The following is a 219,321-nucleotide window of genomic DNA, read 5'->3' as shown; positions in this document are numbered from 1 at the left end:
CCTTAGACATGCCGTACTCCAGTGTTGAGCTCCTAGGTGAGCTTAGTGGGCACCGTTGTGTTTGGAGTAACAGCTCTCCCAAAGGACATGCCCAGCCCCACTGTATTAATCAGGGTCCCAACAGGCAGCTCGCTCATTAGAATAACGCAAGGAAGATTTATTGACAAAGGGACTCTTTACCAAGTTGTAGGTGAGATATAGAACCACAGGGATAGTGCAGTGACCTGCCTCAAATAGCAGTGGAGATCTTACTCTGTAGGCCTGCAGGACTAAAGGAGGAACCCTGGGCAGATGGAGTCCAGTACAAGAGGCTGTCTACCAGGACTACCTGGGGCTTTCCAAATACACTCTCCACCCCAGACTCCCAATGCTTGGGTGGGACCCAGGGGCCCAGGGACAGGAGTGGGGTCTTCAGGTTTCTTGGAGCAACTACCAGTGAGTGCAAGCTGGATTACCAGGACCTGCAGAACAGAGAATCTGGATTTAATCATCGAATATGCCAGCTGAGTCTGGGGCTGAGAAAGAGCAAAGTTTGAGGGCTCAGGATTCAGGCAGCTGCTGGCCTGAGCAGGAAACCTGGGCAAAGTGCACAGAGAGCCAGTGAGAGGCCCCGCATATGGGGTGAGTGCATAGGGTCTATTGTTTTTGTTTGTTTTGACTGTGCTGTGCAGCACGCAGGCTCTTAGTTCCCCGACCAGGGATCAAACCCGTGGCCCCTGTATTGGGAGCGAGGAGTCAACCACTGACCACCAGGGAAGTCCCCACGGGCTCTATTGTAATTGGCCTCTGGCCGTGGTCCAGCCTGTATTGCTCCCCGAGATTTCTTTGCTGCTCCAGACCCAGGATCCATTTCCTTGAGTAACAGATCACTCCTTCCTCTCCCCACCAGGGAGCTCCTTGTCAATCCCTGTCAATTCAGATGGGTGACCCTGTCCTGTCCTGTTGGCTGGTCCAGCTCAGCTACGGTCTCTCCTTTGGGCCTGGAGCCTTGTTCTGGGGGCCCATGTACTGCCCAGTCAGTCTGTGATCCAAACCAGTGCTTCTCAAAGTGTAAGATGCGTAAAAATCCTCTGGAGATCTTATTAAAATGGCAATACCGATCTCCACTAGGTCCCGGAGGACTCAGAGGTCATGCATTTCCGACAGGCTCTCAGATGATGCTAATGCTGCCTGCCCACAGACCACACGTGACTAGCAAGGCATTAACCCAGTGGTTTTCACACTTTGGATCAGAACCACCTAGAGAACGTGATAAAAACACAAAGGCCCAGGGCCTTTTCTCCTTCTAGGAGCCTGGGTCTCAGTGGGCCGTGTTAGCTCTCCAGGGGATTCTGACACACACTAGAGTTTGAGAACCACTGCTCTAATCCACCACTGAGCCTGCATGTGGCAGCTGGCCGGCCTGATTGCGTGGCACTGGTTACCACCTACATTTGAGACCCTTGCACGACCCCCCTGGCAAGGGCTCCTGTAAGACTCGGTTTCATAAGGATGGCCTTAGTTTGTAAATCCTACAGGGAGGGTCTGCGACCCCTCCCTTTAACCCACAGCGTGACCAGGAAAATCGTCTCTGTCAGGATATAAATTACCACGGAGCTCCTAGTAACTGGAGCTTTGAGGGAGTAAAACGTGCCCAGTGTGGGAGGCCTGCGGCCAGGCCACAGCTAATGGACACTTCCACGGCAGCCTCTGTGTTTACTTTCATCAACCAGTTATCATACTGTATAGTTTTATTAGGTTTTTCTTTTTTTTTAACCTTTTGGTTTTTTAAAAAATTATTTTCAGATTATAAAATACAAGGTCATTGGTGAAAATATGAAATATACACGAAAAAAAAAAGTCAATAGGAGGACTTCCCTGTTGGCGCAGCAGTTAAGAATCCACCTGCCAATGCAGGGGACAAGGGTTCGAGCCCTGGTCCGGGAAGATCCCACATGCCGCGGAGCAACTCAGCCCGTGTGCCACAACTACTGAGCCTGTGCTCTAGAGCTCATGTGCCGCAACTACTGAGCCCGTGTGCCACAACTACTGAAGCCCACACGCCTAGAGCCCATGCTCCACAACAAGAGAAGCCACTGCAATGAGAAGTCCACGCACCGCAACGAAGAGTAGCCCCGCTCGCCGCAACCAGAGAAAGCCCGCGCACAGCAATGAAGACCCAACGCAGCCTAAATAAATAAATAAATAAATAAATCTATAGATATAGAAAAAGATCCCGCACGTGGCAACTAAGACCCGGTGGAGCCAAATAAATAAATAAATATTAAGGGGGAAAAAAAAGCCAAAAGTAAAAGTCATTCACAATCCCATTACTCATTACTCAGAGAAAACTATTAACATTTCCCATCTATCTTCCTAGGCATGCATATGTGTATGTATATATAGATAGATACATACATATATAAATTACACATTGTTTTAGTTTTTAATATAAAATATATATTCATTATAAGAAATTTAAATACTTCAGAAGTAAGTTTCCTCTTACCACTCAAATCCATCCCTCAGAAATAATAGACACTATTTTCAATTTGATATCTGTCTTTTCAGGTACTTATTTTATTTGTATGTATACATGTGTCTATATTTTAACATAAATATGACCTTAACATAGTACTGCTCTGTGACTTGCCTTTTTCAATTACTATTGAAATATTTTCATACTCAACTTTCTCTCTTGCTTTATTCACTTAACTTCCACAGGTAGTTTACAGACTCTCTGTAAACTGAAATATTCAACTGAATAGATATAGTTATTGAACTCACTTAGCATTTCTTTGTTGTTGTTGTTATTCTTTCTTTTTAATTAATTAATTAATGTATTTTTGGCTGCGTTGGGTCTTCGTTGCTGCGTGGGCTTTCTCTAGTTGTGGCGAGCGGGGGCTACTCTTCGTTGCGGTGCGCGGGCTTCTTATTGTGGTGGCTTCTCTTGTTGTGGAGCATGGGCTCTAGGCGCATGGGCTTCAGTAGTTGTGGCACGCGGGCTCAGTAGTTGTAGCTCGCAGGCTCAGTAGTTGTGGCTTGCAGGCTCTAGGGCGCAGGCTCAGTAATTGCGGCATGTGGGATCTTCCCGGACCAGGGCTCGAACCCGTGTCCCCTGCATTGGCAGGCGGATTCTTAACCACTGCTCCACCAGGAAAGTCCCGTTGTTATTCTTGATTTTAACTTAGTTTTTAAATTACACAAGCAATATGTGAGTATATTCAAACTATAAAAAATTCAAAGTACAAAGCAAAAAAAAGAGCAAAATCTCAGTCTTCTTCCTTCCTTCCCCACCCATATTTCTGTCCAGCAGTAGCCCCTAGTGACAGTCTTTTCTGTGCACTGACATATATGTACATATTTACTTAATTGGAATCACACTGTACCTATCGCTCTGCAACTTGTTTTTGCCATACACCGCAGAAGTCAACAGGGCCTTCACTAGCTTTGAACTGCCTTTACCCTTTACCAGATTTAGAAAAAGCACTCCTTCCTCAAATAAAATATTGTTGTTAGGGTATTACTGCACAATCTGCTCCGCTCTGCCCGGGGTGTGCAGCAGCCTGGCTGTGTACCCACAGCACCCACACTGTCACCCACATATACCCTGAACTCCCTGGACACCAGGGTCCTTGGGCCTCCAAAGGGTGCACACTCCACCTCCAGATGAGGAATGTGTGTGAATCTCTAGATTCAGAGTTGGGAAGGAGGCAGGAATTGGTGTAGTAGGTGAACAAGAAGAGACTTCAGTGGGCTCTCTCGTGCAGTGGACAACCTGGAGATGAACTTGACTGTATTCAACAGCTACACAGCCATCCATAGGACGGCTGTACAAAATTTAGTCAGATGTTCCCTTATGGATGGATATTTAGGTGGTTTTATATCTACCTACCTATCTACCTACCTACCTACCTACCTACCTACCTATCTACCTACCTGCCTACCTACCTACCTACCTATCTGCCTAACAGCTGTCTCTGTTGTTATTATCAGTACAAACAATGGTGTTAGAAACTTCTTTATTCACACTTTTTTGTGTCAGTTTCTGTGGTCTAGACTACAAAAAGTACAATTACTGGGACAGAGACAGGTGCATTTTAAATTTTGAAAACTATTGTGTCTGGTATTTCGGAGCCCCAAACTGCATGACTGAGAGTCCTTGTTTCACTGTGTCCTTTTCAGCTTTACATATTATTAAAGCAATTCCGTAATTCTGGAGGCAAGACATGGTCTCTTACTATTGTTTTACTTTGCATTTCTTTGCTTCCTAAGTTAGGTTGAACACGTTTACAACTTTGCTGGGCAATTCCTTTTAGTTGTTTGCTAACTGTCTGTGTGCGTCCTTACTCATTTATCTATTCCAAGAGGCCATCTAATTTTAGCCACGGCTGTGTTAGATAACTAATTAGATAACATTTATAACTACTGTTTACTGAGTATTTTTGTGCCAGACACTGTGCTAAGCCCTTTGCATAAAATGTTTTTCATTTAATCAACCTAATGAAGAAAATATAATTAACTCCACTTTAAAGATAAGGAATTGAAGCTCACGGAACTTAAACAACTTGCTCCACATCACTGACCTGGTAAGGGAAGGAGCCACAATTTGAGCCCAGCACTGTGTGCCCAGCGTTCTAACCACTGAGCTGTTTTGTCACCAGGGTCTCTTGCAACTTTAATATTTTGTGATTCATTGACCGACTCATTCATTTGACAGACAGACAAGGGGGCAAACACACATCTACCTGGTATCCAGGCACCGGTGAGGTTGCCAGGTGCTACCTCTAAGGGCAACACCCATAGTGCTGAGTGAAGGCTGTGCTGTAGGCTGATAAGAGACACGGGAAAGGGCTGTTATGGGAACCTGGATGAGTAGCTGAATGGAACAGGCCACATGACAGGAGCTATGGCCTTTGGTAGAAGAATATCATTAACCTTCTGTGACCCAGCAGGAGTAGAACCAAGAATCAATAACCCGACCTCATGATCCTTCCTCCCTCCCATCTCCTGCCAGTGTTTCCAGCTGGAAGCCAAAGGAAAAGGATGCTCTCTGAGGCAGTCTATGTGGGTCAGCCTCTCAGGGCACAAAGTTGGGGGGAAATATGAGAAAAGTGTATCCAAAGAGGCAAACAGAAAATATAAAAAAAAAAAAAAAAAAGGAAAATATCCAGCATCCTGTCTTCTGCATATCAGTGGTGGGTTCCCAGCAATGGCTGGGCATCCATTTGTCTTGCTCACTGAATAGGATACACCTTAGAAGTGGCCAGGAGTGGGGTCTGTTGGCCCAGGGCCCAGCCAAGGCAGGTCACTGATGCATGAGAGGAAACAGGTCCTGATGAGTGTCTGAGGGGTTACTGAGAGTTGTTGGGTTGTTTTTTTTTTAAATTATTTTAGAATAGTTTTTAGATTTACAGAAAAGTTATGAAGATAGTACAGAGCACCCAGTTTCCCCTACTATCAACTATTACTTATGGTACATTTGTCACAATTAATGAACCAATACTGATACATTATTATTAACTGAAGTCATACTTTATTGAGATTTCCTTAGTTTTCACTTCATGTCCTTTATTTGTTTCAAGATCCCACCCAGGATAGCACACTGCATTTAGTTGTCATGTTCCCTTCTGCTCTTCTAGACAGTTAACGCAGACTAAGATAGGCTAAGAGAAGTAAAATTCTGAAAATACAAATGAGAGGAGCCTAGTGTAGAAGAAACAAAGCCAACATGGAAATCAAACAGTGTGGGACCTCCATACGGAAGAGACATAGCTCAGAGGTAAATCCACCATCATAAAGGCTTCTGTATACGAGAGATAATAAGAAAACAGACACTTTATGATTTTAGGGGAAGGGGAAGTGTCCTATAAAACTATTAGGAAGAAAGTAATTAAGTATTTAAATTAATTAGAAGCTATAAAAAAGAGAATTGATAAATATAAGATGGTACATTTTTAAAGTGATGATGAAAAAAAGATAATCCTCTGAACTTTAGTCAAGAAGTGGGAGTCATTACAATTAGAGTGAAGAAAAGGGATATACAGATAGGTTTAAGAGAGTTCTATGTCTAGAGAATGAATGCCTAGCTTGGCCATCCTAATGTTGTTAGGATGCCCTGCCTGGGTGAGGCCTGTAGCAGATCCCCTGAGAGGCTTCATGGGGTGGCATTCCCTACCCTCGTGTGGTTACCTCAGGCCCTCAGTCTTGCATCTCAGAACACTGATTTTGTCATCAGATTCATTTCTCATAGAGGGACTCGAATTAGCCAAGTTCGTAAGACTGATACATAAATCCAAGCAACAATTTGCAAATTGAAAAATGAGAAATATAACTGAGGCTAGAAAACAGCCCAATCATATTAACTCCTGCCAAAGAAGTCAGAAATGGAGCTATTAATAATCAAAATAGCCTTGTAGAGAATGGAAACTGGATAAACACATCACCTTACAAGGATGGTCTTGCCAGCTAGACCAACATATATGAAATCCAGCTGCTGAAACTATGCCCTGGACAGTGCTGAGATGGGCACTGCCAACGATTGCATCTCTGCCTCTCCTCTGTCTCTGCTTCTATGGTGACCGACTCTCCCCCGCTTATAATTGACACACGCTTGTTTCAGATAGGTTAGTGCATTGGAAAAGGCTACATTAACAATGGAAGGCCTGGGGCCACTCTCTCTTTAGCTATGAAGTCCATGGACATAGGTCCATGGTCCACTGATAGGTATAGGAACTCCCTAAAATAATTTTCCTTATACCTAGTTTGCACAGTTTTCTAAGGAGAGAATCCATAGCCTTTATCAGACCCTCAAAGAGGTCCACAAACTAAAAACAATGACTACAACCTTTTAACATTTCTACTATAGTCCTAATGAGTTGGGTTTGCAGTTCAACTCTCAGCAGACAATTTTACATCCTAGTGCTTGGAGGCAACCCACATGAGCCCTGGAGTACTCAGTATAAGCATACACTGGCAAACTTGAAAATCTCAATGAAATAGACAGTTTTCTATAAAAACATGTATTGTCAAAATTGATAAAACATGGAGTGAAAAACCTGACTCCATCAGTAAGTCAAGCAGAGACTGAGAAGGTTATCAAGAATAATATTGGAGGGCTTCCCTGCCGGCACAGTGGTTGGGAGTCCACCTGCCAATGCAGGGGACACGGGTTCGAGCACTGCTCCGAGAAGATCCCACATGCCGCAGAGCACCTAGGCCCATGCACCACAACTACTGAGCCTGTGCTCTAGAGCCCGCGAGCCACAACTACTGAGCCTGTGTGCCACAACTACTGAAGCCCACGCACCTAGAGCCCATGCTCCGCAACAAGAGAAGCCACCACAATGAGAAGCCCACGCACCACAACGAAGAGTAGCCCCTGCTCGCTGCAACTAGAGGAAGTCCGCACGCGGCAACGAAGACCCAACGCAGCCAATAAATAAATAAATAAATTTATATATTAAAAAAAAACTAACCTTTGGAATTGTCTCTGGGCCCATGGGGCAAGGCTATGGGTATTCCTGCATCTGATTATCTTCACGCAGGTGGAACTTGGGACCTGGAGAGGAGAGGGGAAGGATTCGGTTCAGGGGTAGACTTTAGTCCTCCCAGCTTCCTTGCTGCTGGTAGTAGGGGAGTGTCTGAATACCAGCCCCACCACTGGGCAGAGGAACTACTGCTGGAGAAGAAAGCAAACATGGATAGGACTGCCAAGACGCTGACAGCTGGAGTAACGCAACCAACAGCAAAATGAATAGCAGAGACTCTTCTGTCGATTTGGCTGATGTTCTGGTTTTCTCTCTTTGAGGGTAAGTATCCTTTGGCCTGAGTAAGTCCCCCGGAATTATCATGGAAGGGAGGGTAAGGGAGAAGAACCTTTGCCATAGGTAAATTGGGAGTTTAGAATCATTTAATGTAAGCTCATTTGATACTACTGATGAATTGGGCTATATCAAGTAGATATAGATAAAGAAACCTAAAATAGAATAGTAGCAGATGTAATTAAACCATGTAATGAAATAAAAACTCACCATAGCTACATGAAGTAATGCAAGAAAAATCCAATATAAGTAAATCTACTAATATACTACTTTACAACTGTGGATCAAATCTGAAAATGATCTCAGAAATGATCTCCAAAGATGGGGAAAAGTCAGTCATACAACTCATAGCCATTTCTAATAAAAACTAAATATAAAAATAGAAGTTACTTCCTTAACATCATTTTTTAAAAGGTGTTTATTCCAAATAAATCAGCATTTGTCAGAAACTAGCCCAGAGTGCCATATATTGTTAATATTATTTAATTTCTTTGGAAAATTCTGGCTACAGCAATAAGACATGGAATGTAATAAGCATAAAAACTGGAAAAGAGAGAGAAAATACTATTTCATTAATGACAAAAACAACGAAAAAATTTTAAACTATTTTAAAAGATCAATTAAATGGTCAGGTATAAAAGAAATATACAGAATTAAATAGCATTATAATATTATCAATGACCAGTTTGAAAATATAAAAAAAAATAAAATTTCATCCACAGTATCGACAAAGCATAATACAAGTGAGTTATTAATAACAAATACTATGATCATGTGCATTTCTCCAGACAATGCCAAATGTCCCCCGGGGGACAAAATCATCCCCAGTTTAGAACCATTGTTCTACATCAAACTATTCTGAGAATAAGAATCACCTGGAGGCTTACTAAAAATACACTCCCAGGCTCCTTCCCTAGAGATTCTGATTTATTGTGACCAGATTATGGACTTGCAATCTGAATTTTTTAAATGTTCCAGGATTTGTTATTGGAGGATTTTGAGAACTGCTCCATTAGGAATGTTGGCCCAACAGAGGTTTCGTTAAGGGAAACACTGACTGAAACCGCCCACCGTGGCCAGGCACCACAGTAACCATTTGCATGAGTTCTCTTAAACAGAAGCTCCTGGTAAGCAACACGGAACTAGCAAGCCACCACCAACTGGAAGAATTCAGGAAAGGTCAAAAGGAGACACCAGTCTGTATGTCCTCCCAACCTCAGAGAATCTTCCTCGCTGGAATCCATCTTGGCTGAGCAATGTGGGCACCACCAGGAAGGACCCTGAGTCAGAATGATTGGCCAGAGACGACCCGGAAACTAACCCCATCACCATAAAACCGGAGACTGCGAGCCACGTGGCAGAGCAGTACTCCTGGGCTCCCTTACCCCATGGCTCTCTGCCCGGGCGCCCCTTCCCCATAAAGTCTCCTGCTTTGTCAGCACGTGTGTCTCCTCGGACGATTCATTTCCTAGTGTTCGACAAGAGCCCGCTCTCGGGCCCTGAAAGGGGTCCCCCTTCCCGCAACAGTTTGACCTGCTCACTTTGTGCTTCAGGAAGATCCTTCTGGAGGCAGCTGGAGGATCCACTGGGTGGGCTGTGGAGGATGTAGAGAAGAGAATAGGAGTTGGAGGCTATTGCTTCCATTCAGGTGAGAAATAATACGGGGGGTGTATGCGGCAGTGGGGGTGGGGTACATTTCAGAGATATCTCTAAGGCAGAATCAGTGAAATTTGTGACTAATTAGATGTTGGGGAGGGGAGGACTTAACAAAAGGGTGAGTCAACATTTAAAACTTGTAAATTTTGATACCGTTAAGCAAGCGAAAGGACAACCCACAAACGGGAGACTATATTTCCAAATTATGTATCTGATAAGGAGCTTGTATTCAGAATATGTAAAGAACACTTACAACCAACAATAAAAAGATAAATAACTCAATAACTCAACTCAAAGGATCTGAGTAGACATTTTTTCAAAGACAATATACAAATGGCCAGCAAGCACATAAAAAGATGCTCAACATCATTAGCCACTAAGAAATGCAAATCAAAACCACAAGATACCACTTCATACTCATAGGGTGGTTATACTCAAGAAGACAGATCAATAATGTGTTGTCAAGGATGTGGAGAAAGTGAAACTCACTCACTTATGATGGGAGTGTACAATGGTATAGCCCCTCTGAAAAACAGTCTAGTACTTCTTCAAATGGTTAAACACAGAGTTACCATAATTCCACTCTTAGGTATATACTCAAGAGAAATGAAAACATATATCTCCACAAAAACTTGTATACAAACGCTCAGAGTAGCACTATTCATAGGAGGCAAAAAATGGAAACAACTCAAATATCCATGAAGTGACGGATAAACAAATGTGCTATATCCATGTAATGAAATATTACTCAGCAACAAAAAGAAAGTATTGCTACAACATGGATGAACCACAAAAACCTTATGCTAAGTGAAAGATGCCAGTCACAAAAGACCATGTATTGTATGACTCCGTATTTATGAAGTGTCTAAAACAGGCAAATCTATAGAGACACAAAATAAGATTAGTGGTTGCCTAGGGTTGGGTGGGGGGTTTGGGGGAAAAAGGGAGTGACTACTAATGGGTAGAGGGTTTCTTTTGGGGTAATAAAATGTTCTAAAAGTGATTATGGGGATATTGGCACAATTCTGTGAATATGATAAAAACTACTGAATTGTACCCTTTTTAAAAATTGAACTATAGTTGTTTACAATATTGTGTTAGGTTCAGGTGTACAGCAAAGTGATTCAGTTATATATATATTTAAAACTTTTCCATTATAGGTTATTACGAGATATTGAATAAAGTTCCCTGTGCTATACAGTAAATCTTTGTTGTTTATCTATTTTATATATAGTCATGTTATCTGTTGATCCCATACTCCTAATTTATCCCTCCCGCCGCTTCCCCTTTGGTAACAATAAATTTGTTTTCTATATCTGAGAGTCTGTTTCTGTTTTGTAAATAAGTTCATTTGTATTATTTTTTAGATTCTGCATATAAGTGGTATCATGTAATATTTGTCTTTCTCTGAACTGTATCCTTTGAATGGGTGAACTCTATGGTATATGTATCAAATCTCAACAAAGTAGTTTTAAAAAAATTTTTTTAAAGAAAGGAAAAGGATGAGGTTCTAGCTCTAATAACTGGAAATGAGGTGTCACCATTGGCCAAAATTGGGACCACGGGAGGCAAGAATGTGTTTGGGGGAAGAAAATGAACCTTGGATATATTGAATGCCTCTGAGAACAGACACTGGATACCGTGGTCTGGAGCACAGAAAAGAGGAAGGACTGGAGATAATAATGCAAATTATCATTTATTGAGCATCTACTAGGTAGGTACCTGTGCTGTAAATGTATTGTTTATGTATACACTGCCAATGAGAAGTGTTATATTAATATAGACACGTCAATGAGAGGGGGCCCTTTAGCTCTCTTACTTCCTGCTGTATCCTGGTAGTTACCAACACAGCCTGGCAGAAAGTCAGCATGCAATGTTCGCTGGATGAGTACAAATGTAGTATCTTTTAACCCACATAACAACCGTTTGAGGTAGGTTTTTGTCCCATTTTACATGATTTGCTTAAGACCACAAAGCTAATTAGTGGCAGCGGTCTGTCTGAATTCCAAATCACTATGCAATGCTGTCATCTCTCAGTACAGACTTGGAACTAAAGGGAGCAAAAGAGGCCATGTAAACCTAGTTTCTGCAAATTCATAACAAATATACGTGAATACCCAACTGTGTTAGGTGCCAAGGTTAATACAGTGATAAACTGGGCAAGAATCTGAATGAAAAGAAATTTAAGATAAAATCCCTAGGAACTTGCTCATATCCTTGCCAGTTCACAAAGCTCTTTCACACATATTATTGCATTAACCACCCCCCACCAAATCCCTAATAAGTAAAATACTATTGCCACTCCCATCAGGCTTTTACCCTCCACCTAAACTATATTCTCCAAGGTGATTTCCATGTTGCTAAATGCAACAGTCAATTCTCAGTCCTCTTCACACTTGAACTATCAGCGGCTTTTGATACTTCCTCCTTAACCCACCTTTTCACTTGGCTTCTAGGACACCAAACTCTTTCTCTTTTCCTCCAACCTCCATTTCCTCCTTCTTGGTCTCCCCTGTGAATTCCTACACTTCTCCGTGAACTCTCAATGTCAGAACCCCCAGGGCTCAGTCCTTGGTCTTCTTTGTACTCACTTCCTGCTCAGTCTCAAGGCTTTAAGTACCATTTATATGATGATGACTCCCAAACCAATATCTTCCCCTCACCTGAGCCCCAGCTCCAGCGATATACATCCAACTGCCCACCTGACATCTCCGTGTAAACATAATCTCGAATGCAACGTGTGCCAAAAGAATCTCCTGATCTCCATCCTGCTCCCTCTTTCAGTTGCACAAGCCAAAAACCTGGATGTTGCCTTTGACTCTTCACTGTCCCCCGCTACGTCCCATCTATCAAGAAATTCTGTTGGCTCTACTGGTCCAAGTCACCGCTCTCTCTCTCACGTGGATGCAGACAGTATCCTCCTAAAAGTTCCTGCTTCTACCCTGTTTGCCCTGTTAGTCCACTCTCAACATGACAGGAAGAATGATCCTTTAAAATCTAAGTCAGATCATGTTACTTTTCTGCTCAAAACCATGCACTGGCTCTACAGTAAAAGCCAATGGCCCCCCCAGGCCCTACGTGAGCAGGTCCTCCCTACCTCCCTAACTTCCTCTCCTATTCTCCCCAGCTCACCTGGCTCTAGGAACACCAATTTCCTGGCCGTTCCTGCCTTGGGGCCCATGTTGTAACAGTTCTCTCAGTCTGGAATGCTCTTCTCCCAGGTATTCAGGACTACACCCTCATCTCTTACAATTCTATTCAAACCTCACTTTCTCAATGAAGCCTACCTTGACTCTGTTTAACACTGCAACCCACCCTCCCACATCCTCTACCCTGCTCTACTTTTTCTTCAGTCTATATACCACTTGCCATCTTCTAACTCACAACATAAATACTTATTATGTTTTTTGTGTCTCCCCCATTAGAATGAAAAATCTATAAAGGTAGTGATCTTTGTTTTGTTTGCTGATGTTTCCCAGACTCATAAAAAATTGAGACCCAGAGAGGTTGAGTACTGCTCAATGTCTCTGAGTAACACGTTTGATTAGGGATCTGAACCTTGGCCAAAATCCTAAGTTCTTTTCATATAGTTCTTCTACCCAGTGACAAGAGGGCAGTGAACAGCTGAAAGTACCCCAGGTGGCCCAGGCTGCAAAATTATTCCTAGTACCAGAAGAATCCACCAAACTGTTATAATTCACCATTTCCTCTCCTTATAGTTCTTGTTCTATAATGGCTTCCGATTTCCCACTAAGTAAAGTCAACTACTCAATTTGGCTTCGAAGATCTGTAAAATAATTGACCCTAACACTATCTCTAGTCTCCATTATAACCTGATCTCCAGTCCCCATTATCAGGGATGATGTCCTTGGGCAAAATCCTCTTTTGTTGCATTAGTCCATTGTTTGTATGTACGTTTTTAAAATTAAATTTGAATGCATTTTAAAACCACATTTTGAATACCTTTAGGCCCTGGGCAAGACCCTCCAGTTTACTACTGGCTCCCTTCTTTGGCTTACACTAGATGTAACTTCACAGGACACTCCTTACCTTGCTCTTGAAGCATCTGTTTGACACCGCATAACATTTCACATTCTGTTCTTCAAACCCTGCACTGCATCTTCCAGCCTCTTTAGGAGAGCAGGAAAATGCTTCTTTTGGTTCCCAGCAGGCTGGGCCGTATGCACTCTTCAGTGCCAAAAACCAATGCCACCTTCTCCTTGAAAACTTCTTTCTGGCCCCTATCTCTCCTCTATAATTAACTGCTTCTTATCCCAAAGCCCTATTTCAAAACACCTTACCTTTACAGTCAGTCACCTCAAAATCTCTCTCCCCCCAGCGCCACCCGACTAGGGTGAGAATAGTGAGATACTTAAGCTTAAAATTTAAAGGGGCACCAAAAATCTCAGTAATCAAGATAAATAATATTTTAATTACTATATATTTTTAAAATTAAATTAAATTCATTCACTTTTTTTGGCGGGGCATGTGGGATCTTAGTTCCCCAACCAGGGATCGAACCCTCGCCCCCTGCATTGGAAGAGTGGAATCTTCACCACTGGACCGCCAGGGAAGTCCCTAATACTATATTTTTTAAACATCAAAATTAGGTCCAAAAAAAAGATTCATGAACAAAACATCACATATAAAATTAAAGAGGATCCTCAGGACTCGGTCCGCCTCCTACCTGCCGGCCCCATCCGAACCCCTCTTTCACGGTAGGACTGAATATCCTCTAACTCCGATCTTGTACTTCTTGAACTGCATGTGAGCCCGAAGGCCGAAAAACTGCGGGAGAGCCATTCTCATCACCCCACGCCCCAGCTCAGTAGCGCGGCCTGCTCCACTCAGCCGGGAAGCGGACACGCTCTTCTGGAAACTCTGGGAGCCGGGTGCCTGTGGGGGCGTGTGTGTCGGTGCATATATATGTGTGTGTGTGGCACACGTGTGCACGCGCGCTTCTCTTCTTCCTTCTCTTTCCAAGCCACGGCTCAGGGTGGGGCAGAGTACTGCCTTCGAGTACGCACCCAGACCCTGGACTTTGCGCTTGCAAAGATGGAGTGGGGGCACGAGGTTGCACGTGGGGAGAGATCGGAATTCCTCTTGCACAACTGGCAGGTGGAGCGCAACTCTTTCTGGCGCCTCAATCCGGGACAGGAACATGGGACTCCCTTCGAGGTAGCAGAGGGACCTGAACCTATCTGCCCCCGACCCATCACATCCCCTCGAAACCCCTCGAAACGTCCTCCCGCCGCCGGGAAGAAGCCCCCAGGGAGAGCGGAGGAAGGAACAGTGGAGGCGGAGAGGGCGGAGGAGCGTCTCCCCTCGCTCCGCCCCGCCTCTTCTCTGGGCCGTAACCAATCGCTGCGCGCTCCGAGCCCTGGCCCCGCCCCTCACCACCGGCTCCCGCCTGCGGCTCCGCCCCGGCCGGTGATAATTAGGTTGCGGGCGGGGGGTGCCGCGTCAGCGGTAGGAGTCGGCCAATCCTGGAGCTTTCCCCCGCGGCCGCGTCACAGGCTGAACAACCAAACAGAAAAGTTTAATAAACAGCAGGCGGAGGGGCTGGTGGCGGCGGCCGGGCCGGGGCGAGCAGCGGTTCGGTGGCTTCACCTGTCCCCATTCACCGGCGGCGACCGGCGGAGGCGGGCAGCGTGTCAGGCGGAGAGAGCCGCCGCCAGGTGAGGACCGCGGCCCACAGGGCCCTGGCGGCCCGGCGCCACCCCTCCCCCTCTCACTCCCTTCCCCCACTCGGCTGAGGCTGAGGCGAGGCCCGCCCCCGGCTCTTCCCGGCCCGGGGGAGCCGGAAGCGGAGGGCGGCCGGCGGGCGCAGCAGGTGGTGGGCCGGCCGCTCGCTCGCGGGCCCGGGCCGGGCGTTTGCTGAGGGGCGAGGGGATTCCCGGCCCCGGGGGCAGGGGCCGGGGGGCAGCGGGCCCCCTCGGTCGCGCGCCCGGCGCTCGCGGTCCGGGGCTTCCCGCCGGGGGCGGGGGCGGGGGCTGGCGCGCAGAGGTCGAATTCCCCCTCGCTGCGGGCCTCGGGGGCCGCTGTGCTCGCCGCTCGCACCCGGTGCCAAGCAGTTGGTGGGTGAGGGGTCGGAGGGACCCCGGGCACCCTCGGGCGCGTCCCTGTCACCAGCCCTGGTCAAGTTCCCCGCCCCGCGGCTCTGAGCCTGAGTCCTTTTTGGAATGTTTTTCACCTGCGGTGTTTTCAGAAGCCGGCAAGGGGGAAAGTCTAGCAAGTCGGACTAGAAAAGGGGATTGGGGTCGGTCTCTTTTTCCTCTGCTGCTGTTTGGTGGACTCAGGATTTCTGAGTTTTCTTCTCAAATAGTATTTTCAAGTTGCCGTCTAGCTACGTAAACAAGTACAGCAGAATACTGTGTTTGAAATAATTTTAACTTTACGTTGAAAGCTTGTGCTAAACCACACGATTAAGGTGCTCTGATGATTTATCTTAACAGCTAGAAGGTCGTTCAACATTATGAAGAAGTTAAGGGGGGTTACGCACAGACCATTTATGTTTAAAGTTGTTTGGCGGTAAAAACTGGTTAGTTTTTAATGGTTTAATGCTCCGATAAAGAGATTTAAAGTCCTCTTGCAGATTAAATTCGGAACGTGACTTTTTAATGTAAAATCCCATACACTTTTAAGGTTAGTTATGTAATATTTATATTGCCAATTTTAGGACACTTGCCAAGTTTCCCATAGTCTAGGGCTTCAGGGGAAAATGTTCTCTTTCTGCAAAATTCCCAAACAGGTTGTCTTTTAACTTTTTTTCTTTAACGTTTTAAAACACATTTAATGAGACAGGGATCGCAAAGGTGTACATGAGGAGTATTTAGGGGTTGTTGGATTATTATCTTGATTGTAGTGATAATTTCCTGTGCCACAACAGATCACATTTTACACTTTAAAGTATGTGCAGTTTATTGTATGTCACTTATACCTCCATAAAGCCCTTTTTTAAAAAGCCAAGTATTCAAAGTATATTTGATACCACAAAAGTATGAATACACACAATACGGTATAAAGAGATAAAATATAATACAAATCCACGATTTGCACCCCCAAACCAGTAACTGGAACATTACCAAAACTTGCATATGTTTATGAGTTTCTTATCTGTCTTATACCTCTGCCTCTCCTTACTGAGGTAATCATTTCAGTTTAGTGGATTTTGTTTACCATTCTGTTTCGTTTTTTAGAAAGTTTCATCACATAACGTTTGTGTGCTCAGTGTGTTTAGTTTGCTTTTCTTTTGAGCTTTATAAAAGTAGTATGCGACTGTAGTTCAGTCCTTTCATTGCTGTACAATATTGTGTTAATCTTCCATAACTCATGGGGCTTCAGATTATGTTTTTGATTTTGCTTTGCTGTCAACAGCTGTGGTTTATGAACATTTCTTGTTTCCTGGCTCCTGGTGCACAAGTGCGAGTTTCTTTAGAGTAAATGTAGATTTCACTGGGAAGTTTTAGGTAGTCAGGAGTAAAATAGATTGAAATACTAGAAATAAAATAAATGAAAAACTTTAGGATTCTCTTTTATGTTTTAATGGAAGATTCATATCCGTAGTGGTTGGTTCACAGTTTTTGAACATTTGCATGAGAAACCAGGATTCCTGTTAATCTGTATACAGTGAATCTTTTCCTTGGAAATCCTGTGGTAAGAAGTCTGGCACTATTTGATACCTCCATTTTCAGTGCAAAATGTAAGCATAGTAGAAAAAAACACTTGATTGGGTATAAAATAAATCACTCTGTGTTCCTCCTTCCCCCTTTGTAGTCTCTGGCAAGTTACTTAAAACTTCTCTTGTGCCTTAGTATACTCATGTAAAAGAAACCTGTCCTAAGTTTATCCTTTCAGTTATGCAGACTTTAGTTAAGGGAAGCACATATCAAATGGCAGAGCCTTTAAGGAAAAGGATTAGGGCCAAAGTGTTATTCTCTGGAATTACATTGAGTGTGTCCTTGGGAACATTTTTGGAGAAAGCTGTGTGGTGAGTATTTACCGGGATATGTTAACCACACATTTAAGTACTTTTTATTTCCTTTGCCTCAGATTTGGGAGTGCTTTTATTTATCATGCAAACAGCAATGCAAAGACAAATTAGGGAGCAGGATTAACTTCCTGAAAACGGTGTGTGTGTAAGTAATATGAGGTTATGTATATCTTTGAATAAGCTGTTTTTTATTTAAAGGCATGAGAGATGGTGTGTGTGTGTGTTTTAAACAGTGTATGCAGCCTGCAGACAAATGTCAGGATGCTTTGTTTTGATAGGGCTATTTTATCGTGTTAAAAAAAAAACAACTCACTTTTGTATTTGATTATAAGGGCATTTTTTTTTTCAAACTTTCAGAAAAGTTACAAAAAATAAATAATCATTAACATTTTGGCAGGTATACTCCCAGTCTTTCTGTTTTTGTGTATTCTTCATATCCTAAACAACTAAATGTTGAATTGTAAACAGTACTAGACTGCTTCTATCTTCAAAACTTATCCCAAATATGATCCGTCTCAACATCTTTGTTGTACAAAAGATGGTGGTAGTAGTCACCTAACTGGTATCTTTGCTTCAACATTCTCTCCCCTACCGTCTACTTGCTTTTCCTGTGCAGAACAATCATTTAAATGTATAAATTAGATTATGTTATTCCCAGACTCAAAACCCTCCACAACTTTTCAGTACAAAATAAATTCAAACTTTTTTATACCCTAGACCAGCAATGTCCAATGGAAATATAATAGGAGTTACAAATGCGAGCCACATAAGAAATTTAAAATTTTCTGATAGCCACATTTACAAAAAAAAGGGAGAGAAACAGGTGAAATATTTTTTAACCCAAAAATATTATGATTCAACAAGTAATCAGTATAAGAAATTATTAATGGGGTATTTTACTTATCTTTTTTCAGACTGTCTTCGCAATTCGTTGTGTATTTTCCACTTCAGGTACTTTTTAGGCTGGCCTTGCTTGTGGCTACAGATTGGACGGTGCTGCTCGAGACTATCAGGCCTGCCAGCATCATACACTTATCTCCTGCCACTCTCCCCTGACTCATGTACCCCCAGTAATACTGGTCTTTTTGGGGGTTCATGAGCATGCCAAGCTTAGTTCTCTTAAAATTGTTGTTCCTTCTGCCTGGAACACTCAATCGTGTTGTGCTCAAAAGTCACTCCTTTTGAGATGCCTTCTCAGACCACTTTCCCTGACGACTCTGTTTACCCTTCTTCGTTTCCTTTTAGAACCTAACATCTGAAATGATTTATTTGGTTATTGTCTGTATCCCCTGCTTGAATGTAAACTGCTGGGGGGCACAGGATTTCCTCATGTTTATCATTAGGTCCCCATACATTAAAAATATAATTTTTAAAAGGTGCATACCATTTCATCTCATGAAAGTACTGTAATTTAACTAGTCACCTGTCGTGTATAACGTGTTACTTTATCCCATTTTCACTATTATAACGTGGTGAAGAACATCTTAAGAGCTAAATCTTACTATGTATTTCTCATTCCTTTAGGATTCAGCCTGTCTTAAAATTGCTTAAAGGATGTGAACATTTTTTGTCTTTTCATAAATACTGACAAATCTTGTCTTAAAAGTTTGACTAACATTATAGTATAAAGTTGACCAAACCTGTGTAAAGTTTGACTGAAAATATGAGAGAATACACATTTCCTCCATATCTTTACCAAGAAATGGTATTTTCTTTCCTTCTTTCCCTTTCCATAAGATTTATTATTTATTTCTTAGACTAATTAATTATGATAATGAGTAGAGATATAGGTTTTGGACATCTGGTTTGTCTTTGGCTCATTTGGGGTGGTGTTTTATATTTGCGATACCCTTTTTAGCCTTTTATATATTTAGGATAGCCACCCTTTGACACATACTACAAACATTTTCCCTGACTCTTCATTAGCCTTTCATTTGTTTACGATATATTTTTTTTAATAATGTAGAAGAGTTTTTACCTTTTAAGAAGTTTAGGTTAATACTTTCTTTTTATATTTAGCTTCTACTTTCATATTTAATGGATTCTCTTACCCAGATAACTGTTTTCTTCTAGTTTTTTTGTGGTTTCATTTTTCACATCTATCTCTTCTGTTCATCCCGGATTTATTTTGACATAACATGTGAAGTGAAATAATTGTCCTTATTTTTTGCTAGTTGGACATTGTGCTAAGTGCTGAGGATACAATGATGAAAATGATACAAGGTCTTTGCTCTCATGGAGTTTACAGTCTGTTGGAAAAGCTAGGCTATTAACAAACCAATGAGTAAACAGTTTTCAGATTTTGATAAGTGCTGGGAAGGAAAGAAATAGGGTGTGTTGATAGAGATTAGAAGGTGCTAGTTGGATGTCCTGAGAATCTAATGTTTAAAGTTAGTGGTGATACTAAAGTGTGTTTGGGGAGTTTTCTTAGCTTCCCCAGTCTGTCAGAACATTAAAAAAATAATGACACACTGAACTTTTTCTGTAAAATTTTTTTGTAAAAATTGCCTTGCAGACAGCTTCAAACCCCACCCTACCCACTCCACCCCGTATCTTCCAGTTGGATTACTGCCTTAACGCTTGTCCTGTATAGAAAATTTGGAACTGTGATTCTGAGTTCTAAGATCAGGAAAGTGCTGGGGGAAATTTCCCAAGTAAAGGGAACTGCTAGCACAAAGGGGACGAAAAGTACCTGGCTTGATTTAGGATTCGACGGAGATTGGAATGACTGGAGTTTACTGAGTGAAGAGAGTGGGACAGACTTTATTGCAAGACTTATTATTTCCAAGTGGTAAGGCTGCTTCCACTTCGCCGCCACCTTCCTATCCTATTTATATTCCATGATCCAAATCAGTCGCCTGCAAATAACTTTGTTTTGCTCCTTGATACTTTCCTTCATTATTTCTACTGTATTTTCACTTTTTTCCCATTCAGGATCTTTGCATATGCTGTCCCCGTTTGCTTCATTGTGATTTCCTTGATGAATTAATCCTTAATGGTGGCAAAAGAGGTTAAGTTCTTCTGTTGGCTGTATTTACTCTTTTCACATTGGACACATGTGCTTTGTTTTAGCATCTTTTTCTTCTAAAGCTGTGCTTTCCAATCTGGTAGTTACTAGCCATTTGTGGCTATTTATTATTAACTAAAATTAAATAATACAAAAAAATTCATATCCTCAGGCTTACTAGTCACATTTCAGGTGCTCAGTAGCCACATGTGACTAGTGGCTATTATAATGGACAGCAGAGATAAAGAGTCTTTTACAACAATGAAAATTTATCTTAATTTATAAGTAATCATGTGGCTAATAGCTATGGTATTTTATTTAAGTAGCCACATCTGGCTATTGAAATATGGCAAGTCTGAATTGAGATGTGCTGTAAGTATGAAATAAGAACTTGATTTCTAGCACAAAAAATGGAATTTAATTGATTACGTATTGAAGTAATGCTTCATTACTTTAAAAAATGCTTTTACATGTTTTGTGTTAAATAAAATATTACATTTAATTTAACTTTATTGAAATGTTTTAGCGTGGCCACTAGAAAATGCAAAATAGTATGTGGCTCGCATTGTTTTTTTGCTGGACAGCACTGGTCTAACTCTAGACTGTAAGTTTCTACAATGGAGAGACAGTTCACCATGGCATCCATAGCAGCTAGTGGTGCCCAGCATATAGTAGGTGTTCAAAAAGTTTGATGAATGAATAAACTTTTCAATAGGTAGAGAATGCTCCCTATTCAACTTGTGCTTTTTAAAATTGTTGGTTTTCTTCATGACTAAAATTAAAAGTGTTTTCCTGTGACTTGAGAAAAGAAGCTTTTCTTTTGATAGCTATATAAAAATTATCCTTATGAAATAATTGCTATGCATCATTCGTCTTTTGGGTTTTTTGGGTTTTTCTGGTTTTTTTTTTCCTGGCTTAGGCTGCTAAAGAAAGGGGAATTTAAAGTCTGCCAATCTGTTTTCTTTCATTTTTCTATATCTAGCAGTTTACTTAGATGATCTATTGCGTGTTATTTGGCACATGAAAATTTATGACTATTAAATCTAAATAATTGAGGGTTATGAGTGCTTTTTCCTTTACATATACTTCGGTCTCAATATTAAGATCTTTGTTCCTTTTTAATTTACATTTATTGGTGACCTTGTTTATTCCTTTAGACTTAAAGCAATTTACTGTCTTATAGAAAGACATCTTTTCTATCAGCTTGGTTTATGCTTTCTTATCTGTTTATTTTCTTAATGTTTCCTTTGTGCTTAGTATTTTGCTGAATGGGCCATCACCACCCTCCCTCTCTCCCCGATTCTCACCTTGTATTTTTTTCCCTTAATGAGTTAGAAGATAGTCATCAGGAGTTGCAAACTCAAATACATACCTCACTTTTGTAGACACCATGTATTTGTCAGGGAAATATTTAATTTTTTTTTCCTCTGTTAGTTGGTGTTTTTCAGACTTTATCCTTAGTGACCCTAGTCATGTTTTTGCTAATGTCAGGGTGGTCCTTTCACCTACTACTGCCTTAACTACCTGTATTTATATTTTATATTTTATATTATATATAAAATACATTTTATATTATACCTGTAATTATATTTATATAGCACCCAGGGATACTACTGCCAAGGATTAATTTCTGTTGTAGGAAGAATAGTTTGAGCTATTCTCAGTGCTTAAAAATTCTATGGAAGTTTTCACCCTGCTCTGTATGTACCAAAAGTTGTTCCTAATAGTCTAGGTATTGATTCTTTATATAGGGTCTTTTTAATCAAAAGTGAAATGAGACCAAGTTGTTCAGTGGCTTGTGCTCTTCTAAATTGTTTTCAGTTGCTACGTTTGGGAAAACCTCTGAACTCCCACAAAGAATATACAATACGTCCTTTGAATACGTGATGTTCAAAAAGTGGTATTGTCACATGCAATCTGGGAGCCTTGAAGCTTTTGCAGCCTCCCTGTTCCTATGAAGCAATATTGTTTTCAAATAATCTCAGTTGTGGTAATGCTTTTTTTTTTTTTTTTTTTTTTGGTAATGCTTTCTTTTCATTTATTTTTGCTGTTGTTTTCTTCTACTATGGATTTAGAAGAGGAATAAAATACCCTTAATTTTAACCTGTAAGCCACCTAAAATGATTCAACTTGAAGTTCTTTCCAGTAGGTCCTGGAGATCTTTGAACAATCTGGAATAGCTAAGTCTATATTTCTCTTTTCTGTTGGTTATAGATTGAGAGTGGTTTTGGTGTTAAATTAGTGTATGTTCTATGCGTTTGTTTTACACAGATAATTAACTTCTATGTGAAAAATTAGTATTAGAACAAAGGTTCATTTGGTTCCCATAACTGTCTACTAATTTTATGCTTGGCAAATTTTAAGATTAAAATGTTTGCCATCATTTTTCTATAACCCTGTAAAATTTTGGCCATCTAAAACTTGTTTTATGATTAACTCAAGTTCTATGCGGTAACTCAAATTATGTATTTTTTCTGTTGTTTGTTCCTGTACCTCTTCAGCTTCCAGTGTCCTTTTGCAAGTGTTCACACAGTGGGAAGAAAACCTGAACTTGACTCGTGAAGTACTGGGCATTCACAGCCATGAATCCTTGCAAAGGATTTTGGGACTAGACCTCTGTGAATTGGCTCTTTCAATTTGTCGACTTAAAAGGCATAATAGATTATGCAGCTGTTTGGGCTTCTGCAGGGTATTACTCCATATTCATGTCTAGTTGCAATTATGTGAATTTTCAGTTTCTTACAAAGACTTCTCTTTGTATTCAAAACAAGTTTGTTGGCTTTATGTTGTTCTAATATATGAATTTTCTTTGAGGAAAAATGCTTGAAAGGTTTTTAACTTAGAAAACTAAATTCAAATTAAAAATTATATAAACTTACTGAATATATTTTAAGAAGGAGCTACGCTAATTTGCTTTAATTTTGAATCTTTTTATAAATCAGTCAATTTTTGGTAGAGGTGAATATTATTTAAATGTCATTCAATCAGATAATGATTAATGTCAGAGTAATAGTTAATGGATCAAGCTCCTAAAAACATACACAGTTTTAATTAAAATAAACAATAAAATACAGCAAATTTAGTAATGTACAAAGTGACTGTAGGTCTTTTTTGTTGAAAAATCAGAATCTCTGTAGTAAAAATAACATTTAACGTAACTTACTATTTTAAGAGGCGTATGTATACCCTTCAGCTGTACCTTAGGGTTTCCATGCCACGTTAAAGTAATACTTAAGTAGGGTGCAAAATAGTGTCCACCCATCTCTTAAAAAAATAATAATAATTTTTTAAAAAAACAACTTAAACCATCCCAAACTTTATACCTGAACATGTTCATTAGACAAGTTGCCTTCTCCTTTTATAGATATCCGTTTGCAGTGGATAAGCATTATCCTTGCAAAAACTCGCAACGTCAGACCTGTAAATGTGGTAATATAGAAATAATGTTTCTGCCTCATTTTTCTTCACTTTCAAATAGAATTATCAGTCTGATGTCACTGAAAATTTCACTCTATTCTTGTGATACTGAGAACGTAAGTATCAGTGAATTTGATAGCTTAGAAATGAAATTTTTGCATTCAGTGTTTTAATGCTATGTATTTTCACTCAAGATGTGGTTTTATGTTTAAGTCTTAGAGAAAAGACTGTTTTGTTCTTATTAGCAAAATTTTGCAGTGGATTTTCTGTTGCCGTTTTAAAATTTTCATACAAAATGTGAACTGTATTGAAAAAGGAGTCTTGTCTTTATAAAGCATAACTTCACCTTCAGGCTCTGTAAAAAATATCAAATGATTTAGCTTAAAAGCATTGTATTTTAAACAGTTGGTCGCTGAACTGCAAATTAATGCTGCTTCTGTGAGATTTTCATTTCTGTTACTTGGTTTATTTATTTTTTACCTAGACAAAAGAGTAAGCAAATAGTATGTGATGGGAAAACTGAAACATTACCTACTGTTCCTTTAAGAAACCAGCTTATCCAGGGGGTTTTAGAGTGTTTACCTAACCTGCTAGCAAGGAAAAGTTCTTTAAAATAATGGATATTAGCCGTATCCAATCACAATTATCAGTTTCACTAACAGGGAGGAGATTTTACTCTTCAGCCACTAAAATTGGAGAAGGTGGAGCTTGGTATTCAGGTTTGGTTGCTTTGGAGTACAGCTTCAAGTGAAGTTAATCTGAGGTGAAGCAAACAGAAAATTGTGGAGGTTTTGTTGGTAGGATTTTTGTTCTAATCTTTTAATGATCCTTTATTTTACACTTTTGCTCCTTTATGCTTCTGTGTATGTCAGGTTTTGTCATTGTTGCTATTTTCTGATGCAAACTGAACATTAAAATTAAGCAGGGAAGCAGAACAAAAGGGCTGTTTGGACAGGAAATAGGTGTTCAGAGAAGCAAACTTGACTTTCTTTATCATTACTTTTAGTTCAGAATTTAAGTGTCATTAAAAAATCCTTGAATAAAAATCATCTCCAGTAACAGGCTTTTCTCTTGGATTGGATGTTTGAGGAGTCATTTGTCAGTTTTTGTAAATGACATCTTGAGGAGGTCTATTTGATATGTCATTTTCCTTAAACTTAAGATGTGATTAAGTTGCTAAAAGACATACATATGTGGTAGGGTTAAGTTGGCCCTTTTTAAAGAATTGAAATGCCAGCTGTTTTTTTTTTTATCCCCCAGTATACCTCCCCTTTTTTAAAACTTCAGTATACTTTAAATCTAGCAATATTGTTGGCATTTTTAATATGCTTATAATTTTAGTTTTGTTTTTTAAAAGATCATGGATTCATTTAATATAGAACAAGGTAAAACTTTCTCTTCGTTCAAACTTCATTTCTTTCAAAGGTGGACGTAAAGTAATTGACACCCTTTTGAAACAGGAAATGGATGGATTTCTATTTTTCAGAGGTATAGGTAGACTACCAAAACTTAAAAAAAAGTATTTATGAATCTATTGACATTTCTTACTTATGAAATAATTGTAGTATGTTTCAGTACCAGAAGTTTCCTTTAGAGGCTCTTGTCTTTATATTGTTGCTCTTTGATTGCATAGAAATTAAGGTATAGAATAATTTGAATAATCAGTATACTTGTATTTGCTATGCTGCTTCTTCCAGATCATGCAAAAGTTTTTAAATTAATGCTTTTCTGCTCTATCTATTGCATAAGCAATACTATAGTAATAATAAAATCAAGAAAAGTCACCCAGATATCCACAAGAAGATCATTGTGAGGTGGTCTTATTTTTTTCCCCCTCTTCTATTCTGCACCTTACCATATTCTTGTATTTTCCCCCTCATTGTAAATAAAGGCAGTTTTATGTTTTTTCATTAAATTATATCATCTATCATTAAAATTGTTTTCATTTCATTTGCTATATAATTCTCTTAGGTTAATGGGACCTTAATTTACCTAGTCTTTTACCTGTTTTACGTTTAGATTGTTCCTAATTTTTCACCATTTTAAACGGTATTGTGTTGAACAAACCTCTTTGTGTAAATTTTAGAATACTTTCCTCTTTATTTCTTTTGGAAAAATCCCTTGGAGTGGGCTTACCTAGATCAAAGGATGTAAACACTTCAGTAGCCAAATTGCCTTTCGAAAAGGTTATTCCAATTTATATTGCCACCAGAAGAATGTGCTTCAAAATTTCTCTAATGGGTAGCCCTTTAAGTGCTCTCATTAAAGTGTGCCTCTGGAGCTCTCTGACTTGTTGATTAGTTTTTGCCTAAACTAATAACCTATTTTAAATTCCATTTTCTAAGATGTAGATGGATCTACATCCATTTTCTGGACATTAAGATCAGCTGAAGGAAATTGGGAGAATTTTTACCCACTTAAGTGAGCAATTATATTTTTGTTGGTTATATTGTATGTATTGCTTCATTTAAGTAGAGGGCTTAATGTTTTACATTGGCATTGTTGTTCACGCCAGCTTTTCTCAGTACATGTTTCTTTGGTAAGCACATACCAGAAGAAGTATTTTCTTTTAAGAGAGTACATCAGAAACATTTTTTGAGAGCGGGCAGTAGTATTTGACTTAACTCTGAACAGGTATGAATAGCACATTTCTGATTTTTAAGTACAATATAGAAACAATTAGTATGTATAGATCTAGGTTTTAAAATGATATATTACACCTTTCCAGTATTTCACAGGCTTTCAATTGAAGGCAAGATGACTACACACACGTAGTGTGTTACTTGTCCTATGTTGTTTCCGTTTGTCTTTAAGAGCATTCTCCGTTTGGCAATTACTTCTGCATTATGTATATACTCCTGCCAGCTAGTCTGTTAAATAGAATAGGCTATAACTGTTCAGGATAGGAACTTGTTAACTAATGCACCAGAATAAACTTAAAATGTTGTTTTAAAGCAAAATTCTGTAAGACGTTTAAAAATTCTAATTTTAATTTATAAATGGGAGCTAATGTTAAGTCATGGGTTAAGCTCTAACTCACTGATGGAACCAGTAGTTGAGCATGTATGTATAATCTTGAATTAAATAGTCTAGCTCATTTTGAAGTTTAAGTAATTTATTTTCTGTAAATTTTTGCTGATAAATTTAGTATCTCTAACTTTCAGAGCTAACGTTGGTATGTTGGTCACTGTGTTTGTTTCAGGGGGAAGTTTTTTGTTTTTTTTTTTTCTTTTAATGCCTATTTTGTTTTTCATGGCTTAAGAGTTTGATTTTTCCAGATACTTTGGTTTTCTTAACATTTGGAATGGAAGAGAAAAAACTTAAAACTAATCACTTTTAATTAATGAAATAATTGTTGCAAAATACATTTTCTCTGCATTTAAATTTGCTAGATGTGTCAGAATTTTATACAGATAATCTAAATACTTTATTCATGAGTAGAACAATTGTTTGAGTTTCACCTGAATATTTAAAATTTATGTTGGTGCTTAAATATTTATATCATATTTCTTTTTTTCTGAATTTGAGAAGATGTATTTAATTTTCTTCTTAACAGATTCATCTTATTGCTGCCAGGTAGAGATGAAGGTACTTGTAAATATAACAATTTTCGTGAAAGTCATTCAAATTTGACTGTAGATTACATTTTGATGGGTACCCAACATAAAGGTTTACCTACTCCTCTAGTACTCTGGTAACATTAGAACCTTGAGAACAGATAATCTTTAATTGTTTCTCTACTGTACTGGTCTCTGGTTGCAGAACTAGGGAGTATCCTTTTTAGTACACTGGTTTCATTCGTAGTGTAGAAGCCAGTTTTCTAGAGGGAGAAGAATCTCTAAATGACCTAATATTGAGGCAAGATAACAATAGTGATAGCTCTATTTTATTCTTTTAGAATGGAGAAAAAAAGTGATCTAGAGGGGGGATATTAAATGCATTCAAAGTCTCTATTGTTTGTCTCCATTCAAGGGGGATACAGTGATTTTTCATTTTCTTAATGACATAAGGAAAAAGGTTAAGGGGCAGCAAGTTGGTAAAACTTGAAAGAGCCTAGAAACCGTGGCTTAGTAATTACAAGGTCTCTTTGTTCTGTGTAATAGGGGGACTTTACAGTTCTGCAGTGTTTTTCCTGTATGGCTTCTTTATAAAAGTAGGTAAATGTCTGAGGAGGGTTTTTTGTTTTTGTTTTTAAATAACTTAGGAATGCTTATTTATTAACTGATGTGTATATTAACCTGTTTGGCTGAATCTGATTTTCTGCATTTGTATGTCATTAGGAAAAAAAAAGAACTCAAAACATTATTGTGGCTAGTAATGTTATGGTAGAAGGGAACAGATCCATCTATCTCTCTATACCTTTTTTTTCCCTCCCCAAATAAGCATCTTGGGTACTTCCCCTACTCCCATGTTTTTTGTTTGTTTGTTTGTTTGTTTTGTTTTTTGGTCAGTACTTGGTTTCTTAGCAAAATTTAGCACTACTGACTACTCTTTACTTCTTGAAACTCCTCCCATAAGTTTAATGATATGCCTGGGCTTCCTTCTGTTTGTGATCTCTGTCCTTGCAAATGTTTCCTCTTTACAACCATTAAGTATTGGAATTTTGTAGGATTCTGACCTTAACATTCTTCTCTCTATATACTTTTTGGGTAATCTCCAGTCCCATATCTTCAGTTAATATCCTGTATATATTAACAATTCTGAGATTGGTATCATAAATAGTTTTTTTGTTTGCACTTGAGACCCCTGTTCACCCAGCTCATGAATGTTTCTTCCATACCTGTGTTAAACTCAACAAAGCTGAACTTATCTGCTTATTTTGTCCTCCCCAGCAGTGTCCCTCAAGCCCTTTTTTCCCTCTCACAATAGGTGGGTATTACTATCCATGCTAGAACCCAGGTGTCATTCTGATTCTTCCTTTTCTTCATCCCCAGTTTGCCACAAATTCCTATTGATTTTAAACCCATAGTAACTCTAGGATCCATCCTTCTTTTTCTTCACCATCTTAGCAAATGTCATGCTATGGTTTCTCAGATTACTAAAACAGCGTCCTGACTGATCTTCACTTCCAGTTTTGGCTCTCTATAATACATTCTTCACTATGCATTTACATCTGTCTATCTGCTTAAAATTCTTCAGTGATTTCTTATTGCCCTTTGAACTTTCTTAACTACCAGCTAATTCTGTGCTAAGCATTCTCTCAGGTAGTCACCAAACAATCTTAAGAGGGGAAGTATTGTTACCTTCATTTAACAAGTGAGATGATTTAATGAGAACCTACTGTATAGCACAGGGAACTCTACTCAGTGCTCTGTGGTGATCTAAATGTGAAGGAAATCCAAAAAAGAGGGGGTATATGTATACGTATAGTTGATTCACTCTGCTGTTATATAGAAACTAACACAACATTGTAAAGCAACTATACTCCAAAAAAAATTAATTAAAAACACAAGTGAGATGATTTAGAAATGCTTGCTGATTTGTCCAGGGTTGCGTTAGCTGGTGAGTGGCTAGCATACTTCGAACTGAAGTTTGCCACAATAAAGTCCTTCCTCTTAACCACCCAGCCATGTGCCTTACTAAGCTAACCCCTACTTACTTCTCCATCTTCTTTTTTCCCCACACCATTCCGAACTATTTGCAGTCCCTCCTTCTAAGACATACTCAAAACTTGTTGCCTGAAGGACTTCCCTGGCCATCCAGTGGTTAGGGCTCTGCACTTCCACTGCAGGGGACACAGGTTCGATCCCTGATTGAGGAACTAAGATCCCGCACGCTGCTCGGTGCGACCTAAAAAACAACAACTTGTTGCCTGAGCCTAAAGGTGCTTTAAGGAAAACAAACATTTTCAAAGAAGAATTTCTGACAATTTTTTGGAACACTCCAAAAAGATACGACATTTTAGCATCCCTAGAATGTAAGAAAGTAAAAGAATGAGACATAGGAAAAATAAAAGTAGTTTTCCATATGGGGTTAGTTTTGAATTTCAAAGCTGTTGAGTTCCTCACATTTAATAAAAGCTTGAGACCTAGTTGTGCAAGAGGAAGATTAGGGAAAGTGTGAAAGCACTTTATCTGAGCTATTTGAAATGCTAATGACCTCCTTAAATAGCTGTTAGCCAGGACGTTGTGTTCATTTTTTCATCCAGGTGTGTAAAGAATCTACCTGTGAACACAAATCATGAGGTACTGAGTAACTTTATAGGTAGGGAAGTAGTCTCCATATATTTGTTTATATATCAAGTATATCATCAAAAAAGTTAAATACTGCAGCTAATCTTGCCTAGAAAGAAAATTGAGATAAACTGAGAAATAGTTGACTTGGAATCATTTTCATTTCAGGTATTTTCTTTCTCTCCTCTCTCTCTCTCCACCATCTCCCTCCAACATATTTTAAGGCAAAAGGACCTCCCCTGGACCAAAAAACCCCAAGAACCTTTTAAATCTATAGCTTTTAAAGAAACTTGGTGTTAAAAGAAAAAGAGCAAGTAGATAGAGCTTTTGTAAATATAGGTAAATATTAGTCTCTTTGAAGGGTTTGATTTCTTAACTATAGTTGGGAATTAATGTAATTATAAATTTTTAATAAAAATCCATGGTTGCCCATTATAAAAGCAGAAGTTTTTGGTTTTACCATTAAAGTATTTTAGAAGTGGAAAATGCCATACTACTCTCAAGTTTTAATTTGGTATATTTTACTATCCAGAGTAATCTTTTGCTTTTTTTAAAATAATAAAATTGTCAACTAACAGCTCATTTAATAGATGTTAAATGTTCTAATACATTCATATAATAATAATAAAAAAACAGAAGAAATTTGAAAATAATATATTATTTAGCTTTGATAAATAAGAATACACAGTCATTTCTCTTAAATGTTTAGATAATTACTTAAAATATATAATGTACCCCTTCTGAATGAGAACCAAATCCTGATAGCTATAGAACTTATAAAATACATTCACTTTTAGTAGGAAAAATAAGTCTTGGCAGATTAAAGTGGAAACCTACACTGAAAAGGTCTCGTTAATTGCCTAAAATAATTGTTTCAGTAAGCCAATTTTTAGTGAGCTGTATGCATAGAGGCTAGTCAGGTTGTCAAACCCAGTTGACTAGTCAGGTGAGTTTACAAAGTGGTAAAAGACTGGTTCTTTTCTGAAGGATTCGTATCTTATAAGTCAGTATTGTATATTACTGAGTGTCAAATTGTGGTTTGTTAAAAATGATTGCTGTAGGAGACAGAGTCAAGATAGCATACTAGGAGGATGCAGAATTTGTGTCTCCTCACAACTAGTGCACCTACCAGGCACCGGTGGGGGGACCATGGGCACCTAAGGGGACGGGAGGAACCCCCAGTGACTGGCTTGCGGGATCTTGTTTCCCAGGCCGGAGGTTGGGCCCGAGCTCCTGTGGTGGGAGCTCCAAGTCCAAACGGCTGTACTAACAGAGAACCTCAGACCCCAGGGAATATCAATCGCAGTGAGGCCTCCCAGAGGTCCTCATCTCAGCACCAAGACCCAGCTCTATCCAACTGTCTGCAAACTCCAGTGCTGGACATCTCAGGCCAAACAACCAGTGAGACAGGAATACAGCACTACCCATTTAAAAAAAAAAAAAACAAAAGAAATGACCAAAAAAATTGTTACACACAGTGGAACAAGGTAAAAATCTACAAGACCAAATAAATGAATAAATAGGCAACCTACCTGAAAAAGAATTCAGAGTAATGATAGTAAAGATGATCCAAAATCTCAGAAACAGAATGGAGAAAATACAAGATACATTTAACAAGGATCTAGGAGAACTAAAGAGCAAACAATCAGGGATGAACAACACAAATACTGAAATTAAAAATACTCTAGAAGGAATCAATAACAGAATAACTGAGGCAAAAGACCGGATAAGTGAGCTGGAAGATAAAATGGTGGAAATAACTGCCAGGGAGCGGAATAAAGAAAAATGAATGAAAAGAATTGAGGGCAGTCTCAGAGACCCCTGGGACTACATTAAATGCACCAACATTCAAATTATAGGGGTCCCAGAAGAAGAAGATAAAAAGAGAGGGTCTGAGAAAATATTTGAAAAGATTATAGTCAAAAACTTCCCTAATACAGGAAAGGAAATAGTCAAGTCCAGGAAGCACAGAGAGTACCATACAGGATAAACCCAAAGAGAAACACGCCGAGACACATATTAAATTATCAAAAATTAAATACAAAGAAAAAATACTGAAAGCAGCAAGGGAAAAGGAACAAATAACATACAAGGGAATCACCATAAGGTTAACAGCTGATTTTTCAGCAGAAACTCTGCAAGCCAGAAGGGAATGGCAGGACATATTTAAAGTGATGAAAGGGGAAAACCTACAACCAAGATTACTTTACCCAGCAAGGATCTCATTCCGATTCGACGGAGAAATCAAAAGCTTTACAGACAAGCAAAAGCTAAGAGAATTCAGCACCACCAAACCAGCTTTACAACAAATCCTAAAGGAACTTCTCTAAGTAGGAAACACAAGAGAAGAAAAAGACCAACAAAAACAAACCCAAATCAGTTAAGAAAATGGTAATAGGAGCATACATATCGATAATCACCTTGAGTGTAAATGTAAACGTATTAAATGCTCCAACCAAAATACACAGACTGGCTGAATGGATACAAAAACAAGACCCTTATATATGCTGTCTACAAGAAACCCACTTAAGACCTGGGGACACATACAGACTGAAAGTGAGGGGATAGAAAAAGATATTCCATGCAAATGGAAATCACAAGAAAGCTGGAGTAGCAATACTCGTATCAGCTAAAATAGACTTTAAAATAAAGACTATTACAACATATAAGGTAGGACAATGCATAATGATTAAGGGATCAACCCAAGAAGAAAACACAACAATTATAAATATTTATGCACCCAACACAGGAGCACCTCGATACATAAGGCAAATGCTAACAGCCATAAAAGGAGAAATTGACAGTAACACAATAATAGTAGGGGACTTTAACACCCCACTTAACACCAATAAACAGATCATCCAGACAGAATATAAATAAGGAAACAAGCTTTAAATGACACAATAGACCAGATGGACTAAATTGATGTTTTTAGGACATTCCACCCAAAAGCAGAAGAATACACTTTCTTCTCAAGTGTTCATGGAACATTCTGCAGGACAGAGACCCATATCTTGGGTCACAAATCAAGCCTTGGTAAATTTAAGAAAACTGAAATCGTATCAAGTATCTTTTCCGACCACAATGCTGGAGACTAGATAATCAGTTACAAGAAAAAAACTATAAAAAATACAAACACATGGAGGTTAAACAATATGCTACTAAATAACCAAGAGCTCACTGAAGGAATCAAAGAGGAAATCAAAAAATACCTAGAAACAAATACAGTGAAAACACGACGACCCAAAACCTATGGGATGCAGCAAAAGCAGTTCTAAGAGGGAAGTTCATAGCAATACAATCCTACCTCAAGAAACAAGAAACATCTGAAACAACCTAACCTTACACCTAAAGCAATTAGAGAAAGAAGAACAAAAAAATAACCCCGAACTTAGCAGAAGGAAAGAAATGATAAAGATCAGATCAGAAATAAATGAAAAGGAAATGACGGAAACAGTAGCAAAGAACGATAAAACTAAAAGCTGATTCTTTGAGAAGATAAAATTGGTAAATCATTAGCCAGACTCATCAAGAAAAAAAGAAGACTCAAATCAACAGAATTAGAAATGAAAAAGAAGTAACAACTGACACTGCAGAAATATAAAGGATCATGAGAGATTACTACCAGCAACTCTATGCCAATAAAATGGACAACCTGGAAGAAATGGACAAATTCTTAGAAAAGCACAACCTTCCGAGACGGAACCAGGAAGAAATAGAAACTATAAACAAACCAATCACAAGCACTGAAATTGAAACTGTGATTAAAAATCTTCCAACAAACAAAAGCCCAGGACCAGACGGCTTCACAGGCGAATTCTGTCAAACATTTAGAGAAGAGCTAACACCTATCCTTCTCAAACTCTTCCAAAATATAGCAGAGGGAGGAACACTCCTAAACTCATTCTACGAGGCCACCATCACCCTGATACCAAAACCAGACAAACATGTCACAAAGAAAGAAAACTACAGGCCAATATCACTGATGAACATAGATGCAAAATTCCTCAACAAAATACTAGCAAACAGAATCCAAGAGCACATTAAAAGGATCATACACTATGATCAAGTGGGGTTTATTCCAGGAATGCCAGGATTCTTCAATATATGCAAATCAATCAACATGATACACCATATTAATTGAAGGAGAAAAACCATATGATCATCTCAATAGATGCAGAGAAAGCTTTCGACAAAATTCAACACCCATTTGTGATAAAAACCTTCTAGAAAGTAGGCATAGAGGGAACTTTCCTCAACATATTAAAGGCCATATAGGACAAACCCACAGCCAACATTGTTCTCAATGGTGAACAACTGACTAAGATCAGGAACAAGACAAGGTTGTCCACTGTCACCACTATTATTCAAAATAGTTTTGGAAGTTTTAGCCACAGCAATCAGAGAAGAAAAAGAAATAAAAGGAATCGGAATCGGAAAAGAAGAAGTAAAACTGTCACTGTTTGCAGATGACATGATACTATATAGAGAGAATCTTAAAGATGCTACCAGAAAACTACTAGAGCTAATCAATGAATTTGGTAGAGTAGCAGGATACAAAATTAATTAATGCACAGAAATCTCTTGCATTCCTATACACTAATGATCAAAAATTTGAAAGAGAAATTAAGGAAACACTCCCATTTACCATTGCAACAAAAAGAATAAAATATCTAGGAATAAACCTACTTAAAGAGGAAAAAGACCTTTATGCAGAAAACCGTAAGACGCTGATGAAAAAAATTAAAGATGATACAAACAGATGGAGAGATATACTATGTTCTTGGATTGGAAGAATCAACATTGTGAAGATGACTATACTACCCAGATTCAGTGCAATCCCTATCAAACTACCAATGGCATTTTTCACATAACTAGAACAAAAAATTGCACAACTTGTATGGAAACACAAAAAGACCCCGAATAGCTGACACAATCTTGAGAAAGAAAAACTGAGCTGGAGAAATCAGGCTCCCTGACTTCAGACTATACTACAAAGCTACAGTAATCAAGACAGTATGGTACTGGCACAAAAACAGAAATATAGATCAATGGAACAGGATAGAAAGCCCAGAGATAAACCCACGCACGTAGGGTCACCTTATCTTTGATAAAGGGGGCAAGAATATATAGTGGAGAAAAGACAGCCTTTTCAATAAGTGGTGCTGGGAAAACTGGACAGCTACATGTAGAAGAATGAAGTTAGAACACTTCCTAACACCATGCATAAAAATAAATTCAAAATGGATTAAAGACCTAAATGTAAGGCCAGGCACTATAAAACTCTTAGAGGAAAACATAGGCAGAGCACGCTGACATAAATCACAGCAAGATCCGTTTTGACCCACCTCCTAGAGAAAGGGAAATGAAAACAAAAATAAACAAATGGGATCTAATGAAACCTAAAAGGTTTTGCACAGTCAAGGAAACCATAAACAAGACGAAAAGACAACCCTCAGAATGGGAGAAAATATTTGCATACGAAGCAACTGACAAAAGATTGTCTCCAAAATAGACAAGCAGCTCATGCAGCTCAATATCAAAAAGACAAACAACTCAATCCAAAAATGGGCAGAAGACCTAAACAGACATTTCTCCAAAGAAGATACACAGATTGCCAACAAACACATGAAAGGATTCTCAACATCACTAATCATTAGAGCAATGCCAATTAAAACTGCAATGAGGTATCACCTCACACCAGTCAGAATGCCCATCATCAAAAACTCTACAAACAGTAAATGCTGGAGAGGGTGTGGAGAAAAGGGAACCCTCTTGCACTGTTGTAAATTGATACAGCCACTATGGAGAACAGTATGGAGGTTCCTTAGAAAACTAAAAATAGAACTACCATATGACCCAGCAATTCCACTACTGGACATATACCCTGAGAAAACCATAATTCAAAAGGAGTCATGTACCACAATGTTCACTACAACACTATTTACAATAGCCAGGACAAGGAAGCAACCTAAGTGTCCATCGACAGATGAATGGATAAAGAAGATGTGGCACATATATACAATGGAATATTACTCAGCCATAAAAAGAAACGAAATTGAGTTATTTGTAGTGAGGTGGATGGACCTAGAGTCTGTCATACAGAGTGAAGTAAGTCAGAAAGAGAAAAACGAATACCGTATGCGAACACAAATATATGGAATCTAAAAAAAGAAAAATGGCTCTGATGAACCTATGGGCAGGACAGGAATAAAGGCACACGTAGAGAATGGACTTGAGGACACGGGGAGTGGGAAGGGTAAGCTGGGACAAAGTGAGAGAGTAGCACTGACCTCTATACACTACCAAAGGTAAAATAGATAGCTAGTGGGAAGCAGCTGCATGGCACAGCAAGATCAGCTCGGTGCTTTGCGACCACCTAGAGGGGTGGGATAGGGAGGGCGGGAGGGAGACGCAAGAGGGAGGGATATGGAGATATACATATGCGTATAGCTGATTTACTTTATTATACAGCAGAAAGTAACACAACACCATAAAGCAATTATACTCCAATAACTATGTTTAAGAAAAAAATGTTGAAGGTTATATATGTTTGAGTCTGCCCAGGTGATGCAGTGCTGCTACCAACTTTTTAAAATTTTTATTTAATTTTTTTTTGGATATAGAGCAAAAGCTTTAATTCTGTTCACCTGAAAAGGGACAACCCCAAAATGGTAAAGCAGAAAGAGTAATAGAGGGACATGCTCCCATCCACATTTTCCTGGTTCAGTAGCTTCTGTGTAATTTTCCAGTTGCCCAGGAAGCTCCAACTTCATGGGTTTCTTCAGGTGATGAAGAGGCATGGAAAATACACTCTGGATGTGAGAATGACGCGACTGTGAGCAGTGGTGAACTATTGAAAACTTCTATGCAGAGAAGTGGTGACAACAATGTTAAAGAGGATTAATTTAATAATTACAACACATATACTGAACACTGTATCAGAGTTTAACTTTTTTTTTAATTTTTAAGAGCAGTTTTAGGTTCACAGCAAAATTAAGAGGAAGGTACAGAGATTTCCTGTGTATGACCTGTGTCCCCACGCATGCATAGCCTACCCCATTATCAGCATTCCTCACTGGAATGGTACATTTGTTAAAATTGATGAATCTGCATTGACACATCATTATCACCCAAAGCCCATAGTTTATTTTAGAGTTCACTCGTGGTGTTATATATTCTGTAGATTTGGGCAAACATACAAGGAGATTTATGCATCATTATAGTATCATAAGAGTATTTTCACTGCCCTAAAAATCCTTTATATTTCTCTCGTTTAACCCTTCCCTCTCCTCCTCTGCCCCTTACAACACTGGTCTTTTTACTGTCTCCAAAGTTTTACCTTTTTTAGGATGTCATATAGTTGGAAGCACACCATATGTAGCATTTTCAGTTTGGCTTTTTCTCTTAGTAATACGCATTTAAGCTTCCTTCATGTCTTTTCATGGCTTGCTATCTTATTTCTTTTTGGGACTGAATAATATTCCATTGTGTGGTTGTACCACAATGTATTAATCCATTTCCCTACTGAAAGACATCTCAGTTGCTTCAGATACTTAACTCTTCACAGAATATTCCTTTGTCACCTGCCCTAACTGAAGCTTTCCCAAAGACCGCCACTTTCCTTTGGTCTTCTCAAGCGGTGGCTGTTGATTCTTGTTAAAAGGGGAGTGAGGTCTGTGTTTTCTAACTCCCTTTGTCAAACCATTGCTCTTCCAAGCAGAAATCCTGTGATCCTTCTAATATGACTGCTTCTCCTGTCCATTATCTTATCTATATCATCTTCATGTTTATTGAGGATTTTGGCACCTGGTTGAAGTTCTTTTTTCTCCTGTTTAGCCATCCAAGTGACTTTCCACTTCTATGAATTCAGGGATTTTGGTTTTTTTAATGTATTCTTTTATCCTCAGTGCCTAGAACAGTGGGTGGCGCATAAATGTGCTCACTTAATATTTATTGAATAAATAAACTTTTAATAAATAAATTTTTAAAAACTTCCTGACTTCTGTCTCCACAGAGCTTTACCAATCTATTCCAAAGACCAAGCCTGAGACCTTATCGCTGCTTGAAACAATTCCACCCCAGAAATTTTTTTCTGAGTATAGAAGTATAATACATGATAATTACTAAAAATTTAGTAAATAAATAGACAAAAAAAAAATCACTCATAATCTAGCTGTCTAGAGATGAAAATGGATATTTTGCCTATATCTTTCTAGCCTTTTTTTCCTCTACACGTTTTAAATTTTTTGAAATGAGGAGTCATAACGCAAATACTGTTTAAAAAACCCAGATGTTGGGCTTCCCTGGTGGCGCAGTGGTTGAGAGCCTGCCTGCCAATGCAGGGGACACGGGTTCGAGCCCTGGTCTGGGAAGATCCCACATGCCGCGGAGCAACTGGGCCCGTCAGCCACAATTACTGAGCCTGCGCGTCTGGAGCCTGTGCTCCGGAACAAGAGAGGCCACGATAGTGAGAGGCCCGCTCACCGCGATGAAGAGTGGCCCCCGCTTGCCACAACTAGAGAAAGCCCTCGCACAGAAACGAAGACCCAACACAGCCAAAAATAAATAAATACAATTTAAAAAAAAAAAAAAAAACCCCAGATGTTTTATGTGTGTGTAATTTTAGGGTTTATTGTGAAATCTTTCCATGTAATTATTCTTTATTCACTCAAAGCATATTAATAATGCCTGCTCTGTGCTAGGCAGTGTGCCAGTTGCTAAAGATACAACATTAAAGGAAACAGCCCCTGCGCTAAAGATGCTTACATAAATCTTCTAAGTGATGACATCATTGTCAATGGCTCCGTAGTGTTCTGTTGTATGAAGTACCATAGTTTGTTTAACCAACCCTCTATCCTTTTTGCTTAGGGAGTAATTTTTTTTTACTCTGAGAAACAGTGCTGCTGTGAGTATGTCCTTAGGATAAATTCATGGAAGTGGAATCTTGGGTCAAAGTGTACATGCATTTTTAAGTTGTTCTGGGGAAAAGTTGTACTACTTTATATTCTCACCAAGAAAATATGTATTGGGTTGGCCAAAGAGTGCTTTCGGTTTTTAAGTAAAAATAAAAGACACATTTTTCATTTTCACCAAGAGCCTCATTGAACAACATATTCACCCTTTTGTTCCACTGCCTTCTGCCATTTTTCAGGCAACTTCATAATTCCATCTTCCCAAAACTTTTTATCTTTTTGAGCAAACAACTGTTCCAGGTGCCCTTTATAGTCTTCCAGGAAATAGAAATTTTTCCATTAAGAGAATTTTGTAAAGACCTAAATAAATGGAAATCTGAAGGTGTAATGTCTGATCAATATGGCAGATGACTCAGAACTTACCAGCCAAGCTGTAACAGTTTTTGCCTGGTCATCAAAGAAACATGCAATCTTGGGTTATCTTGATGGAAGATAATGCGTTTTTTGTTGACTAATTCTGGACACTTCTCGTCGAGTGCCGCTTTGAGTTGGTCTAATTGGGAGCAGTACTTGTTGGAATTAATCGTTTGATTTTCCAGAAGGAGCTCATAATAGAGGACTCCTTTCCAATCCCACCATATACACAACATCACCTTCTTCGGATGAAGACCAGCCTTTGGTGTGGTTGGTGGTGGTTCATTTCACTTGTCCCACGATCTCTTCCGTTCCACATTATTGTACAGTATCCACTTTTCTTCACCCGTCACAATTTAAAAACAGATCGTTTTCATTACATTTAAGTAGAGAATTGCATGCAGAAGTATGGTCAAGAAGGTTTTTTTTGCTTAACTTATGTGGAACTCAAACATCAAAGCAATCACCATAACCAAGCTGGTGCAAATGATTTTCAACGCTTGATTTGGATATTTTGAGTATGTTGGCTATGGTCCTGTGTGGTATAACGTTGATTGTCCTGAATTAATGTCTCGATTTAATCGCTATCAACTTCAACTGGTCTACCCGACCGTGGAGCATTGTCCAGCGAGAAATCTCCAGCACAAAACTTCACAAACCACTTTTGACACATTAGATCAGTTAAAGCACCTTCTCCATACACTGCACAAATCTATTTTTGCAATTCAGTTGCGTTTTTACCTTTCTTGAAATAATAAAGCATATGCTGAAAATGTTGCTTTTTTTCTTCCATCTTTAATGTTAAAATGGCTACACAAAAATTCACCAATTTTGGTAAGTTTTTTTAATGCATGCTGATATGACAGCTGTCACATGCATGCAATCTAACAAAATTGTTTCGAATGAAGTTAAAGACAACTAAGTGCTACTAGACCCATCTTACAGAAAAAACCGAATGAACGTTTTGACCAACCCAATAAAAGCTAGTTTAACTGAGTAATAAACCAGTAGGTATGTTCATTTTTGAGTGATTGCCAATTTGGTGAGTAAAATTTTTTTCTTTATTGAGGTGTAATTTCCATACCATAAAATTCACCCATTTAATAAGTGTTCAGTAATTTTTAATAAATTTACAGAGTTGTGTAATTACTACCACACTGCAGTTTTAGAACATTTCCATCACTCCAAAAAGATCCCTTGAGTCTGTTTTTAAACAGGACTCATTTCCATCACCAGTCCTGGGTATCCAGCCAATAGTCTGCTTCTCTATCTCTGTAGATTTGCTCTTTCTCAGCATTTCATATAAATGGGAATCATAAAATACATGGTCTTTTGAGTTTGGCTTCTTTAACCTAGGATGTTTTTGAGGTATATCCATCTATCATTAGCTTCGTCCTTTTCTTTTTTTTTTCCTTCCATATTTATAATTAGCTTGGTCCTTTTTTTTCTTTTTTCTTTTCTTCCCCCTTTTCTTTCTTTTTTTCTTTAAGTGGAATTAAACAGCATTTATCCTTTTGTGTCTGGCTCATTTCACTTAGCATAATGTCTTCAGGGTTCATTTTGTAGCATATATGAGAATTTCACTCCTTTTCAAGGCTAAATAATATTCCATTGTATGTATATATGTCACATTTTGTTTATCCATTCATCCATCCATGGACATGGTGGTGTTTCTACCTTTTGGCTATTGTGAGTAATGGTGGTATAAACATTAGATATAAATATCTGTTCTAGTTCTTGCTTTCAAATCTTTTGGGTATATGCCCAGAAGTGGAATTGCTGGATCATAGCAGTCCTATATTTAGCTTTTTGAGGAACTGCCAAGCTGTTTTCCATAGAGGCTGCACCATTTTACATTCCCACCACCAACGCACGAAGGTTCCAGTTACTTCACATCCTTGCCAAAACGTACTGACTTTTTGAGAATAGCCATCTTAATGATATGAAGTGGTATCTCATTCTGGTTTTGATTTGCATTTCTTAATGATTAGTGATATTGAGCCACTTTTCATGTGCTTATGGGCCATGCTTGGGTGTACCTTCTTTGGGGATATGTCTATTCAAGTCCTTTGCCCATTTTTGGATTAGTTTGTTTGGATTAGGTTGTTCGTTGAGTTGTAGGAGTTCTTTATATATTCTAGGTATTAATTGCCTATCAGATAAATCATTTGCAAATATTTTCTCCCATTCTGTGGGTTGTCTTTTTACTCTGTTGATAGTGCCCTTTGATGGACAAAATTTTACAGTTTTGATAATGTCCAAATTATGTTTTTCCTTTTTTTGCTTGTGCTTTAGGTATCATATCCAGGAAATCATTGCCAAATTCAGTGTTTATATCTTTTGCCATATGTTTTCTCCTAGGAGTTTTGTAGTTTTAGCTCTTATGTTTAGGTCTTTGATCCATTTTCAGTTAATTTTTGCATGTGGTATAAGGTAAAGGGTTCAGCTTCATTCTTTTGCGTGGATATCGTATTTTCCTGGCACCGTTTGTTGAAAAGACTGTCCTTTCTCCATTGAATTGTCTTGGCTTAATCACTTTTTATTGCCAAGTAGTATTCATTGTGTAGATATATACCATATTGTATTTATCCATTTACCAGTTGATGGACATTTGGATTGTTTCCAGTTTTTGGCTAGTCTGAATAATGCTGCTATGAACATTTACATACAAGTTTTTGTGTGGCATACATTTTTGTTTCTCTTAGGTAGAAACCTAAAACGAATTATTGGGTCATGTGATAACTGCATGTTTATAGGAAATGGCTAAACTGTTTCCCTAAGTTTCTGTGTCTTTCACATTCCTACCAGTAATGCATGAGTTTTTCACTTTACCCTCACCAACACTTAGTATATATAGTAAGTCTTTTTAAATTTAACCATTCTAGTAGATGTGGAGTGGCATTTCATTGTGGGGTTAACTTGCATTTCTTAAATGACGAATAACTAATGTTGAATGCTAATCTATTTTTCTGGCTGTAGCCTCCTGTCATTCCAATTCTCGCTCTCTTTTTCCCACCACACTTAGTCTTAAGCTTGATTAAGACCTCCACTTTCAACACCTGTTGTTTCTTCTTTTCCTTAGCTTCAGTTCCCTCTTCAATCACTTTTCTTCCCAGTATTCTTAGCTTCTAGTCTTGGAGCAGTTCTACCGTTTATATACTCTGCTTTTAAAACTAAGCTGCTGAATGCTACCAGAGAAAGTCACAGAATTTTATGTTTTGATGCCAGTGTGAATTTTTCTGTAACTTTTAAAATTTTTTTATTTATTTATTTTATTTTTGGCTGCGTTGGGTCTTCGTTGCTGCGCACAGGCTTTTCTCCACTTGCGGCGAGCGGGGGCTACCCCTCGCTGCGGTTTGCGGGCTTCTCTCGCTGCGGTTTGCGGGCTTCTCGTGGTGGTCTCTCGTTGCGGAGCACGGGCTCTAGGCGTGCAGGCCTCAGCAGCCGCAGCACATGGGTTCAGTTGTTGTGGACTCCAGAGTACAGGCTCAGTAGTTATGGCACACAGGCCCAGTTGCTCCGTGGCATGTGGGATCCTCCCAGAGGAGGGCTCGAACCCGTGTCGCCTGCATTGGCAGGCGGATTCCTAACCACTGCGCCACCAGGGAAGCCCTTTCTATAACTTTATTTTGATTTAGTTTCATATAGAAGTTGCATAAACATTACAAAGAGCTCCCATTCCCTTTTCCTAGGTTATCAATTGTTACGCTTTGTCCCATCTGCTTTATCATATTCTCTCTGTCTTCTGTGTGTGTGTGTGTGTGTGTGTGTGTGTGTACAAATATAGGCACATTATTTTTTTCTGAATCATTTGAGAGTTAAGCTGGAGGCTCAGGTTATATAGCTATTAAGTGGTAAAGCAGGGATTTACATTCAGATCTTTTTTTGGTCTCCCTTGTATCTGGCACATACTTGGTGCTCTGGGAATGCCTCTTGAATTGACCAGTGACTACAGCTCACCTGTTAGAATCTATATCGTGTTTCTTCTTGGGGTTTTAGCATGTATAGGTGCGTGGGCGTTGAAGTCAGACTCGCTGGATTCAAATCCTTGCTTTACCACTTACTAGCTGTTTGACCTGAGCAAGTTCCATAATCTCACTAAGCCGCAGTTCCCTCATTTCTAAAATGGAGGTGATAATAGTCCTACTATTATTGTGAATATTAGAGGAGACAATGCAGGTAAAGAATTTATCATGGACTCTCTCATTTCTATTCTTATCTTGTCCTACTACTCTGATTTAGCTACTAGCTTCTCTTAGTTTGTCCTGCCCCATGATTTTTTAACTGACAGAGTTGATGAGACATCTAGGTGAATTTCTAGGCAGTTAGCAAAAAGAGAACTCTGGAGAAAGTTCTAGGCTAGAGTCATACTTGGAAGACATTTACTCAGACCTGCTAGTTAGAGCTTTGAAACTTGAACTTTGTAGATAAAAAGACAAATAGCAGGTAATGAGATATTGAGATATAGGTCCAGGAGCCATACATCTTTGGACATAACAGTTTTTAAGTATTTTTTAATTGGCTTCTAAACTTTTGAAATATTTCAGAAATATCAACTTTTTGGCATCCATAAAATACAGTCACATACTTGGAAGCAGTACAGAAATTTGAGGTACCGTGATGTTTCTGCCCCTTTTCTACACCCTCTCCAAAGGTACATGTTTTTTTCAATAAAATATTCTATCTTGTTAGATCACATGTCCTAGGTTTTGATTCAGAAGATAATGGTCATCATAGGTCATCATAGGTGTGACCCCATTTGACAAGTAGGAGGAAAAGAAATCATCAAAGGAATTAATTCCAAAGTAAGATTTCATTAATGTTATATTGGTTTTTTTGTTTTGTTTTGTTTTGTTTTTTTACTGCGCAGTCATCCTTTATTTTTTTTTCACATCTTTATTGGAGTATAATTGCTTTACAATGTTGTGTTAGTTTCTGCTGTATAACAAAGTGAATCAGCTATACGTATACATATATCCCCATATCACCTCCCTCTTGGGTCTCCCTCCCATCCTCCCAATCCCACCCCTATAGGTGGTCACAGAGCACCAAGCTGATCTTACTGTGCTATGCAGCTGCTTCCCACTAGCTGTTTCACATTTGGTAGTGTATATATGTCCATGCCACTCTCACTTCGTCCCAGCTTACCCTCCCCCGCCCCATGACCTTAAGTCCATTTTCTACATCTACGTCTTTATTTCTGTCATGTCCCTAGGTTCTTCAGAACCTTTTGTGTGTGGTTTTTTAGATTCCATATATATGTGTTAGCATACGGTATTTGTTTTTCTCTTTCTGACTTACTTCACTCTGTATGACAGACTTTAGGTCCATCCACCTCACTACAAATAACTCAGTTTCATTTCTTTTTATGGCTGAGTAATATTCCATTGTATATATGTGCCACATCTTCTTTATCCATTCATCTGTCAATGGACACTTAGGTTGCTTCCATGTCCTGGCTATTGTAAACAGAGCTGCAATGAACATTGTGGTACATGACTCTTTTTTTTTTTTTTTTTTTAAAGTGAGGTGGAATAGCTGCTTTTTTTTTAAAGTATTTGTTAATTTATTTATTTATGGCTATGTTGGGTCTTCGTTTCTGTGCGAGGGCTTTCTCTAGTTGCGGCAAGCGGGGGCCACTCTTCATCGCAGTGCGCGGGCCTCTCACTATCGTGGCCTCTCTTGTTGCGGAGCACAGGCTCCAGACGTGCAGCCTCAGTAATTGTGGCTCACGGGCTTAGTTGCTCCGCGGTATGTGGGATCTTCCCAGACCAGGGCTCAAACCCGTGTCCCCTGCGTTGGCAGGCAGATTCTCAACCACTGCGCCACCAGGGAAGCCCTACATGACTCTTTTTGAATTTGTATTGTGTTTTTAGTCAGTAAGATGTCAGTAACTATTCGTTAGTTGCTTTATTTATCAGAGGAAATGGGGCAAGGGGGACATGCACATGAAATCAGAGAAAGTGTAAATGATAATCAGAGAAAATGTAAATGATCACAAGAATCCCTGATGAATTTAGATGTTTAATTGCTGGCTTGTATATTATTAAACTCCAAACCATATTTTTTTCTTCTAATAATTTTGATAGTTTTCTCAGAATAATTATCCCTTTGAAGGAAATGGGTTACCAGGACCTCTTCTCCGATTCCTTTTACAGAATGAGTTCCATGTAGATAAAATTTTTATAGTTATTTTTTATAGTGCTGTCTTCCCATGAAAATCAGGAGTAAAATATTTTAGAAAAATTGCACAGAGCCTTGCCAATTTGTCATCAATATCCTTGGTTTGGTTGTCTCTAATAAACAGATTCCAGACTTCCTTGGCGGTCTAGTGGTTAAGACACTGCGCTTCCACTGCAGGGGGTATGGGTGTGATCCCTGGTCGGGGAGCTAAGATCCCGTGTGCCGCACATCGTGGCCAAAAAAATAGAAGAAGAAAAAAAAAACAGATCCCAGTTTTCAATACATACATATCTTTAATACCTCACTCTGACCGTGAGTGTTAACAGGTGATAAAATTCTAGAATTTAAAATTTTACTGTCTGATAATGAGAAAGCTTATTTCTCAAGTTAAGACCAAATCAGTTGCAGTGATTATTCATTTGACATTTTGGGGTAGAAACTGTTTTATATTTTCAGTACCTTAACTCTTAAAATGAGAATGCTACATAAATTGAGGATGTTTATTAGCAAAGAGAGAACAATATCCTGGTTTGCTGGTTGTGGCCACTTGATTTCACATTTATGGTATATCTTAAGACAAAACAAAAATATGTATGAATAACTATAGAAACACAAATATATTTCATACTAACTAGAAATCTTGTGTGTCAAATGAGTCTAAGTGACTGTCAGTTTTTTAAGCAGAGGAAAATGAAACTGAGTGTTTATTTATAGGAAAAGGTAGAATTATTTTGTACTGCAGGTGAAATATTTTTTTTTACCTGTCATTTGTTAGACCTAGCTTTTTAAATAGTTAGAAGAGATAAAAAGGTATTAAGTAATGTTCAAAGTACATAGGTAGCAAGATAATTATACCCCAGAGTGTCTATAAGGTGTTAGCCACAGCTGAGCATTTTTAAATGATCATAATCCCAGGAGGTCTAATTATTTCATAATTTACATTTGCTTAATCAGAATGTATATTGAATGGGCACTCTGTCTTTTTGATGGAAACTTTTATTGCATAGCTGGTTTTAGAAGTTTAGAAAAAGCAAGAAAAGAAACCACATTAACCACAGAAGTTATTCTCTGCAAAATTCAACTTGGAATAATACGGGCATAATGGATATATTGTAACTTTGTTCTATAAAATCAAACTTTTGTGTGCCTGTCTCATATGTTACCTTTTTTATTTAAAAAAAAAAAAAACAGGGAAAAGCTCATAAAATTCTCAGTTCTTAGTGAGAAATAGCCATCTTGGGGAAGAAGGGCTTGTTTTGTCTTTTCTGTTAGTATAGGAGGGTATCACTGACAGTGTTCCCATGTGGTTAGGTCCTCACCCTCTGGAAATGATTGAGGCAGAGAGCGTGATGCCAGGTTTTTTTTCCTATTAAATACTTATTCATTTTCTCATTGGGGTGCGTGTATCTTTTTGAATTAGTGTTTTGGGATGTTTTACATATATGTCTATATATATACACACACACCCAGGAGTGGAATTGCTGGGTCATATGTTAGTTCTGTTTTTAGTTTTTGGAGAAACCGCATGTTTTCCACAATGGCTACACCAGTTTACACCCCCACCAACACTGTACGAGGGTTCACATTTCTCCACATCCTCGCCAACATTTGTTATTTGTGTTCTTTTTGAAGATAGCCATTCTGACAGGTGTAAGGTGATATCTCATTGTGGTTTTGATTTACGTTTCCCTGGTGATTAGCGATGTTGAGCATCTTTCCATGTGCCTGTTGGCCGTCTGCATTTCCTCTTTGGCAAAATGTCTATTCAGTTCTTCTGCCCATTTTTTAATCAGGTTGTTTGTTTTTTTGATGTTGAGTTGTATGAGCTGTTTATATCATTTACAAATATTTTCTCCCATTCAGTAGGTTGTCTTTTCATTTTGTCGTTAGTTTCCTTTGCTGTGCAAAAGCTTTTAAGTTTAATTAGGTCCCATTTGTATATTTTTGCTTTTATTTCCTTTGTTATAGGAGATGCTTCCAAAAAAATATTGCTCAGATTTATGTCAGAATGTTCTGCCTTTGAGGAAAACTCAGACTTCTTAAACTTGCTTATCTCTTGAAATTTTGAATCATTCTCTCCTTGGTCTTTGGTTCTGTATGACTGAAAGTCAGGTCCTTGGGACTTTAACTTCCTGGCAGTATATTGAGGCTAATGTTGGAGCTAGTTGGACTTCATCCAGCAGATTTAAGACAAATAAATAAGGAGCTATTATAGGGCCCATTGCTGATGAAGTAGAAACAATTTTCAGCTGAATGCTAAATGGCTTCAAAGAGTATGGTGCCTAGCAATTTATTTTGTGTTTTTAAACTACACATAGAAACAGAAGAGAAAAGCCTGATCTTGGAATGACTGATTTAGGCCTGCCAAACAATTACAGGTATCACTAACATAGGAACTTAAAATTATCGAGGTGATCTCTATGTAACATTGAAACAAGATCAGTGGAGATTCATGCGTTGACTTCTAAGTAGTTTTAAAGCTAATATGCTGCTTTTTTTCTTAATTAAGGGAGACTTGAAAATTACTCAAATTACTGGTGATTTTTTCAGCATTAGAAGTAGTGAAAATATACAGATAGGATTTTTTTTTTTTTTTTTTTTTTTTTTTTTGGCTGCATTGGGTCTTCGTGGCTGCGTGCGGGCTTTCTCTAGTTGCAGCAAGTGGGCTTCTCACTGCGGTGACTTCCCTTGTTGTGGAGCACGGGCTCCAGGCTCACGGGCTCAGTAGTTGTGGCACACAGGCTTAGTTGCTCTGTGGCATGTGGGATCTTCCCGGACCAGGGCTTGAACCCATGTCCCCTGCATTGGCAGGCAGATTCTTAACCACTGCACCATCAGGGAAGCCCACACGTAGGATGTTGTAATGCTGTGAAAAAGAGACTACTTTGATTGTACTTGTATATAGTTTTTGTGTCTTAAATGACCTATGGGTTACATTAAATTCCTGAAGAGAATATAGTACAAATTAGAAAGTTTTAAACACAGACTTGTCATCTGGCACACTAATTTTAGATTGTCATAGATTAATCCACTTCACTATTTAATGGCCTGAAGGAGGAAAGGAGCTAATTTAAACTGGATTAGTGTGTTCTACACTGTTAAAGCATTCCCAGATTGATCCTAAAAATTAAAGATGGAAAAGACTGGTAATTTGATTTTTACACAGGTGATCGGATTTCCTATAATTGGTATATAGGGGTTCAGGGTTTGTTTTTGTGATGTGGGTAAATGCAAGTCAAGTGTTAATCCATTATATAAACATTTGAGTGCCTAGAACACCTGTTCTATGCAGGTGTGCCAGATACTAGAAATACAGTGGTGGGCAAGACAGATGGCTCCTAAAATATCATGTTATTAAAATGTAGTGGGCTGAATTACATGGTCTAAATTTCACCAGGAAAGTGGCTTGTGTATTAACATGTACTTTGTTTCTAAGTAGTGGTGTTTTTATATTTAGTTTTCTCCATATATACATATCTCACTTGCAACAGATAATATTTATCTACAAGATAATTATTAACTGGGATAAATGCAACAGGATTTATAGACAAAAAATGGTTTGATGTTTATTGGAAACTTTTTTTAAAATCAACTGTGTATTCTCAGTGAACAGAACATGGTATTTAAAACATCAGTTGTTCAAATTAACATTTTTATTAGATGGGTAGTAACAGTTTAATTTATTCAGACTTCTAAATGGTAAGAGTTATGAGACAAAGGACCACACCTAACTCATTGAGGCTGGATTTGTGTCTTACATTTTTTATATCCCTCACAACTCTGCATATAGTCAGTGATGAGTGAATGGGTTCATTGAAGGTGTTTACCCGGGAGTGTTTTATCTTGGCAGTTTTGATATAACCATTATACTAATAGAATTGAGAAAAATTGTTTAAATAAAAGGCTGCTCTTTTTTAAAAAAAAATAGCTGTTGTTTTGAGCATTTCAACTTTGTAGTAAGTGAGTAAAAATGTTCCAAATAAATTACAGGGTTTTTTTTTTAATACTCTAAGATTCTTTTAAGTTCTCTGAAGAAATCTCTTGGCCTCAAATTACCCAGCTTATTATAAGGTAATCTTTAGGTTTTATATTTGATTACTGGTTACTAAACTTTTCAGGAGAAGGATTTTTGTTTTTAATGAAAGTTCTTATCTGATAAACTCTTCAGGAACACGAATTAGTTTGTAGCATAACTAGTAATTGGACAAAGAAGTGAGGGGAAACTGCTTTTCTGTATTTTATGAAGAATTAGGAAACATTCAGAAGTGATTCTTGATGAAAGGAATAAGCTATGCTGCCTTTTATTTTATTTTTAAAAATAAATTTATTTATTTATTTATTTTTGGCTGCATTGGATCTTTGTTGCTGCGTGCAGGGTTTCTCTAGTTGCGGCGAGCGGGGGCTACTCTTTGTTGCGGTGTGCAGGCTTCTCATTGCGGTGGCTTCTCTTGTTGCGGAGCGCGGGCTTCAGTAGTTGTGGCGCACGGGCTTGGTTGCTCTGCGGCATGTGGGATCTTCCCGGACCAGGGCTTGAACCTGTGTCCTCTGCACTGGCAGGCGGATTCTTAACCACTGCTCCACCAGGGAAGCCCCAGTAACGTGTTATTTTAAAAAGCAGTCCGAGTTGATCTTGTTTAAGGTACCAAATCATTTCCAGGTTTTTGAAATGATATAAGAAGTTGATATGGAGAGAAGGTAAGAAAGGGAAAAGTTTGTTTTTCTGCTTATATCTAAATGAGGATAATTTTTTAGAAAATTATTTTAAAATGTAAAAAATAAAATAATTACTTAGTGGAAAACTGATACTTGCAGAAACTTGAACTCATTAGTTATGTGGCTCATCTTGGTGTAACTCATATTTGTAATATTTATCCTTTACCTAGCATAGGTATAAATCTGAGTAATATTTTGAACCAAAATGGTTTTCTCTACTCCACTGTCCTTTTTTATTATTTTTAAAAAGTAGTTTTATTGAGATAAATCTGCATACAATAAAATTTACACATTTAAAATGTGCAGTTTTAGTATGACAGTTGAAAATAGTTGTATAACCATCACTTTGATCGTGATGTGGAGCATTTCTGTCACACTTTGGAGTTAATCTTGTCTCCTACCCCTGGTCCCTGGATCTACTTTCTGTCATAGTTGCTTTTTGTAGCAATTCATATAAATTGAGTCATACGTTATATAGTCGTATTTGTCTTTTTTCACTTAGCATAATAATTTGGAGATTCACTCATGTTGTTATGTTCATAAGTAGTTCATTTCTTTTTATTACTGAATAGTATTCCATTGTGTGGATATACTGCAATTTGTTTATCCATTCACATTTGATGGATATTTGGATTGTTTCCAGTTCTTGGCTACTATAAATAAGCCCACTATGAACAATTGAGTAAAAGTCTTTTCAGGGACATGTGTGTAAATACCTGTAAATGGGAGCTTTGCTGTAGTTTAAATGTAAGGCCTTGTTTCTTAGTTTTGATGGGGGAGATAGAAAAATTTATATTAAACCAGAAGGTCAAAATTTATCTCAGGGAAAGAGTTGAATTGCCAGCTGTTACTCCTATTCTTATACTTTTGTTTTATTCTTTATCTCCCTCCCCCCCAAAAAAGGCTATTACCTTTTCCTTTAACTAAAACGTCTTATAAAATGGCATTCCTTATTTAAAACTCAAATTTATAAGAATATGCTAATTCCTTTTCAGCACAGTTGTTCTCAAAGAGCTTTTTTTTTTTTTTTAAGTATAGTTGATTTACAATGTTGTGTTAAGAATATGCTAAATTTTGAATGGGCTAGTTGAACCATGGCTATTTTATACACTTCCTGTCCCCTACCCGCTAGTATTTCCACCTCATATTAAACTTTATTGTTTTGGAGTCTTTTTTCATTTCTTTCTATAGCGCCCCCTTTCTCTTCAGAATAGGGACCTGTATAGTACAGATGGGTTAAGGGAAATACAGAAGAAGCTACAGATAAAGAAAGGTTCATAATTTGTCATGTCATATATTAGGGGTTTGCTGGAAATGCAGATGCAGACCATGTTGATCTGACTTAATGAAACCTGTGAAGTAAGCTGTATTTGCTGACTCATGTATATATGTTATAATCTTTTTGGCAGTGTAGTTAAGAATTGATTTAGAAGCAGGTGATACCTGAAAACTTGCTCCCTGCCCTCCCAAATATATTCATATGTATACATACAAATGCCCATATACACATCCCATATTTCTTAAGTTAGGGATTTTAGGTTTAAAATTGGATTAAATTTTGAGTTGGTCAGATTTCACTCACAGTGTGGGTTATTCTAATCCTTTTATTATAACAGCATTTACTGCAGCATTTAGGGAAATGGAGTTTGAATTGAGGTCAGAGGAAAAATTTGGAGAGTTAGCAGGTAGATTGGGTAGAGTATTTGACACATGCTACCTGAGAAAAAGGGAGAGAAGGCAGGGAGTGGGATAAAATAATTTTGCCTGTTTTGCAGTTGGGCATTCTACAAGTACTTATTAAAATTAAAATGCCTTTTTTTAACAAGGTAATGTTTGGTGCTGCTGAGTTACAAAGATTAATGTGATACAGAGCCTGCCTGAAAGAAGGCCACATGGCTCAGTAACACTGTTCCAGACCTGGAATTAGCTAAAGTGTACCAGTAAATATTGTACCAGTTAACGTTGCTCATACCTGATAAGAGGGTATATCCAGATTAGTATAGGAGACTAAATTCAGCCCTTTGTCCCAGGTCAACTTTGTCCTGACTCTTCAGTTTTGCTGGCTATCTACCCCTCCAATTGCTGCCTCTGTCTCTGTTAGACTGTGAGCTAAGTGACGAGTTGTTCTGCTCCTTTCCGAGGTGGATTGTTTGTGAGATTTCTTGCTAGAGAGACTGCTGTTCTGGGCCTACTGACAAGTAAAGCAAAAATGAAGTATGGGCATAGGATGCAAATAATTACAATATAGTCAAAGCTATGCTCTTAACAACTGTCGCAGTCTTACAAAGACTGACTCATAGTAGGTAAAAGACAATCCAAAATAAGTTAAAATGAGGGAAAATAGGTTAAGCCATTGGAGAGGAAGGAGAACATGAAATTAGTGAGGTAATAGTGAAGATTTTCTCCTTTCTTGCGCATTTTATTTTATTCATTTTCTCTCTCTTTTTTCCACCTCTTTCCTCCCTCTCCTTTAATTTATTTTGTGGTTTTATGCCACAGAAATATTTGTGTTTTGGCCTCTCAGTGATTAACATTCTGTTATCTTGTCTTTTCCAGGTGCTCTGTAGGTCAGTGTGTGCTTTGTTGGCTTCTTATTGGCATAACAGAGTTTGTTTGGGTGGGACGTTTGTTTTAGTATTTCCCTTGTATATTATTGATCACTCATTAACTCTTGCTTTGGTATTGCTTTGCTACCTGGCATAACTAGAAATTAATTTAATTTGGAGTTTTTAACAAGGACACACCTGCTACTGCATATCCAGTTGAGGAATAACCCTGCTTTATTGGAGAAGTTTGTCTCTTTAACTGCAATAGAATAAGAAGGTTGAGAGGAGGCAGACATTCACTTGACTCATAAGCATTCACATCTGATGTTTTCAATGAGAGCACTGTTTCTCACAGTTGATTAAAATGGATAACCACAAATCAGTTTAGATTGCTGTTGAATTAGAGTTTGAGTGTATGGAGATGAGATAGGAAATAATGGTTCGCTTGTTGTTGTTAGGTATTTGGTTGAAATCCTTTGAATATCAGGTCCAAATATTTATTTTTCTTAGGTTTTATTTTGAAATAATCTCAAATTTATAGGAAGTTGCATTAATAATACAAATAATTCCCATATACCCCCTGGCAAGATTCACTCATTGTTAACATTTTGCTACATTTGTGCTATCATTCTGTTATATTTTTTTTTTTTCCGAACTGAGAATAAGTTGCATGCATCCTGTCCCTTTACCATATAGTACTTAGACATATATTTTCTAAAAACAGCATTCTTATATTTTCAAGGACATTCCAGTTATCATATCAAGGAAATTTAACACTGATATAATACAATTCTCTAATACACAGCCCACATTCAGATTTCTCTAGTTTCCTCAATAATGTTCTTTAATAATTTTTTTCCCAGTCTAGGATCCAACCCACAATCATTCATTGTGTTTAGTTGTCATGTCTCTATTTTCCTTTAATCAGAACCATTTCCTTAACCTTTCTTTGTCTTTTATGACATTGACACTTTTGAAGAGTGACAGACCATTTATTTATAGAATATCCCTCAATTTGGGTTTGTCTCATGTGTCCTTGTGATGAAATTTAGGAAATATAGTAGTTTGGGCAGGAATTCTACATTACTGCTGTGTGCTTCTCAGGGCATCACATCAGGAGGCATATGTCCATTTGTCCTGTTTTCAGTCATACCAACTTTGATCTTTTGATTAATGTAGTATCTGCCAAGTTCTTCCACTTAAACGTTATTATTTTCCCTTCTCCAACAAGTAATTTGTGGGGAGATACTTTGGGAGTTAATATATGCTCTTCCTCATCAAACTTTCATCCACAAAGAATTTTAACAAATGGTAATTTTGCCTGAATCCATTATTAGTATGATAGTTGAAGTTCAAATATTTAATTGCACAAACCCAGTAATATAGGAGGGAGACTGTTCTAACTGTTGGATTCTTTAGCTTTAGGAAGTATTTTGTGTTGAACTGGAATTTGTCTCCTGAGACTTTGACACATTGTTTCAAATTTTGTACTCTTGTGCCACTTGTGAGATAAGACTGCTCTTTGCTTCTCTTTAACAGCCCTTCATAATGCATTCCCTTTTTGTGTTTTCTCTAGGTTATGTACTCCCGTTTCTAACAGTTTCTTGTGAGAGGTAGCTTTCCTGAATTTATAACCATCCTGTTGGTTTCCTGATAACACTCATTTATCAATATCATACTTAACATAGAGCACCAAATCCAGATACCAATTCCAGATATGGTTTATACCAATTTCAGATATAGTTTGATCGGTGCAGTAGATTGCTATTGCTTATAATCTAGCTTGATACGTAAGAACACCAGGCTTTGGAGACAAATAAACCTGGATTCAAGTCCTTTCTCTGCCACTTATTAGCTGTGTAATCATCAGCAAGTTCGTAATATCTTTAAACTTCAGTTCCACAACCTGAAAAGAGTTGGTAATAATTTCACCTGCCTTTTAGGGTAGAATGAGGATTAAGTGTGCATGTAAAATTCTGGGGATGGTGTCTGTTGCACCGTAATCACTCATTAAATGTTAATTATTATTTTATAGAAAGGATGTTTCTGTTTTTACAGCCCATGATTGGTGCAATTTATTTTTTAGCGTTGTAGTTTACTGTAGACTCATTTAAACCTGTGGTGAAAATCAGAAAGTTTTAATAAGTTATACTGAAGCACAGTTAGCCTGTTGAACAAATATTTTAACTTAAGTGAAAATTATTCTATCAGTTACAACTTTTATAAAGCTCTGAGTTATTTTTTAAATTATTTATATGTACAGTATAAGTAGATTATAAAGAAACATTTGAGTTATTTTGAGTGAATCCTAAAACCTTTAGTCATCTTTTATGACATAGCAAATATACAGTCAATTTTCAGCATTAAGTAAAACTTTAAAAATTAGCCAGTGAATTTTGAGTGTTTGGATGCTGTCTATTTCTCATGGTGTTTTAAAACCATGTTGTTAATATAAATAGTAAATTTACTCTGTAAAATCCTAAAACTTTTCCTAAAATTTACTATAGAAATTGGGGTTAATAATGTACCTTTATGTGGGAAAAATTGTTATCTAGCTATTTTAGGACATATTGATTGAACGCTGTTTTATTTTCCAGACAAGCTTTCTATAACACTTGAGTAACCTGTCGCAATAATGATACTACAGAAGTTTTAATCTGTGGGGAAATGTGGTGTAACCCTTCATTGTAAATGTTAGAAATACGGCTCCTCTTTCTGTTACAACGGGACCAAGAGTCTCTTTCTCCCCAGTCAGGAGGGTCCCAAAGGATATTCTTGGGACACTGAGGGCACCCCGCTATCTCCTTGTAAAAGTTGTTCTTTAATTGGTGGCTCTTTATGCTAAAGAAATTAGCTAAACTTTAGGAAAAAAGAAAAAATGCCTAGTTTTGCTTACTTTGGGTACAAATGATTATAAAAAGTAATTCTTCCTTACCTAGCCTGTGGCCAGGTGAAGAAAAATCTATATGTTAAAGTTACATATTGTTAAATTATACATTAGTGTCCGATACCAAATGAAATGTTTTTCTTAATTTTACATAGCAACCCTTTTTATATAGTTATAATAGTGAAAGCACTCCTTAAAAGTTTAGACAATTAAAATGTACATAGTCAATTTGAACTGTCTCAACTCTGTTTCATGTTAAATGTGTTACAGGAATGAATCTGAAGTCTGCTGCAGTAAAACACTGAAGGCTTTAAAATGTTTTTTTGCATAAAACTCAAAGTTTAGCTGCTTATGAGGATAGGGGAGGCAGGAAGCTAATGTCTGTCTCAAGATACAGGACAGCTGTTTGCTCATCAACCTCAACTGTGTGAGTAGACTTAAGCCTGTAACCCTATGTAATTCGGCATAATTTAAAATTTTTAAAATCTAAAGTGCTTAAAGATAACACATCAGTGTGATGAGATATTTTTTAGGGTCTATTTTTTTTCTGGTGGGTGCGATGTTGAGGGTGGAGGGGGTGGTAGATTTTTATTTATAAAATATTTTTGAGAATATCACTTAATAACCATACATACATCTTTTTTCATCATTATTCCATTACTGTGAAGCAAAAGAATATAATTCTTTAGATCTCTCTTTATTTTGCAGTTGATTTCAGCCTTTTAAAATTAATACTTTAACCAAACAGTCATGAAAATGTATTTGGGGAATATGATGTTAGATATTAGTATAGAAAATTGCTCTTGGAAATAATTTAATAACTTAAATTATACTTAATAATTTTTTTTAAATTTATTTATTTGGCTGTGTTGGGTCTTTGTTGTAGTGCATGGGCTTCTCACTGCGGTGGCTTCTCTTGTTGTGGAGCACGGGCTGTAGGCACACAGGCTCAGTAGTGGTGGCATGCGGGCTCAGTAGTTGTGGTGCACGGACTTAGTTGCTCTACGGCATGTGGGATCTTCCCGGACCAGGGATCGAACCCATGTCCCATGCCCCATGCATTGGCAGGCGGATTCTTAACCGATGCGCCACCAGGGAAGTCCCTAAACATGACATTTCTTGATGACACACAGCTGTATTTGTCTGGAACATGAAAGATTGGTCTTGCATCAGATGTAACTCCACAAAAGAGGAGGAAAGGAAGCAAAAATATGTCTTAAAGAATGTTGGTGAAAGTTAGGTATATTTTCTCTGGGTTTTAGGTAAAGTGATTTTTAGCAAATTCAGCAAAGTCATTATAATGTTATTTTAAAATAAAGGCATGGATGGGTGAATTAAGTGGTGTTGCAGGTTTTGAGTTCTGTCAGTAGTGACTGCTTCTTGGATTAAAGTGAGCCATTTTTTTACATTTAGTTGCTGATAGAGTGCTTTTTATTCTAGAAGCACTGGTAGTGTTATAGATGGTGCATTATTAAGTCTTTCAGGAAGGATTAGGTATCAGTGGTTTTATTGTAAGAGAATCTCCTGTGTTGGGGATGATCCTACTAAAGCCTAAAAAAAGTAGTCTGGGTTTCAGCACTGACCATCACTCTTACTGTGTGTTTAGAAACGTGGTAGGTGTTGTGGGGGGAGATTGTAGCAAGAAGTAGAAACATGGCTTTATGTTCTGTGAGAACTTGCTGTTTACTGGAATCTAATCAGGGGCCAGAACACATCTGAACAGATACCCATTCTAACTGAAAAAGGGAAAGGGGGAGATTATTTTAAAAGATATGTGAAAAATCTTGTGGAATTGGCAAGAAGTTTACAGCTTTGGTACCTTTCTATGTGTTTGGTGTTCTTCCTCTTCTCCACCCCAACCTTTTCAGATTGGTTCATTGGGTCAGGTTTTCACCCATGTCTGCTTAACTTTTCTGGAGATATTATCCCATGGTACCAATGGAGCAACAAGAGTTAAGACGTGTGGGTAGTACAGGTTGTATTAAAAGGGAATGTTAACAAGGAGTCAATAGTTGGCAAGTCTAACTGCAATTTGTTTAACTGATTAGGAAGCAGGGAGGGGGCTGATAATATTACCTTCCTCATATAGATATGGTGAAACTAAATGAGACAGTTCATCTAAAGTGCTTAGCACAGGGCCTAGTACATGACACCTAATGTTTTCAGTGAGTACTTACTAATGTATATCGAAGTATGTACTTTTCTGATCTGATTTTTTAATTTAGGGAGAAGGTTTGGAGAACTTAAGATTAAATGATGACCTATGGATACCCCACTCAGAGCATTTAATTAAGAGGTGGAGTGGCTGCCGAACTGGGCTGGTAGTTATGCCCTAAACTGTTCATGGTATTCTATTAACCTTAGATTGGCTTACTGTTGAGCATTGTATGTTTTTAATCAGGAGCTTAGAATAGTTTTTCCGTATTTGTTTTAGCCATTTGAACCCTTTGTTCAAATGAGATCTTTTACAGAAACCTGATATTTAAAAATACTAAAAAGGAACTGTTCTGCTTGAAGCAGAAATGTTCAACCCAATCTACCATCTCAGTTTTCTCTTCACCTGTGCCCTCTGCCTCAGCAATCATTGACAGAATGCCTAGTTATAAGAAGTAGAAGCACACTTATGAGAAATTAATTTAATGAATGATTGCCTGAATGGATAAGCATGCGTAAGCCCATGCACACCCTTAGATGTTTTGAGATTTTATTTTTGACTCTGGCTGCTTGTAGACTGGCTGTTAACTGAAGTTGGCCATGATATTGGTTTATCTTGAAAGGTGGTACTAATAAACAACCCCAGAAACTTGTATTTTACTTTACAGATATTGTTGACCATACCACATATCACATTGTGTTCTCCTTATAAACTATATATGAAACACTCACTCTTATGTTATCTGAGTCAAGGTTAATTGTATTTCTGAGTAATTGATTTCATTTTTCTTTTGAATATTGTACCTCTTAACTAGTCATATCCTTTGCATTGGCTACTAGGAAGAGTAGAGTCAGCTGAATGGCTTCTAATTAGCAAAAAAGCCCTATGGGCATGCGTTTTGTTTTGACAATATACCTGACTCCTCATTTTTTCTACCACTTTGTCTTGGATTGACCATTTTTGCTTCTGTCTAATGTTGTCATATAGCATGCATTTTTAAAGTCACCTTAAATCCTTTTCAGCGCACCATGAAGTATATAAAAAATCATAGTGATGTGTTTAGTGAACAGCACTTGTTAAACCCTCCTTCCCATTATAGGGTGATGGGATTCTCCATTGCTTATAGGTTTAAATTCAGACACCTTAGTGTGGATACAAAGCCTTCACTATATGGCCTTACTGTTTCTAGGATTAGTCCATCCTGTATTCCAGACACACAAGATTCTCTCACCTGGTAAGATACCGTACTTGCTTTATCCTTCCCCATAATTATAAATAGTAGGTATAAGCACTTACTAATCAATGCATCCTTTTATAAACTTTGGTAGGAGGATGTTAGAAACCTTTCCCTCACACTTGTAATCAAGAAATCATCTCAGTAGGAAGTAAGATTAAGAGATCTCCTAACAGGTGATCACTGTCTGTGAGACAAAGGACACCTTTTATGTACCTGCCCTTTGTGAGCTGTGGGTAAAGAAGGAGTCTTGGATTTATGACTGTAAGATGTTATGGAAAAACCCGAACGAACTTTTTGGCCAATGCAGTATTTGTGGCTTCTTTCTCACTACCAAAGTGGAGATGAGTAGTTACCACAGACTATATGGCACACAAAGCCTAAATTATTTACTTATCAGGCCCTTTAGAGAAAAAGTTTACCAACTCGTAATCTACAGTGTTGGGGATACAACCCTGAAAAAACTAAATAATCATTTTGTGTATTTAATTTGGTTTTTCTCTTTTATATTAGTCTTTACAGACTATATTATTTGTTCATTGTTCATATTTCAATTCATATTGAAATTCGATGTTGATTACTATAAATAGCTCCCATAACTCTGCGTTTGTGGGGTATGTGTCCTTAGTAGGCCTTTCCCTGAAATGAGAAACTAAGAGCTGTATGCCCAGATTCTGTCCAAGGGTAGACTTCAATTTGGGGTATGTGGGTAGGAAACTAGAATGAGGAAGACTTTACTGTGCAGTACCTGTATCCCAGAATAGGTCAAAGAGGAAGAATACAGTGAAGTATAATTAGTTTCAAGATTTAATAAAATTAGTACTTTTATTGTTTAATCAGGAATATTCGTAAGTGGTGCTTTTTGGGGGGGAAGAAGGTAAGAGTATGGTGATGAAGAATACAGTGGCTGCTGACTGCTAGTACAGTTTGGTGCATGAAGCCAAGGCTCCAGCTTGTTTTACCTTCCATTGCTTTTATGCTGCCAGTCGACACAGTGAAAAGGCAAATAACAAGTTCTTGCTTTTATGAAAATAGTTTTGACCTCCTGGGCCTCTGAGAGGATCTCAGGGGTTGGATCCCCAGGGGGTCCACAGATAAGCTTTGAGAATTACTGACCTAGGGCATGGACTCAAGCCAGACTGCTAAGGTTGACTATTAGTTCCATCACTTACTACTAGCTGTATGACTTTAAGCAATTTACTTTAACCTCCCCATGCTTGTCTGTGATATGGTGATAATACCTATTGCCTAGGTTTGTTATGAGGATAAAAGAGTTGAAGTTTATAAACGTGCTTAGGACAGTGCTTGGCACATAAAGCACTATATAAATATCATTAAATAAAACCAAATGGTAAAGCCAGTTATTTGTATAAAAAGTGTTATACAAAGTTTCAGAAGAACAGGAGAGATTTAATTTAGAGATTGACCATACAATGGAAGAAATCAGGGAGAAACATTCATTTACAAGTATTGGAAACTAAGTTGGAGATTTGCCTTAGGAGAAGAGATTTCTTAAAGGGGCTGGGGACCGGGAGGTGAAGCACAAATTCATGCATGTTGAATTATGAGGTTTAAGGTCAAAGAAGAAGAAATAAAAAGAAGGTTCATAAATGTGGATCTTGCATACATAGAGCTTATTTTGTTAGTCTTTTGGAGAAGAAAAGTGAATGGAAAGCCCATGAATGTGGAAACCAATGGGAAAATTTGAGTGGGTTCCCCATTTTGCAAAAAAAGGTATTGGGTTGCCTTGTGCAGGTAGTAACTGCCTAATTCTTTAAGATACGCAGTATGGAACCTAGGTCGGTTTGAGAACGTAAAATTGACTACAACTTTAATTATAAAATTACTATGTTTGGTATGCCAACTTAGGCAAATTGCTAAATGAACCTCTCTCTGAGTGAAATGAATTAGAAAAGATACCCCACAGCTTAGAGTGTGAGGCTAAGCATCTTTGTTCAGTGCACAAACTGTATAACATATGTAGTGGGCCCTGCTGGCAAACCTAGATCGCTTCTCAAACAGCAAATTCAGTTTCTTTTAAAAGAGCCTATTGCAGCCTGTTTGCCTTGTGGTAAATACTTGGTTACTACAGGTTGTAGTACAAGGCTGCTGCTACCTTGCCAGCACAGTTTCCTTCATGCATTCAACAAATATTGAATGTCTGCCATGTGCCAGGCATTATTTTAAGCATCAGTGAACAAAATGGACAAAATCTCTGCTGTTACAGAGGTAACATTTTAGTAGAGGGAAGAGAGATAAGTGTAATTTAATAGTAAATTAAGATGAAAGGCATTGAAGAAAAATAAAACTAGAAAGGGTAATAAAGGATGCTGGTTGCAATTTTAAATGGGGTAAAGGAAGCCCTCTCTCAGAAGATGACATTTGAGCAAAGGACCTGAAGGAGATGAGGGAACCTAGTTGTAGTGACTTCTGGAGGGTAGAAGTTACAGCAGTTACAAAGGCCTTATGACAGGAGCATACCTGGCATATCTGTATATGATCAGGGAGGAGTGGGAGAGGAGGTCAGGTAATGGGGGAACAGATTATAAAGAGCCTTTAAGTCATGGTAAGGCGTTTGGCTTTTACTTGGTGAATTGAAGGATTTTGAGTAAGCAAGCAGTGTGATCTGCTTTAGATTTTAACATGATCACTGGCTGCTGTATTGAAAATACACCATAGGAAGATAAGAACAGAAGCAAGGAGACCTAATATACCAGTAACTATATTAGTTATCAATTGCTATATAGCAAATTATTCCAAAAACTTCATGGTTTAAAACAACAAACACTTATTGTCTCACACAGTTTCTGTCAGGAATATAGACGTAGTTTAGCTGTATAATTTTGGCTCAGAGTCTCTCATGAGGTTGCAGCCCCAGATGTTAGCCAAGGTTGCAATCATCCAAAGACTTAACCAGGGCTGAAGGATTTGCTTCCAAGTTCACTCATACACCTTTTGGCCAGAGACCTCAGTTACTCAGCAAGTGGGGCTGTCCTTATGACAGTGGTAGCCGCCTTCCCCGCAGTGAGTGATCCACAAGAGAGAGAGAGAGCAAGGCAGTAGCCATAATGTACAGTTGTCTTTTATGACTAGACTCAGAAATGACAAACCAACACTTCCACAGTACTCTGTTGGTTATCCAGACCAACACTGATAAAATGTGGGAGGGGACTACAAAGGGCCAGAATATCAGGAGGCATGGGGATCATTGGGGGCCACCTTGGAGGCTGGCAACAAATAGAAAATGAAATTTTAATAAGATACCATGTATTGCCTTTTAACAAATTAAATACCTAGGAATATCTAACAAGAAATATGCAAGACCTGCACGAACACTGTCAAAATATTACTGAGAACTTAAAGAAGACCTAAATAAATTTCGGAGTCTGCTGTGTTTGTACATCTGTAGATTCAACACAACCCTAAACAGGTCCCCCCCACCAACCCCACCCACATAGAAATTGACAAACTGAATCTAAAATTTGTATGGAAATGGGAAGTGCCAAGAATAAGCAACACAATCTTGAGGAAGAATAAAACTGATACCAGCTATCCAAAATCTATAATAACTTGAAACAGGATAGACGAATAGACCAGTGGGATAGAATTGAGAGTCTAGGAAAAGACCCGCATTATGTGTATGATAACCCATGTATGGACAAGAGTGAGACTGCAGTGCAGGAGGGAGAGGACAGTCTTTTCAATAAATGGATTTGGGTTAATTAGATAACCATATGGAGAAAAACACGAATCTTAATCCCTACCTTATTCCATACAAAAAATCAACTCCACCTGGATTACAGATCTAAATGTGAAAGGTAAAATAATAAAATTAGAAGGAAAATAGAGAGCATCTTCGTGACCTTGGAGTAGGCAAAGATTTTTAAAATAACTATAAAAGATAATTGTTAACAAAATCATATTAAGGTGAATTTTGGTTTCAAGACACCATTAAAAATGGAAAGACAAACCATCGTGGAAGATAAAGTAAGCAAAAGACAATCCAACAGAAAAAAATGCACAAAAAACTTAAATAGGCACTTAACAAAAGAGGATTTTAAGAATATTTAAAATAGAAAGGCAGATGTATTAATTTCTTAGGGCTGCAATTACAAACTCTAATACAAACTAGGAAACTTAAAAACAACAAAAATTTATTCTCTCACAGTTCTGGAGGCCAGAAGTTCAAAATCAAGGGGTTGGCAGTGCCATGCTCTGTAGAAGCTCTAGGAGAGAATACATTTCTTGCTGCCAGATTCTAGTGGCTGCATGCATTCTTTGGCTTGTGGCCACATCACTCCAGTCTCTCCCTTTGTCTTCACATCACCTTCTCCTCTGTGTCTCTCAAAACTCTCTCTGCCTTTCTCTTATAAGTATACATGTGATTGCATCTTAAGCCCAACTAAACAATCCAGGCTAGCTCCTCTTCTTAAGATCCTTAATTTAATCATCTTTTGCCATATAAGGTAGTATTCAGAGGTTGCAGAGATTAGCACATAGACATGTCTTTGGGGCTACCATTTAGCCCAGTATAGCAGGCAGTACTAAGTATTGGTGAGGTATGGAGTAACCGGAATGCTCATACATTGCCAGAGGCTCTAACGTTGCCAGGAGTGTGTAAATTTGTATAACTGCTTTGGGAACTGGTAGTATCTGCTTAAAGGTGAACATACATATACCCTATGACCCAACATGTCCCCTCCTAGGTATATACTGAGCAGAAATGCGTATGTATGTTAGTCAAAAAACACATACAATAATGTTCATAACAGCAATATTTGTCATAGTAATAAGCTGGAAAGTTCCCAAATCCCTATCATCGCTAGAATAGATAGTGGTTTAGTCATGCAGTGTAATATACTAGATAGCAAAGAGAAGGAATGGACTGTGGTTAGACACATTAGCATGGTTGAATCTCAAAAACAATTTGAGAGAAGCCAGACACAATGTGTGTACACTGTATAATTCCATTTATTAAAAGTTCAAGAATAGGAAAAGCTAATCTAGGGTATTAGAAGTCAGCATAGTGGTTATCCTTGGGGAAAGGATAATATTTGGAAAAGAGCATGAGGAAGCTTTTGAGGCGTACTGATGATAATCTGTTTCTTGATTGGGGTGCTTAGTTACCGAGTTGTGTTCGATTTGTGAAAATTTAAGCTTTACACTTGGGACTTGTATATGTTTAAAGAAGAAAAGAATGGGAGTTGTTGGTTACTTTTGTAGGTTTCTTTACTATAGGACATCTCAATTGAACTAATGGAGTATCTTTCATTTTGATATGCATGCATTGATTATTCTGTTCTGTTTGAAAGTTTTAGTAGAGCAACTTGATTATAACATTTGTAAGGACTTTGAATTGCAAGTGACAGAAGCCCAAAGCAAACTAAAGCAAAATGAGAATTTGTTCACATAACTGGGAAGTCTGAGGGGTGGAGCTGTCCTCAGTAAGCCTTTGTCTTGGCTGTCTCCTTCCTACCCATTTTGGCTTTGCTTACCTTATTTTAATTAATTATGTGGACTCTTTCTCCATTGTGGCAGAGACGGCCACCAGCAGCACCAGGTTTACATTGTATTGTCTTCAGTGTAATCTCAGAGCAAAGTCTGCCTCTTTCCCAGTAGCACCAGTAAAATCCAGGGAGGAATGAGTGATTGGCTCAGACTGAGACATAATGCCCAGGCTTGGATCACGTGCCCACCACTGAGACAGGTCTGGCCCTGAGGAGGAGGGGTTAAGCCTACCCAAAGCAAATGAAATGGTCTTCCCACAGGAAAGAGAGGTTGTGTTAATCTGAAAGAGGAAGGAAACATACCAGGCAGACAGAAACTATCAGTTTCAGGAATATGGATGTCTTCCCAGTCCAGTTATTGAATGATTTTATAATTATTAAGACACCACGGATTTTATTTAGCCTTGGTGAATAGAAAACTGTGTGCTAAAATAGAGGACAGTTTGTACTAAGAACATTACTGTCATTTTTCACATCATAGCTACAACTCTGTATAAACTATACCTGGTGATACAGATTTGGATGAAATATTGCCTTTCATAGTTCTTTCCCCTTATTGGGTGATGAACATATACTTAAATAAGAGATGAGGCTTAGCAAGAGCAAACAATACTTTAAATTTACATTGCTTGGATTAGAGAATCCCACAGTTAATATTACCTGTGCTTGAGTCCCATGTCTACCTAGACTCCCCACATCTTCTTCAGTGATGATTGCATTAAAGTCATTTGCTTATTTAATCCAGAGGTTGGCAGACTTTTGGTTCATCACCTGTTTTTGTTCAGCACATGAGCCAAGAATGGTTTTTGCATTTTTAAGTGGTGGGAGGAAAAATCAAAAGAGGGACATTTTATAATGTGAAAATTCTGTGAAATTCAAATTTTGGTGGCCATAAGTATAGCTCATTTGTTTACATATTGTCTGTGGCTGCTTTTACATGACAACAGCCGAATTGAGTAGTTGTAACAGAGACTGTATGGCCCTGAAGCCTAAAATATTTACTGTCTGGTCATTTACCGAAAGGTTTGCCAACCACTGATTTACACATTTTTGGGCAGAATGTGACAAATTAGAGTCAGATGATGGGAATGCCAATCAGAGTTTTTCTGAAACCTGTCTTCTTCAACTGGAAACACTTATAGTGGCTTCTTTTTGTGAGATTTATCATACCAGTCAATGAAAACTTTCCTTATATCAATAACTGGGAGGTTTGTATATATTAGAATTAGCTTTGGAGTCTCTTATCCTTACATAACGTAGTATGTTGAAATTGATGAATTATTTGCTGGGAAGGAATATGTAGTATCCTCAAAGATGTATTCTCATGTTAGCTGGACTCGTGCCTTTTTGTCTTTCAGCCCAAGAAACAGCAGGAAAGACAACCTGACATAGGGAACGGGGACTGCTATACAGAGAGAGAACTACAAAGCATCCTCAGTGCAGTAAGAACCCTAATCCAAAGTCCCTATAATTTTATCAGAGTGAGTAGCATTTGTCCCAACTGTTCTATATTGAGTCATACTTTCTGATCTATTTGTTTTATGAACTTTCCTAGATATTTTGTAATCTCTGCAAAGGTTCTTGACCTCCAGAACATAGGTATGTTGCCCATATGATAGGTATCATCATAGGTTAAGATTAGGTAACTGAAAGTGAAGGTAGCCTTGAATTGGAGAGTATAAGCTCTATCTAAGAGGGTCCTAACTGATTGGTTTTAATTTGAGGAACATCAGTCCACTGTTGTCAGGTCTTGCTGTTTTTCAAGAGAAGCTGGAAACCTGGGATTTTTATTTGACATTCCCCAATTTCTGAATGCTAACAATTAATTTTTAAAAATTAGTATGTGCTGGCTTACCAAACATGCCTGTGGGTCAGATTTAACTTGTTTGCCAGTTAACAACTTCTGTATTTAAGTCATCATTATAAATTATATATCCTCCCTATTTATTTCAGGAGGAGGGAGAAGAACAATGAAATGAAAAATTGTATGTGCCTTTTGTAACTGGCTTGGGTTACTGATCATTCTTGCTGAATGACTGTTTCAGTATATAAATTATGAGTACTGTGATTGAAACATTTTTCATCAATCTGTTTTCACCCCTTTTCAATGGAAAATAACCATTTTTTGCCTGACGTGAATACTTTTAACAATAATGAAATGTGTTTATTCAACAAAATATTTTGTAATATTCATATTAGGCATAAAGGGGATTTGAAGAAGAAACTGTTTAACTGGGAAATGATTTGTATACCTGTAAAGCACTTGGGTAATGGTAAGCTTAAGTGCCCCAAAAGGGTGGTGTACAGACAGCTTCTGTAGAAATACAGAGCAGAGGAGGATCGAGGTGGACAGAAATGAACCCAGAAGAAGTAGAATTTAAGCTGATTGCTGAATAAGAGTGTTATAGGCAGAGTGAGGAAGTGGACAACGTTTACGAAGGAAGGAGCAGTGTGAGCTAGAAGCTTGTTTCCAGCAACGAGGATGATTTGTTTCAAACAGGCGCAAAAGGGGACCCTCTGCTTTTAGGCAGAGCAGAGTTACTGAGTTTCTGTTAGGTGCCAGGCACTATATGGAAGCTTTCTATATACATTGTCTTAAATAAATATGAGCACACTTTTTAAAATAATTAATTAATTAATTAATTAAGTTTTGGCTGCATTGGGTCTTTGTTGCTGCGTACAGCTTTCTCTAGTTGCAGCGAGCGGGGGCTACTCTTCGTTGCGGTGCACCGGCTTCTTGTTGCGGAGCACGGGCTCTAGGCGCGCGGGCTTCAGTAGTTGTGGCTCGTGGGCTCTAGAGCGCAGGCTCAGTAGTTGTGGCACATGTGTTTAGTTGTTCCGCGGCATGTGGGATCCTCCAGGACCAGGGCTCGGACCCGTGTCCCCTGCACTGGCAGGCGGATTCTTAACCACTGTGCCGCCAGGGAAGTTCTGAGCACACCTTTTTTTTTTTTTTAAACATCTTTATTGGAGTATAATTGCTTTACAATGGTGTGTTAGTTTCTGCTGTATAACAAAGTGAATTAGCTATCCGTATACATATATCCCCATATCCTCTCCCTCTTGCGTCTCCCTCCCACCCTCCCTACCCCACCCTTCTAGGTGGTCACAAAGCACCGAGCTGATCTCCCTGTGCTATGCGGCTGCTTCCCACTAGCTATCTGTTTTATGTTTGGTAGTGTATATATGTCAATGCCACTCTCTCACTTCGTCCCAGCTTACCCTTACCCCTCCCCGTGTCCTCAAGTCCATACTCTACGTCTGCGTCTTTATTCCTGCCCTACCCCTGGGTTCTTCAGAACCTTTTTTTTTTTAAGATTCCATATATATGTGTTAGCATACGGTATTTGTTTTTCTTTCTGACTTAGTTCACTCTATATGGCAGACTCTAGGTCCATCCACCTCACTACAAATAACTCAATTTCATTTCTTTTTATGGCTGAAAAAATATGGAACGCTTCACGAATTTGCGTATCATCCTTGCGTAGGGGCCATGCTAATCTTCTCTGTATCGTTCCAGTTTTAGTATATGTGCTGCTGAAGCAAGCACCTGAGCACACTTTTAAGGAGTTGAACTTAAGGAAGTTTAGTAACACGTCCAAGCTCTTAATAGGTAATTAAAACGGCAAAACTGGGATCTGACCCCAAGCCTGTTCACTTTTCACTCAGCATACTTTCCAGGGAAATTGGGCTGGTTAAGGTAAAGTATGTAGAGCATGAATGCCAGGTCTAGTACTCCTTTCTGGGGAAATTATTTAGTAACTAAAACAGAAGTAATATGATGAGAACTGGGTGTTTTAGGAGAATTTAAATAAGTGGATTGTGAGGAGAGGCAGTAAAACAGAAGAAAAAAACTGTTAAAATAACCCAGGTGTGAAGTGATGAGTCAGAATTGGGATGCAAAAGAAAAGAGCATGAGATATTTCAAAATGAAAATTATTGGAACTTGGTGACTTAAAATTCTAGGGGATGAAGCAGAGGGAAATAAGTTTAATTGACATGTATTTGCAGTTATAATTGAGTCTATGTTGCATTCATTCGTTGCAGTCTATGTTGCATTCATTCATTGCTGTCCTTTTGTCAGAATTTTAATAATTGATAATGAATTTTCTTTGCAATCTTAAAATATTTGATCTTGAATTTTTATGCTAATGAGAATTTTTAGGTTAAAAGACTTAAAGGAAAAACAAATTTTCTCAAGAACTTGGTTAAGCTAATTAAAGCTGCATAATATCTTAAGGTTGAATAAATGAATGAAAGTTTAAATTATCTTTAAATGAAAAGAATAAGAATTCATGAATGCTCATGAATTTATGTTTGGCAGGGACAGGATGGACTTTGAAAGTCATTCTCTTTGTTTTTTTAGATCAAAAAAAGGACATTGACCTAATTGCTTACTAGATATGTGACCTTGGGCAAGTTATTCAGTCTCTTTGAATATCAGTTTCCTCATTTAAGAATGGTGATATCAGTAATACCAACATCATAGGGTTCTGGAGAGAATTAAATGAGATAATATAAATAAAACAAATAAGGGCAGTTTTTGGCCCATAGTAAACTCTGAATAACTAAATACTATCCGAGTGGGGTAGAGAGGACAGTCAGTTGTAGGTTTGATTATGAATGTTAAGAGTCAGAAATCACATTTTCTGAATTCTCTTTAATTTGTAATTTTTCCTTTTTTTTAATTATACCATGCTAATCCATTTTTCTCTGTATGTCTGGTAATCTCATTCTTTACCTCCTTGGGTTTGTAGTTTTATAATCCCACAATACATAGAGCAATTAAGGAATTGCTCTGCCTTCTCATGCTCTTTCCTCTTTTCCTTCCTGAATGCCAGGCTAATGGGCCCTCCAAATTGTTTACCTACCAAAAAGGAACAGTAGCAAGGGGATGCAAGATTTCCAGTTTCTCCATAGCTACCCCATCTTTGCCACTACCCATAAAGATAAACTAAGATACCCTTTTATGGCTTTTGGTCTTTTCCTGAATCTTCATGGAAAGGTACATTTTGTGGCCTAAAAATGAAAAACTAATGCTGATTCTTTTCCTTTTTCTCTTTCTCTCTCTCTCTGTCTCTTTTTTTCTTTTCTTTTTAAGTAACCTGTGAAATCTTTTGTGCTTTTTATCTGCCAGGATAATAGCTTTTTATAAGAAAGCTCTTGACTTATGAAAATAATTGCTAGTTTGCTACTGTGCAGGGCAGTTTGGCTTGGGGAAATTGCTAGTGTTACATGTTTTAAATTTTAGTCTTACTATTCAGAAGCAGGGATTGTGATATAAAAAACTTGGTGGTCATATTGTACTTTTAATCTGTGAATATTTACTTGAGTTTTTATAGAAATAAGATATTTATCTTCTCTGGATGCTTGTACATTGCCAGCATATACTGAAAGATTTATCAGTACCAGTGGGGAAGGTTCTTTAATTCTTATAACATATCATTTTAATGTCATTAATAGGTAACATAGAATAGTTGGTGATTTAGAACAGTGTTTCTCAAGAATTCCCTGGCAGTCCAATGGTTAGGACTCGGCGCTTTCACTTCCCAGGTTCCATCCCTGGTAAGGGAACTAAGATCCCACAAGCTACATGGCTCAGCCAAAAAAAAAAGTGTTTCTCGATCTTTTTTCCTTTATTGCCCTCCCCCCCATCCCCAGGAGCCTTTTAAAACAGTTTTTTCCTAATTGGCTTCCTACCTCCATAAAATTTTAATTCCACATATATATAATAGTTATCTATTTATGTATTATATGTATAGCTGTGTTTTATACATAAATAGTAAGGGGTTTTTTTTTTGTACTCCCATTCCCCAAAGAATCAGTGTTTGCCTTCTTGAGGTGATTCTGCCTGCATCGATGGTTTACAGCAGTGGATTCTCAAAATTTTTGGTTTCAGGACCTTTATATTCTCTAAAATTATTGAGCACGTTGAAGAGCTTTTGTTTATGTCTGTCATATCTAGCGAAAATTTTATCATGTTACAAATTAAAGTGAGAAAAATCACAAAATATTTATTAATTTATTTAAAAGTATTTTATGAAAAACAACCATTTCTCCCTCCCCCCTGCCCAAATGGTTTGGTGAGAAATGTGGCATTGTTACACATTTTTGCAAATCTCTTTAAGGTCTGGCTTAATAGCAAACAGCAGGATTCTCATAGTTGCCTCTGCATGCATTCTGTTACAATGTTAAAAAGAAAAGCTGGTGTCATACAGATACATAGTTGGAAAAGGAAGGAGTATTTTAATAACATTTTCAGATAATAGAGGTTTCTCTTCTTTGATATTACACCAAAATGTAAGCATTTGTAGTTTCTTAAAGGGATAGTTGCAGTGTAGAATCTCATACTATATAAAAACCTTTTGTCTGTTACTCTAAAATCCAGTGTTCTTTCCCTTTGAATAAATCTTTTGTTCATGAATAATTTTGTACTATCATACATTGGTCACTTAGGAAATATTGGTTTACTGACTTATGCAGACCTTCCAAATGTCGATAATAGTACCAACTACTCACATGTCATTAATATAACCACTGACCTTATCAAAGACTCTCTAAAAATTGGAGATACTTGTCAAGCTTTTTTTCATTGGAATGTTGTCCTCAGCAATAAATAGTATTAGTTATTTTTCTTGAAGTGACAGGCTTATTACTTCATTCATTTTTGAGAAAATATCTGCCACATACTCAAGTCTGAATAACCAGAGTTTATCAGTTGTTCTTTGAAATAAAAAGCTTGTTCTGTGAAAAAGGTGACTCGGTTAGGTTGTAACTCAGACAGTTGCACAAGTGCTTTTTCTTCAGTCATCATACTTTTTATATGCAGCAGGAATGCTTTATGTGTACTTCCCAGTTTGTCACAGAAAATATTAGCAAGACGTGTGTGTTCAGGCTCAAGATTTAATAAAATTAATAATTTTATTGTGACAGTGTGGTGATGAAGAATACAAGGTAGTATACTTCAGTGCCACTGTCATGGTTTGGCTCCTTGATGAAGCTCCAGGTTTTTACCCACCGTTGCTTTTGCACCACAAATGCACATGTCAACATGGTGGAAAAGGCAAATAACTAGTTAGCATTAGTATGAAAACAGTTTTGACCTCCCCAGGGGTCCAAGGAGCAAACTTTGAGAACCACTGATTTAGAGCTTGGACTTCTACTGCATCTCAGCTGCATCACTTATTAGCTACATCCATGACCTTGAGCAATTACCCTGATTCCAAACCAGACAGACACACTATCCCTCATGAATATAGGCCCCCAAAATCAACAGAATGTTTGCCATTTGCTTTTCTATCCTAACATTGTTAATGGTTTTTTTTAGTTTGATACACTGTATATGTATTTACAGAACTACAGGAAAGGGAGGGTTTAAAAAAGTAGCATATATATAAAGCAGAGCAGCCAAGATTAGATTCTGAAATGACTTGCCATCATGAAGTAAAAAAGATGTTGGTCAAAATCCCAAATTACGTTCCTATGTCTAAAGATCTTTTTCTTTTTTTTGCAAATTTTCCTAAGGGTTTTAATTAATTAATTTATTTATTTTTGGCTGTGTTGGGTCTTCGTTTCTGTGCGAGGGCTTTCTCTAGTTGCGGCAAGTGGGGGCCACTCTTCACCGCGGTGCGCGGGCCTCTCACTATCGCGGCCTCTCTAGTTGCGGAGCACAGGCTCCAGACACGCGGGCTCAGTAGTTGTGGCTCACGGGCCCAGTCGCTCTGCGGCATGTGGGATCTACCCAGACCAGGGCTCGAACCAGTGTCCCCTGCATTGGCAGGCAGATTCTCAACCGCTGCGCCACCAGGGAAGCCCTAGATCTTTTATTTATATTCCTAGGCCTAAAGGTCTAAAGATTCTCAACAGTTTTAGGTTTTTCTTTTTAAAGGCAAATGCTAAACCTGCTTTGTTTTGTAATCGAGTCAAATGCATTATTGCTCTTGGTTCTGAAATTTGCATTAAATACCCTCCCCCCATTCCACAACTGTCTTTTCAAATAATTTAGGTGAAGAAAAAAAATCTGTTAATGGTAAACAGTGAATGTTTATCAATTCAGGGAAACTTCAGTGGCAGAACAGTGTCCTTCTTTGCTTAGTCTTATCCTGTATGATCTTTGAACATACACTCATCTGTAAATACACATACACGCATTTTGGAGGAACCTTCATTTCATTTGGGAGACTTTTGTTTTGTTTTGTTTTTTAATAAAGTGAGATAGAACCTCTTTTTACCTTCTCATGTTATTTATGCCAAAGAACCACTTGCTGTATGGGAGAAATGGCACATGGAGTTCTTCCATCTGCTGTAATTGATTATTGCCTGTGTGGCTCCCAAACAGTTCCTCTGCCTGTTAGTTTTTAAATTTCAAATACTCTAAAAATAAATAAATATTGTTCCCAATTACATAAGTAGTATCTTCATTTAAGAGGATTTTAAAAGTACAGAGAAGGTACAAATCAGAAAAAAAAAATCAGTTAGCTTTGCCATCCTTGGATATATTCTTTCTTATCCTTATTGATGGTTAATAGATGCCTTTTTTTGTCCTAATTGGCAACATATTGTATATACATTTCATATTGTGCTTTTTCATTCATTATCAGCAATTTCCTCCAAAAAGAATTCTAAAATATTTTAAATGACTGCTTAACTTGTGAAAAAAATCCATTCTCCTAATGTTAGATATTTAAGTTATTTTAAGTTTGTCAGCATTATAAATATGCTGTAAAACACATCCCGTGTGTGTGTGTATGTATATATATATATACATATGTATATATAATTTTCTCCTGATTATACCCTAGTTATTCTGTTGAACGAGAATGATTGGTTCAAAAGGGCAATCTTTTACAAGGCTCTTAAGGTGAGTTGCCACATAGCTTTCCAAAAAGATTGACCCAACTTCTCATTTTACCATTGTTCTGCCAGTTTCTCCACATCTTCACCAGCATTGATATTATGTTCAATGCTTTTTAAACAGAAAACATTATGCAAGTTAAAACATGAACTTTTAGCAAAAGTTTAAATGCTTAAAAGTTAATAATACAACACATAGCAGACTGTGTATTTCTTATTACTAGGAGTCCAAGCTGAACCTAGACTTAAAGGATTTTCCTTAACATTCTGATGGTGCAGAGTCTTTAGTACAGATACCCTTCTCTGGTTCATAACATTTTTTGAACCAGTACAGACCTACTTGTATAGAGTGGGTCGGAGATAAAAGTTTAGTTTGTATCCTTTTGATCTTTATTTTTTTCTGTCTCTACCTCAGCCTATGTGTTGAGACAGCTGCACAGAGTGGTTTAGGGCAGAGTATAAGTGCATTTTCCTTTATTATATAAAGCAAATTTGGATAATGTATGATTGTAGTGTGTGTCTGAGTTCTTTGCTAATTCTGTGTAAATTTCAGGTGTGCAACAGAGGAACATGGCTCAAGAAACTAATCACAGCCAAGTGCCTATGCTTTGTTCCACTGGCTGCGGATTTTATGGAAACCCTCGTACAAATGGCATGTGTTCAGTATGTTATAAAGAACATCTTCAAAGACAGAATAGTAGTAATGGTAGAATAAGCCCACCTGGTAAGTAATTCTTACCTGGTAAGTAAAACACAGCACTATTCATAATTGAGATACACCTGAATAGCACAGGGTACCCAGTACCTTTTTCTGCTTTCACATTTTACTTCTATTACTACACTTACATCAGGAAAATGTCTCATTACATATTGTGATTATCAGTGGTAGGGAAACAGGAATAGGAGTGTCTTTACCCATTGAAAAGAACTACTTCTTACTTGCTGTGTTAGAGAATTCTATTATCTTATTAAAATAGAGGCACACTTCATTCAAGTATATATAGCTGTCTTGGAAAATAAGGTGTAAGGGCGTGAGCGCTGTACGAGGACCTTGCTTCTTTTATCTAGGATGACTTTTGAAGCCAAGACAGTTGTAGAAGGAAAGAGTGAGTTATATATAGCCACAGCTGACTGTAGAAAAAGCCTTTCTCTATTAGGAAGGAGAGGTGTAACAGTTTGACTCAGAGAAAGGGATGTTCATCCCCAGTTCATTTGAGTTCTTTATGCATTTTTATGTCAAAGGATTCTCCTGGAATTGAAGTGGCTTTTGTTTCAGTAGTTGTGTAAGAAGGATCATGAGGATTTTGAGTATAAGCTTTGCAAAAGTAAAGTGTTAATGGTACTCATCTAGGATAGTTCTCATGTAGGTTAATGCCTAAATGTATAGGTTTTTGTGGTGAATGAAAGTGCAGGCTGTTATTAGTTCATTTAAAATTGTGTGTAGAGTCTTTCTCATCATTACTTCGTGTTGAAGCCAAAAGCTAGAATCATTTAATCAAAACTTCTTTACTTAAGGCTAAGATCAAATGAATATAAATTGTTTTTTTTTTAATATATAAATTGTTTTTTAAGTCATCATCTACATTTCTGCCTTTCAAAGAACAAGTAAAATAATATAATCTGAGCACAGATTTTAATTTTGAACTTATGTTTGCCTTACTGCTAAATTCCTTTTTATTTGAAATATTTGTGCGCTAGTACTTGGAAGACATTTGTGAATTAAAGGGTTTGGGTAATAATCAGTCCTAAGAAATAGTAGTTTAATTTTGGATATATACATTTTGTATATGGTTTCCTTGGTTAAAATCAGCATTCTTTTCATAGGAAAACTATTGAAAAAATTTTAACTAAAGTAATGAACCGGCACATTATATAGTAAAACAAAATCCATATACTATATTTCTTGGAAAACTGATCTTGATTTTTGTAGATGAGGTGTTGGCCTGCCCAGGGTACAGAGTCACTAACCTGAGATGTGGTCCTGTTACAGCACCTTCTGTCAGTAGTCTGTCTGAGTCTTTACCAGTTCAGTGCACAGATGGCAGTGTCCCAGAAACTCAGTCGGCGTTAGACTCTACATCTTCATCTATGCAGCCAAGGTAAGATGTAGCCTCTGAAGTGTGATTGGAAAGCTATTGAAAAATAAAGCATATATTCCATATGATCAGTTCTGTTAAGAAGGAAAACTATGTAAAGTCACTTTAGGATTAACTGGCATAAAATTGTATCTGTCTCATTATTATTAGTGACTAGTCAGAAAAATCTTTTTATTGGGTTTAAATTGGGGTGGGAGTAGGGAGTTGTCTTTTAAGTCTCAGATTTCCTTTCAGACAGGTTTTTCTTTATTTCTCTTCATAATATATCCTGACCAACCCTTGAAGTCCTTCTGAAGCATGTTCAGTTCTTCTAGTCATAGGCTTATTATGCAAGTACTAGTGCTTTGTATTAAAAAGTACAGTCTTGTCACAGGTTCTCTTCGTTTAATATCATGATGTGGTACTGATATCTATTTGTATTGTAGTGTATTTTTTCTTTTTAACGTTGAAGTCACATCATTTAGAAGCCTGAAAACACAGAAATGTTTGTTTTATTCTTACTCTACTGTTAGGAAACAGATATTAAGTTTCTACTCTGAAGTTCCTTTTTCCAGTTTATGATGGGAGATGTTCAGTTCTGCTATGCCAGTGTATCATATACAACTTTGTATTAGGGTTCCTGAATCATGTCTTTATCATACTAGTTTTCATTTAGTGAATTCATACACAGTGTACATATACTGTTGCTTTATTTTCAAAGCAATAAACTTCTGGTCCAAATTGGTCTCAAGTTTCAAAGCTCTGTAGTTATGTTTAAGTTATAAAAAAAAAGTATCTCTGATTAATTCTTGTCTTAATGATCTACTTACATATGTGAACTCTTACTTATTAATCACTTTAGTTACTATTCACGCATAGAGATCATCTTTTAAAATCTAAATATTTTTGCTTTTCTAGCCCTGTATCAAATCAATCACTTTTATCAGAATCTGTAGCATCTTCCCAAGTGGACAGTACATCTGTGGATAAAGCAATACCTGAAACAGAAGACCTGCAAGGTTTGCACATGAACTAGCATATATTTTATCATTTATTTAACATTTGAATATTACAAGCCAGGCACTATCTTAGATGCGTATGTTTTTTAAATTACCTGCCTAAGATAACATATTTTTACATTTGTTTTCTTTATGAGCAGAATATTTTATATCCTCAAGTATTTAATTGACTGAAATGTTGGGAGCCATTTCCCACCTATATATAATTAGGTCATCAGCATAAACATAGAAAATTAAAAATCTGTTTTGTTTAAGAAATATAATTAAATGAATGAGTGGTGGTATTATACTTTTCTCTTTTACTGTTTTGCCCAATTTAACCTAAATACTATTTCCTCTCCCAGCAAACTGGGGCTACTGGTTTGAGAGGAATCTCTTGCTTTTGACTCAGGTTATGTAAGTGACTGATTATTTTGACTGGCAGTGACCCCCTCTTTCCCCGTGTGTGACTTCCAGCACAACAGTCACATTCAATTACTCTTATTTATAGCATGGTGTCTCTTGTTCTTGCCCATGCTCTTTATATCCACATTATGTGGATTAAAGTGAAGTGGATCTAGGAAGACTTGAAAATGTGTTTGAAGGCTTTCTTAGTGGGCAGAGATGGTGGAGGAGGCATTTAGGATGCTGTTAAAAATCTGTGCTTAGTTATATTCTATTACTGTGTGGAAACAATGTGTAAATTGAGAAGGATACTCTGGAAAGACAAGTCCAAAGATGAGCTGTATGTCATTTTACCTATGGCGCAATTTAAAGGGAGAAGATACCATGCCCAGTGAAACCTTCCATTGTACATGGTGTTCACAGGGTGGTGACAGATACATCTGGCAATCTTAGCTGAAGTTTGCTGAAGTTTAAATTTAGTTAAGCTGGCTAATTCCCCTTCCTCTGATTTCATGCCCAACAAATGATTGGCATAATTTGCCTCTTTGTAGATTTTGCTATAGAAAAATGTACTGTCTGGCCAACATAAGTATTCCAGTATAATATTGTAAATATTCATAAATAGTATGTGAATAATTTTTATTTTTTAGTTAAATAGGAAAGTTTAAGGACGGGCAGAGATAAGGAATATTTTAAAAGCAGAAATAGAAAAATTCCCCAAATCTAGTTATCCATTAGACATGGGAAATAAGACAGGGGTGGTATTAAAGCTTTCAGTTGTATGACAGTTGAAATGGCAATGGTGTGGTTGTTTGCGACTGGGAGGTTGAAAGAAGTAATGGTTAGACAAGATTTTAGATAGAGTAAATTGGAAGTGGTCAAATTTCAAAACTTAAAATCTCAATTGGAGGTTGTAGATAGTTAATAGGTATTTAAATGTATGATCAGTATTATGTCTGAGATTTGGAAGTCCTTGGCACAGGTTGAAAACGAGAGGCAAAATCAAGAAGAGCAAGTAGGATAATGAGTCAGCAAAGGGGACAGGAAGAAGTCATCTAGATCCTGGTTAGTTTTAGGCCACAGATGTCAACAGAGAATTTTCAAGAAGCAAGGGTTGCTTAGCAATTTTGAGAGAGAGCTAAGTTAGGAAGAATGAAAATAGGCTGCCAACCATGAAGGTGTTATTTATGTCTTACAATCAAACAAATTTTAGAATGTTGGTAGTGGGAAAATATATGCTGCTTAAGAATAAAATAGCAGGGATTTCCCTGGTGGTGCAGTGGTTAAGAATCCGCCTGCCAAGGCAGGGGACACGGGTTCAATCCCAGGTCCAAGAAGATCCCACATGCGGCGGAGCAACTAAGCCCGTGCACCACAACTACTGAGCCTGCACTCTAGAGCCCGCGAGCCACAACTACTGAGCCCATGTACTGCAACTACAGAAGCCTGCACACCCTAGAGCCCGTGCTCCTCAAGAGAAGCCACCGCAATGAGAAGCCCACGCACCGCAAAGAAGAGGTAGCCCCCACTCACCACAACTAGAAAAAGCCAACACACAGCAACGAAAACCCAGCGCAGCCAAAAATTAAATAAATAAATAAATAAATTTATTTCTTTTAAGAAAAAGAATAAAATAGCAGTTGTTTTGCAAGTTTGACAAAAAATGAAGATTGTAAGTTGGTGAACTAATGTAATAGGAAGTGACATTTATGGTGTATGGAGAACAATATAGTTTTCTCCACATAGCCCTAGATACATTAATGCAAACGGTGGTCTTGATGCCATATTAGGAGAAATTGTAGGGGGGTTTTAAATTGTATAGACTCCTTTTTTCACTGTAATTTCAATGACTTGTAAGTTAAACCAGTATTAACTTTTAAGTACCTTTTAAAAACTTAGCATTCATAATTTCAGCATAGCAGAATCTTTGAACAATCAGAGGTAAGTTTCATCTGAGTTTGAGAGGATTAGTTTTCAATGGGTAAAATCTCTTAACAGCCTAGTTTTTAAAAAATATCTTATACTGTTGAATTTAAAATGTCTTTTATTATAAACATGCACACGAATATGTGTGTGTATATATACACATACACTCATAACACATAATGTACTTGTGATTTCCCTATTTGATAGGAACAAATGCAGAGAATATTTTTTCCATCTACTTAATAGATGGACGAAAAGAGAAGAAGTCTTTGACTCAAGTCCTGTGGTCATTTGAGCTGTAACTGGAACCTAGGCACCTGACTCTAGACCATTATTCTTTCCACTAGACAGTTGTGGTGCTTCCTGGACTAGGATGTCCTTGTGTGTGTTTCTGTTGCCATATCCAGCCCTCCCTCAGTTCCCAGGGTAGGATCAACTGGTTTGGTGACCTACCCAGGTATCTGTTTTCTTCCTTATTATTCCACTTGTATTCCTCAAGGGAAATTTTTTTAGATAGGAAGATCATCCCAGGTGGAAGAGGGTACAAGAGTAGCATCTGTGTGCCTAAGCCAGAATTTCCTAACATTGTTGTTGGAGTTTTCAGAATAGTGTCCTTGAAACAGCTTTTTTTCTCTGTAGGTATTCTGCTTATAATTAGGTAAGTTGCCACCAGGTGGGTGGTACTGCTTCCATTTTGTCCTCATGGCTCTGAATAATTTTTCTCCTGTTTAACGGAGAAGCTCTGAAGAATTTTTTTCATGTTTACCTGAGAATTTACCATATTACTGCATCTTTCTCGTTTAATTATGCCTTTTAGCTTAATAAACAACGGTACCTCACTTACACAGTATCAGTTAGGAATGACAGATTTCCAGTTTATGAAAGCTTAGCTTTGTATTTAAAAAAATTTTTTTTAAGTTTTTTTTTCCGGCTGCGTTAGGTTTTTGTTGCTGCACACGGGCTCTCTCTAGTTGCCGTAAGTGGGGGCTACTCTTCGTTGTGCGCGGGCTTCTCATTGCGGTGGCTTCTCTTGTTGCGGAGCACGGGCTCTAGGTGCGCAGGCTTTAGTAGTTGCGGCATGCAGGCCCGAGAGCGCGCAGGCTTCGGTAGTTGTGGTGTGTGGGCTCAGTAGTTGTGGCTTGCGGGCTGTAAAGCGTGGGCTCAGTAGTTGTGGAGCACGGGCTTAGTTGCTCCTCGGCATGTGGGATCTTCCCAGACCAGGGCTTGAACCCCATGTCCCCTACATTGGCAGGCGGTTTCTTAACCACTGGACCACCAGGGAAGTCCCAGCTTAGCTTTTTAAAAATGAAAACTTTTAAGTGTCTTTGTGCGCTCTAAACTATCATGCTTCATTTCTATTAGAACAATATGCTTAACTTCAGTTAACCTCTCAGTCCCTCAGATATTGGAGCAGAGTAAAAAGAATACGGAATTTGGATTCAGAAGTTCTGTTCTCATATCTTGATACCTCCTCTTCTCTGAACCTTATTTTAATTACTTTTGAAGGAGAATAATAACCATGTCCACCTTAGAAGTTATTAGAAGTCAGTGAGATAATGAAGATGAAATGTGTTTTGTTAATAACTACAAAGGATATTCTTATTCTGTATAATCCCAGTGTTTTGGGAGGCTTAGCATAAGAGAATATGGAAGCTTTCCAGCAGTAGAATGTAATCATGACTAAGGTGGTGAGCTCTCCATCACAGAAGTGTTTTCAGAGAGCTGACTTATTGTCAGGAACAAAGTAGAGGGGATCCCTGCACTGAGTGGCAGAGTAAATTAGAATTCTCATAATCTTTTCAGCTCTGAGGGTTCCTTTCTTCATACCAAGCTGAATTGTCAGATCAGTTGTTCAGAACAATCAGAGAGGAATAGTCCCTTTCAACTAAAAATCAGAAATTTGTATGGATTAAAAATCAGAGATTGATTTTTAAAGAGTGGGTGATAATAGCCAATACAATCTGGACAAAGTTGGAGGACTAACAATTCCCAATTTAAAAACTTAATACAGGCTACAATGATCAGGACTACATGGTACTAGTATGAGATGAGGATAGTCATATAGATCAATGGAATAGAATTGAGGGTCCAGAAATAACATTATCACATTTACAGGTAATTGATTTTCCAACAAGGTGCCAAGATCATTCCATAGGGAAAAAACATATGATGCTGGGCCATTTAAACAAATAAAGTTGGATCCCTACCTCACACCGTACACAAAAATTTACACAAAATACATCAAAGACCAATATGTAAGAGCTAAAACTATAAAACTTGTAAGAGAAAACAGGCATAAATCTTCATGACCTTGGATTAGTTTTCTTTAGACATGACACCTACAGCACAAGCAAAGAAAAAATAGACACATTGAACTACATCAAAATTAAAAACCTTTTTGCTTCAAAGGACTATCAAGAGTGAAAAGGCAACACAGAAAGGGAAAAAATTTGCAAATCATATATCTGATTAGAACATATAAAGAAATATAATTCTACAATAAAGACAACCCAATTTTTAAAAGGGCACAGGGTTTGAATAGGCATTTCTCCAAAGAAGATATAAAAATGGCCAAAGTGTTGTTAAGGATGTGGAGAGATTGGAACCCTCATTCATTATTGTTGGGAATGTAAAATGGTGCAGCCACTTTGGGAAACAGTTTGGCAGTTTAAAAAGTTAACTCAAAGTTAAATAGAATTAACTATATGACCGAGAAATTCCATTCCTAATTCCCAAGAGATTGAAAAAATGTGTTCACACAAAAACTTATATAAGAATATTCATAGCAGCATTATTCATAATTAACAAAATATGGAAAGAACCCATATGGCTGTCAACAGATGATTGGATAAACAAGAAGTGGTATATTCATACACTGGAATAGTGTTCGGCCATAAAAAAGAATGACGTTCTGATACGTGCTGCAACGTGGATGAACTTTGAAAATATACTAAATAAAAGAAGCCAGGTACAAAAAGCCAGCGTATTGTATGACTCCATTTATGTGAAAGATAGGCACCATGAAGAGGGCTTTTTTGCTGGAGAAGAGTTTGTAAAAGCAAAAGCATACTGGTAGGAAAACACGAAATTTGGGAGATAGAACAACAGTTGCTAGAGTGGCCAGTTCAGACAAGTATGTGTTGGAACTAAAGTTGGAAAGATTGTCTAGAATCAGGTCATGGAAAATCTCTAAGGTATTGGGTTCTAATCCATGATAAGGGAAGAGAGCCATTTTGAAGGTTGGTTGCTTCTTTTTGTTTGTTGTAAGATGGCACAAAGTTGTATTTTAAGGATTAATGTAACAGTATTTTGCCTCCAAATAGCTGCTGTTAGAAACTGATCTCATTTACAGAGCTGCTCTCTTCAGGATGATGGCCACTAGCCTCATGTGATCACTTGAAATGTGGCTAGTCCGAAGTTAGATATTTAGTGCATATTTATTTGCTAGTTACACTCTAGGTGTAACATATACAGTGCTTTTGAAGACTTAGTAGCAAAAAAGACAAAGTGAAATATTCTATTAATACTTTTCATATTGATTTTGTATTTAAATGATAACATAAATTAGTTTTATCTGTTTCTACTTTTTAACATACCTGCTAGAAAACATAAAATTAAATATATGATTCTCATTATTTTTTTTTGGACCCTATTAGCCCACTATGCAGGCTAATTTTTCTCTTGAATATTAAAAAATTTTTTCATTTTATAATGGATTTTTTTTTTTTTTTTTGGCTGTGTCGGTCTTCGTTGCTGCGCAAGATCTTCCTCTAGTTGCGGTGAGCGGGAGCTACTCTTTGTTGCAGGGCGCGGGCTTCTCATTGCGGTGGCTTCTCTTGTCACGGAGCACGGGCTCTAGGCGTGCGGGCTTCAGTAGTTGTGGCACGTGGGCTCAGTAGTTGTGGCTCAGGGGCTCTAGAGCGCAGGCTCAGTAGTTGTGGCACAGGGGCTTAGTTGCTTCACGGCATGCGTGATCTTCCCGGACCAGGGCTCAAACCCGTGTCCCCTGCATTGGCAGGCAGATTCTTAACCACTGTGCCGCCAGGGATGTCTTGTAATGGATTTTTGAGCTAAGAATAACATAAAGATCATTCTGTCCTCCCCCTTATTTTGCAGGTAAGAAAGTGAAGTCCAGAGAAGGGAAATGAATTTTATCCCAATGGGTCATTGTAAAAGTGTACATTTATTCACTAAATATCTGTTGAGCAACTGCTCTGTGTAAGCACTGGGTATACAGTGGTGAACAGAAATAGTCCCCACCCTCAGAATGCTTAGTCTAATACTTGAATGAGACTTGTCATGACAAGTTACATATATGGATATATGTTATATTATATATATAACATATATCCATATATGTAAGGAATATATGTTATATTACATAGATATTGTATCTACTGTAAGATAATGTTCGGGGATTGCGTATTAATGTCATCTTATGTTCAGTTTTATTTTTCACCATGTGTCTTGACTATCCCCCAAACAGGTAGTGCTAAATAGTTTTATGTATTTATTGTTATATTTGTGTACTTTTTTCTTTCTTTTCTTCCCTCCCTCCCTCCCCCCCTTCCTTCCTTCCTTCCCTCCCCCCCTTCCTTCCTTCCTTCCTTCCACAGGACCCAGAGCAGAGGGCCTTGTTCCTCTTGAATGTGGTCCTCCATGTGGGTAGTTAAACTAATTTTACCTGCCTGGTGCTTTTTGAAGGATCTTTAAAGTAGTGGCCAGAAGGCTTTGTCTAGTTGAGATTACCATTAAAAATTATTAGCAAGTGCTGTACAGTTTATCTCTCAGCCTTCATGCCATTGCATAGGCCTCCCAAATAGCCCTTTAGGACCAGTGGATGCAACACAGGCAGCCACCTGTTCTTAATCATTAACAAGTGGGTATTCTCTGTTTACAATTCTCAATTCAGAATATGAAAAACTGCCTAGTTCTGAGGAAACCGTCCTTATTTTGGCTTCAGGTTCAATAAGAGTATGGCCCTTTGGCCCTTAAGTCTACTGTATGGTTTGCTTGCTTGCTTATTTATTTATTTATTTAGTATGGCCCTTTTAAAAGATTGTTTCCTTTTACATAACTTAGAGTTTGATAATTATGGTTTGCTTTGATCTTAAATCTCACATGAAAATTGGGGAAACAGGAATAATTTCTAAGAATCTTAGACTTTTACAGAATACTGTTATCATCTTGCCCATGAATTCATTTGGTAAATGTTTAAATTCAGGTACCAGCCACTAACTGCAGGTAAGCTAAGGTTACCTTAGTCTGATGAGGATAGTGGACATTGGTCAGCCTCAAATTTGAACCCTAGTTTATAAGCTTTTAGCGTGCCACCTGATCCTTCACTTCAAAGGTTATGCAGTTACCTCAGTTAAAGAGAAACCATTTGCTTTGACAGATCTTTAGGGTTAATACTGTGAAATGTCTCTGTTGAGGTATACAGTAGCGTTTGTATCCATAGCAGATAAATGTATTTTCACTATTCTCCATTTCCAGATACCAAAGTTTGTGTCTCAGTAGTTAAATTGGTTTTGTTAAATATGTAATCTTGTGGGATAGTGGTGTTGTTACTGCCAGTAAAGCATTATTTATATTAGTATATTTGAGTATCAGACTTGCTTGGGAGAATAGGTATGCCTTATAGATGTCAAAGGTAATAAATAGAATAGATTCTTTTCTGATTGCAAGTTAACTATTTTTGAGCTCTTTACACACAGCCAAACCTTATCTGATAGTGTTCTAGGAGCTGGGGATAAAACAGTAAGTGAGATATTCAGCCCCTGCCCTCATAGAGCTTACATTCTAGGGGTATTTACTTATTAAAAATAAAAGGCTTTATGTATCCACATTTTGTTTCAAAAATAAAATGTAGATATTGGTAGCACTGTCTCCCCATCTAGCTTTAGAATGTCCAGGTGGAATAATCATGTTATAGAGTTCTTCATTCATGCATATTTATTTGTTAGTTTGTGGTGTTTTGCCTTTTGTCATATTTTGTTAAAATATGAGATAATGTGTTAACATAAGCAGGTTAAAATCTATTACATCAAATGTTTGAGCATCTACTGTGTGTAGTTCACTGTGATAGGTGCTGGAAATTCGAACAGGGAATAGGATGCTATCCCTCTCCTCAGCAGGCTTACAGTGTAGTTGGGGAAATGGAGCACATAAATACAATAGGTAAATAACTTAATACTAATTCAGTTCAACAGATATTTATTGAATGCCTGCTGTGTAGTAGGAGGCACTGGTAATAAGGATGAAAATGACAGGTTCCTGCCCTGAAAGGTTAAGGGCAGGTTAAGTCAAATAGGCATTTATAATATAATAGTACAGAAAGTGCTACCGGGCATAGTAGGGTTTCCTAGTCTAAGTTGTGGGGGAGGGAATGGAGTAAGAGTTGATAATATAAGCTTAAACAAAAAAGACACCTTGGAGTTAGCCAGGTAAGGAGGAGGGACAAGAGGGGCATAGGAAAATTGTTCCACATAGAAAGGACAACTTTTACAAAAAGCCCAGAGGTAAGAGAGAATTTAGTATGTTCAGGGAAACTGCAAATACTTCAGTATGGCTGAAGCATGGAGTATTGTTGATGAATGGTGAGAGACAAGGCTAGAAAAGAAGGATGAGAAAAATCCTGAAGGACCTCTGGGCTTTATTTATCCTGGGGGTTAGTGGGGAGTCGTCAAAGAATTTTAAACATTGGAGGGCACATCATTAGATTCTCATGTAAGGCAAATGATTTGGATGCAATGTGTAAAGCATGGATGGAAGAGGGGGCTCATGTGAAGTGCCCAGAATTTGGTAGAGAGTATTTAAGGGAATTAAGGGTAATCAGAGTGAAACATTGCAAGAGAACTGAGACAGGGTTTCCTGGAGGCTTTAAAGGGCAATTGACCTAGGTGAAATGAGAGAAAGGAAGCCCTTTTGAATTGGTTGTACACAGCAAAGGTACCTGGCATGGTCCCATAGATTGGTTAAGCAGTAGATTACTGAAGAAGAAGGACTGGTTGGTGATAAAGTTGGAGAGGTTAAATCCTTGATCCCTGGCAAGTCACTGACTGTTTTAGAACAAGACACCATGTCTGCTAGGTCACCTGATAGATTCTAACTCTAGTAACAGCATTTGGGAGGGCCAGGGTAGTTAGTGAGAGGGAGTGGCGGGGGTCACATTAGTTAGGATTTAGGGGCAATAATTAGACCTGAATTTTGGTGCAGCTGGCCTTGGCTTCAACACTTAAATCAATTTATTATCTTAATTATAACATTTTAATCAATTTGTCTTATTCTCAATATTTTAAAGGTTTTATATGAAACATTCTGAGAATTTTGAACATACTTAGTATTCCACTAAATCTTGGTTTCAAGCTTTTTCCCCTTATTGTCTTTGAAATGTATATAGTTCTGAGCTCAACAATATTTAGAAGTTTGCATGTGACCATTTTCTTACACACTCCCTTAGAATACCCAAGTAGTGTTTGTGTGTTGTATGTCTTTTATTGGTCAAATACATAATTATTAGAAATTTTAGAAAATATAGTGCTTTTAGAGTCACTTGTTAACATGTCAGTGTATAGTCTAGATTTTCTCCATGTGTGTATACATACATGCATACTTTACATACATATATGCATTTCACCAAAAGGGGGTCATATTATTTAAACTACTTTGTAACTTAATGTGAGCATCTTTCCATGCTAGTAAATAAGTAAATTACTCAGTTATCCTCTGAATAAACAGATCAGTGGGGGTGGGGTGAGGGATAACAACCACCCAAATTTCAAAATCTCATTGAATAATTAAATTTTACCACCTTCCTATTTTTATCAGCTTCAGTATCAGAAACGGCACAGCAGCCATCTGAAGAGCAAAGCAAGTCTCTTGAAAAACCAAAACAAAAAAAGAATCGCTGTTTCATGTGCAGGAAGAAAGTGGGACTTACTGGTAAGGGCCTAAATCACATGTTTTAAAATTAAGATTTTATTTATGATGATGCATGACTTACTATTAATGGCTTCAATTAAGATTGTTTCTGTTCCCATATGAGTTAATAATGGATATGCTTCACCTTCTGAATTTTCTTAAATAAAAGTAGCTTTAATTACATACCTAATAGTGAAATGAATAGCTTTTCTTTTAAAAAATTCATTTCAGCTGAGTTTGAGAATATTAGACAGGTAAGGTCAGTGCGCCAGGTGCTGTGAAAGGGCAAAGATGTGGCTCCTGCCTTCAGAGAGCCGAAATTGTTGTGTGTGAGAGAATATTTAAGTCCTTGGTGAGCTGTGAAGTACTTTCTCTATGTAAAGTGGCTAGTCCCAGGTTGTCATGAGGGTTCAGAGAGCTCATATATGGAAGGTGATAGCCGCGTGCTGCCATGCAATAAGTAATCAATACATGTTGACTACTGTAACAGAGCTGTTAGCTGGGATTGTTATTAAGAGAGGGAGAAGAAAGTGTTTGAAATATTACTTGGATATTTGGCAGAGTACATTTAAGTGCAGTCAAATAGATTTCTTTGGGAATTCAGGGATGGGTGTGATTAATTTATGTAAACGAAGAGGAGTAGAGGCCCATCAAAGTCATGAAGGTAGAATATTTCAGCTGGGTCTTGAAAGATGAGTAGGACTTAATAACTGATGGAAATGGGAGCATTTCAGGCAAAAAAAAAAAAAAAAATACCTTGAACGAAAGCTCACAGAAAGGATAGGGCATGTTTAGGGGACCATAAAAGGGGATTGTAGCACAAAATATGTGAAGAAGGGGGTTAGATACCACCATAGAGATAAGGCTCATGATGTGTACTGTGGTTAATTGATGGGGAACAGTTGCAGCTATAGTTACCATTTATTGTTTACTATGTGCCAGGCATTGTGCTGAATACTCTGCCTAAGAAATTGGCTTAAGAGGAAGTAATTTTTTTTTTTTTAATTTATTTTTGGCTACGTTGGGTCTTTGTTGCTGTGTGTGGGCTTTCTCTAGTAACAGTGAGCGGGGGCTACTCTTCATTGCTGTGCATGAGCTTCTCATTGTGGTGGCTTCTCTTGTTGCAGAGCACGGGCTCTAGGTGCGCGGGCTTCAGTAGTTGTGGCACATGGGCTCAGTAGTTGTGGTGCATGGGCTTAGTTGCTCCGTGGCATGTGGGATCTTCCCAGACCAGGGCTCAAACCCGTGTCCCCTGCATTGACAGGCAGATTCTTAACCACTGTGCCACCAGGGAAGCCCGAGATAAGATTTTGAGTAAATTATGTTTTAGGAAGGTTTGTCTGGCTAAGATGTAGATAAAGAGGAAAGGAGATTTACAGTCTGATATCAGACATGTTTAAGACTGGCCCATGCCTTGGCAAATGTATTTATTTAAAGAATACAGACGTGAACAAGTAAGGCATTTTAAAGTGTACATATTTAGCATCAAATACTGTCTTTCTAAACCTCAGAAACTTCGACTTCATGATTAGAAAGAAGGCTGCGACTTAGTAATTTCTGTCTTGTCAGTCTAGTATTATTCTTGGCTCCATTTTTCATTCATTATTATGAAGTTATAGGGGAATTCCTTGGCAGTCCAGTGGTTAAGACTCCACGCTTTCACTGTCGAGGGCCCAGGTTCAGTCACTTGTCAGGGAACTAAGATCCCACAAGCCGTGTGGTGCAGCCAAAAAATAAATAATAAAATTTTAAAAATAAAAGAAAATTATGAAGTTACAGAGTATCTTTTTGAAGTTTAAAAAAATTTGGTAAAGGAAGTTTACATCAAATGTCAATGTTTAAAATATTGATTCCTATGTTCCATTTCCAGCAATTCCATCATTACCATAAAATCCTAATTTGGGGGTGCAGGACTGGTTTTATTTAAAGACTATCCACACTGCTTATTTCTCTGTTTTGGCTTCAATTCTTGGGGCATTTCCCTAAAATAAGTAGCATTTATTGCATGTTTACTATATGTTAGGCACTTAATACTTCCTCATTTAATTCTTACTGTAACCAATTCCAAAGTTAGAGATGCAGAAGCTAAGGGTCAGAGAGGCTAAGTAATTTGCCTATGTTAGTAAATAGATTCAGACTTAAGCAACCGTAACTCCATCTCATGCTCTAAATCACTCAGCCAGATTACAGTTCACCTCTCCATTGGAGGTTAGCCAAGGAAAGCTAATATACTACACTATTTGTTAACAGTTCTGTCAAAAGTTTCATTTCATCTTCCTTAATTAAATCTTAAGATTGCCTTCTGACAGTATGCTTATTTTTTCACATTGTAGTATTTGAGTAGTGTTTCACATTTTCAATTTAGCAACCCTGTTTTTGATAGGAAGCAGTTGTGTCACAGGTGAAAACTTGCACTCAGAGAAGTGGTTATGACTTGGTCTGCTGATACAAACCTGTATTTGTAGGTAGGAAAAAGAAATGAAGCCATCAGCTGTGGATTTTGAGAATGTTACTAGGTTGTGAAACTGCTTGTTTGGAATGATTCTTTAGATTGCTGCCCTAAATATATGATCTTTTTAACATTAATTATGCTAGAGAGTTTAATATTTTTAGACCTTCCATTCAACTCACGTATGTGCATTAATCCATTTTCAGGGTTTGAATGTCGGTGTGGAAATGTTTACTGTGGTGTACACCGTTACTCAGATGTACACAATTGCTCTTACAATTACAAAGCTGATGCTGCTGAGAAAATCAGAAAAGAAAATCCAGTAGTTGTTGGTGAAAAGATCCAGAAGATTTGAACTCCTGGAATACAAAATCCTTTGACCATCTGCAAACTAAAAATTGACTTGAGGTTTTTTTTCCTAGTCATTGGGAATGTAGAGCAATGTATCTTGCATAGACCTTTTAATCATGCATGTCATCAGAAGAATAGATTTTTGTTTTTGTTTTGAAAATGACTCTGAACATTTATTTACATTGCAGTTTCTGTGGCTGAAAAGACTTAAGTAAACTTTACAAGTATTATCCTTTTAAGATCATTTTAATTTTAGTTGAGTGCAGAGGGCTTTTATAACAAACGTGGAGAAATGTCGGAGGGCTGTGATTTTTTCCAGTATTAAACATGCATGCGTTAATCTTGCAGTTTATTTTCTCATTGTGTATGTATATATAGCTTTTCTCTGCAGCACGATTTCTCTTTTGATAAATGCCCTTTAGGGCACAACTAATTATCAGTAACTGAATGTATCTTAATCATTATGGCTGCTTCTGTTTTTCATTAACAAAGGTTATACATATGTTAGCATATAGTTTCTTTGCACCCACTATTTATGTCTGAATCATTTGTCACAGGAGAGTGTGTGCTGATGAGATTCGAAGTTTGTGTGTTTTTAAATTTTTTTGAGCGAGGGAAGGAAAAGCTGTATGCATTTCATTGCTGACTGCAGGTTTCTTTCAGATTACGTTCATTGGTCTGTGTGTATACAATATGAAGAATGATCTGAAGTAATTGTGCTGTATTTATGTTTATCTACCAGTCTTTGATTAAATAAAAAGGAAAACCGTAATGTTCCCTTGTATTACTTTTTCTCTTATTCTTTCTGGTAGTTCATTTTGACTTTTGGTCCTTCAGTTTTCTACTTTACTTAATTTTGTGAGATGAACTCACATCTGTTTGTGAGTAATCTTAGGATGACAAACTGTGATCTTACATTCCTGTGAGTTGAACATGTCATATTTTCTAGCTCTTGTCTGATTCTCTGTTCTGAACTCTGTCACACTGAATTAGCATCTAGTAGAAGCTTCGTTTTGGTAGGATTAGAGAAACAGAAACAGCATAACTCAAACACGGCAATTGGAGAATTGTGAAGTAGAAAGACCTCCAAAAGACCATTTGTCCTGTGGTTTCAAACTTACCTGGCCACCAACCTTTTTAAAACTTGAAATATTATGTAAAACAGATTAATATAGTATTTTACAGTACAAATGTCTATGTTTACATTTGTTTGCTTACTACTTGTATACTGTAGCTTAGTATGTATATTCTACCTTCATATGTAATGATGGCTTAGCATTGAAATCTGTAAATGAGAGAAAACCATTATGACTATCTCAATAGATCCAGTTAAAGTATTCAATAGAATTTAACACCCATTCATGATAAAAACCCTTGATAAATTAGGACTAAAAAGGAATTCCCTTAAGGTGATAGTTTCTATGTAAAACCAAATAAACAAAAGACAAGCATCTTCCAAAAAGAGGAAAATTCATTTCCCTTTAAAGCCAGAAACAAAGGGCTGGTTTTCCACTATCAGTGCTTATATTCAAAATCATGTAGAGATCCTAGCCAATTTTATAAGAAATAGAAAGTAGGAAACTCATTATTTGTACATTACATGTTTGTTTTTTTAGAAAGCCCAAATAACTCTAAAGAGAAAGTACCAGAAATACAGGGTTTTGTTAGGTGGTAGGTGTAACATTAATTTTCAGAAGGCAGTTGCATTTCTTTATAGCAGAAACAACTGGAAAACTGGAGGACATCTTTTACAATACCAAGTACCTAGGAAATTAACAATGTATGTTGAAGACCTCTTTAAGAAAAAATGCTTAAACATTATTAAGAGATAACTAAGACCTCAAAAAATAGACATGTTCGTGGCTAGGCAGACAATATCATGAAGATGTCATTTGTACCCAAATAGACATACAGATTCAAAGCAATTCCTATCAAAAATCCCACTAAGTTTTCTCCTGGAACTTATTAAAGTGATTCTAAAGTAAAAGATAAAGGAGAGCAAAAGGCTAGGACATTTCAGAAAGGAAAGAGCAGGGAGGTGGGCATTTTTCCTGCTGATGTTAAGACTCACTATGAAGCCATGTTAATTAAAATAGTGTGGTATTAGCTAAGGGCTATACAGAATCCCAGTAGATTAGACCAAAATGCCCAGAAAAAGCCATGCATGAGCTGAACTTGGTATAAGAGAGATGGGACACCACACTGGGGAAAGGAGACTGTTAGGTACTGAGAGCACAACTGGTTATCAGTGTGGAAAAAGGTGAAAATTGATCCCTATGTCATACCATAGGGGGAAAAAAATAATGTCTTAAATGTAAAACAATTTTTAAACTCTCAAAAAAAAAAAAATGATTACTGCTTAGACCTTGGGATACAGAAGGACTGTTTAAGACACAAAGCATTAACTGAAAGTATTATTGATGAATTTGTCTATTAAAAAGAGGCATTTTAAACCAAAAATACCTTAAGCTATCTTCAAAGAAAGGGAAAAGCCAAGTTACAAACCAGTGCAAATCAAGACCATAGTAAGATACTATTTTACACTCATTCAATTGGCAAAAATTTAAAAGTCTGGCAGTATCTAGTGTTGGAGGGATTCCACATAATCTCTTAAAGTTTCCTGATATTAACCAAAAGTGGTTCAATCCTTCAAATGCTTTGGTAATTAATACCTTTTAAAGTTGGACTTTCAAACATCCTATAATCCAGAAATTTTACTTCTAAGTGTATACCCAAGACAGACTTGCACATAGGTGTAACAGGAGACATATAGGAATTTTCATAGCATTGTTTACAGAAAGCAAAAATCCAGAAACCACTCAAGTCCCCATTGAAGAATGATGGGTAAATAAAATGTGATATATTCTTACAATGGAATAGAAATATAGTGATCAGAACTAGAGATCCCTAGAGACAACAAAATAAAAGTACCAGATAGTAAGCCAAAATACACCTTTTTGCAAGTCACATAGATGGAATTTATATGAAGAGAAAACAGGGTAGTGATGACAGAATTCAGTATGATATCCTTAGATGGGAAGAGGCCAGGCATGTGGTACCATATGATCAAGGCCTTGGCTTTTCTAGACATAACTAAAAGCAGGCTATGTGTGAGCCAATGCTGAGAGTCTTAATGAACCAAGAATTACGATTAATCCAATTTCCTGTACCTGAAGTCCAAAGTCATAATTATGAATCTTTTTTATGACCACATGTTAAAATCGGGAGTTTTGGCGATTATTTGTTGTTGTTATTTCTTTTTTTTTTCCTCCATGCACATGGTTTATTCTTAAAAAATTTTTTATTGAATATTTAGGAAAAAGTCCAAAATACAGGTAAATAAGTCAAAAGAGGTAATCCTTTTTAAAGATAATTATACAAACTGCTTAATTGCGACTTTAGTTCTAAGTAACTCAGCTTACTAGTATGGCTGACCATTTCTAATGTAGATGGTTAGTTGTTTGATGGGGTTTCTAGATAAAAACACCAAAACCATGATTCATGAAAAAAATTTTTAAGTTGGACTTTCTTACAATTAAAAATTGTTCTGCAAAAGACATTGTTAAGAGAACAAAAAGACAAGCCACAGACTGGGAGAAAATAGCAAAACACATCTTATAAAAGACTTATAAAAATAACTCTTAACTGTATGAAAACCCAATTAAAAAGTGGTCAAAATATCAAGACACCTCATCAAAGCAGATATAGATGGCAAATAAGCAAATGAAAAGATGGTCAACATAATATGTCATTGGAGAATTGCAAATTAAAATGAGATAGCACTACATACCTATTAGAATAGCTAAAATCCAAAACAACACCAAATGCTATTGAGGATGTGGAGCAACAAGAACTCTCATTCATTGGTGATGGGAATGCAACATGGGACAGAAGAAAGTTTGGCAGTTTCTTAAAGCTAATCATCGTCTTACAACCTAGCAATTGCACTCCTAGGTATTTGTCCAATGAATTAAAAACTATGTCCACTCAGAAATCTGTACCCAAATGTTTTTAGAAGTTTTATCCATAATTGCCAAAAATTGGAAGCAACGAAGATGTCCTTCAGATGTACCAATAAACTGTGGTATATCTATATAATGGAACAGTATTCAGCAATAAAAAGAAATGGGCTGTCAAGGCACAAACATGGAGGAACTTTAAATATATTGCTCAGTGAAATACGCTGTCTGAAAAGGCTTGCTACTATATGACATTCTGAAAAATGCAAACCTAGAAACAGTGAAGAGTGGTGGCTATGGGTTCAGGTAGAGGAAGGAAGGAATAAATGGGTGAAGCACGGGATTTTAAGGCAGTGAAACAGTCTACATGACACTGTAATGGTGTATACGTAACAGTATGCATTTGTCCAAACTCATAGAACTGTACAACACAAAAAGCAGAACCCTGGGAATTCCCTGGTGGTCCAGTGGTTAGGACTGGGCGCTTTCACAGCCAGGGGCCCAGGTTCGATCCCTGATTGGGGAACTCAGATCCCACAAGCCATGAGGCACAGCCAAAAAAAAAAAAAACCCTAAGGTAGACCATGGACTTCAGTTAATAATATTGTATCAATACTTGTTTATCAGTGATGACAAATGTACCATACAAATCCAAGATGTTAATAATAGAGGAAACTGTGTCAGGGCAGGGGCATATATGAGAACTCTTTGTACTTTCTGCTTAATTTTTCTGTGAACCCAACACTGCTGTAAAAAATAAAGTCTATTAGTTAAAAAGACAAGGAAGATGGCTGTCCTCTGTTGGAAGGTTCAGACAACTCTGTAGAGACCCCTGCAGAAGATGCCTGGGACTGCTGCTTCTGGCTCTCTGGTTTGGTCTACCTTTAGGTAGCATAGCAAACCTTTCACCTTAAAAAAAAGTCACATTAAATTTCAGGGCCATGGGACACCACTACATACATACAGCAGAGTCTATAGGTGTACTGTCTAGTAGAGTAACCACTAGTTTATACGTGGCTTTTTAAATTTAAGGGACTTCCCTGGTGGCGCAGTGGTTAAGAATCTGCCTGCCAACACAGGGGACACGGGTTCGAGCCCTGGTCCGGGAAGATCCCACATGCCGTGGAGCAACTAAACCTGTGCGCCACAGCTACTGAGCCTGCGCTCTAGAGCCCATGAGCCACGACTACTGAAGCCCGCGCGCCGAGAGCCCATGCTCCCATGCTCCACAACAAGAGAGGCCACTGCAATGAGAAGACCGCGCACTGCAATAAGACCGCGCACCGCAACAAAGAGTAGGCCCGGCTCACGGCAACTAGAGAAAGCCTGCGTGCAGTAAGACCCAAGGCAGCCAAAAATTAATTAATTAAATACATTTATTAAAAATTTTTTTAACTTAAATTTTTTTAATTTTTAAATTTATTAAAATTTTTTAAATTTATTTTTTATTTTTATTTTTGGCTGCATTGGGTCTCTATTGCTGTGCACGGGCTTTCTCTAGTTGTGGTGAGCAGGGGCTACTCTTTGTTGTGGTATGTGGGCTTCTCATTGTGGTGGCTTCTCTTGTTGAAGAGCATGGGCTCTAGGCATGTGGGCTTCAGTAGTTGTGGCACATGGGCACTAGAGCGCAGGCTCAGTAGTTGTGGCCCACGGGCTCTAGAGTGCAGGCTCAGTAGTTGTGGCGCACGGGCTTAGTTGCTCTGCAGCATGTGGGAGCTTCCCGGGCCAGGGCTCGAACCCGTGTCCCCTGCGTTGGCAGGCGGATTCTTAACCACTGCGCCACCAGGGAAGCCCCTTAAATTTAAATTTAAATCTGTTAAAAATAAAATGAAGACTTTGATTCCTCATTCACTGGTCACATTTCAAATGCTCCAGTAGCTCCATCTTGGTTAGCACAGATACAGAACAACTTCATCACCTCAGAACAATCTATTAGCAGTGGTCTAGCCCAGTGTGTTGTGTCCAGGGGAGCTGTGCTGATTTCCGTCAATGCGCAAGCAGGAGCCCCAAGATCTGACAGAGGAAAGAGCAGATTTGGACCACCCCCTCCAAAGAGAATGTGGGCAAGGTAGACGCTGAAGATTCAGGACTCCCCTGGTCTGTCCGGCAAGGGGGATGCAGTAGGGGGGTTTGGAATAATAAGCAGAGAAGGCAGATGGCAGACTAGGAGTAGAGCTTTTGATCTGGAAGCCTTAGGTAAGAGTGAAGCAGGTCTAAACTTAGTGCTATATTCCTGGGGTTTCTTAGAAAGGAAGGAGCAGAGATGTTTATGAGAGACATATTTCAGTGGGCAGTTATTGTTGACAGGAAAGCAATGTTTCGGGAGAGAGGCACTGAATTGTCTGTTCAACTATGCCAAACAGGTTGGATACAGAGTACATGTTAAATGTTGAAATTTCTCTGCATTTCTGGGTACAGGATGCGACCCACAGCTAAAGCTCAAAAAGACCCTGAAAATTCAGATGGGAAAAGGAAAAATTTGGATGGGAAAACCCTTCAATAAGTATTCATACAAAAAAGCAAAACAAAGTTATAAGTATCTTGTTGAAATCACAGAGAAGGAGGATCTGAAAAGTTGCATGTGCTTTGATAACAATAAACGAAAGTTCATTGTATGGTACACATTATTATCAAGTAATACAATTGTCAATGATATTCTCTCTACTTAACATGCTGTTTATTTATGGGTCTTTCAGATCCTGCTTAAATCCAAAATGGCTTTGAGGTAGTATTCCATCAAAACATGGATACAATAGTACCTGAAACAATTAAAGCAGACTAAAGACAGAATAAAAGAGGGCAGGAAGAAGAAAATTTGTCTTGCAAAAAACCCAGCCCTGGTTGAGCTGGTTCATTTGGCTCTGCTTCAGAATTATCAAGAAAAAGAGGGAGCTCTGACAGAGACTGAACTCTTCAATGAAGCAAATGTCTTCTCTCCTTAAGGCTCATGCTCAGAAATGCTTATTGTACACGTTTTAGAGGGGACACCGTGTGTTTGGCATGTATACCATACACTTTAGCATCAGAGGGATGTGTATCATGTGCAAACATGAGTGACATTCTGTTCTCTCCAAGGAGTTCAACCTTTAGAGGACCTTGGAACTGGACTCAGGGAATTCAAGTGCAAGTGAAATTTGTGGGGTGGGGAGAAGGGAATGGATGGATTCCTTAGGGTTGCCCAAAAAGGCCACCCTCCTTCTCCCAGTACAGGCAGAGTCCACTTCCTGCTTATCTGAATGGCAGTTGCCAGCCTCTCAGAGGCCTTGCAAGACATTTGCGCCATGGATTCAGAAAGCCCTTTCCAGTCAGGGGCATGCTTGTGTGAACGAGGCCAGCAGTGCAGCTGTTGGAGCCTCTTGTGTGCTACATTTTAGCATCCGAGGGAGGTACTGAATTTGGTGCTACAGAGGCTCAAACCAGCCCTTCATGATGGAGGTGCCAAAACTCACTTCCAGTCCTGAAAGCACCCATACCCTTCGACCCAGGAATTTACCCTCCAGCAAAAGTGTAGGAAAAGGAAAACATTTTGTGCATGCAGATCTCATGGCTCCATTGTTATTACAATCCCAAACATTGCAATTTCTTCAGCTGATGAAAATGATAATAATGAAGCCTATTTGGCCACAAGGAAAAATGTTCAGGAGAAAAATGTAAGGAAAGACTAAAAAATTGCCTCTCTGTAAAGTTCACAAAGATGGAAAAATCATGTGCATAACAAATGGAACGAGCAAATAACATGAAAATGTGAAAACTGTAGGATGGTGGGATTACAGGCAATATTTTTTCCTTAAAACTCTTTTTTATAATTGTTGTAATGTACATGCTCAACACACCCCCTCCCAAAAGAGGAGAAAGAAAAAATATAGTGTATTGGCAAGTCACTTCAAATGTTTTTTTCCAAATAGAGGACAGCTTTGGTGTCTTCAGACACTATATATAATTAGTGGGTTGGCAAGTCTATTTTAAAACTACGAAATCTTCCTCCCCCTTCAACTATCTCATGCCCACACCCCTTCCCATACACACATCAGCCCCACACCCTTCCCCCCAAAAGTTTTCTCTTTACATGGTTTTTATCATCTAGGCTTTCATTAGCTTGTGAGTATTCAGGGGAAGCTCCTGGCCCATTGCTCACACAGCCCATGCTCAGAAAATAAGGAAGCTGTGCAGTATGCCCAGGGCCTGGATGGGGGGGTGGGGGGCAGGGGAGGAGGCTCACTGGTTATTGATTAATTGCCTTTAGTCAGCAGTTTCTTATTATTTACTTAAGTATTTATGGAGCACCTATTCTGTGCCAGGTGTTTTTGTTTTTTGTTTTTTTTAAAGGTAAAGCTATTTTAATTTTTTATTTATTTATTTATGGCTGTGTTGGGTCTTCGTTTCTGTGCAAGGGCTTTCTCTAGTTGCGGGAAGTGGGGGCCACTCTTCATCGCGGTGCGCGGGCCTCTCACTATGGCGGCCTCTATTGCTGCGGAGCACAGGCTCCAGATGAGCAGGCTCAGCAATTGTGGCTCACGGGCCTAGTTGCTCCGCGGCATGTGGGATCTTCCCAGACCAGGGCTCGAACCCGTGTCCCCTGCATTGGCAGGCAGATTCTCAACCACTGCGCCACCAGGGAAGCCCTGTGTCAGGTGTTTTGCTGGGCCTTGACAAAGATACACAAAGAATAAGAAAGACCGTTCCTGTCTCTAAGGGGAGGGGCAGGGCCAGTACAGAACAAGTAAATAGTTCATTGCCCTGCAGCTAAAGAGTCACTAGAATTCTGTAGGTATTAGGTGCTGCCTGGAATAGTAACCGAAAGTGGGGTCCAGCTGCTCGCTGCTCAAAAGCCAATAAAGAGGCAAGGTTGGTGGAAAGGAATGTTTGCTTTATTTTGGATGCGGCAACTGGGGTGGGGGGGAGGAGGGTGGACTCCTGTCCGAAGGCTGACTGCGCCCACTGACAATCCGGGGCAAGAGCTTTTATAGACGGAGGGAGGGGGCTACATGCAGAAACAGCACAGTCAGCTCCGACAGTCATCTTGAACTTGGTCATTGGTGGTCTGATCAGCGTCATCTTGATTGTTTTAGGTACAGTTAATCTTCAGTTCCAGGGTTGGTTTGTTTCCATTTCTTTGAGGCCAGTTCTCTGCATTGTGGCAGCTTATGTCATGGCTACAGCCTGGTCATCATGTGGTTAACTTCTTCCACCTGGTGCGGGTTTCGGTACCTACAAGACAGCTCACAGGATATGGCTCAGAATATTCTCTGTAGCCCTTGAGGAGAAACTAAAGGTTCTTGACTTTGCTTACTGACTAAACTATTATTGTTTAGTCCTGTTTGACTGCTTTTCTTTGCTTCTGCATTTTCTCACTTCTCTGATTAAACTTATCCTTTGGCTAATGTTTTTCCACAGACAAAAGGCAGGCGGAGGACATGGGGGGCATAGACCATAGGGCCCTGCTCCGTTTCAGAAGGCTTCTTATTATAATAAGGCCACAGAACAAGAGTTGGGACCCTGTCCTGTTTCTTTTCCCCTTTCTGGAACCTGCCAGAATGAGTCAGAACATGTACCACTGCCAGAGACTGCCCTTCATCCCCTCCTCCCCCCGCAGGGCAGACTTAACCAAAACTCAGGTCTACCCTTGGCACAGACACTCAGGGCAGGAGATGAGAGCCGAGAACAGGTTGAGCAAGAGGGAGCCCCTTGCAGGGTGACCACTGGTCAGCTCCAACCATCTCCGGGCCTAGGGAGGGGGTTCAGCAGCCAGCCCTACTTGTAATACCCCCTCATCTCAGGCCTTCTGGTTTCAGGCCCTCTTAATCTCACATGATGCCACCAACCCAGCCTCTCCTCCCTCCAAGCCAAACTGCAGGGCAGCCTCCGTAACTCTGCAGAGTTGTGTGTGTGTGGTTTTTTTTTAATTTTTAAAAAACTTTTATTAATTTTTTGGCTGCATTGGGTCTTCGTTGTGGTGCACTGGCTTACCGTTGCGGTGGCTTCTCGTTGCGGAGCATTGGCTCTAGGCGCTTGGGCTTTAGTAGTTGCAGCACACGGGCTCAGTAGTTGTGGCACACGGGCCCTAGAGCGTGCAGGCTCAGTAGTTGTGGCACACGGGCTAGTTGCTCTGTGGCATGTGGGATCTTCCCGGACCAGGGCTCGAACCCGTGTCCCCTGCATGGGCAGGTGGATTCTTAACCACTGCACCACAAGGTAAGTCCCAGTCACCTACAGTTTTCATACTTGGTTCTAACTACAAGCTCTTTGGTACACACTTCACTGCTGATCTTGTTGAAAAGGCAGCGTTGTTTTAGAGGTGAGGACAGAGAAAGGAAGACAGGAAGGAACAGCTGGGAGACTTGGGACTGGCTGTTGACAAATGTGTTTGAAGAATGAAGATGACTGAACCTCATTTAGGGAGCAGGATAGTGGATGAGAGGAGATATGGGCAAGACATTGCAGGCAAAGGAGGTGCAACTTCTTATTTACTTTTAGGTCTTTCCATCTATCATTATTATTCATTACGAAATGTTTTTGAAGGGAAACAGTTTGTTATATTTACAAACCTTAGGATGATTCTGCCACCTTTAAAATGTTCTTTAAAAATAATTTCTAGAATTTTGGCTTAAATTGGTTTTCAGATTTATTTTCAGACAGCTCTGCTTGTGTATCCATTAATTCTTTAACTTTGGACTCTAATGTCGTAAGAATTCCCAAGCAAATTAATCAAAAGTCAGTGTTGCAAATACTGGTTTGTGTATTGATGAGTATTGTGCAGCCTATACTTTAATAATTTTAACCCACTTAAAGAAATAATTTTGTTAGGTTTCTAAGAAATTGCATTTCTATTATAAATGTATTTTCAGTCAGTGCTGACCACTTTACCTTTATAGCTGTGTTCTCTCTTTTTCTGATTGTCTTCTTCAAAAAGAAAAGCAAAACCCAGACACAAAGAAATGGCTAACTTTCTGGTTGGATGTCCCTGGGGGTAAAAAAGTAGTTAATTGATAACTAACTCTGTGCCAGGCATTATTTGACCATCACAGAAACCCTGGAGTAGGTATTGTTATTATGTCTGTTTTACAGATGAGGAAACAGATGACTGGAGAGTTTAACTTGCCTAAGCTAAACACTTTTGTGCTGTCAGAGGTGGATCTCAAATCTTCATCCTTTTTGCTGTGTCACCAGCATTGCAGAGAGGATTAAGGTGTAAATTTGTTCTTCTTCTCTCTCTCCCTTCCTTCAGTTTTTTCTCCCTCACTCCCTTTCCCTCTCTTTCTTTTCTCTCTGTATTTTTTTTCTCAGTCTCCCCTTTCAATCTTTACACACAAACAAATAGAGTTTCTGTATGCCAGGCACAAATGCTCCACAATTAATTCAATTTTCCTATCAACTCTGTGAAGTAGGAACCATGATCATCAATGTCACACAGAGAAGAAAGCTGAGGCAGAAAGGGGTTAAGTAACTTGTCCAAGGTCAAACATCTTGTCAGTGTCATTTTAACACTAGAATATGAAATAAACAGGTGAGTTATATTTTCTAGAATATTAATCTCATTAATGTAAGCCTTCCAAACAGGCACGACTCTTCCTTTCCCCGAAAAACTGGAAATGCCATAGCTGACAGATTAGCATGGTTTATGAAGGCGGAAAGGACGAGACTGGAAGCATTGTACCAGCCCAGGAGGCAGCGTCTGGCGTCAAAGGGTCTGCTGTGTCCCGGAAACCCAACAAGACTTCTGTTGAGCAGAAGAGCAGGCCACGCAGCCGGGGGAAAACGAGGCTGAAGTCACCAGGGACAGAGCCTTAAACGCCAAGCTGGGGATTGCTCTTGGTAGGACCAGGGCCCCTGGGCCTGGCAGCTGGACCGAAGTCTCCCGGGAGGTGGACTCCGGGACGAGGACCTTCAAAGAGGAGGCGGGGCTGCTTGGAAGGGTCAAAACTGTAGTGGGAGAGCCCGGAAGGACTGTGCGGGGGTGGAGCTTGCGAAGCTGGAGTGACAGGGAGAGGAGGGATTGTGCCGGGGTGGAGTTTGCGGAGGAACAGGCCTCGTGGAGGGGCGGTCTCTTGGTGGGCGGGGGCTCCAGGAGGGGCGGAGCCCTCGGAGGGGGCGGGCCGGGTCCCACTGTGTCACAGCGTCAGCTCCGGAGGGACGGGCCTGAAGGGGCGGAGCCCGCAGGGGGCGTGACCTGCCTGACCACCTCTGCGAATCCCGTCCTGCTGGCCGCGCGCAACCCGCAGCCCGTCGCCCTGCTCCGTGCCCACCAGCATGTCTTTCGTCCCAGTGGCCGAGGATTCCGACTTCCCCATCCACAACCTGCCCTACGGCGTCTTCTCCACCAAAGGCAACGTGAGCTGCAGCGCTCGGCTTCCGGGTGCGGGGAGGGAGGGCTTCCCCTCCGCCCGGGACCCCCACGCCACCTTCCTGCTCCGCCCCTGGCTTCAGCCCAGCCCTGCCACCTCCGCCAGCACCCGACGGAGCAGGACGTCGGGCCCGTCGTTCCCCTGCTAGACGCCTCTCGCGAAGACCCCCGGTGTCATTTGGGGCCTAACGAGCGGTGCCTCGCATTCTCCTCCCTGGGGAGCGCGATGGGAGGTGGGGTGGAAGCAAGGGCCTTTTTTCTTTGGAGGGGCTGATCATGGAGAGTACTTGTGGGTTCATATCCCTCCTGGTAACTTTCTAGACGTGCAAGCTATTGAAATTCTCAGCCTCAGTTTCTGCAGGTTTGTGTGAGAATTAAACGCAAAATGAAACGGTACATATGAGTCTCCCTTTTAGGTAGGCAGAGCAAGTCCTATTATTATTACAGAGGAGTTGAAGCACAATCATACTCCCTACTCCGAAGTCTTTTGGCTTTGTTGTCTTCCCCCAAGGCACCACGTTGTGACCGGTTGTTTTCTCCCAGGTTAGCTTCTAACCCTAGAACTCGGGAAATATTATCTGACCCGGTATTTTCAGTAGCTCGGAGGGATGAGCGCCTTTGCTGGCAGTAGAGCCCTGGGATCTAAGAGGTTACGTTTCTTTACCTCCAGCTGGCCTTCTTTCAGCTCCCTGGGCTCCCTGGCATTCCCTTGCTGGTCAGAAGAAGCCCTTTTGGGCAGAGGAATGAAATTTCACTTAGTAAGTGTAGTCTGATTGGCAGAAAGAAATCTTTGAAAACTGGGGGTTTATCAACAAATATATAAGAAGGTCCCTGGGTGGGGAAAGCAGATTCCTTTGGATTTATTCATGGTATTTTGGGCTTAGCTTTCTGCTCCCAACTTTAAAGGTAAACTCCTGATTCATAGAACCCCAGAATCTGCCTGCGCCCAAGTGTTGAGGAACCGTTTGCTAAATGGAGCTCCTGGCAGTTAGCCCCTTCCTGGAAACTGGGTTCCCTGCCCCCATGGCAAAAAATGCCTAGGTCTAGAAGATTCAACATGTGGTTTCACAACTGCCAGGCCTGCCCAGTTGTTGCAAGGATGCAAAAAGGTAACACTCAGTCCCCTGGAGGGCCGCAAATACAAATAAGAGGCATGTTAAACCTTAACCTGTGTTAGCCAAGTGCACTCTGCTGGCGAGCCCTCCCCTGCACTCCTCTGACACTTTGTCCTCAGCTGTGTGTCCTCAACCTTTACTCCACAAATCCATTAGGCAGAAGCCTTTGGGGGGTGGGGGGTGCTCTGACTTGCTCTCCCAGAAGGCTCTGGAATGAATGCCCCTTAGGGTATGGCTAGTGGCTTGCAGACTCCATGCCCCAGCTGTTCCACATTAGAATGTGCAAGGACAGCCAAGAGGGAGGTTCACTGCCCTCTGAAAAGAGTGCTGGGGGTTGGGAGTGGGCCCCCTGGGCATTGCAGAAGGCTGAGGGCCTTCAGGCGGAAAAGGCTGTGTCTGAAGCTATGGCTGCAGGCACTGGACATTCCAAAGGTGGTGGCTGCCTGTCCAGGCTGACCTAGTCACCAAGGCACAGCCTCCCTCTCATCCATGCCAGTGGCCAGCCGTGCATAATTTGGGTGGAACAATAGTGAATGAATCCGGCTTTCATTTTAGTCATTCTTTTATTCAGTGAATGCTTATGAACCCCACCTCTGGGCCAGATTCTGGACTGGGAGTTGGGGATCAAAGGCACACGGGACACCCTCCCTCCACCTTGGGTTGCTCATGGACTAGTAGAGCAGACCCTGGCTCTCTCTGTGAAGACAGGGACCGTGGCTTCTGAGAAACAGACGCTGCAGTCATCTGGAGCTGACGGCCAAGGTGCTCAAGTCCCCATGGTTCCGACCCTGCCTCTGCCTCCAGACCCTCTGCTGTCTCCAGCCACACTGGCTGCCTTTCAGTTTCTGAAACATTCTTTTTTTTTTTTTTTTTTTTTAAATGCACAACGTGAGAGTTGTGAGTTAAGTTGTTTTTTTTTTTCCCAAATTAATTAATTAATTAATTAATTTTTGGCTGTGTTGGGTCTTCGTTTCTGTGCGAGGGCTTTCTCTAGTTGTGGCAAGTGGGGGCCACTCTTCATCGCGGTGCGCGGGCCTCTCACTATCGCGGCCTCTCTTGTTGCGGAGCACAGGCTCCAGACGCGCAGGCTCAGTAGTTGTGGCTCACGGGCCTAGTTGCTCCGCGGCACGTGGGATCTTCCCAGACCAGGGCTCGAACCCGTGTCCCCTGCATCAGCAGGCAGACTCTCAACCACTGCGCCACCAGGGAAGCCCTTTTTTTTTTTTTTTTTTAATATTTATTTATTTACTTTGGCTGCGCCGGGTCTTAGTTGCAGCACTGGGGATCTTTTAGTGGTAGCAAACTCTTAGTTGCAGCATGTGGAATCTAGTTCCTCAACCAGGGATCGAACCCAGGCCCCCTGCATTGGGGGCGCAGAGTCTTAACTGCTGGACCACCACGGAAGTCCCAGTTTCTGGAACTTTCTAAGAGCAGTTTCCTGCCTCAGGACCTTCGCACGTATTGTTCTTTCTATCTGGAATACTCTTTTTTTCCCTACTCTATGTATGCCTGATTTCTTCTCACTCTTCTGGGCCCAGCTTAAATGTCACCTCCTCAGAGAGAGCTGTCCCCTAAGCACCCTCACTGAACGAGCTCCCCACTGAACTCCAGCCACAGTTATCGTCTGTCACCTCACCGTGTGCTTCCTTTTGCTTCTGGAGGGTGGGAACCATGTCTCTCCTCTATCGTCAGTGCTTCTGCAGCCTTAGTATACTGCTGGGATGAATTAGATGCTCCATAAATTTTTTTGTCTGAGTGAATGTCTGCCCTGTGACTGGTCTCGTGATAAGAGATTTACAGATGTCAGTTAACTGAATTCTCACTACAAACTTGCTGTTTTGCTACTGTCCCCATTTTACAGATGAGGAAACTGAGGCTCAGAGAGGCTAAGAATCCTGTTCCAGGTCTCACAGCCAGTAAGAGGCAGATTTGCACCCCACAGCTGTGAGCTCCCAAACCCCATGCTTTTCCCTCTGTCAAGCTGGGAGGTGGGTAAAGCTTTCCTTTGGACAACATTCTATCAGATATGGCCAAATGTTATAAAGCGGAGGCAACGCACACGCATTCTCTTAAAGTTAGACATAGGATATCTCTTACTAATTTGTCTCCCTCAGGTTATACATGGGAACCTGAGGCCCTCAGAGGACCAGGGACTTGTCCAAAATGATAAGATGGTGAATGACAGAGTAGGCAGGACCTCAGGGATCGGGAGTCTAACACGGAAGAAAATAACTCCCAACAGTTAAAGAAAGTAGAGGGACTCACTCTCTCAGGTCCTCACGTCTAGGTCTAGAAGATTCAACATGTGGTTTCACAGTTGCCAGGGTTTGGAACACAAGGGCAGCTTCTCGCCGTTGCTTGCAGCCGAGGAGACAGGCAGCCACACTTTTGATTAGGTCTCTGATGTTGCTCTGTGGCCTCGGCTCCTTCCTTCAGCTTGGTGTGGGGGCCAGGGTCAGAGAAGTGGCCCAGGGGTCTGCCTGCACATCCCCTGAGTGGGCAGCCGCTGGGGTCCAGGTGGCCCAGCTCATTGCCCAGGGAGATGAGGCCCAGCCTCTCCAGGCAGCTTCCTCATGGGCAGGGTCTGCCCGGGGCCTCAGGGCCAGGTGAGGGTGTGGCTCCGGTCTACCCCTGTGCACGGAGGGATAGCCATCTTCTCTCAGCCCCCTGAAATGAGCAGCCACTGGAGATAAGGCCAGCCAGTAGCCCCACCTCTAAACTCCCTGGAACTGAAATGGCAAAGCTGGTGGTTCAGGAGAGCTGGGAGTTCAGCTCAGGACAGAGCTTTAGGAGGTCGAGTCTGCAGACATGCTCTCAAGTTCCTTGTTGATGAGCAAACTTCAGGGCCCTGTGGACAAAGGTCAGGCTTTGCCAAATATTTGCGACATTGTCACACTCAGGGCTGAAGCTGGGATTTGATGGTGCAGAAAGGAACTTTCCCTGCATGCGCTGAGCAGTCTGGCTTCATGCTCCCTGGTGACCCGAGCTCTGCTCTGTTTGAGCCATAACAGAGCTGATTAGTCCAAGCCCCTGGCCCTCAGCACTGTGCCTGGGACATGCTCTGCTGTGCAGAGGAATTGCCCCCAAGGGAAGGCCTAGGTTAAACCTGAGAAATAATCCAGTTGCCTGGTGAGGTGGTGAGCGCTTCATCACCAGAGGCATTTAAGCAACACCTGAGGAGCTTTGCTGGGGCCTTTGCCTGGATAAGGGGCTTGGACTAGGCCTCTTTCAACTTACCCACTACAAGGGGTGTTTGATTTATTTTCCATTCAGGAAACACAGATTCTTTTCCCTTCTTGTCCTAGAGGCAGACATGGCACCAGGTTCTTCCCGGACAGAGATCACAGGGTCAATTTCAGCCCTTTGAGAGGCAAAGGGAGCTGGGGTACGGTGCTAAGGATCCAGTTCCTCAGTCCCTCTCCATAGAGGGCCATCTAAAGACAAGAGCCGTGGGCTCGTAAATAGACAGACTTGCTGGGCAAGTGAGCCAAGCCCGGCTGAGGCTTTGCCCAGTGCTGACCATGCCACCTTCCTCCCAGCCAAGACCAAGGATCGGCGTGGCGATTGGTGACCAGATCCTAGACCTCAGTGTCATTAAGCACCTCTTCACTGGGCCTGTCCTCTCCCAACACCAGGATGTCTTTGATCAGGTAGGACATTGTGACATGGCTTGTCCTGGATCTCAGTGGCCTTTGTTGCAAATGCCACTAAGAAAATGCCCTTTGCCTTCCGTTTCTGATAGAGGTAGTGCCTTGAGGGCTGAGAGATTTTACTCGGATAAGGTTGGGGTGGTTGTGAGACAGACAGGCTGGCAGGAGGTAGCCTTGGGACAGCGCAGGGTGGGTTCCTGGGTGAGGAGAGTGTCAGTCCCTCCGCAGTCCTAGGCCCTCCCCAGTTGTCTCTGAGATGATGCTCTCCAGTAACTGGTTCATTTCCTCATTTTAAGCTGGTTGAGTCTCTGCTTGTTCCAGGCCAGTGCTGGGCCCTCTGAGGGAGGGAGCCATGAGCCCTGCCCTCCAGGTTTGATTCCAGCCTGGGAAGAATGGACAGCTTGCCCCAAGAGCCCTCTGTGTTGCCACCACTTTAGGAGTCAGCCTGAAGGATACGTACATGAGTGATGGACGTGAATTCACTTCCCTGTAAACGGTCCAGTGCTTTGGTGTGCGTCCTCCCTCCCGTTCCATGGAAGGAAGATGATGTATATTGAGTACCTCCTATGTGCCAGGAGTTTTACACACATCTCTTGTTCAATTCTCACGACGACCCTCTGGCGTAGGAATGGAATCCTCACTAGATGGATGAGGGTCTAATCTGAAACGGGACACAATTCTCCCAGGTCACATGGGTACAAGGATTGGAGCTGGGGTTGGAACTCTGGCCTTGAGAATCCACAAGTGCTTTTTCTGCTCCACTTCACTGGCTCAGAAACCTCTTCTTAACTTATGTGAAGGGGATTGGTGTAGACTGCAGTACCCCTGCAGACCGGAGGCCCCCCCGGAGGAATGCAGCCATCTTCACTGCAGGCGGGGCCAAGCTTAACCAGGCAGCTGTCCCAGATGGGAGCTCCCAGGCTTTGCCACTTGCCTGCAAGTCCATGAGGGGGGTGAAGCCCCATCAGGAGAGATGACACATCTCCCCAGCTCGATGAACAGATGACAGAACTAAGAACCAAAGTCCTGAGAGTTTGAATGAACTGGGATAAGTGACAGGGGACCCAGAAAGCTGGCCAGGCTCTCTCCTGTCAGTAGGAGGGGTAGCACAAGGGGCTTTCCCATGTGTGATCTTCTTTCTTCCTCCGCATCTTGGTCCTAGCCAACTCTCAACAGCTTCATGGGCCTGGGTCAGGCTGCCTGGAAGGAGGCAAGAAGATTGTTGCAGAACCTGCTGTCCGCCAGCCAAGCCAGGCTCAGAGATGACACGGAGCTTCGGAAGCGGTGAGGAGCCCGTGGACCATGGCGGGTGGGGAGGAGGGGACCTGGCTTGTCGGAAGAGGACGGTGTGGTCGTCGGGGACATTCTGAGTCACGGGTTGGCTGCCTTGGCCTCATCCAGCCCCGACCTGCCTGGGCTGCATTTTGGTGGGAGGGCTCTGGGCCGACTGGGATTACCTCTCTGCCTGGACTGGGGTGTCCAGGCCATGCCTGGCCCACCGGCCCACTCCCTTGTTCACTCAGCCATTCCTCATCAGCATAATTTGTGTCCTTGTCTGGTTTCCAAACAAGGGGTAATTTAGCCCGTTGCCTAGAGTGGAACATAGAAGCGGGGGAGAGGCAACTTGTCTTTAGTGGGTGGATGCCCATCCTGGGGTGGCCCCAGGCCAGTCTGGAAGTGCTCGCTGGAGATTGTGAGCAGGATTTGGGCCATGATCTAGGCTGAGCCTGTCAATGACCAAAGCTTGACCTTGAAGCCCCTTGTTCTGTGTTTCAGTGCATTCACCCCCCAGGCTTCCGCCACGATGCATCTTCCGGCCACCATAGGTGAGTCCAGTCTCTTTACCAGGATGCACACGGAGCAGCCGGCTGCTCGGGGGCAGGCACAGCTTGAGCAAAGGCCTGGCGAGCGAAGCCCGCGGGTGGGAGGGGTGTCCGCCACTCTTTTGCAAATTCCATTGTCTGTTTCAGGAAGTCTTGGCTCCTTGTTTCTTTTTCGTTTCTCAATTGGGAGTTCTCAAAACGAATTTTTAGTGAGGCGACTTTGTGTCGCATGTCGGGCGTGCTCTCCCGGCCTCTTCCGCCCACCTCTCCTTGTTCTCCCGCTCCGACCCGACTCGGAACTGGCCCTTCTCTGACCTGCGGCATCCAGGTCACTGACAGCATCTCCCGGCCTTTCCCCCGCAGGCGACTACACGGACTTCTATTCCTCTCGGCACCACGCCACCAACGTCGGAGTCATGTTCAGGGGCACAGAGAACGCACTGATGCCCAATTGGTATGTTCTGGACCAGTGTGTGGCTAAGTTCCAAGTCTGTCTTTATGTGCCCGGCAGTGTGTTGTCCCAGGAGCTGCCAAGTCCTCTCAGGTTAAGGAAACCCGGGAGGAAAGCTAACAATGACCATGATGTCACCGCTTCTGGAAACGATGGCCTCAGACTCTGGTCCTTCTCTCCCCTCAGCCCTGGACCTGCTGTGGGATCGTGGGGACTTCCCTTAAGCTCTTTGATCTAGAGAACACGGGTTGGAATTAGATCCTGACTCACTCACATCCTTCCAGATCCTTTTGTTTGTAAGCTGTGAATTATGGTTCTATTGGCAAGTCTTCCATGCCAGCATTCTCCATACTTAGACTCTTCCGATGGATGAGAATCCTCAAGTGTGCCCAGTGCTGCGTTTTCTCAAAGTGTGGTCAGCTCGAAACGGGGGCTGCATTTATTTATTTGATCCTCATAGGGGTTCTGAGGGGTTGCCAAGGCTATGGCTGACAACACCATTTCACAGGAAGGGAAACAGACTTAGAGAAGGGGCAACTTGCCTGAGGACAAACAGGGCCAAAGGCTGTCTCCTAACTCCCAGGTCAAGGCCATTGCCGGAGCCTAGAACGCAGAGCCGAGATCCTTGCCCTTTGCTGTGTGTTGTCCTCTGGATGTGACGGTTATTCAGGGCACGGTGGCAGGCGCACGCCCCAGGCCGGGTGCCCTGGGCCACACACAGTCACTGGGGTGGGCAGAGACTTTCCCCTCTTTTAGTGGGTGTTTCAGATAAGCTGTGCCAGAAGGGGCTGCGTCTGTCAGAACCAAGAGGAAGAAGGGGGAAGAGAGTGGGTTACGACCCAGAGAAGTTAAGCAACCAGGCCAGGGTTGCAGAACAAGGCCAGGGTGCATCTAGGACTGCAGGAGGCCAATGAGTCAAGACTCTGGCCCTGTGCATGGTCCAGGCCAAGTGGGGGAGTCTCAGCCCATTTCCTTCTGCAGGGTAGGAGCAAACAGGCTTTCTCTCTCAATGTTTGATGCAAAGTGGTAGGTGGCTGTGCCTTTTTTACTTTATGCATATATCGTTTATTATAAAGGTAATATATACTTGTTGTGATTAACCGAAACAGAAAATACATAAAATACATAAAGTGAAATACTAGAAATTTAAAATGTGCATACCATTGGACCCACAGTCTTACTTTCATGCATCTGTCCTACAGAAATAATGTTTGTATTCAAGGGCAAAGATGTTTACCAGCAGTCTGTCTAAGGACCCAAAGCTGGAAGCAATCTGAATGGTTATTGGTGGAGGACTAGTTGAAAAATCATGGTCTGTTCACAATATGAAATGTTTTATAGCTGTTGAAAGAAAGATTTAGGATCAAAAGTCATGTGCATGATATATATATATATATATATTTTAATAGATTTATTTTATTTATTTATTTATTTTTGGCTGTGTTGGGTCTTCGTTGCTGCAGGTGGGCTCCTTAGTTGCGGCACGTGGGCTCCTTGGTTGCAGCACGTGGACTCCTTAGTTGTGGCATGGAACTCTTCGTTGCAGCATGCATGTGGGATCTAGGTCCCTGACCAGGGATCAAACCTGGGCCCCCTGCATTGGGAGTGCGGAGTCTTAACCACCGCATCACTAGGGAAGTCCCTGGTTATCCATTTTAAATATGGCAGTGTATACATGTTGATCCCAAACTCCCTGACTATTCCTTCTCCCTTTCAATTTTAATTTGAAAACATTTTGAAATTTACTTTGCACGTGTAACAGTGTTGATGCTTTCTCTCTCCTTTCTTCATCAGGCTGCACTTACCAGTGGGCTACCACGGCCGTGCTTCCTCCATCGTGGTGTCTGGCACCCCAATCCGCAGGCCCATGGGACAGATGAGACCCGATGACTGTAAGTACCCTGCCGTGCTCCACTCTGTGTCCCCACACCCTGAGTTCCATGCCTGGCACTCACTAGCCTCTCTTTCTGGTATGATTCCAGCTAAGCCTCCTGTGTATGGTGCCTGCAAACTCTTGGACTTCGAGTTGGAAATGGTAAACCATGTCTTGGTGTTTTATTGGCGTGGGGTCTGTATATACAGTAGGGCAGGAGAGCTCCCTGGGATGGCCGCCCTGGACAACGGGCCGTTCCCCGATCTCAGCCACGTTAATGGCAGTCCTGGGTCCCCACTTGGCCATCGGAAGTACTGTCCATCCTCATTATTCACTGATTCCGTATTGTAAATTCACCTACTCAGTAACAGTTCGTTCGTAACCTCCAAGTCAATACTAGCGGGAGCTTTTGGGGGTCACCTGAGGGCATGCACAGGGTGGCAGAAAATTTGAGTCTCCTGATGTGCATGTCCCCATCTGAGGTTGAACAAGGAGGCCCTGCTCTGCCTTTGTGTCTCAGCTCTCATACTGCAAACAAGTGTCCTTTTTACTCTATTCAGTGCCACGTTATTTTCCATTTTTGTGCTTTTCTTTGAGGTGCTAGCTAGTGTTCCCAAGCACAAGAAGGTTGTGATGTGCACCCTGTAGAAAACGTGTGTGCTGGGTAAGCTACCCTGGGGCCTGATAGTGCCTGTGCCTTGAGTTCATGTTCATGAATCAACCACATACAGGCAGACCTTGTCTTACTGCACTTTGCTACATTGCACTTCACAGATGTTGCGTTTTTACAAATTGAAGGTTCGTGGCAACCCTGCATCGAGCAAAGTCTGCCGGTGCCATTTTTCCAACAGCGTTTGCTCACTTTGTGTCTCTGTGTCACATTTTGGTAATTCTCGTAATATTTCTTTTCTTTTTTTTTTTTAAATAAATTTATTTTAGGCTGTGTTGGGTCTTCGTTGCTGCGCGCGGGCTTTCTCTAGTTGTGGTGAGCGGGGGCTACTCTTCATTGTGGTGCGCGGGCTTCGCGTTGCGGTGGCTTCTCTCGTTGCAGAGCATGGGCTCTAGGCGCGTGGCTTCAGTAGTTGTGGCACATGGGCTCAGTAGTAGTGGCATATGGGCTCACTAGTTGTGGCTCTCGGGCTCTGGAGCGCAGGCTCAGTAGTTGTGGCGCACTGGCTTAGTTGCTCCGCGGCATGTGGGATCTTCCCGGACCAGGGCTCGAACCCATGTCCCCTGCATTAGCAGGCGGATTCTTAACCACTGCGTCACCAGGGAAGTCCCCTCTCGTAATATTTCAAACTTTTCTTTTGGTTTTTTTTGGCCATGCCATGCGGCATGTGGAATCTCAGTTCCCCAACCAGGGATCAAACCCACGCCCCCCTGCGGTGGAAACACGGAGTCTTAACCACTGGACTGCCAGGGACGTCCCAATATTTCAAACTTTTTCATCTTTATGGTATTCATTATGGTGATCTGTGATCGGTGATCACTGATGTCACTACTACGACTTGCTGAAGGCTCAGATGATGGTTAGCATTTTTTAGCCATAAATTATTTTTTAATTAAGATATGTACATTGATGGTTTAGACCTAATGCTAGTGCACACTTAATAGACTACAGTATAGTGTAAACATAACTTTTTTTTTTTTAACTGGAGTTTCAGTTGATTTTTAAATTTTTTTTCTAAAGTTCTTTTTTTTTAACTTTTTATATCATATTGGAGTACAGTTGATTAACAATGTTGTGATAGTTTCACGTGTATAGCAAAGTGATTCAGTTATACACATACATGTATCTATTCTTTTTCAAATTCTTTTCCCATTTAGGTTGTTACGTAATATCAAGCAGAGTTCCCTGTGCTATACAGTAGGTCCTTGTTGGTTATCCATTTTACATATAGCAGTGTGTACATGTCAATCCCAAACTCCCTGACTATCCCTCCCCCCACCCAACCCCCAACCTTCCCCCCTGGTAACCATAAGTTCGTTCTCTAAGTCTGTGAGTTTGTTTCTGTTTTGTAAATAAGTTTATTTGTATCATTTCTTTTTAGATTGCACATATAAGCGATTTCATACGATATTTCTCTCTCTCTCTGGCTTCACTCAGTATGACAATCTCTAGGTCCATCCATGTTGCTGCAAATGGCATTATTTCATAAACATAACTCATTTTATAAACACTGGGAAAGCAAAAAAAATTCGTGTGACTCGCTTTATTGAGATCTTCACTTAATTGCGGTGGTCTGGCACCAAACCTGAAATATGACCAAGGTAGGCCTGTATATGAAACCAGGTGTCCTTAAACAGAAGCACACACAAAGCAAGGTTATATGCTGATTTGTTGATGTGAATGTCGTGACCAGAGGCTGGCAGGAACTTAACCCCGTATTTCCCCTAGAAGCGATATACCTGTATTTGCTAACTCGGTGTTTCTAATGACTTTATAGAATATAATTATTACCAATAACAAGAATCAACTACATCAGCCCCATTGCACTTGTGGCTGGACCTGCACAACCTCAGAACTGTGGTTATTTCAGGGCTGTGCATTTTTTTAAATTAAACTTATTTTGAGATCATTGTAGACTCATGTGCAGGTGTAATAAACAGTACCGAGAGCTCCAGAATCCTTCACACACTCTCCCCCAGTGTAACATCCTGCGCAGCAAGATTGCCATCTCACAGCCAGACGTTGACATCAATCCAGTTGGTTCCCTCACCCCGAGGACCCCTCATGCTGCAGGGCTGTGCATTCTGAGAGGGACACTGAATTCCAGGAAGCCCCCAAGGTCAAGGGACCAGGAAAGAGATGGGAAGGAGGAGCTGAACTGGCTGGGAGGATCCAGGGACACCGGCAGTGTCTTCAGTCCCTGCCGGGTCATTGGATGCTGGGTAGTGGAGCCAGGCCCGGGGCAGGGAGGTGCGGGCAGGCCATGGAGGGGGCTTCTCATAGTCAGCACTCAGGGCTTCAGGTGATGCTCAGAGTGTCTCCTCATGCAGGTGGAGGGAAGGGGCTGCGGAGTCCGCTGGTAGGGCTGGGGGCGTGGGAATCTAGGTTGATTGGAGGCAGGCTGGACCTCCCTGTAGTTCCAGCCCTGCCTTGTGATTTCTTTGGATTCTGTCCAGAGGAGGGGAGCAAGTGGGCACTAGTCCTCTAGTCCCAGCAGGGCGTTACCGGCCAGCCCTCTGCCCCCTGATGCCTTTGTGAGGCTGCCCTGTGAACCCTAAGAGGAGGTTTCCCAACCCAGATCCCCCAGAGCAGGGCCCCCTGGTTGGGGGCCAGGGTCTTCTCTCTGGGGGAACGGAGGACTCTGTAGACAGATGCTTCACCTGTGTTGGTTCCTGTTTCGGGGAGGGGGCAGGGGGGTGGTGGAAGGGGTGGGCATGATATCAACCAGGGTTCTTGGCCTCCTTAATTAATAGAAATTGACTAGAGGCAGACAAATTCAGGCAAGGCTTTACTGGGGCCCCTGCTGCTGCAGCAGGGGGCAGCGAGAACCAACAACAGTTTCCCTTGCTTGCTCCCTGAGCTGGGGGGGGGGGGGGGGGAGGGGCGGGGCGTTGTTCCTTATCTGGGGTGAGGGTAGAGGTGTGTCCAGGGGTTGGGCCGGAGGGGTGGCTTAGGTGTTTTGCCCACCCCTTAGGTGGTGTTGTGTGCAGGGGGCATGCGCAGTACCCTGCTTTTGTTCCCAACACCGTTTTTGCTCCCAGCTCTTCAGAAATGGCACTTGGGTTTTTTGGTCTTTTGTATCTTTTTGTCCATAATTTGACCCAACTGCTCATGCACGCGGTTATTTTTAGTCCCATATAGTTTCTTTGCATTTTGTTGCTCAAGGAGAGGTTTGTCTAGGTGCAAGCACTGCAGCAAAGGGTCCCAGGTCCCAGATGGTCTCAGGCAGGGGAAAAACAGAAAGTCAGAGTGTGGAGAAACAATGACGGGTAGGGAGCACAGATAATCTTGACGATGGTGGTTAGATTCTCTATAAGATGGCATCTTTTTTTTTTTTTTTAGAATCTTGACAAAAATTTGCAATGTTTAAACACTGTCACAGAATGACTATAACTGCAGCCTAGGTCCTGCAAATGTCATAGCTGATTTTGTGTGCTTTTGACAGTTATCTTCTCAGTTTTTTCCCTCAATGATATCTACATATTCTCTTGTTTCCTGGACGTTGTGCTGATGATGCTTTCCTCTGAGACGGTGGGTGATGGGTTGGGGTGTGGGATACGCCCCGGCAGACTCTCTTTGCTGCGTCACAGAGGCCTTCTGATTTTTTGTGGCACGAATACAAACCCTGATATTTTCATTTTTCACAAGCCTAGTGTAGCTGTCAAATCTTAAAATGCAGAGCACGGTATCGGGTGAAGGGGAAAGGGCAGAGGTGTGGAGTGGGCTGAAGGAGGGAAAGGGGGCTGCCTTGGTGATCAGGGGCCATGAGTGGGGGCTCTGGGTGGGCACTGGCACGCAGCTGCTCACCATGTCCCCGGGGTAGCCGTCTGTCTACTCGGGTGCCGGTCATGACATAGAAGTACAGTGGATTCGAACACAGCGGTCCAGGTCCCTAGCCGGGGTTTGGAAATGCCTGACCTTTACCCTCCAGGCAAGTGACCTGGGGCAGCAGGTCAGAGCCAGATTCTCATCAACTTTTCGCCTTGTCAGGCTTTCTTTGTAGGCCCTGGGAACAAATTTGGAGAGCCGATCCCCATTTCTAAGGCCCATGAGCACATTTTTGGAATGGTCCTTATGAACGACTGGAGTGGTAATTACGGGATGTCGGGCGTCCTGGTGTTGAGTTTCCTGCGCGCACTCTGCTCTGGGTGAAGGCTGGGTATTTGGGAAGCCGTGGATGGTCTCCTGGGTCTGGTGCCGGTCAAAGTGGCTGAGAGCACAGGCTTGGGTATCAAACAAACCTCTCAGCTCTGAGCTCTTGGCCAGTTACTTCACCTCTCTGAGCTCCAGTTTTCTTGTAAGTTGAACAGGGACAAGGCTGATGTCACAGCTAGTATGTTTGAGCAATTTTGTGCCAGGCCCAGGGCTGAATACGTCACATGGACTCTCCTGCCAGATCCCTACGAGACACTGATAATGTTACTATTCCTATTTTACACGGGTGAGGAATGAGGCACAAGGACCACTTCAGCTAGTTGCTGAGCTAAGTTTTCAAACAGAGCAGCCTGGTTTCTGAGCCCATGTCAACCCCTCTGCCATTTGTAGGAGGACAGTGGTGCCGTGAATCTCAGCAAGTGTTGCCTCCCAGTATGGGGATGAGCTTCCAACCCCTTCATGGGGAAGTATCCTGCCTGCCCTTTGGTCATCCTTCTCTTCGCTGCAGCCTGACACAGTGACCTCAGAGGACCTCTGTCCTTGGTCCTGGGGCAGCCAGCCTGGTTGGGGCCAGAGCACGGGGGTGGGGGAGGGCTGTGCTGAGTGTCTGTGCTCCTTGGTCAAGGGGAGCGGGGAGCCTTGCCGCGGGGCCCGGTCAGCCTTTGTAAGCCCTGCTCGGCCCTTCTTCTGTAGCTCGAGACATTCAGAAGTGGGAGTACGTCCCTCTTGGGCCGTTCCTCGGGAAGAGTTTTGGAACCACCATCTCTCCGTGGGTGGTGCCCATGGATGCCCTCATGCCCTTTGCTGTGCCCAACCCGGAGCAGGTAAGCACGGCCTCTGCAAGAAGTCCCAATCCCAGGCCCCTCTGCCTCCGAGGCTGTTTGCCCACCAGGCCTGGAGAGGGTCTGGAGGATGCCCATGTGCTGGGGGTCCTGGTTGTGGGGACCTCCAGGCAGGCATGGCACTAATCATTCTGCCTTGTGCTTTCCCTGCCCCCTGCACAGTTCTTGAGGAGAACATGGAATTTTGTAACCTTTAGAATCCTCTGAGGCTGGGAACTGGCCAGTTGGCAGGAAAAGGGGTCCCTTCCAGTATCACCACATTGCACAACTTTCCGGGTCCACAAGTTGTGTTCTGTGTGATGGCGCCCCCGGGAGTCCAACTGATAGAATGCAGCGTGGAGTCAGACAGCAAGGCGTCCGTCCTGGTCCTGAGCCTCGTGTCCCCCGAGCCTCCTGTCCCTGCACCACTGTCCAGGCCCGTCTCACAATCCTAGCCTTCACTCCTCAGCCTGTCCCAGTCTGGCCGCTGCTCCCACCCCATCAGCACCGGTGATCTCACCAAAGTGCCCAGTGACCTTGGTCAGTGCCGGGGCCTTGTGCCCTCTTCAGTGTGGACCCGTTGGTGGCCCCCTACTCTTCCTAGGCACTCTCTCCCCCTGGCTTCTGGCATGTGACCTGTCCTGGTTCTCCTGTATCTCCTAGAGTCCTGCGACGCTCCAGCCGACTCCGTCCTCCACATGGGGGCAGCCCTAGCTGAGCTCTGAGCCTTGCCCTTCCCCCGGTCCCGTTCCCCCTCGCCTGAACATCTCGCCTTGCTCACATGTGGCTCCTGGACACCTCTCAGCCTTCCTGTCATCCCATGGAGCTGTGCTCCGACACTTGGAGTCTTTCCCCACAGACCGGTGCCTCGTGAAGCTCCTGTGCGGCCCTCACCCTGTCCCCTTGCTCCCTCCTCTACCGCTCATGCCACAGTATCTCCCTCCCCATCATTTTCGGTCGCAGAGACTTGTCTCATCCGTCTTTGGTGAGTCCCACCCTCCCAGGACCGCCTGGCCTGCCGTCACACGCCCTGCTCGTCCCCTCCAGGCTCCATCCCTGGTCCAGATCTCTGTTCACAGGCACTGCTGCACCCTTGCCAGAGACCTCTGGCCTCTGTCTCTCTTCATGCCAGCCCTTCCCAAATACCCTTTACGTGCAACCTTGACGACCCTTGCCACTTCTGAACGATTATTTATTGAATGCTTTTCTTTAAAACAGCTTCCATCTGAAAACTCTCATAATGTATTTAGAAAAGGAACTTTATGTCCCTATCCACATTACTAGCCACCAAGTTAATCATAAAAAGAAACACATAACCATTAAAATCACCCCGCATTGTCTCATGGCCCACTAGTGATGCAGGTATATGTTGCTCTTTGGGAAAACACTGCTTTTGGCCAAAGTGTAGACCTTCTGGCCTGCCTAGCAAAGCTGCCTACACACTGAATCCAGCACTAGAAGGGCTGAGCGCCTCTGTCGGCCGCCCCTGCCTTCCGCCTTCCCTTTCTGTTGGCCTGGCCTCTCCCTGCAGGCCTGGCTTTGTTCCCGCATCTCTGGCCTTCCCGCTGTCTGCTTCCCACTGTCTCCCTTCCCCAGCGCTCCCCTCCCTGGCTTTCTGGGTCCTCTCTCTACCTTTGACCTGCCGATGCCCCTCCCTCGGCTTCTCTTCCCAGAGTCTAGCACACATGACCACCCTCGCTCCCCAGTGTCCAGGGACACAGTGCCGAGCCCTGGAGAGGGGACACCCCTTCCCCCTCAGGTTCTCTCTGCCAGCTGCTCTGCTGGGCTGTGGGGCTCAGCCTGGGCCAGCTCGGCCCGCTGGCCCAGCCCCTCTGTGCTGTGCTCTTGCCCTCACAGGACCCCAAGCCCCTGCCGTATCTCCGCCACGACCAGCCCTACACGTTCGACATCAACCTCTCTGTCACCCTGAAAGGTACTGTCGTGGGGTCGAAGGGTGTGTCCAGCAGCTAGGTGGACGCCTGTGCCCAAGTGCCATTGCCCAGGTGGCTGCTGAGCTTCTGAAGGGGGGAGGTGAGGGGGTGCCACCTGCTGCAGACTGGGAGACACGTGGGGCTCTTGTAAAGGACGGGAAGGGACACCCTTGTGCTCATTGGGAACCGCACGGGGCCCACGTGGCCTAAGCCCCACAGCACCGGGCTCTCAGCTGCTAGGGCCAGAAACCGTGGAGTCTGGGACCTCCACCCTCCACTTGAATCCCCTCTCCAGCCTCTCCAACCAAAGTCTGCCCAGCCTCTGCTCACACGCCACTGCCAACCCCTCACCCTTGGGTGGCATGTTTTATCCAGTGCCATTTGAAAGCCTGTCCTCGTGGGCCTGGCTCTGTCCTCTGGGACCACATGGAGCCAGCACACCCAGCCCCCGGTCCTGCTCTCGGTCAGCCCTGAGAGCCTCGCAGCAGGGCCCGTGTCCCCCTGAGGCTGCCCCGCTGGGCTGAGTTAATAGGCCAGTGGAGCAGTAGTAAGAGAGAGCCGGGCTCTGCAGGCCACGGCTGGGGTTCGAGTCTTGGTTCTGCCCCTGCCCAGCGGTGGGACTTTGGACAAGTTACTGAATCTGTCTGTGCCAGTTTGTCGTCTGGAAAGTGGGATAATGGTGGCATCGACTTCAGGGTGTAATTGTGAGTGGTAAGCAAGTCGATTCACATCAAGGTCTAGAACAACACCTGCACCTGGGTAGAATCAGGTGTCATTTTCCGATCCTGATGGGGGCCCTTGGCGCTGGGAGAGGGCTAGTCTGGGGGATGCACACAGACCTCCTGGGCCACGCTCTGGCCAAGCTCTTTTCTTCCTAGATCTCTCTCCTCCTTTTGTCCTGTTTATATACCCCAGGCTCTGCTGTGGCTCTCTCACTGCAGCTTCCAGGGTCTCCATCCTTCACGGAGGTGATTCTGGCAGCAGGCCGTGTCCGCCAGCAGAGGAGGGAGCTGTCTCTCTCGGGAGTAGGATGCTCCGCACGAGAAAGGGCTCCTAGGAAGAGCCTCGTAGCCGCCAGAGCGCCCCTGGAAACCTGTGCTGGCCCCACTCTTTCACCTTATCAGTTGGGAAAGTGAGGCTCAGAGAGGAAAAGGGATTCACCCCGAGTCGTTTAGCCGGCCGATGGAAAGGCTGAGACTACAGCCAAATGTCGTAAGCTCTAAGCTGGTGTCCTGCTACCCACAAATGCCTCTTTGGAGCTCATTTCTGTCTTGTTTTCATCCTGCCCATCTGGAAACATCCAGGGGAGTGCACTATCGGAGAAAGGGACAAGATTATCAAGAAGGTGCAGTGCCCAGAGATGTAGAAAGACCTGGAAGAGGGAGGACCGAGTGCAGGGATGGCTTCCAAGACCCTTCCCCACACCAGTCCTGAATGTGCAGTTCTGATGTTCTGAGTTGGGGTCTGGGTGAAGCAGGCTTGGGGGACCCTGACCTTCCATGGGGCCGATGAGCACACCTGTTCTGTGCAGCCTCAGAAAGGAAGACAGGGCCAGGGGAGGAAGGCCAGTCCTTGGGGAGTCGAAGAGCTTTCTGATTTTTAGCACTCTTCAGAAATGGTACAGCAATGGCCTGGTACCTTGTGTGTAGTAGGTGTGTAATTGTTTAATAAATATTGTTGAAATAGTAGCACATTATCCATCACGGGAGGAGTTTGGCAGGGGACAGATGGCCCCAGCTGTCCAAAGGGCTCTGGGGGGTATGGCAAGTCGGTTTCAACTTGTACACTATCTCCAGTTGATGATCAGCTTCCAGGAGCATCGTGTTAAGGGGGGTTCTGAGGCTACATCTGATCTCAGAGGATACCAGTACTGTGATCAATTTGTGCTGTCTGCCGTGGGTGTGGGAGGAGGAAGTGGTGTCTTGTGTGCATCTCTTTGCCATCCGTGGACTAGATCCTCTCTGTGGAAGGCTCCCAGCTCTGATATCCTATGAGCTCATTGGTTCATGGACTCTTTAGGTAGAATCACATTAGACAATGGGAAGCTTAAACCACAAAACAATTCCCCCTACAAGGTGGGTCCCTCCCTCCTTGATGAATAGAATTAAGTCTCTTTGTCAGTGTTACTTGTCTTGTCTACCCAACAGGAGAAGGAATGAACCAAGCAGCTACCATATGCAGGTCCAATTTTAAGGTAAGCTTTGAAGTTAGGCGAACTGCTTTTTGGAAGTGAGGGAGACCTTTCTTCCTGGGAGGACCAGGGGAATAGCATCCATTTTGGGCTCTGATGATGGGTCAGCATGTGGGCCTAGAGCTTCCATGGCCCTGTTTCTTTCCAAAGAGGCCAGGAGGTCACAGAGACCCCTCCAGATGGAGGCTGCGTGGACATGGCCAGTGCTTTTCCTGGGGAATAATAGATATTCCTCTAAGGGGCTAGTCCCTGACTTCTCCTGTCTTGCCAGGGGCTGGGTTGATCAGAGTGACTTATTTTTTTAAAGTGAACTTTTAATTGAAGCATAACACATAAATATGAAGTTGCACACGTTATAAGTGTACAGCTCAATGAATTCTCACAAAACAACATCCTTGTGCAACCAGCACCCAGATCAAGAAATGGGAAACTTCCAGGACCTCAGCTGTCCCCTGGGGCCCCTTCCAGGCACATCACCACTCTCCCCGTCAGGTGTAAATTATCTCCTGACTTCTGTTACCCTACATTCATTTTTGTCTGTTTTTTAAATTTTATAAAAACGGAATCATATTGTATATACTCTTTTCTGTCTGATGTTTCTGAGATTCAACCATGTTGCAGTTTGCAGTGGCAGTTCATGATTCTTGGCTGTTGTTTCGTGTTCACAGTATAAATGTTCCACAATTGATTTTTCCATTCTCCTCTTGATGGACATTTGGGTTGTTTCCATTTTTTTTGGTAGAATTACTGTGAACATTCTAGTCCAAGTCTTTTGGTGCATGTATGTGTGCATGTCTGTTGGGTGGCTATCCAGGAATAGAATTGCTGGGTCATAGAGGATATATATCCATACTCAGCTGAGGGGTACTTCCAAACACTTTTCCAAAGGGCTTGTTCCAATTTATACTCACACGAGCAGCATGTAAGCGTTTTGGCTGCTCCACATCCAAGTCAACACATAATGTCGCCGGCCTTTTCATTTCTGCCTTTCTGGGGGATTGTGATTTCGGTTTGCATCTCCCTAAAGACTGATGCAGCTGGGCACCTTGTCATATGCTTGTTGACCATTTGAACATCCTCTGATTCAATGTATTCCTTTTTCCTCCAGTCTCCCTTCTAATTTAACTTTATTCTGGGCTCCTTAGGCTACTAAGAAGGAATAAGGGGGCCTCCTTGAAGGGGTCACTTGGGTAAGAATCCATTTCTAAGATTTCCCCTGCCTGGATGTGTAGCTCCAGGAGTGGCAGATATGAGAAGCTGTGACCTTGGAGAGGCGCAGGCGTGCCGCCTCTGAGCTGCTCGGGGGGGCGTGTGGTCCTCGGCCGCCCCCACCAAGCCTGACCTCCTTTAGTGCTCCTTCATTCCTCAGTCTGCTCTGAGGTCCTGTTTGAGTCGTTCAGCTCTGTTGCCCAGTGTCTGTTCCAAAGCCCAGGGTGGGAGAATGGAAAGGAGGTCTTTGCTCATGAGAAGCTTCTGCTATGACGAGGACCTAGACCTTGTCAACTTAGGACTCAGGGGTAATCGCAGGACAGAGTGGAATTATGGACAGATGAGCACATTGCAGATTGAGGGTCTGAGCAGTGAGGTCGGCTCCTCGGGGAGCGCTTCTTGGAGAAGGTGGGTTAGGGGAGGGCTGGAAGGGGCAGAGGAGCCGGGGCTGTAGCTGCTGAAGGGCCGGGGAGAGAGACGGGGAGGGTCACAGGGTAGCTGCAGGAGGACAGCTTGTCCTTGCTCTGAGGGCTGGGAGAGAGCCCAGGGAAGGCCTCAGTGAGTGGCGCAGGCTGGCAGACTGCTCCAGGAGGCTGGGAGAAGCCCACCCCTGCCCATCCCCACCTCTATGTCCCTCGCCCGCAGTATATGTACTGGACGATGCTGCAGCAGCTCACTCACCACTCTGTCAACGGCTGCAACCTGCGGCCAGGGGACCTCTTGGCTTCTGGAACCATCAGCGGGCCGGTGAGTATCTGATTGCCTTGGGGGCTGCCCACCTGGAGCACCCCTATTCCCCCTACAGACTGGAGGGCCCTCAGCTCTCCCTTGAGAAGGGATTCCAGCCCGAAGCAGGTGTATCTTTCAACTCTGTCCTACTCAGAGCTTCATCCATCTCTGGGTGCAGAAGGGGCTTCTTTTTCAAATTCAGAAGAGGCTGGTGTAGGGATGAGAGGCTGTGTCTGTGTACTGGGGGAGAGTGAGAGTGACACGGGGGCAGACTCGGCAAGCCACTACAGTGTCTGGTTGTCACCACCTCACAGTGCGCCCACCCAGAATGAGTGGCCCCACTGATTCCCCCCAGCCCCCCACCATGAGCCCTTGGTGATGACTTTGGGGTGGTGCCTGTACCAGTCACTTCCGGCAAGGTCGAGACTGCAGGCCCTTTGATGGAGAGTCTCTTCCCAGTGGGTGGGGTCAGGCACGACAGCATCTGGGTAAGCCGCAGTCTCTGGAATGGTCAGGGGCCTGGCAGGAGGGGCCTGGGCACGCTCGTCCAGCATCCGGCACCTCCGAGTCCTGAATGGAGTGAGCAGGGCAGGTAGGGTGCCCGGCCTCGAGGACACTTCTGCAGTGGTCCCACCGAGGCAGGGTCTCTGAGGGCCGCGGGACCCCCCGCCCCTTCCCAGCGCCCCGGCCCCCGCCTTGCTAACCGCCATCCACACCAGATCCGCCACGCTCACCATGATGTAAATACATAGCACACCTTCTTCCCTTTCCCGTCATGAAGGAGCCAGAGAGCTTTGGCTGCATGCTGGAGCTGTCGTGGAGGGGAACGAGGGCCATAGAGCTGGGGAATGGACAGACCAGGAAGTTTCTGCTGGACGGGGATGAAGTCATCATCACAGGTGAGGGGGGCGGGGCCTGCGGGCATCCTCTCCTCCTCGCCCGCGGGCGCTGTCCTAACCGTCTGGCCAGGAAGCCATCTGCCCCAACTCGTCCCCACTCTGGCAGTCCCAGGTCTGTGTCTGCTTGTACTGGCCTTCGCCCCAACCCTGGCTGCCGGGGACTTTATTTTTGTTTAAATTAAAAAATTTTTTTTATCTTTTGGCTGCACCGCGCGGCATGTGGGATCTTAGCTCCCTGACCAGGGATCAAACCCATGGCTCCTGCATCGGAAGCGCAGAGTCTTAACCACTAGACCGCCAGGGAAGTCCCTGCCAGGGACTTTAAATCTGAGTCTCCCTGAACCAAAAAGACTGCAGAAGTCCTGCTTTGTCTCCTTCCTCCCTGAGCAAAATTCTAAAATAATGACAGGTTCCCATTGTTCTGGACTCTGCAGTGCAAAGACCCTGTGTCCTCTGACCTTGTGCCCTATGACCCTGTGCCTTATGACCTGGCTGAGTTAGTGACGAGATTTCCCAGCAGCCCATTCCGAGGAGGTCAGGACACCCCTTACATCTTGGGCGGTCGTTCTGTCCACCGCATATCATTGCTGGAGAGGAAGGCACCACCGTGGTCAGCAGCCTGTTCCTCGGAGTCAGGCGCAGGTTGGACTCCCACATCCCCACCGGCCCTGTGACCTTCTTCAAGTTATTGAACCTTTCTGGACTCAGTTTCCTCATCTTTAAAATGGAGTTAATGATACAGTAGTTAACCTCACAGCATGGTTGTAAGGATGAGACTACCCAGTTTATTCCTTCAGGGGACGTTGCTGGAGCAGCTGCTGTGACTCCCATGCTGGGGTTCCAGTGGTGAACAAGGCAAGTGCAGGATCTGCCCCCTGGGGTCATGTTCCACTGTCACTGCTGCACCTGCATTTTACAGGTGGGAAAATGAAGGCCTAGCTGGGGGTAAATAACTTGCCCAGGATCTTGCAACCAGTAAGTCATGAAATCAGATTTCGCATCCAGGCAGCTTATCTTCAGAATCCCAATTCTTAACCCCTTTGATAATATCTAAAGAGCCTAACAAGGTGCATGGTACCTTGTGAGTGCTTAAAATTGGTGACGGTCTTCACCGTTGTCCTCATTGTCATTGCTGTTTTTTCCAGAACCCAGTTTTGAGAATGCCCAGCATCCTGACCCCCCCTTAATAGGAGTCCCTACCTGAAGCATGGGAATCAGCCATGCCCATCTGCCCTACAGGCAGGTTAAGGGGGCACCCGTTCTCTGCACTTGCTCTCCACATCCTGGTCTCTGCCTGCCGACCACACATTTCCCTTCCTGTGTCCTATTGTCACCCCTACTTCCTGCCCCTGTCTTGGTACTGCTGGCTCTCTGCTCTGTGGGCTGGGACCTTGGACCCATTTCATCTGCACATCCTGTCGGCCATCCCTTTGAAGTGTCCTGCCATCTCTGTGCAGCTGGCTTGCTCCAAGCACCATCGTTCCGTGTCTGGATTACTTGCACAGCTTCGCTCCAGCCCCCTGCAATCCGTCCTGCTCATGGTGCCTGGAAAATCATCCTTCAGGTCTGCTTTCCCCTTGTTACTCTTCTGTTCCTGATTTTCTCGTGGCACCCTGTCGCCTGTTTCATTAAATTCATACCCTTCCCTCATCTGATTCTGTCCTCCCCACTGAGCCTCATTCTAATCATAACCCTGCTTTCCCTGCTGCCTGCAGACCTTTGAGCTTAAATCTGGCTCAGTTCAAATGACGCCTTCTCTGGTTGCTCAGGGAGAATCAGTCTGTTCTCTCCACGAGCAACTCACTGAATTCTGGTTAATTGTACGCATGTCTGTTTCCATGCTTGGCTAAGAGCTTGTATTAGTCTCCCAGGGCTGCTGAAACAAATGACCACAAGCTTGCTGGCTTAAAACAAAAATGTATTCTCTCATGGTTCTAGAGGGCAGAAGTCTGAAGTCCAAGTGTTGTCAGGGCCACACTTGTTCCAGAGGTTCAAGGGGAGGACCCACTCCCTGCCTCTTCCAGCTGCTAGTGGCTGCTGGCATTCCTTGGCTTGAGGCCACGTCACTCCAGTCTCTACCTCTGTCTTCACGTTGCCTCCTCTGCTTCTATCTGTCAAATCTCCCTCTGCTTCTCTCTTATGACACACTTGTGATGGCATTTAGGGTCCACCCAGATAAGCTCCTCGTCTTAAAATCCCTAACTTAATCACATCTGCAAAAACATTACCATATAAGGTAACATTCACAGGTTCCATGGTTTAGTATTTGATACCTTTGGGGGGCATTAGTCAGCCTGCTACAGAGTTCTTAGAGGACAAGGTCCAGACCTTACCTCTCTCTGCAGTCTGACTGTGTGCCAGCCACGTAGTGGGTGTTCAGTGTGGTTGTTAGCTGGTTGAATAAATGAAGTGGATTGAGTAGAGAAGATGCAGGCAGAGCTCAAGACAGCAGCAAATGATGCCCAGAATTAACCAGTAAGTACCCATTTTGCCCCTACTGTTCCTACAGCCCTATCATACCCTTTCTAATACCAGTTTTAACTAACGGTTCCTGAATATCTGTGGGGGCCAACCGTGTTACCGCCACGTCCACTTCCATGATTCTGTTTCATACTCACAGAAGCCCTTGGGTAAGGTCATTGCCCCGATTTTACAGAGTAGAAAACTTAGATTGATCGGAGGTAGGTTATTGGCGGAAATTCACACACCGAGGGAGCCAGGATACGGTTCGGGTCTTCTGATTTCCTTGCCAGCTTTGATCAAGGGGTGCTACAGTGCTTGCCAGAACTACTGCAGGCCCTCAGTCGTGGTTCTGTGGATAGAGTGAAAGCGTTTTCTGAAGTTTTGGTTTGAGGAGAGGAAGGAAGGAGATGGGATGGGAGAGGAGGAAATGACGGCTTCAGCTCTCTCTCTTGTCACTATTATATAAGCCCCCAGCTAAGCCGCTGTGGACCCGGCAGCTGCCCAGGGCCTGGAAGAAAGGAGATGAGTACTCAGGCAGATGGGATTCACATGTATTCTGTCATTTGAGTCAAGGAAGGGGTGAGGAAGGAGCCAGAATGCTGCGAGGGTCACTTGTTTGTTTGTGTACGGTGCCTTGCTCCAGAAGGATTTACGGAGGCCAGGCAGAGAAATTCAGAGAAAGGCAATTCCTTGGATCTGAAGATGCACATGTTGGCAAGAAAAGAGGGAAACGGGAATAGACTGGTGGAATTCCCTGGAACAAGAATAAAAATTACAATTTGGCAATAGAGAGGTATAAGTTATATATTAATAAAACAAAAAAACAAACAAAAAGAAGAGATTTCATACTGAAGGAGATGCCTGACAAATTCTAGGGAGTGAATGTGGCTGAGACTTGAGCTCTGTGCTCGCATGTGGGGAGGTGGACGGGGGGCACGGGCGTGTCAGCTATGTTGCCTTTGCTGAGGTCACCACAGTGGGCGGAGTGCTGTGCCCTCACCTGCCACGACCCCTCTGGCGCCTGACCTGGGTGAGCCACCCTCTCGCCGGAAGCCACGCTGGGTTTCTGTGGCTCTTTCCCAGCCCTCTTCCTACTTCTCTGGCTGTACCCGCTCAGATGCCACCTCATCATCTCCCTGCTCTCTCATCATGGGTGACTATTCCCCAAATCCGTTTCTAACCACTGGAATGATAAAGTGTAGAAACCAGGATTTGAACCCAGGCAGTTGGGTTCCAGGGTCTGTGCTCTTAAACCAATATATCATGTTGCCTATGGTGCCATGTGGTTCTCATTTCTGGGAGACCAAAAGCCCCAGCCCAACCAATGGTATCCACTCCTGTGCTCCAGCCTTGGCCAACCTTTTGGGCAAGGAGACCTCCTCCGTCTACAGAACAGAGCACCCACTGCCAACCCCAGGCATTTGGGCTGTTCTTGCTGCCTGGGACGCCCTCCACCCCCTCCCACCATTCTTAATCCTCCATGTCTTCTAACGCCCAACACAAGTTCCATCTTTTTTAGTATTTCCATTCTTGTTTCTAGTGTTGCCACAGACTTTTCCCTTATATCTATATTGCTTTGACCATTTCCATAGGAATATAAGAGAAGGAAAGTGTTAATGTATAGAATCATGCCCTATCTTGAACCAGAAGTCTAGCCTAAAGCTATTTATCATTAACTAAAACACAAAATCGTTAACTAAAACACAATCTTTAACTGAAACACAAAAAAACCACGATGAAGACAACAGTAACACAACAGCAATTTATCGTGCACTTACTGTGTGCTAGGTACCGTGCATGTCACTTTACCTGCATTATCACATTTAATTCCCATGGTGCTATTACTCTGATTTATAGATGAACCATTGGAGGTCTAGAGAGGTGAAGTAGCTGGACCAGAATCACACAGCTGGCGGGTGACAGCCCTGGAATGCAACCAACTCCCTTGGAATACAAAGCTCACCACCTTCACTTCCCCACAGTTGCAAGCCCTTCCCATTTGCTTTCCCAGATCATTTCCTTTAGTTTCATTCAGTGACATAATACAGTTGGGACTTCCCTGAAGCTCTGGTGGCAGAGAAAACCCTGGTTTCAGGCCTGGCTCTGCCAGTAACTCAGCTGGGTCTGGCTCCTGTCTCTGGGCCTTGGGATCTCCTCCCTCTGGAAGGTGAGGGGTGCACCCCGGTGTGCTTGCAGGCATGGCATTCCAGGAAGCTGGAAAACTGGGCTGTAGCTATGGATTCTCATTCCCATTGGTGGGATGGAGTGGGGAGTAGGCAGAGGGTCAGTTTTCAGGAAAGGGCCAGTGAGATCAGATAACATTCCAGAGGAGATGAGTATACTTTTCCCTTCCATTTCCGTGGTTGATGGAGCCCAACCCAGGGAGGCAGGGAGCTGCTTTTCCCCTCTGCCCAGGGCTCGGTGATACGCTCTGACTTGGGTGCAGACTTTCCTCATGCTCTGGCCTCTCGGGGCCCTCTGTCCCTGCCTGAATGCACCTGCCCCCAGCTTCTCCTCCCTGCACTGGAGAGCAGCAGCTTGGGAGCCTGGAAAGACCTTCCTCAGCTGGGTGCAGAGCCTCACTTTTCATCCTTTGGGCCAGTGGTCCCAGCCAGAGTGGCTTTGCCCCTTGGGGGACATTTGGCGACATGTGGAGACAGTTCCGGCTGTCTCTGAATGGCACGCAGAGATGCTGCTAAACATGTTAAGTGGACAGGACAGCTTCTCACGAGAAAGAATCATCTGACTCAAAAGGTCGTCTCTTGACGTTAAGAAACCCCATCTAGACCATCTGCCTGCCAGCTGTAAAATGGGGAGGAAGTGGGCAACTTTCCTACCAGGATGTAATCGTGCATCTGTTCTCAGGAAGCAGGCAGTGCTGTTTGCTGGGGTCGGGGTGGGGGGTGGCTCTGTTGTAACCCAGGGCAGGAAGGAGCAATGTGACTGACAGAGCACCCGGCGTTGGGGATGGGGAGGAGGAAGACACCCTCTCAGTATTTGCAGCTCTCCAGGAAGAAGGCGCTTTGAAAATGCTGCAGCTTGGAGTGAGCTGCTTTGATAGATGATTGATGAATTTCTGCCAGGTTTTGCTTTAATAGGCTTTTTTTCCCCCCCAGGGACACGAATATTTCTGAGCACTGAGATTCTAAAGTGACTGATGGAAAAATAATGAAACAGAATAGGCAAGGATGTTGCTCTGGACAAAAGGCGACACTGAGTGTTAAGGGGCAGTGCTGGGGTGGCAAGGATGTGCCTCGGTGATGCCGGGGAGGGCGAGGGGCTGGTTTGGGGATGTTGCTGAGGTGTCCAAGCTGCCACCTCCCCAGAGAAGGCCAGCGGTCAGAGCGGCCCTCACAGGGAGGGCGGGTAGGATGACTGGGCAGGTGGGGGGAAGTGGGAGGAGACAGGCTGGGTAGGCTGTACTGAGCTACAGGTGGCCGTGAGGACTGTCCTTGGGCTCGCTGGAAGGGCTCACGGGGACGTCCCTGACCCCTTCTCCCAAAGCTGACTTTGGTCTCAGTGTTCAGTTGGCTGGGAGTCCTCTCAGCCGTGAGCTTCGATTTGTTTCTCTCGGTTGTGGGAATATTGCAACTCCTTGCTTTCCCTTCTTCACACTGGGTAGCAGAAGGCCTAACTCCAGGTTTGGGGGTCGTCTTCAGCAGGTGAGGGGGTCTGGTGGTGTTTTGTGTAACTCAAGGTCACGGGCATCCCCTGCAGTGGCCCTCGTGTTCGTCATGGGCCAGGTGGCCGTCACCTCAGCACTGCCCTGGCTCGTGGTGCTTGAGAAGCATCTCAATCGGAGCAGCCTTGGAGCCTCTGTATAGGCCTGACACTCATAAATCTATGTGTTTCCATCTATCTTCTCTCTAGGGGCCACTGGAGAGGGCGCTCTTTAAAACATAGCTGTAAAACACAGCTTTCACTGTCTTGCTGAAAACTCCTCTGAGTCACCGCAGTGCCCTCAGGAAAAGGTTCAAACTCCTTAACATGGCTTCTAAGAACACTCTGTAATCTGGCTTCTCAGGGGACCCCACACAACAGCTTCACTGAATAAATGCACCTCGTGCATCTCTCACCTGGGTCTCCGTGCCTTTGCACACGCTGTTCCCTCTGTCTGGCACACCCTTTTCATTGTGTCCCCCCTGGTGAACTCGTATCCACCTGTCAAGTCCCAGCTCTGGTGTTCCCTCCTTTCTGCTCCTGTCTCCTCCATGCTGCTCTCCCAGCTCCTCCTAGACTTTTCTGCTCTGACTCAGACAGCTGCTCCCACTCAGTGGACCCTTCTCAGGTCCAGGGACCAGGGCCTCCTCCTCTCTGCCTTTCTGTTGAAATGGAATTGAGTGAATTTGCATAACATCTGCTCTGGGAGAGATGTCATGCTAGGGCTTCAGCCACATGTTTCATCGAGTCCTCACAACCCTGAGAGATAAGGATTGCTATTCCCATTTGCAGACAAGGGAGCTGAGCTCAGAGGTTAAACAAGTTGCCCCTGATCCCCCAGCTTATAATCATCATAATAGCTGACACGGAGCATTTCCCCTGGGGAAGGCACTCTTTTGGAGTTCTCTGTGTATTAACTCACATCATCTTTGCAACAGCCCTGCGCAGTGAGTACTATCATTAGATCCGTTTCACAGATGAGGAAACTGAGATCCAGAGACTTCCCTCATGGTTCAGTGGTAAAGACTCCACACTCCCAATGCAGGGGACCCGGGTTCGATCCCTGGTCGGGAAACTAGATCCCACATGCTGCAACTAGGCTAAAGGAGCCTGCATGCCACAACGAAGATCCCACGTGCCACAACTAAGACCCGATGCAGCCAAATAAATAAATATTCTAAAAAACGAAGAGAAAAGAAACTGAGTTCCAAGGGGACTCGAGGTCATGGAGCCAGTAGGTGGAGGAGCCAGGCTTTGAACCCAGTCAGTCTAGCCTCAGGCTAATTAGCAAGCCTAGGATTTGAACTCAGACTTACTTAGGGAGAGTTGACCCATACCTATTCCTTTACCTCTCAGGAAAGCCATTGTGCCATCCTTGCACCGCTTGTGAGGGTCCCTGACAGTAGGGCGGGCCTGGAGTTCCATCTTGGTGCTCCTGCAGCTCTGCCCAGCTTCTGGAGAAGGTTGTTTTTCTGTCGAAAATACCTGTTTGTCATTCTGATGGCGCCTTCCTGCCTTGGGCCCAGCTGTGTGCTGACCGGCACTGTGGCCGCTTGGGCGGTGGTTCCCCTGAGCCCAGCGGCTTCGTGGCTGACCCCTGTCCTCCTCCGTTGCAGGACACTGCCAGGGGGACGGGTACCGCATTGGCTTTGGCCGGTGTGCAGGGAAAGTGCTGCCTGCCCTCTCACCGGCCTGAGGTTCTCTCTGCTTTCCTGGAAACACAAGGCTTGAGCACCGCCCTCTCCACCTCCCTGCGGGGGACCAGGGACCCCCACTGTGGCCGCAGACCTGGTTCTTCATTCAGTAATAAATAAAGCCATCGTGCTCCCTCTCCATGCTCTGAGCCTGGCACGGCTGTGACTGCGCAATGTCTCCTCGTGTTCTTGGTTTGTGTACCGCTTCCTTGAGAGACATTCATTAATTTGTTTTCTAGTTTTTATTAGTGAGGCTGAGGGTCTGATGTTTCTCCTGAGACATTCTAGAGCTCCCAGTATTCTCTGGAACATGGAAAAAAGAATGGCACTTGTATTAGCTCAGATTCCTCCAGAGAAACACAACCAAGTAGATGTGTATATAGAGAGAGACATTTATTTTAAGGAACTGGCTTATGTGATTGTAGAGGCTGGCAAGTCCAAAATCTGCAGGGTGGGCCACAGGCTTGAGACCCAGGGAAGAGCTGCAGTTTGAGTCTGAAGGTGGTCTGCTGAAGAATCCCCTCTTCCAGGGAGATCAGGCTTTTTTCTCTTAAGGCCTTCAGCTGATTAGATGAAGCCCCCCCCATATTATGGAGGATAATCTGCTTCACTCAAAGTCCACTGACTTAGATGTTAATCTCATCTGAAAACTACCTTCACAGCCACATCTAGACTGACGTTTGAACAAATATCTGAGTACCGCGGTTCAGCCAAGTTGACACATAAATTTACGCACCACAGTACCCCTCGCGTTCAGTATTTCTTGGGGCCGACTGATGGATGTACGTGGGGTGCAGACTTGGTTCAAGGGCCCTGTAGCCGTATCAGCACATTATGAACCTTTGGCTGAGCCCCCTGGTCAAGGGTTCACACACCTGGACTGTGAGAGGGCAGGAAAAGGGCCAGGGGCTTGCTTTTCTCCCCTTGCAAGCCCACCAGAGTCAGGAGAGTGAGCCTTGCCCCGTCTCCTCTGCCCTACCCACTGCAGACAGGCAGCGTGGTTCCTGGTGACCACAGGGGAAGAGGATGCCTGGTGACACATCTTGGGCCTAATGGACCCCACACCAGGGCCTGGGAGGATGACTGAGCCTGCGGAGCCGGCCCGTTAGATCACGCTACTCATTCATTCATTTATTCACCAAATCGCTATTGAGTGCCTTCTCTGTGCCAGGCACTGTACTAGGCACAATAGGTGCAGCAGTCACAGAAAAGCTGTGACTTATGATGCCCTTGTGCCCTGTGATGATTACTTCCTAGTGGAGGGAGATAGGCAGGAAACAAATGGACAAGGAAAAGATACACACTATTGAAGTGGAGCAGGACCCTATGGTCTATGCCCCCCATGTCCTCCGCCTGCCTTTTGTCTGTGGAAGAACTTTAGCCAAAGGATAAGTTTAATCAGAGAAGTGAGAAAATGCAGAAACAAAACAGTCAAAGGAGACCAAATAATAATAGCTTTGTCCTTAAGCAAAGTCAAGGACCTTTAGTTCCTTCTCAAGGGCTATAGATAATATTCTAAGCCATATCCTGTGAGCTGCCTTATAGATACTGAAACCCACACCAGGTGGAGAAGTTAACTACCTGATGACCAGACTGTAGCCATGACATAAGCTGCCACAATTCCGAGAGCTGGCTTCAGAGAAATGGCAACAAACCAACCCTGGAACTGAAGATTAACTGTACTTAAAACCATCAAGATGACGGTGGTCAGACCACCAATGACCAACTTCAAGATGACTGTCAGAGCTGTTTCTGCATGTAGCCCCCTCCCTCTGTCTATAAAAGCTCTTGCCCCCTGATTGTCCGTTGGGTGGGAGTCAACCTTAGGACAGGAGTCCACCCTCCACCCCCACCCCCAGCATCCAAAGTAAAGCTAACTTTCCACCAACCTTGCCTCTTCATTGGCTTTGAGTGACTAGCAGCCGGACCCCACTTTCGGTTACAGTATGACAGATGGGGATAGGTTCTATGGAACAATGGGGGACATGGGTGTCGTTATAAACAAGGTGGTCAGAGAAGGCCTTAGTGCCTCGGGTTCTTGGTGCTTTTTTGCTCGACAGCTGAAGAAAGTGAGGGATCAAGGCAGATGGACATCTGGGGCAGAGTGCTCCAGGCAGAGGGTCCAGCCAGTGCAAAGACCTGAGAGTGGAGCATGTCTATCAATTCTAAGGAACATTAAGGTATTTCTTTCTCACCTAAAAGCATTTTGGAGCCAGGAAGTCTGGAGTTTGTATGGCAACTCCACAGTGTCATTAGGGACCCAGGGTCCTCATCCTTAGCACATGGTGTTCAACCACAAGGTCACCGCGTGGTACAAAAAGCTGCTGGAGCTCCAGCCAACACACCCAAGTTCCAGGCTTGCAGAAAGAAAAATTAAAGAGGTGAGGGTTGGGGGGATGAAGGGCTGAAGGGCCCTCCTCCTAGCTGAGTTAGGTACCCTTTGAGCAGCCTTCCTGGGAACCCCATACTACACTTTTCTTGCGTTTTATTGCCAAGAACATAGTCACAAGACCACACCTCATTGCAAGGAAGCCGGGGAATATAGTCTTTTAACTGAACACATTGCTTCCTCAGCTTAAAAATCAGAGCTTGATTGCTGAAGAAGAAGGGGAGGATGAATCCTCGGGGGTGGGGTGCAGCTCGTAGTCTCTGCCACGCACAGGCTGGGAAGCATCGTGCGCTGAGGCTGAACTGGTCTCGCACAGCTGATTTTATTCCACGAAGCTGCGCCCTGGGGCCATGGTCTTCAATGCTTTGCTGATTTCAGTGGAAATCCTGTACAGTAAGTCCCCTGCACACGAATGAGTTCCGTTCCAAGGGTGCTTTCGTAAGTCCAATTTGTTCGAAAGTCCAACAAAGTTAGCCTAGATGCCCAACTAACACGATCGACTATATACTGCTGCTTTTCCACTTCCTTCCAGACATCCTGGGCTTGAAATAAAGATACTGTACTACTGTACTCTATACAGTACTGCACAGTAAAGTGCACAAAAGCACAACCACTTGTAGAGGATGCACGCACATGGCAATATACTCCAGACACGTGAACTAAGTTAACGTGATTGGACATGCAAACACACGTTCGCATCTTTGAAAGTTCACAACTTGAAGGTTCGTACGTAGGGGACTTACTGTAGAGTCACCAGGGTCTCCTAGAGCCCTACTATCTAGATAAGATTGATCCAAACACGTATTCTCTGAATTTGGAAGACCAAAGTCTTCCTTGGGTTTGTTCTGAATTCCTGGGGGCTGTGTTCCCAGGGCCACCTCTGCTCCTGCTGACTCCACTGAAATCTCTGTTCTCCACCCTGTGTTTGGGTTTGTTCCCTTAGCTCTATCTCCTGGCATCAGCATGCATGAGTGGCCCATCTTGTTTTCCTCACCTAAATACACCTAAAGAGCTATTGCACATGGCAGATCTTCACCAGAGGTCCCTGGGTCGTGGGCAGAAGTCATCTAAAATCATTATCAATCCATTTGCCCGCTGGCAGCAGAGAGTGCTGATGCCAGCTATGGAGATCACATACTTATCCCCTCACTGTGCATTTAATGGGCTTAGGGGCTGGTGATGCTGGATGAACCCGCTGGATCCGGCCCTGGAGTCTGAGACACACACAGGGTGGATGTTAATAGGGGGTCTGGCGTGGGATTTCTCCAACGATTACTTTCCCTTAACCTTCAGCAACATGAGCCTCTTTGTCTTCCAGCCTCGATCTCGAAATTCCCATTGCCAGCTCCAGATGAGAAGTGAATTTAATAGTCTTTAGTTCGGGAACCGAGCTCACTGAAACCTACCTGTGTATAATGGTAATGAAATAGACAAAAATGCTTTTCATGGCCAAATTTTCTCTTTTTAACAATGGTATGTTAAGAACTAGAGACGTTTGATCAAATAGATGGAGCTGACAGATCTGGTGATGAACATCCCAAGGCAAATTGGCTGTAATTATCACTATATCTTCCTTATTAATTCATACTTCATTCACGCTTCCTGTTTTAACCAGTGGCCCATGATGAATCTAAATGGATGACTATGCAACTGAGAATAGAATCCATTTTAAACTTCACTTGATCAGGAGGAACAAGCCCCGTGATGTTTCTGACAGGATGCGGCCTGCTGGAGTTTATACTGGAGGGTGTCAGAGGGAGCTGGCTGGACTCACGGGCATGCCGCTGTCCTGGGCCTGGCAGGCACTGGGTACCAGGGCCCAGGAGCCCCTGCCCTGGGCGGGTGGGGAGCAAGGAAAGAGGAACCTTGTTGCTTTCACCGTGGGACTTCCCTGCCCTGCGCCCACTCGCTCACACTGGTTTACCTTAAAATGCCATTTAGAGCTATTCTGAGGATGAGGGTAGATTTGGGCCAAGATAATGTTTTTGAAGACAAGGGAACTTTAGGATTTTTTTTTTTTTTGGCTCCACCGCTCAGCATGTGAGATCCTAGTTCCCCGACCAGGGATCGAACCCACGCCCCCTGCATTGGAAGCACGGGGTCTTAACTACTGGGCCACCAGGGAAGTCCGGGAACTTTAGGATTTTAAGTATCGTAATTAATAATTATCTCAAAGAGTCTCGATACCAAAATGGACCTCCAAAGTGTTTACATTTAAAATTTTCTTTTCTTTCTTTAGTTCGGGAGCATGTTCCTTTTAGCAACCCCAGAAAAATTAATGTGGCAGGGTTGCATTCCACAGTAAGAGTTTGTTTTCTGTGTATCTCTCTCTCTCTGTCCTCTCTGATGCCCCAGGGCTGAGGGAGAGGCAGAAAGTTACTCAAAGAACTACCGAGCTATGGGAAATGGTTACAAATGATGCTTGCTTGAAGGGTCTGCTTTGTCTGTTTGGCTTTGGTTTTTTTCTGCTCTTAGAGAGAAACTAAATAAGACTGGGGCCAGTCTTATTTTGAGGCTGTCTGCCAACAGCACACAAAAGCTGGAACAATAAGACCTTTCTTGAAGCGGGATCTGGATGGAACATCTCTGTGTCTACAGAGGACTTGATCCCAGAGATGAATACACTATTGCTGTCTGTGATTTTTGAGCAATGTCTGTCTTCATTAGATTTTAAGCTCCTGGGGGCAGAGTCAGCTTTTGCTCATGGAAAGTTCTTCATTACCTAGCACGGTGCCTACCTAGCACAGAGCAGGCACTCAATATATACTTGTTAAATAAATGACTGAATATCTGGGAGATTATTAGGGACAGGGATTATGTCGTATTCATAAGTCCACCCCTGCTTGGCCAAGAATACACATGGAGACCCACTTATGTCTCAATATTTAAGAGATACAAGTGAAGCTACAAACTGTTAAATGCTCTCTATTCTCCTACCTTGGCATACACATTTTCATAATTACAAAACAAAAATATTTGCAAAGCTATGGCTTTTATATGATTGAAAACTGGCAAAATATCAAACATAAATGAATATAATTATCATTGCACTTGAAGAGTATTGATGGGCTGGTGATGCTGGAATGAGCATTTAAGATGTACAAATTCATGAATTGCTATATCAATATTTTTAAAATAAAATTTTATTTTTTAAGTTAGTTTTTCTTGCCTTAATTTCATTAGAATCACTAATTATCCTATCTTAATCAAGCTTTTCACATAATTTGGGTTTTATTGACAGACTAATGTAAATGATTACAAAGTAAATTGAGTTATACTCAAAGTATATGAAATGTAAATATTTTCATCAACACCTTAAATGTTAAAAATTGAAAAATTTACTTTATATTCATTTCCAGTTATTTTTCTTTGGCATTCAAAATTATCTATTAAAAGGAAAAGGCAAGATACAAATTATAATTAAAGAACATCAGCATTTCATATCAAGTTTACTTAAATCAAGTTGAAATGTTTACATTTATTTTTTTTTAATTCGATTAAATCCTATTAAGTGCTTTTTATAAAAATAAAACTATTCATAATCCTAGTGTTCAGTGACCATCTGGTTGCCAAAGTAAAGAATTAGTATCACGCTCCATTTATGTTATGTCGAGACTTATGTATATATAAATTAATATGAATTAGTTAACATTGCAAAATGTGCCCTAATTGCCACGTGCAGCTGTTGTGAATCCCGTGCCAGAACCACAAATTGGAAAACAATCAAGAAAATGAATTTTGGGTAGGACTGAAAAGTGACACAGGTTGGGGCAAGAATCAGTTGCATCCATGCTAGGAGGAAGTATTGAGTGACTTAATCAGTCTCTTCTCTTACCAAAGTGCTTTCACTCCCCCGCCCCCCCCCCCCCCCCCCCGCCGCGGGAGGGAGGACGCGCCCATCGCCAGCGCTGGCAGTGACACACCACGCGGCTGTGTGGCATTCACGTGGGCACTTTTATTTTGAGGATGCAGCCCAGAGGTGTGAAGAGGCGTTCCCCTGGGGCCTGGGCAGTATTACTCTTGAGAGGTTACATAGGATACAGGTGGGGCCGCATCAGGATGAGTCCCAAGGGGAGAGGGGCCTGCGTGCTCTTGAATATATTCATTTGTGTGTGTATGTTTGTGATATGCTGAGCCCTCCGGGGCATGGATCCCAGGGAAAGCCCGCCTATTCCCCAAGCCTAAGGGCACTATTGCTTCTTTACCTCCATCTCTGGACCCCGCACTGTCTCGGATAGTTTTTGTATAAACGAAGAGACTTGTTCATTTCGCATAGCTACTGAGTGGCAGAGCTGAGACTGGATTCCGCAACTTTGAACTTCTAGGGCAACACTTTTCTCAGCCTGGCAAATTGTGGTGTTTTGTGGGTTTTTTTTTTTTTTTGAGAAATGGTAACATTTTATTACCATTAAAACAAATCTTTTTATTTGGAAATAATTTCAAACTTACAGAAAACTTGCAAGAATTAGGATAGTATAAAGAACACCATATAAAGACCACACCAGAAGTCTCTGGCCATATTTAACTATCACTAACATTTTACCCCATTTGCTGTGTTATTTGTGCTCGCTCTCTCTTTACATGTACATATGTTTATACTCTCCAATATGATATATGTAAATGTATATATACTCTGAAAGCCTCCATGAAGGGGCTGGGGACCGATGAGGACTCCCTCATTGAGATCATCTGCTCAGGGACCAACCAGGAGCTCCAGGAAATCAACAGAGTCTACAAGGAAATGTACAAGACCGATCTGGAGAAGGATATCATTTCCGACACATCTGGTGACTTCCGCAAGCTGATGATTGCCCTCGCGAAGGGTCAAAGAGCAGAGGATGGCTATGTCATTGATTATGAACTGACTGACCAAGAAGCCCGGGATCTCCGTGTTGCTGGCATGAAGAGGAGAGGAACTAATGTTCCCAAGTGGATCAGCGTCATGACCGAGCAGAGTGTGTGCCACCTCCAGAAAGTATTTGAAAGGTACAAGAGCTACAGCCCTTATGACATGCTGGAGAGCATCAAGAAGGAGGTCAGAGGAGGCCTGGAAAATGCCTTCCTGAACCGAGTCCAGTGCATTCAGAACAAGCCCCTGTACTTTGCTGACAGACTGTACGACTCCATGAAGGGCAGGGGCACTCGCGATAAGGTCCTGATTAGAATCATGACCTCCCACAGTGAAGTGGACATGTTGAAAATTAGATCCGAATTCAAGAAAAAGTATGGCAAGTCCCTGTACTATTACATTCAGCAAGACACCAAAGGCGACTACCAGAAAGCGCTGCTGTACCTATGTGGTAGGGATGACTGAAGCCCGCGATGGCCCAAGGGTCCAGGACGGCTGCTCCGCGCTCCCAGCTAACAGTTCTACACAGTCGGCTTGTGGCTAACAGTCCCCTTGTGCCCATCCCTGGGAGGATGACGTTAGCACTGCCCACCCCACCCGCTCCATCCTTAGTTTAGTTGCCTAAGCATTACCTGGCTTTCCAATCTAGTCTCTCTTTATAGTCAAAGAAATGAACATTCCCAGGAGTTGGAAGTGAAATCTATGATGTGAAACACTTTGCCTTCTGAGTACTGTGTTGTAAACAGATGAATAAACTGAATTTTTACTTTAGGGAAAAAAAAATAAAGGTAATAAAAAAGAGTTCACCTTCATCGGGCACCTTAATTGCATTACCTCAAGAATTTGCCATTTTCCTTCTCTCTGTTGTATTGTAGGGGCCCTGATCACCTTAACAACCCACAGAACTTCATGAGTGTCTATTATATAGATGACATTATGCTAACCGGCTCTGGTGAAGTAGCAAGGACCACACATGGCACATGCTTGCCAGAGGGTGAGAGAAAACCCCTAAGGAAGTCCAGGAGCCTGCCATATTGGAGAACTTTCTAGGGTTCCAGCATTCGGGGGCATGTTGGGATATTCCCTCTTAGGTGAGAAACCTTGATTTTCCTTGCATCATCCATCACGAAGAAAGAGGCTCCATGGGTGATGGGCCTCTTTGGGTTTTTGAGGCAATGTGGAGCACCTTTGTGTGTGCCACTCTGCTGCATTTACCGGGTACGTCATAAGGCTGCTGGTTTGGAATGGGACCCAGAGCAATCAAGGACTCTAGAACGGTTCAGGCTGTGACGAAAGCTACCTGACCAATTGAGCCTTAAGACCCAGCAGACCCAATGGTACAGGAAGTGTCTGTGGCAGATAAAGATGCTGTCGGGAGCTTCTGACTTTCCCCAGTAGGAGAATCAGAGTGCTGACCCAACTGCAGTAAGATTGGAAGAGAGGACTCAAGGCAGTCTTGAGGAGATGTATGCAGAAGGATGTCTTCAAAGGAGCCCTGAATGTGAAGATATTCATGTGCCACCTAAATGTCTATCAAAAGGTATCCATTGCAGAGAAGGCTGTCAATAATCAGGTGGACACGATGACCCAACCTGGGGATGCCTCCCCTCTCCACTCTGGTGTGTTCTCAGTGGTACTGTGAACAAAGTGACCGTAGTGGAAGGGATGGAGGCTGTACATGGGTTTAACAACATGGGCTTTCCCTCACTAAGGCTCGCCTGGTTGGTTTCCATCACTTCTGGGTATGCACCCTGCCCAGGATGAAGCCAATGCCCAGCCCCTGATACATGGCATCCTTCCCCAGGGATGGGTCATGCGAGACAGGCCAGCCACCACTGGCAAGTTGATTACACTGGACCCCTTCTATTATGGAGGGTGGTGGGAATAGATTCGTATTCTGCATATGGATTAGCTACCTCTGCCCTCCTCGCCGTTTGTGGTGTTTCATTTATCTCAGCGTATCTCACAAACATGACCTTCAACCAGACAACCCATTTGTTTCTTGTTTGTTTGTTTTTTAAGGTTTTTTTTTTGATGTGGACCATTTTTAAAGTCTTTACTGAATTTGTTACAATATTGCTTCTGTTCTGTGTTTTGGTTTTTTGGCCCCGAGGCATGTGGGATCTTAGCTCCCCGACCAGGGATCGAACCCGCACCTCCTGCATCGGAAGGCGAAGTCTTAACCACTGGACCGCCAGGGAAGTCCCTGAGGACTCATTTGTGAAGGAAGTGCAGCTGTGGGTTCATGTCCAGGAGATTCACTGGTTTACCACATGCCTCATCACCCAGAAGCAGTTGGCTTGAGTGAAATTTAGAATGGCCTGTGGAAGGCTCAGGTATGGTGGCTGACCTACAGGATGCAGTATTCACCTTAAACCAGAGACCAATATACGTTGGCATCTTCCCTGGAGCTGGGTGATGCTAGTCTGGGAACCAAGGGATGGAAGCGAGAGTGATTCCTCTCACTATGATACCTAATAACCCAGTTATAGAATTTTTGTTTTCCATCCTGTGACCTTGGACTTGGTGGGTTTGGAAATTCCTAGTAACAAAGAAGAAATATTTCCACCAGGGAACATAGTTATGGGTCTGTTAAATTGGAAACTGAGATCATCCTGTAGCCATTTTGGTCTCCTCATCTTGGACTAGGAGGTGGAGAAGGGGGTCACTGTGCTGTCAGGGTGATTTATTCCAATATCTCAGAAGAAACAGTATTGCTCCACAGTGAGGGCAAGGAGGACTAGCTCTGGAACCCAGGGATAAACTGGGGAATCTCTCGTTATTCCTCATCCCATATCCTACTCTGTAGGTCTGGGGTGGGGGCATGCACTTAGATTCCTAGCAAACTCCCCGGTGATGCTGATACTATCCGTCCTACGACCGTAGCATGACTAGCGCTGTCCTAGGGCACCTGTTCCCTCCTGAGTATTCAAAAATGCTTCCAGGTGAGGCCTTCAAGGCCTTGTCAAGTTCTTTGAGGGGGTGGGGATCTGCGGAAACCGGCAACCAAAAAAGACAGGGCACCAAGAATTTGGATCCTCTGTGAAGAAAGATTTGGGTCATTCCACTGGATAAAAGACTCCAGCAGTGGAGGGACTGCCAGAAGGTAGAGGGGATACGGAATGGGTGGCAGAAGAATGACACTGTGGTTATCAACCTAGGCCTCCTGAGCAGCCATAGAAGAGGGGACTCTAGCAGCAATGCTTTATATGAATCGTTTCATTCACTCACCTAGAGGGGGATACGTTACAATGTAAGTTCCAGGGGGTGTGGAACTAAACTGATAGCAGCCTCAGACAATGTGGTTGTTGATGGGAATTTATATTTCCCCTATGTTGGGGACATATACATTTTCCCCATCCACGATGGATGCTGAGTGGTAATAGGGGTGCACTGTACTGGTTAGTTTTCGTTTGCTCTAGTTTGCTAATATATATGAAGTATATCACACAGAGTTTCCTGTCCTTTAGCTTCTGTTCTTGGCTGATGGCATAGGAGATTAGAGGGCAGAAGGTGAGAAATCAAGGTGTATATTCTCTTCTCACTTGGTTGCACTTTGATTGTCTACCTGTGGCCACGGCTTTTGTTGGGGAACTCCTCTCCCACTGCTACAGCTTCCACTGGATTCTGGGAACACCCCTTCCCCTTGTTGCTTCAGGCCCAAGTGGTAATGGACTCACCCTGTTGCCCGTCCATGGGTATTTTGCCAACCCCTTTCGTTTCCCTTAACCCTGCCCAACCTCTGTAAATATTCTTTCATTAAACCCTCTTCATTTAATGCTTTGGGTGTGCATCTCTTTCCTGCTAGGATTCTGAGTCATACGGGTCCCAAAGACAAACTCCCCAGGAAGGAGGGAGAGTCTTAGCTGATGATGATCAAGGACATGAGGATTCAGGGGGCCGGTTGGTATGGCCGAGGCTGTCCTGTCCCTCTGAACACAGCCTACCTGGGTGTACTGTTTGGACAGAATGACTGGGCATGTGAATGTGGACCAGTGAGCTTAGCTCGAGCACCTCTCAGCAGACTGGGCTATAAACCAAAGAGGGCACGGCAGGTTGTCACCTATCACACACGTAGGACCCATCTTCAACAGCTAGACTGCGGGGTGTGAAACCACACTAGTGGACACACCAGGCTTTGAAATTATCTCCACCTGATAACTGGAAGCAGGACCAGCTCCTTTTGGATTGAGTTAGCCTCGAAATTCTGGGGCAATTTTATAGGAGAGGGAGTCACGGGTCTTTCAATTCAATAAGAGCATGTAGATATTTGAGCAACTAATTGGAAAAAATGAAACAGAGATGATGGGAATTGATATACCAGGCTGGTAAAACTAGTGTGCTATTATTCATATCAGCCTATCTGAGCATTCTCAGGGGTCACATTTATGCTGGCAACCGTCATTCTGATTTTTTTAAAATTAATTTTTATTGGAGTATAGTTACTTTCTGATTTCCTGCTTCTGCTTATTTCTGCTTCCTCACTTGTCCCTGGGATGACTATCCCTTTCCAGATTACATTTCTTCACACTGACCACCTTCCAGATGTCTTTATTGCCCCCAAATGCCACAACCACAAAGTGGATTGTGTATCAGACTTTACTGAGGGTTTGGAGTAACATGGAGGGACTGTAGCAGAGCACAGAACAGGCAACAACGTAAAATCAGCCACGAGACACCACTGTCTGGAAAATCCATCACCCTTTCCCTGCAGCGGGGAGTTTCTCTCTGATCATATTTTGCCTTAAGTCCTGGATTAGGGCCAATGCCACAAATGCTTTTCATTTGCTCTCTGCCAGCTTCCAGTCTTCAAAAATTCTCTTCATTTCTTTTGCTGGACAGTTTACCTCTCCATACCAAACCCCAACTTCATCTCAGCTAGCTAGAAACTGGCTAAGATGCTCTGATGACAAAGGGCCATCTCCTCCATCCTTTAGCAGCTAAAGCAACAGCAGAAGCTTGAAATTTCAGTTGGTTTTTCCCCTTAATATGATCAAATGTTTGGATGGCTCTTCCTCCCCCACGTGTCTCTAAGGTGGAGGGGGTGTTATTTAAATATTCATTCTCCACCATCCTGAGCAAGCCCAGGGTTCGTCATATCTGTCTTTAGCTTTCTTTTTTTTTAATTTTTTAAATTTTGCAACATGTATAATAGGGAAAATGAAGGCAATCCAAGTACTTGTTAATAGGACTCTGGATAACTACGTACATGCACTAGATGGCATGGTTTATAGCCAGTAAAATGATAAATAGGAAGACTGTAGCAGAAACATGCTTACGATGAAATGTTAGGAGATGTTGATTAAATGATGTAACCGAAGGCTTTTATGAAAAAAAAACATCTTGCACGTGGGCAAGGATTAGAAGGGAACACATGGACACACGATAGAAATCACTATTTTGTGGAGGCTTGGATTAGGAGTGATTCTGAAATTTTCCATCTTTTTCTGAAATATTATTTCCCTTTGCCACCAAAAAAAGAGTCAAGAGGTAGAGTGGGAAATATTAGCAAATCTAGGTGTGGAAAAGAAATAATTGAGACCAAAGGATCCCCAGGGCAGTGCTTCTCAAACTTGAACATGCATACAAATTGCTTGGTAGATCTTGCTAAGAGATTCTTGGGCCCCATCTCCAGAGATTATGATTCTGTAGGTCTGGAGTAGGGGTCCATGATTTTGGATTTCTAACAAGCCCCTCAGTGTTGCAGATGCTATTTGTCCTTCATCATGGTTTGAGTAGCACGGCCCTCAGGCACCTGTTTTTCACTCCTGAGAGCTCTAAAGTATCTCCAAGTGAGGTCTTCAAGACCTCTTCTTGTTCCTTGGGATCTGTTATTAACTGATTGGGCGTTGGTTCTGATTTGCATTGTAAATCCATGCTGATGAGCTTTTCACAGAAGTGCTTGGTATCTCTGAGGTAGGCTGCAGAGTGAAGGCTGCTGCTAGGCCTGAGGCAATGTACAAGGTCCTTGCTCTAGATCCTCCCCTCACACAGAGCTTCCAATGCACCTTGGTCCACTGTCTTTGCCAGCTGTCCCTTTGTGCATCCCACACAGTGGGGGTGTGGAGGAAGGGACAGCTGGATATGCCCTGGAATGCTGTCTGAGCAGCTGTGGCCTTGTTCACTTTCAGGGGTCACCTAGTGGTGATGGTGCTTTGGAAACCCACTTCCCAGGTGACCTGGGATGGAGTGGGACCCATGGCTGGGATGCAGGTGATGGGAAGGGAGCCTTGAGCTTCTTCACAGCTGCAGGGCACTTCTGATGGGGATGGCAGGTGTGCCTTAGAGGGATGGAATAAATGCATTCAGAAGGAGGGGGAGTTCTGGTGGTTTAGTTTAACTTCATATTATGTTTGTGGGAATACTGATGACAATGATAATTATGTAAATTAATAGACACCATAACCTTTGAGGTCAGGTGCTGGGGGAGGTTGCTGTGAGTATTCCTCTGACCAGTGGTCCTGGCTGGGAGATTTGGCCTTTCAGAAGTGGCCCTGGGAACTGAGGAAAGCCCAGGGTTCCAGGTTCTGCAAAGAGGGGGGAAGCCAGACCTCTCTTCCTCCCAGCTCAGACCCCTGGCTTCTCCTGGGGTGGTAAAATCAAGAAAATACACCAATGTTTGCCCATGTTCTCTCATTTCATCCTCACAACAACCTTGTGAGGTAGATGTTATTCCCTCATTTTACAGATGAGGAAACTGGGGCTCAGAGAGGCTGAGTTATTTGGGGTCATATAGCAAGGAAGTAGAGGAGTTGGGACTTGGGACCAGGTTTGTGGGCTCTGGTCCAATATTCTTGCTGCAAGGCCTTAGATGTAGGTGATGGGCTGGGAGTGGGTCAGAAGGGTGGGAAAAGAGGGAGAAGAGTCATTATCAACAACTTATCCCTTGTCTCCCCCCACAGCACGTTTACATTCAAAGCACTCCCACTCCTGTCCTTGCATTCACATGAGGTTTACACAAAACAAAAAGGGCAAGGCTTTTCCTCCCCTTTTTAAAATCAGGGAACGGAGGCACCGAGAGGTGAAGTGACTTGCTCAAGGTCACACAGCCTTAGAGTGACTGACAGGACTAGAAGCCAGGTCTTCCTGTCCCATATTAATCTCATAACTGTGTGCTCTCAAGAGGTCACTGGGTGAAATAATTTTGCATGAGGAAAAGTTAGTGAAAAAAAAAAAAAGAAATGTAAGACTAAAGGAGATAATTATGCAACTATGACCTATCCACCTGATGGAATACTCTGCAGCCAGTAAAAATGATGGCTATAAAGAGTGCTCGATGAAATGAGAAAGTGTTCATGCTCTAATATGAAGTGATAACAACATCATGCACACAGTATGATTTTGACTATTTAAAAATACATGTAAAAAATGCTGGGAGAAAATATATCAAAATGGAGGCTTTGGGGAAGTGGGATTATAAGTGTTATTTTCCCCCATCCTTCTATTTTTTCTGTATTTTCCCAAACTTCCAAAATACACATTTCATTTATAACAGGAAAAATATACCCCTCTATATTTTAGTTTCAAAAAGTACTGTTGGGAAGCAGCCCCTGTGCCTTTTGTGAATGTGGGGTGATGCACCTTCCAACTCCTTTCCCACGTCACCACGCGCTCCATTGCTGGCCCATTGGGAAGGGGCTGGGGCTCAGGTGAACGTCTGTGCTGGGAGCCTCCAGGGCTAGTGTGTGTGCTACTTTGCATGTTAAGGGCAAGAGTCTCCTCAGAACGAGACCACTGTTGTTATGATGGTGGGTGACTGTCCCGTATCCGATGCCAAAAGGTGTGTGCGAGCCAGGGAAGGTGACCGCCCCCTAGGCTCACAGTGACTCCCCAGACTGGCACCCGGGCCTCCTGACTCCCGGCCCAGCGCTCTCATCCCCAGACTGGCCCACCACTGCAACACCCACAGCCTCCCGATCATCTCACCCTGCTGCTCCTGTGAGAGCAGGCAAGGCTAAGGTGAACCTTCTCCATCCCCGGGTGGCCAAATCCTTTCTCGCCTCCATGGGCTGGAAAGCCGGTGGCCAGGGGACAGAGGCACATCCTGGGGCAGCCCTGTCCAGAGAGCGCTGGGGTCTCGGTCCCCCGCCGCGGCCCCCGCCCGCGGGCGCCTCAGTCATCCAGGTGCTGCTCCTCCCAGGTGGATGTGGGGATGGCGCTGTAAGGGTCCATGATGACCTTGGCGCAGCGAATGATCATCACGACGAGGAAGAGGCAGAGGAAGACGAAGCAGGCCAAGGTCAGTCCTTTGTCCACGTCGACGTAGACGGGCTCAGGCGTGGGGTCCTCCATCCCTCGGCAGCGGCTTCGGGCTCCTCCTCCGGCTCACGGTTGACTGGTACCATCTTCCACCCCTGCAGAGAGCCACAGCAGTGGGGACCGGAGGGTCGTGCCACCTTGCCTGGGGTGCGGGCAGGGCACAGCCCTCCCCCTTCTTATATGTCCCCCTGGCGTGGGAGTCTGCTGCTCCCCTTCCCTCCCCCACATGAGGGCGAGGAGAGGAAGGGTCACGGGCCTCTTTTTCAGGCGCCTATGTGGTCTCAGCCCTGAACCTTATAGGCAACCCAGGTGTCAGGGCCCAGCCAGTGCCTCCTAGGGGGTGGGGGAGGTGACAGAGGAGTCCCAGCAGGGGTAGAGCTGGGCTGTAGCAGAAGCACCTCCTGAGGATGGAGCCCCTGCAGTTGCCTCCACTCTCTGAAACCCTTTAGGACGAGTTATAATAATGCTTTCAACTCTGCCAAGCCACTGACTGAGGGAGATCAGAAAGCATTTTATTTTATTTTATTATCATTGTTTTTTTTTGGCTGTGCTGCATCGGCTTGCGGGATCTTAGTTCCCCCACCAGGGATCGAACCCGTGCCCTCTGCAGTGGGAGCGCAGAGTCCTAACCACTGGACCACCAGGGAAGTCCCCAGAAAGCATTTTAAAAAGTTAGGTAATTAATATATATTTTTTAAAGCAGTAGAACTTAGGTTTCAAATGAAAGTGAACGTTGAACACCAATACATGAATAGATTGAAGAGGGGCTGCTGTCCCAGAGTTGGGTGGGCAGGCAGCGTGCAGGGTCTGCATCCCCTCCCCCTCTGTGGGGGCCTTCTGGGACTCCTGAGGGACTTTTGCTGAGCCCCAGAGTCACGGTTGGAAAACTGCGGGTGTGACGGGAAGAACAGTTTTGGCAGTCAGGTGGACCCCGAGCCCAGCTGCCTTGCAGTGCAGTCCTGGGCAGTGTAACGTTATCCTTGTATCAGGCCTACGCCTCCCTGCTGTGATAATACAGGGCGCGAGGCTGCATCGCAAGGGTGTGAGGATTCAGTGCATCTAGCATGGTCCCCGGCCCTGTGGGTGCCCCGGAGCAGGCCGAGATGGCAGGTCACGTCCTTGCAGCCCAGCGGTCAGGGGGAGCTTAGGACGAGGGGCACTGCTGCTCGTTATCATCAGCCCCCTCCCCCCCCACCCCGCTGAATTTTCAGAGCCCTTGAGCTCTACATTGTGCTTTCACATCCAGTTTATTATTTGATCCTCACGACAGCCCAGGAGGCATGTTAGTTGTGTATCAATATGCCCATTTTATAAACATGGAAACTGAGTCACAGAAAGGGGGGGAAATGACTTACCCAAGGTCCCACATCCCAAACCCTAAGCCTCTGCATGCCTCTCTCTTCTCTGATGGAAAGTAAAGTGGGGACCCATCTCCCCCACCCACTTTGCAACTTCAGAAGGGCACCTATGCAGCCCTGGGCTGGCTGGTCCTGGCATATCTGTAACCACAGGTGACTATGCTTTCCCCTCCACTTTTTTTTTTTTTTTTTAAGTTTTTTTGGCCGCGCCACATGGCATGCGGGATCTTAGTTCCCTGACCAGGGATCGAACCCATGCCCCCTGTGTTAGAGGCGCTGGACCGCCAGGGAAGTCCCGCTTTCCCCTCTTTCAGACCTCGTCTCCATCCTCACCCCTTCCCAGAGGGCACTGACCTGCTGGTCGGAGTGATCACCACTTCACAAGGGCCACTGGGTGGGCTCGCACCCTGGGTGGGGCTGCTCCAGGAGGGAGGGGGAGTGACCAGACATCACAGCTGGGAGCCAGTGAGAGCAGTGGCCTTTCCCTTAGAGAGCAGGTGCCCACACTGGCAGCAGCTGGAACAGAACAGGACAGAAGAAGGCTGATTACCTCCCAAGATGCCCACACCCAGTCGTGAGCTGGGCTGGCGGGAAGGTCTGGCCTGGGCAGCTTCTCCCTGGGCATGGTGGTGGGAGCGGCCACAATTTATTCTGATGCTGTTTTTTCTTTCCTTCTCTCTTTTAAAAAATATAACATTAAAAAAAATTGTGGTGAAATATACATGGCATAAAATTTACCATAGTGACCGTGGTTAAGTGCACAGTTCAGTGGCTTTAGGACATTAAATCGTTGTACAGCCATCACCACCATCCATTTCCAGAAATCTTTTCATCTTGCAAAACTGAAACTCTGTGCCCATGAAACAACTGGGCTGAATTGGGAGGTTGGGATTGACATACATACATTACTATGTATAAAATAGATAACTAATGAGAACCTAGTGTATAGCACAGGGAACTCTACTCAGTGCTCTGTGGTGGCCTAGGTGGGAAGGAAATCCAAAAAAGAGGGGATATATGTATATGTATAGCTGATTCATTTTGCTGTACAGTAGAAACTAACACAACATTTTAAAGCAACTATACTCCAATAAAAATTAATTTAAAAAATAAAAAATATAACATTTTTAAAAATTGTGGTCAAATATACATGACATAAAATTTACCATAGTGACTGTTGTTAAGTGCACAGTTCAGTGGCTTTTGGACGTTCCAATCGTTGTATAGCCATCACCACCATCCATCTCCAGAACTCTCTTCATCTTGCAAAACTGAACTCTGTGCCCAGGAAACAACGGGTCCGCATTTCCCCCTTCCCCGCAGTCCCTGGCATCCACAATTCTATGCTCTAGGTACCTCATATAAGTGGAACGATACAGCATTTTTCTTTTTGTGACTGGCTTATTTCACTTAGTGTAATGTCCTCAAGAGTCATTCAATGAATGTCAGAATCTTCTCTCTTTTTTAGAGGCTGAATAAATATTCTATTGTATGAATATACCACGTCTTGTTTATCCATTCATCCATTGATGGACACTTGGGTTGTTTCCATCTCTTGGCTATTGTGAATAATGCTGCTGTGAACATGGGTGTACAGATATCTCTTTGAGGCCCTGTTGCAATTCTTTTTTTTTTTTTTTTCTTTTGAACAGAGAACATGCTTGACTGAGGAGTAGATATAGAACAGCACATTCTACCACACGTGGGGAAGGGTTAGCTTCTGTAAAAGGCCTTTACCCCTTAAGAAAACCCCCAGTGAAGTTGCTTTTGGATAAATTTTAACAGTGACACTGAAACTGGCAGGGAGCTGCCCCTGAACATGCTTAAAATTAGCTCCCCCCAACCCACAGTGAATATAAGTAGTGTACAAAGATGACAAGAGAAAGGCACAAATGACCAGAGCTGGGATTGTGGTGAGGGCTCCACATGAAGACAGCGGTGTTGTAGGAGACCAAGTTGGAAAGGGTGACATGTCATACATCAAAAGCTGCCCCAAGGTAGCAGTTTATAATGGGCTAGAGAGAAATTAGAGGGAGCATCTCTTCCTTCACTTAAACAACACCAAAAATAGGAGGCCAGAGAATGGGGGGATGGTGGTAAATCCCAAAAAAGGAAATGGAGGAGGAGTTCTTGGAAGGGCATAAGCACTTTAGTACTAGAGGGAGGGTGAGACACTGTTGAAAAGGGAAGCAAACCCTGGCAACGGTGACCATTCTGCCTTGCTGAGTCATGGGCTGAGACACGGAAGTCATTTTCAGTCACTTCTCCAAGGATGTTCAGACAAAAGCAAGGTAACTTATGTGAAAGTATAGGTGTGCTATATCAGACTGGTACTGGTGAAAATGTCTCTGCAGTATAATTAACCCGTTAACATGCAGCATGAAAGGGAGAACTGGAAATTATTTGGGCACCTGCAAACGTAAAGATGGGCAGGGAGCAAAGAGAAGAAAACATTTACTACTGGGCACTTTCTGGTGAGGCAAAAAGTAGTATTCCATTCCCTTCCACCAAGACGTTGCCCACTGCCCACAGGTGAACTCAAATCCAAATACGGAATCACCACCTCTCAATTCTTTTCTCCATCTCATTCAGATAATGTGCCATAACCAAGACTAATCCTTGCGAGAGTCTTCAAAAGTATTTGGCCCTGGTCAGCCTGATACTGATCAAAAACAGGTCTTTCAGTAAAAATGGAGGAAAAAACTTAAAGTGAGATGAAATCCAAAGGGAAGGGACCCCTCCCAGCACACACACACACTCAGAAGTGTTACCTCTTCCCTGCCCCTCCAAAAACACATGTAAGGAATAACTGGGAAGGTCTTGGTGGCGGTAACCATAGCTGGTGGCCTGGTGACCGGGCGACAAGAAGCACTGTTACAAAGTTTAGAAGACACGACACGACCTCATGGGGCCAGAGGAGAGAACCAGTGACTGGACAGGTACAGTACCAAAACAGAACACCTTGGGTCAGTGCTACGAGGGATCTGCACTCAAGTCTAATACAGATCCCATCCAGGCAAGCTCACTGAGGCCGAACAACAGTTCCTCAGAACCAGCGTCTGCAGTGTACACGAAGGTTGGAGCCAGGACAGTCCTGAGGGGGATGGCCTTCCCGAAGGATACTGTACTTGCCAATCACAAGAGCAACAGAAATGACAGACAGATCCCTAGGGTACGGATTCCTACTGCTGGGGTTTGCTGGCTCGGAGTAACCGGTCACTTTAAGTGCCCTTCGGAGGGGTCCCTTTTAAACAGCTTGGATCCATGGTTTTATTGGAGTTGGATCTTTTGGCTTCTTTGGCTATCCACTCATCAATCAGGTCCTGTCTCTTCAAAACTAGGTGTTTTCCTTTCCAATATTTGAGCATCTGAAGGGCTTGCAGAATGCTGACAATGTCCACAGGATTCACAGCTGTCTCCTGGCTAATTTCTTTGATAGAAATCTCTTTGCCTTGGAAGTTATGCAGGTAACGAAGAAGCACTTCTTCCAGTAACTGCAGTAGCTTATGAGCCCCAGGTCTGAGAGTGGACGTTCTGGGGAGCCAACTTTTTCTTCCACTTTGGAAAGCAAATAACTGAAATCAATGAGCATCTTGCCATAGCCCTGTCTCATGTACTGAGGCATGGTAAGGATACAGGATACACTGTGGTGGAGGAATGACTTCTTTTCCTCGGAAAACTATCCAGTCAGGTGACGATCAGTGTTGTCTGCGTCCGTCATAACATAGAACAGGAAGGGCTCCACATCATAATATAATGTCTTGTGGTCCAGAAAAACCTTGGCCAACAGGCACAGTTTTGGGCAGTAGATCTTGTTTTTCTTGCCATCCACTTCAAACACAGAGATTGAACCTTTGCATTATATCTCATCTCCGGGTGGGTGTTTCCACACACACTTAGCCATGTGTCAGCGGAGTATTGTCTGGCTCTTCATGTATTTTAAACAGAATTCACACATGTAAAGACATCCCAGTCGTGCATATTTCTCAGGATAGGGAGAATGGTACCAAGTATCAAGCTCATAGCGACAAAAAGCAATAGTTTTAATCATATTGCTCCCCTCTGTGATTCGGCCTTGCAGCCTTAACTTCTCCAGACCCTCTGAAGCCCGGGCTTGTGCTCTTCCGAAAAGATCCAAGTCATACTCGCTAGTCAGGTTTTCCAAGAGAGGTTCCCGGGTGTTCCCATAGGTCTGCCTGTGTTCCATATATTTCTCTTTCTATTCTTTGCTCAGCCCAGAATTTCTTTTCTTCCTGAGTTCAGCAACCTTTTCTTTACATCGCAACTGCCTCTCTGTTGGTGCCTGGCGCCTGGTTGCATGCCTGTTGCTGCCATCTTGTCTGTGGGACAGCATCTTTCTTCTCTCTGCTTATCCTGGCTCTGTGCTCTCACCTTGCATTTATCAGCTGAGAGGTTATGATAGAGAGGGCATCCTGATGTAGAGAAACGTCTCTTGCGGTTTCCTGTAAGGTGTCCTAGGGAGTTACAGCCTGGTGTAGGACCGTTCATACTGAAATTGTAGCTTTCATGGAAGTGGCAGCGCTTGGGGCGATGAGAGAGATCACTGCCCGAGTCCTTCAGGGACATGTCCTTGGCAGTGCTCTCATCGTGAGACACGTTGGGGCTGGAGATGTCTGTATCAGACTCAGAAGAAGGGGCGTTTCCAGCTGGCGTTCGAGGTGGAGACTTATCATGATCAGCTGTAGTTTTAGTTTCTCTATCTGAAAAGCCAACCACTGGCTCACTTTCTGAGGCAGATGAACGAGTCTGCCGAAGCGGGTATTTTTTCGGAGGCACTGGGGTGGGCTGCTGCTGACTACGTGTCACTGTCCTGGTAGAATAAGCAGGGCCCTCGGTGCCGAAGGACTGCACGTTTCCAACAGGACTGGCATCTTGGGAACTCTGGCTTAGCTGGGCTGAGGAGCGGGTGACTTGGGCAGATGGCCGGGATGTGCCATCACTCTCTGAATTGTCTGTGTGCTCGAGATCTGTAGAAAAATCGGAATCTTCGGTTCCATCTGAACTACTGCCTACGTTCCTCTTTCTTTGCGGCATTGCCGGCAGCTGCGGCCCACCGGTTCCGATTCGGGCAGCGGCGGCAGCAGCAGTAGGAACGGTGGCTCCGGCGGGCTCCGTGGCAGCCTCTGTAGTGTCCCAACCCTGCGGACGATCCCAAGTGCCTCCTGCTTCACAGCGTCTAGAGCCTTCTCCTGTTGCAATTCTTTTGCACAAGTGGAATTGCTGGATCAAGGGTAATCCTATTTTTAATTTTTTGAGGACTAAATTTAACATTGTTGTATAAAACAATACTTATACACAGTTCAAAATTCAAAAAGTACAAGAAGAAAACCGCAAAGAGCAGTTTTTAACGACTTCTGTCTCCAAGCAATCCAGTTCATTTCCAGACAGACAACTACTGTTATGAGGTCCTCAGACATCCCTCTCATCTGGAGGTATTCAATGCATAGGCATTGTATTTGCAACTATTTACATGGTGTTTACATTAGGTACCATAAGGAATCTAGAGACGATTTAAAGTACGCAGAAGGACGTGCATAGATTACATGCAAATACTGCGCCATCTTATATAACGGGCTTGAGCATCTGTGGATTTTGGTATCCAGTGGAATCCAGGAACCGACTCCCCACAGCTACTGAGGGACAGTTGTATTGCCTAATCATGTTTGCTTTGTCTTTTCTTTTTCCAGAAAGATATCCTTCTGTTGTAACTACTAGGGCATGCAGGACCACTTCCTCTCACCCTATCCAGTGGTGACACCATCTTGAGTGTGCTGTACATTTTCCACTCAGGGCACCCATGGAACTCTTAGGGTTCCTTGGACCATACTTTGAAAATACGGATCTAGTCCACCTCTCTCCATTCCAGAAATGCAGAGACTGGAATTTAGGGAGGCGGAGGGGTTTTCTCAGCATCTCAGAGTGATAGCATAGCTGACCTTGGAGCACACTCACATTTCTGACCCCAGCCAGACCTGTGCTTTGGGCCACATGCACTGATGCCACATGGTCCTTGGTGACTCTCAGAGACGGAGGGACACGCTGGAGTTTCATGCTCTTGTGTTTCACAGCTGCACCCAGTGTGACCTCTCAAGCACAGACTCTGAAATCCCTAGCCAACGGTCCGCCTTAAGTTAATATCAGATACCCTGCACCGATTGTAAAAGCCAGACCTCAGAGAAATTGTCTGGTGACCCTCCCGTGTCTTGTATGGGGCGAGAATTGGTCCCTATAAGCTGTTAACATGCCCCAGAGGAAGATTATCAGAATTTTCTGGATGCTTCCAGCTGGAATGAGTGCCAAGGACTTGGATGCAAAGAACAAATTCATCTTTCCACCCTCCAGACGGAGCGTGCGCGTTAATCTTAATTACTGGGCCGGCACACGTCCCTCCCAACCCCGTTTCCCAGTGAGGACCTGACACCCGGGAGCGATGCAGCACTGAACTCAGTTGCCATCCCCTGGGAGCTGAGGAGCCGGCCTTCCCAGGGGCCAGCTCAGTGGTCCCCAAAAGAACTGAACCGTCCTTCAGCGTGGCGCCTGCGCAAGCCAGGTGCTCCATCTGCCACGGTCTTGGGGCGGCTGGAGGTGAACTTGCTTGAGTCCAGGGCTCTGATCTGGGCGAGTGAATGACCCTGAAGGGGAATGGCTGCTGGGCTGAGCCAGCACACTTGTGGAAGTGAGCGGTTCTAGGGTTGGGGTGTAGAAGATCCACATGGAAAAGAGTCCTGCCATATGCCGTGGGGAAGTCACAGGACAAAGTGACCAGTCCAAATAGAGGCCCTGGAAACAAGCATCTCAGTCTGGGTTTTAGGAAACAAACAAGCAATAGGGCAGCCACAGTTCAAAGGGAACACAAATAGAGGATTTACATACAAATGTGTGTGCTTCCCCAGGGCTGGAAGTGGGGTGCTCGAGACCTTACTCCCCGGGCTGACATATTTCTTTATTTCTGTACATAGGTGTGTCTTACCTGCTAGGGCTACCATGACAAAATACCACCGACTGTGTGGCTTAAACAACAGAAATTAAGTTTCTCACAATTCTGGAGGCGAGAAGTCCCAGATCAAGATCTGGCGGGGTTGGTTTTTGGTGAGAGTTTTTCTCCCTGGCTTGCAGACAAGCCTCCTTCTCGCTGTGTCCTCACATGGCCTTTCTTCAAGGTATTGGGTTAGCCATAAATTTCGTTCAGGTTTTTCTGTAACATCTTACGGAAAACCCGAACAAACTTTTTGGCCAGCCCAATATGAGCACAGAAGGAGGGAGAGAGACATTGCCCTCTCTTCCTCTTCTTATAAGACCACCAGTCCTATCAGGCGAAGACCCCACCTTTATTCCCTCGTTTGACCTTAATTACCTCCTAAATGCCTTATCTCCAGCACATTGGGAGTCAGGGCTTCAACATATGAATTTGGGGGGGGGGGTACACAATTCAGTCCATAGCAGTGTGTCAGTTCCTCAAGGGCAGGGTCCAAGTCTGGCTGAGGGGCACTGCCAGCCTGGAACCAGGCCAGGCCCACCCCTTGTGGGTTCACAGGAAAGGTCAGAGGTGATGCAAACCTGCACTTAGCCGCTGCCCTCTGGACACCAATGGGAGGAAGCAAGGGGACTGAAAAAGCATGTCACTTATTACTGTGGGGAGAAACAACGGGCTGTATCGACATTGTGGATTCAATCAGGTAACAAGGATTGGAGCTGATCACGTGCAATCATCCACTGGTTCTATAAATAGTAGCGGAGCCATTATGAAACGTGACCTGTCAGAATCACTTCCCCACATGACAGATGGGTTAAGTGGATGACATTTGCTCAGGACACAGAAGCTGTCCAGTGTCATAACCCGACACCAATTACGTTGTCTTGTGGGACTGCGCTTGGTGGCTCCACGCCTCCATCAGAGCAATTAACAGGCTTGCAAGAGGGAAATGATGAGTATATGCTAAGAGATGATTAAGACCATAACCGCTACCAGGGCGGGAAGGATGTATGGAGGGGATGGGATTCATGGAATATTGTGGTGAGAACTTGTTATCTTCCAATATTTAAATATCCCTAACTTCTAAGAAACATTGCAGAGCAAGGAGGCTGTATGAAGCAGCACTGTTTCAGATAAAAGAAAAGAGAATATTTCTGCCAAGAGAAGCCATCATCATTGTTTCATACTTCCATAAGCCGTCATACCAGTTCTGCTGTATCACTTTTTTTTTTTTTTAATATTTATTTATTTATTTATTTATGGCTGTGTTGGGTCTTCGTTTCTGTGCGAGGGCTTCCTCTAGTTGCGACAAGCGGGGGCCACTCTTCATCGCGGTGCGCGGGCCTCTCACTATCGCGGCCTCTCCTGTTGCGGAGCACAGGCTCCAGACGCGCAGGCTCAGCAATTGTGGCTCACGGGCCCAGTCGCTCCGCGGCACGTGGGATCTTCCCAGACCAGGGCTCGAACCCGTGTCCCCTGCATTAGCAGGCAGACCCTCAACCACTGCGCCACCAGGGAAGCCCTGTATCACTTTTATAACACGATGCTGATGCTGTTGGTCTCACTTAGATCTCGTACTCCCTTAACTATTCGGTGCGCACACCCCCCAGCCTCTGTATGTTTTGATCCTAGCAGCTCACACCTACTGTTTTTTAGAAGACTGCCCTTGGGCTACTGCAGCTGCTTCACCCATGCGTGCAGAGAACTCGAAATGCCTAGACGTTTACATCAAGGACTCTTACCCTACCCAGACTGCACAAGATGCTAAAATTAGGAGATTCACTATCAGGAAAGAGTGTTCTGAACAGAAGGCCAAGGGTGGGACTGGACAACCTTTTGCTAGTGCGGAAGAGATTAGATGTGCCACTCAGCCATCTCAGCAGAAACCAGGAATAGAAATGAGATTATCCAGAAAAGGTCTTTGGAGGACTCTCTTATCTAATGGAGTGAATCCCTGGGACATGCATGGGTAATACACAAAGGTTTTGAGAATGTTACATTAGAAATGCTGCTGGCTGGAACCGAAAGGGACAGAGACAAGATAAAACGAAGGAAGGCTATTGGACTCTAAAATTTCTACAGGCAGGAACAGGATGATAAAACTAGTCAGCTACAAAGTGTTCTACTCTTCAAGACAAGAGAATAATGACTCTGAGAAGAAGAGCTTTGGCTCAGAGTGCAGAGCTGTGTGGATCCTTGAGTCACAGATTATTCCCAGACCTTGAAAACTAATGAAGATTTCCCCGTTGGATTTTGAAATTGCTTGGGACTGGTGACTCCTTTCTTCCTTCCATTTTTTTCCTCCTTTAAAATGGGAATGTGTGTAACTGTTATCCTATGCCTGTCTCACCACTGTATTTTTGGAGCAGATAACTTGACTTCTGGTTCCACAGATGGAATTTTGCCCCAGGGTGGATCATATGCAGAGTTTTACCCATACTTAATTTAGATAATTTAGATTTGGAGTTGATAATTTTGGACTTTGAGTTGATGCTATAATGGGTTGAGAATTTTGGGGATGTCAGAATGGGGTGAATATATATAGGATAGAGATGAATCTCTGGAAGCCAGAGAGTGGACTTCAGTAGATTGAATAATACCTCCTCAAGAAGTCCACAACTGAATCTTTGGAATCTGTGAATGTTATCTTATATGGCAAAAAGAACTTTGCAGATGTCATTAAGTTAAAGATCTTAACATGGCGAGATTATCTTGGGTTCTCTGGCTGAGTCCTAAATGTAATCACGAGTGTCCTAGAAGAGTAATTATAGAGGGAGATTTTTGGCTACAGTGGAGGAGGAAGTGTGACCACAGAAGCAGAGACTGGAATGATGATGCCAGAAGCCAAGGAATTCTGGAAGCCTCTCTAAGTGAAAGAGGCAAGGAATGAATTCTCCCCTGGAGCCTTCCATAGGAACCAGCCCAGCTGACACCTTGATTTTAGCCCCTTAAGACTCATTTTGGATTTCTGACCTCCAGAACTGTAACAGAATATATTTCTGTTGTTTTAAGCCGCTAAGCTTGTGGTCATTTGTTACATAGGCAACAGGAAGTCACTGTAGAGGTTTAAGATAAAGGCATTTCTGTACACAATCCTTTTGATTCTTACATTCGATCTATAAAAGACATGCTCTATTTCCCCAGGTTTGGAGAAATGGAAACAAATCAATCAAAGGTACACAAGAACATGATGTCTACTTACTAGAGGAGGAGTGACTCACTGGCAGGCTGTCAGAAAAACGCACCTTAAAAGGGAACTGAAAACCAAAATGAAAGTGAACAAGAGCACACCAGCTTTGGGCACTGATGCAAGTCAGACAAAGGCAGCCATATAGTTGGGGAAAGAGAGGGGAAAGAAATTGCACAAAGATATGGAGAGGACTTCCCTGGTGGCGCGGTGGTTGAGAATCTGCCTGCCAATGCAGGGGACAAGGGTTCGAGCCCTGGTCCAGGAAGATCCCACATGCCACGGAGCCACTAAGCCTGTGCGCCACAACTACTAAGCCTGCGCTCTAGAGCCCACGAGCCACAGCTACTGAAGCCCGCGCGCCTAGAGCCCGTGCTCCGCAACAAGAGAAGCCACCACAATGAGAAGCCTGCACACTGCACTGCAATGAAGAGTAGCCCCCGCTTGCCGCAACTAGAGAAAGCCCGCGCACAGCAATGAAGACCCAATGCAGCCAAAAATAAATAAAAGTTAAAAAAAAAAAAAAAAAAAAAGATACGGAGAGTTTCATCAGGGGTCTTGCTGAGGCTGTAGCATCAAGAACTGAGGCATGGGACGTGGTGCAGTGGGAGCTGTAGATCTTGCCCTTCCCAGCCTGCTGGTCCTTCAGGCATGGCAGTCACAGCAACAAGAGAAGCCAGAGCAAGCGCATCAGTAGAGACCCTGAGAGGCAATGAGAGAACAGGGGCAAGGCTGTTCTCGTCCTTACACTAAAAGATCCATTATTTGTGCTAAACGTAGTGAACTTCTCTTCCTTATAGAATCACTCTCAAATAGAAAACACCTGAAAAAAATCATCTTCATTTCTGGAAGGCAGTGCGCTGAATAATGCCAGGAAGGGCACTAGCTTTCCACTGGATATGAGGAGTGGGTTAAAAAAAAAGGTAATGCTACATTGTTATAGTGTATATATATAATGCTATATAAGGCGGTGTGACACCACAGGAAAACTCAGACTCTGGGCACACGGATGTGGGTTCGAATTCTGACTTCACTGTTTACTACTGGAGGATCTTGAAAAAGTTGCCCCCATTAAGACTCAATCTCCTTGCCTATAAAATAGGGCTAATTATGCCTATCTCATGGGGTTGGCATGTGGGTCAAATGCAAGAATGGTCCTTTTCTGGCCCAGATCTTTCCCGTTCTCCCATGAGCGCAGGGACAAAACACACTTGGAAAGCTTGACATTACTCTTGGTCTGCTCAGAGCCCGCTCTCTGATTTTTTTACCTCCTTTGATAAGCTTGCTTTCAGACTCCCTTCTGTTTGTCCGCAGACCATGTTCCCAAATCACCTGCTTGGTTCATGGGTTCAGTGTGCATACGGGGATGTGGAGTTGAGTCACCCAGACCCTCCTGGTCTCAGTCTGGCCTGCAGGTCTCTCTGCTCTTCCCCACAGTTCAGAACATCCTTCTGGTACCCTCCCTGTGCTGACTCCTGCTTGTGCTTTCCACTGAAAAGCAGATGATGACTACACAGCTACCCTCCACACCCGGCCCGTGACTTCTCAGGCCTCTGGGAAGAGCATGTCATATCCTGTCCATGACCCGCTCCTGTCATTTGCCTCAGACATTTTCAAACTTCCAGGAAACAGGAAAGATCTCAGAAGTAAAGGAAAACAGAAATGAATATGATTGCTCAAACAATACGTATCATGGCATACCTAGGAGTTAAATTATACTTGGAATAGGAATTTCAGGAGGAGAGAAAAGAATAGAAGAAATTATAATAGAAGAAAAGTTGCCTCAGCTGAAGAAAGCCTTAACGTCTGTAGCTTAAATGGACTAATTGAATATAATGGATTTTTAATGGAAAGAGACTTACACCTACATTTTTCTTGGTGACCTCTGACTTTCAAAGATAGTGGGGAAGAAAAAAAGCTATGAGGTTATAAAGAGAGAGAGAAAAGTAGGCTATTCACAGAGCGTAAGAAAATAATGTCAATAGACTGGCATCAGATTCTCCTCTATAACACTAACTGCTTGAGAACAGGGAACAATATCTTTAGGATTTTGAAGGGGAAGAGTAAAAACAAAGAATTCTGTATAAAATAATGCTATTCAGCTGTGAGAGCAACAGAAAGACATCTTCAGATATTAATGGATTTGAAGTACCCATCTCATGCATACAAGTCCTCCATCCTTCCAGCCAAAAAAAACTTGCTTGAAGAGGTACCCCTTTCAATGAATGAATATTGATATAAATGAATAAATTTATTCATACCAATAAATAAATCAAAGTGAAAGATTCAAGGGAGAGGAAGACATGCAGAGAATAATAAAACCAATAAACGAATCTATAGTGTAAATAATTATAATAAATATAGGTATAAAACAATGTAAATGTTAAAAAAAAGTATTTTAAAAATAAAAGTTACATAACATAAAGACTTTATAAAAATAATCTGTATCTAAAATTCCACATTATTTCAATAAAAATTAAGGGAGGGAAGGGGGAAGGAAATCAGAATATAATAAATTTTTAATATTATTCGGGTAATGTAAATATTTTAATAACTTTAATTAATTCAATAATTTAATGCCAGTTCTATTTTAATGTTGATAGAGTAGTGTAGGTTAAGACATGTGTTTGAATATTTAAAGATAAAACTAGGAGAATGACAAAAAATAATTGAATAATATAATTGGTAAACTGAAGAGACATTTTTATTGCCTGTAGGGAATATACATTATTTTCAAATGTTCATGGAACATTTACAAAAATTGATTTAGTGTCGATTTACAACGAAAACACCCACACATTTTAAAAAGTAGAAATTTTACAGGCTGTATTTTCCGACCACAAAGGATTAAACAAACTAACAAACCAACAAAATATTTGATTTAAATAACGTTAAAAAATAATTATTGAGTTAATGAGAAAATTAAGCTGCAATTACAGAATATTTAGAAAAACACTCTAATGAGAATACTACATATTAGAAGTTAGGGGGTGAGGTGAGTGACAGCTGTTTACTACACTCAGGACCTAAATCATAGCTTTCATGATTAAACAAAAAGAATTAAACAAAGGGAAAGAAGAAATCAACTGAGACAGCTAAAAAAACAGCATCAAAGAAATCTGGAAGATGAAATTAGTAAAATTAAAAGCAGAAATTAACAATTCACAAAACAGAGCACCAATACAATTAAAAATAAACCATAGAGAAAGGTCTTTGTATAGTTTGAACCTGGGCAAACCTCTGGCAAGGTTAATCTAGAAAAAAAGAGAAAAGGCAAATTTACACCTTTAGGAATGAGAAAGAGGCTATAACCATAGACACTAAGGAGATTAAAAATATAAAGAGGCAGTGCTGTGTAAAACTCCACCAATACATTTGAAAAATTCAATGATATGGATGTTTTCTAGAATGTAAATGGTCAAAATGAACTAAAAATATGCAGTATTGGAAAACAAAATTAAACAATCTCCGTGAGAGGTTTGTCAAGAGCCGCAGCTTAGCCCAAGTTGGGCTGGGGTCCAGCAACCAGACCAAGGCCAAGTCCATGAAGCTGCCTAAAGCCCTCCAGTGCATCATGGCCTCCCTGGAGCTTCCCTGGACTGGGGAGGCACCCTTCCTTGTTCTGAGAACTGGGGACAGCCCGGTGGCCACCACTAGGCTTCCTCTCCTCTTATACATCTGTGCTCCTCTTTGCCACTTTGGGATTACAAAACAACAGGAACACATTTCTTGATAATAGTTCTACTGAACAGCTCAAGCTCCAAAGTCACCAACTTTGAATATGTTTCCTGGGACTAAGAAGTCCCCAACATGCTTATTTATGACCAAAGGGCCAGTTTGCTCATGCCTTCCAGGTGGAGCGCCCCCTTGAGGCCAAAGGATGCCACATCACCTCGGGAAGTTGGTGGACAACTAGGAAGCTTACTTTATAGCGTAGGTGGTTCTTCCAGGTGTGGGCTGTTCCAGCCTTCCAAAGTGCTCTGTCAGGAGACCCCACGTCACAGCTCCTTAGATTCGCTCCCATGTATGAGCCACATTCCTGGGACTCTAGTCAGCCTCCAGGACGGCTGGATTGTGACCCACCCCAGGATCCACAGCCTCAGGGATTCAAACCATTCCTCTCTCAAGAGACACCAACTCCAAGCCTAATGCTTTTATCCTCACGATGATTTTATTTCAGGGGCTTCGTTGCTCTTTCCTCCCTCTGGATATTGTTTAGGCAAATCGTGAGCTACTGAAGCAGATTTCAGGAACTTGAATCTCGGGGGCAAAGGGGTAGAGTCTCAATCAGTTTCCATTCACGAGGCTCCCAGGCTCCTCATGCAAATATGCCGGCCTCCCCCCGCATCTCTCTAGGTCTGCTCATCAGCAGTTTATTTCCCAGAAAGAAATGTTAAATTTCCATCTCTTTGAATATCCTGCTACACAGAACCAACATGACATTTTAAAATGTCTGTCCTTACCTCATCTTGTGTTAGAAAACTTTGAACACTGTCTTCCTGTTTGCTAGGGCTGGGGCTCCATGAAAGTGCACGGAGCATATGTTTTCTGTCTCTACTAGTGTTAAACATATGGCAAAAGGGAACACTTTCTGTTGATAGTATTTCCCCCAAATTAATGCAAATCCCCTCTGCAGAGCTCCACAAATTGCTTTCCTGGGTTTGAAGGGTAAACTGACAAGAGCCCAAAGTTTTGCAAACTGGGAAGAGATGTTTCTTTTCTAAGGAACATAATTCATTTCCAGCCATGAATTGAGATATTCACATTTCCTTCTTACAAATTTTACAAGTGTTATCTAGCAGCAGGTGGGCCAAGAAGCTGACGTTTCCTTTGCTGCAATTTTCAAAAGTAATTTGAGCCTTGTTTTGGATAATCAGTCTTTCAATATAGAATCAGAAGTGATTACCTTGGACAGCATCCAATCCAGTGCCATTATTTTGAGACTGAAGCTCAGAGAGGGCAAATGATGTGATCAAGGATCCCTTTATGGGACCAGCACTCTTGAATGCTGGTTGCTGGGGAGGGCAGTGACTTGACACTATCCATGATCTCCAACAAAAATCTCTGGTTTCCTTGAATTCCTTCCAATGGCAGAAGGTAGGCTCTAGTGCGAGGACATGAGGGGAAAAATTCATCTTGTGTTTTTCATCTGCGCCGGTTATAAGCAGGGCCTCTGTCCTCCTGTGGACTGCATAGTAACATAGCTCTAAAAAGAAACATCTAGGAAACTGAGACAAGACTGCCAAAGATGAGGGCTGGTGGAGATCCAAGCAAGGGGATGGAATCCTATTTCAATGATTAAGGTGTTGGCTATTAGTTTCTGGTCAATAATTTCCACCGAGTTAAGGAAGTTTTATTCCTAGCTTGGACAAAGTACTTAAATTCTCTAAGTTTTAGTTCCCTTATATAGAAAAAAGGGGATGATAATGACACCGGCCTCATAGGATTGTTACGAGGATTAAATAAAACATGGTAAATTCTCAGCACATAGTAAATGCTTAATAAATGCTAGCTGTTCTTATTGATTCTAGTATTCTAATGATTTTCAGGATCTTTTGAGATGAACGTGGATTTTTTCACTGTCTATGAAAAAACATCTTAATGTTGAACCAAATTTATATCCTGGAATAAATTCTACTCTGTACACTATTTTTAAAACACTGCTGGATTCAAACGTTAATGTTTTATCTAGGGTTATTACAACCGTTACTAAGTGAAATGGATCTATTGATTTTTTGGTGTGCTATTCTGTTAGATTTTTGTATCAAGTTTGTGCTAATTTCTAAGCACAAGAGGAAGATTTCTGTATAATTCTGCATATCTAATAGTTTAGGAAGAGGAATTATCTGTTCCTTAGTAGTTTTTAAAACTCAGCCTGTGCCTGGGGTCTTTTTTGGAAATGGATGATCAACAACACTTTGATTTTTTAATGGATGCCAGTGTATTTAGATTTTCTACCTCTTCTTATAGCAATTTGGGAAACATAATTTTTTGGAGGAGGAAATTGTCTATATTACGTAAATATTCAACTTTAGTGACATAAAATCGTATATGGTATTCTCCTATTACTTTTTTTGGTCATTCTTGGCCGTAGTTATTTGCTTATTTCTCTCTGCATATATTATTCAGTTGTGCTTACTCTTGGTCAGACTTTCCAAAGTTTCTCCATTTTGATGGGATTTTAAAATTATTGATGTTCACTAATCATTAGAGAAATGCAAATCAAAACTACAATGAGGTATCACCTCACACCAGTCAGAATGGCCATCATCAAAAAATCTACAAACAATAAATGCTGGAGAGGGTGTGGAGAAAAGGGAACCCTCTTGCACTGTTGGTGGGAATGTAAATTGATACAGCCACTGTGGAGAACAGTATGGAGGTTCCTTAAAAAACTAAAAATAGACTTACCATATGACCCAGCAATCCCACTACTGGGCATATACCCAGAGAAAACCATAATTCAAAAAGACACATGCACCCGAATGTTCATTGCAGCACTATTTACAATAGCCATGTCATGGAAGCAACCTGTGTCCATCGACAGATGAATGGATAAAGAAGATGTGGCACATATATACAATGGAATATTACTCAGCCATAAAAAGAAACGAAATTGAGTTATATATATTGAGGTGGATGGACCTAGAGACTGTCATACAGAATGAAGTAAGTCAGAAAGAGAAAAACAAATACCATATGCTAACACATATATATGGAATCTAAAAAAAAAAAGGTTCTGAAGAACCTAGGTGCAGGACAGGAATAAAGATGCAGACATAGAGAATGGACTTGAGGACACGGGGAGAGGGAAGGGTAAGCTGGGATGAAGTGAGAGAGTGGCATGGACGTATATACACTACCAAATGTAAAATAGATAGCTAGTGGGAAGCAGCCGCATAGCACAGGGAGGTCAGCTCGGTGCTTTGTGACCACCTAGAGGGGTGGGATAGGGAGGGTGGGAGGGAGACGCAAGAGGGAGGAGATATGGGGATGTATGTATATGTATAGCTTTGTTATACAGCAGAAAATAACACACCATTGCAAAGCAATTATACTCCAATAAAGATGTTAAAAAAAATTATTGATGTTATAGATCAATTCTACGCTCTTCTCTTGCTTTCCAATGAATTGTTTTCTCATTACCTTTTTTCTCAATAGTATCTATTACCATTTTTTTCTGCCAGTATTTTATTTGAAAGAGCTAAACATGCAGAAAGTTAGAGAGAATATGGAGAATATCTATATATTTACTATCCAGTTTTAACCAATATTTATGTTTTGGCTTGTCTCCTTTTTCAAAATAAATAAAACACCAGAGATGTAGTGGAAACCAACTATGTATTCTAACTAGAGCCCACATGCCATTTTCCTTCATAGATGTGAATACTATCCTGAAGTTGTTGTGAATCATTCCTATGCATATTTTTATATTTTTACTATATAAGTATGTATTCATACACAACATTGAGTACTATTTCCTCTGTTTTTAAAACTTTAAATGCAGGCTGTTATGAAGTCTGCATCACCCTGCTGCTTGCTTTTTCATTCAACATGATGACTTTTGAGAATTTTTCCCATGCTAAAAATACATGCTAGTTCATACATTTTCTCTGCTGCATAGAATTCTGTGGTTGGACCAAGATTTGTTCATTTCTTCTCCAAATAATGAACATTTATATGATTTCAAAGTTTTAATAATGAAAACAATGTTTCAGTGAACGTTCTTATGCATATACACTTGGGCCGGGTTTTTTCTATGGTGTGTTAACTGGACTGGAATTCCTGAGCCCTATAATAAGCCTTTCTCTAACTTTCTTGCATATTGCCAAGTTTTCCTCCCAAGTGGTTGTTCCAATCCACACTTTCTCCAGCAGTCCTTAGAAGCTCCTGCTTCACATCCTTGGCAAGACTTGGTATTGTTAGACTTGAACTACCGCCATTCCGGCGGTGTGAATGGTATCTCACTGTGGATTGAATTTGCTTTCCCCTGATTTCTAATGATGTTGAGTATATTTTCATAACTTTATTGGGCAATTCGTTTTTCTCTTTTTGAATTGATGGGTTACTTTTCTTTCTCTTTTTCTTTTAACATCTTTATTGGAGTATAATTGCTTTACAACGGTGTGTTAGTTTCTGCTTTATAACCAAGTGAACTAGCTATACATATGCATATATCCCCATATCTCCTCCCTCTTGCGGCTCCCTCCCACACCCCCATCCCACCCCTCTAGGTGGTCACAAAGCACCGAGCTGATCTCCCTGTGCTATGCAGCTGCTTCCCACTAGCTATCTATTTTACATTTGGTAGTATATATAAGTCCATGCCACTCTCTCACTTCGTCCCAGCTTACCCTTCCCCCTCCCCATGTCCCCAAGTCCATTCTCTACGTCTGCGTCTTTATTCCTGTCCTGCACCTAGGTTCTTCATAAACTTATTTTTTTTTTTTAGATTCCATATATATGTGTTAGCATACGGTATTTGTTTTTCTCTTTCTGACTTACTTCACTCTGTATGACAGACCCTAGTCCATCCACCTCGCTACAAATAACTCAGTTTTGTTTCTTTTTATGGCTGAGTAATATTCCATTGTATATATGTGCCACATCTTCTTTATCCATTCATATGTTGATGGACACTTAGGTTGCTTCCATGACATGGCTATTGTAAATAGTGCTGCAATGAACATTACGGTACATGACTCTTTTTGAATTATGGTTTTCTCAGGGTATATGCCCAGTAGTGGGATTGCTGGGTCGTATGGTAGTTCTATTTTTAGTTTAGTTTTTTAAGGAACCTCCATACCATACTGTTCTCCATAGTGGCTGTATCAATTTACATTCCCACCAACAGTGCAAGAGGGTTCCCTTTTCTCCACACCCTCTCCAGCATTTATTGTTTGTAGAGTTTTTGATGATGGCCATTCTGACCAGTGTGAGGTGATACCTCATTGTAGTTTTGATTTGCATTTCTCTAATGATTAGTGATGTTGAGCATTCTTTCATGTGTTTGTTAGCTCTCTGTATATCTTCTTTGGAGAAATGTCTATTTAGGTCTTCTGCCCATTTTTGGATTGGGTTGTTTGTTTTTTTGATATTGAGCTGCATGAACTGCTTGTATATTTTGGAGATTAATCCTTTGTCAGTTGCTTCGTTTGCAAATATTTTCTCCCATTCTGAGGGTTGTCTTTTTGTCTTGTTTATGGTTTCCTTTGCTGTGCAAAAGCTTTTAAGTTTCATTTGGTCCCATTTGTTTATTTGTGTTTTTATTTCCATTTCTCTAGGAGGTGGGTCAAAAAGGATCTTGCTGTGATGTATGTCATAGAGTGTTCTGCCTATGTTTTCCTCTAAGAGTTTTATAGTGTCTGGCCTTACATTTAGGTCTTAAATCCATTATGAGTTTATTTTTGTGTATGGTGTTAGGAAGTGTTCTAATTTCATTCTTTTACAGGTAGCTGTCCAGTTTTCCCAGCACCACTTATTGAAGAGGCTGTCTTTTCTCCATTGTATATTCTTGCCTCCTTCATCAAAGATAAGGTGACCCTATGTGCGTGGGTTTATCTCTGGGCTTTCTATCCTGTTCCATTGATCTATATTTCTGTTTTTGTGCCAGTACCATACTGTCTTGATTACTGCAGCTTTGTAGTAGTCTGAAGTCAGGGAACCTGATTCCTCCAGCTCCGTTTTTCTTTCTCAAGGTTGCTTTGGCTCTTCGGGGTCTTTTGTGTTTCCATACACATTGTGAAATTTTTTGCTCTAGTTCTGTGAAAAATGCCATTGGTAGTTTGATAGGGATTGCATTGAATCTGTAGATTGCTTTGGGTAGTATAGTCATTTTCACAATGTTGATTCTTCCAACCCAAGAACATGCTATATCTCTCCATCTGTTTGTATCATCTTTAATTTCTTTCATCAGTATCATAGTTTTCTGCATACAGGTCTTTTGTCTCCTTAGGTAGGTTTATTCCTAGGTATACTTTTCTTTTTCTTGTTTGTTTCTTCATTTTATTTTATTATTATTTATTTATTCATTCATTCATTCATTCATTCATTCATTCATTTATGGCCATGCCGCACGGCATGAAGGATCCTAGTTCCCCAACCAGGGATCGAACCTATGCCCCCTGCGTTGGAAGCACAGAGTTTTAACCACTGGACAGCCAGGGAAGTCCTTGTTTCTTCATTTAAGATATTTCTTCATTGGTCCTGTGCTTTGCAAAATTTCCCCCCAGTCTGTGGCTTGTCTTTTAACTTTGTTCATAGAATCTATTTATACTTGTTCAAATTGTTTTAAAGTTTAATATAGTCAGCCTCATTCATCTTTTCCTTTATAATTTATTCTTTCTGTGACTTCTTAAATCCTTTCCTATCCTGATGTCTTTGATGTATTCTCCTATATATATTTTCTAGAATTTTGACATTCTGTTTTTCTTACTTAGGTTTACCATCCATCTGAAATTGATCTTCATGTTATCTGACATGGAGGTGTACAGTTATGTCTCCCCATATGGATAGACAATCATCTCATCTCCATCTATTGTCTAGTCTGTCCTTTCCCCAGTGATTTGTAATGCAACCTCAAGTTTCCATCTACACAGGAGTCCACTTCTGGGCTCGCTATCTATTTTAAATTTGTTTACTGTCTCTCCCTGTGCCAATACGATGCTGTCTGAAACTATGCTACAATGACTTTATAGTACAGCTTGATATATGCTAGTCCAAGTCCTCCACTTTCTAATTTTACTCAAGAGTACCTTGGCTCCTCAAATATGTTAGAATCATTTTGTTGGGATGTTGATTGGAATTGTGCTGAATTCATAAATTAATTAGTAATGAATTGCCATCTCTATGATATGGAGTCTTTGACTCATGACAAAAGTATTCAGGCTTTCATTCATGTTCATTAATCATGTTTTATCATTTTCTCCATGAGAAAATGCACATTTTCTGCTTATTTCTGAGTACCTAATATATATGTTTATATTTTTCTTTGAAATAATTGGGGGAAATTGAACATGGATTAAATATTGTATGATATTAAAGAGTTAGGGTTAATTTTTGTTGGTTATGATAGAGGTATTGTGGTTATGACTACTTAACATAATTTCTTAGGCATATTTGTTACACACACACACACACACACACACACACACACGTATCTTGCTCCCCAGGAGAAATCACATTCTGATATCACCATAGATTAGTTTTATCTGTTTATAAACTTCCTATAAATGAAATGAAGTGTGTACTCTTTTGTGTCTGGCTTCTTTCACTCAAATTATGGTCTATGATTTTTAAACCATATTTCTGCATCTATCAATAGATCTTTTTTATTGCTGTGAAGTATTCCACTGTGTGACCATGGCACAATTTATTTTTTCACTCTACAGCTGTTGGCCGTTTGGGTTATTTCCAGCTTGTGCCTATTATGAATTGTGCTGCTAAGAAATATTTGGACTTCTTTGTTTATCTTTTGGTGAATACATGTACCCATTTCTATTGGTTGTATTCCTTGAAGTCAGGTTGCTGGACCATATAGTATTTCTATGTTCAACTTCTGCAGATATGGCCAAAGTGTTTTCTAAGGTAGACGTACACATTTACATTCCTTCCAGCAATTCCAGTCCCTTCACATCCTCATCAGCATTTGGTATTTTTAGACTTTTAAATTTCAGCCATTCTGTTGGGTATAGTGTGGGTTTTATTTGCATTTCCCTAATGTGAAATGAGTTTTTTTTCTTTTCTTTTTAGCTATTTGGCTCTCCTCCTCTGCGAAATGCCTGTTTAAGTCTTTTGAGCATTTACTTATTGGGCTATTTGTCTTTTTCTTTTTGATTTGTAGGCATGACATATATACTAGATAAGAATCTTCTTTTGGATATGTATATTGCAGATATCTTCTCTCAGTCTTTGTGTTTCCTTTCCATTCCCTTACTGATGTCTTTAGTGAACAGAAGTCCTTAATTTTAATAAAATACAGATTATTAATTTTTCCTTTTATGGTTAGTGCTTTCTATATCCTTTTTAAGAATTTTTTTCCTACCCTAGTGTCATGAAGATCTCCTATGTTTGCTCCCAGAATTATATATTTTGCCATGCACTAAAATAAATGTCTGTGTTTGCTGTTAAGTAAGGTTCATCTTTTTTCCCCAAACAGATATCCAATCTCTTTTGCACCAATGATTGAAAACACCATGTTTTCTCGTACTGTATAACTGTGGCACCTTCACTGCAAGTTAAGTGACCCATATAACTGGGTTGAGGTACAGATTTAAAAATATGTCCACAAATCCTTTCAAAAGGGGCAGTCCGTGGCCCCTCCCCTTGGACCTGGATGGGCCTCTGTGGCTGCCTCAATGAATAAAATGAGGTGGAAGGGATGTTGTGTCACTTCCAGGGCTGGGTTAGAAAAGGTCACACAACTTTTGCTCTTCTCTCTTGGGCACTGGCTCTGGGAGCCTTGCGCCATGATGCCAGGAACTGCCCGGGGCTGCCATGTGCAGAGACTGCCAGAAGAGCCAGGCTGTTCCAGCGCCAGCTGTGTGAGTCTTCCCAACCCACGTGCCAGACACGGGAGTGAAAGAACTTGGAGAAGACCCCAGCCGTAACCACCGTCTGACCACCACCACCTGAAAGATCCTGAACCATAGCTGCCTAGCAGAGCCGACTTCAACTCCCAGATCTGTGATCAAAATGAATGGTTACTATTGTTTCAAGTCAAGATTTGGGTGGTAAATTACACAGCAATCGATAACCAGAACCATCTATTTCTGGACTTCTCTATCCTGTTCCATTGTCTCTTTTTACCAAAACCCCATTTTCTTATTCTAGCTTTATCCTGAGTCTTGCTCAGCTTGTTGGGATGTTGAATGTCCTCATATTTTTGTCTGCTCGCTTCTATGAAAGGAGGTGTAGATCCATTTATATTGGAAGCCGCTGTGGCTCCTTCAGCAATTATCTTGGTTCCACACACCCAGCCGTCTGCTCTAAGAGCTGCAGGGCTCCACAGGTAGGGCCCACCCTGGGCACAGTGACTGAAGTGGGCAGCAGGAGGTGAGTTTTATTTCAGGGAACTTGGGCCAGAAACAGAAGAAAGAGATTAGCCCTTCCCTCCTCCCAGGGGAAGGTGGGCAGCTCAAAATCCACTCTAGAAGCAAATCCCCGATGGCAGCCAATTAAGAAGGAATAGGGCACCTTCCTATCCAGGTCTGGATCCTCCCTGCTGGGTTCAGGGCAGAGCTTTATAAACCCCTTTGTTTTTCTCTAATGTCCATCGCTCAACCTGCCTTCTCCTGCGGATGCTGCTTCGAGGTCTTGTTCTTTCCTAGGAGTTCTCCTCCCCCTCAGTATTGGTGGGGTGGACCCCTCCCCACACCCCTCCCCTGGCCCTCCTGCTTGGGTTAGCAGTCTCCAAGAGCAAATTCTCTACTTCATTTAGGAAGCAGTCCATGCACGAGACCCTGGGGCAAATGGCAAGTCTTTCATGCAGGAGGCCCTGGCACGGCTCTCAGATTGGAGTTTTTCAGTTTCTCCTGAGCCCCAGGGCTGAGCACACCAGCACCCCGGCTGCCAGAGCCTGATACTCTGGCCCTGGGCTTTCTGCTGCTGCTGGAGATAGTCCCTCCAGGGGTCAACCTTTGACATAAGTGTTGAGCATTCAACCAGTGAGTGTCACCTGCTCCCATCTGATTCATATCTTCCAGAAATTGTTACACTCTTCTGCTCCACTGAGGACACCCTGACTCCTTTTCCTGCACTGCTACAGGCGTTTGTGTCTCCATTTTATTTCTTTGGTAATTTCAGTGGGATATAAAGAATGAAGAGAAGGAAACAAGGAAGCAATTCTTCATTTTGAAACGAGCAACATTCACCGCCCCCGCCCCATATCTTTGCTCTTTTGTCTATTAACTGCTCTAGTCTTCATATCTTATTTGTTGGGATCATGGTTTACTGAGTTTTACTGAGTGCGCCTAGCAGATTCTATTTAAAAATTACTTGTGTTTTGTGAAATACATAGTTTCCTACATGCTTCCCCTGACTCTTGAATTCCAGCTCCTTCCTTAATGTTACAAAGAAAAACAAAACAAACCCAGTAACCTTGGCATGCAAAGAAAAAGTACCTGTGTTTCCTACAGCAGACTGAATGTCCTTCACAGGCACCCACCTTGGTGAGCAGTAGGGGACACTGACTCATTAACAATATCCCAGTCTTCTACTTTCTTCAGCTTTTCAGTTTCATTCATTCATTCATTATTTGTCATTCAACTTTCCACTTCCCACTGAGGCTGACTTCAATGGTCCATATCTTTAGGTAAACGTGCAGGCTTTCTGAGTTCTGCCTCTCTTCCCTCCTCCTCCTCCTCCAGTTGACATCTGTGTCTACGAGTGGTTACGACATCCTTGCAGTGGGCAATAAGGACCTTCAGATCCAAGTGTCCTCCTCTGGATCCTTGCTGGCTTCCGTTCCCTAGAACAGTGACTGCTGTAGTGTGCCTGGTCCCTTCTGGACTATTGGAATGATGGGCTTTGCCCCTGTTTCCAGGTCCTCATCCATGGTCCTACTTTCCTCCTAACCCTGGGCTTTTTACCCTGTCACACGTCACACCCCAGGATGCGCAGTGATGTCTGGGTGCCCTGCACACTGTGCACAGGCAGTGGGGACCCAGGAGCACGACCTCGGGCTTGTGATCTCACCACCTCTATGCCACTTCTCCTACACATGGTCACCATCAGTGGGCTTATCTTAGGTCCTGCAACTTTCCTCACCGCATGCCCAGAAAGTGAGCTCCTGGCCCCATGTTTGTGAGCTCCTCACAGGTAGCTGGGTGTTCTGAAAGCCCCTAAGGTGTGACCCCCAAGACACGTGAAGCTGGGAAACAAGCTCCTGCCACTCTATATGCTCACCTTCCTTGTCCCCCTTTTCCCTCCCATGATCTCTCGCCCCGGAATGGACAGGCTTCAGGCTTTCTGTCTCTTTTACAGCAGGCTTCATGTCTGTCCTTGAACTTCCTGGTTCACACCAGGTCAGTACAGACTTGAGAGTGAGTGTTAGGAAACTTTTACAGCAGTTTGACATTGCAGTGACGTCCAAGTGTGTGATGGCGGACTCTCTCCCGGGACACTGCACTGACCAGCTAGGTATGAGTCACGTGGTACAAGCTGAGTACTGATCATGCGCAGTAAAACTACAGACTGGGAGTTTAGGGGAAACCCAGCAACAACAGGTTCTTCACTGGAGAGTTTGAGAAGCACTGCTCTCCACCATATTCTCCTTCCACCCTGGGACCACAAGCCACCCGGCCCGGCTAGATGGGAGGGGGAGGGGGGCTGTGTTGGAGCATCCGCTCTATAGGATGGAAGAACTCCATGACCTTGATAGTCTCATGGAAATGAAAGGGTGATAACCTCCTATTCCCTTGGTAGTCTAGCTTTCAAAGCAATATTGACTTGACCAAAAAAATCCTACTGTGGTGTCTGGTAGTCAAAAGCTGAATAACCCATTCTTTTAGCTTTTTTTTTTTAATTGACGTATCGTTGATTTTCAACGTTGTGTTAATTTCTGCTGTACAGCAAAGTATGAATAATCCTTGTGATGGTGTGCTTTGGGCTGATTAGGGGGGAACATTAGGTGCAAAAAATATAAAAGATACATACATATCGTTAAAAAAAACTCCTTTTTATATTTATCTCAAACAAAGAGAGTTCCATCTGGGCTGGACGATGTTCCCCACGATACTAAATTCTTTCACATTGAGGCTGGAAGGCCTTATACTGAAGTGAGGCAGGAGGAGCTGATTAGGGTGAGGCGGGTACATGTCTGGTTGGGAAAAACAGCAATGGTGGGCATGGTGCAAAGTATGATTCCTGGTGCTGTTCTGAATTATTTGAAGGTCCTGGACCTAATTTTCTTTAAGGCTTGGCTAGTTATTAGAAAATAACAAGATACTTTTATAGACCTTCCTCAAATCAATTGATTAGTTTCTAGAGCTACTTTCTGGAATTCTGGAGCTGACAGAATTACATAAGGTAGAGAATCAGTTCTGTTTGCAGATCTGCAGCAGTGTAATCATAAATTGCATTCTGCTGGGTGGCCAGTGTCACGCTAAGTCTCTAAATGCCCCTGGGGGTCGGGGGTGGGGGATGATGTCACCACTGAAAAGAATGAGGACTTTCAGCTCCTGTCACCTGAATATTCACAACCTCCCAAATGGCACGAATGTCAACATATACTCACCCATTTCTGTTAGGAAAAAGTGTGCACGATTTGGAAATGGGGCCATAGGATTGCTGAATGACCTTTCTGTGTTTGCTGGGTGTGTTTGTGTCTAGTAGGCCTGCCCAGGCTGTATTGATTCTCTCTGGCTGTGGGCCTCTGTTTGATCTGCTCCTTACTATTTATTGGTTAGACTATTTTACAAATCTGAAGAGTAGATGTAACTTGTAGAAAACTGATAGCAATGCAGATGATTCTTGCCCGTTAGCAAGGCAAAGAATTTCACCTGGTAGAAAAGATCACTCCAGAGCTTACAGTTTATTGCTCTGTAAGACATTAAAAATTTTGTATGTAAATCAGCAACTGTATTCAAGCAGCTTTCTTTCAGGGACTTGGAATAATTTACTTTTTCCAATTCTCTTGGAGCTAGCCTTACCATCCTGATGGTCCCTTCATTAATGAATTGAATAAATCGTTGCTCACTTTACATATTTGCATGAGAGTCGTAATTTTAACTATTTTTTGGCTGCTTTGGGTCTTTGTTGCTGCGCACAGGCTTTCTCTACTTGTGGCGAGCGGGGGCTACTCTTTGTTGCGGTGCGTGGTCTTCTCATTGCGGTGGCTTCTCTTGTTGCAGAGCACCGGCTCTAGGCACGTGGGCTCAGTAGTTGTAGCTCGTGGGCTCTAGAATGCAGGCTCAGTAGTTGTGGTGCACAGGCTTAGTCGCTCCGTGGCAGGTGGGATCTTCCCGGACCAGGGATCGAACTCATGTCCCCTGCATTGGTAGGCGGATTCCTAACCACTGAGCCACCAGGGAAGTCCGATTTTAACTTTTTGAAAATTATACATTGACACTTCTATTGTCCTCTTGGAAACGAGACAATGTATGAAAATTGAAAATCATTCCCATCACAACTCTGATACACAGAGAAAATGTAACGTCTTTCTTTTTTGCCTGTTATTGAAGTAATCTTTTTCCAAGTGTCAAACACAGTTTAAATTTTGTCTGATCTGATGATTGTATGTAGCACCTTAAGGCAACAGTCAGGCATTCTAGGGAAAAAAAGGTAGGTCCTTCCAAGAGTCTTCTAGTTCATCCTTCTCTAAGATGGTGTCTGGGCTCCAGGGAGGTTGGGTGTGTGGATCATGTGTCCTGTGGCACTAGGTGTGGTGGCTGCGCTGGTCCCCTGGTCACTGGGGCTAGGTCCCTGTTCTGCCTGGCTTCTGTGTCCCCACGGCTCTTCTTTGCTCATGCCGTCGCTCCTGTAACTTGGCGGTGGTGTTTTGGTTCTTTGGTTGACGTGGCTTCTCACCAGCTCTCCCTGGCTGTAGCGTCTCTGAGCCCTCTTCTTTTCTCCATCCGGCCTGATGGCCGTGCAGCTCACTTCAGTCTCTGGGATGGGGTGCTGAGCCTCGGTGTTGTCTCAGAGGCCACACAGAAAGCAAGGGAGCTCGAGAAAGCCAAACTTCAAGGCCACCTCCCTCGGACCACTGCATTTGCTAAGCTGTGTTTTTAAAGAAATGTATCCATTTCATCCAGATTGTCAAACTGACTGCAAGTTGTTTGTTTATACCACTCTCTTACTATTTTCTTTGCTCTTTTTAATTTTTATTTATTTATTTATTAATTATTATGTTTGGCTGTGCTGAGCAGCATGTGGGATCTTAGTTACCCAACCAGGTATCGAACCCGCGGCCCCTGCAGTGGAAGTGCAGAGTCCTAACCACCGGACCACCAAGGAAGTCCCATCTCACTATTTTCTAGTATATGTAGAATCTATTGTAATGCTGCCCTTTAATTCCTGATATCAGTAATTAGCATTTTCTTTCTTTTTCTTTACCAGTTTATCAATTTTATTAACTTTTTAAAAAACATTTATTTAATTAATTTTTTTGGCTGAGTTGGGTCTTTGTTGCTGCGTGCGGGCTTTCTCTAGTTGTGGTGAGCAGGGGTTACTCTTTGTTGCAGTGCGCGGGCTTCTCATTGCGGTGGCTTCTCTTGTTGTGGAGTATGGGCTCTAGGTGCACGGGCTTCAGTAGTTGGGGCTCACAGGCTCAGTAGTTGTGACGCACAGGCTTAGTTGCTCCACGGCATGTGGGATCTTCCCGGACCAGGGCTCGAAACTGTGTCCCCTGCATTGGCAGGCGGATTCTTAACCAGTGCGCCACCAGGGAAGTCCCAATTTTATTAATCTTTTAAAAAAGCTAACCCTTGGCTTTGTTGTATGTTTGCTATCTATCTAATTGATTTCTACACTTACTTTACGGCCTTTGATTTTGCCGTTCATTTTCCACCTTCTTCAGTTGGAAACATACATCATTGAAGTTGGACCTTTCTTCTCTTTCCAACCTATGCATTTAGAGCTATCCATTTTCCCGTAAGTAGTGCTTTAGCTGTAACCCACAAGCTCAAAATATTTTCTAATTTACATTGCGATTTCTTCTTGGACCTGTAAGTTTTTGAAAAGTGTGTTGCTTAATTTCCAAACATTTAGAGATTTTCTGGTTGCCTTCCTGTTATTGATATCGAGTTTAATTCTGCTCTGGCATCTGACCACCGCTTCTCTGTGTCTGTCCCACCGTCCCCAAGGGGAAGGACCCTCAGTCCTCAGTGATCCTTCAACTTCTCTAATGCACCTTGCCCTGCCAAGTCCAAGTGTGGAGAAGTTGGGGGACACATCTCACCACCTTCAATCTCTCTTTCACCATCCCCCCTGCCATTTTTTGTCCTGCCTTCTTCTTCTTTTTTTTTCTTCTAAATTTTACTTCCCCTGAGTCTAATTCTCCTTCTTGAATGCAGCTAATATCTCATTAAGAACATAGAAAAGGCTCTAAAACGTGGGAGAAATTTATGAGCCAACTACTCTAAGTTGGTTTGTGATTTGCTAAATAAAGAAGGAAATAAGGGAGTTTGGAAAATTTCTTCTCAGGAAAATAGCCTGGCTTGCAAGGCTATTATTCTGCTGCATAATTGTATTTTTGATTGTGTCAGGAACTGAATATGAGTGTGGCTTTTCTTTCTGCATGCCACCTGTAGCATTCTAATCTTTTCTCCAGCAGATTGTTGCCCAGGATGAACTGGGTGAAGGTGAAAGAGAAAAGCCCATTAACTTCGTAAAAACGTTTCCCATCTTGCGACCAGGGAAAGGTCTGTGGATGTTGAGAACAGCAATGGCTGATACCTGTGCACAGTTTATATTTCGGAAACGCGTTTCCATTAATGGTGATATTAAAGCAATAACCATGGGATTGCTTTGGTTACCAAGCTAAGCAGGGTCATGAGACTATGTTCCAGTCTGGGCACCCGGATAGTGTGGTGCTTCTGGGGCCATTGGGGCGTGGGGATCCACAATGACTCTGAGTAGTAAGTTCCTATGTTTGGAGGGAAGTACTTGGGGTGGGCATGGGGAGAGCCACGCCCTAGGAATGGGGTGGGGTCTGCCTGGGACACTGAACACCTGGAGACCTGGAATCAACAAGCAGAGAGATGATGAGGGTTGTGAACGAGGGTAGTGGCAGTGAGGACCAGCCTAGTGTGGGCAAGGCAGCCAGCGAAAAAGGGAAAACCCTTGGCTTTTGTGAACCTCCCTTCTTTTTCTGAAGCACGGAGGACTCATTTACAAAGTCTCATTCATTTGGAGTGATCCAAATGTCTTATATCAGACCAGCGGCCAAAGAGATGTTTAGGAAATTGAACCTACGTTTCTAATTTGACAGCAATTTCATTTGTGCCCTTATGTAATTATTTACCTTTTCAACACTGGCAAAGAGTCTTTAACAGATTTTTCTTTTAAATGGAGAGAATCAACCTTTTTTCCTCCTCATAATGAAATTGATTTGCACAACACGGATGAGCAGTACATATGATTCAACAGCTCTGCTCAGGCCGCCCTTCCAGGCCTCAACCACAACCTTGGGCACAGGACTCCCCAGAAACGCACGGTTCTTCATGCCCCTCATCCTCCCAAAGAAAACCCTCCACCTCCCGGAGAGCCTCAGCAGGGAGTGTCTTTTCATAAACAGTCAGGCTGACTCAGGTACTCAGGTACATTGAGCCACTTTTGCCGTTATTTCTCACCACCATAGTTAGCGTCTCAAAGCCCTTTCTCATGTGAAAACAGAAAGCAGTCCCCTTCTTAGGAGGGGAGGGAAGTGGTTACAAGTTCAGGTCCTGGGACAAGATGTCCAGGCTCAGATTCTGGCCACCTGGCGCACCAGCCACGTGACACTGGACAAGTGATGTAACTTCTTCAAGTCTCAGTCTCCTTATCTTTAAAATGGGGATAATAATATCCCAATGAGTCTCACTGGATCTCTGAAAAGAATAAAGGAAGATGTATGTCGAAAGTGCTAAGCAGAGTGTCCAACAGAGAGTAAACACGTGATGAAAATATTTGCTGTTGCTTTGATTTTTGTTTTGATGGCCCCTCCATAGGCGTGAGTCCCCCACGATGACGGCAGGAGTAAAGATGCTCCCAGCCTTCAGCCTGCACACCTGCCTGGCTCTCTGTGCTGGCTTCCCCAGAACACCGCCAACCACACAGCAAATCACCTGGTGTCCTCTGACAAGGGGACAACCACAGTGACTGAATTATCCAAGGAGCATTCCTTCCACCCAAAGCTGGATCAGAGGGCTGAGGGCTGCACTCTGCTGGCTGTACTTGCTGGTACGAGGGGCTCAGGAGAGCGACACAAGCCTGTTTCCCCACAATGACTCAGACCAACAGAGACAAGCTGCAGGAGACTGACTTGGCTGTCCCCAGGAGTAATTAATCTCCCTGAAATTAATGGTCCCTCCAAGGCAGGCAGCCACAGTGGCTGTGCACCTCCAAGCTGCAAGACTCATCTGCATATGCAAAGATGTTTGTGAGGATAGATGACACCCCTGTGGGTGTCCACGGCCCTCGGGGATCCACAGGGCTCCCCATGAGTTCCGACACTGGTCAGAAATGGGCTCACCATCACAGGGTTCCTTGCCTACCTCCTCCATCCCCATAAACAGAGGAGAAGTGTGTCCCTCAGAATGGGAGCAAAACTGCTGTGGAAAAGCTGAATGACCTTGAGCAAGTCACCGAGCCTGGTGTCTTCACCAGGAAGACGGGCAGGTTGTTTTGGCGGATTCCGTCCTTGCGTGTAGGGCACTGTGCAGAAGCCAGAAACCAAGGAACACCAGCCTTCTTCCTTCAATGCATTTGCAGACTTCTTGGGGGTGGGGAGGGTTTGAGGACAGGGATTGGTTACGGAAACTTGACAGTTTGGAGGCTGATCCTCTGAGACCAGGGGCATTTGGACGAAACTTGGAAAACAAATCACTAAATATTTTTTACAAACCAGGCACTGTGCTAAATTAGTAGGGTGATGGAGGTCAGGGATGGATGGAGTCTGGGCAGAGGTTGGGTCAGGGACAGGGTGAGATGGGCTGCTTATTATGCACAACATCTAGAAGTAAAAACTGGGACGCCACACCTTGGCTGTGTCAAATCACCTCTGTCAAAATGCCCCCCTCTTCACAACTGCTGCGCCGGTGGTCCACCCTCCCAACACCCCGCAGTGTTCCAGACGCCGTAGGTCAGTTCTGGACACAAGCCTGCTTTTTGGTCGTGGCCCTCCTCAGTGAGGCAGGGACGGTGAGCTGCAGAGAGCAGCAGGCTGAGGGGCGACCCCCACCCCCAGAGTCTGAGTAATGGCTCTGCCTCTTGGTGGCTGTGTGACCTTGGTCAGGTTGCGTGGCCTCTCTATGCTTTGCAACCAGAGTTCTTCCCCTGCCCCTCAGCTGTTCTTCCTTGTGGAGTCATGGGGAGATGATGAGGCAGGGGGAGGGGCTTCAAGACAGCCCCTCCCTCTAGCTAAGCAGAAGGAGAACCAGTGTATGGGCCTCCTGTGTTCCTCCATTTATGGTATCCTGTGGGGTTACCCCAGTGCTGACAGGGACCTAGTCAGACACCGGAGCAGCAGAAGCCTAGAGAATGGGATTCTCTGTCTGGGTCCCTGAAGCACATCCCAGTGTGAGCCATAGAAGGGATTCAGGACAGGTGCCCTCCTGATCCAAGGGCCATGGTGCACATGTGTCTCCCGGGGGAAAGCTGACCAGGCTGGCTGACCTCCTCAGTTCAGCATCTCAGAATGAGATCCCCCTGAATCGTGTTCCTTTGTATAACCTACTTGTGGGCCTGTCTGGTGGGGAGCAGCTGGGAGTGAGGTGCATAACATCACTCTGGAAGGCTGCAGGGGAAATCAAGTCCCAGTTTCTATCTCCAGCCTGACCTCTCTCCTGAGGGCCAATCTTGCCAGCTGGCCATCTTCACTGGGATGTCCCGGTATGTTGCTCCAGGCTGCGTGGAGTCGCCACTGTGTAGTTCTGCAATTAAGGCACCCCTCTCCTCGCCCCACCACCCTGCCAACCCCTTCCTCCTCTCAAAAGGCTTGAGTTTGGCTCTGTCCCCTCATGATGATGGCCTGGAGCAAACTGCTGAACCCTTCCTAGCCTCAGTTAGCTCATCTGCAAAATGGGAAGAGCGGCAGTAACAACCTCATGGGGTGGTGATGAGGACTAAGAAGAATTAATATACATAAGGCACTAAGAAGAGAGTCTGGTTCCCAGCAAGCACTGCAAAATATTCCTCAACCAGCTGTCTATCTGGACTTGTCTTTTGCTGGTGCCTCGGTCTGTTCGGGCTGCTATAACAAAATACCACAGGCTGGGTGGCTTGTAAACAACAGAAGTTTATTTCTCACACTTCTGGAGGCTGGAAGCCAGAGACTGGGGTATCAGCACAGACAGGTGAGGGCCCTTTGCCAGGATGCAGACATCTCACTGTGTCCTCACACGGTGGAAGGGGCCAGGGAACTCTCTCTATGGTAAGGGTACCAGTCCCATTCACGAGGGCTCCACCCTCATGACCAGTCACCTTCCAAAGGTCCCATCTCCTAATAGCATCACTTTGGGAGTTGGGATTTCGATACATGAATTTGGCGGGGACACAAACATTCAAACTGTAGCAGCTGAGAACCATACTAAATCCCGCAGGTTCAGATTCTTAGCCCAACATTTCCTGGAACATGTTGGAACAGGGAAGGGACCCCTTGAGCACTGCTCAGTCCATTTGGGAAACACCCCATCTCTTGGTCCCTCTGGGATGTTCCCACTGCACCCTGACATGGAACAGTGGCATCGGCTAATTATAGCCCGTGGGCCAAATCTGGTCCCCTCCTGTTTTTGCATAGCCCATGAGATCAGAATGGTTTCTGCATTTTTAAACAGTTGAAAAAACTGAAATCACAACACACGAAAAGGATATGTAGTTCTGATCTCAGTGTCCATAAGTGCAGTTTTCCTAGAACATGGCCACATCTGTGTTTACACATCTATGGCTACTTCTGCACGGCAGTGGCCTCAGACCACATAGCCCTCAAAGCCTAAAATATTTACTATCCAACCCATTACTGAAAAAAGTGTGCTGATTTCTGTGTTAGAGGTCCCAAGAGATCCAGAGTAGCTGTTTTCTTTTTAAATTAATTTCTATTGGAGTATAGTTGCTTCATAATGTTGTGTTAGTTTCTGCTGTACAGCAAAGTGAATCAGCTATACGTATACATATATCCCCTCTTTTTTGGATTTCCTTCCCATTTAGGTCACCACAGAGCATTGAGTAGAGTTCCCTGTGCTACACAGCAGGTCCTCATTCGTTACCTATTTTATACAGAGTATCAATAGTGTATATATGTCAATCCCAATCTCCCTATTCATCCCACCCACCCCCCTTCCCCCTTGGTGTCCATACATTTGTTCTCTACATCTGTGTCTCTATTTCTGCTTTGCAAAATAAGATCATCTCTACCATTTTTCTAGATTCCACATATACGCGTTAAGATATGATATTTGTTTTTCTCCTTCTGACTTACTTCACTCTGTATGACAGTCTCTAGGTCCATCCACGTCTCTACAAATGACCCAATTTCGTTCGTTTTATGGCTGAGAAATATTCCATTGTATATATGTACCACAGCTTCTTTATCCATTCCTCAGCGTAGCTGTTTCATAATTAGTGTTTCCTAGATTTATTTGGCCACAACTTCCTTTTTCTTTCAAGTGACACCTGTTAACATTCTGAGCGATGGGTGACAGCAGTGCTGCCTGGGTTCTCCTGGACCTTTTGCTTCTGTCTTCCACATCCTAGCTCTGGAGGTTCGGCTTTCTGAAGCCCTCCCTGTCCAGACCTTCCCTTCCCGCTCTTTCACAAGCCCTAGCACTCTGACCCGGGTCCCTCTTCCTGGTCCCCTGCGGCCCATCTTTCTGTCGGACGTCCACTGCCAGACTAGCCACGTCAAAGGGCCGCATTAATCACCAACGTGCTACAGCTCCATCATCCCTAGGGTCAAGTCAGCCCTTTGGCCAAGACTTCAAGGCCCGCTGTGGCCTGGCTCTGCCCAAGCCTCCCTGCCCCCTCTCCATTGATCCTGACACACCGGGGACCTTGGTTCATTCTAGTCCCTGCACTTTAAATGTTCACTCTCATTGACCAGCCAAAGTCCGCTAGGCCTGAGTGAGGGAAGTTATTGTTTAATGGGCAAAGAGTTTCAGTTTAGGAAGATGGAAAAATTCCAGAGATGAATGGTGGTGATGGTTATACAAAAATGTGAATGTACTCAATGCCACTGAACTATACACTTAAAAATGGTTAAAATGGTAACATTGTATGATATGTATATTTTACTGCAATTTTTTAAAATTAAAAGATAAAAACTAAATAAAATTGACAGTTACACAGGAAATAAAAAAAAGTCTCCTAGGCCTGGCTCAACGGCCCTTTCCTCCAGGAAGCCCTCCCAGACCTTCTGTGTCCCTCTTCAGAGGTGCCTTTCCCATAAGGCTAATGGTGCTTAAGTTTCAGGGCCCCTCACTTGCATGGGCTCCTTCTAAGACCTTGGGAGGCATGTGCTCTAACAGTATGTTCTCGTGGTCATGTATTTTAGCAAAATTTGCAAAAGCAAGATATATTAACTTCAAATGATTAAGAACACTGCCTTTTCCTACTCCAGCTGCCCACCACTGGGCTCACTTCCCCTCCAGTCTGAGGCCTTCGAGAATCAGCGGCATTTTGGGGATCAGGCCAAGAGGAAGTTCAGTTGGAAATACATTCAGTTTGGATCACTGGAACATATTTACCTGGTCCACAATGACTTGTGTATAAAAATGCCATGTGTAGCTAGGTTTCCCCTGGCTACAAAGTGGCAGGGAAGATTGAAACTGAGGCTTGTCTGACTTGATCTTTAGAATCCACTGTATTGGCTTTCCCATGCATCGATGGTCATGGACAGGCCTTGCATTCCTTAAGCAAAGGCAGGTTAGTCTATTTTCAGAGCCTTGCCAGCCTCTGACACTGTTTCCCACTCTCCGTCTGTTCCCATGTGCTTTCCTGCCTCATGGACCCCCCGAGCTGCCCGGACTTCCCCAAAGTAGACTCCACACCTTTGTCTTGGGCACGCTCTTCCTGGCCTGAAACGGCCTAGCTCAGCCATCTGTGTGGCTCTTATTGATTTCTTACTGGATTGGCATGAAATACTGACACCCATGAGGATTTGAGGAAGCTCTGAACACCCCACTGTAGTGTGGACATGGAAGACAGCTGGCTGAGTGTCATCATTCAGAATAGTTAAGATCAGTCCGTGCCTGAGAAGGCTGGGAATGCCTTGAAATCTTACCCCTGATAAGTGAAAAAGCCATGATAGAGGTTTCCTCACATATGATAATTTAAGACATTATCAGTAATGAGGTGCGAAGCTAAAAGAAACATTTGAAATTAAGCACCCCCCCCCCAAGAAATCAAAGTTTGGCCAACTATGAAAAAAGATTGACACTATTCCTGTTTTCTGTAGAAATGATTTTACCGAAGTAGTTGAGATAGGAAGGGGAGATCAAAATTCAGCCAAAAATGTAGGAATAAGAATGTCATCCAGGTGGGGCAAGCAGTGAATTTTTAAAATTATGTTAATTTTTATGGATTTTGTGATGTCTGTAGGGTTTTTATCTTTTTTAAAAAAAAATTTATTTATTTATTTATTTTTGGCTGTGTTGGGTCTTTGTTTCTGTGCGAGGGCTTTCTCTAGTTGCGGCGAGCGGGGGCCACTCTTCATCGCGGTGCGCGGGCCTCTCACTGTCGCGGCCTCTCTTGTTGCGGAGCACAGGTTCCAGACGCGCAGGCTCAGTAATTGTGGCTCACGGGCCTAATTGCTCCGCGGCATGTGGGATCATCCCGGGCCAGGGCTCGAACCCGTGTCCCCTGCATTGGCAGGCAGATTCTCAACCACTGTGCCACCAGGGAAGCCCTATCTTTTTTTAAAACAAAAAAATTTTTGAAATGTTTTTATTATTTGTAATTTGCTGTGATTTATTTCCTCATTCGAAATAAAGATTCTCTTTTGTGCTTAATTTTTTTTTTCATAATTTTGTGTTGCTTTATGAAGGAGGGCTCCCCGAATTGTATAAATTTTAGGGCTCATAAAATCTGCATCTGCCCGTGTCCCTCATCCCCAGGGAGGATCAAGCTCTCCCTCTCTATATGGCTGTCTTGTTTTGCCTGTTCCGCCAGGCGACCCCGACGGGGACATGGCTTAGAGCCCACGCTAAACTGATCCGCCGGCCTGCGGATCTGTTACATTGAACTGTAGGCTCAACTTCCCCCCAGCACCCCGCCTCCCACCAAATGATAAGCTCTTCGCAGCGGAATCAGTTCCTAATCACCGTGTAAAGTGAGAAGTCTCTCCATGGAGACTCCCTTCTGGAAGTCCTGAGAACTTTCCAGACATCTGTTAAGGGGAAAAGGATTTTAGAAGCTGATTTGTCTCACTGATTCATTGATAAGGGCTCTTTAAAAATACATCTGTTTGGGACTTCCCTGGCAGTCCAGTGGTTGACTCTGCCCTTCCACTGCAGGGGGCACAGGTTCGATCCCTGGTCTGGGAACTAAGATCCCACATGCCGCATGGTGCAGCCAGGAAAAAAATAAAATAAAAATGCATCTGTTTATTGGAGGCACTTTGTACAAGATATAAAAACCAGTAGCACATGTCACATGTAAGTGAAAATAAAACCAGTGAATAAACGCGCAAGCAGCCCTTGACGAGGGACATTATTTTCTTTTCAGCAGCCAGCATCGTTATTCTGAAGCCATCCAGACATCCTGGGACATAGAGAAGTCTCCAGGAGAAACCTGGCTTCCTTCACCTTTGGGTCCTGCTTTGTGCCAGGCCCTGAGGGGAAGCCGCTGGGAGACTAGCGCTACAGGGAGAAAGTGCTGGAATCCAGCCAATACCAGCTGCTGTGCCTGAAAGCCTTAGTGCTCATTCACTGCCCCCTGGCCAAGGCCTTGGGGGTGGGGAGAGTCACGGTACCTCTGCTTTATAAATAAACAGATTCCCTGGGTATCACACAGGTATTAACACATATAAAATACAACTCTGCTATAAACTTTAGTGACTTCCAAGAAATTCACCTATAAAACATTAAATCATTCATATTAGTCCATAATAATCATTTTAATTTACCTTCTTCAATTTCAGAATTGTTTTACAAGGTATGTTAAAATTTTTCTCCAAATAATATGGATACTTTGTCATCTTGTTTACTAAAATTTTTCTTTATTAAGGGAGAGATATTGAAAATTCTCCCAATTTTATTGGAACTGTGCTCTACAAATAATAAATTTCTATCCATATGGGAAAAAAAAAAAAAAAAGAAACCTAGCAATGGCCCAGCCAATAGCAACTAAGAAGTGGGCTGGCGGTCAAAGGCATATCTATGGGCAGCAGAGCCCCTGGGTGTGACCGCTCACCCAGACCACTCCCCAGGGCCAGGGTCCAGGTGCTCAGGGCAGGGGGAGCCCTGCAGGGATGTCTCCTGGGAAGCCTCCCCACCAAAAGTCCCGCCTGCCCCCCCTCCAGAACAAGTAGGGTTTGGATGGGCAGGGAGCTCGCAGGAAATGCCTTCCTATTTTTTTTTTTTTTTAACATCTTTATTGGAGTATAATTGCTTTACAATGGTGTGTTAGTTTCTGCTGTATAACAAAGTGAATCAGCTATACCTATACATATATCCCCATATCTCCTCCCTCTTGCGTTTCCCTCCCACTCTCCCTATCCCACCACTCTAGGTGGTCACAAAGCACCGAGCTGATCTCCCTGTGCTATGTGCCTTTCTATTTTTAACAGTCCAGATTTCCTAAGGCAGTGGGTGTCTAGGCGGGAGGGTGGCCTTTGCTCCCCCCCCTCACTTCTTTTCCTCCTTCCCCCATTCCCTCTCTCCCCTCCTGTCCTCCTCTCTTTCCCTCCCTCCCCTCCGCTTCCTTTCCTGCCTCCTGCTTCTCCTTTTCTGATATATTATACTCCAATCACTGTGTTTCACAAACACAATATTTTGATCGATTCAGTAGATTTTCACATAGTCAATACATTTAAATCAAGTAGAATCAGGCAAAAATTGTCCCAGTTTTGCCTGGAGGGAGCCCTATTAATCTGGTTTTTATAACCTTTGACATCATCTCAGTCCCTGAAGTCTTCTTTGGCATCAGTTGGTAACAGTCCCTAGAATCAGTCATTTCCCTAAGGAGTACTGGTTCCCTTTAATGGGAACTTGTATTTAGATACCAAAATCTGGGTCCTAGGGATACTCAGTGCTACTAGGGTGTTATTGCTTCTTGGTCTTTTCATTGGATCAAATCAGGAAAAATATCTTAAAAAAACATACATGTATAATAATGCCAATTAAAATGAACAAATGAATATATCTCTTACCTCTTTAACTGAAAATCTTGGTTCCAAAAAAAAATTACCTTTCCCCACTTCCATGCCTTTGTTCACACAGACCCTTCTGCCTCTAAAGCCCACTCCCCAGAGAAATATTTCAGGCCAAGTTCAAATCCACCCCTTCTGATCTGAATTGAAGATCTCCTTTCGGGTTTCTTATGACTTGGCTTCAAGTGTGTGCTCTAGTCCAACATAGAAAGGCTTCAGCAGCCATGTGCCCATCTTCCTTTCCTCCCCCCATTTGAGGGCAGGGACCCCCATACACCCCTCTGAGCAGAGGGGATGCTCAGTGGCTGGGCACAGTGAGGATGGCAACCCCTGCTCTACCTTCTGCCATCACCCAGTGTCTGGAGGACTGGACGCGCTCTCTGGCTGTCGAGGAGGCAGGTACCCCTCCAGACCAGTGTGGGCCCCCTGCAGTAGCCCACCCAGGAGCAAGCAGAGCTGCTTGTGGGCCACCCCTTCTACCCATAGCATGACAGAAACACACTGCCACTGGCAAAGCCACAGCGTCCTGATGATCAGGACATTCAGAAATCCATAATGCTGGGCCTACCTCCTGGATGCCTGCCTAGTGCAGCTGGGGAAGGAGGAGAGAAGGACCAAAGTCAAGTTCGTCTGCTCTTTTTAGCCAAGAACCCAGACATGCAAAATGGCAATAAGCCCTATCTTCTGCCTTGATTCACATCTAACACTTTCACATCCATATCCCGTTTGCATTCCTATAACGCCCTTGGGAGGTGGGCAGAGCGGGGACTAGTATTCCTCTTTTATAGATGGGAAACTGAGGTTTGGAGAGACCTCCTTATCCAGGCAGATATCTCTGAGCCTATTATACGTGACATAGGTTGAGAAGATTTGGGGGCACCCTAAAGAGACAGAGGGGCTGCATTTTGACTGCATCACGGTCACTCCAAGTGACTGACCCTGTTGAGAGGCAGGCGAGATGGACGGGTCCTGAAACGAGCTTCTTCACCCCAGACGCCCTTCACCCTCTGCTTTCAGGGACTTCGTGGCTAGTTTGAAACCTGCAGAAACTCTCCTGGCCCACCAGAGGGCGACTGTGAGCCTGGGGAAGAATCCTCAGTTTTGATGGTCTCAGGGCCAACACCCCCTGGGGCAGCAAAGGGCGGCCAAGATATGGTCCCATCTGGCTGCTCCTCACCAGAACAGCTCTGAATTGTCTGTTTTCTAAATTGGGTCTCCTATTTCACTCCACCAGACAATGCCAGCGTAGTGTGGACGTCCAAGGTCACAAAAGTGTCCTCTGGTAGATTTGGGCAAAGATATGTTATGCTTGGGCTGCAGAATGGCTATGAGTTTAATTTTGTTTTAATTTTAAAGAACTGGCCATTGGGAGATTTTAGATAAGATTCAGAATTTCTGCTTTTGGAAGATTGTCGGGTCTGGCGATCCTGGGCCTACATATCTGCTCAGCAATGTGTAGTCGGAGCTAAGTTGCCAGTGTCCCCTTTAGACTGTTCCTGGGTCTCATTTTCCACAGTCTCCACCACTCCCTATTGTCTTAGACCCAGCCTGCTTCAGTCATTATGTCACCTGCCGGGCTTCTGGAGGTATTTGGTTTTGCTATCCCAGGCATGTGCTGCTTCAAGAAGCAGGTCATGAGTTAGAACACGCAATCTTTGTTACCCAGGGAGGTCCAGAGCCTTGGATTTGTCAAAGATTTCGTCTGTGACCACGCTGAGCTGTGGCTTCCATCTGCCAATCCTCTGATTCCTTTCAACCACGTCCTCTTCACTCAGGAAGGAGGCTGTGCATTTCCCTTGACCTGCCCCCCAGAACAGGTGTGGGTCAGCACAACCAGCAAGGCCTGGCTTCAGTAGCCTCCAGGGTCTCCTATGTGGCCTGGTTGTTGGGGCCTGTTTTAAGCTCCCCCAGCTTGGTAAATGCAAAATTAGGTCTCTCCAAGGTATGCTGGAAAAGTTACACATTGGTCAGTGGCCACCGCAATGGTTACTAGACACTTTACCATCCAGGGAATTCCCTTTGTCCACTGTCACCTTGGCTTGTTCTCTGAACCAGGCCCCAGGAGAACATGAAGGGTGGCCACTGGGTGGGTGAATGAGGAGTGGGGTGGGCAGCCCCCGCCTGCCACAACCAGAGAGAAAGCCCGGACGCAGCAACAAAGACCCAATGCAGCCAAAAAATAAAAAATAAAATAAATAAATTTATAAAAAAACAAAAACAAACATGGGAGAGCATTTTGCACAAGTGGAAAGAATGGTGTTGGCGGCTCCTGGGGGAAAGCAGCGGGTGTTGGAGGGGTCTGATGCTCTGGGCCATCTGCAGAGCGAGAGGAGTCCGGCTCCGCTGGAGCGCGGCGCAGCGCAGCGTCCGTCTTCTGGATCTCCCCGTCCGCACAGAGACCGTCAGGCAGCACCTGGCCGAATTTCACATCCCAGTCACCAAGGGTGTGGGAAATGGGGAGACGAGTCCAGCCTGTTATGACTCATCACCCGTCTCTGTTTAGAGTCCTTGAAATTGTCGGCTTGTTTTCTGCAGACCGTAGAGCAATCCTCTCACAGTCTGCTAATGCTTTCTTTCCTCTGAGCCCAGCAAGGCAGATTCAAGTGAACAGATGAGGCCTGAGAATTTATGTGCAAAGCCCCCCAGCTCAGGACGATGGGGGATACGCTGGTAAAGGATGTGTTGAAATCAACAGGCCCTACAAGCATGCTTTTATTATTCTTGATAAACCGAACCGTGGGGAGGGGCAGCCTGACACACGGTTGACTATGGCAGGCTGGGCTTGTAGCTGCCTGCTCCCCAGGTAAGACACGGGGGGGGCAAAGCCAGACCTCCCTCTCCCAGGAGGGCATGCAGAATATTAAGGGGTCTCTTTTTCGGAAAAGTAAAGGACCGTCATTGATGAAGACTGGGTAGACTCTCCTCTGAGTCTGTGCAGAAGGGCTCACAGCAAAGGGCGATGCGGGTGGACGGGTGAGCAAGGATTGGATAGCTCTGCACAGTTCTGGTTGTGAGATAGGTTAATCAGACCCAGACACTGTCCTCTGCAATCAGAGCAAAGGCGACACAGTGACTAGGACTTACGTTCCTGATGAGTGTCCTGGTGATGCCGTTGCTCCTGCCATTCCTCCCGGAGCCCTTTGGACTAGATCTTTCCCGCAGAGAAGGTCAGTTCAGCCCCTGATACGTTAAGTACCTACCCCTTCAGATATACAATCTCGTCTGTATTCCAGCACTCCCTGAAGAGGGAGAGAGTATAAAGGTTGAGACTAGGCACCGGAGCCAGTCCCTGGGTTTTGAATCTCAGCCCTGATCCCATTTACTGGCAATGCACCGTGGGTCAATTATTTAATCTCTTGGTGCCTCAGTCTCCTCACGGGTAAAATAGGGTGATGGTTACAGCAGCAACCTTATAGAGTCAAGATAAGGATTCGAGGAGTGACGTCACAGAAAGCACTAAGCTTAGTGCCCACGTGTAGAGATGATGGTGCAAACACCAGCTGCTGTTATTCTATCCCTCTGCAGGTGATGACTTGTAGCTGAGCAGTTTGGGGAAATCAGGCCTCGGGCATCAAGGGCCTCTAGCCTCTGACCCCAGCCATCCTCGTGTTGCCCTTGGCAATCGTGTGTTTGCCTCAAGACGGAAATAAACACGGTCCCTGAAGAGACTTATTCTGGTTATTTATTCATAAACAAATAACAGTCATTTGTTTTGCTGATGAAGCTGGAGACTGATTGGGCTCAGCCTGGTAGTTCTTGCTCGGAGTTCTGACGTTCAGTTAAGGCCGGGTGCTGGGTGGGGCTGGGGTCCTCTGGAAGGCTCCGGCACTCACGGGTCTCACGTCCAGGCTGGGAAGACTCACAGCGGGGGCTGCAGCAGCCAGGCTCCTCGGGCATTGCCCTCAGTGACGTGGTCTCTCCACGTGGCGACCTCAGGCAGCTCAAGGGTCACAGAGCAAGGGTCCCAAGAGAGGCCAGCATTAGTCGAATGGCCTTTTCTAACCCAGTGCAGAAGCCACAAAGCATCCCTTGCACCTCATTTTGTAACCGAGCAGGACCCTATGGGGCCTTCCTTCCCCCCATAGCCTCTGCTTTAGCTCCTCTCCGAAGTACCTAGATAACAGTATTTGATGCAAATTTCCGGAGTTATTTTGCAGATGTGACAACCCCCCCATCAACTGGAAGATGTTATCTACTTGATGACCATGAGCACATTGCCCCAGGCCTCCCGGAGCCTAAGGACTGACAAAGTTAACCCCTGTGACCCCGCCCTGTTCCCTCATCGTCAGCCCATCAGTGAATTGTGCATGATCTGATTACCTACCCTGAGATCCCCTCCCTCACCTGCCTTTTAAAAAGGCTTTGCCAAAACCCTTCGGGGAGCTCGAGGCTTTTTAGGGCATGAGCCACCTAAACCTTTCTCTGCTCCAAACTCCGATGTTTCAGTTTGTTTGGCCTCACTGTGCATCCTCACTGTGCGTTGGGCACACAAACTTGTGTTAACAATTTTATTCACTGAGGCAGCCCCGAAGGCCCACCTGGGCTCAAGGCGGGGGGGGGGGGGGGGGGGGGGGGGGGCGGGGGGGGGCGGCACGGGCTCCACCTCTTGGTGGAATGAGTGTCAAAGAACTTGTGGACATGTTTCAAAACCACCCTGAGGCTCTGTCCCCGCTGCCCCTATTTCTTTCTGCCACCACTCTTGCTGCCTGAAATGCCACCCTGCTTACCTCTGCTGCTCAAATCCTGCCCATCGTCCAAAGTCCTCATCAAACTCACTCTCCAAGAGTGAGCCCTGCCCCAGGCCACCCCTGAACCCCACAGCATCCTCTGCTCTTGACCACAAGTCATTGGTTTTATGCTCACAAATTCCAGTTATGTAAACAAGCAAATGAGCAATAACACCAAAAAGGTGTGTATACAGGGGGAAAAGGTATGTACAGGAGGAACTACCAAAATTATAGTTATGTGCTGGGGATCGTAGGTAGTTGTTATTTCCTTCTTTCTTTCTTTATTTATTTATTTTTGGCTGTGTTGGGTCTTCGTTTCTGTGCGAGGGCTTTCTCTAGTTGCGGCAAGCGAGGGCCACTCTTCATCGCGGTGCGCGGGCCTCTCGCTATCGCGGCCTCTCTTGTTGCGGAGCAGGGGCCCCAGACGCGCAGGCTCAGTAGTTGTGGCTCACGGGCCTAGTTGCTCCGCGGCATGTGGGATCTTCCCAGACCAGGGCTCGAACCCGTGTTCCCTGCATTAGCAGGCAGATTCTCAACCACTGTGCCACCAGGGAAACCCTCCTTCTTTTTTTATTTTTCGGTATTTCCCCAAACTTCTACAAAGTATATCTAAAACTTGAATAATCAGAAAAATATTTTTTTCAGAGCAAATACCTTTAAAAATAAATGGTAAACCTTCCTTGCTCTGAATCCAAAGGACTCAGCTATTAAGCTATTAAAATCTTTCTCCTCCAAAGAAGCAAACTGAGATAATTTCAAAGTTTACTCTGTATAAAGGTGAAAAAAGTACCACAAGACAGATCAAAGATGAACATATAGATTGAAATTGGAGCAATAGATTGAAATTGGACTTTTGTGGTAAAAAAGTCATGGTCAAAGACACAATTGCCTTAGACCTAGAAGCACAGGTTTCCTTCCAGATACAGCCTCCGCTGTTTGTCCTTCTGTGATTTTCCAGGGCTGGTGCAGCGGAGATTGAGGCCACGTCAGCCTGGACAGCAAAGCTTTGGCTACAGGGCGTGCTGCAGCCGGCTTGTCATGCCTTTTGTGGAAAACAGGAAATTACAAAATGCCCTTGAGTGAAGCCCGTTGTGGGAACGAATGTGCCTCTCTAGGTCGAGGAGAGAGAGCATTCGTGTTTCTGTCCAGACAGAAGGAGCTGTGGACCTGGAGGGGTCCATAGTCTAAATCAAGCAAGGGTGCAAACAGTGCTAATTTCCCCAAGCAGGGGGTGTGATTCTCAAACTCTAGACTCCAAAGTTCAGCGTGCTAATCATCTCTCTCAGAGCTTGTTGAAATGTGCATTGCCAGCTCTGTGCCGGGTAGTTCTGATTCAGGGGTTCAGAGTTGAGCCTCTGAATCTGAATCTTACAACGAGTCTCCCAGCTGATTCTTCGAGAATTTCTCTGTTTCATTCTTGCAACGTCAGGTAAAATCAGAGTCAGGTTCCACACGCACTTCTGCAGGCCTGCTGCATGGTAAGCATGGTGCTACTTGATTTCACATGTTCTCTTCTGTATGCTCCTCCTGGAACTTCGGAATTCAGCGTTCATATCTCCATTTTATGCGTGAGAAAACTATGGCTCAGAGTGGTGGGGTGATTTGTCCGTGGTCACATAGCTGTAAGCAGTGGAGTTAAGATTTGGAGCCAGGTCCGGGGAACTTGACAACCCAGAGTCCCTCGTGTCCCCCCTGGGAGAATATCTCCAAGGTCCCATAATTTTTGAGTCTCACCAGCCAAGGAATTGATTACTGGATCTCTCTCTTCCCCATCCTCCATCACCCTGGCCACATTCCCATGTAGGAAGCCTTTTCCTTCAATTATCCCATAACCCCCACCACCTCTGCTTCTAAGATGCCTCTAAGATGGCAGCTTTTGTCTTGTGAGCAGCTGAAGGGTTCCTTGCTTGGAATCACAGGTGGGGAACCCCTCCTCTGAATGGGGGAGTGGAGGCACTGAGGGGACGGGGAGCGGAGTGGTAAGAGGGGAAATCAATTCTTTTTTTGGATATCTTTATTTTTATGCTTATGTTTATTTATATTTATTATTATTTTTTAATTTACTTTTTAGCCATGCCATGTGGCATGTGGGATCTCAGTTCCCCGACCAGGGATCGAACGGAAACCCTCTGTGTTGGAAACATGGACTCTTTTAACAGATTTTTTTAAAATTAATTAATTTATTTATTTTTGGCTGCGTTGGGTCTTCGTTTCTGTGCGAGAGCTTTCTCTAGTTGCGGCAAGAGGGGGCCACTTTTCATCGCGGTGCGCGGGCCTCTCACTATCGCGGCCTCTCTTGTTGCGGAGCACAGGCTCCAGACGCGCAGGCTCAGTAATTGTGGCCCACGGACCCAGTTGCTCTGCGGCATGTGGGATCTTCCCAGACCAGGGCTCGAACCCGTGTCCCCTGCATTGGCAGGCAGATTCTCAACCACTGCGCCACCAGGGAAGCCCCGGAAGCATGGACTCTTAACCACTGGACTACCAGGGAAGTCCCGGAAATCAATTCTTGATAGAAATACTGCAAACCCAACCTCCCCACACTCACATAGATACTCATTATCTTTCTAAGGAGCATTCTCAGAAATCAGAGAAATTGCTGAACAAGAAGACAGATTTTTAGGAGAGTTACAGTTGACTGGGCATGTATATTGATTAACAATATTGTCCTTGCTCTCTTGGAGATGCGGCCACTGGGGAGGCGCAGGAGTTTCAAAGCGTGGTTTGCTAATGGTGGCAACGTTTCTCCCTTCCTCTGTAGACACTGAGAACGACTATCTTAGTGTTTTAACTGGGGCACAGGGAAGGGAGACATATGCTCTGATCATACTGGACAATTCCGCCTGACGGTCGATACTGATGGAGCCCAGGTCACCTCCTGGGAGTCAAATCCAGAACGTCCGTTTGGCCAGTCCGTTGGCCCACTGGACAAGAGCACCCTTCCCAAACATCAGTTAATAAGAGAGGAGAGCAGACTATTTCCAAGAGGAGGGCCATCTTGGAAGCTGAACAACTGCCCTAATGATGGAGGTTTGGATGCAGGTCCATCCATGCCCTCCAGAGACCTGGTACTTGTGGCTGTTCCTCTGTATGGGGTCTTGTTACTGTGCCAGCCTGGACCGCACCCTCTCAAACAGGCCAAGTTCAAGCATCATTCCCTCAGATGTTGTTATGGACTTAATTGTGTCCCCGGCTCCCCTCAAGTCATATGTTGAAGATATAACTCCCAGGACCTCAGAATGTGACTGTATTTGGAGAAGGGGGCCTTTAAAGAGATAATGAAGGTAAAAGGAAGTCATACGGGTGAGTCCTAATTCAATATGAGTGGGGTCCTTATAAGAAGAGATTAGGACACAGACACACAGAGGGAAGCCGATGTGAAGACACAGGGAGAAGGCGGCTGTCTGCAAGCCAAGGAGAGAGGCCTCAGACAACATCATACTTCAACCCCAATGTCTGCCATGGGCGTGGGTTGCAGGAGTGGCTGCTTCTCTAACCCTGCTCAATCTGTAGGGGAAACTCAGGGTTCCTTTCTGTCACGCCATCCCAAGGGCAAGGATGAAACGCCATTCTGGAGTCTGTGGGGTTCTATGTGCCAAGGCATTAGGAGTCAGATCTTTTAGAAGAAGGATCCAAACCCTTCTAGGGCCTGGCCTCCCTACCTGGGGTATGCATACCATGGAGGGTGCAGGAGTGTGGCCCAGGATAGAAGGGCACTTCTTCCCAGAGTGGTGTTGGTAGTGGGCTGCCTTGCTTTATATTAACACAAAGTTGTATTATGGAGTAGAGTAAAATACTTAAAAATAATGTAAACATTAAAAAATACCAAAAGAATTAAAAAATTTTTTAAATTCCCATGAGAACAGAGTGTAAACTATATTCTGAACATGAAATGTGTGCCTTGAGGCCAGTCATTTACTGAGACCCAGGGGCACGTTCACTCTTTTGTCATTGGGTCAGCAAGAGGGCAGGACATGACTAAAGGGGACAGGCACGCTGAAGGATGCTTGTTTGTATGGACGCCCCTCTGTGCTACAGGGGTCTCTTATGAGATTCTGGCATGAGGGATCCCAACCTCACCTCTTCCCATCAAGGATGTTGGCCTTCTATATTTCCCTTGAAATAAGTTTTCCAAGGGGGCTCCATCTGAAGGGCTTGAAGCATCATTGTCCCTGGGGGGACCGTCTTCAGGAATGGCCAGCATAGGGTCCTGTGTTCAAGAACACACAGAGGAAATCTACGGAGCACTGACGTCCATGGTAAAGACAGGGGCAGACACCGGAAGGGGAGGTCAACAAGGACCTCGTTACTATGTGCTAGGCTCTTTCATATACATCATCAACTATGATTTCCACAACCACCCAGCAAAGAAGGCAATGGTTTCCTAAGTTTAAAACAGGGAAACGGAGTCTCAGAAGGAGTTAGGAGCTTCCATGTAATAACTGATTGTATAGAGACCAGTTACAGAGGGACCACTCCCCAGGCTCAAACGTGAATGACCTCATTTAATTTCACCCTCACAAAGTGGAACTGGTCATCATAGTTAAGGGCAGCTTCCTTTTTTTTTTTGAGTGCTGACTCTACATCAGGAATGTTTTCCTTTTAGCAACTTCATATGATAGGTCAGACGAATATAGGTTTCAAAATCAGATGATCCCAGTCTGGAAGAGCAGCTTTCCTACCCTGAATTAACCTTGGGTAATTCAAGCTGCTTCTCTGATCATAAGTTTCCTCATCAGGAAAATGGGAATGATAATTGTTTCTCTGGGAATTAAATGACAGCATGTATAAAATGCTTAGCATACAGTAAGTACTTAACAAATGGAACTGACTTTTAGGTATCGGTTCTCCTAGGGTTTTACAAATGAGGGAACAGAAGCTCAGAAAGGCATCTCGATTAAGTCAAGGTCCTCTGACCACAGGCAGAGCCAGGACTAAATGCTGATCTGTTGGATGCAAACGTCAGGGCTCCTTCTCCCCTATGGACACAAGATAACTGATTTTCACAGGGCTGGTCCCCAGGCATCAGGAAATGCAAACATTCCCATTAGCCAGCTTTCTGATTGTAGGGAAGCACGGAGTGCACTTGAGGAATATTTCCTTCCCAAACAAATCAAATATTTGAAAATGTTGCCACTTTTAATGTTTTAATGTGAACTTCAGTTATCTAAAAAATTCACTGACATGGACCAGTTCCAGAGCCTTCGATGCCAAAATTCAGAGCCATTATGGTCTTCCTACACGTCAGGACTTACTAGAGCAATAGCCTCAGAGTCTTGGAACTTTGTCAATTTTAGAAACACTGTTCTTTCTATTGTGGCCGGACAGGATAATTTAAGGACATTTTCCTTGATACCATTTCATTTTCCATTTAAATCTTGGAAATGTTGTCGAATTTGAATGATACTGCACCCAAACCACCTTAGGACTGCAGATTTTGAGTCTGTGCTGTGATAGGGTGGCCTGGCAGTGTAAGTATTTGTTGGAGAAAAATTAACTAGCAGGGCAGTATATTCAGAGTGGCTACCTTTTTCATTAACCCTGTAAGTAAATAAACTGGAGAGATATGCAGTCCTCTGAATCACAACTTACAAGCAGTTAATAGAACTATTTCTGTTCAGGCTAATTCAGGTCCCTACTATTTTAAAAGCCCTTTATTTTACCATAACCTTGTCTATTTTAAATTTACATCTTAACTATCTAATGGCCGGAAATTTGCTGTAAATTTCCAAACATATTTGAGTTCAGAGACACATTATACTTCAGGCATTCATTACTTGAACGTTGTTCAGAGATAATTAAATACAACTGAAAAAAGAAGTGACTGGGAAATTAATCATTTGGAATAAGACTATATTAAAGATCATATAGAAACAGCTAACAGCTTACCCACAATATCTCTTTTGGATAAATGTGAAGTCATTGGTTCCAGAACAGTTTTCCAGGGTAAGTTTTTGCTTGACAATTTTCCTTCTCCTCAAAGCTGCTACATGTCTTAGGCTGAGCCATCCCTGAAAATATAGCCTTAATCCAAATCCAATTCGTAAATCACATCTAAGGCCTTGGATGTTTGGCTTTCTGATGTCCTAAACCCACTTCGTACGTTTGCAAAGACCACAAGTCAGGTTATTACAGTTCATCTCAAGTGGTGGCTTAAAGAGACGGAGGGAAAGTACAGGAGACCCAAGTTACCTAGAACCTAGGCATCAACCCCCTAATTTACTGGGTACATATTTTATGTAAAGGAGTAAGATTGCATCATAGATACTCTGATTTTCTGGTTGGAATCTGGGGAGGTTCAGCTAAACCCACGCAGTGATTAAGAAGATCCTTCAAGCTGATGCAGAAGTGGACTAGAACGGAATCTCTCCCAGGGAAGGCCCTGCCTGGGACTTTATTTCTGGGTCCAAAGCCACACTGTGACCTTACTGAGCATCTAGTGAGAAGGTGTATCACCTTGGTCTTTCCTGACAGGTTTTCCCTTCCAGAACTTTCCTTATGGGCAATGGAGACTATTATAAAAGTCAGTTCCATAATGCATTCCCCCAAAATCACCCAGTCATTCTCTGCTTCTACACTGACAAGGGAAAAAATATTTGAAAGGTTGTATGAGGCTTTTCGCTGCAGATCCGGACAAAATCCAACGGGGCCTGACGTTTTAGAAAGGCTGCCACCAACAGAACTTTCCCCAGAAGTTACCTCAAATGTGACCTTCATCAGCTACACTGAGAAAAATCTGTTCCAGGTACACTGTCAGCCACAAGAAGGGACTGAATTTTAGGCACTGAACTTAACGAGAAGAAATTTCTAACTTTGATTCAGTTTCAACTCAGACTCCTTAAACCCCCCAGTGGAGAGGGGTCGAGGACCCCCAAAGGGAGAGGGGACGGCTCAGGAGAGTGACTACGCCTTGAACACAGCACGCCGCTCTTCCAGGCTTTAGAGACCCGAGCCCTGAAGCAGAACTGGGGCTGCTGCAACGCGGAGCCCGGCTCGTCTCCCACCCGGGCGGCCCAAGGCTGCCGCCACCTGCCAGCCCTCCCGTGCCCACCGCGGCGCGCCCCGGGCGCCGTGCCACCAGGAGGGGCGTCCCGGTCCCGGCTGGCCAGGCGGGTCCCCTCGCGGAGGGGGCGGCGGGGCCCGGCGAGACCCCAGCGAACAGATCCTCCGCCTGTGGCCGACGGGCTGGCTCCGCGACCGGGGACCCACCCGCGCGACGCCCCGGCACCGCCGACCGCGCTGCGCCCCAGCCCCGCAGGCGCCGCGGCGGCGGGTCCCGGGATGTTCCTGCAATGCTTACCTGGCGAGGCCGTCCCGAGCGCTCGCTGCGGCGCGTGCCGGCCAGGGGCGCGGGGCGCGGAGGGAGCTGCCCAGGCCCGGCTCGGCGGGCAGCGGCCGGGCTGCGGCTGAGTCAGAGCCCCGGCGGCGCCGGCGAGCGCGGGCCAGCCGCCGAGAGGGGGGCTCTGAGCGGAGCCGCGGCCGCCCTGGCATTTTAAAGGCGAGGCAGCTGGATGCTGTTCAAGCGGAAACGCAGGGAGAAACTTCAGCCCCCAGACCAGAGCGTGGATAGCGCGGAGGGGGCCCAAGAGCCCCTTGCAGGCGCACAGACCAGTCCGGGCTTCTCTGATATGCTGTTCACAAGCGTTCCCACCAGATATTTCCTTCATGGGAAAGCAGATACCTCTCTCAGAACATCTGTCTGCATTATGCTTCATAGCGAGACAAACGTTTCCATCAAAGTTAGGAGCAAGACCAAGAGGCTGGTTTGGAAAGTCTGGTTGATGCAATTAGACAAGAAAAGGAAAAAGGTGTAAAAACACTGAAGTTGTGCCTTTGTAAAACAAACAAAAAATTGGGGGGGGGGGCGGTTTTAAAAATTGGGAAGTAGAAGAAAAACAATGACTATATGCAGCAGATGTGATTGTTTAGATGGAAAATCCAAACTGAAGATTGAGTGAAATAGTAGGCTTTTCCAAGGAACTGGCAGGTTACAAAATAAACATCCCAAACTAACAGCGTTCCTGTGTATTTACTAACCAGTTAGAAATGCCAGTGGAAAAAAATATCATTCTTACTACTAGCAAAACCATAAAAAGCTAGGAATATAAATTTACCAGGGAATATATTCTACTTTGTTAAAAACTTCTACTGTCTACTGAGGCACCAAAGAAGACTGGAATCTATTAAGACACAATCCTTATTCTGGGACAAAAATACGCCAACACTGTAACCTTGTGACATCCTCTTTACCTGTAAATTCAATAGAGTCTTCATCAAATTCCAAGTAGAATCTTTTTTTTTCACTTGACATAATGATTGTAGGTCTCATGTAGAAGTATAAAGAGAGAACAGTCAACACAATGTTGATAAAGAAGAGAAACTAGGCCTGGTTCTGTGTAAGAGAAACTAGGCCTGTTGGATATTAAAATGAAAGAATGCATACATGCATGAAGGAATAAATAAAATGCAACAGTGACCCAGGGCTTACTATTTAAGGAAGTGCTTTACGTGTATTAATGCATTTTGATCCTCACAACAAACCTGTGATGCAGATACTAATATTGCTGTCACTTTCAGATAAGAAAATGCAGGCCCTGTAGGATAAATATCACACACCAAATCACACAGCTAGGAGTAGGGGATTAGGGATGTGATGCAGGCATTCTGCCTCCATAACCTCTGCACCTGTGCTTAAACCTCCCTCACGCTACACCGCCTTTATCACAAAGCCACAGTAATTAAAACAGCATGTTACTGCCCCAGAGATGACTGTTTAATGGAGCAGGACGAAGAGCTCAAATTTAGAAGTACATGAGAAATTGTGGTGTTAAAATGTGGCACTTCAAGTTGATAGAATAGAGGAATTTTTCAAAAAATGATACTGGACTAGTGGAAGCTGATTTTCTACATAGTTCCCTAGGCCAAAAATAAATTCCAAATCCATCCAATACTGAAGGTAAAAAAGTGAAGCCAAAAAATAATTAGATGAATATATAGGTGAATATTTGTTGTAAACCTGGGATTGTGAAATTCTAAGTATATCATGAAACCATAAAGGAAAAGACTGATAGGTATGATTTATTAAAAATCCAAATAAATTTCTTTGTTAAACAAGACACCATAAGGGACTTCCCTGGTGGCACAGTGGTTAAGAATCTGCCTGCCAAAGCAGGGGACATGGGTTTGATCCCTGGTCTGGGAAGATCCCACGTGCCGCCGAGCAGCTAAGCCCGTACGCCACAACTACTGAGCTTGCGCTCTGGAGCCCACGAGCCACAACTACTGAGCCCGTGTGCCACGCCTACTGAAGCCCATGCGCCTAGAGCCCATGCTTTGCAACAAGAGAAGCCACCACTCGCCGCAACTAGAGAAAGCCCGCGTGCGGCAACGAAGACCCAATGCAGACAAAAATAAATAAATAAATAAATAAATTTAAAATAAAAAAAGACACCATAAAATAAGTTAAAAAGTAAATGACATGGACATATATACACTACCAAATGTAAAATAGCTAGCTAGTGGGAAGCAGCCACATAGCACAGGGAGATCAGCTCAGTGCTTTGTGACCGCCTGGGGGGGTGGGATGGGGAGGGTGGGAGGGAGGGAGATGCAGGAGGGAGGAGATATGGGAACGTGTGTATATGTGTAGCTGATTCACTTTGTTATAAAGCAGAAATTAACACACCATTGTGAAGCAATTATACTTCAATAAAGATGTTTAAAAAAAAAAAAAGTAAATGACAAAATGGAAAGATACTTACTATATATATGTATATATATGATATGAGATTGCTACATTTGACTAATAGAAATACAAACACTCAGTTAAATTTGAATTTCAGGTAGACAACATATAATTTTTTAGTATGAGTATGTGCCATTAATTGTTTATCTGATAGTCAAATTTAACTGGATGTCCTGTCTTTTATCTGGTAGACCTAATATTACAGCAACATTTTAATGTACGTAATTTATGAAGAACTTTTACAGTCATTAACAAAAAAGATGATCACCCTAATAGAACAGAGAATTAAAGAGACCAGCAGGCAATTCACAGTATCCGGTAAATAGGACAAAATAGCCATCCTCTCTTGCAATGAAATAAATACAAATAAGAAGTTTGGGAGGTTGTGCTTTTTACTTTCTTGATTGGCAAATTTTAAAATATTGACAAAACTCAATGTTGGCGTGGGGCTTGGAAAAACAGGCATTCTCTTCTCACTGTTGCTGAGAATGTAAATTAGTATTATTTCCAGAAAGCAGTTTAAGAACAAAATTGAATACTTTACGCGCATAGCCATAAACCAAGCAAATCCATTTTCAAGACTTTATCTAAAGAGATAATTTGACAAGTGAATCAAATGCATACAGTGGATGTTTACTGCTTTGCATGAAGAATTTATAAGAGTGAAAAATTGGAAACAACCTAAATGTCTATAGCTAGGGGACGGGTTAATTAAGTAATAATGACATATATTGAGACTTTACTGTGATGCAGGCACTGTTCTAGGCGCTTCCTGTGTATAAACTTGCTTAATTCTCAAAAACAAAACAAAACAAAACAAATCTCTCCAAACCCCCCTACTAACTCCAGCTGAATAGAAAGATAGTGTTAGCATCTCCATTTTACAGAAGGGGAGCCAGGACAGAGAAGTGAAGCAACTTCCCCAAGTTCCCACAGCTGGAAAATGGGGGACTGGGATTTAAACTGAGGCAGTTTAACTCCGGACACCAGCTCTCAGCTCTTGTGCTATGTTGTGTACTTAATGGAATCTCACAGAGGACATGCCAGGATGATTTCCTCCATAGGGTGGAGAATTTTGTAGCCATTAATGATAACAGTGTGACTCTGTACTTATTGGCAGAAAAAATGTTCACGACATAATGTTAAGTGTAAAAGGAAGTTTGCAAAACCACATTGCTATAGACTAAATATGTCCCTGAACAATTCATATTTTGCAACCTAATCCCTGTGAGGGTATAGGAAGCGGGGGCTTCGGGAGGTGACCAGGTCATAAGTGTGGAGCCCTCCTTAGTGGGATTATGCCCTTGTAACAGAGACCCCAGAGAGCTCCCTACTTGCGTCCACCATGAGAAGACACAGCAGGAAGGAAACATGTCTGTGAACCAGGAAGCTGGCTCTCACCAGACACTAAGTCAGCTGGCGCCTTGATCTTGGACTTCCGGCCTCCAGAACTATGAGAAGTAATTTCTGCTGCATGTAAGACACCCAGTTCATGGTATTTTGTTATATCAGCCTGAACGAACTGAGACACACATACATAATGTAATCCCATTAATGTAAAATTGAATCTATTTATATATGGCTATATATATATTATATATATAGGCTTAGAGAGATATCGGATGAGTAATCAACTAATAGTTCAACAGGTTTTCTTTCTGAATGATGGAATTTCAGATGACTTTTTTACTTTCTTTTTTATACTTTTCTAAATGACATAGGTTTTAAAAATTATGAACATATATTATTTAAACATTCAGAAAAAAAATCTTGGGGGAAAGTTCCCACTCTATGTTTCAGTCCTTCAGCATCCTGATATTCTAGTGTTTTCCCAATCTCGTCTCTCTCTTCAAATTCTGAGAACTCAGTTCCTTGGCTGAGAATTCTTAGCCCCAGATTAATCCCAAGCGTCCCCTGCGCACCTTCCACCTGCCCTCTAGCTGAATGAGGACAGTGCACTGGACCAAACTGGGTGAAGTCTTGGTACTGCCACAGAGGACCCTGAGAACTTGGGTCAGTCCTATCCATTTTCTGATCCTCAGGGTCTCATCTGTGAAATGAGATGGATAAGGTAGGGTTCTGGTTGCAAGGGACAGAAATCAACTTAAACTAGCTTAAAAATAAGGCATACTTCCTGGAAGGATTAGAGAATCCAAGGAGAGTAAGACAATCAAGGCAGAGTAAGGACCGAGATGCCAATTAGCTTAAAGGGCTGCTGGAGAAATACAGATTTCAAGGCTTCTCTCTCTCCTCACCATGTCTGCTTCTTCTCTTTAATCTGACCCTTGGTTCCATTCCTCCTCAACCCATGAAAACACGGCAGCCTCCTGAGTTTTATGTAACAGCTTTAGTCACCCAAACTGATGAATTTTCTTGGTTCTTAGTTTTTAAATTTCCAAGTCATGGCTTCATTAACCCAGCTTGGGACAAATTCCCGCTAGCTGGGGCATCAGTTAAGATAGACGAGGTTATGCCATAGTCACAAACCAACCCTAAATCTCAGCGTCTCACTACAGTAGAGTTTACCCCTCGCTCATGCTGCGCGTCCATTGTGGGTGGGCTGTGGCTTGGTACCATATTGGGAACCCCACTTGGGAACCCAGGCTGAAGAACAAGTTTCTATATGGAATATTTTTGGCCTGATGGCAGAGGGAAAGAGTGGACACAGGTCTTAAAGCTGCTGCCACAGCAAATCACTTGGCCAAGCCTAACGTCAGTGAAGCCAGGGTCACCCAGAGCAACAATACAGCCTCCCATAGCCAGTAAACTGTGGCCAAGGGGATGGGGCCATAATAGAATACGACATTAATCACCACAATCATTGGATGGAACAGTGATGCCGTGTTCTGACATGTCTCCATCCAGAGAAAAGGGGGTGGGAACATTAAGCAGACAATTATATCACTCTTGACAACAGTGGTCATTAACTTGAGACTGTGATGCTGGAAATGGGCTCAATGGTCCCTGGGGAAGTTGGGGTGCACTGGAAAGAATGCTGGACTTGAAGTCAGACAGCTCTGCAACTCATTAGACATATAACCATGGCCAAGTCAAGGCATCTTCTCGATCATTAAATGGAGATAACAATTCTGCAGGATTGTTGCAGAGATCAAATGCAACATCAAATGTAAACCACTTAGCAGAGTGTCGCTGGGTTGGCTCAGCCCTATTGTTGACCTTTAAAAAGAGAAATTTGCCCACCTGCTCCTACTCGGCATCCACCGGGAACAAATCAGTGGCATCCTTCATAAAGGGATGTCCTGTGTCTACTGAGTTTTTAACTCAGAGGTCGCTTTCAACAGGATTAAAGTCTCACTCATTTGCACCTGATTTTGGTGGATATTTGAGCACTGGAGTCAGCTTCTGTGGAAGCCTGCCCTCTTTGTGGGAGAGACTACAGGTAGGGTGGCACCAACCTTACCCTGTGGAGTCTGCTTGCTCTTCCCTGCTTGGCGATCATCATTGGCATCAGCTTGTACCCCAGTGATGCCATTGAAGGCCCCAGAATCTGTGCCCGTGGGTCCCTAGCACATTTATAGGTACCAATGCCTTCTCTGCAGCAGGTGACATGCATCTATGACCTCCTCATGAAGCAGGCATATAGCTTCCTGGTTCCCAATTCCTGCTGGTGGCCCAGGGGTTCTTTTACTTCAATGGCCGGATTCGCAAGGAGACAGTTGGGGGGAAAATATTTCCAAAGCTTCTGGCTGTAACCCAGCATGGGATGAATTACGAACGCAGTAGGTTTTCCATCTGAGGAGATGCTCAACAAGAGAGTGGAGGGAAGTGGTGCCCTAGGTGCTAGTATAAGCCTGTACTAGCTGGCAAGAGCCAGTTTTAAATTTTTGGAAAATTTCAAGCCAGTTTGTAAGCCATTGGTGGCTTGAAATCACCTGTAACATTCTCAGCACAGCACCGGTGGGTGGCCACTGCCTGGAGGGCTGCCGAGGGATTTGAGCTCTGACACGGGCTGGGGCGGGGGAGAGTCATACTGGTCTGTCTCCAAGGCTCCTTCCCAGCCCAAGGTTCCGATTGCTCTGGGCCTGGGCGACGCAGCTTGCTGTCTGTGGCTGGCAGCTTCGTGGTTCCAGACAACTGTGGTCTTCTCTTGAAGCCCACAGTGGGGGCACAGCCTGGGAAACTGGCTCTGCCGTAGGTAAGGAGACGCAGGCAGCAGATTCCACTCAGCCTCAACTCCTCCTGTCACTTTTGATGCATTTTCTTACTCTCCACTTATTAGTTAATTAAGTTGGTCCTATCTACAGAATACATTCAGAATTTGACCACTCCTCCAAACAGTGGCCACAGCTACCCTCTTTAAAACCTACCACTGCTTTAGATGTGGAGGACCTAGAGACTGTCATACAGAGTGAAGTAAGTCAGAAAGAGAAAAACAAATATCGTATAATATCACTTATATGTGGAATCTAGAAGAATGGTACAGATGAACTTATTTGCAAAGGAGAAATAGAGTCACAGATGTAGAGAAAAAACTTATGGTTACCAAGGCGGGAAGGGGGGGGTGGGATGAACTGGGAGATTGGGACTGACATATATACACTACTATGTACAAAATAGATAACTAATGAGAAGCTGCCATATAGCACAGGGAACTCTACTCAGTGCTCTGTGGTTACCTAAATGGGAAGGAAATCCAAAAAAGAGGGGATATATGTATACATATAGCTGACTCACTTTGCTGCACAGCAGAAACTAACACAACATTGTAAAGCAATGTTTCACTAATAATAGTGAAAAAAAAAAAAACACCTACCACTGCTTTGCAGAAATCTCCACTGGTTTTCCATTTCAAAGTGAAATCCAAAGTCTTTCAATGACTTACAGTCCCTAGGAGATCACCCTGGTCTTTCTCCACCCTCCTCTCCTGCACCTTCCACCCGCACTCATGCTTCTTCAGCATGAGAGTCAACAGGCTCTTCTGCATCCCCAGTTCATCCTGCCCCTGGGCCTTTGCACTTCCTGCTCCTTCTACCAGGACCGTTCTTCCCTCAGAGATCAACAAGGACAGCACCCTCCCTTTCTCCTGTGCTGAAATGTCAGATAACTTCCATGATCATTCTATACACAATAGAAACTCTGACCCTTCCACTGTGTCTCACTTACCTTGCTTTGTTTATTTGTAGCATTTATCCCCACTGTATTTACTTGTATAGTTGGGTGTGGTCTGTCTCTCTTCATTGGAGTGCATGTTCACGAGGGCGGGTCACTGTTTTCTTAGGTTCTGTCTCTTTAGCGATGGGCCCGAGTTGAGGACATGGATGCCCAGGTGGGGTACCTGGTGCGGGAGGCGAGGCTGCTGCCTGGTGGGGATGGGAGAGCTCCTGCCTCCCGTGCTGGGTGTCAGGCACTGGGGCAGGGTCTGCCTGTGAAAGCTCAGCTGTGGGCTTCTCCCTGTCTGGCCATATCCTAGCCCAGAGGAGGGCTGCTTGCCTCCGAGACCTGGGAAGAGGAGACCCAAAGACCCTCAGGAAAGACCTCAGGGGCCACCTCAGGAGGCAGCTTGGAAAGGGCACAGTGGGCAGGATTCTGCACGTGACTTTGGACCAACCCTTTGCTCTCTCTGGTCACCTTTTCTCCACTGGACTGGAGCACCCTGAGCTTCCCATCAGCTCTGGCATACCATCCCAGGATGGGTGGAGGAAGTGGCTTTTGAGGGAAAGCTTTGGAAAATCCGCAGCTGTTGGCTGTTGTTTGCATTGTAGTACCATTTCTGCCTCTGCTCTGGGCTCCCTGCCGCTGCTGACGGCAAGGCAGAGCTGTGGGGTCAGCTCCCCCTCCCTCTCCCATCACCCTGCATCTCAGGGCCAGAACCTTCAGGCTGGCTCATGCTCTCAGTGAACTAGAAGGGCGGCGGGCAGCAGGTTTTGGTGATGGCCCGTCCCTCCTCTTTGCATTTCGCAAAGGACTGATGGATGACCCAATCCTAAATGAAGAGGCCCCAGGGAACAAGGTGGCGCCTGCCAGCTGGACCAGCTCAGAGTGTGCAGGGCCCTTTCTCATACATCATCTGTCAGGCAGGGCGGAGGGGGCAGGGAACGATATCTGTTTTGCAGATGAGGAAACGGAGAGTACAGAGAGATTAAGTAGCTGGTCCAAAGTCCTGAGACTTCAGTCCAAAATCCCAGAACTAGAACCCGTCTCCTGAGTCTCTGGCTGAGGCAGTTTCTGCCATGTCTAACCGCCTCACCTGCCATCGTCACGTTTTCACTCTTGAAGTTGAAATTGTTACTGTGTGGCCAAGTGACACCAGATCTCCTGGTCTATTGCCTCCCTAGGTTCTGCCAAGCCCAGGGCTCAGGACATTTAGCTGGAAGTGGAAGACTCAAGGGTGTCGATGCTCAGTGCCCCTCGGGGCTTGAGATGCAGACAAGGGAGCGAAGCCCTGTTGGAGGAGGTGCAGGAAGGAGGTGTCAGCCCAGCCTATGGTCCCTCGTATCATAGGAGGAGGTATAGAGGTGCTGGTCTGCTGTAGCCTGTTTCCAGGCGGTACCCATGTGCCCTCAGGAAATACACTAACGTATGAGGGGAAGGGTATGGCATGGAAGACCCCTGACTACCTTAGTCATGCATACCACCCTCCTGTCACCTCTTAAAGGGGGAAGGACTCGTAGCTGGCCTGCATCTTGGATGGGCATCCAGAATGGCCTCTTGCTGAAGGGGGCGGGACTGGGAGGTGGAGAGAACTGGAGAGCCGGGAGAGGGTACGAGATCCCGGCCCTGAAAGAGATGCAGCCAGAGGAAACTATCTGGGAGAGGATTGGGAAGCAGAGGACAAGTTTTCGGGAGGTTCTGGAGCTGCAGCTCGAGCAGAATAAGGGGGAGGACTCTGGAGAGAGGCAGCAGGGGAGATGCAGGAAGGGGTGGAGGGAGGGATTATTAAACAGCTGTCAGAGGGGCTGATATTTTGCGAAGAGAGAAAGACATGTTGTTTTAAAAAATTTTATTTTATTGAAGTATAGTTGTTTACAATGTTGTGTTAATTTCTACTATACAACAAAGTGATTCAGTTATACATATACATATATATATATATATATATATATATATATATATATACATTCTGAGAAAGACACATTTAGAACAAACTTTCAGAAAGTCTTGCTGAATGGTTTACAATGTAACCTTCTCTTGTCTCCTGGAGAAAATCTTTAGTAAAGATCCCATTACCTGGAATTCTTTAGGAACCTGCTTTGGGGAAGGTCTTAATGTGCCAGGGAAGGCGGGGTTCTGTGGGGTGCAGGGCAACAGCAAAAGCTCTGGTGCCATGAGACACTCGAAGGGTTTCTGGAAGCAAGATCCACAATAGAGACCAGCTGGCTGTGACCACGGGTGAACTTTTGGAGCCAGACAGATGTGGGTTCAAATTCTGGCTTTGCTACTTGTTCACTGAGAGGGTTTGGGCTTTTTACTCACCATCTTCATGTCCCGGGTTCCTTCCCTGGACAGGAGGATAAACGGGTGTCTGCATTTTAGGGGTGTTGTGAGGACTGAGCCAGGTTACACAGGTAAAACGTGAGTGCGGAGCCTGGTGTATAATGAGTACGCCAAGGGCGAGAGAATAGTTAAGAATCATTAAAGATGGACACATCAATTGAAGTGGTTGCCAGTTATTAGAGTAATGCTAATGAAGATTGTGGGAAAATGTTTGCCATATGATAATGAGCAAAACATGATGAAAAACACTAAACAATGTACAATTATTTATTCAGATGAATAGTGAAAGGAAGAGAAAAAAAATGAAAACCCAAAATGGTTGATTTGTTAGGGTGATGGGATTCTGAATATCTTCCTTTGCATTTTTTACTACTTATATTGTTATGATATTTGTGTCCACCAAGTCCATAGGAAGAAATGAGTGCTCTCCCCTGGAGGTGACTATCATGGAGGCTTCTAGTGCTAATCCACAGTGATTCTCTCCTTCTGGGCACATGGGAGGGTTATATTTGACTCTTTCTGGTTAATGGATTGTGAGCGGACATGAGTGTGTCCCCTCCAGGATGAAGCCTCTAACAGCCAATGCAAAGGCTTCTCAGCACCTGCTTCTCCTGCCAGGTGATGGAGAAAGCCATGGATTCCAAACAGTACAGCCACAATATGGTAGACTTTCCATCAGTCAGGGTCCGTGAAGGACTGCGTAGAGCAGAGCTCCCTACTGACCCCTACTGGTCATGGACAACTTGAGCAAGAAATAGATTTCATAGCATTCAGCCACTAGATCTGTTGGTTAAATTTTGCACAGCATAAACCAGCCCATACCTTATCCATACCTCTGCTTGCTACAGCAGTGTGTGCAGAAGTGCTTTCCTGAGATGGAAGCAGGCAGGCAGGTGCCTCACCTGAGTCTCCCTGTGTCCACAGAGGCAGAGGAGAAGCAGCTCGGTTACACCTGACTCGTTTATCGCTGGGCCAGCACCCGGTACAGCAGCTGACAGGTAGCGGTTGCTCAGTCAATGCTGAATGAACAAACGAGTGAATGAGGGAAGGGCATGGTCCTTTTCAGGGCCCCTGTGTTAAGCCCAGTGACTCAGTGCCTTGGTGGGGGAAGGCTGCGTTGTCTGTATCAAGTCTGTGCTGGGTTGCAGCCCCGCTGATGCCTGCGGCCAGCTGCCCACCCCTCCCGCTGACTCCATAATAAATCCAGGCAGCACTGGTCCCCTGGACTGATTTTTGCCACCAGGAGCAAGGCTGTTGTTTGTAAGGCATGTTTGCTTCTAACGTAAGATGCCCGAGAGAAGGTTGGCATTTTCCTGCTGTGTAACAGGAGCTGTGTGTATGGGATGGAAGCAATTGTTCTCCATGCCCCATAGTTACAGGCGTTACTGAGCCATGGTAAATGAAGGCAGGGCACTCACTCTGAGCTGTTTCATTCAAAGTCTGCTCTTCCCTATGTGAACACTCTTTTCTAAGCCCTGGATTCAAGTCTTGCCCTCCTGAAGGGGATCTAGAGAGAAAGAAAATGTAAGCAGGTTATTAAAAAATTTTTTTTCATTGAAGTAAAATGCACATAACATAAAACCCACCATTTGGAGTATTTTATTTTTTAATTTTTTTGTTTTTGTTTTAACTTTTTATTTTATATTGGAGTATAGTTAATTAACAATGTTGTGATAGTTTCAGGTGGACAGCAAAGTGATTCAGTTATATATATACATGTATCTATTCTTTTTCAAATTCTTTTCCCATTTAGGTTGTTACCTAATATTGAGCAGAGCTCCCTGTGCTATACAGTAGGTCCATTTTAAATATAGCAATGTGTACATATCAATCTGAAGTGTTTTAAAACTATTAAAACTATTCAGTGGTTTTTAGTATATTTATAATGTTGTGCAACCATCCCACTGTCTAATTCCAGAACATTTTCATCACTCCAAAAAGAAACCCCACACCCATAAAACAGATAGTTCCTCTTCTCCTCACCCCCTAGACCCTGGTAACCACTAATCTGCATTCTGTTTCCATAGAGTTGCTTATTGTAGACATTTTATAGGACTAGGATGACAAAATATGAGTCCATTGTGACTGGCTTCTTTCACTTAGCATGTTTTCAGGTTCATCCGTGTTGTAGCATGGATCAATACTCCATTCCTTTTTATGGCTGAATAATATTCCATTTTGTTTATCTAGTCACCAGTTGATGGACTTTGGGGTTGTTTCCCACTGTTTGACTGTTATGCCACTATGAACATTCCTATACAAGTTTCTGTGTGGGCAGGTGTTTTCAGGTCTCTTGGGTATATTCCCAGGAGGGGAATTGCTGAGTCATATAGTAATTTTCTATGTTTAACTTTTTGAGGAATGCCAGCAGGTTCACAGGGAGCATAAAAAATCCTGTGACTGGTGGAGCCTTTAGGGCTGTAAATTTTTCAGGCAAAAGAAATTGCTCTCCATCTGACCCTTTCCCATTTATTTCTGCTGTCACAACCTTTGTCCTGGCACCTGCCAGGATGTCATGCACCAATTTCCATGACTCCTCCTCTTTTCCAGGCTTTCCCAAAGCCATTCCAGTCTGTCAACACTCCTAAACGGATCTGCCTGCAGCCTGACCATAGCAGCCCCTGAGAACCCAAAGGGTGGCCCCAGGACCCCAGCATGAGCGTCACCTGGGAATTCTCATTTTTGTTAGCTGTGCAAACTCGTGGGCCCTATCCCAGATCTGAATCAGAGTCTCTGGGCGGAAGGACCCAGCCATCTTTGTTCAAGCATGATCCCAGGTGATTCTAGAACCATCAAGTTTGAAAGTTCAGCCCAGAAGAGTCTGACCCCTCTGGGATCTGCATCATTCAGTACAGAGATCACTGGGCCCCTCGTCTCCTCCTTCAGCCCAGAACGGGTGACCATGTGTGTGTGTGTATGTATATGTGTGTGTATGTGTGTGTGTATGTGTGTATGTGTGTATGTGTGTGTATGTGTGTATGTATGTGTATACGTGCATGTGTATGTGTGTGTATATGTATGTGTGTGTGTGTTGAGAGGTGGTGTGCAGGTTTGTACCTGCTCCCAGGAAGATTAGGTTCGAGTTGGTGATGCCCCAAGGGAGCCCTGGTGCTGCAGAGTCCCTGTTTACTGTGGACCCTCTTTTCCATCCTTGCTGGAGTCTAGAGTTACTCGTCCTCTGAGAACTTGGCCTCCTCATCCCACCCTTGTCTCTGGGCTTTCTCTTGGAGTGGGGCTGAGCCCCAGCTTCCCTCCTGCTTTACTTCCAGAGACAGGCACGCACTGTTGCTTTAAGGGGCTTCTTCTCTGGGCAAGCAGAAGGCAGTAGCAAATGGCCGGGGGCGGGCGGAGTGCAGAGTTTCCGGGACTCACAGAGTTCTCATCACCGTCCTGATCCTAGGTCTGTGGTTCCTGACTCTCCTACAAGTGAGTGGGTCTGGATGGACGCTTCCCAGGAAGCACTGCCTGCTCAAAAGCCCACAGTCCCCTGAGGAGCCATAAGGAAGCCCCACTCCAAAAAGACCATTTGTTTCTTCACTCCCTGTGCCTCCTCTTCCCCTTCAGGGCTGGGTATGAGGTACAGCTCCAGGCACTGCTGGCATCTCCCCAAATCCTCTATCTAACGCCAGACTCCAAACCTCAGCATTGTCTAGCAGATGGGATGCACTTCTAATTCAAGTAAGCTGTGCCCCCATGAAGGGAAGAGCTGATGGAAGAGAGGAAAAGCTGAGAGAGAAGCAGACTTTTAAAAAGCTCTGAGCTTAGGGTAGGAAAGGAGAGAGAGTGAAATGAAATCTCAGGCCACTCAATCTCTGTCTGTGATCAGTTCTTGTCTTCTTCCCTGAGGTTGATGAATTTGTCATTGAAAAGGGTCAGCCAGGCAGTAGTGAGGTGAGAGTCCCGGGTACCCTTTACAGTAATTGCCATGGCCATGGCCACCACTGATGACCCTTGGATGACCTGCCTCAGGAGAGCCTGGCTGCTCAGATTACAGGACAGTAGCCTGTCATTTCTAGCTACGGAAGGAGGAGGGGACCCCGAGTGTGTGTGTCTGCTGTGCTCTTATCCTGTGCCTGCTAATCTCATATTCCCCACAAGCCTACAAAAGGATGACAAGTATTTCTCTCGTTCTCTCTCTCCCTCCCTATCCACACACATACATGCCTCTCCTCTCCCCCTTCCTCTCTGTCTCTCTCTCTCTCTCACACACACACACACACTCATTCCTTTAACAAGTATCTACTGGGTTCCCACTGTAGATTCAGTGAATAAAGAAGACATCGTCAGACTTCCCTGGTGGCACAGTGGTTAAGAATCCGCCTGCCAATGCAGGGAACACAGATTCGAGCCCTGGTCCGGGAAGATCCCACATGCCACAGAGCAACTAAGCCCGTGTGCCACAACTACTGAGCCTGCCTGCGCTCTAGAGTCTGCGAGCCACAACTACTGAAGCCTGTGAGCCACAACTACTGAAGCCCGCCCGCCTAAAGCCCGTGTTCTGCAACAAGAGAAGCCACCACAATGAGAAGCCCGCGCAATGCAACGAAGAGTAGCCCCCGCTCGCCACAACTAGAGAAAGCCCGCGTGCAGCAACGAAGATCCAATGCAGCCAAAGATAAAAGGAAAAAAAAAAAGTCAAAAGCACAGTTATACACATTTTCGAGATAAAGGATCATTCATCAGGATGATATATTGATATTTACATAAAGTTCACCAAAGACAAATGGTCCAGGTAGGCATGTACAAAGCAAGTAGCAAGTCATCATGACCCCCTGCAGAGCTGGGAAAGAATGCTGTTCTTTTAAGAAGTTATATTGTTAGCATCAGGAGGAAGGAAAAAAATTGATCTTCAAGGTTGAGCAGGCATTCCCATCTTTGAGGAGGTCTGGTTAATGTGTAATGCAGGTGCACCTGCACATTAGGGAGGGAGGAGACCCAAAGGGACACAGAGAGAGAATTTTATGTTTAAATTTTCTTGTCCTGCCTTAAAATATAAATTTGATTTCATTTCAGCTTTGATACAAAGCTGTGCAAAAGCTTTGTAGTTTGATGCCGTTCCATTTGTTTATTTTTGCTTTTGTCGCCCTTGCCTGAGGAGACATATCCAAAAAATATTGCTAAGACTAATGTCAAAGAGCTAACTGCTTGTGTTTTCTTCTGGGAGTTTTATGGACCTAGAAGGTATTATGCTCAGTGAAATAAGTCAGACAAAGACAAATACCATATGGTTTCACATATATGTGGAATCTAAGAAACAAAACAAATGAATAAACAAAACAAAACAGACACAGACTCAGAGATACAGAGAACAAACTGGTGGTTGCCAGAGGCGGGGAGAGTGAGGGGGACAGGCAAACTAGCTGGAGGGGACTAAGAGGTACAAACATCTGGCCGTAAAATAAATAAGTCACGGGGGTGTAATGTACAGCATGGGGAATATAGTCAATAGTATTGTAATAACTCTATATGGTGACAGATGGTAACTAGACTTATCATGGTGATCATTTTGTAACATATAGAAACATTGAATCACTATGTTGTACACCTGAAACTAACATAATATTGTAAGTCAATTATAATTCAATAAAAAAAAGAAAGAACGGACTCCTGTCCATGGCCATCAGGCACCAAAACTCAGCATGCTTAAACTACACACATCACCTTCTCCTTTCAGATCACTTCTCCTGAGTTCCTCATCTCAATCCTGTGTACGACCGCCCAACCCAGGTTTCTAAGGTCTACACTGCAAAGTCAGCCGCAGTCATGCCTGCCTGACCTCCTGATTGCAGTCAGTCACCGAGGGTCGTTGGCTTATGCCTCTTAATATCACCACCTCCTTCTCTCCATCCACTGCCACTGCTGCATCTGCTTCTTTCTCCACTATGTCAGAATATTTTTAGGGACTTCTTTGGTGGTCCAGTGGTTAAGACTCTGTGCTTCCACTGCAGGGGGTGCAGGTTCAATCCCTGGTCAGGGAACTAAGATTCCGCATGCTGCGTGGCCAAAAAAGAAAAGAAAAAGAATATTTAAAAAAATCATAGGCAAGTACAGAGCTTATTATAACAGATACCAGGTGCCAGCCACTCTGAATGTATATTAATTGTCTTAATTTTTCTTTTTTAAAAAAAATTCAAGAAGTATACTGGAATTCTTTCCCTCACAACTTATTTGCTTTTCTTCTGATTCATATTTTTTTTTTGATGTGGACCATTTTTAAAGTCTTTATTGAATTTGTTACAATATTGCTTCTGTTTTCTGCTTTGCTTTTTTGGCCGGGAGGCATGTGGGATCTTAGCTCCCTGACCAGGGATTGAACCCCCACCCCCTGCATTGGAAGGCGAAGTCTTAACCACCGGACCACCAGGGAAGTCCCTGAGTCGTATTTTTAATAAGTAAATAGTCACATGGTACAAGATTCAAAAGTTAGGAGAGGTCACTCCTCTTTCTAGTGTCCTGACAGCATTGCCTAATGCCGGCGAGCGTGCATTTCACACAGGGGTGTGTCTGGGCCTCTAGTCCAACAGGGCTGTAACAGGGAATGAGGAAGGGTAGTGAGGTACTAATACAGACGCCATGGATCCTGCATCCCTCCACGAATCTCAATTAAAGAATCCATTGAGAACCAATCTTCCATTGACAATTCAGTTGGGTGTGATTTGAACTCAGAGTGGGGAGTCGACCCAGGTCTGTCTCACTCCCAGACCATGCATTTTCCTCTTTCTCTCTTTCTCTCTCTCTCTCTCTCTCTCTCTCTCTCTCTCTCTCTCTCTCTCTCTCTCTCGACCAGACCTCCCAAGAGAATAACATGGCGGTGTGTCCCAGTCTCCAGCTGCCCTCCAAGTGGTGAATGTGGAAGATAATGGTTGCAAGGGGACCTGAGTGCCATTTCTGCAGAGCTTCTGGGTCAGTGGAGCAGGACCTCGGGTCCCATCACCCTGACTATCGCGGAGGCAAATGCATTCTTGAGAGAATGTTGTACAAACAATTGTTGCCACAGCAGCATGATTAGATCTTTAGGGTCTGGACTTAGCAAGATGTTAGGCCCCTTCCAGCGCTTGCTGTGTTATTACCCTCGCTTTGCCTCACTTCTTGCACATCCTGGGGCTCGTGGGAGCTGGCAGTGACTACCCCCGGTTGTTGTCAGCACCAGGCCATATGGTGGAAAGAACAATGAATTCCCTATGTGGCTGAGCCAGCTCAATATGCTTTTCCTTCAAGTGGAGGAACACAGTTGCCTCCTTCCAAATGCTGTGGAAACAAGTGACACAACGTGTATTCTGCCCTGGAGAGTGGGCCCAGGGTCCTCTAACCCAGACACCACCTGTCACACAGAAAAATATAAATTAAAAATAATATATAAGAGCTGCTTTTATTGAGCAGCTCTTATATATTAGGCACCACTGGGGCCATAGACAGGAATAAGACTGTCTCTGGAATTAAGGTGTTTACGGACCAGTTGGAGATGCAGACACATCATCAAGTAAAGTTCAACTGCAAAGCATTAAATTCTGGACGACCAAGAAGACAGAGCACAAGCCATTATATTATCAACCCTCTAGCTGGGTCTTCCAGGCACCACCTCATCACTCTGCTGCTGTTCTCGAGTGTGTTCTCTGCACTTACTGTCTACACCTTCCCCTCACTGCTCAATTTACTAAGATCTGGCTTATCTCACCAAGGGTGTCAATGACTTTAAATGACTAAATCCAACGGCCCTTCTTTCTTTCCTTCCCGTCTTCCTTCCTTTTCTTTCTTTACTTCTGTCAACATTTAGCTCAGTTTCCATGCCCTCGGTCTTAGTCTGCTTGGGCTGCTATAACAAAATGCCATAGACTGGGTGGCTTAAACAACATGCATTTCTTTCTCACAGTTCTGGGGACTGGAAAGTCCAAGGTCAAGGTGCTGGCAAGTTCTATTTCTGGTGACAGACTTCTTCCTGGCTGGCAGACACCATCTTCTTCCTGTGTCTTTCCTTGGTGGAGAGAGGAAGTTCTGGTGTCTCTTCATCTTCTTATAAGGGTACTAATCCCATCTTGGGGGCTGTACTCTCATGACCTCATCTAAACCTAATTATCTTCCAAAGGCCTCACTTCCAAATACCATCACGTAGGGGGTTAGGGCTTCCACATATGAATTTGGGGGAACGCAAACGTTCAGTTCATAGCATCCTCCTCTTCCCTTCATTCCATGTTGTCCATCTCCTGTGGCTTTCCTCTGTCCTCTCTGATATCTGTCTTAGGCTGCCCAGTTGGCATGTCCTTCTTAGGGCTCGAAGCTCCCCGGAGCTCTGTCCTGGGCCCTCTTCTTGCTTCAGTCCGTGCACCATCACTTAGACATCCTGCTCACTCTCAAGCCTCCAATGACCATCTCTGTGCTGACAGCTCCCAGACCTCCAACCAAGCCGCCCTGTCTCTCCTGACCTTCAAGCCCACACCTCCAATCACCATCAGCTGCACTTAAGGCTGCTCTATCTCCACGTGTCTAAGACCCAACCGATCTTTTTCTTCCCTACCCCTGCCCCTCTTCTCATGTGTTTTATCTTTGTCAGTGGCACCATGCCCACCCAACTTCTCAAATCCGAGACGCAGGAGTCATTCGTGAGATCGACCTCACTGTACTCCACACTCTTAACAACCAAGCCCCTGTATTTGTCCACTTCTCTCCATCCCTGTTGTCCTCACCCACCATCATCTCTCTTCCAGATTATTGCAGCAACCTTCGAACTTTTCTTATTTTCAGGTTGGCCCTTCCCATTCTTCACCATGTAGTTGAAACGATCTTTAATAACTCAAATCAAATCATGTCATTCTCTTGCTTAAAACCTTTAAATGGCTCCAATCGCCATTGGAGTAAAGCAAAATCTATTATTATAGAGGTATTTTAGGACCTTACTGAAATCCAAAATGAGTTCTTTCTTTGTCCCAGAGGAGATTTCAATTTATTTATAGTATAGAAATAAGGAGGGAATTTCAAGGTGGGAAGACACGAGACTAGAGAAAGGTGTTTTTCTGCCACCCCTTCACCCTCCACCCAAAGCAAGATCAAACACCATTCAGATGTTACCCACCTTGGTTTCTACCTTCTGAGGGTGAAGGGAGTTTTGTTTATATCTTGAGCATTTCTGGACACTTCTTTTTTTTTGAGGGGGGATGGTCACTCTTGGAAGGTTTAGCCTGAAATTGCCGCAAAGCTAGGAGTTGTTTTAACTCCTTTATTATCTCCCCTGAGGCAGAAATGATTGCTTATCCAAGATGAGGTTTAATGATACCTCCCATACTTCATATGAGGTGGTTCAGTGGGAAGGGTTTTGTTCCAGGGTTGACAGTAAACAGAAAGCCAGCATGATTTCTACACAAAAAGATTTTGTAAACATTGCCTGTTCTATTTGCTCTAATATGTGAAATATATCTTTTCCAAGAAGGTATACACATATCTTGCCATATCTTGCTTAAGTTCAATAACGAAATTTGACACAATTCTTATGCCAGATGAGGAACTTGTATCCAGAACATATTAAAAAAACTCCTGCAACTCCACAATAAAAGGACAAACAACCCAATTAAAAATGGGCAATGATCTGAATAGACTTTCCTGCAAAGATGTATACAAGATAGAATATCTATCTATCTATCTATCTATCTATCTATCTATCTATCTATCTATCTATCTATCACCATCATCATCATGTATCTATTCAAGATGGACAAGAAGTACATGAAAAGATGCTTAACATCATTAGTCATTAGGGAAATCCAAATTAAAACCACAATGAGATACGATTACACACCCACTAGGATGGCTAAAATAAACAAGATAAGCAATAAAGAGTTTTGGCAAAGATGTGGAGAAATAGGAACTCTCATGTACTGTTGTTGGGAATACAAAATGGTACATTCACTTTGATAAACAATTTGGCAGTTCCTCAAAATGTTAAACATAAGTGTTAACAAGTGCTGAGAAATTCCACTCCCAGGTATATACCAGAGAGAACTGAAAACAGGTCCATGCAAAAACTTGTACAGACGGTCCCTGAGTTAAGATGGTTTGACTTAGGATTTTCTGACTTGACAATGGTGAGAAAGTGATGTGTATTCAGTAGACACTGTACTTAGAATTTTGGGACTGCCCTGGTGGCTCAGT

At 43.1% G+C, this 219,321-nt stretch overlaps 4 protein-coding genes, 1 non-coding gene and 1 pseudogene across 12 annotated transcripts; 3 read left to right on the top strand and 3 right to left on the bottom strand.

Annotated features, from left to right (window-relative positions):
• Positions 1 to 14,966: 14,966 nt before the first annotated feature.
• ZFAND6 (zinc finger AN1-type containing 6) lies at positions 14,967 to 90,354 on the top strand. 6 transcript variants are annotated; one of them, XM_068559074.1, is made up of 7 exons: positions 14,967 to 15,136; positions 65,961 to 66,044; positions 74,009 to 74,179; positions 75,446 to 75,554; positions 76,449 to 76,549; positions 86,690 to 86,803; positions 89,438 to 90,354. In XM_068559074.1, the coding sequence occupies exons 3-7, from the start codon at positions 74,026 to 74,028 to the stop codon at positions 89,584 to 89,586; spliced, it is 627 nt and encodes a 208-aa protein (XP_068415175.1). In that variant the 5' UTR covers positions 14,967 to 15,136; positions 65,961 to 66,044; positions 74,009 to 74,025; the 3' UTR covers positions 89,587 to 90,354. The 6 variants fall into 6 exon arrangements, with proteins under 6 accessions (XP_068415175.1, XP_068415141.1, XP_068415166.1 ...); XM_068559040.1 differs by having other exon boundaries at positions 14,968 to 15,136; positions 65,961 to 66,083; XM_068559056.1 differs by lacking the exon at positions 14,967 to 15,136 and adding an exon at positions 24,610 to 24,672 and having other exon boundaries at positions 65,961 to 66,083.
• LOC137754526 (U6 spliceosomal RNA) lies at positions 68,046 to 68,152 on the bottom strand. The gene has a single exon (XR_011071870.1). It is a non-coding gene; the product is annotated as a U6 spliceosomal RNA (small nuclear RNA).
• An 11,338-nt stretch (positions 90,355 to 101,692) lies between the features above and the next one.
• FAH (fumarylacetoacetate hydrolase) lies at positions 101,693 to 131,390 on the top strand. 3 transcript variants are annotated; one of them, XR_011075758.1, is made up of 15 exons: positions 101,693 to 101,869; positions 106,537 to 106,647; positions 107,810 to 107,931; positions 108,424 to 108,473; positions 108,834 to 108,924; positions 110,716 to 110,813; positions 110,904 to 110,956; positions 115,455 to 115,554; positions 116,313 to 116,443; positions 118,298 to 118,373; positions 120,519 to 120,565; positions 122,417 to 122,518; positions 123,282 to 123,399; positions 130,879 to 130,985; positions 131,139 to 131,390. XR_011075758.1 is itself a non-coding variant. In XM_068559015.1 (14 exons), exons 1-14 carry the CDS (start codon positions 101,789 to 101,791, stop codon positions 131,216 to 131,218), a joined length of 1,260 nt encoding a protein of 419 aa, XP_068415116.1. In that variant the 5' UTR covers positions 101,693 to 101,788; the 3' UTR covers positions 131,219 to 131,390. The 3 variants fall into 3 exon arrangements, 2 of the variants coding, with proteins under 2 accessions (XP_068415116.1, XP_068415128.1); XM_068559015.1 differs by lacking the exon at positions 130,879 to 130,985; XM_068559027.1 differs by lacking the exons at positions 115,455 to 115,554; positions 116,313 to 116,443; positions 130,879 to 130,985.
• A 6,828-nt stretch (positions 131,391 to 138,218) lies between these two features.
• LOC137761164 (annexin A2-like) lies at positions 138,219 to 138,934 on the top strand. The gene has a single exon (XM_068538072.1). It carries the CDS (start codon positions 138,251 to 138,253, stop codon positions 138,917 to 138,919), a length of 669 nt encoding a protein of 222 aa, XP_068394173.1. The 5' UTR covers positions 138,219 to 138,250; the 3' UTR covers positions 138,920 to 138,934.
• A 7,632-nt stretch (positions 138,935 to 146,566) lies between these two features.
• On the bottom strand, positions 146,567 to 146,746 carry CTXND1 (cortexin domain containing 1). Its single transcript, XM_068538066.1, has one exon. It carries the CDS (start codon positions 146,744 to 146,746, stop codon positions 146,567 to 146,569), a length of 180 nt encoding a protein of 59 aa, XP_068394167.1.
• Positions 146,747 to 151,158: 4,412 nt separating this feature from the next.
• Positions 151,159 to 153,126, bottom strand: LOC137761147 (histone acetyltransferase KAT7 pseudogene; annotated as a pseudogene).
• Positions 153,127 to 219,321: the final 66,195 nt, after the last annotated feature.

This window comes from Eschrichtius robustus, chromosome 1 (assembly GCF_028021215.1).
Source record: "Eschrichtius robustus isolate mEscRob2 chromosome 1, mEscRob2.pri, whole genome shotgun sequence".
Lineage (NCBI taxonomy): Eukaryota > Metazoa > Chordata > Mammalia > Artiodactyla > Eschrichtiidae > Eschrichtius > Eschrichtius robustus.
Note: the sequence above shows the minus strand (reverse complement) of the source record. Positions and strands in the feature narration are given on the sequence as shown.

Coding starts and splice junctions, on each gene's coding strand:
- ZFAND6 (XM_068559074.1), top strand. CDS start 74,026: ATGGCTCAAGAAACTAATCACAGCCAAGTGCCTATGCTTTGTTCCACT. Junction 75,555..76,448: donor TCTTCATCTATGCAGCCAAG/GTAAGATGTAGC, acceptor TTGCTTTTCTAG/CCCTGTATCAAATCAATCAC. Junction 76,550..86,689: donor TGAAACAGAAGACCTGCAAG/GTTTGCACATGA, acceptor TATTTTTATCAG/CTTCAGTATCAGAAACGGCA.
- FAH (XM_068559015.1), top strand. CDS start 101,789: ATGTCTTTCGTCCCAGTGGCCGAGGATTCCGACTTCCCCATCCACAAC. Junction 106,648..107,809: donor ACCAGGATGTCTTTGATCAG/GTAGGACATTGT, acceptor TCTTGGTCCTAG/CCAACTCTCAACAGCTTCAT. Junction 116,444..118,297: donor CTGTGCCCAACCCGGAGCAG/GTAAGCACGGCC, acceptor TTGCCCTCACAG/GACCCCAAGCCCCTGCCGTA.
- LOC137761164 (XM_068538072.1), top strand. CDS start 138,251: ATGAAGGGGCTGGGGACCGATGAGGACTCCCTCATTGAGATCATCTGC.
- CTXND1 (XM_068538066.1), bottom strand. CDS start 146,746: ATGGAGGACCCCACGCCTGAGCCCGTCTACGTCGACGTGGACAAAGGA.